At 39.4% G+C, this 288,358-nt stretch overlaps 1 protein-coding gene across 1 annotated transcript; it reads left to right on the top strand.

Annotated features, from left to right (window-relative positions):
* Positions 1-66,137: 66,137 nt before the first annotated feature.
* Positions 66,138-170,471, top strand: elfn1a (extracellular leucine-rich repeat and fibronectin type III domain containing 1a). Its single transcript, XM_036566754.1, has 3 exons — positions 66,138-66,268; positions 124,037-124,115; positions 165,726-170,471. The coding sequence occupies exon 3, from the start codon at positions 166,116-166,118 to the stop codon at positions 168,504-168,506; it is 2,391 nt and encodes a 796-aa protein (XP_036422647.1). The 5' UTR covers positions 66,138-66,268; positions 124,037-124,115; positions 165,726-166,115; the 3' UTR covers positions 168,507-170,471.
* The last annotated feature ends 117,887 nt before the right edge of the window (positions 170,472-288,358 follow it).

Raw genomic sequence — 288,358 nt, 5'->3', positions numbered from 1 at the left:
CAACCTATCTGGACTGCTAGCCACTGATCTTAGACTAAGAAATACAACCTATCTAGCATTAGTGGAATTCTTACCTTGGTCATTGAACAAGTCAGAAAGAAAAGCCAAATTGGGGTCAGGTTTTAGATATTAGCCTGGTAACTAAATTATTAATTTTTGTTTTTAGCTTGTCATCTTTCTCCTCTGATGAGTCATTTCTATCATGCAAGTAATCCATTCTCTCAACTGTAATGATGACTTGAAGACCTGCAGTAAGATTTAAGTTGAAAGTGTAACATTTGCAATCTGCTTTGTATTAGGGGCCTGTGCGGGACCGATTTTTTAGTCCAAATTTCATCAAGAAAATCTGTACGTTTGTTCTGCACATCACCTCCCCTAAATGATTTGTCCTGCTCCCACCTGCAGACATTTACAACTAGTTTCCATCTACTTTAGTCATGATTGAAAATGACTGCTGTAGGTCAGATTTGCCTTTACTCAGCTTTGAATTTAACTTTCTTAAGAGCACTTTTCACAGCTGTGGCTGCCTGATTGTCTGAGGGCGTTTTTGTATTCAACAAGAAAACAATATACATGATTCATGTGGTTGCTTCTATTTACAACTAGTGTAGAATGTCTATTTAGAATGAATGCATTGTTTTTTTGTAATCTTGCTTTCAGATATTATTTATATATGCCATTATTATCATTATGTGATATTTTTTGTTAATTTGTGAGATTTCTCTATACTTATGTGTAGAGAAATGTCAATCCAGCAAATGTATACTTACACATATAGATTGTCATGTTGTACATGTTCTTCCATATCTTTTATAATCTGGATGATTTCTATATCAATATTCTATCCCCTGTGTAGCTTGCATCTCATTTACTATCTACCTCAGACTCACTAACTGCACATACAGAAATGTGAACAACAGTACACAGCATAGTTTTATTTCATTATTTATTACTGTACAACTGTACATTGGAAATAGTACAATATTGTGTATATGTGTACATATTTAGAGTCGGTGTTCATATATTTATTTTTTGTTTTATATATATATATATATATACACACACACATATATATATATATATATATATATACACACACACATATATATATATATATTTATATATATGTGTGTATATATGTGTGTATATATATATATATATATATATATATATATATATATATATATATATTTGTATTTAAGTTCTACAAGGAGGCTACCCACATTGTGCTGGTTAACTGTCTGCTCCTGTGCGTGAAAATTAGCCCCATGCCGCAAGATATTGTGGTGGGTCCCGCAGGACCCGCGGGACTGCTACAGGACTGCAGACCTCTACCTTCTTTCTGTATTCACCAGCTACCGGAAAAAAACAAAAATTAAAGCAGCCCATCTGCAAAAATTCACCTTAATGCTGTTGTAGTTTTTCAAAAGTTATTTCCACCTTTAAGATACATCATCAGAAGGGGGTTTTCATAGTCTTTAAACCAGAAAATCTCACTCTGGAGGCTGCAAATAAGCATGTTCTCAACATATGAAGCAATGGATCAATTTTTCATTTTCATTGGAGTATTTTGTAATTTCCATCATACCATAAGATTTGTGGATGGGGACTATAGGTGTTATCTGCTATGACCAGTGAGTTACTACAGTCTGTTTGTGAGTAAGCAGCCTCACTTCACTTTCCCTTCCACTGAATAAGCAAAAAAAGCATAGCATGTTATCAGGATCCTTGTATATTTTAGGATTTATCTCCTTCAGCTTACATTGTGGAATGGGTCACTGTATTGCTCTAAAAGTGCTATGTTTATGTTGTGGAAAACTAAGTTGGCATGAAATAACTCTGGCCAATTCAGTGCTGTCCTAGAAGGCTTGGTCACTTATCTTTTATCAGAAAGCCTTTCCGTTTAACCTTATCATATATGCATGGAAAAAATACTTGGTACCTGCTGTCCAGTGTATGTTCTCATTAGTATATCACATGCAAGAAGATCAGGATGATTGGGAAATGTTTTCTTGTAGATTCATTGATTAAAGGTAACAACTTCAACTTCAGTGGTAACCTTTCTCTTTGGACAAGGTGTTCCACTATAATTGTTTTTTTCTGCCCTGTGGCTAGCCATTCATGTTAAACATTGTGTACATCTCCTTATCTTCTTCCGCCACATGCATGCTCTCATGTCTGTTCGTTTGTTGTCCCACCTTCATATGACCACTCTAGTTAAATGCCCTTGCTTGTTGCACTAATACCACTCAGCAGTTAGCAGTTTTTTGTGTTTACCTTCACACCTATAACATACCAAATTAACATGGGTGTGCGCTGTTTATCGGATTTTGCTGACTTCGTTGATAAAGCATTAACTGTACCTTGCTCTTTCTACCCCCTTGAAATGAATGTCTGTTGAATTTTTAGGAGTCATTTGCATGTCTGTTTATGATGTAGAGTGCCTTTTTAAAATCTAACGAGAATCCTGATAGCAAACACTGTTGGGTTTGTTTTTCATTCATCCCACAGACCATTCAGTCCCTCAACTGGTCAACAAAATTGCAACACTCCGAAAGTACTTTTTCTAAGAAGAGAGCAGGCACAAATTGATTCTTTAAGATCTTTAGCTAAGAATTTATTTGTGTATTTTCAGTGCTGCCTAGCTATCGTTTACATACTTATGCATGCTTTTCCTGTTTTGTATTGTTTGGAACATGATTTGGATTAATATTGGTTAGTGTTAAAATCTAAACTATCCGTAGCAAGCAATAAAACGCACCCACATGTCCAAACAGCGTTTCATGTACTAATTCAGGTCTGCGCAGAGGAGATGACATTTTTCTGTGTTTGGTCTGTTTAGATGTCTTTGGTCTGTTTTACATTCATATTTCAGACAAACCGTGCCAGAGTTTGTTTGGAAGCAGACTGAGACCTACCTCCTCAGGGAGTCTAGGTCTGCTTATATGGTGTGCACCAGGGTTTGGATGTCAGCGTTCTTACTTGTTCTAACGAACCACAATAAAAGAGCAACTGCAACAGGGTTTGTATTAATTGAACCAAACTTGTCAAAAGTGAACATGTCCTTAATATAGTTCCTTTACTTACTCTTAATGTAGTTCCTTACTACTGCTGTGTGTGTCTGCATTCTTTCCATTGTGTTGTGTCTGACTTGTGGTGCTGGAAAAGGGTTGAACCATTGGTACTGGTAGTGTTGGTAGTGTACTTTTTCATACATGACGATTAACTGCATGTTCAGCACTGCAGTGACACTGACATGGTGGTGGCGTGTTAGTGTGTGTTGCGCTGGTACAAGTGGATCAGACACAGCAGTGCTGCTGGAATTTTTTGTGTCGCTGCTGGACTGAGAATTGTCCACCAACCAGAAATATCCAGCCAACAGCATCCTGTGAGCAGCATCCTGTGACCACTGATGAAGGACTAGAGGATGACCAACACAAACTGTTCAGCAGCAGATGAGCTATTGTCTCTGACTTTACATCTACAAGGTGGACCAACAAGGTCGTAGTGCATAATGGAGTTGACAGTGAGTGAACACAGTGTTTGAAAACTCCAGCAGCACTGCTGTGTCTGATCCACTCATACCAGCACAACACACAATAACATGCCACCACCATGTTGGTGTCATTGCAGTGCTGAGACTGAAACAGATGGACTACAGTCTGCACAGTCTGTGTTTGTAGAACTACAAAGTGCACCTATATGTAAGTAGAGCTAATAAAATGGACAAAGAGTGTAGAAACAAAGGTGGTTTTAATGTTGGCTGATCAGTGTATTTTCTACAATGTTTCCAAACATGCTTGGTCCCACATGCAATTAATGCAAAGCATAAAAACTACAAATCCAAAGGTTTTAAAGAAGAAGACTTTATTAACAGGTTCCTCTCACACTCACCTGGCACTGTACTTAAACAGCCTCTTCTTCCTGAGGCAAACTCAGTGTTTGGTGAATCCCCTACTGTGTGTGGAAAGTAGGTTTAGCTTGTAATCCAAATAAGTTGAGATAATAATTATATGTTCAAATTGATTGCAATGCAAGCAGTTTTAGCTTTTAATCCTATTTTTCAATTTACAATGGATTTTACTAAGGAATTTAAAAATAACTCATGAAAATGACATTTTCGGTCAAAACTGATTTTTTACTAGTCGACATTAATTATTTATTAGTGGAACTAAAGTTTTCTTTGTTCAAATTGAATTCCTGATAGCAATAATTAAGTATTTATTAATTGAAGAAAATAGGAAATAAAACCTAAAATGTGATGAATAGGAAAAGGCTTGACTAACATAAAAATAATAAATTTGCATGTCAGTTTTTTCTGGTATCAACATTTTCTGATAAATAAACTTTATTTCTTGATTAAATACTAAAATCATAAAAGCACCAAAATCATCAAAACAAGTGGATATTTAAGTGCAAATGATGTATCTGCTTTAGTGCGTCAAATCAAGCACCCTCTTATCAATGCCTCATTTACATATCGTTTACATGAAGCATGCCCAATTCATGCAGGGAGCCAATAAAACAACAGCATTCAGCTCATGAGCCAATGGCTCTGCTGGTAGGCAGAGCTAGAAGTTGAACAGTGACTGCACTGCTCCCCCTACTGGCCAAACTTAATAGTGTCCAAATTCCTATGATTGGAAAAAATAAAATGTGAAATAAACAGAAAGATTTTTTTAAGACAGTGGATTAACGTGATAGTGTAGTGTGATTATTTAAACGTATTATTGCAGTATATGAGATGCTTTTATTTTGTATTGTTTATTTTTTGAGCGATGTCAGTAGTATAAAAAAGCAGAGTATAATATGTCTTTAAATGGAACACAGAATAGTTGCAGCTTTTGTTTATACAAATGTGCATGTAAAATTAGCATATCCACTTTTGTACTGGATTTCCATGTACACAAATAATTAGTATAATTGTTATTTTCTTTTTTTTTCTTTTTTTTTGTTATTGGTTTTATAGATGATATTGATCTCAGTTTTGGTTAGTTAACCACATCACAAATTGTTTTCAGGTTGTTAAATTATTATGCTCAAATTTACACACGATCCTACCAGATGGCCTCACTTTTTCCACTGTGCTGTGCTTTTTGCACACCTTCCCGCTTCATTTCTCAAGCCTTGGGTTTCCCGTGGCACTTTGAAATGACATCATACAACTAATGGCATTACAAATTTATTTTAATTTGTAAACAAAACAGAGTTTGGTTGTTTGTTTACATATTACTTGATACATTTTGTATTGGGTATATTTAAAAAAATAAGAGCGCATGCTTGGGTTATGTTGAAGAGTGACAGCATCAATTGAAACTTTGATGGAGTGAGTGCCTTAACTAGCCTGGGGGGCCATATGTAACGTAACCAAATAGACGATTTATCACCCGTGGCTTTTATTTATTGTTTACAAAGGTTGGGTCCTGATTGAAATAAAGTGCTGAGAATGTTTTTCCAAGACATGTAATTTCAGAGATGAATGACTCTTTCCTTATTTGCCCTTGTGGTTAGTGATCCATAGCCCACCTATAGCCATGTACCAAACTGTACATAACTTTTTATGAGCAGAAATTAGACACAGCATCTCCCTGTTCTGACACTATGAAGTAGGCCTGGCAATGTTGGGTTGATCAGGTGGATCTTTTTGGCATAATTGAAATTCATTTTATTGCCCAGGTTGCGACTCTTTGATGAACTGGTAATTAAAAGGCTAAATTTCACTTTAGCTCAGTGCCAGTTTCAAATTGATTCAATAACTATCATGACTTAGATTATTCCATTAATATTCCTGAAGTCTTTCGATTTAATCCATTTTGTATCATGCCCACAGATGTAACCCAAATATAATGTCATCTGGACGAAGATGATCGAGAATTTAGAATTGGTGGGAGAACAATAAGCAGTAATAATATGCTGAAGACATGACACTCATATGGAAAAATCAGGACGATCTGGAAGACCTTAAAAGGAAAGTTATTAAGTTATAAAGTTTTCAGCTCAATATGAAGAAGACAAAGGTTGCAACAACAGTGAAGACCCTTTACCATTAATGGTGAAAATGTGGAAGTGGTGGACAGCTTTCGCCTACTTAGATCAGTTACTAACAACATCCAGCAGTCAAGAAATATGACCAGTGGCATAACTACACTGGGGCCCATGGCAGAGGGGGGCCTGCCGCAACAGAATCCCCTAAAATCTTTATTGGGCCCCTCATATAGATACTAACTCAACTGTACACCAATGACTCCTAGAAAGATCCTAAGAAGCCTCATCTTTTGGATCTCAGTATCAAACTAAAGCTCTCTTGTTGGACATATTATGAGAATAGCCATAAGCGGAGATAAGCGGAGATGATGAGCAGCAACAAGATGGATGGAGACAGTTAGAGGAATTATGACCAAGCTATCAGAAAGCCAAAGACCCACAAACAGGAGACAGGATATTGTGGAGAAACACTATCCATATGGTGGCCAAGAGTCAGAATTGACTTGACGGCACGTACACATGCATCCACTCGCATTCCACTTATATCTATAGAGATGGTCTGAAGCTGGATTTGCTTGGCCCTCTTTATCTAATGGTGAATTATTTACACTCAAGCGCACTGAAATCCCTCATTCCAGATATAGCTGAGTAGCGTTTCCATACATGGGCCCCTTGAATGAGCACAATCTTCCCCACTGGGATGCTATGAATTGGCGTTACTCAGCGAATCAAGCTCTTTGCAAGCCTGATTCTAATTTTCCTGTACAGCTCTGGAAAAATTAGCAACAGCAGTCTGGAATGGGAGTCACAAAGGCATCAGGCCATCAGTGTGTGAGTGTGTATGTGTGTGTAATGTACTGTTGCTCTGGGAACTGTGTGGCAGTCCCTTGCCATGTTTGCTTTGGTCCTGGGTCTGTTTTGAAAAGATTCTCTGCTAAGCTGAACATGGCAAGCTGCGATTTTCTCAAGTGTACTTAGTGTCCAGGGCATGTCTGACAGAAGGAGGATAAATCTGTCAATTTAACGTGCCCACTGAACAGGAACATCATGTTTGATTTCACCTGTTTTTAGCTGCCCTAAAGTGCCATCATGATTTTCCGTGCTCTAATTTACACTCTCCTGAAATGGCACCAACATAATTAAATTACTCAAATGAAGCAACTCACAAAAGACCAGCTCTAATTATTGATATTAATAGATAATTGCAATTAATTTTTTTTTGCTTCATTTTTGGAAATGTAATGCCCAGAATGAATATGATGACACTGACAAGAACAGCAAGAATAGCTTCCATTTTTAAATTCAATTTTGAAAAATTGCTAAAGAAAAATCTATATGTACATGTTTACAGTGCAGTACAAAAATCAGAGACCACCCTTATTTGCACATTTATTTAATTTTGATTACATAAAAGTTTTTCATTTTTCAGGATATATTTCTGAGGAGATTAGAATATAATGTAAAATAATCCACTTGCATAAGGAAGTGGTCAGGAAAACAGAAAAAAAACAGAAGTTTCCAAAACTGGAGTTCAAAAAAGTTATTATAAGCTATTGAGAAAATGGGACTCCTAACAACTGTGCAAGACTTGCTAGACCATCAAAACTGTCACCTTCAGATAAAAAGTACTTAAAACCTTCATCTTTGAGAGATAGGAGAAAATCAAGCTCCACTCTTGCTTCAGATCTGAAACAATCCACAGGTGTTTCTGTCCATCCTTCCATTGTGAGACACTCAACACTATGAGTCTGAATAGATGTGCAGTAATCAAACCAAGAAGCTTTTGGTGTTCTCAGAACAATGGGCTGACCATCCCAAAGTCCACACATCAATATCACTGAATGTGCTTGGGATTACTTGGATTGTGAGAAGCAGAAAATTCAACAAACTTCTAAGACTGATCTGAAAATATCACTGCAGATTTCTTTAAAAACTGAAAGGAAGTTTCTTGAAAAGAATGGAAGCTATAATAAAGGTAAAGCGTGGACACACTAAATACTGAACAAAATGTTATTATATTTGATTGTTGAGGTTTATGTGTAGTTTTCTGTGAAAGATTTGTTTTCTGTTTTTTTCCTGATGATGAAAAAATGAACAACTTGTACTTAATGGCCTTTTTGACTTGAAATTAAATAAATAAAGTGTGGCCTCTGACTTTCGCTTCTGTAAAGCTGCCATTTTGTCTAAACTTGTTTTACTTTGAACAACGATGATATTTAAAAATACATCATTTTATATATGTTTTGTATATGTATTTCTCTTGTCACAAAATTCATAAACAATGACAAACAAATATGCTTGATCCTTTGGATTCTGAATATCTGAACTTACTGTGGTTAGCCAGTATACTGGAGGCTTGACAGGCGGATAAAACTGTGGTCTGAATTTATGAGGTTGCAACATAACAAACAAATGGCCTTGATTTTGATTTATCATTATGGACCTCTCAGTGGCTGCTCTGTGCAAGCAACATGCATCCCACCCTCAATTTTTGTAAGTATACCAATGATGTTCTCACATTCTATTTGCAGCGCATATACATTTAGGCGAAAAGTGTGGCTGAAAAGCACTTAGATGAACACAAGCTTGCATAGGCCTGATGCTCATATTTGCTGGTGATAAATTAGGAGATGGCATAGTGCAGACTTGCATCTCTCATGTGCTGTTCATCACAGCTCTTATGAGCCAGCAAGCTCAGGGGCTGTACCTAATTTGTCATAACTACTGCAATAGGATTTACTCAGCTCTGTTCCATCATGCCATGGAAAATCACAGCAGGATTCCGCCCATGCAAAACCGCATTTGACATACAGACGTAACTTTCAGTGTACAGTCTGAATGCGCCTAATTCAAGTTATTTAGACCTTGGCTGCATTATTAGCTACAATACATAAGTGTCATAAAGAACATGCTAAGCTAAATCTCAGCTGACAAATCTGTACCTCATATTGCCTCTTCAAATCACCCAGTAGCACTGTATGATTTAGGTTCTGCCATGACTGCATCTCTACACTGTAAAATGATTTACTGTTTAAACCTAATGAAGTTATTAACTTGGCTTTCTCAATGCTACACTATGTAAGTTTTGGGGATTTCCACCTCTCTGGTGGAAATGTGTAATTGCATGCAATGAGTGCAAGATCATTTTATAATGTCAATTGTTCTTTGGAACCCTTCCCCGAGTGGATGAGTCTGATGATTTCAAGTGCATTGAAAGAGTATTCAAAGAGGAACTTGAAGGATGTGTCCTCCAAGAATGTAACTGAATGAATAATAATGAGAATAATGTTGATTTTGCATTTCAGACATTGAGCAGGACCTTCATTTTGGGACTGTTTGTGTGACATTAACTCATAAAGATATGAGAGCTGTTCAGACATTAGTGCCTTCCCTCTTCTAACACATCAATTCATGAAGGCCCTGCTAATTGGCTAATGAGTTGAATCAGGTGTGTTTAATGAACACAAAGTGTCTGCATCGCTTTGGCCCACAAGGACTAGAGTCTGGCACATGTTCTAGCCAATGAGGACTAAGCTCTGTTGTCCTCAAGCTGTCTCTCAGCGCGCACAGCTGGGTGGAGAAGAAGACTGGAGCCGCCTTGCTCCTGAAGGATTATAATGGAGTATGTCATCATGACATGCCGGTGAAACACACAAACACACATCATCTAAACCGCTTATCCTGCCGGTGAAACAACAAAGCACAAAATTTTACCATTGCATTGTTTCGAGCTGGGTGCTTTGTATCGAGTCAGATGGCGATCGATGTGTGTAGCGCTGTGTTCAGTTGAACAAGCCTATTGTCTACTTATAGGACATAATCGATGAATAAATTTATAGCCTAAGCACAACATCATATATATGCCTTATAAATCTTGAAAACGGATACACTGAATGTGTATCGGTGAGACGTGTTGATCTATAAACAGCTTGAGTGGAGGTATTACATAAATAATCAGCAGGTGGGCTACATATTAGTGCTGCAGTACTCAAGTCTGGTCTCAGTCCTGAGGCCCTAAATTAACAGTCTAGGTTTTGTCTTGGTCTCAACATCTGGAAACTGAATTTTTTTTTATCATTATTGAACATCAACAAAACCTTCAAACAGTCCTGATACTTAAAATCAATAAATTGCCTATTGAAGATCTAATTAAGTATGTTTACATGCACTTAATAATCCGATAACTGAAGAAAATCAAATTTGGTCTGTAACGCTATCAACACATTTACATGCACTTGAGCAATCGGATAATGGGAAAACTCTAGGTCTACATGAATCAGGCAGTAAATGGATTTCTGCTTTGCAACTGGCCAATAAACTTACAAAAGAAAACGTGACATAAACGTAATGTAAAACTCAAATTTTATGCCGCAGCTGAACATACATCATTTAGAAGTTGAAGAAAATTTAAATCCTTAATTTCGTAAAGCATGTAGTTGGTTTTAGCATCACTCCAAAAGTGTTTTGCTGCCATCTCCTAGCAACGCTGCTTTGCTTAGTTCCGGTACCACAGTCTGTTTTCGCACATATGTAGACTAAAAAATCGAAAGAAACCTGAGTAAGAGTTTACATGCACTGAGAAATCTGATTACTGAGCTAAAATTCAGCTCTCTTTATTGGATTTCTTAATTAGATTTCCAGACCTTACTCCAGTCTAAGAAATCGGAGTATGCTGTTTACATGACCGTTTAAATAATCAGATAACCACAGAAATCTGATTATGATCAGAAAATCATGTTTTGTCAGTAATTCGATCAATGCATTTACATGCAGGCAGTAACTATATATAATACTTAAACTTCATGCTGCATTTTTTTTAAACATTGCACCACTTTACCTGAATAAATATGTACATATGTCATTCAGAAGATGAAGAATGTTTAAATTAAAATAATTGAAGAAATCTGATTACTGAGCTAAAATCCAGCTCTGTTTTCTTAATTATTTAATCAGATTTCTAGACCTTACTTTGATCTAAGAAATCGGAGTATGCTGTTTACATGACCATTTGAATAATCAGATAACTGCAGATATCCTATTATGATTGGATTTGTTTTTGTTTCAGGCACAATACCATTCACTTCATTGCTCCTCAAACCAGTTCAGCATCCTGTTATTAGTTCACTATATCTATATTTCAAGGCAGGCAGGTTAATTAGCATATTTGTATGCTAATTATCTGCATAAGAGCTGAGCCCAAAAAATGATTTGGTATTTTAACTATAAAAATTAATGTAACCTGGGTGCCTTGGGAACTAAGCGAATAAACGACAAAGCTTATTGTCCTATTAACTATTTGATGTCCAGCTGTAATTTTTAAGGCAGCCAGTTACCTCCTTTTTCAGATTAAAACACTAAATCGTTTCTACAGTGCACTTGCTTATATTTTTTCCCTTTACCATGCAATTAAGCATGCTGTTTGATATTGCTGCTGAGCGGGCCTTCATGTAAATTTCCAAAGGTACCCCTTAACTTTTAATGACAGGATCAACATGATCAAGCTATTGTCATTAATAATTCCCTCACAGCGAACTCATCTGCACGTAGAGAGGCAGTGTGAGTGCAGAACATCAGTAATGTTTTTTTATATTTAGCAGTCTCCCTGTATCACCTTACAGCTCCCCGCCCTCTAATAAAACCTGTCTATTGGTAATGAATGAGTGTCCCTCTGGAAGCCTCGGGAGACTAATGTGTTAGCATGAAGTGACTTGTCAGTACAAATCAAGCAGACAGGTTGGAACTTGTGCATTGAGTGGATTTTTTTCTCTTAATGACGCATCCCGCTTCTATCGTATACTAACCGAACCCTAGACGAACAGCCACGAACAGAGCTGCGCATGGATTGTCCAGAGAACAATGACAGCAGACTGCATAGCGATGTTCCTTTAGACAAAGAGCTGCTTAATAGACTTCTCAGGTTGGTGTGCTGATTCTGTAAATCAAAAGCAAATGAGATGCTTCCCTCTGCAAAGTGGGACTGCTGTGTTGAAAGCCATAATATGGCCATAATAAGGCTAATTAATTGCTTGTAATGAATTGCTTGTATTTAAGATTTCACTTACTAAACACTTTGCATTTAGTTATGGCCCAGTAATGCACATTGTCAGCACCGAATTATTTCCATTAGGCAAATGCTTCGTGCTAAATGCCTAAGCATGTAAATATGGTCAGCTGAAATGATATAAATGTGTCATAGCAGGGCTGCATAATATCCTGTTCGTATTAACTGGCAATAGGCTCATCATATGCAGCCTCCTCGAACAAATAAGGCATCTGCTTTTGAGACATGGTCCTAAGGACCACCGGTATGCCTCATTTTAGTGTCTGCTGCTTGTGAAAAACCTCTAATAGATACCTGTGGCTATGATTCAGCGATTGTCTTTGTCATCAGCGGTACATGTAGCTAAAATAGCTTCACCCAGACAGCTCCACTTCCACTGGTGACACAAAGCCTGTATGAAATATTCATCAAACCCCTCAATATTCAGTTCTTGTATTTGCATAAAGCTGAGGTTACCTTGATACCTTACTTATTCATTGACTCACTTGGTTGCCAGAAAGAACTATGACAATAAACTGTGACAGATGCATAATTAAACATGTTAAACAATTAAATATGTATTTAGTATTAAAAATGATTCTTTCTGTGTTTTCACTTCTGTGTGCTTTCTGATGTTGTGTAACATAATGATAAATGGGGACGACTTGGCTTGCATTAAATAGGGCTTTCAAATGGCACTCAGGCATTGATCCACATTGACTGCTTTAGGATCCTTCCACTTGTTCAAACAGTAAACAGGCCTAAAGGAATAGTGGAAGGTATTTAAATCTAAAATTAAGACCACCTCTGATATGATATACAGTGCTGTGGCAGTCAGAACAGCCATTAAGGGCAAGCGTCAGGAAAAAAGGTATATGAGTATTTAATGTGTCCACCTTTTGTTGCAAGACTTGTTTTCTGTTTTTCAAGGATTTTTGTCCACACCTCCAAAGTATAGTCTTAGAAGTTGGTTGCATTTCCTGCTTCTCATGATCCAAGTAATCCCAAACACATTTAATTATGTTAGGGTCTGGACTCTGGGGTGGCCAGTCTATTGTTCTGAGAACACCAGCAGCTTCTTGGTTTGGCTACTGCACATCCTTTTAGACTCATAGTGTTGAGTTGTCATCTCACGTTGGGTGGATGGGCAGAAAGACCTTCAGATACGAAGCAAGAGTGGAGCTTGATGTCTACCAGGTGTTGCATGGTTGTTAAAGTCTAATTTTCTGTATGTCTTTTAACACATATTTAACACTCCAGTTTTGGAAACTCCAGTTTTTTTCACTTATATTGCTTTACCTCTCCTCTTCCGTGTTTATACGGATTACCTTATATCTGATCTCTTCCTAATCTTTCCAGGAATAGCTTGTAATTAAAGGCCATTATGATTGGAAAATAAGTAAATGAAGGGTGGTCCCTGACTTTTGCACAGTACAGGAAATACAATGTAGTTATTTTATATACTTTGTACACTAAAATATGTTTCCTTTCTTTAAAAAGGGTTGAAAAAACATTCATCATCCCCTTGTTTCAACGGTAAATGTGTACTTTTCAAGATGCAAGTGCTTCAAGCAAAACAGCGAAGGCAGCAAGCACAAGGCTGCAGCATAACAACACCTCCTCTTGGGCGAAGTGTACGTCCCTCAACAACAGGCATATGGCGCAAGGTTTCATTAAAGCAGAGAATACATTTCCCTGGAAAGGAGCCATGTTTTTGTTGCTCAGACACCTGTTAAAGTGCTTTTTCATGATTTATTCCGTACTTGAGTGTGTAAATAACAGCCATGTATTTATTTGCAAACAATGCGGGTGCACTCTCAAATGAGTTGCAAACTGAGGTTTTAGACAAAGGGAAAGGCCGTGGGAGACGCTCTAAATTTATTTGGAGACAAGCTCACTTCTAGCCAGAGACACTGAACATTTTCGCTTCAGTAAATGTGTTGTTTCATTTCAAGGTAAGCCCAGTGATCCACACTGAAAGCTATCTGCCATGTTTCCTTATTGACTATTACAAACTGTACCATCAGCACGTGAACGTAAGTGAAAACAACCATAAATCAAGCCTCTATGAGTTCCTCAGTGTATCTAAATATAGTCACAGGCTATTAGGTTACTTTCCATTATCATTAGCCCCATAAGCCACTCTTGTTATTTCTGAAATGGACGTCTTCCACATAAATCAAGCAACACTCAAAATGATTAGCTGTTGCATAACTTTAGAGGTGCCGAACAGCTGAAGTAGACTGAACCTACTTCATGCATAAATGGGCTTCAGCGGGTTTTTCGGGCCGTAATCCAACAGAACAATTTAAGAGAATTATCGGAAGCATATTAAGTTGTCAACATCTCCGTTCCCTGGCTGAAAGGCTGGAGTAACATGTTATTAAAATGAGGAGAAGATCAGCGCTTTGAGAGAAGGGGTAGACGTGGTGAGATAAGGGCAACGTTTCAGCCTGCCTCTTTTCGCTCTAAATAGCTCCTCGACGTCTCATTGTGGTTCTCATCTGACATCTATTTGTCAACGGAGCCCAGCCAGTTCCTCTTTATTCTGCTATTCCGCTAGAACGATTTGTAAATGGTGTCAATGTATGAGTTAATGATATGGAGAGCACATGCCACAGGGTAATCAATGACACACGCTCATACCTGATGGAATCATCTAGAAACCACACAGGGGAACTCTTATATAACATGCCTCACTGACTCAAATGTTCCTGATCAAATTTGCTGTTGCTCTGAATCAAAGTTAAGTGTGATTTGAACATTCTTTTATGGCTTGTGAAATTTTATTGCCGTAAACAGAAACCAAAGGAAAAACAGACACAAAAGCCCTGCAGTTAGAGCTGTTCCACTACATTCTGTGTCTTCTGTTAATGACAACCAGTGATCTAAGAAATGATCCAATTAATATGCCATGGCTAATGAACAACACAAATCCCACTGAGACATGTTAGCGCAGTGCAAATGTCAATGCCAAAGGTTTAAAACCACGTTGCAGTCATGCTCTGAATGGATAATATAGCATTAAGAAGGCTCATGGAAAAATAACGTTTTGTCTTAGCCTAGAAGAGTGCTTTGCCCAGCAACTGTGTAGGGTACTGTGTACCACCTCTGCTTACCTCACTTCAGATGTCAGATGGTCAAGCATCTCAGCATGAGATCATGGTGGTGAGCCCACTAACTACACTCTTGGTTCTTGGTTTGGATGTATAGTCCTAGGAGAACCTATCACTGGAATAGAGCCATTACTTCATTTGGATGTTCTTTAAAATGCAAAAGTAAACTTCAAAAACTTGAACTGTTCCTTGAGCCCTTCGAGCTTGGCTTGACCTGCCATCCTGCAGGACAAGCATCAAGACTTTTCTCCGTCCTGGCACCCAAGTGGTGGAATGAAGTCCCACTGGCTGTCTAAACAGCAGACTCTCTCATGGTCTTCAAATGCAGACTGAAGACATCTCTTTTTACAGCAATTAGGTGAGCACTAATTTAAGTACTTATGGGAAATGTATTGCACTATGCCTAATTCTGTTTCTTTTTCTCCAGTTATCCACATCGGCTTTTGTTTCTAGCAATATCTGAGCTAAGAAGTAGCTTTTACTCTAATCTATTTGTAGCTAGCAAAGATACTTTCTCTGAGTGGGCAACAAAGCACTTTTGTAAGTCGCTCTGGATAAGAGCGTCTGCTCAATGCTGTAAATGTACATGTAAATGTAAATGTAAGTAACTTTACAAGAATGTTATTTTAAAGTCAACCAGGTAGTTCATGTCTCTGGTCATAATAAGCACAATTCATAATGTCATATCATTTAAAAGATAAAAAATCTTTGATCAAGGTGTAGCGACTTTTTCCAGCTTCTAAACATTTTCTGATCTAATGCTTTCTGACAGTAAACTGCACTGTTAGAAACAAAGGTTCTGTGCAGGTACATTTTTCATCCATTAAGGTACAAACAATGTAAATGTACCCTCAAGGGTACAACAGTGGTTTAAGATCCAATTGTGCACCTTAAATATTTTTTTTTGAAAAAGTATGTATTCGTACCTTTTCATAACCTAATGTTTTATAACAGAACAATAAAATAATGTCATAATGTTATTTTTAAGAGTGAACATAATTTGCCTATTGGTTACACAGTTGTTAGCCAGTAATTATGAAAAGTCCTAAGCTCTGTAATTGAATAGTAAGCCCACATTGTCCTAGAAATGATCAGGTAAACTCAAGGCCCCAATTCGAGTTTCCCATTAAACTTAAAGCATTAAAGCACGGCTTCTCTAAATAAAGCCATGGCTTAGCTGAAAACTGACCCAATACTTGTAAAAACTATATGCCAACTTTTTGCAAACTTTTCCCATTATTTACCCATTAATGAACATGTGAAAAGAAAAGACAATCTTCTCGAAGCAATGCCAGCTGCAATTTCCTTGGCAATTCATTGTGATTCTTTGTTTATTGCCTGGCACGGAAGTGCTACTCTGTATCCATTCAAAGCCTCTTCCATCAAAACTTTGGCTGAAAAGTTGAAGCCTCGTGTAGTTGAAAGGAACTGTGTGGTGGGAGTTTCCTTTAATAGATTTTTTTCTGATGCTCCCACGCACCTGCTATAAACGCCACATGTATGCAAATGTAGTCTGCATTCTCCCTGACAAATCAGCAATGGATGGAGGCATCTGTGCCTTTGAAGTATGTATGGAGGAGCCGAGCAGCTCCCCTAGAGATGCACTCGCTGGTGGAGAGGGACGCCACTAGAAAATTGTCCTTGCAGGACAAACTGATCTAAACGAAAAGTGTCACTGAGCGCGGCTCTTTAGTTTAGCTGGGAGAATTGGATAGCATGAGCCATCTACTGATGAGGGAGGACGCTAGGTACAATGGCTACTTAAAAAACATGAAAGTGTCCCCCCGATGGAGCCAGACACGTCACTGCTGCTTCAGTCAAGGACCCTGCATATAGCCTTGGTGTTGCCCCTTTCATATCCGGTTCTGGATGAATACTAGGGGTTTAGTTAAGAGGACCGTTAAGATGTAAGCTATGGTGGTGCTGCATCACTATATTCCAATACTCATTGCCTTTAGCATTCTGCTGTTTTGATGTTAGCTTAAAATAAAAACTGACAATTGCTCCTTTCCTGCTGGAACATCACACCATCCCAAATCCCTTTTCATCAACCAGTGAGGTTGCTGGAAAATTTATTTACCACTTTTTGACCCAAGTCTCAACAGCATTAAGAAGCAAAATAGAGCAGTCCATAGATGTTAGAAATGTAAAAGTGGTTCATTTTTACATTGTCCTGGTCAGATGCAAAGGTTTGAACAACCCAGTTGAATAACATGTTTTGTTGATTTTCTAAGTGAGAATATGTTAACACATCCTCAAATTTAAGTGCACAAAAAATATTGACAAAAAAAAACCAAACATAAAATATAAAATGTGCCATTACTTATACATAAGCTACATTTTATATTTTAGATTTTCCCAACATCCAATAAATCCAACAAATAAACAATAGTATGTACTTATTTTCACTTATAAAATAATGAAAAAAAACATATAATTAGACCAGAGGCACCAAAATTTCTGCATGCAACTATGTAGAGATAACAGACATTACACACACTACAAATACATTTTTTCAATGCTGATAAAATACTGACCACATTTTTGTATAGTGGTTTGTCAGACAATTACTAACCTTCACTACCTTTAGTTTTCATAAGCTATCTGATTGCATTATCTTCATCTTGACTCTGTAGCCTTTTTATATAGGCCCCGAAGTGGCCATTCTGCTGGCAGAATGGATATTGACTTGTATTTTTAATTCATATAATCAAATAACTTTTTTTCTCTGTAACTGCTGTTATCAGATTAGCTAGCATACAGTTAGCTGTGAAATGTTATGACCTGTGTTGAGCTGCTAGCAAGCAATGAGTGCTTAGAGGGGAGAGGTGAGAACCCCCTGCTGTGAAAACAATTCATACCTCTTTTTTTTTAAGGTACATATTTATTTCTTCTAAATGAGCAGCAGACGTTAATCACATAAGGGTCTTTGTTTTTAGCTGTACAGAGCTGCTGTTTAATACAGTGCTATGCCAAAGAGTTGAGAGAGTCTGATATGTTTTGTTTTCAGTGGTTCTATCTGTTTGTTTTCAGTTCATCTATCTCTTCCATGGTAACAAGAGACTCACAGTGCAATTTGATATATATCCAACAAGTGATCTATACCAGAAATTACAAATGCATTATGAGATTTTATAGTGCCCTGGAATTTTATTTACTAAGAGAAAAATGGCCAGTGTACTAAATAGTGCCCTAAATCACAAAAAAGATCAATTTCGGTCATGGCATCAGTTGATTTTTCATCATCAAATCATACACGTTCCATTGAAATACATTCCATCAAAGTTCAAAGGTTGAAATTCTATTATATGGCTACTGTAAAAAAGGTTTATTTGAATCAAGAAATGGTCTTGACTGTATAATCTTAACATTTATACCTTTCATTCATTCACTCCTCTATTTCCAGTACTTCAATTATCATAAATTTGCAAACAGTCAAACAGTCAAAGAAGCAAACACAATAATGGATCTGACCCCCTCTGCTTATGATGGTAGTTTCTGGGCTCATACATTACCACTAATTAGCCTCAAGAAAAAAATACATTAATTACACTTTCAAACAAACACTCCATTCATTACAAGTCAGTAAATATTGACAAGTGGGACGTCATGCTAAATCTTTTCTGTGGAACTCTCTCAGGAGCGGAGAAACAAGGCTAACGAAGCTCAGGACCAGCGGAGGAGCCCACTGTCATGGTTGAGGAGACGGTTGATGCATCAGTATGGCACCTGGGCGTTTTGATCACAGTCACTGAGCGAACGCTGGGCAGGGGATGGCTCACGCCATGCCGTGTTGCTCTGTCACTCTTTAATTGGGATTGATGCTACACCAAACCGAGGAGGATGTTATAGATCCATCCACAAACTAGAGATGACAAGATTTACTGAGGGGCAATCTTGCATTTCCTCACAAGATTTCTTCGCAACGGATGATCGGCTCGTTGAAATTGGCCACGGGAGAGAAGCAAATAGTGAGGGGGTGTTAATGCGTAGCATGTTTAACTGACCCTGACAAAGAGGTTGATGTTATTTTGTCTGTTTATCTCCTATTAGAGAGAAGGCAGTTGGTTTCGATTGCAGGATCTGCATGAGTTACACTCTAAAAATATGCCAAAAAAAGTTCTGTGGAGTGAAGCCATTGAAGAACCACTTAATGTGAAGAGCCTTTCGAAAAATGAAGGAACGTCCATAATGTATAGGTTCTATACCAATTGAAGGATTTTCCCAGAATCATAAATCAAAGAATCTGTAGGAATCTTAAGGTAGATTTACTAACATTGTGCTCCATTGCAACCTCCATTTTTCTGCTGAAAAGTGGTTGTTGTGATTTGCTAAATAGACGTTTGGACCACACCCCAAACTGAGCTTGAGACAGAGGAGAGGAACTTTGGGAAGCTTTGGCAGGAGTTCTGGGCAGATTTTGTTCTGTTCAAAGGAAGTTTTCCTCCCATCACTCAGTAATTGAGAGCAGTCCTGATATAGTGGGAGGAGTTTGGGTGGTAATAGGATGCAAGGTTTTATTATCAGAAACTAAGGGGAGAGGGGAGAATTTATAAGGTATAGAATGTGTAGGAGGCTGTGGTCCTTCTCCTGAACTTATTTCAACTCCATCTTGATTGACCATAAAAAGGTCAACGGGGCGATCGCTGCTCTCTTGTGCTTTCGCCTTATTTATAGGCGTTCACCTCTCAAAGCACAAAATACTGAAAAATCATTATAATCAAGCACATGCTCCCCAATCGGTGTAAAGTGTTAGTAGACTGTCTGTAATTAGTGCCTATCTTAGAAAATCTGCCACCTAATTACTAAAATACTATTTGGACAGAATTAGTTTTGCATGGAGAGGTGGGGTAATGTAGTTTTGCCAAATATAATGTAAGAAAATCTTCATGCTTTCTGCCATTTTCTTTAGTACTATGCTCGATTTATGAATTGTCATCATACAAAAAAAGTTCCATACATAATACTTTCGGCTGCTCACAAGTAGGTAACATGTCCAAACATTTCATTTATGGTTTCTATTACCATAACCATTTACCAGGCTGTCTTAAGCGAATACAGTGTATCATTAACATCGTTATTAGCTTGGGAATTTATTGCCAACATTCAACATCGCTCCACAAAATAAAACCTTTTCTGTCATTTTACATATTTTAATGTTCAGAGTTGCACACCTGAGATAGGGCAATACATACTGGCTTGATTTGGGCAACAGCGAATACAAGAACAAGTGCTTCCATACTAAAGAGGAAAACACAAAAACTCCTGTTCCATGGAATGTAATGGAATATGTACAGACACAGTACTTCATCTGGGACTAATATAGTCTGTAGGTTTATGCAGATGCGCGCAGACCATGAAAATCACTGAAGGCAGATCCTGACAGGACTGAAATAACTGAGAAACACTGGTAATAAATACATTATCTCACCTCTCCATGTAAAACTCATCCTGCCTAAATAGCGCTTTAAAGCATCTTTTCATATTTGTTGAAGGCCTTATCCAGCCTTGCCTTTTTTGATGTGCACTGCCAACAGTACCGTGTCCTTAGTGGTCTGTGGATGACATCGACCATGAATCACATCCACTAGCAAGAGCTCCCCCCCAAAATCCCTGCAACTGAAACCAAATCAAATTTAAAGGCTGGTTACTGTAGTCACTAAACCAGCTTAGCTCTTCACTTGATGGTCATTGAACATAATCAGAGGCAAAAGTACACAGCATTTTTTTTTTTTTATGATAGTTGCTTGCTCGAGAAGTGAAAAAAAGGTCCCCTAATCTCAAAGAAGCATGTGGTTCAAAGTGGGGATTTAATGCTTACAGGTGGAAATTAAATTAACTGAAGTGGAAGCCTGAATCAAAGCAGCCAAAATGTCTGTTCTTACATGTTTTCAGTTTTTTCGATTTGCGCTCTTCTGTCTCTGATGTTTTGTGTGTGTGTGGTGGTGGTGGTTGGGGTGGAGGGGGTTTGGCAGAGAGAGGCATAGAAAGAAAGGCTGCTGAGGTTGTCCATCTCAATTTGGCACCATGGAATATTGATAATGTCGTAACAAAACCTCATGTCCCTGAAATAGTGACATTAGAGGAAATGGAAAAAAAACATACTTAACTTGAATGTACTTTATTATAAACTGATTTTATGACAATAAATTTTGGACCATTTCTATTGGTCAATTTGTCATGAAATAGTCACACAATGTAAAGTGCAGTTGGCATAAAATGGTGTAACAAGGACTCTATCACTCATGTGAAGCACTACTCTGATTAAGCACCAAAACCTAGTGGAGTACTAATAGCACCCCCTTTTGTAGAGAATCAGCCTGTGAAACATGATTGAGTCAGTCTGTCAGTCAGTTAGTTAGTTAGTGAGATAGAAAGATATAAGTATTTATCAGTGTTTCAGAATAGCCGCATGTAGTCCTGTCCTAAGCCAGAAAATGTGTTCATTCATAAGAGCAGATCATCTGAATACCATTATGAATTCAGGCTGAGCATGTCACTAAAGTCACCTAGTCCTTAAATTAACCTATGCGTTTTATCAGACAATGTATCTAAACTTACCCAGGGAAACAGATGCATGAGATATGAATCCCATCATAAAGTCAGCCATACACTCCTGCCTGCGCCGTCGACTCCTGGAATCTTCATCAAGGGCAGATATGATTATTTGAGACCCCCGAGGACATTCTGAGATTTGATTCCGTCTGCATTTTCCATGCTTGTGTTCTGCCTGTTCTCATTGCTGCTATAGTGTAAGTGCAAATAGGGTACTTTGCTGAGTGTGAGCCTATCTGCCTCATCATCAGGTTACAACAGATTTCAAACCAAATAAACATGAGGATTATCTAAAGAGAAATGGCTGTCAACAAAATTTCTCTACCCAAGTGATCGTCTAGGGGCAGTACTGGAGGTTCAAAAGTTAGGTAGAAGTTTTGAATTGGCCTTTGATATAAAAAAACTGTTTTTTTTTTAGCACTTAACTTTTTGAACTTTGCATTAAGACAAGACAAGCCAATAAATGTCATATGTGTGCCTGAAATTTAAAGCATGGTCCACAAAAAGTGTGCGGCCACAGTAAGCCAGGGTAAACGCTATCCGGACAAGCTTATCATGTCCATAAATTTAAATGACCAAATCAGTATTTTTCCCATAAAATTATCATTCGAAATGGTTTCCTATTCACAGGCAAACTAACCTTTGTGACCTTCTCCACAGAGTATAAATGTCTGTGGAATTTTAAAGCAGCAGTAATTAGATCTTTTTTTGTGAAAAGGTTAGAGGGTCTTAATCTTCATTTGGCCACTAGAGCAGCTGACGGTGACTGCAGATTGCAATCATCAAAAGCAACATAACTTCATGGCATCACGTGATCTGTGATGCGCGATAGCAATCAGGCCAGTGTTTGCACATTGTGCCATGAATTGACGCTGTCAATGCGCTGTCATATAAATACACAATTATCCATCTTCGCATGACGTGATTTTTTTTCTTCTTTTCAGTAGTAATTGGGAAATGTCTTACGGTTGATAATACTGTTCCTATACAATGCTGATGAAATCAAGAGAGAAATGGCCTTCTGACACTGAATGACAACAATAAAACCAGAAGTTAATTTCAAATGAGTTTTCTATCTTTGTGCTTGCCACAAAGTGTTTTCTTTGTCTGAGAACAACAGACTGTGCCAACAAGCCCTGTTCCATTTTAATGCACTACAACTTGGCTTTTATCTGAACAGACTGCTTAGTGTTCTCTCTCAGAAAGAAGGCAAGAAAGAAAGAAAGAAAGAAAGAAAAACAAGAACAAATGTAATTTCTGTTTTATGCAATGTTGCCAAACATGGATTATCTTAGTCTTAGTCCAGAGAGAGATCAGACTTTATAAGCACATGTAAAACCGCTTAATTCTCGAACTGCGCTATTCCAAAATATGACTTAAAATGATCTTAAAATATACAGTGCCTTGCAAAAGCATTAAACCCCCTTAAAAGTCATCAGATTTGTCTGGATTACAAAAGACAGTTTGATGTTTTGTGCTGTGTCACATTTTATTTTAAAAACTGTTGCCCAAAATGAATTAATTTCATGTGATATTGGTTTTATGTAACCAATATTTTTTTCACAGAAAATATTCTGTAGCAAAGTGACTAAAATGCCGTTTGCATAAGTATTTAACCCCTGTGTTGTGGAAGCTGCAAGTTTGCTCAGATAAAAGGTATATCTGTAACATGGACACAACTGACTCACAATCGGCCTCTACCCATGAATCATTTAAAAAAATCCCCTTTTTTGGATAAAAGACCCTCTTAATTCAAGTACTACTGGTCAAACTGTGAATCTGAGGGTGGCTGTGAAAGTACAAGACCAAAGCGATTATAGAAATGACAGGTAAAGGTATAGATATGCAAAAGGTTGGAAAAGGCTACAAAATAATATTTAAGTGTTTGGATATCCCAGTGAGCACTTCCAGATCAGTTGTGAGGAGATGAAAGCTGCATCATACCAGCCAGGAACTGCCTAGACAAGTGTGTCTTAAAACCCAGCACCGGAGCAAGAAGGAGTCTTATGAGGGAAGACACAAAGATGCCAATATTCACTCTGAAGGAACTACGAAGTTCAGTGGTTGAGACTTAAAAGAAGGTGCACCTGTCTATGATCAAGAGCTCTGCCAGAAAGAAGGTGCACCTGTCTATGATCAAGAGCTCTGCCAGAAAGCCTCAGAGTGATCCAGCTAAAATGTGGTAAAAGCTTTTTGTGGTCTGATGAGAGACTATGTGTGGTTACAGGCCTAACACTGCCCATTCTTCAACAAACACCATCCTAACAGTGAAGTATGGGGGTAGCAGCATCATGTTGTGCGGATGCTTTTTTTTTAATATTGACAGATGGATGGATAGTGCAAAATGCAGGGAGATGGTGCAAGACAGCCCATTTCAGTCTGCTAAAACTAAAACTTGGGAGAAATGTCACCTTCCAAAGATCTGCTAGCTGGTTCTGGGCTTTCAGGTGAAGCATAGGGCCAAAATTAAGGGGTGAAAAGTATTGACTATGTTTCCTAGGTTAACCTCCATTGGACTTAAGATGTTAATTGGTAAGCTATAATCAAAAATTAATAAAACACTCGGATGAAAATGCAGATATTTTAAAGACTAATGCATTCAAATTTGAGTATCTTCTCTGCAAAACATGACATCAACACAATTATTACTAGAAGTAAGTAAACTGTAAACTATAAGACAAATTTGTGTTGATATATTTTATTCATGTGGAAACGATGTACACATTTGCGTCAAGTAAATTCAAAGCAGCATTTTGTTCTGGGTATATTCAACACATGTGACATCAACCCACAATTACAGAATGGCTCAGATGCATCCTTGGTTCAGACATATCCTCTCGTTCCATATTCAGGAAAAGCCCCGCTCCTTCCTCCTCATTAGCCCTGATGAGTAGACTGGGCAGAGAGGCGCAGTGTTCACACAGCTCTGCCTTAATGAGAGGCGACACAACCAGCATCCTGGAACATGCTCTTCCTCTCCCGCAGAACAGTTCCTCTACGACAGACGCCGTTCCTCTGAGGATACCTAAATAATCAGGCACATCCATTTGGAGCTTCTCCGTCCCCTGCAACGCCGCTAAAATGACAATTCTCTATGCATTAGCCCACCCTAAATAAATGAATCTATAGAACAGAATAGAAAAGAATCTGTGCGTGGATAATGTGCAAACAAATGTAGCCAAGTAACAGCCGGGACATGTTCATCCCCTCCTTCAGTGTGTAAACCTGGGGATAAAGCACTGCATGTCCTTGAAAAATCAGTTCATTATGATCGCACGATAGGTGTAAATGCAAAACAACAACATTCAACATTTAATCAGTAAATGCAAATGATCAGTGTACGTGACAAAACAGATCAAGTGTGGATGGGTAAGAAAAGAGAGGATAGAACTTCCTTCATGTTTTTATGACCATAATGAAATGCTGTGGGTCATGTGGTAATGAGACAAATGACTGCTGATCAAGATATTTTTTTTTAACTTGTAACTTAATTGTCAGTAATTTTTACAAAAATTACTTATTTTATTTGCAATACATGCCTTTTTGTCAGTGCTGTTTCTTTTGGGGCTTTTATGGGAAAAAAGGATGTTTATTTGTACTTTTATAATTTAATTTAATTTCTATATTGTGGCAAAAAAGAGGATTTTACCAAATTTGATTGCTGAAAAACAACATTTTAATAATCTTATTTTTTGTACAAAATTCATGGTTATTTCAAGATTTATTTGTGTTATTTGATAAAAACTTATTGTATGATCAAATTAACATATCGCTGCTGTTGGAAGAAAACCTCGTATCTCCATTTTTGTTGTTTTTTTAGTTTCGGACATCATTTGAAAATGCCCGTGGCTCTTTACGTTATGTGAAAATTTCATGACGACTGGACCAAAAGAAACAGCCTAAAATGACTTGGAAAAATGTCTGGTTCCATAGACTAACATTAAGTTTAGAAGTTTTTTCCTTCTCCTGTAAAGTTACCATTTTGGAGATCATTTCAAGGTTTTATTTGAACAACAGCAATATACATATTGATGAAAATGCATCCCACAGTTTTAAAATTTACGCTCAAATAGAGAATGACTCCTAAACTGAGACAAAATTTCATATTTCAGGCCTATAGAGTGGCACGCTCAATGAGAATCTTCACTTGACATTGATGTATAGCAAGGTTAACATATTTGAGAAGTACCCTTTTCATTGTCCATAAATAGCTTGACTCGAGATTGAGGATTAAGTCATTATTTTCAGTTTGTTAGAGTCAGACGTCACATCTACTCTACTCTTCAGCGCAAACGTGGTTCCACCTTTCCAGTTTTCTTTGTGGAGATCTTCTCATTGTGGTGACTCAGTGCTCCTGTGTGCTCGAGGAATGTGTCGTAGATTGAATACGCCATGGAGGCACAGTGAAGGGCAGCCTTAAGTGAGAGTAACCCCCCATCTCTTGATTAGGACATATGGCTGACTCCAGCGAGAAGGGGAGGAGATGAATGGAGCGCTGTGTGTGGTGAGCACATCTCTTGCTGAGTGGCAAAAAGACGATGCACCGTTAGAGCTTGTACAGCAGCCAGCAGCAAATCTCAATTACTAATAATGTAAATTCTCCGCCTAATTGGCGGTGTACCATCTGTTTCGGGCTAAAATAATGAGTACAATTGTACTGCCTGTTCAAAGGAGGATATTTCGAGGACGACGTGATATTTGCTTATTCCCTCCAGTGTGTGTTCACATCATATATGTATTAGTATTGTTGTCAATGGTGCTCCGTAACATTCCGGGGAGCTCAGAGAGATGTTTTCTTATTTTTTTTCTTTATTTTACAATTGTGTGTACACGTCATATATTTGATGCATGTTCATCTATGTATGTATACTTTTAGTTTTTCGATTCTTTACACAAACAAATAAGGGGGATATTACAGTGAGGCGATAGAAGATTTAATTTCCTAAAGAACCTTTCAATTGATACCATATCTGTAAATGAAATGTGAAGAACCTTTTAAAGGCCTAAAGAACTTCCACATAATGTAGAGATTCTATACTAACTTACAAAGGAATATATTAAACACTTTCTTAGTACTGTAAGACCAAGCCAAGAACCATTCAGAATGGTTTTTAAGGATTTTAAGAGGGAGTTATTTTAATCTTGATATTTTTACTAAATAACATGATTACATAAATCTTCAATGGCATATAGAGAGACAAAGGTAGAGACATACCTTCAAAAATCCACAAGCAAGTCTATACCTACAACTAGCTTGCCCATGTTATACACTATGGGCTGGTATCGCAAACATGGATTAAGCCTAGTTTCAGACTAAATTGCAGTGCTTATGGTGACTCATCATTGCAAAATTCTTTTCAGTCTGGGATTTGCTCTTATCTGGGTCTGTGAAACCAGCCGTACATTGCCAAAATTATTTAGACACCCCCTCTATTTAGGAAACTTATACTCTCAAAAAAGTGACTAGAAAGGGTTCTTTGTATTAAACCACAGAACAGGGGTGCTCAATCCAGGGTCTGGACATCTACCACCCTACAAAATTTAGCTCTCAGCATAATCTAACACATCTGATTCATGTAATGAAAGCCTTCTTGAAAATCTGAATATTACTGTGTCAGATGTGTTTAATCGGAGCTTTCTAGGGTGGCAAATTTCCAGGACTATTATTAAGACACCTTGCCATAGAAGAAACACCTTTGGGTCTGTAAAGAACATTTCAATGCATGGTTCTTTTTAAACTGCTTGTTTAAAAAAATCTGAAAAGTTACTTAGCATGTTTTAACCCCTTATCATTCTAGGCAACATTATATATTAAAGCTTTTTATGCATTAACTACAGGGATAAAACTCTGGGTCTGCCAGAAGGCCCATGGCTTAGTAAGGGGTTAATTTTGTCAGTTTATTTAATCTGCTTTGACCATATCTAAAAAAGTGTTACTTGTTTAAAAATGATAGATGTTATTAAACGTTAATAAAATTAAATATGTGCCAAACAAGTTACAATTCACAACCATACCATGCCCACTTAACCAGTTATCTGTAATGTCATAAAACAGGGTTATGTCTCTTGTATGTGCAGGTTAGCTATCAGCAATAGTAGTTTTCTACTAGTAGCAATAGTCTTTTTTTAAAAGCACTGCTGTCACCTGGTATGGTCAACAAAAATGCTCCAAACCCAACATATTTTGTCCTGCATATTTTCCCCCTGAATGTTACTAGAACCTCAAAATTATGAGGTGGTTTCACAGTCATAAATACAGATAATGCTACAATCAGGCTAACGCTCCTGTACAAATTGCGTGAAAGTAAGTCTGCCTTTAAACTTCAACATTATTATATACCAACACCAGCTACTCGAACTTCTACTTCTACTGCCTTCTACTGCCAAACCCTCTGGACACAGCTTGCTGGTTTGTGTTGGGTATTTTAGTGAGGTCAGTCTTATGATGTCAGTTCAGTGCACAGCAGTGTTAGCTTTCATGTAGCAGTAGTTAAATTCCTTGAAGACCTCTCAATTGACAGGATCCAGTGATATTCGTGGGAAAAATACCATTCATTTTTTCCATTTTTCAGAAAAACACAGCTTAGACTTGGAGTTCCTAATATGGACATGATGACTACAGAATGACAACATAACTCCAGAGATCTGTGGACAAGGCTCTAGTAAGACATGGTCCTGGTTCGTTAAATGAAAGCAATGGTGACGGGAAGAGCGAGAGGGGGTCGATGGTGGGGAGCAAAAATGGGCGCAGTGGCTCTAGCAAGAACAGCTGCTTTAAATCTCCAAAAGGTTCTTCACACTCACACACACACATTTTTGACCAAGGTTCTTTAGGAAACCAAAAGTGGTTCTTTAATAGCATTGTTCAAAGAACCATTTGTGGCACCTTTTTCTTTAGGATGCATCCATTGCTGACATATACACTCAACTGCACACACTGCTTGCATAATCTCTCTAGAAAAACTTGGCCAAAAGAATGGGATGCTTTGGATAAGCTGCACATGAGCCTAAGGTCACCGTGCTTAATGCCAAGAGGTGCCTAGAGGGGTATAAAGCTCCCCCAGTGTTGGACTTTTGAGCTCTATCGAATAGCTTTGGGATGAGCATTTGTGGTCCGGAACATTTGTGCCTGACCTCACTAATGCTCTTGTGTGGCTGAGTGCAATCAAATCCTCACAACAATGTTCAAATATCTAATGTAAAGCCTTGCCAGAAGAGTAAGGGAGCAAAGGGGGTTGGGATGGGTACAAACTCTGTGTTAATACACTTGATTAAACGTTGGAAAAGCAAGTGAATACAGACTTTTGGGCATATATTGAAAATTGAGCACAATGTGATATTTGCTTATTCCCGCTGGTGTGCGTTCGCTTCATATATATATTAGTATTGCCGCCAGTGGTGCTCAGTGACATTCCATGGAGCTGAGAGAGAGATGATTTGATAACGTTTCTGAAGTAGTCTCGCAGAAGTGGACAGCGGTGTGGTTCTTTCTGCTTTGCTGACTGACTGATTAATTTCTCGCCTCTTCATCAGTCCTGCGGCTCGTCCTCAACACCCCCCCCCTTTGTCTTAATGGCTGGCTGCACAGTTTGATTGTATGCAGATGAGGGACCTGATGAAGTCATTAAGTGCACACACATAACTGCAGGCTTTCTGTGCTGCCACTCGACTTCCACTTATTAATGATGTGCGGGGGAGAGGAGTTCTTACCTAGTGCGAGAGATATCAAGCCTAATAGACAGCCTTGAAAGGAAAAATGTTGGAAGATAGACCGGTACTGAGATACTTACTTACTTGGTTGTTTCAACTTTGCCAACTTTTTTTTTTTTGCTCAGGAATAAATTAATTGTAATTAAATATAATTATTTTATGCTGCTAATCAAAAGTGTGGAGATCCGGGCTTGCACGAAACCCATACTTACACTTAATATGCAATCATAATATTATGAGTGAAACTTAATGAAGAGATGGTTCACAGACTCTTCAATGTCTCTCCACTCATCCTTACAAATTCCATACATTTCCATAGTAATATCACCAGAAAATTAGGGAGCATTTGAATTTAGATTCAATCCTTAGTGCATATTAATCAATGCATCTGAAAATATCGCAGCAAAAGAGAAAAATAATGGCTCCCACAGCTTCTTAAATCCTAAGCTGGTCCTTAACATGTCAAATAAAGGAAGTGGGAGTTTACCTTTATGTTAAAGCAGCCATGTTTATTATACTACAGAGGAGCGTTCATTGTTTTAGCCGTGTGGGAATGATGACGAGTTTGAAGTTTTATGTGAATCTGGGGACACCTTCATCATTGCGAACACAACATCAGCTGTAGCACCAGAGGCGAACAACCCCAGCCATGAAACACCATGGCTGGCACATGCACAAGCTTTCCACGGTAATGAATTCCAGGTCCATGCTAATGAATGCTTATGCTTTATGGCATTATGCACCGTTTTTTAGGCATAATACATCTTTGAAACAGATAGTGCCTGTGCTTTTGCAGCCCTGCCATATGGCCTTTAATCACAGAGAATGGCTTTTGCAGTGACCGGAGTGTAAAACTAATGAAAACCAGAATCCCTATGCTTAACGGTGGCTTAATTTATTCAAACTTACTGTGTCGCATTGTTCTTGCTGCTGGTAACTTCAGATCATGGCAGACTAGCTTATTATGACCTATTCATACAGTAAGTCTATGGCTAATATATTGTATTCAAATATGCTTGTTCACACTTTATAACAGCTGGGGCATTTTTCAATGTTTGTACACTCGCACCAACATGAAGGGTATCTGGGCTGAATGTCGAGGTTAAAATAATTAAGGTTATTCCAGATTAATTGATTGGAGTAGGATGCATAGTTATTTGTTTAAAGGTCAATACCTCATAAATAGTTTACAAAGATTTCCACTAATGTATACTCACTCCAAACTACAGTGACAGATGCAGAACATTTAGACTAGTGTAGCCAAGATGGGATGTAAAGTTAGTATGTGGTGGACATGGCATGGCGAGACTAAACAAATGCAAGGTATTCATTAAGTCAGCAAATTAACAGTAATTGTGCTCTAAATTTGCAAAAAAATGCCATATTTAAATTCGCTCTCTGTAGAGAATGTGTTAACCTATTTTCACTTAGAAAATCAATAAAACATGTAATTTGACTGGTGGTGTACAAATTTATGCATATGACTATGTACACCAACCGGCTGCTTCATTAAGTTCACCTCCTTGTATCTACACTCTTTGTCCTTTTTATCAGCTCCACTTACCATATGGTAATTCTACATTACAGACTGTAGTCTGTCTGTTCTTCTGCATACTTTGTTAGCCCCCTTTTACCCTGTTCTTCAATGGTCAGGACATGACCACCACAGAGCAGGTATTATTGATGTGGTGGATCTTTCTCAGCACTGCAGTACCACTGATGTGGTGGTGGTGTGTTAGTGTGTGTTGTGCTGGTACGAGTGGATCAGACACAGCAGTGCTGCTGGAGTTTTTAAAAACTGTGTCCACTCACTGTCCACTCTAGTAGACATTTCCACTTCGTTGATACACCTTGTAGGTGTAAAGTTAGAGATGATAGCTCATCTGTTGCTGCATAGTTTATTAGTCATCTTCTAGTCTTTCATCAGTGGTCACAGGATGATGTCCACAGGACGCTGTTGGCTGGATATTTTTGGTTGGTGGACTATTCTCAGTCCAGCAGTGACACTGAAGTGTTTAAAAACTCCAGCAGCACTGCTGTGTCTGATCCACTCATACCAGCGTAACACACACTAACACACCACCACAAGCTCAGTGTCATTGCAGTGCTGAGAATGATCCACCACCCAAATAATACATGCTCTATGGGGGTCCTGACCAATGAAGAACAAGGTAAAAGAGGGCCAACAAATTATGCAGAGAAGTAGATGGACTACAGTCTCTAACTGTAGAACTACAAAGTGCACCTACATGGTAAGAGTGGCTGATAAAATGGACAAAGATTGGACATACAAGGAGGTGTACTCAATGAAGTTGCCAGTTGGTGTGTAGCGTGTAGTGTATAAGTTAAATGGCTATTGCTACTGAAGATACTTATTACTTATTATTCAGTAACTACATGGACTTCAATGCAAACTTTTGAGCTTTTTTTTAGGTTATATAAGTGTGTAATAAAACTTTGGGCCTGCTGGCGGAGCCTGACCATTTAAAGGGGTAAACACCCTCAAACTTGCATTAAATTAGCAAGCTCTTAAAAGAACAGCCTTATATTCCATTTCAAAAGTCAGGCCATCAGTTTTATCCTCCCCTGCCAAATTTGTTTGAAGAGAGGAAACAAAACATAGGAACAAACAGGTAACTGAAAACATGATTATGTCTGAAACTAAAATGTTCATTTCAAATCTCTTTTACTTAATAATGTTATTTTTCATTCCATGTAGCCCACAGCTAGGATTAAAACATGCTTATTATTTACGTACTTCCTCCAAACTCCCAAATGTATTTGGATCAACATCACACTCACATGCTTTTATTCAGTGAATTATTTTACACATGTTGTGCAGCATCTAGAGTTGATTGTCATTGACCGAAGGGGGTAGCAATGTTATAACACTTCCAGCCTTTTAAACAATGGTAACTACACAATTCATTGATAAAGCAAGATAAAATGATCCTACTATAAACATTTTCTGCAGATAAACCTCATTGTGTTAACCATGCCTGTTCATTGTTTGTTGGTTGTTATTATAACATACACTGTCAGAAGAAAAGGTTCTGTGCAGGTGCGTTTTTGTTCATCAATGTACAAACAATGCAAATGCATCTTCAAAGGTACAACAGTGGATTTAAGATCTAATTGTACCTTCAAAAAGTTTTTTTCAAGGGTATTTTACCTTTTCATAACCTAATGTTTTGAAACAGAACAATAAAATAGAAAGGCTGGAGATGAGACAGGATGTGTGGAGTCAATACAGCTTAAAAAATGAATTGCAATGGAATGTAGTACAATTATGTTCCCTAACTAAAGATGTACTGAAGATGTACCCTTCAGGGTACCACCACAAAAGCAAGAAAACTCATGTTCAATTAACAGAATTAAACATTTTTTATATTGTCTGACTGTTTTAAGAATGTTTTAGTGGAGTTGCAAGAATGGAAATGTTAAAATTAAACAAAAAAGTACAAACAAAAAATTATACCATTTCTGACACTCACTAATATTTTATTAAGTGTAGAACAAGCCACAGACTGCAAAAGTAACCTCACTATGTGAAAGAACAATGGCAGCTTGCCCTTGAATTCATGCAATATTCAGTGGGAGGGTGAACACATGTCTAGCTGGCAGCCCTTATTGGGGAGAGCGTGCAGGTCGAACCGTAACTAGGGGCCTTAGCCACTACACATGCTCATCTCTTAAGATCAGGGCAAAGGGTCAGTATTGTTTTGCTCTGACGTCCTTCTAACTGTGGGCAGAACTAAACAGACATCGATGGCCCTCTGGCTTTGGGCTTCCATCAGAGAAGACATCTTCTGTGTTCAAATCATATGTCTGTCATGTGGGAGGTGGTTCTGGTTGAACCCATGCAGCAATTCCTCTCAGTCTCCTGAACCATATCAATGCAATCACCAAGGCCAGATGCCAGACTTGAAAAAAACCCAAACAGTGCGGAGAAGACCTTTACATGTACCTCACAGTCAACGTGCCAATTACAGCAGCCCTAGTGGACAAGGGCAAAATTCCACCAGGAAAAAAAAAAATACAGGAAAACACAAAATCGATAAATACTTAATAGTATCTCACTCTTGCCTGATAGAGTCTGACAAACATTAACCTTTGCATGTGTGGTGATAACAAAAATACCATGATAAGGAATCAGAAATGGCCAATCTCTGCTGATAGGGACTGCCTCTATTCCCCACGCCTTCGATCTCATCTTGCATGAAACCTTCCTCTTATAGTGCCATGCAGCTTGAGGGATTAGCGCAGCCTGAAACGGACTGCCTCTGTACTGTCTTTTCAAGATCTTTCTTGGCTGACTGCTTCTCATCCTCTCCATTATCACTCACCGAGATAGGTACAGAGCGCTTCTCTGCAAACTGGATGTAGCAGGCCTCCCTCAGGTCGTTCTAGTCTCTTCAGATAGCAGCCCCAACACTGAGGAGATATCCAGTTCTGCTGATTGTAACTGAAGTGGTACGAGGTTAAAATTACTGCCCAAATCTATTGAAGATGAAAATTTGGCCAGTACATTTCTTCTACTATGTAGGTGACCAAGGACACAGAAAGGCATTTTAGGCTGGGGCTACTGACATTACACTAAATGTCTGTCAAATGACTCTTTTCCCATTTAAATGTTAACTCACACTCATCAAATAAAATGTGTCTTCAGAAGATTATGACTAGCAGATAGATGATACTGATAATGCAATGGCTGTAATGTGGTGAGAGACGACAGCTGTACATGAGTTGCCAGTACAGCAAGTGCCAACAGTGCGAACAGTGTCAACCACAAAACGACAAGGACAAATGTGACAGGCTAATGCATATGTTGAATATATATAAATAAAACCATGTTTTGCAGAATGTATTTTTGGCAAGTGGGGCCAGACATCAGCAATAACATTGATTTAATAACTAAATTTAAATGAGCCAAATTCCAATTAGTCAGAATTAAAGCAATCAATCATAAACAGGCAGAGATTAAGAGTTTATTTTATTGCATTGTAATACAGACAGAGCCAGTAGAGTAAAAGTTATGTTAAGCATCTCTATTTCAAGTAACAGAATGACTAAGATAATAGTGTCATACCAACAATACAGTGGCCCCAAAATGTATTTGGACATTTATGCCATACCTAAAATGTATTACATTGATTGTGTTAGGAAACAAAATGTCAAACTAAGTGGTGTTTACTTGGAACAGAGCATTCCAAGACTGAGTAGTTGAGCAGTTTCTTTGCAGATCTCTGCAAATGTGCATCCAAAATGTCTTTGTACACTTCTGAGTTTATGATCTCATCAAAGAACACCAGCTCACCAACACCATTTGAAACAGCCCCAGACTTTGATGTTTCTACCTCTGTGCTATAATAATGCAGTCTGGTTGGAATTCTTCTCCAGGCTTCCCTAGAGTCTACTATCAGTTTAATGTTTTGCCAAAAGTTTTTCCCTGAAACAAATGACAAATGTTGAACATTGTTGTTAACAATTCTTGAACATGTTTCGTAATAACTCCTTTACCAAAGCTTAAATGGTTAAAGTGTCCAATACTTTTTGGCACCACCATATATAACACTGTACAAAAGGCACCTAAGCAGACTGTTTATTTTGACAATAACTGTGTTTTTGCTTCCATATACAAACAAACAATGCAGTAAAAAGTAATTTCTTGAATTTCTTATATTCAAGAAAGTAGCTGGTATCCTGTGAGCTGGTTAGAAGAACACAGTTTTGGTTCCACATTTATCCTCAGTGCCTCGAGGAATCTCATGAATTTGTCCTTATCCATTATCAGCACACCTGATTTTATTCAACGATGCATCAATTAGCCAAACCAGGTATTGGATGATAACTATAAATAATACTAGGCTGCCAAGAGGACAGGTTTGGTTTAGAAATGGTGAAATGAAAACATTGAGTAAAATCAACACATTGTGTATCAACATTATTTGTATTCATTCTAATATTATTTTTCCAAGAAAAATGGTTACTGCCCAGATAAATAGCTTTTAAAACATTTCTTAGGTGCCTAAAACATTTGCACAGTACTGTATGTGCAGGATAAATGTAGATTTTTTAAATGATAAGCTAGTGAAAGTTCTCTCACACCCAGTATTAGCAGTTGCATAACAGTTCCACATATTGAAATTTGGGGGTGTTGCAGCACCCTCAGCACCCCCACTTCCTTCGGACACTGGTAATCAAAGAAGCTAACATTGTCAGCAACTATTTTTACATAAGAAACTATGTTTGGATGTCTTTTTTTCCATGAATTGTAGTCAAAATAACTTGGCTGCGTCATTTCTGTTATACTATTCTATTAATATCTACACGCACAGGGAGAATGACGCAAGCCAAAGTGCAATTGGCTCGAGTGGCCATCAAACAAAGATGAGAAGCGATCGGGTAACATGTTAGCAGGGCATAAAACACTGTTGTACTCGATGTGTCCTCTCTGCTCAGGCTGCCGGTCGCCTTTTCAGTTCACTGCCTCCATACGCTGCGTTCTTCACACATGAGAGCCGCAGGGCCGCAGACAGGACAGGAGCTGCTCTCTTGAGGACTTGTCCCACACTGCCTCTGTCTCTCCGGGCCTCTTTTGGCACATGTAGGGGGCCTCCATCCCCCTCTTCAGCTTTAAATGCCACACAGTTTGGGTCCTCAGTGTGTACTGTACGCAGGAATGTAGCGCGTGAAGCAGAAGTGTGAAGTTGTAGACGCTGTAGATGATGAAAGCTGTATTTTACAGTAGACGCTAGAGACCACAGCACAGCGTGAGTCAATAGGCACAGTCATGCATGAGAGAAAGCGTCAGTCGATCATGTAGTGAGACAATATGCCCGCTTATTGTTTCACTTGGTGTTCAGTTTAAGAAATAAATCCTGCTGAAATCAATTTGGAAAGAGGAGGGAGAGAAGGAAGGAGGAAATTGCAGTACACTGCGGAAAAATATAGCTGAGAAAAGGGATTCTTTGAAGTCTTTACCATAGCAGAACAAATTTTGGTTCTCTAAAGAACATTTTAGTGGATGGTTCTTTAAAGAACTATGTTGGAAATGAGATGTGCGAGTGTGAATAACTGTTTTAAAGTTCATAATTACAGCAAACTTTATCACAAACTATATTTACGTATAATCAAAATATTTCAGTTTTTGCTTTGTAACAACCAGTTTTACACCTTTGTACATCCTTTGTGATGGACATTCCTAAATATGCAGAGAAACTAGATTTTTAAAACTTTTAAATCTTTACCAAATAAGTAAGTTCCAAAATGTGCATCATTTACAATCTTTGTTTACCAATGCGTTTTCATAGTCAGGTTCAGTGGTTCACTGTACAGATATTCTAGTTTATATTCCATTGCTAACTTAGTGGTCCAAGTTCAAGATCCCAAGTGAAATAATTGTGGTAGGTGAACATAAATCTTGTACAGGATGGACAACTCACTGAGTTATTTCAGTGTGAGTCCCTTAGCAGCCTACTGCTTCTGTCTCCTCCGGCCTATGATAATAATGAGAAAGTTGCTCATATTTATGAGATGCAAAGTCATTGTTGTGAGATACTAAGTAATAATTGTGACATAGTAAGTTATTATTATGAAATACTAAGTCATAATTATAAGATACGTAATTGTAATTGAGATAGCAAGTCGTATGAGATACTAAGTCAAAATTATGAGAAACTTTCTCCATATTATGAGATATTATAAGCAAATCATGATTATGATACTAAGTCATAATTATGGGACACAATCAAATTATTATGAGTTAGCAAGTCATATCCATGAGATACTAAGTCATTATGAGATTGTAAGTAATAATTATGAAATACTAAGTCAAAATTATGAGAAACTGTCTTCATATTATGAGATCTCATTTTTATAAGCAAATCATAATTGTGAGATACTAAGTAATAATTATGAGACACAATCTCATTATTATGGGTTATCCTAACATAATCAGGAGATATAATCTCAATATTATGAGACAGCAAGTCATAACTATTACATTATCATCTTAACTATGACATAGTATCTCTTTATTTTGAGACAAAAAGTCATACTTGTGAGATTCCACGAAGTAAGTATAAGATACTACATCATAATTATGAGATACTAAGTTGTAATTATAAGGCAACTAAAAGCATGACTGAGGAAACACTCAGATTCCTCACCTTGAATGTCATTCAACAGTCAGGACTATAGCCAAAAAACTGAACATATACTTGTCTTTATCTTTCTGTTTTAATGTTGTTCACCATTTCAATATCCTTCCTAAACTTATCTTGCCTCAGCCTTTTGATGAAAAAGATTTGCGAAATCGTAAGTGGGGGGTGGAGGGGGGTGGGGCTTGGCTGTAGCTTTATATCTTAATATCATGTCTATCTCTAAGTAATTATCCTGAACATTCATCATTTATAGGAATTGTTAATATTATTGATGTATTACGTGTTTTTAACATTACATTTGCATTACCCATAGTCGTTGGAGAAGCTTACCCCCAACTTAGGCTGTTCTGATTTCTATTTCTTGAGTTTTGTGTTTGTGTTAAAGACATGGCATTCATCTGAATTCAACTTGTTATTGCCATTTTTTTATTTGCCATTTCATTTTCTGATAAAACATTTTGTTTGAAACAGTGATAAATAAACCTCTAACTCTGAAAACTGTCAGGAATCCACAAGGGTGTTCTAAAATGTTGTTGGGGTCTAAATTAAAGATGATGCAAAGCTTCTACACCAAATCAACAGGTTTCCTTAGAACCATGCATCCAAGCCAAGAACCAATTGGAAATCTTTGTTTTTAAGAAAGCTGAATGCCTGTCTTTATAATATATATTTTTGTATAGGTCTTTTCCCATCCTTTAGATATGTCTTTTGAGATTGTACACAAATAGTAAATGGTGGAAAGGGTAGGTTTGAACCTGTGCCCCTGACGATTTTTGGTAAGTACTGTTACATCCCCAACCCACTTTGTTTTGTGCTCTTTCTGCAAACCTGAGACACACGCTATTTTCTCTGTCAACAGGAATATTCATCCATGGTGAGATCATTTTAAACACTGAGGGGAAAAAAATGCAACTGTATTATGTGACTGGTTTGTAATAGAACCCATTACAAACCAGCCCCGCAGTAGCGGTCGGCCTGTAACCCTCTCTGCCTCTCGCGCTGTAAATGACACTATGTTCTCAATACATTTTCCTCACTAAAATACCTCCCCTCCCCTTCACGTTAATCAGCGGCATTGTCTGGTGATGCAAATGTTTGCTGAAGGCCATAGCATCTCTCCAGCAGCCCACCGAAGGTGATTCGTGTCAAATCGCGGGGCTGCATTACTGTGCAAATGAAATGCAGGGAAATCAAAGATACAATCATGTTCCTGGGCCAGAAGAAAGCACTGCCTCAACTTGGCGTGACATTAGACAGCCATGCCTGGCAGTGGAGTTTGTCCTGAACAATTAAAATGAATGCGTCTCTGAGCCAGGAGTATGTTTGCTAGTTGCTTTTGCAAAGGCCAGATCGGTTTGTGAAATGACATCAAGCCCAACTGATACACATCTAATTAGCACATGGCTGTGGTTCTGCTGGTTGAACGTCTGCCCCTGGGCATATCAACCCGCGCTGCTGGGAGAATCGCATGGACATCATGCTTAATCAAAGACCAGTACCAGAGCCTCGAGCGTAAAAATGTCCTCCATATATTCCTCTGTGTTTTTCTGTATATTGTTGTCTCATTATGTCATTATATGGCAGCATCTTCTTTCTGATTTAACTTAACTGTAATCCACTCCAGGCCAAGTTACCAGAGCATTTGCGTCATCTGTAGGCTGTGTGATGCAGCCTGTACTGTACTACTGAAGAGAAGTGAGTGAAGGCAGGAGGAGCTCTAATGATGAGAAGCCCCTTTGTCTTCACGTGAACAAGAACTAGAGTTTAGGTCTGATTGGCTAAAAAAAGAACCTGAAATGGCACTTTGCTAGGCTCTTTTCTCAGGCTGCACTAGAGGTGTGGATTCCTGCCATTTCTGCAATTTCTTTGCTCCATGTACCTCTGTACTTACAGGCCATTGCTGCTCATATCTCGTATCGGTTTTATTTTTACACCACTTGGAAATGCAAGCTGCCCTTTATACTGTGTGAATGGGCCAGGACAAATGGTCCAAATTTAGGAGTAAAATCTTGTTAAATTACAGAACATTACAGTTAAGAATGTTTCTCCCTTCATCTAGAAATTCACCTTTTTTGAGATATGAGGTTTTGTTTGTTGTATCCTCTCATATACTAGCATTTACTAGTTCAGCATACACTCTAGAACGTATACCAAGTTCTTTGCTCTGCACGTACTCAACTTTCCATCCAGGCATGATGTTTCTCTAACCTGTATCACTATTCCATATCTTTCTTTTTAGGGGCTGAACTGAGGAATAGGTGAGATTTTAGAACAGCATAGAGACCATTTCACTGAAACTATCTCCTCAGGCCATTGAGAACTTATTAACAGTCAATGGAAGTACATCCATCCTTGAATTTATCACATTGCAGAGACTCTCCTGTTATGGAATATAAATGGACAAATTCCCTTTAAGCTATAAAGCCTGCCTAGCAAAACACCACAGCAATATGTTGAGCACCAAGTTGCTTTTGGAAAACAGTGACAATGCAGACTATTCATGTACATGAGTCATACAGTAAATGACATATTTGATCTATTTAGTTAAAAAAAACTCTAATTTTGCAGATAAGTGCTCCCAAATTTCCATGTAAACACAAAACATGTTTTTATTATATACACTGAACTAGGTCTCCTAGGTACACCTACACTCTAGCTACATGCACTGGTAAGGTCATAAGGTCACTGAGGCCATCAAAATATCCAACCTGTAGATTTAATGCTGGTAGCATTTTCAAATAAGGTCATTTAGGCTGTCAAAATATCCCACCTGCAGTTTTATGTAGGGTGTCTTGTATAAACATGTGCTATGGTAGGACAATACGACAGAACACCAGTCTACATTTCTACATACCTATTTAAAGTGAGTATCAAGGGAACATGTTTAATTGGATAAAGCTTAAATGGTTTGAGTGGGAAGACAAAATCAAAAACTATACGTTGCTCAAAGGTTGCTAAGGTAGCTAGCTTGCTAGTGAGGTTGAGCAAGTTTCCTGACTGTGTAAATGACTGATGTATTCTGAAAAATTATAAATGCATAAATTATGCCTGTATTTTATTCTCATTCCAAGCTCCTGTGTTACATTCAAACAAATAAGAAACTGACCTGGATGTGTTAGATATGGTTCCTTCATTTCCATAACAAAAACGATTAAGATACATGGGGATCCAGCATGGCGGAATGTAGCGAAAAAAAGTGCACGTGGACCTGTGCCACCACCAGCTGTGGCTGTCTGATGTAAACAGGTCATTCCTCTCTTTCAAAGAAAAAAAGGTATCAAAATAAAGTTTTATTTTTGGCATCCATGTCATTTTACTTGCTGCAATTAAATAACTAGAAGCTGATTGTTTTGGACTTTTGTGGACCCAGGAAACATCAGTGCCACCAAAAGGTCGTAAGATGAATATGAGTTGGCTAAAATAGGGCTGATTTACATCTAGCCTAAGCTGTGGATTCATAAAGACAGTCTATGATTCCTCATTGTGCGCTGTGATGTATTACACAGAGCGAAAAACCCTCAACAGTTATTATCCATTTGGGCTAATTTCTTTAAGCCCACATTGCCGAGCTCCGCCTTCTGATAGCCTGAAGTCTATAGATAGTATTCGATTGATGTCATACTTATCGGCACCAACATTATGCCGACATACCACAGGTTAACATGTCGGTGACAGCTGCACTCACAGAGCCACCATGTTATATACAACTAGTTAAAAAAACAGACAGATCGAATATAGGTATGGTATGTTGTGTAGTTTATGGTTGTAGTGACAACGGCAACAAAAAACAAAACAATATAAGCTTTTATAGCATCCCTCCTGATTGACGTTGTGGCTGAAGAGCTGAGCCAGCGAAGGAGGAACTTTGGATAGCGAGAATAAAGAGGATAAACCTTCAGCCAACTTCTGTGCACCAAAGTTTGCTCTCATCGGTCTCTCACAGTTCATCTTCGAGTGTTGAGAATTGTTCACAGTTTAGCTAGACAATGAATGCAGTTAATACCAGAACATTAGCAAGGCTCACGTAACTTATAACGCTAACACTGATTAACCTCATCAAATATAAATGTGTAGCTATTACTCACTGTCCAATTGCAACAACATTTGAAAGTGTAGTTGATGGTATATAAGATAGAACATCACTGACCCTTCCACAGACCAAATAATTATTTGACCCAAGCAATCTGTATGCATTTAGCTCCTGCGATGTGCTGGCAGATGCAATATTTACAAGGTAATTATAGATGTCTGTATATGTTCTTGTGTGTAATAATGCATAACTTGTCCATAACCTATTGATTTGGTATGGATCAATGCAGCTGTTCAAACCAGCCTTTTCTTGATATCTTGGAAGCCATAACTGGCATCAACAGCTCATACACATTATGCTGACGGAATGTTAACAGTATGGCTGCAGGACCTCTTTTCCGGGGTTTGCGAATACTACCTATACTCTCTTGGGCAGGTAGGTCAGTTCTAAAAATTGATTGGCTTTGATGCTTTAAGTATTGTACAGTAATTTTTTTTTTTATTATTATTATTTTAATTTTTACCCGATTTTCTCCCCAATTTAGTCGTCTCCAATTCCATCCGCTAGTTAGGACTCCCCCAATCACACGATGCTATCAACGCTAGGAGGGTGAAGGCTAACACAGGCTTCCCCCGAGACCTGTGAAGCCAACCACCGCTTCTTTTCGAACTGCCGCTCACGCAACGTCACTGGACAGCTGAACGCGCTCGGAGGAAAGCGCCAACCGCCAGATCTGTTACGTCAGCTAACAGACGCCTGCGCCGACTAGCATCGCGCTGAGTGATGGGGGGAGAAGGAGGGGCCATCCTACCCACCCAGAGAGAGCGAGGCCAATTGTGCTCTCTTGGACTCCCGGCTACGGACGGCTGTAGCATCACCAGGGATCGAACTCGCGATCTCCTGATGATAGGGCCAACGCTTAGACGGTTGCGCCACTCGGGAGCATTGTACAGTAATTTTGTTTACAATGAGAGTCAGATACTGTCAAAATGTGAGCATGTCATTACATGGCAATGTTTAATGTGGAAATGTTTTGTATCATAAGTCAGATTTACACCACTGCAATAGTGCTATTTTCTACTAGCACCTCAATGGGATTCACAGTATTGTGTTAGTGCCACGCTAACAGTGATCCTATAACAAATGCACACATATATTTGGAGCTTATAACATGCATATTTAAATACTATGATTGTGTACATCGCTGTTTTGCAGAGCCCCTCAGTAATGATGTGAACTTGAAATCCTTTCAAAGATATTTCTGTTCTCCTATATTGTTATTTATGTGTTTTGTTCTTATGCTGTAGTTGACAAAAAGAGCAGTGCTGTTGTAAGATATAGTGTGGTTCTTCTTTTAGCTTGCCATAGCATCAGTTAATAATACACCACAACATTTAAACATTTAAATGTGTCCAGTAGCTAGCTAAACAGTGTATTTCATTGTTTCATTGCTGTAGCCGGGAAGGGGCTCCCCTATCTAATATTATGACCAGCTATCACTGGCCACTACCATATCAGTGCCATTGCTGTGCTGAGAATTATCCACCACTCAAGTAATATCTAGTCAGTGGTGGTCCTGTGGTGGTTCTTTTCTATTAATAGAATTGGAGGAAAGAAATGAAATGGGGATTTAGGGGAATGATCTGTTTTAGCAGTTTGTGAGTAATGATTAAAATGAAATGAATAGAATGTTTTTTTCTCATTACAATATATAACAGGTGCAAAAATGGTAATTTTTTTGAGCTGATAACTATTATAACAATAAACAATAAACTCTACAATTAGAAAATAAAATTCAGTGTAGCCAGACCACTGTAGCTGCACACTAAAAAAAGAAAAAAGTATTTGAAACTGAAAAAAAAGTTAAATGCATGTAAATAAACAAAAGGGGTACTGCATTTTAACACTGTTGTTAATTTACAGAAAAAGACTGTAAATTCACAAAAACAAATGATCACCTTTATCTCACAGACATTTACATTTATTAAATGGTTGTTGCTGTTATTATTATGGTAAAATATCATACGTCGGATTACTAATTGAATTTGTGAATCTGTTCAATTACAGTAAAAGGCAGAATTTCTAAGAAATGAAATGACTGTAATTTTACAGATTTTTACCATCATTGAGAAAACAGTCTTTTACTGTTAATTGACAGGTTTTGTATGGCACCCCAGCTGCCAAACGTTTTGTTGTCTTGTTAGCTGATGTGGTAAAGGAAATTTTAGGACAATTAACAATTCTAGTATGATCACAAATGGTTTAAATAGACTAACTTTCCAGTGTAGTTCAGGTCTGTCTGTCCATAGATGATTGAAAAACTTTAGAGCTTCGGCAACCAGGTCCAAATCTTTATAATTGGGTTTTAATGTAGAAAGTCAAGATTTATCAGCTGCAGAGGAGAACTCATGTTGTGTCAGACAGTGACTGACAAGGTGATTTCATTGAGTGACTCACTGTATTCCTGTGTGGTCAGGCTCTTCAAAGCAGAGAAACTTGAAAAGACTGAGTTGGGTAGGAAAAAAGAGGGAAAGAAAGAAAGAAAAAAACGGTGGCCGTGACGCAGACATGTAATCATTTCTGCCTTTGAGACTGTGAAGAAAACAATAGAGCTGAAACATGACGGCCATACACAGCCAGCATATCTCCAGGAAGCGGCCTCCATAGTTTGATAAGAGGCACAACAATGTTATACAGCAGAGGAGCTAAAGTCTCTATCAGACTCAGTAAACCATATAGCTGCGTAAACTGGGCACGAGAAAACTTGTCTTTGTAAATGTATGTTCCTCAAAGAATAATTGGACTAATAAGAGACCAATGATAAAACTATGCATTGAAAAAGTGTATATATACAGGGCCTTGTGAAAGTTTTCAACCCCCTTAAAAGTCTGCACATTCTTCTGGATTACAATTGACACGATATTTTGTGCTGTCATATTTTACTTTAAAAGACTGACCCTCAAAATGAATTGATTTAAAGTGATATTGGTTTTATGTAAGAAAATATTCTGTGACAAATGTTACTAAATGGAAAATGCTGTTTGCATAATTATTTTACCCCTGTGCTGTGGAAGTTTACATAGATGAAAAATATCGCCCTAACAAAGACAAAATTAGCTAATAATTGCCCTCTACCTGTGAATAATTGAAAAAGTTCACATTTTCTGAATAAAAGGCCCCCTAAATTCAAGTACCAATGATCAGAATGTGAATTTGAAGGAAATTTGTGAAAATGAAGACTAAAGGGCATAGACTAAGATGATCAGAAAGTTCATAGACATGCACAGATGGAAAAAGGCTACAAAATAATAGTGTTTGAATATCCCAGTGAGCACTGTTGGATCAATTGTAAGGAAATGGAAGTGGCACCACACACCTAGACAAGGCCGTCTCTTAAAACTCAGTGCCAGAGCAAACAGAGGACTTGTGAAGGAAGCCACAGAGAGGCCAACTGAGAGAAATTCAAAATGCTATGTGTGACTCAAACCTTAATGAACACCATCCCAACAGTGAAGTATGGGAGTGGCAGAATCATGCTGTGGGGATGCTTTTCCTCAGTGGGGACTGGCATCTTGTTAAAACTCAAGGACATGTGGATACAACAAAATACAGAGAGATACTGCAAAACAACCAGCTTTAGTCTGCTAGAAAACCAAAGCTTTTGTGAAACTTCGCCTTTGAGCAGGACATTGATCTCAAGCACAAGGCCAAAGCAACACAGGAGTAGTTGAACAACAAAAAAGTGAATGTTCTACAGTAGCCAAGTCAAATCCAATTGAGATGTTTTGGCATTATTTGAAAATTGCTGTCCACAAGCACAATCCAACCAACCTGGACAACATTGAGCAAATCTGCCAGGAATGATGGGTGAATATCTCTCTCAAACAGTGCACAAAGCTGGAAGAAACTTACCTCAACAGACTTTGAAGCTGTTCTGTCAAGTACTAGTCTGAAGAGGTTAAATACCTATTTTAAGTTTTCTTTTTTTAAAGATCTGCTGACAATTAACAAATTTGGATTTAAAAAAATGACTGTAAGAGTATGTTGGTTTGCAATAAAAAGTACTGGCTGGAACAAACTGTAAGTATCATTTGCAATCCAGACAAATATGATGACTTTTAAGGGGGCTGAATTCTTTTGCAATGCACAGTTTTGTCTCAGGAGGAGAAATATAAACCAGTAAAAAGGAAAAAAAATGAAACGAATGAGAAAATCCAAGAGACACAGGCGTCTGTCTGCCACAGTGGATGGTGGAAAAGCGCATTTCATTATGCCACAAAGAATTCACCGCAATTCAATCACTCAGCTCTTTGAAAGCCATGTTGTAAATATTGCATTTACATCCAAGTAATATTTTAAGTACGGTTGAGGAGCAAAGATTTTTTTTTCTCTGGGTCATGACGCAGTGAAATATTTCATGAGGCTGAGCAGTAGATGTGCTGTCCAAGAACTTACAGCAACAACTGATGTTTACGATTTATTACATGACCTTAAATGTGCCTGCATAGAGTTATTAATAAATAAATGCGTTTATACATCTTTGAAAGTGCATGGAGTAACAGTATAGAACAGTGCCCTGAGCTTGCCTACAGCTACTGTTTCCATGATCATGAGATTGTTAGAGATTTCATGCATTTAAAGACTGGCTTCTTCAAAGCTTTTGACTATTTTTAGCTCTTTAAAAGGACTGGCAAGTTTCTCCTCTCTGAGTCAGAAGGTTAACTCTATGTTGGATTAATTTTGCCCATTTGTCAGCTGCAAATGTTGATGTCATGTTCAGCTGTAAATGTATACATGCAAAAGCATATGATACAGTATTTCTGTATTTCTCCGGCATTAGGATAGCAGATCTGTTGAACTGGGTGAGGAACTTATACAAAAAAGAATTCTTAAAAGAAACCCATCATCCAAAGATCAGTGCATAGTAAGCAACATAAACAGCTGCTAGGGCCCTGCGGCCACCACTGGTATTACTGTACCATTGTGTTGCCTAAGATGCTCGAGTGAGGGGAAAAGTGACTGATTATTCGTGTCTTAAAAAAAGAAGACACTGAGAAAAAGATAAAAAATAAAAGTATGTTTTGTTCTTATTTTACAGTGTTAACGTTGCCATTGTTTTGGATTTTAGTTGGAAAAGAACCAATCAGTGTGGATGAAGAGTGCTGAGATGGTTATTTGTAATTAAATTGTAACTTCTTAGAACCAAACAGGCATTCATTAATATCCAATCATCAGCAATCCACAAATTATACATTTTTTACATAATTTGTCAGCTTGTTATTATTGAATAACAATAACTACCAAAACACAAAGAGCTTTATTCCATAGGTGGAGCCTCATTTTAGTCAAACCCTGCAATTTAGAGCAGAAAGTGAGACTGCATCCCCATCCCTCATGGCTACATGGTGAGCAGTTAGATCCCACTGTACCCAAGTAAATATGTCCCAAAGTCTGAAAGGCGGTGTGCAACTTTAAGAATTAATGAATTTTTTTGTGTGTTTTTTTAAAAAATATTATGATTTTATGTGTGTACAAGAATTCAAAGCGGTGTTTGTTAGTCATGTGCTGAGTTTTGAGTTATGCTCAAAATTAGCTAAAATTGTCACTACCAAAACAGTCACTACAGAAACATTTGGTAAAGTTTCGGTAGTGTTTTGATTGTTTTGTTTGTGATGAAATGTAATATTCAATCATTTTTTAAAAAAAAATAAACATTATTAAGGCATGAGGTCATTTAAAGCCGAAGGATTTTAGTCTACACTCGTCGATCACGTTATTAGGAACACCTGTACACCTACTCATTCATGTAATTATCAGATCAACCAATCATGTGGCAGCAGTGCAGGAGAACGGGAGATTCACAGTGTGAAAGTGCACCTGAAAAATCTGCAGGAATTGCATGAAGCAATCATGTAAACATAGACCAGAATCTCAAAGGAGTGTTTCCAACATTGTGTGGAATTGAGGCTGTTTTGATAGCAAAGAGTGGCTAGTATAGTGTTCCTAATGAGGTGCTTGGTAAATGTAAAGTTCATGCCAGTTAAACTTCTGAAATACACAACGAGCACAAAATAAATATACAAGTATATATACACTTGTGATTCAATGCACCAGCTACTCTTAACTGATTAATTACCTTTAGTTAATTTCACCAATATCACAAAAATGATGTTTAATTGTTTGAAGAAGCCAAAAATTGTGAATACAGTTAATTGTTCAGTCCTAGTAGTCCCAGTAGTCTGGGGAATGTCTATGACCTATAGGTCCCCCACCCAAAAATCCTTTTTAGGGCCCTAAAATTCTACAGCCTGCCCTGCCAAAGATGCTAACTTGGCTAAAAAAGAATGGAAAATAATAGATACTAGTTATCATAATTCATTCGCACAGCATTATTACTAATCTTTTTTTCTTTCGTGTTATTAGTTACGTTAACATTTCTAAGAGGGGTACTGGGTGAAGTAAGGTCATCCAGTTTCCAAGAAACCATAAGAAAATTATGTGGAAAAAAAAAAGTGCACCATATGATTGTGTGACGAAGCCGAGAGTTCAGTGTTTGCAGCACATTGTGCAGTGGCACATGATCCCCTTAGGCATGGCACGAACAGCTGTTATGCTAAATATATCATTTGATTTCACAGCAGGTACATCCTCAACAACATCTTCCTTTGTGTCACACCAGTGACTCTTTTCTCCAGATATTCTGTGGTGGGCTGAATACTCGAAAGGGTATGTAAGTCAGAGTATTGTTATTCTCACAAAAAAAAAGAAGAAAAAAATATATATTTTTGCAAACAAATCAGTGTCCCTCGTCAAAAACATTCTAGTTGTGCATGTACAGAAATAGCAATCCTGAGTTGTTACTACAAAATGTTACTACATAATGTTCTAGGACAAACGCAGTTTGTTGAATGTCACAGATTATTACTGTAAGAGACATATTCATGTATAAACAACAGTAAAAGAAAAGTAGCCCACTACTAGACAAATACCTTGGACTGTAATATTAGTGAGTATGCGCTCCTAACGAAAATCATTTTAAAAAGTTCTTTAAAGAACAGTACTGTGCAAAAGTCAGAGACCACCTTTCTTTATTTCATTTCCAGACAAAACCAAAGCCATATACGGTATATATGTTCATTTGCAAAAAACAGATATCCATTTTAATGAATTTTCATAAATCATGTTTATTTTATTGTGCATTCCTGGTAAAATCAATCAAACTGCAGCTTGGGTTGTTTTGATTAAGTACAAATAACTCAACAAAATACAGGTAACTTACACAAATAAACTGATTAAAAAATGAAAAGTTTATTTTTATTTAAATTTTGTTTTTTGGAAATAGCTGATAACTCCAATGGTCATTTCATATATCAGAGTTAAACAAAGCCATGTAATGGATACAAGTTTCTTTTAGGTGCAATGTTTAACATTCTGTCACACGAAACAAGTATGTAAAGTGCTGAAAAGGTAACAAAAAACAGCCCATTTATCATCAGTATTAAACATCTATAAGATCATAACTCGGAAAATCCTAAGGCTGAATCTCAATTCACTACAAGAGTTATGAAATTTTGGCTTTTATACCCAAATGTTGCACTTAAAGTCCAGTATGAATTGTGCACACATGGCTGAATTTAAAGTGGATCTTTTGTTACACACATTGTGCACTGTTTAGATTCAGTAGCCATTATTTTAAGACCTACGTGCTGCACTTTGACAGGAGAAGGGAGCCATTTGAGATTCTACCTAAAACAGTTCACGACAGTGTTGCATCACCTGATCTGAATACTGCGCTCTGATTAGCTGAGAGCAGTGGCAGTGCTGGCGTTTGACTGTTTCTGCTGGAAAATGTGAACTTGCATTGCCTTGAGAGTGGCTTTATTTGAGAGTGGATTTATGGTTTAGAATATATATATATACCGATCAGGCATAACATTATTGCCACCTCCTTGTTTCTACGCTCATTGTCCATTTTATCAGCTCCACTTACTATATAGGTGCACTTTGTAGTTCTACAATTACAGACTGTGGTCCATCTGTTTCTCTGCATACTTTGTTAGCCCCCTTTTACCCTGTTCTTCAGTGGATCATTCTCAGCACTGAAGTACCACTGATGTGGTGATGGTGTGTTAGTGTGTGTTGCGCTGGTCTGAGTGGATCAGACACAGCAGTGCTGCTGGAGTTTTTAAACACCTCTGTGTCACTGCTGGACTGAGAACAGTCCATTAACCAAAAATATCCAGCCAACAGCGTCCTGTGGGCAGCGTCCTGTGACCACCAATGAAGGACTAGAGGATGATTAGCTCAAACTGTGCAGCAGCAAATGAGCTATCATCTCTGGCTTTACATCTACAGGGTGGACCAACAACGCAGGTGCATCTAATAGAGCGGACAATGAGTGGACACAGTGTTTAAAAACTCCAGCAGTCTGATCCACTCAGACCAGCACAACATACACTAACACACCACCACCACGTCAGTGTTACTGCAGTGCTGAGAATGATCCACTGAAGAACAGGGTAAAAGGGGGCTAACAAAGTATGCAGAGAAACAGATGGACCACAGTCTGTAATTGTAGAACTACAAAGTGCACCTATATAGTAAGTGGAGCTGATAAAATGGACAATAAGCATAGAAACAAGGAGATGGTCATAATGTTATGCCTGATCAGTGTATATATATATATATATATATATATATATATATATATATATATATGATAACATATGAAATGAAGCAGAAGCCTCAACAACCTAATATATTCTTCTTAGGAGATTTGCTTTAAGTTTTTTTATTTTTACACACCTACAAAGTTCAGTTTTAGAAGTTGGTTACATTTTCTGCTTCTCACTATCACAGTAGAAGATAGAAACATAGACAGCTTTTTTTGAGATGTGAAGCAATAGTGGAGCTTGATTTTCTCCTCTCTCTCAAAGATGAAATCTTTAAGTGCTGTTTATCTGATGGTGACAATTTTGGTGGTCTACCAGATCTTGCATGGTTATTAGAAGTCCCCTTTTCTCTAAATGAAAAAAAAAAAAATAGTAACGCCAGTTTTGGAAAAGCTTTGGATTATCTTATATTTAATAATAACAACAATAATTGCTGAATATTACAAGTGTAGGGAAATTAGAACTGCACATTCTATAAAAAAAAAATGTATATGGTTCTTTCCATTGTTGTCATTCTATACATAACCATTACTTTTACCAAAGAACTAAAGAGTCCTATGTTGTTAAGAATGTAGAATCAAACCTGTGCTTGTCTTAAAAAGCCTACCCCCATCCCATCTCTTCCCACGGTGTCCACAAATAATTTTCCTACCACAGATGGCTCAAATTCCAGGTGGGTAAACACGGAAATGTCAACCCATGCAGACAACACTTTGAGGAAATGCGAGGCCAGCTCATTCGTATACAGCGAAGCTCTCTTTGCCCCTGACCGAGTCTACTGTGAGAGGGATGTCAGAGTGTATCTTGGGGTTAAAACAATCCTTACGCCTGGCACGCTTCCTAGTCATAAGAGCTGGCCATAAGGAACATGAAGAGCCTGACAAGCCTGCCATGGACGGGAATACGAAAGCCTCCCAGTAAACACTCCCCATTGAAACCAAACATATGGGATGTGTAGGGTCAGGAAACGTCGTAAGATGTGAAAGCCTCGGTGGGGGAATAGCTCATGCATCTCTGAGTGGACTTGGCTGTGACTACTGAAGCGCTTGTGTCACTTCACATCTCTCTTAGACATCCGTCCTGGACCTGCGCCCAGGCATTACGACTCAGGAATTCCAATTTCGAAGGCAGCAAGGATTTGCTTAGGTCCTCTTCAGCTCATCGTGGTGAGCGGATGAAATTCCGGCACCTCATCCTGAGGTGAGGTTGCTCAGCAGAGAGGCCACTTACTGACTCTGAGAGAGAGAGAGAGAGAGAGAGAGAGAGAGAGAGAGAGAGAGAGGGAGAGGGAGGGAAAGCAAGCGAGGGCAGGTGAAGATGACCATGAGCTGCTCAGCAATCTGACAGGCCAGATGTGATGAGAGAGGGCCTGTCATGAAACGCCCTCCATCCCCTCCAGCCAGCGCCAGTCATCTCTCACCGCAGCCCTTCATCGCTTGGGCGGCTATCAAAAATCACCGCCTTTGTGAGACTCTTCCTCCTTTTGCAAAGACTGCTAATAAGACCCACTTTCAACAGCCATTCCTGGGGCGACTGGAGAAAATGGTCTCTTTGCACTTACAGTATAGCTATGCATGTACTTCACCCCTATAACATCCCTGACATCCTTGCTTAAGAGAAGCCAGTAGATAATTCTGCAGTTTATGCATGCATATTATTTGTGAAACAATGTGATTTTGCACCCTTATTATGTAAAAGAGAGACTGTTCCATTAATTCTAATTCATTCAGTGATTGCCAGCCTTTTGGCACCAAACAAATCTACAGAGAGGGAATTCACAAAAGAGAGTTTTCATTTCAGCACATACATAATGGCTCCGGCTTATTAGCATTCTCACGATTTCCAAATGAGCGCAAACAATTATTATTTTTTTTTTAAACCCAGTGCCCAACAGAGCCCCCACGAATCAATTTGTTCTTTAATGAAGCATGGTTAGCATGTCAGGCTAATCTGCTTAGGAGGAATTCGCAGATCAAGGTTAATGGACACGTCCCATCTTGATTAAACTCTCGGCTCAGTTCAGAGGCAGGCACCCTGTGATAATCGCATGCCCCCCAAACAAAAGCACCGCTCTTTTCTGGGTTCCAAAAACGACGTGTGCATCCGCTGTTGTGTATAGGCACTCGCTTGTGCGTGGGTGTGTGTGCAGCCTGCCTAATGGCTGTGCTTGAAAGGGCCTGGGTGAGGGAAATGGAGGTGTTGCAGGTAGCTGGGCAGGGGAGCTGTAATTATGCAGCTAGTGGTCAGGCACTCACCTTCGTAGGTGTTGTGGAGAGTTAGCGACGGTCTGGCCAATTGAGAGTGCAAGCCAGCCACTCAGTGTGAACCTGGGCCCTGAACTTAAAACCTGCCATTTCAGTCTCAGCAGAAGTGCCAAAGTTGCTTGGAGGTGAGCTGTTCACACTGGCTGCACAATCCTGTTATTTAAAAACGGGGGAAGCGTTCAAGGTCCGTGGAACGCAATTAGGTATCATCAAGCCAGCACGAATCATCCCGAGCAAGCCTTCCACCCAAAACAATTATTGCGCAGCAAAACCCAGGAATTATTTTTAGGACGTTACTCGGGGAGGGGGGGTTAAACATCACTCATAAAACTCGCCTTCTGCAGCAGCATATGAGAAAAATGCTTAGACTGAAGCTGGCCAAACTCCAAAAGTAGTATGCTCAATGTCCTTCTCTGGCTCTATCTCTCGCTGTGAGGCATGTCTAATTGGAAGAGGAAGAAAAGCAGCAGAGGAGAGAATGAGTCAGGTTATTTGTCTTTTTTTTTTCCTCTTCTTTGCTCCCTCCCAAGCCCCCCTCACAACACACACACACACACACACACACATGCAGTTTTCAATCTGTTTTTTGCCTCTGCGTCGTGAGCCGGGAATCACTTTGACGCTGGAGCTGTGGGCGTTTTTGTGGCTGTGCCTGCGCCGTGTCATGGAAGGTTCCGGAGCCTGCCACGTCGCTGGGGAACGAAGAAAAGAAACTGGGGTTAGTGATGGTGGTGGAAAGTATGGAGGGGTTTGGTGGATTGTAGGGGGGTGGGGGGTGGTCCTGGCAGGCTGTATGCAGACAGCTGCAGAGTAGTATGTGTCCTGATGGGAAGGGGCCTAAAACCATGCCAGCGCACGGCAGATACCACAGGCAGGCTGGAGATGGAGTGGAACAGATTTGGAAACCTTTCCCTTTCTCTCTCTCTCTCTTCCCTGCCCCCCCCCCTCTTTCTTTCTCCCCACATGTCTTCTAATAGTCTTCTGCTCTTGAGAGCATTAAAGAATAACATGCAACACAAAAGTGCACATTAATGTTTCATGTTGATGCTGGTTTGAATGGAGATGCACATCACTGTTGTGCTCTGCAGCCCCTGTGCACCCCCATCCATGTAAACACACGCATATTTTCACGCTTACACATGCGCACACGCACATACAATAGCTCCAGCTTGGTGCACCTCCCCCCTCTGCCTTTGGCTTATTTGAGTACAGCAAGTATCTAACGAACAATGAAATCAAGCCATTATAGCTCTTCCTACACTTGACGAGTATGAATGCGGTACAAGTAATGTGTTGCTTTAATGTAATTACATTTTCCTTTAACAAAGCTACACATTACAGTTTACGGTCGTTCTGCAGGCCCCTTAGTGACCATTCCACTGGTGGAAGGGATATTGTCTCAGATATATTTAATTAATTTAATCAAATGAAATATTTTTCCCTGTGACTTTGTAATCAGATTAACTAGGACACTATTGACTCTGTGTGTGTGAAATGTTGAGCTGCAAGCAAGCAATGAGGGGTGTGTGTGTGTGTGGGGGGGGGTGTGTGTGTGTGAGAAACTGCGCTGCTATGAAAATAATTCACAGCTTTCCACAAAGATGGCAATGCCGAGACAAAATGGACGGCACAACTGCAAGACGTTGTGTACAACTGACACAATAAAATATACTATTTAAATATAGTGAAACACAAATGTTGACTTGCTGGCTCACATATAAAGAAAAAAAATCCAGCACTGGTTATGTAAATCAAACACATTTCTATAGAAATATATTCCATCAATGTATTATTGTATATTGTCAATGTTGTATAATGTATATTCCATCAATGGAGGAACCTCCTCCAAAACAGATGGAAATTGCAAAATGGTTACTGTGAAAAGGCATTGAATCCTTGTAATCACGAAACAGCTACTGACTTAATAAGAACAATAAAACAATATTATGCAATGCATTTAACATACATTTCATCTATGTAGATTATCCACCCGTCTTTATATGTAATTTTTGTGCAAGAAGCGCACTGGCCGTGCTGCCGTCAGAGTATAGGAGGCGAGGCCATGCAAAGCGGCATGTGAAGAGCCTCTCAGCATGTGCAGGATTGTTGGTTGTGCTATTCTGTGTCAGGCTGTGGGGTAGAAGTGACCTGCCCGCTATCCCGGCCATGTCAGCTAGAGCTAAGAGGTGGTTCATCCTTGCTGCTTGTTCAATAAAAAAGCATTTACATTTAGCACAATGTTTTCTGCATCTTCATTTTTGCTGACGCCACAATATGACACTAATGGATAAAGAGCTCTGTGCTGAAGAGCAGAGCCTGTGTTTCATTCACAAACAGCTCTCTGAGGTTTACATTGTATTCATAAAGAGGCTGCTATTTCTGAATTGTTTCTAATGGCTACTTTCTCAGTTTTCAAACAACGTCAGCCATTCATAATTTTAATTAATCCCTAAAATCCCAGGCTTATTACATACTAACACTTATTATTCGGTAACTACAGGGACTTCAATGCAAACTGGCTAAACTTTTCTTAAGTTATAGAAGTGTGTAATAAATTGGGCCTGCTGATGGGCCCTGGCCATTTAAGGGGTTACTCAGCATAACTGGCTTTATCTTTTTCAAAGGCAGGGAGAGTGACAGGCCTGTACTGTAATTTTTTTTTTTAAATGAAGTATGGAAAGGACTACTGTTTTTCCTATGTACTTTCCATTTGTTACAGATTTGTGTGGGTTTTAGAGAGTAACTTAGACGTCAAGTAATGGGTAATGAAATTACTTTTTCCAGGAAGTAATAAATAGATTAATTTATTTTACAGTCATTTCAATTTTCATTTATACAGCATTTTTAAAACAAGCTTGCAAAGTGCTTTACATTGTGAAAATGAAGAATACACAATAGCAATAAGCATTAAAAGCAAAACAATAAAAATATAACAACTATAAAAAAATGAGGATTAAAAATGAAATTAAAATAAATCTCACATAAATCTCAAATTATTTTAAAATGTGTGTGCCGTCTTATTTTGTGAAAAGTCCTCTACATTTTTGTCACGTCATTTGTTGACATACAAACAAGTTCAGGCTCGCACCTGTAAGTACAGATTGTAAATCAAATGTAAATATAACTCCTTACGTAACTAACTGTGTAATGAGTTGCATAATTCATAACTCAACTTCAAAGTGTTAAATATTTACTTTAGTGCTACTGACTCAGTGACGCAGCTGTAATGAATGAGCTCTTCAGCTGTGGCGTGCTCATGGACTCTCCTCTGTCTCCTGCAGGTAAGTAGTGTGCCAGCAGACAGGTGAGCGGATTGTTGACTGTATAAATGAGGACTCTGGCAGGATGTCAGGAGCTCCCATGGTTTAGCAGGCCTTCTGCCAGCCTGGCAAATGAAGGCCTTATACCCCCCACCCCTCCCCCCAGCATGCAAATGCATTCTACCCTCGCACACACACCTGATCACAATCCAAGCTTTCCACCCTCGCCCACTTCTCTTGTCCTTCTTCAGACCATCTGATTTGCCATTGTGAAGGGCACAATGGCACCAAACCCTGACCAAATAGCGGGAGTGATCCCAAGCACGCCATAATAAGCCGCTTGAGTGAAAAGGAGCCAGCCTGCAGATCATTGATGAGGCTGACAATGGGCTCCAAAGTATTGGTGGAGTGGTCATTATGGTGCAAAAATGAATCGCATGTTCTTTTCTGTGGTCAGGCTCGTCCTCCATCAAGTCTTGAACAGATTATATATTCAGTGATGTGAGCAAAAAAAAGACAACCATGCTGCAAATGTGCAAACTACACTATTTAAATATGGTTTGTCAGGGGTTCTTTATTAAAAGCAAAGGTTATATATAAAGCTGTAAACCCTCAAACAACCATTTGAATACATAAGTTTGCATTATTCTTTGCATGATTATAGTTATGATGGTTTTATATGGTTCTTTATAGCATCAAAAAGGGTCATAGAACCTTTTTTTGGGACGTTGTATTTGGTAAGAGTATAAATTCAAGCCAAGGACCATTTAGAAAAAATTTGATTGGAATAAAATCTTTATGTTTCACTGAAGTTCTTTAAACTACAAAAAGGTTATTCACACTCATTTATCTCATGCTTATACATTTGCAAAAATAATTCTTAGAAGAACCATGATTTGAAAGGTTCTTTAGGAAAACAAAAGTGGTTCTACGGCACTATTCCAAAGAACCTTTTTGCCACTTTTATTTTTAAGATTGCAGCTCAGCTATTTTTTTTTCACCTTCTTGCTCACAGATGGAGGCGGGGCGAGCAGTCGGTACAAAACCCAAGTGGGTCTGGCACTCAGGCACTTAGCCAATTTTAATTATGTATGCCCAGCATCTGCTGTCAAAATAACCTCCCCAGCGCTTGCCCCTCATTAGGGTATCAATCTGAGGTTAGCACTATTCTGCCCTGCCTGGGACAGCCCATCCCATGTCTGGCTTGTGGAGAACCAGAGTGGGAAGCTGCAGCTGAAAGAAAGACATGTCAGCCCTTTCTCAGTCAGCCTTGGTATGGGTGAGCACAAAGGGCCCTCCTGAAGTAGCCTTGGGGAAGCTGGGCCATGTCGCTCTTTTGTAAAGCTTTAGTAGAGGTGCTGTGTTTATCCCGAAGGCCAGGCATGTCGCACCTGCGCCCTCGACTGAGGCTGTCATCTTCCTTCCCCGCTGAGCTGCGGCTCTCCCAGCTCATTCTCCAAAGTAAAGGAGTGAAAATCATTTACTCTCAATAATGAAGAGAACGTCACCCCCACCCCCCACACTCCCTCAGGGTGACAATTACAGGGGTTTCCAGATGTGTTAAAACTACAGATTTTTGCAGTTTGGTGGTACAGGAGCACTGGGAGAGATGTGCAATGTAAATTGAACAGTAACATGATATTCCCTATTCTCTACAGCACTGTTCAAAAGTCAGAACCACCCTTCTTTTATTTACCCCCCTAACAATCCAGGCTTATTACATACAAAGATTTATTATTCAGTAGCTACAGGGACTTTGATGCAAATTAAAGGAGCTATTCTTAGGTTATAGAAGTGTGTAATAATACTTTGGGCCCCCCAGTGGGACCCATGGCTTGTTAAGGGGTTAATTTCCAGTCAAAAAATAAATCTTAAGCAAAGGTCATTCATTTTTCAGTGTCAGTTAAAACATATTTAACAGGAAATTACAGAGAAGCCTCAATTTCTAAATATAATACCAACATTTTCTGTATTTAATGTGTCCCCTCTTTGCTTTTATTACAACTTCCATGCTTTTCGGAAACTTGCTTTCAGTGTTTTCAAAGAAATTTACAGGGATGTTTTTCAGTCTTCCAAAGTTCAGTCTTAGAAGTTGGTTGCATTTTCAGTTTATTAGAATCCAGGTAATCCCAAACACATTCACTGATGTTGTGGTCTGGACTCTGGGCTTTTTTGTTTGATTTGCAAATGTTGTCGTTTCTTTTTCTCAGTAACAACTTCTTGACAGGTACCTGTCCTTTCAGACTTATAGCGCTGAGTTGTCTTCACACAGTGGAAGGATGGACAGGAACATCGGTGGATTTTTTAGATCTGAAGCAAGAGTAGAGCTTGATTATCTTATATCTCAAATATGAAAACATTAAGTAATGTTTATCTGATGGTGACAGCTTTGGTGGTATTCCAGGTCTTGCATGGTTGTTAGGAGTCTCATTTTCTCTATACCTTTTAATCATGTTTTGACGAGTTTTGGAAACCTTTTTTTGGTCTTATTTTCCTTGATGTTTCCCTACCTAATGCAAGTGGACTAACTTATATTTTATCTCCTCAAAAATATCACTTGAAAAATGCAGAGTTTGTTTTGTAATGGCTGTTTTGACTGAAAATGAATGATGGGTGGTCTCTGGATTTTGTGCCATATTGTATATACAAACCATTTTTTATGACTATTTTTTCTATTTTTAGAGACAGCTTAAAACATTACCCCCATTAATGTTCAACGATTAACTTATCCATGCTTAGCCAACAAATGCATTGTTGTAGCAACTGTCTAAAGCTTGTTTAACCCAGCAACAGTTGTTACAAAAGAACACCCTTCATGCATTGCTGGAAAGAGATCAGGAGACAATTTTAGGTATAAAAAAGATAAGCGCTGCAATCAGTCATTATTAAAATGACAAAATATCAGAGAATATTACATGTACTGAAATAACTACGCCATTCATGGTAGTGCTTCACCGGTCCATTAAAAGATCTACATGATTCAGCCTGTGAGCAGAAATACTGTCTCAGCCAACTGCAGACAGCGGCTCAGCATATTCGGGTATATGCAAATGAGCCTCCTACGTAATGAACTGCTGCCTCTCAGATGGTGAACCTGGTCCAGCATTGCTCACAACCAAACATGTGTTTATGTAAATGATTGCATCTCTCATGCCTCAAAAGACCACTTTGGAAAGTTTGCTTTGCTTGTGCTCGCTGTGAAAAAAAGAAAAAGAAAGAAAAAATGTGCTTGTGTAGAGTGCAAACTCTTTGTCTGTTCTGTCATTTGCTGGAGGCAGATTTCTAACTCCAGCGTTTTGCATTGCATCTGCACTTGTGGTTGCCCAGCACAGTGAAGATCTGTTAGTAAAAGCCTTAACCCTTTCAGTTCCACCCACCTCTACAGGCTGGCGAATTCTGCTCTTGTCAAGGTCTGTAGAGAATTAGTTGAGTCAGTGGGGAAAGCTCAAGGCCTACTAGGCCTTCTGAGATGGTCTATTGATTTCTGGGAACTACAGAATGTAGGTCTATATTTTTAGTAATTTTAGTCCATTTTTTATTCAATAGAATTATGCTTGTATTTAAACACTGCAAATACCACAGTAGGTTGCTCTTTTGATTTATTGTTAAGCTGTGGATGTAAACAAAAGGTTTAAATTCTATATACGCTGTGCAGAAAATTGGCTAATCAGGAATCATTTTCTATGTTCAGGTAGATACAGCTATGCAAGCTTTCCCATTGGTTAGGCCTTCAACATATCAGACTAACCATTAGCGTAATGAAGTGACAGTGGAATTAACCAGTCACATTTTGATTCCCAATAGGCAGGACCAACATTGTAGGAAAAAACATTACTTAAGGCTTTCAGTCATTACTTAAGGCTTTCAGTCCTTGATACATCACTGACGGAATACAAGCAGCAGTGGAATCAATGGGTTGTTAGAAATGGAAAATAAAGAAATAAACCATAAAATAAAAATAAGAAATATGCTAATATGTCCTGTCACAAACTTAAAGTAAAACACTGAATGTCTTTTAGAAGCTTCAGATGTCCTGGTTTAACCTAGTGTGGCTAAAAAATGTTCATGTGAATCGCTGTTAGCTTAGTGCCAATATACTACTAGAATCCCACAGGGATGCTAGCAGAAATTAGCATTATCGTAGAGGTTTTTTTTTACTCATGTTTTGACTAGGTTTTGACATTTATGGCTCAAACAAAAGGCCAAGCTCTAAGTCACGGTTTGCCATTGAGTTGCATTCACCCATAGCAATTACGCAAGCTGTCCTGAGGTGACCTATTTTCATAAATCCAAAGAGGGGGAGTGTTATTAAACATTTATCCATGACAATTCAGATATTCTGACATGCTTATTCATAAGAAAATGACTGCTTTCTGTGATTTTTTAGTAATGTACGGGAAGCACCCAGACACACACACACACACACACACATACACATTGCAGGATTTGGGGGCAATATTCTGTTTTTTAGACCATGAAACCAATCCAATGAACTTTCCAATCCTGGAATGTAATTTTGGGTCCCAGGGCTTAGTACCGCAATCCTCTAAACATGGATTTGCAGAATCCAGTTTTGACCATAATACCATGAAAATTGTAATAAATAATAATAATAATCATAATAATAATAATAACAGCTATAGTCATGCTTTCACTTTAAAGGCCACATGTAATTGTTTTTTCTCTCAAAGAGGCGACTTTGAGTCATAGCGGTCGTCGCCCTGTGGAGAACACAGCAGGATGGGCAGCCCCCGTCCATGTCACAAAAAGCACTGTAAATACAGCGGAACGTTATCAAAGACAAGGCCACCTGTTGTGCAGGATAAATGCTGAGTTACCCAGCAGCAGTGCGCCTGATGGAATCTTCTCCTCTTGACAGGGGCCTGTCAGCAGGAAGCGGGCTGTAGGCGTCTAACCCACAGCCCAGATGTTAAGATGGATCTGCTGCTCTCAGAGGTGGCAGATGCTCCATTATATCAATTGTCACTTAATGCATCCTTTTTAGAATTATAACCAGCCCCCACCATCACCATCACCACCAACACCACCTAATAGGCTTAGACAAATAATAAACAGAGGATTTAAATAAAATAAAAATCAGCATTTCACCTCATGGCCTGCTTTCGCCATTCTCTCCGAACCCCCTTTAGGAACATTAGAGCTCATTTCTTCCAGCTATCACCGACTGCTTAAAATATTTAACCCGGCTTAGACAGCTTAGTGCAAATATTGTCAAATCCCATATTCCCTCATGGCTCCGAGACACTGAATGGAGGCAAATGGACAATTTACAGAGTGCTTGGGCTAATATTCACTTGAAAGTGAAATAGGCTTCACTTATAGGTTTTCTCATTTATGCTGTGATGGTAAATAACACCCCTTAAAGTAACCCCCCCCAAAGCAACACTGAAAGAAAATTACACACCTCATGTACCTTAGAGATGCAGCGTTCTTCTTAATTTATGTGTAGTGTCTCACTACTAAATAAGCCCATTTGCTAGTATCTCAGAGTTCTGCAACGGAGCCAATGAAAAATAGAAAATCAATGAGGAAGCTATTTTAATTTGCCAAATGCTGCTGTTTTTGAAGCGGACCTATATTTCAGGTGAGGCCAAAAACTAGAATAACAACATACAGCTTAATCGAACAGTAACCGGAACATCCTCCAAAGCAAAATGACAGATGTATGAAGAATCAATCCCTCTTAGTGTAACCCTCACCTACTCCTCCCTTAAAACAACATGGGAATGACTGCCATTTGTTATATACAGGAGATGAGTTTTTAAGCTTGCTACATTCTGAAAAATAAAGATGCTCATTTGGAGAGCTGTCATAGAAGAACCTAGGTTCCTTAAACAACTTTCAATGTTTTGGCCATCCAAATATTTAGGTTTTATAGAGTATTTTGCTGAGTTTCCCTATTTGAGTGCAAACCGGGGACCACTTGACCGTCACATCAAGTAAGTGCAAGCATTCAAGTCAAGTCAAGTCAAGTCAAGAGGATTTCATTGTCATTCCATCTATGTACGAGTACATATGTACTGATCCTGACTAATCGAGATCTCTCAGTCAGGAAATCCAGGACCCGGTTACGGAGGGAGGTGCTCAGGCCCAGCAGGCTCAGTTTTTCAATCAGGTGCAGAGGGATGATGGTGTTGAATGCTGAAATGAAGTCTAAGAACAGCATTCTGATGCAGGTCAAATGGTTTTTTGAGTTGTCACAATTCTATATAGAGAATAGATGCTCACAAGTCAATTCATAGGAATCCGAGTCAAGTCTTGAGTCTGTGGGTTTGAGTCGAGTCTTGAGTCTTTTAGTTCAGTCTTAGTTACTACTTGCAGGCAATGTACTGTTCCAAAGGACACCCCTACTTAAAACTGCCAGCTTTAAATAACAAACCTTTCATTATGGAAAAGCCTTCAGTTTGAAGGACAAAGCTGAAGCGTTGTGGTGTTTAAAGAAATGAGGCAACTTAAAACCATTGGTTAGTTTGTAGTTTATGTAGCATGTAAGCTATCTTGGTAGCACAAGAGCTAATCCAGCTGAAGTTTTGGTAAGTTTTAAAGAATTGTGATCTGTAACTTACTAAAACTTCAGCTATACTAGCTTCCAACTTCAACTAAATAAGCTAGCATGCTAGCTATCATTCTTACTATGCAAACTACATTCTAGCCAACTCGTTTGGCTGTTAAAGCTGTTTCTTTTTTCCTTCTGTCCATCAGACTGAAGGCTTTTCTGTAATGAAAGGCACAAAGCTGTATCAAACCTGATGCTCCTGCGAGCTGCAGGAGAACAGTGTTACAGTAAGGACTGCGCATGACTATAACAAAGCCAATATCACACATGTAAGGTTTGAAATGAAAGATTTCATATTATGAAATCTGTTTTGCTGTTTGTCACGAGTCATTTAAGGTTGGGTGCAGGTCAAGTTGCAAGTCAACATGCTACTCAAGTCTGTATTTCTGACTTGAGTCCTCATTTCTGATATATATTGATCAACCATAACATTAAAACAACTTCCTTGTCTCTTTGTCTATTTCATCGGTTCTACAATTACAGACTGTAGTCCGTCTGTTTCTCCGCATACTTTGTTAGGCCACTTTCACCCTGTTCTTCAATGGTCAGAACCCCTACAGGACCACCACAGAGCAGGTATTATGTGGGTGGGGGATCATTCTCAGCAATGCATCGTCTCTGACGTTACATCTGCAATGTGTGCCGACAAAGGCAGGTGTACCTAATAGAGTGGACAGTGAGTGGACATGGTGTTTAAAACTCCAGCAGCACTGCTGTGTTTGATCCACTCATACCAGCGCAGCACACATTATCACCACGTGTGCATCTGCAGTGATCCGCCACCCAAATAATACCTGCTCTGTGGTGGTCCTGTAGGGGTCCTGACCACTGAAGAGCAGGGTAAAAGAGTATTGTGAAGAGTAATGTAATTGTAGAACTAGAAAGTGCACCTATATGGTAAGTGTAGCTGATAAAATGGACAATGAGTGTTGCTACAAGGAGGTGGCTTTAACATTATGACTGATCTGTGTGTAACCATTGCCTTTACTAAAGAACAAGTTTACTTGAAGACCCACTTTTCAAAGGAGTAAGGCTGCCCATTGGTTTTTATTCTAAGTGTGTTTTGAGTCAACAGGTTTTCTTTTGTCAGGACAGAAAAAAGCTTTGAATTATAGCCCATGCTAGTACTCCTTTAAAGGACCAGCTACTGAAAAGTTCTTTAGGGAACCAAAGATGGACCACATATCCCTTATTTTTAAGAGTGTACATCACCACCCTGCTGCCTAAACCTGAGTAGTAGCCTGTCCACTCAAGCTCTGAGGACCAGTGAAGTGTCCAGCACGCCCCCTTCTATCCTCCAGAGGGAAGCACAGCCTGTGGCTAATGTAGCGGAGTCCCTGTGTCAGGCTCCGGACCACTGCCCATTTCACCTGCCTCCCCACAGTGAGCCAGGGCAGCACAGCCTCCACAGCATGACTCCTCACTGTCAGACACAACTGCTGCTATTGCTGCTGCTGCCGCTGCTGCTGGCTCTGGCCCCCTGGTTGGCACTGTAGGGGAGAGGGAGCGGTCATAAATCAGCCCTGGAGGAGGACGGAGGAGTTTTGGGTATGAGGCGAGCAAAGGGATAGCTGCCAACCACCTCCCCAACAGCGCCTACACAGAGTACCAACCTGCAACTGTGATGGAGGGGCTTCTGGAGCTCAGAAAATAAAGGTGGACACACAGTTCTAGGAAAAGCCTTTAGTTTATAGAAACCCTTCAGATTTTGTGGAGATTCTTTAAGCTTTAAAAAGATTCCCTACACTATCTCATTTCCAAAAATGGTTCTGTAAAGAACCACCCACTGAAAGGTTCTACAGGGAACCAAAAGTGTTTTTTCATGGCATAGAGCCCTTTCTGGCAAGGAAAGGCAAAAACGTTCATTCCATTTAATGTAAATGAATGTAAAGAGATTTTATTTCAAGTAATTTGGAGCATTTCTGTAGGTCCATTCATCATAAAGGTTTAATTCAATGTAATGGGCAACTGCTGTGCTCAAATGGTGTAGAAAAAAAAGAAAGAAAAAAAAGAGGATACAGTTCACCCATACAAAACAGATGTCTTGTTTTGTCGCTGGGCTCGAATTGGCTCATAGTTGATTGTGTGACCAAATTTGTTTTTGAAAGCTCTGAAAATTGGCAAATCTTTCATATGCAACAGAAACGACATCTTTTGCTGATACGTAGCCAGTGGCAAATTTGGATGCCAGGCTATGGAGCCTTCATGCAACAGCGACTTGGCAGTTGTGTCACCTTTTATTTTCTAATTTTCAGGGTTTGTAGAAAGATCCATTGTGATAAGAGTTCGTTCTTAGCAAAAAGGGTTCTAAACCCTCAAAAAAAGGTTCACTTATAACAAATGTGGTGCTATACACTCTCAGAAAAAGGGTGCTAAACTGTCACTATGGTGGTGCCCCTCTCATCTCTGGAGTGGTACCCTCAAGGGTCAGTACCTTTGCTTCCTTATTTGGTCCAAGGCCTGCCGTCAGGCCCCAAGTTTTATTACACACTTCTATAACCTAAGAATAGCTCAACCAGACTGCACTGAAGTCTCTGTAGTTACTGAAAAATAAGCCTTAGTATGTGATAAGCCTGGAATTTAAAGGGGTACCTTAATCCAAGTTGTATTGACTCCACACACCCTGTCTCATCTCCAAGCTTTTTATTTTATTGTTCTTCTTGTTTTAAAACATCAGGTTATGAAAAGGTACAAATACATACTTTTTACCTGGAAAAAAAAATTATTTAAGGTGCACAACCACTGCTGTACCTTTAAGGATACATTTATATTGTTTGTTATGTATATTTCTGTTTACATTAGGTTATGAAAAAATACAACACACTGAGAAAAGGTGTTTGACCTCAAGACCACTGATGTACCTTTTTTGAGGGTACATCCATGTACGTTGAACAAAAATGCACCTGCTTAGTAGCTTTTTGGACAGTTGTAAAACTGATTCTTTAAAGAACAGCTTGTTTTCACCATAGAGAAGATCCATTTAACCATGCAGAGAACCTCTTAAGTGTTTAAATGGTTCTTTCAGTGTTCACAGTTCTATATATAACCAGTGCCTTCACCAAAGAACCCTCGAAGACCCATTTTGTTTAAGGGTGTAGACTTTCCAAGTACTTTCCTATAAATTCCATAGTCTCTATGGTCTTGTCTCCCACTCCAGTGTGTACAGGGGAATGTGCTCAAATTTTTAAAAGGTAAAGAGCGCACACGTGCTACGCAGTAACAGAGGGATTTGCAATTAACCTCTAGCCCTGTGTGTTGAACCCACACCATTTATAGCCTCGCGGTGACAAACAATCTTATTATGAGATTTAACTTCGCCCCAAGTGGACTTCTGGATCAGTGTGCTTTCGCAGAGTAGTCTTCCAGCCAGCGCCGTACACTAGCTAAAGTAATAAAAAAAGCCGAAAAAACAGAGAGAGGGAGAGAGGGAGAGAGAGAGAGAGAGAGAGAGAGAGAGAGAGAGAGAGAGAGAGAGAGAGAGAGAGAGAGAGAGATAAAATGGTTAAACGGCGGGTCGGTGCCGTTATGACGGACAAAACTGCACCGTAGAGGCGTAATGGAAAATCCTGACTCGTGCTCAGCGCGGAATACATAAAGGCGAGGAGTGAAAGCGCTTTCAATAAGGGCTCTCTGCCTTGAATTAATCACTCACTGTTTAATGGATCTTTGAGGTTCGCGCTTGACGCAGTGAGGAACTGCAGCTCTTTGTATTCTGAGGCCGAGAGAAAGAGCGAGAGAGAGAGAGAGAGAGAGAGAGAGAGAGAGAGAGAGAGACCCAGGATTTTGAGCCCAACTGTCTTCTTCTGCCTCTTTGAAATCGTCTTGGGGTTCATGGTGACATAGGGACCCCAGTTTCGGCGCCGGTGAGACTCGCTGCTCCGCTTCGTGGGGAAGGTAAGTGGAAAATGTTGAGGAATGCAGCGGGGAATGTTTCTCTCCAGTGTCTTGCAGTTGCTGCACACGTCGGTGCGATTAGTTAAACACGCTCTAGTAATGCTACGTGAGGAATGTGCGCCTGGAAGAGAATTCCACGTTGTGTAAGTTCTCTTAGAGGAGGCTGTGCTCACGTAAACAACAAACGCTTCACGACTTTACTGTGTAGACTGATATTTCCCTACGTTGACTGCTATTCAAATGCAGCCAAACTTATAGCTGGCGACAATACCGGCTGCGCTGCTGTACACAGCGAGCTAAACTACATGCAAAGCAGGGCGTTGTGGAGCAGCGTCGTGCACTTTTCCTCAAATTGTGCGTTTAGCGAGTCGCCACTTGTAGGTAAAGGATGTGCTGTGGGTAGGGGTCGTCACAGACTAATTCCGCCCCCACCCCCTCAGTGAGGCGTGTGTGTGAGTGCATGTTTTAGAGGCTTTATCCACTTCGTGCTCGTTTTTCAGCGCAACGCGAGCGAAGCGAACATGTAGAGAACGCGGGCAAAGGTTTCAGCACCCTGGACAGCAGCCTGGTCCGCTAACCGCTAGAGTTCGCCTTCAGGCATCCGAAACTGTGACAGCGCGTACATTCGGGCTGCTCCTTCTCCATCTCTGGGATTTCGGAGAGCTGCGTGAGTACTCCACGTCTCATTGTATGCATGACAAACCATTTAGCGCTATAGACTGGAAGGCGATTGAGTGGCTTCTTAAGTTTCCCATCCGTGGTTCTGTCCGTGTCACACAGTTCTGGCGTGCTCGCTGTTATGTGTGCTTTTCTGTATATTATTGCTGGAAGTCTGATTGCCTGGTGTATTTAGGTAGGTAAGAGCAACAAAAGCATTTAGCTGTACGCTGAAATGAGCTTATTTTTTTTCTGGCTTCTTATTGTGCGTAATTTTTGTTTGACTCACAAACGGGCACAGCTGCAAACTATGAGATACCACAGTATTCTCTGCCAACTGCCCACTCCAGCAATGTGCAGTGGCTGCGCTTGATTCACTTTAACTCCTGAGAGATCGTCCAACTGCACATTTTTATTGCGCACTTAAAGCAGAGGCTGCTCTTACGTAAACTTTAGTATCAAGGAAATGAAATCAGGGAGATGCGATGGACTTAGACTACTACAGTCTGAGCCATATTGATGGGATTAGGAAAAGTGAACGTGGTTGATGTGTGGGTGGAAAAAGGAATAAAAGAAAAGAAGAGAAAAGAAAAGGCCAAACTTTCTTATCCTGCCTTTTCCAGACTTTGTTCAAGGTTCACAGAGAGGACTTGCAGTCTGAAGGCTTTGAATAGCTGGCAAAGAGATTTTCTCTTGTGGTTTGATGTATCAGTGAGCTTTGCACCCTGGCGACTTGTCAGAAGGACCCCTTGTGCCAAAAAGGCTCCACCCTCAGTTGATTGGGCCACTAGATACGCCACATAGAGAGTTCACAATGCTGATGATGGGCATCTTTGAATTTTAATGTCAAAGGAGCAGCAAGCAGCAAGAAGCGGTTTGTCAATAAATCCCGTCATGATACATTTCCATATTCCCCTAATGCTTGTACGTTTTTAAATATATGTATATAATTTTTTTAAATATATGTATATAATTACATATCAACAATTACATCAACCAACACACACACACACACACACACACACACACACACACACACATACATATATATATATATATATATATATATGGTTACATATACATGCTTAAAAACCTGCCTTTGACAAGCATTAGGGGAATATGGAAATATATATATATATATATATATATATATATAGAGAGAGAGAGAGAGAGAGAGAGAGAGAGAGAGAGGGATAGATAGATCAATAGATAGACAAATATGGGTTGACTGGTTAAATGTACCAATGCTGCTGTTTCTTCTCTCTGGTTTTTCCAGAGTTTCATGCCCTTATGTAATAAGCAGCAAGCAAAAGGCACCTTTTGACTCCTGTTTTGCAAATTGTTTCTTTCATAAACTCTCAAGATAAACCAGCTATTCCTCCTTGGGCAATGAGTCTAAATGATGTTGGAGCTCAGGCGTCTCTTTGCCCTCTCGCATTGGGATTCAGACAGTGGCAACTGGCTATCTAAGCTCTGCCTCGCAGTCTATAAGGAGAGTTATGTTGTTTTTTGAAACGCACCCATCATTTGTTAGCTGCTTGCGCGAAGCCAGTCGCCTTTTAGTGCGCGCCTCTTTCTGTCTCTTATCTTGATTATGCAGCTTGAAGATTGAGTCAGCTGTTTTGTATGCAAGTTGCCTGAGCCAGGCTCTTTGTGGAGGGAAGTGCAATCGTGCCGCGTATACTGAGAGAGAGAGAGAGTGAGAGAGAGAGAGAGAGAGAGGGAGAGGGAGAAAGAGGGAGGTCTCACAAGATGGGCGAGAGGAGAAGATGTGAAGTTATTCTGATTTCCAGCACCTAGTTGGACCTGATAGATCGCAAAAGAGCAGTGCAACGCTCACATTAACATTTACGTCCTTAAAAGAAAAAGAGAGAAAAAAATCTGCCTGCCTCAATGCTTTTCAATGTCTGCTTAATACATAATTCCTCTATACATAAATACAATCCGTCGACAGTCTAAGGTTGAAGACTTCAGCAGACTGCCTGAGATTTAGACGCCCACACTGTCGAGAGCAAGACTTCCAGATCCACACAGCACTGTGAGAGAACACCGCAAAGTGTAAGAAGGAAGAAGCAGGTGCCTAATGATGCTTAAACTGATAAGAAGGCAACTACATAGACCAATACACTCTCAAAAGTAAAAGTTCTTCAAATGGTTCTGGGCTTGGCCTTCAATTTCTATAGAACCTTTACTTGATGCAGAGGGTCTTTAAAGGTTCAGGCACACTCAGCCATCTTATAGCAAAAATGGTTCCACTGAAAGCTTCCACAGGCTGTTTGGAGCATCACTCAATGAACTCTTTATGGTGCCTTTATGTATAAGAGTGTGGTACTTTAAATACAGTGCATTATCAGACAGTTTACAAGGAGGCCTAAATTGAACACAGAGACTGCGACGTGTTCATTTTTTTCCAGATTCTGTTGACTAGTACTTCATGGCTTTTCAAGGTTTAGTAGTGCTCATAGAATACTATATTCGGAATATACAGTATGTGTAACCCCTTAATTTTACACCCTTCATTTATTTCATTTCCAGTCAAATTGACATTTAAAGACAAGTTATTCATTTTTCAGTGTCAGGGAAAAAAGCTGAAAACACATATTTAACAGAAAAGTACAGAGAAGCCTTAATAACCAATAATAAGTTGGTGTGCCCATCCTTTGCCTTTATTACAGCTTCTAATCTTTTCAGTTTTTCAAAGAAATCTGCAGAGATATTGTTTCACACCTCCAAAGTTCAGTCTTAGAAGTTGGTTGCGTTCTCTGTTTCCTATAATCCAAATGATCCCAATTACAAAGTTGAACATATCAGTTTATAAAACCTTACTTCACATCTCAGATGTCTAGTTTTGGTATTTTAGTGCAGATTTTCTTCTTTTTTGTCTTTTTTTCTCAGTAGCGGCTTCTTGTCAGCTACACATCCTTTCATACCCATAGTGTTGAGTTGTCTGCTCACAGTGGAAGGAAGGACAGAAACATGTGGATTTTTTCAGATCTGAAGCAAGAGTGGAGCTTGATTTTCTACTCAAGGATTAGGGTTTAAGTACAGTTTATGTGAAGGAGACAGTTTTGGTGGTCTAACAGGTCTTGCTTGGTTGTTAGGAGTTACATATTCTTTGAATATCTTTTAAAATCTTTTCATAATTTTTTGAGCTCCTGTTTTGGAAAATACTTTTTTCACTTATTTACCTTTGATTTTCCTTATGCAAGTAGATTATCTTATATCTAATGTCTATTTTGAAATAAAAAATATATGTATATAAATATGGACATTTGAAGAAAATAGAAAATTAGAAGAAAGTAGAAAGTTGATCATTGGAAATTTCAGCGCAAACAGAAAAAAACATCACTGTAATGTTTACCCATAAAACATAATTTTAACTGTTTAGTACACATTGTAAGTCAATGTCATGTAGCAGACCTATAAAATAGTGACCAAACATTGAAGTCAGTAATCAACTATACCATATCCGCTAGTGTACATTTAAGACAGCTATATGTAATATGAGTAGACCACTCCACTTGTGCATGAACCGAATCACCTGATTATAAAAAGTGTTTCCAACTGAGAAGACCAGGCTTAGATTTATGGATTACATACACAATTATAGCATGGTTAGAGGCAGGTGATGATACAGCAGCAGTTTTCAGTGCAGACAAAGAATGCTGAATAGAATTAAGAAGAGTATGTGTGTATGAGGAGGTAGTGGGTGGGTGGGGGGGCTGTCCATAGTGCTGAAAAGCCTTGAAGCAGCTATTGTGTTGAAGTGGCATATGGGCTTTGATTTCTCTGGCTCCTTGGGGATCGGAAGCATGTGCTTTTGATAGATGTTTCTTGTTTACACACTCAGAGAGCTGTCCTTTAAACCAGAATTAACGGAAAATGTAGAAAGTGGCTGATTTGCATTGTCTTAATGTCTCAACTATTGCAATATACGGCCTTAATCACTGAGTTAGTCCCATATCAACTTACAAGGGTCTTTACTAAAACTGCGCTCAAAAAGCTTTGAACGTGGACTCTCAAGACTAGCCTTTGATGTTTCCAAAGCGCAGTTCTTTTCAGGGGAAGTGCGCTGTCCTGAGAATATATACGTCTACCTCCGCAGACGGAGGGCACATCATCATTCATCCTACAGTGAGCGCCGTGCCTCAGGTCTGTGTGCAAATGGGCAGACGAGCCATTGACAGCCACCAGAATGCGCGTGGAGAGAAAGGAGAAAATAAGGCTCTGGCGTGCATTCTGAGGGCCCTCGCTCTGCATTTAAAAAGGCGCTGGCACTTGTAGATAAGGCTGAAATTACAAAGCTGACGTGCTTAAAGCTGTTGCCCCTCAATGCTGTTTTATTTCAATTTAGCAAAGCAAAGATGCCGCAATCTCTGAGATGGTATCTCTTCAAAAGCATACAGATGACATTAGCAGCATCCTCCTTGAACCAACAGCTCATGCGTGTCATATAAGTATGTGGATTGAGATTACCTGCTCCAGCCTGGCGAACGGCCTGGTGGAGTTTTGAAATTTTTGTGCAAAACCCATTGATGACTCTGTCAATCCAAGGGGCATTTCAAGCAACCAGTAAAGCCCTCTAATCTCGGAAATAAAGGTTAAGACAATGATCCTTGGCATAGACTTACAGTTCTGAGACACATTTTTATAGAATTTGGCATAGAATGTTTACATTTTGTATGTTTGAAAAGGCTCTTCACATTCGCATTTCACATTTATGAAAAAAAATATACATCCATTGAGATGTTCTTTAGGGAACCAAAAAATAGTTATTCTATGGTACTACACCATAGAACCCTTTTATGCATGAGTGTTGATCTCCACAAACCCCAGGGAAAAAGAAAAGAAAAGCCTACATCAGATTCATGACGTGTTCTTAAACTGCAGAACTGTTTGCACCTCTGTGCTCTTGAGTGTGCGTAGATCCTGTTAGGACATGCAGTTGTAAGATGAATCTTTATTTGGTATAGAATCTTTACACTTCGCATCTTTACATTGATATATCTTTCACAATGACGTGTGTCAACAAAGGGTTTTCCTCACCGTATGTCCAAGCCTAGAGCCATTAGGAAGTGTTGTTTTTGAGAGTGTAGTGTAACAGCAGAACTGGCTGATTTCAGAACCGCTTGTCCGAGATCACTCTTTTGGGTGGGAAATTACTTCATGTAGGCCAATCAGCTGCTGGCAGTTCTTTGATGGATAAAACCCCTCCATAAACAGGCAGCACACATGTGACAGAGCGTAAGTTAAACCCCTTCCTCCCCCTAGCCATCCCCTGCGTAAAGTAATTAGAGGCTTGGTGACTGGGTTACAGAATAGCATGGCTTTGTACCTGCAGGCCTGAGGCCTGGCTTGATGAATACGCCGTGCATGAGAACCCATTAAAGCTGGTGACACATAACGGGTTTGTCAATGCTCACTTCAGAGCCTCTTTCATTGATTGGGTTTTTGAGCGAGTGCATGAGCAGAAGGGCCAACTCCCCCAAAGCAAAATGGCACGCGCTTTCTCTCTCTCTCCCCCTCTCTCTCTTTCCCTCGCTCTCTGACGGTCAGCATCATCATGCAGTATAATAAACTACATCTACACATGCGTCTATACATATAAGGATGTTTCTAGAATTACAAGCACTTTTATGTGGCTATCTGTTCATATTTTTTAGTTTAGAAATTTGTTAGTGCTCTAACACATTTCCACATTGGGTCAAAATACCAGTTTTATTAATGTCCCACACCTGTGATTTCAATCTTCAAATGCCTAAAAAAAGTTATTCAATTGCAAAATTACATCTTTTCAATTAAAACTTCATTGTATAAATGTTACATTTACACATCAGCTGTTCAGTCATTTGTCAATTTTTGTACAAATATGGCTTTTAATGTGACACTGACCAAGTGATCTAAAATGGATTATTTTTTCAAAGCCAAACAAATCTATTTTAATGCAAATACCAGTTAGCCAAAGAACACATGGATAAAAGTGTGGGGAATGTAATTTAGGATCCCCTAGATTCACAGAAACACAAAGTAAATATCATCTTTGTATATTCAATACTTTTGGCATGTCCTTACTGTAATGCCTATCACTGAAGTATTTTGAATTAGACTTTAAAAACAATTTCATATTCACGTTAATCAAAATATATTAGAAATTGTCTGCCAAAGCTAATCTAATAGGCAATGCTATTTGTCATTTACACTCAAAAACAGTGAAAATGTCATTACTGACATGTCCTCACTGCAAAAAAGACAAATTAATTTAAGATTAAATATTTTCATGATCTGCAACTTTGTTACTTTTGTATTGTACTTTTTATTATTGTAATTCATTTTTCTGGAGGTCCATTTTCTAAAACTTTGGACAGCCAAAAGGTTCTGCAGTTGCAGAAACACTAAGAAACACCCAGAAACACTTAGAATGTACTGTCAGTCTTTTAAAGCCATATACTCAGAATGAGCTCTTTGGAGCCCATAAAAAAGAACCACCTTTGGCTCGCTAAAGAACTATTTGGAGGATGGTTCTTCTAAGAACCACTTAAAATATCTTGTATTGATGTGACGAACATTGTTAAGTTCCACATCATGTAGGATTCTATATTAACTGTAGGTGTTTCTTAGAATCACATGTCCAAGCCAAAAAACATGCATGAACCTTTTTTATAAAAGTGTATCTCAGCAGTGTCATAATCCATAGTTTTAAACATTGTTAATCCACTTAAAAATTGACTGTATTTTATAGATTATTCACTATATCATAATACTCAATGGCAGATGTTCAAATGGATAAAAAACAGGCCTGAGGATACTTCAATAAAGCAGTCAGGTGCTTGGATAAGAGTTACCGTGATAAAAGAGCGGTAGCCTACTTTTTCAAACCTACTGAAAAGAGCAGTACTTTTTTCACATCAAAATGACTAGCAGGTGCTTGTTTGAGTGCCCATAATAATGGGAGCCGGGACATGCCGGACTTTCTGGCACAGTGGCTTTCCATAAAGGCAGTAACGTTTGGAAGGTAATTAGATTTGTGCTCACTCCTCACACTAAAATTTGTTTTTAGCTGTTATGCTCATGGTTAACATTTTGAAGCTAAAGTACTCAGTTAAAGCTGCATCAAATATTGGCTTGCCATAAAATAACATAGGGGAGTTGATTGGCTGAAGCCAGTGAGATCATTTTACATCTTTATCCACTGTGTTTTAAAAATGTACTTGGTTTCTGGTTCGTTCTGTACACGTATTTGTTTATATTAGTATCTGTATACATTCACACATTGAGTTCAGCTTTAGTAAGATTGACTGGGGCACATTTAACCCTTTAAAAATCCCAGGCTTATTACATACTATGGCTTATTATTCAGTAACTGCAGGGACATCAGTGCAAAACAGTTGAGCTGCTCTTAGGTTATAGAAGTGTGTAATAAAACTTTGGGGCCTGCCAATGGGCCCTGGGCTTTTAAGAGGATGAAGTAATTATCAAAAGACACCTGAAAAAGTACAGCAAATGAAGCCAGAGACCACCTTTCATTTATTTAGTTTAAAGTCCAAATGGCCAGTAAGTAGAAGTCATTAATTTTTCATAGATTCGTAGATAATTCATAGATATTTCTGAGAAAAATAGATATAAAATAATCCACTTGCATAAGGAAGAAAAAGTCAAGAGAATGGAAAAGTTGAAATGATTAAAATAACCCCTTATGACCATGCAAGACCTGGTAGACCACCAAAACTGTCTCTACCTGATAAACCGTACTTAAAGCTTTGGGAGAAAATCAAGCTCTAGTCTTGCTTCAGGTCTGGAAAAATCCACAGGTGTAGCTGTCAAGAAAAGGAAATAGGCAAAAGGAAGAAAACTTACAAATACAAACAAAGAAGCTGCTGGTATTCTCAGAACAATGAACTGACCACCCCAGAGTCCAGACCTCAACATCACAGAATGTGTTTGGGATTATTCGGATTGTGAGAAACAGAAAATGCAACCAACTTCTAAGACTGAACTTGACAGGTGTAATTTTCTGTTACATGTGTGTTTTCTGCTTCTTTGTAAGTCTTAATGGCTGTTTTGACTGGACATTAAATAACTGAAAGGTGGTCTCTGACTTTTGCACATACATGATGGAAATATGTATTTTAACATATTTTCATATTAAAGCATTAGCCACTCCTATCTTAACTTTTAAAATACTTTTCCAGTACTGATTAAGCCAGGTCTTTGATTCTGTTAGGCTGTTAATAATGATTCCTCATTTGTATTAATTTCCCAGCACCAGAATAGTCTTTGGCTATGCTACTTCTCTGGCTTTGTACCTGCAGGCCTCAATAAATTAATTGCTAAATTGATGTAAATCAATTAATATACACATTTATTATTAAAGCTGATAGAAGATACTGCAGTAAAAGAGTTGCTGGAGTTTTACTGAATATTTCAAGTCATGGTGTCATCATATTTGACGTCATTATGTCAGAAGGCATCAATATCCCTCACCAACACACATACCACTCTCTTTCTCTCTCTCTCTCTCTCTCTCTCTCTCTCACACACACACACACACACACACACACACACACACACACACACACATCATAAATGCATACTGCTCAATGAAACATGCATGTACCAATCACTATAATTAGTCCCAGTGGGAAATTCAAAACCTTAGGAGTGCGGATGCAACTCCAAAAGAGTTCTACTCCTGCTGCAGTCCAGATGAATTTCATGAATTTTTTTCATATTAATACCGCCAGAACTGGCAATATATTTTAAACATTATAATATCCCTCATATATTCAAATGTTGTTTTGTTATGAAGTTTGTTGTTAAAACTTGTACAATAAGCTCTGCATGCATCTTGTAATAGGATTAAACTCAAATAATGAAAATATTTGATCCTCTAATGGGAGCCTGGCGATTTCACCCCCAAAAGCTCCCAGCTTAATATTAATATTATGCAACTAGCACTCATTAGTCGGTTTAGCATTCATGGCACTCATTTTGAACAGGCATTTTTTTTCAGTCCTTGTGTATCATCACTAGCCAAACTGCACATTTAATTCAGATCACTGATGGTCTTTAGCATTGCCCTTTGAGGACTTTCAGCCAGTCCACATGTTTGTCCTATTGCAGCTCCTGACCTGAGCCAGGTAATCAAGCGCTGGAATAGAACAAAAATGTGAACTGGCTGAGGGTGCTTGATTCCCATGCTGGAAGCTTCCACAGAGAGATGCCACAGTTGATCATGGGATTTATAATGCATTAGGATTGTGGATGAAGAGAGAGGCTTTTCTCCCCAAGTTGGGCTCAAACTGGGTGAGTAAGTATTCAGATGCTAATCCTCCTTAACCATGATCAATACTTTATCTCGCTCTGCATGTCAAGTGACCGACCGCAGTCCCTCTACCCTCCTGCCAAATGGTAATGCTATGCTCCCGGGGCATGCTCTGTAATAATATGGAAAAGCCTATAAAAGAACTTGGTGCCATTCATCACTTCATTGATATACTAGTGAATCTAATACATTTAAATACAGCCGACTAAGAAGAAAGAAAGGAGAAAAATCGAGCACAATTTATAATATATGAAAAATAAACGTGCCAAAGCATTTTTGCAAATGAAATGTGTGAGTGTGAAGAACCCTTTCAAAATTGAAAGAGATATGCCACCATTTTTAAAAATTTCTACATCATTAAATGGATAGGATATAAACAAAGTCATTCAGAGTGGTTTGATGTGAAATGCTTCGTTCTTGAGAAACTCACTGAGTTGGAATTGTTTACAGTATTGGTGATGGGAACTAGATGTGAGAAGCGTTCAATGCCTCTAAAATTTACCTCACAAATGTAAACGGCTATGAATATGCTGCCTGATTTACCACTAGTTTAATATCAATTAACATCACATACAAAAAACTCAGAAGACGTGTGGGTTCACTGGTCATTTTAGATAATAAAATTGCTATATTTGTTTTCAAGACATGTTGACCCCTGGTTCCTATTACCACCACTGTAAAGAAATCAGAGTTGGTAAATTTCTCTACAATCAACCATTTCACATCAAACCATTGTGAATGACTTCACTTACATCTTAACATAGATGTTTTGAAAAACTGGTGGAATTCCCATTTAAAGAAACTCCACATAACTTAAAGGTCAATTTACATTTTTTCCTTAATCCAAATTAACAAGCCAAGAACATGAGTGACCTTAATTTCTAGGTGCAGTACACTCATAGCAAAAATATTATAAAAAAAAACAAAGGTTCTTTGACTTGTAACACTTCTTATTTGGAGATACAGTTATTTGGTGATACAGAACCACTTCTTTAAAGATCAACATGTTTTCCATCATAGTGAAGAACCATTTAACCATGCAAAGAACCAGTTAAACATTCAAAGAGTTCTCTGGGCAGTACACTCTTTAAAAAGATGGTTCTTCAAGAGTTCTTCAGTAAATCAGCCAACGGTTTCCTAAAGAACCATAAACTGCACTGTATATGGTTCTATAAAGACCCCTTTTGAAAAGGGTTCTATATAGCACCAAAAAAGGTTCTTCTATTGTTACAAGCTTGACACTGACATTTGACAAATCTTTTTAAAGAGTGTAGGTGTTTATTCACTCCAAAAAAACATCATTATTAGAATAAATTTAAATAATATTAACACAATAGTAGTGTTTTTTAGTGTCAATGTGTTTGTTTAACCCTTTCCGAACCATCCAATGCCTGGTTTGCTAATACATCCTTCATCCTTACTAAATCAAGCATGCTTGTGATGGAATTTAACAGATCCATGGAATGGCTGGCGGCATCAAGGAGAAATCTGGAACCAAATCAGTTCTTCAGACTAGCTTACATAATATCAGTTTTTTTTTTTTCTTTTTGAATGTAAGAAATTCTTGTTATTTTTTAATGTATTTGTTATTTGCATCTATTCTACTGACATATGATGGTTTTACACACAAAAACAGGCCTGTTGCAAAATTAATGCTTTCAAACAATGTGCTCAGGTGCACATTAGTATTTGCACAGCACTATGTAACTGTTGGCTTTACTAAAGAACCTTTGAAGAGCACTTTAGTGAATTTAACACATGTAAAATTTAGCCAGTCAAGACAAAATGGAGAAATATCAAGGAATAATGTGTAAAGGACAAAAAAAGCTGGGAAGAACATTTAACTGCCTAATGAGAGACAGAGAAGAAAACAAAACAAAGGAAAACATAATTCCATTGATATCTCTTCAGCACAGCATACACTCACAACCGTGCATATTCAAAAATACGCGGCTCGCTTCCTTGCCATTTCCTTCATGCTGTCTGCTAGAAGGAAAGAGCGTCTGGTTTTTAAACCACAACTCGCAGGGAGAATTTGGACCGTGCCGGCCGCTGGAGCCGAAGCGCTGAGAGGCTGTGTGAGGAGAAACGTGCTGAACTGAAGTGTGAGGAACAGGTGCGGCTTGATGGAGGCAGCCAAACAGCCATCTGCTGTAGAATGCTTCTAGCCCCTGGAAAGAAGCTGTCTCATACTTGCAGATCTGATTAATGTCTTTGTCTGCTCACCAAAAGACGAATCTGACAGATGCGAGTTAGGGAGATTCTACAGCGCTGACGCAAATCATACAATTTCACTGGTAGAAATGAAGTCAATATTAAAGGAGAAGAATCATTTGCTGGGCTTTATTGTGCAGATGGCTACAGAGAGGCAAAACTAAGCTGGGAAAATGTACATATCGTCCATCTTCGCTTTACACTCTAGCAATAGAAATAACCTTTAATTGGTGTGGTACCTTTACATTAAGCGGAGGTTCTTTGAACTCATATAAAAAACAACATTTCTTTTTCAGAGTTTTTAGAGAATCAACAGTGGCCCTTTTTGTCATAAAGGTGTTGTTATAGAACTGTTTTCCTACCATTTTGGGGAAAAAAAGCATCATATACAATATTTACAATATTCCTCAGTCAGTTTATTGCAGTGTGTGATGCATGACAAATCGCAGTCTAGTTTTTCAATTTGCCTCTGTGCTTTCCCAACAGAGTCTGCAGACATCTCAGCCAGGTAATCTTGTGATACAGCAAAGGAACAGAATGCTCCCGTTTTTTGATTCCTTGACAGATTTATCTTGTCCACGACAGCAGGTATAAAAGGAAATGTTTTGCTCAGACAGGACCACAGTGTAAAGATTAGGTCAGCTCGCTGGCCCTCTCATTCAACTACACTGCCAAGAGACAAGCATGTCTCTAGAAACAGGGACGTTTAATAGTAGATATCAAATCTTCCCTGGTCCTTTCAGACAGCTCATACTTAATCACTGCTTTTTTTTTGGAAAAGTCACACAGATCACAATAAAAACTGAATGTCCCCATATTCTACATGTTTATTGTATTTTATGTTTTCTGCCTCAGGTCCACTTTTGACATGTGGGCTGTTTAATGCACCAAAAAGAGTCATCATTCATTTTTGCATAACCATGTTCGAAACTCTCTTTACTTCTTATATACATAATGGGTGGAGCTAACCTGCTGTATGTTGAATGTACAGATATACAGTACTGTGCAAAAGTTAAAGCTATTTGTGCAGTGAACTTGTTTATTTGCTTAGAAAAGCATTAGTATTAGAATAACTGAAATGAACCTTTTTAGCCAACTGTGTCTGAACACATCAGAATTAGACCTCCACATTTAACCCATCCGTGCAGTGAAACACCACATACACACTAGTGAACACACACAGGGCGGCAATGAGCACACTTGCCCGGAGCGGTGGGCAGCCCTATCCACGGCACCCGGGGGGCAGTTAGGGGTTGGGTGCCTTGCTCAAGGGCACTTCAGTCATGTACTGTCAGCTGAGGGGATCGAACCAGCGACCTTCCGGTCACAAGGCTGGTTCCCTAACCTCCAGCCCACGACTGCCCCCTAAAACTAACGTTAATACAAAAAGTACAGATTTAATGTATGTCAGTGTATTCGTTTAAACATTTCTAAACATTTCCAAACCCATTATTTTCTTAGTTACCATCCAATACCTGGTTTGGCTAATCAGTACTTCACTTAATTAAATCAAGTACGGGTCACACTGTATTTGGATGGTCCCCTGTAGATGATCTATAGATACTTAAGTCATTACCAAACTTTCTGATGATACTTAGTTGATTATCAACAACACTGTGGTTAGGGTTAAGTTTAGGAGTAGGTGTAGGTTTTGCCTTGAGGTTAAGGATAGGGTTAAGATTAGGGTTAGAGACAGATTCATCAGAATCTTCCACGTTCAACTTCAGGTTCAGCTGCATTTAATAGATATTTAGTTAAATGTTACTAAAAGATTTACTAAGCCTTTACAAGACATCTACACTGGAGCATGCAAATAAAGTGTTACCCAAGTCAGTTAGTGTTGGAAGTGAAAGAATGTAGCCTCATGCCATGGCTAGAAGCATCTTGGAGAAATCTGAAATGAAATCTGTGTTCTTCTAACTACCACAAAACATATCAGTTACTTTGTTGAAAAACTCAAATGTTTTGTTTGCATTTATTGTTATTTGGTCTTTTAACAAGCAAAAACACACTTATTATCCAGACAAATTAAATAATTTACTTAGGTAGGTGCCTAAGAGTTTTGCACAGTACAGGCCTTTGTGACCTCACAAAAACAATTCATTCAAAATAGGCCATTTTTGGACTTCAGTTACCATATATGGACTGCATGGACTGGGGAGTGAATGGTACAGTTTGAAAATTCAAAAGTGTTTACATATTACATTATACATTTTCATTAGTGACTGCTCACTGCAATGCGCTGCACTACTATAATCCTATGGTATATATATCTTCTTCTTGTTCTTCTTATTTTTCTGCAGCATTTTTGTCCACTAACTTGTCTGGTAGTTTTTGAGATATCCACATGTTCCAATTCCAGAATGTTCTGTCTGATCAGGAATGGTGTGCTTGTATAGAGCCTTTTGATCAGACGTCCAATTTTTGTACAATTTTTGTTAAATGACCATTTTTTCCCCAGAAGAATGAATGGAGTACAAAAGTTTGTGCACCCAGCTTGTGTCGTGATGAGTCAAGTCCATTAGCAACCCTATTAACCATGTGGGGTTCCTTAGAAATGACATTAGCACCCCCCTAGCAACCATCAAGGATACCATAGCAACCGCCTAGCAACACCCTCACAACCACTTGGGATACCTTAGCAACCACCTAGCAACCAACTAGGAAAACTAGGCTATAAACACATTAGCAAACACCAAGAATATTATAGTAACCATTTGGCGACACCATAGCAACCTGACAACTATTTCAGCTGTGCAATCAGACTACATTTTCTTCAGGAGCACTTGTCTAGTTTTACATTGAAAGCATGAAGAAAATTTAGTTTTCCATGATATGAGCCCCTTAAAATACAACTCTTTGGTCCGGCTGTAGAAAGGTAATTGATAACAGTGAATGCGTGCAATATTATTAGTAGTTGGGAGTCAAACATTAATGGTGGAAGAAAAGAGTGGATAATGGAGCGTTCTGCTCTACAGGTGTAAGTACTTGCACAAGCTAGGTTATTCACTGTAACGGAGAAGTACTAAATCTGTTACTGTGCCTCAGTGGGGCTGTTAAAATGACAGACAGCCGTTGTGCCTCATAGGTTACGCCACAGATACCTGCTTCATGAGGAGAACCTTTAGGGTTAACTGCAACATCTGCCAAGACCACAGGGGTCCAGCATTTGTCAGCTGTTTGATCTTCTCTGATGCCATACATCTAGAAGAACGAGCCGTCTGGTCCTAGCTGAAGTTAGAAGAAGCAATGATATACTGAAAGTGAAACAGGTATATAATCATTTTTTGCAACAGCTCAATTTATTATAGCACTACAACTTTGCTAACTTTGAGTATGGGAACATTGATCAACACACCACCCACTCTGAACATTCTGTGAACACTTCATGATGAATGAAAAATAAATTGTCCAAAATTGCTTACAACCTAATTTCATTACATCAATGTACAGTTCTGTTCAAAAATTAGAGGCCACACTTTATTTATTTTATTTTCAGTCTAAATGGCCATTAAGAACAAGTTATTCATGTTTCAGCATCTGGAAAAAGATAGAAAACATATATTTAAAAGAAAATTAAATAGAGATTAATTGACATTTGTACTGGAAAAGAAATAAATAAAGAGTGGTCTTTGAATATTGCACAGTACTGTGTGTTATTTAAGGCTGTTTTGATGAATGTACAGTCAGAGACTATGTTAGAGACTGTTTTTTCATTCTCCTATAAAGTTATCATTTTGCAGATGCAAGGTTTTGTTTTTGTTGTTTGATAACAAAATTAAACTCTTTTTTTCCCCAAAGCATTGGGCCTATAGATTGGCAATATCAAGAGAGCTGGGCTTCTATGGGCAATGTTTCTGTCTCTCTGGGCTGCTAATGTGCAACATTGATCCCTATTTCCAGGGTACCATTAAGGACCCAAAGCGTTCTTAAAGTTCAGCAGATAATTAAGCAAAATGTCTTTTAAATTCTATTGACTGCAGATTGCACCGGCTGCCAAGATGGGTTTAATGCATCTTAAGATTTTAAAGGCCTCTAAGCATTTCTGTCATGATGGGGCATAAATTTTCATTTTGGCAGGCAGAGGCGTTGTACTTACCTAAGTGAACGCATCAAGCCATAATTAAAGGCTGGGGATTGTTTTAAATAATTCATCTAGTGTCTGTTTAAGAGGTCCTATGATTAAAAAGCATTACATGTATTAGCCATCCTGGGGAAGTCAACTGATACTCAGTGGCAGAGTGCAGAGACAGCATTGTTACCATAGAAACTGCTTCCAAACTTGGAGAAAATATACTAGCATCTATTTATCAAAAATGTGCCAATATTCACACAGTTTGTTGGCCACTGTGGATGCTAGCAGTCTGATTAGAAGATTTCCAAGCATGCTGATTGGGTTCTTTCTTGCATTACAGTATGAAGCAGCACACCAGCATTGTTTTTAGTGCTGGAAATAATATACTGTACTGTGCCCTACACGTTATTTAGATGTGGCTTAAACACATTAATCTTCTTTGTGAGACAGAAGCACGCTTATATATAAATCTTTTTACTTCCCATTTGCAAGAAAATGAACAAAGCTGCATGATACAGTAGGTTGTAACTATATATATGCCCCCTTACCCATAACATATACTGTATGCATAATTACTAATGCACACAAAGCCCATGAGGAAATTGAACATGAGAAAAGGACGAAAACCAAAAGTGAACAGAGAAATCTCTTAAGCTAATGGGGAAAAAACATTTAAGGATAAAATCACTGGTACTGATTTATAGTAAGAATTATATATATAAGACTGCATTCATATAGAGCTTACAAGCATTATAAGTATTTAAAAAGTACCAGGGATAAAACACAATAAAACCCATAGGCTTATTTCCATTGCGGTCCTCATAAAAATATCAAGATGACAGATTGTAATAGTCAGGCAGGAACAATGAATGAAAATTGCTGTAAAGTAATAAAGATTCACAGTATCTCATGTTTACCAGCCATTTCCTCAAAGCATATAAAGCTCCCTCTCGACCTGTAACTCTTTAAGAGAAGCAGAAACTTTATTCTACATAACTGCAGCTGTGTATGAAAATGTATTTTTACCAATTAAACTGTCAAATCTAAAAGGTATAAGGTTTTTTGCACTCCCTGTAGTTGCAAACTTGTGATGTTCATTTTACTTCACTTTGCCACTGCTTAAAATGCCATGCATTCTGCAAGCTTTAATCCAGCACATTTGCTGTTTGAATAGCTTATCATGGTTGACTGAGTGAAAAAGAGCACAGAGTTAGTATATTACAGCTACCCAAACCCATTTTCTGAGAATCACGTAAGACTCAATATGAGATACCCTAGGTGAATGTAAAGAGAGCAGAATGAATATATGTGTTACATTTTCCTCTGTACTGATGGATATAGCATTGTTTTCTGGTCTCTTTTGTTGCACTACCTAAAACCAGTCATGCCAATTGCAGGATTGGGTCTTTAAAGTTTAAGTAATTGGATAAATAGCTCAGAAATTGGTGCACTGATCCAAAGATATTACAGAAGCAGTGGTCTGTACCTTCTACTGTATCGACTTCCTTTCCTTGTAAAATTGAAAGAAGGCAAAAATGTACACAGCAGGACTCATTTTGTTTCTTTTGCTGCCCTTTATATAAATATATATTAAAAAAAGTGTTTGGATATGGTCACAGTCATGTAGAGCAGTGCCTAGTCATTTCCAGCAAAGGGGCCGCTCCGATCATGATCGATTGCAGCGTAATGAAGGTGGACGTGGCGTTGGGGCTTGCAGGGGCAACAACTTCACAGAGCAGCACTGACTGAATTAAATCAATTTAACTCACTATATTTGTGTGCCCTTAGCAATAAAGCCCATCTCGCTCCGCGCCAAGTTTGGAGATAGCTTTTCACGGAGCGCATCACAATACAGATTACATTCCAGCGCTCCTTCACTCGCTTTCCCCTCTGCTCTTTTTTTCTCAAAAAGCAGAGGCATTTTGGATCTTTATCTGTCGCAAGTGTAATTGCACTAAAGTCTGAAAAGAAAAAAAAACTTCTTCTTTTTTGGTTTCTGGAGAATTGAAGTGTGGGAATGTCTGCTAGCAGCATTGCTAATGTGGGATGGGAAGTCCCAAATGGACCATGCTAGTGATGGAAAATACGAAGGGAATTCTGGTTCTTTGTAGAGAGTCAGATTTACTTTACAGTGGTGGTGATAGGAACCAGGAAGAGGGATGTCTAGAACACAAATATAGCCATTTTATATAGCATCCAAAATGACCAGTGAACATACACATCCTCAGTGCTTTTATGTGTAATGTTGGTAATGGCAGAAAAAAATACATTTTCTTCGGGGACTGTTTTGCCTTATAACACCCTGCATGTATCTCTACACCATGAACGGATTATAAAAAGTGAGGGAGGTTTTAGAGACATTAAACTCTTCAGATGTCCAATTTCTATCGCCACCACTGTGAACAACTCGGACTCCATGGAATTCCCCTTCAACTTGGTTTTTAATAGAGTGATATATGGCTGGGCATGATGGCCTATACAACCTCCCAGAGAGTCCATCCCTCAAGCAAGACCCCATAGCAAGTGATATTAGCTTTAGCGTAGACTTATACTTCACTAGCTTGCTATCAGTTTCTTGGAAATAAAATGGATATTAAAGAGAATTGGAAACCGTTTAGCAATGGATCATGTTTGAAATCTTATTTTTTTTGAACACGCCCTTTGTGGCTGTGATTTGCTTGGAAAAAAAAACAGAAAACAGACAGATCCCTCAAGAAGGAGGACAAATTTCACAGCATTGGCTGTATGAATCCAGACAACATTGTTTTGCATGGAATTCAAAGCTAGATGGAAAGTGATTTGCAGGCTGAGGTATTTTAATGATTATTAGGCAGGCCTGACAGCTGGCAGGAACAGAGGTGCTTCCCCAGCTGAGGCGCATCAGCCTCATCTCTCCACCTGTTGTCTCCTCGTTCGCGCGCCCTTTGCTGCTCGTTACACAGGGCTGCCTTTCAGGGCCAATCAGAGCAGCCTGCTGATCACCCACCGCGAGACCACATAGCATGAGAGAAGAGAAGGATTGGAAGTGTAGCAAGACAGAGAGAGAGATAAAGAGGCAGAGAGTAAGACACAGAAAAGCATGTGCTCGCTGTGGTGTGGCAGATTGCTAACGCTCTAAGGTGTTATCCTGCAGACAAATATGGATATCCATGTAAACCCTGTGTGTCAATTACAGCATCTCACCTTAATGCTGGACCACTGAGCCTGAGAGCGCTTGTCTCTTAAAGAGCATTTCCACTCCTCTCCTGTCTGCAGGGAGAAGCCTGCTGTTTGATCAGACTCCACTCCGGCTGTTCACCTCTACGGCTTTACTGTTCTCCGCCGAAGCTTCTGTAGGGTTTAACCCGTCATCCGGTGGACTTAAACATGAGGGGAGAGGGCCACTCTAATGATGTGGGGCTTTATGAGGTTGTAGACCGAAGTGAAACTGACAGCCTAGTCCCGGCAGACCTCACGCTATTAATTTGCCCGAGAGCTCACTGATTTTTCCAGAGAAGTGTTTTATGTTTGTCTGTCATTTAAAATAAATCAAAAGGCTTCAGGAAGCTGTCACGCTCTGGCCCTCACCACAGCTCACCTAGCAAGTTTTTATATCTGAGAGATGCTCAAATATCAGGGCATTATCAGTAGCACTTCTTATTGATGGTCCACTGTATAGTACTTTTATTTAATTGGCTTTTCTCAATAAGGGCTTCTTGACAGCTACACATCCTTTCAGACCTGTAGTGTCTTCTCACAGTGGAAGGATGGACAGAAACACCTGTTGGTTTTTTCAGCCTTCAGATTTTTTCTTATCTCTCAAAGATAAAAGCTTTAAGCACTGTTAATTTGATGGTGACAGTTTTGGTCGTCTAACAGGTCTTGCATGGTTGTTAGGGGTCCCAATTTCTCTAAACCTAACACTAGCTATAACCTTAAAGCTGAGTTTTACCACATAGTTAGTTACCATATTTAACATTTGAATATAAGCTATAGGTGACCATGAAAACAGTGCTAACCCGTGCTTTAGGTTCCAATTAGGTAACAGCTTGGTAGTTGATTGTTCTGGACGACCATAGTAAGCACTGTAGCACTGTATGGTCAATAGGGCTGCTGGTGTAAAATTAAATCAGCCTCAAGAGGGTGATCGGTAGTGGTTTCGCAAAGCTACTGCAGCTGCCGCATGAACTTCATCACGCCTTCTTATAGCCCCGTGGGCGTTTGAGGAATTACTGAAAGAAGTAGCCCTAAAGACACAAAGGTTTTTATTGATTTCCAAGGCATTCAATATATCTGAGGAGGTGAAGAGGCCAGGGAAACATGAATGACACAAAATGGCCAGCTTCCTGCTCTTTCTTTGAGTGTGCTCCGTGGTTCAGATGGCAGGGCCAGAGTGCAAAATGACACAAATTACTGTTCTGCAAATGGAGCTTTTAATCAAATGCTTTTTAAAAACATGTTTCTATTTAATTTGATTTGAAGACTTATGGAGAAAGCTTGATCTTTCTAAAGGCCACTGTGATGAGAGTAAAAAGTTGTGAGAGTAAGGTTATATGCTGACTGGCCATTTCATTAAGTACTCCTTGTTTCTACACTCATTGTCCATTTTATCAGCTCCGCTTACGATATAGGTGCACTTTGTAGTTCTAAAAAATACAGAGTTTAGTCCATCTGCCTCTCTGCCTAATTTGTTATCTCCTTTTCACCCTGTTCTTCAATGGTCAGGACCCCCACAGGACCCCCACAGTGCAGGTTTTATTTGGGTGGTTGATTATTCTGAAAACTGCACTGCTGTAGTGGTGGCATGTTATATGAGTGTTGCGCTGGTATGAGTGGATCAGACACAGCAGCGCAGCTGGAGTTTTTAAACATCTTAGTGTCACTGCTGGACTGCAAATAGTCCACCAACTAGAAATACCCAGCATCCTGTGGGCAGCGTCCTGTGACCACTGATGAAGGGTTAGAGGAGGACTAATATACACTGTGCAGCAACAGATGAGCTACTGTCTCTGACTTTACATTTACAAGGTGGAACAACAAGGTGGGAGTGTCTAATAGAGTGGACAGTGAGTGGACACAGTGTTTAAAAACTGCAGCAGCACTGCTGTGTCTGATCCATTCAGACCAGCACAACACACAGTAACACACACAGTGTGCTGAGAATGATCCACCACCCAAATAATACCTGCTCTGTGGTGGTCCATGGGGGGTCCTGACCATTTAAGAACAAGGTAAAAGGGGGCTACAGTCTGTAATTGTAGAACTACAAAATGCACCTACATGGTAAGTGGAGCTGATGAAATGGACAAAGAGTGTAGATACAAGGTAGGTGTACCTAATGAAATGGCCAGTCAGTGTACATCTCGGGTTTAATGGCCTGCCTAGTTGCCCCAGGGGCATGGGTCAAGAGGAGGGCTTTAGGCTTTTGTCCTACATTTTGTAGTCATAAGTCAACATCCTTAAAATCCTGGACCTAGGCTTGCATGAGAAACTATCCCAGTCATTTTGTTCTCCAGCTGAATGAATCTCCATTCATTTGACCAGACTTCATTTTGCTTGTCCTCATACATTTTTCCTCCTTTCAAAGTATTTTCAAAACACATTAAGCTATTCAATCACGGTTTGAGTTAAAAGCATGAAAATATTCCTAATGAGCATGCTCTCTCCTAATCTGATTTGATAAACACAACACAGTTCACCAGATTAGTTGTGAATTCTGACCTTTGCGTTCATCAACCCACTCATTTGTCTTATTTGTTCTGAGAATGGCTTTTATAGCTTGGCTTTTGCTGCAAGAGTAGAGCACACTGCAGGAAAAATACAGTGGAGAACATGCTTCTCTAAAACAGCTGCTTGAAAAGATGAGGCTGGACACATTAATCACACCATAAAAAGGCAGAAAATCCAATTAATTCTCTTTGATATTGCAATAAGATCTGGGACTGATTAAAAACTCTAATCCCTTCTGACCACCATATAAATCTACATTACCCAGATTCTAAACAGCAGGACCTGACACAGCCAGATAAGAGAGAGGGATGGTGAGTGAGAGAGAGAGAGAGATTTATTTGTGTGCACCTCCTTATTTTACAGAGTTTAGCCAAATAAGTGTATCCTTTGCTGTCTGGTTGGATTTTCATGCTTTAGTGCTTATTTCTGGTGGTTCATGTGCTTTTAATTAGAGCAGTTTGGTCTTTCCACTCTCATTACTCACTGCTTCAGGAACCTTCAGCATCTTGAGATGGGGGTTGAGCAAATGCTGAGTAACTATTCAAAATACATTATTTTTGACTTAGATCGCTTATCGTTGCTGTCATATCACGTGAGGCATTATTTTATGACCCCAGCTGCCCTTTATGCTGTATGAAGGTTAGATTATGAGTGGACAAAAAGAAATGGATCAAAAATTCTTTGACCTTTCCTTTATATGCAACCAACCAGACTATTTTAAGTTTATAGTTCTTTCTTCACCTGTAATGCTACCATTTTGGAGATACAATGTTTCGTTATGACCAAGGACAAAGGCCTACCCAGATTGGTCACAGGCCTATCCAGTCAAGACCTCCAACCACTGCTTAGCAACCAATGCTATCTGCCCTTACCTCAAGTCTTCAGATCTTTATCATCATGCTAGTGTTTGAATTTGAAGATCCGGTTACAGTTAAAAGATGTAGCTGGGGATGTTTAAAAGTGAGATTCTGTCCTGTAGAATATGTAATTTTTTTTACCCATTTCAAGGGCAAAAACAAATTTTAAAAATGTCTACGTTTAATTGCAATTTGATACTTGCAATGTTCTTTTACTACAAAGGCTGAAATGGGCTTTGTGAAACAGTGAAAGCAAACTTATTAATTCAGTGCATCCAGTCATCACAGGGAAGACATAAATGGACCATAAACATTGTTTTGCCTAAGATTAGGTTGATTGGGTTTAGTTTTTAAGTTTACTGTGTTTTTTCTTCATCTTTGTACATCACAGCTGTCTCATTTTAATTTAACTGTTTTCATTGGCCAGTGCCTGTGGTGAGTGGAAGTATGCCTTATAGTAAAGGGTGTTGTAGTGTTGGTTTTCTTTATGTGAATCCTGGGTTCTGGTTGATTGCTATTGTTATGTATTATAATAGAGCAGAAGTATTGAAATGGGTAGGGTGACTACACGGCTGTCGCATTTGGAAATTGTATCTACCAAGTTGGCTCACCCACTTTTTCCCAGGCCTATCCAAAAATGTATTTCTGCCTATGCCACTGGTTACAACATTAGCAATGTTATGGCTCAGTATAATACAGAGGTATACATGTTCATATAGAGAGCCAGAAAGGCACTATGCAATCTATATTGGGGAGAACGAAGGCATGGACCATTACGATGGTAGAGCACACTCTTGGTTAAATATGTAAGAGGCTTTGCTTCAAGAAATTCCCCAGAGTCTACAGACCTCTTGATTCCTCATGCAGCCCCCTCTTTTCTTTTATTCTCTCTCTCTCTTTCTTTCTTTCTCTCTCTCTCTCTCTCTCTCTCTCTCTCTCTCTCTCTCTCTCTCTCTCTTTCTCAATACCACCCCTACACCCCTACCCGACATACAGTCAACACAGAACACTCCCAGCTTAGTGCTGGCTCTCTCTCATCGTTGGTCATGCCACCTGTGTTTACAGGAAACTGATGGACACAAATTAGAAGCAATGTAATGTGGCACATGAAAGTTTTATCACATCTCTTGCTGTGTGAAGCACTCAGGCACCCCCCCCACACTTCTCTTTCTCCCTCTCTCTCTCTCTCTCCCATCAGACTGTCATCATTTCAGCGGATAATAATAAATTCATCTAAAGAAGATTATTCTTTCTGTTATTATTCTGACACTTGCTTCCCTTTCAATCAGTAATATTCCTAAGGAAAAGTTGCAAAAAAAACTGTTTCTCTTGCTTTGGATATGGATTCGGTGATTTAGCAAGAAAGCTTTTTAAAACTACGCCTTGTCAATCACTGTGGAACTTTTACAAAGCACATCAAAGCTGTACACTTTCGCAGTACATCAATATCTCAACCATGTAGGAAATGACAATCAATACTGTCATTTAGGACCTGACAACTGAGCCAGTTGTGACACAACGCAACCGTTTTAGTGTGGCTTGGAATTAAAGTGTCATCTCATGCATTAAATGAGGGCTGGTCTACGTACAATGAGCTGTGGCAATGCTTCTCAGTCCCAGCTCAATACCCACTGAATATTCTGTGTGTGTGTGTGTGTGTGTGTGTGTGTGTGTTTTCCTGCTCTGACATTTTTTGATTCAACTCGAGTAATTATCAAGTTGAATTAGTTGTATTAGAGCAAGGAAAACATGAAAAGGTGAAGTGCATGGAGTCCCCAGGACTGAAAACCTTTGAAACTTTGGGACCTTCACTTCAGCATTTAATTAGACAGTTCCACATTTCAATATTTCTGGTTCATTCTCTATTATGTTTTCAACATCTGAACTCCTTTATAAGTACAAAGGTTTGCAAATGGCTCTTGATTTGGACATATGGTTCCAGGACAAAACTTGCATGCTGAAATGACCATTTTCCAACCTTTCTTTATTCCTTAGAATTTTTGTTAACTGGGAACAAAATCATTCAAAGTGATTTGATGTGAAATGCACCATTCCAGAGAGACTTGTTCACAGTGGTGGTGACAGAAACCAGACGTTTGAAAAGTTTAATGCCTCTAAAAGCTACTGCATAGGAAGTTATTACATGAAATGGTTACATATATATTTGCCTAAGACATTTCTTTATGATAGTTTTGATATCAGATTTTGACCTTAAATATATTTAAAAAAAATTTATTCATGACAGAAAAGTGCACACAGGGTGCTACGAGGCAAAATAGTTCCTAAAGAAAACTTGCTTTTTCAAATTTACCACTTTTCACCATTATCAACAGTATAAAATTTTATATGAGCTTTATAAAAGCTCAGAGGACACATCTAGGTTCACTGGTGGTTTTGGATAATACATAAAATTGCTATACTTGAGATGGAGACATTGCAACCCATGGTTTCTATCACCACCACTGTAAAAAGTTTGTAAATTTCTCTAGAATGAAGCATTTGACATCAACACACTCTGAATGACTTTGTTTACATCTTAATTATTGAATTATTCAGAAATTTTGAAAAATTGGTGGAATTCCTCCCTAAGACTGATCGATGTAAATTGACTCTGTTGTGACTGGCTTTCCTGTATTGCGCATCATTCAAAAAGCAGTCCGGTCTGCAACATTCTTTATAACTTCAGCTTGAATGAGCAGAGCCAGACTGCTATAGGCTGAATATACAGATATATGTAAGCGCTTTCATGACATCACAAAAAAAAAAAAATTCAATATGGGCTGTTTTTAGCTTAGTTTCCATACTTAAATTGAACGGTACATTTTGAACTAACACTTTTCAAAAACAGTGAGGAACCGTTAAAACCTTCACACTCACACAAAAATGGCTCTTTAAACATCCACTGAAAAGTTCTTTACAGAATCAGAAGTGGTTCGTCTGTGGCACTTCTCCAAAGAAACATTTTCAGCAGCTTTGTTTTCAAGAGTGCATGCTAAAGGTCCTCTTCACGACTGAATCACTTGTTTCAGCATATACCATGTCTTAACTAGTCTCTGAGCACTATGACGCTTTTGAAAATCTCACATCAAGTGTTGATTCAAATTAAAAGCCATGGCATTGATGAGATAACGAACAGCCTTGATTTTATGCAGTAGAAAAAGAAACAGCTTCAGTTGAGTTATGCCAGAGTCCTCACACTGTTACTGTGCTGTTTGCTGTTGAAGAAATTATTGTGGTGGTGCTACATGGCCTGTGTGTGTATGTATATGTGTGGAGAGTATGTCTTGGCAGTGGTTCTGCCTGTGGTGTGGAGCTCTGGCTGTGGTCCCTCACGCTACAGCGCTCTTGTTTGAGCTGGGCTGCATCTGCCTCTCTGTTCATTTTCTCCAGTCCCTGCTCCCCTCAGGTTAAGAGCGGGCTCAGCACGCTGCTTTCACATCCTCTTTTCAATAGGTCACAGGTAACCCTAACCTCAGTCCGCCGTACATCCATACACTGTGTGCTTTGCTACATAGCACAGGCTAGCTCTTTTTTATTTAGTCCATGAGGACCATGAAAGGAAACCATCCATGAGATCTGTATGAAAGCAATCTGTTTGGACACAGTGGCTGGGGGCCAGGCTGTCTTCTCACAGAAGTGAAATATGAAAGAACTGAAATATGAAAAAGAAGTTGAGGCAGATGAAGAGGACTAGGTTTCATAGCTACAAATGCTGCCATGCCATATTATCTGTCAGGAAAAAAAAGACCTGGATGAAGACCATTATGCCAGCGGAATACAATGGCATTGTGACCCTTGATTAGAAGTCACTCTGAGAATTAGTTTGGCCAAAGGGGCTGTGGACCAGGGGGGCTGTGCTATTCCTGCAGGCCATGCCTGCAGACATCAATATGGTACCATCCCTTGAATCATGTAGCTTTATTGAGCTTGGAAAGAATCGCAAGCTGAGGCATGAAACTCAGTTTGAGATCCTGAAATTTTTGTGGAATATTTATTTGTTTATCTATTTTTTGCCCATGAGGTTTAAACTTAGCAGAAAGTGCCTTTTTGAAAGCTGTTTAAGAATTTATAATATTGAATCGTCTGTTATGTTCTATGAGAGGTGAGTGGGTGTTCCTGAGCTGTGCTCGCTATGTGGTAACGTGTGTTGTGGCATATTCGCTTCAGCTAAGAGAGCTTGAACACCCTTGCATAAGGGAAGAGTTTGTGAGGATGTGTTTTTTTTTTTTTTTACCGGGGAACATTCTGGTATGCACATCGCAACGACTGACCAAGAGAGTGAGAGGGCAAGAGTGAAATTACATAAGAGGGTGTCTCAGAGGAGACTGGAGGCGAGCCAGCAGCAGGCGTGAAAGCCTGGGCCAGACGGGGGCCTAGTGTATCGCGGAACGCCCGGAATGCTCCTTCGCTACCCTCAGCCAGCCGCTCGCCTCACTGCTGATGGCCCTAATTGTACACGGGTGACTCAGCCAATAATATTACAGGCTGCTGGCTCCCAATACCCAGAGCCAAAAACAGACAGCCTTATTTTGTGGAAGGAACCCAGTTATGATCCATCTCTGAGCCTTCTGTATTCTCATGAGTCACTTTTAGACCTCTCGCTGACACACTGAGGTAATACGCTGGGCGTTGCTTGGGGATTCTTCAGCAGCAGTTGCTGGCAGGGGCAGATTGATTTGAGAGTAAATACGGGGCATTTAAATGGGGTTCGGCTCATCACTGCATATTATTAGTAATCTCAGCATTGGCTCTTGTGGGTCATTATCCGTTACATAATACCTGTTGTTATTGCCTGCTCCGAGTGCCTTTGATTAAATTGCTGCAGGCATTGTTGAAGAGAATGTGTGTGTGTGTGTATTTATGTGTGTGCGTGTGTCATGGTTGCCATGATGGAGTTCAGGGCTGTAGGCGGTAAGCTCTCCCCAGCTCTCGTCTGAATTACCTGTCCACATCGATTAGCAGGAGTCTGTGTGGATGGGATCTCAGATTTTCTTGCCTTCAGAATTAAGATAAGCTCCCATCCGGCTGTGTGCTCTACCCCCCGTTGACCTTCCTAATATGTGCGTAACAATGGAGGCGGGGGCTTGCCGTGGGGGCATTCGCTGACCGCTGCATCCCCTGAACCAGCAGCTGTGCCATCTTCATCCCTCGCCCCATTTTGCTGGCCCTCTCCTCTCACCCTCAGCCCTCTCCTCAAAACATCCGGCTGAAAAATGCTTCCGCCAGTTCTACTCTGAACTGCTTTGAGAAAGACGTATACGCCCTAATTGACTAAGGAAATTGGTCACTGGGAAAAAAAAAGGTCAGACGAAATTGAAAATGGTCAATTAGCATTTAAGTGCATAATCTAATTTGCCACTAAGTAAAAAAAGAAAAAAAAAAACTAATCCAGTTTTACAGTTTCTTTCGATTCTAGGCCTGGGAGCCAGCATTAAATGCATCGTTAATGCGGGCTGACACTTCCCCTGCCCATTGTGCAGGTTTCTCCATAGCTTCCTTAATCAGGGTAATCCGTATTCAAACGGGCCACTATTGGAGTGTCACATTTGCATTGTGATACAAAGCCAGCTAGCATAAGATGAGACGGAGAGCCTGTATGTATGAGCACGGCCACTCAGCGCAGGCCGCAGGAAGCGTTGTGCCATTTGAATTCACAGCCAGGCAGGAGACGAGCAGACAGAAGTGCTATTGTCCTTCCCCTTCCTCTCTCCCCCTGCTAATCAGCGGCCCGCAGTGGTCACTCACGCCACCATTATTCTCTGCCTGCCAGCAACTTGTTCCCAGGGGCTCGCTCAGACCGCCTTTATCGGGCTGCTTTCGGAAGCGCCGTACTGTAGAAATTAAAGTGGCCTCATCGAGCGATTCTGTTACCTCTCTTATCGTTTCCTAATCCCAGAGTAATCCCATGGTTGGTGCCATGGCCAGTCCCTCAGGCTCAGGCATTCTCGGATGGAGTGCACCAGCAAGGACTGCTCCATCTGACACTGAGCCACCCCATTCCACTCCACTGCCCCAGGGTGTGCATCTTACTTTTGAGCACATGCAGGTCCAATAGGTTCAGAAAGGGCTGGTCGACAAGTCTCAGCTCTTCGCTCCTGAGTGAGAAAGCAACCCAGTGGAATACACATAAGGTCGGAGGAAAACAGCGCCCTAATTGGATTCATTTGGCGACGACCACAGACTTCATTAGCATCATTTGTGCACCGTGATGTAGACTCATTCTTTTATTTGCCTTTCATTGCCTCCTCACTTTCCTTCACAGATGCACAATTGTCTTTCAGAAATGAATTCCAGAGGAGATATTTGTTCAATAGAGGCAAAGGAGGACCATCCTCAAAATAAAAAAGAAATACAAAATAGAATTGATATATAAAATGAATTAATCAAAAGCTTCCATAACCAGAAAGAAAACAAATATACATTTTTAAACACAAAACATGATTGCTGACCTTGCAACAGCTAACAGCATACCACGGAGGGTATTGATTAATTCGCCAACCAAATGGCTAAGGACTTAATTTTTCTCTTAATTTTTTTCAGATTATTACAATAATCATGATGTTTTCTTTATCATGGTAAACTTTATTACTTGCGCTACCTGGATATGTAGTAGTCCATGCTAGGACTTAGCACAGCTCAGCTAGGTTACCACAACCTGCGGGGACAGTAGAGCACAGTAATGCAGTATTTACACTGAAAAAATACAAGAACTCTTCTATGGCTTACCAGAGAACTGCTGTAAAACAGTGATGATACATGACCAGTGATGCTGTGCAGCCATGTAAATGTTCCCATGGTGATAGCAGCCGCTGAAAAGTGGTGATGGTCAAAGGATCATTTTTGCAGCCTTTTATTATGGGGAAGAAAGTCACGAGGATGCAAGAACTCAGTGCCTTTGGGTTCATCCTGTATCATGTAAGAGCCCAAGAAGAATTACTTTTTGTACCAGTTGTATTTCATCAGGGAACTATTTTCGAGCAGTTAGAAATACAGAGGCCCAGGATTCAAAATGGAGGTTTCTAGGCCCACCCACCACCACCACGACTCCATAACTATGGCACTTATGTTGACATATGCTATTCCTTGATACTGAAGAATTTATGCATTTGAATTTGACTATGTGTCTAATGCACTTTAGCATTTCAGTACAGTCAACAAAGACTATGATTTTGCAATGCAGCTGTTATTTACTACATTGTACCTCCTGTCCCCCTCACATTTCTGAGTAACCAGCTGCCCCTGAATTCAAGCACATGCCTGATCCCAGGTGCATGCATGAACATGGTGGCAGGTGCAGCGCGCTCTCCCTCTCTCTCATTGTCGCGCACCCCTGTGCGTGCGCGCGCCCCTTTATCTCCCCTTTGCATGTGCATACATCTAGGTCAGGAGGAGGTTCGAAACATATGGCTCTTTTCATGTTTGCCTGCCTCTAATCCCCATAATCCATTATTTGTCATGCTCAGAGTGCAGTGTAAGTATTTGAAGTTTAGACGGAAAAGAGGATCAGGGCAGGACTGAGAACAGGACTAGGGCCCTCTGCAGCTGACATTATTGGATCGCAGGAGTTGAGACTATTGCCCCAGGCTTCTATTGATCTGCTGTCCTGTCCATGCCTGGCATGTGTTCAGCCAGACCTGACGCTCCATCAGATATGGCTGTCCACGTCAGGCTTTGGTCAGTATGATATTATGACATGGCCAGGCGCATTAGCCCCATTTTAATGGTAAATGTCACTACCTAGCTGTCTCTCATGGAGGAGGGGGATCGGATCGTAAAGTATCTCTCAGAGGTGAACGGCCAGGAAATTAGTCAAGTTCCCGCATCAGTTCTTTTAAATTAGATATTGATTTGAGCATTTAAAATACATCACCAAAAAGGTTCCTTGTATGCTATAAATGATTATCTGAGGGCATGCCCTGACCCTGCTTGAGGTTTGATAGATTTACACAGCGAGAGGTGAAACAACTCAGTGCAAGAGACCAGGTTTGCATGGTTCTAAAAGTCCAAAGGCTGTGTGTTGCCTGGTGCACATCAACTCCTGTCGCCTCTGGCACTTTCAGCAGCAGTTGGTCTAAGTGTCTGAGGTGCAGTTGTCACAATAGAAATTTCAGCCTAGACTGCATGTTCCGGGACAGGGATTTTGAGCCAAACTGAACAAATAACACCATAACTCAGGGGCCTCCCAGCCTGCACACTTCCCATTCAGCTGCAGGAAGACAGACTTCCCTCACTTCAGGACTTGACACAGGCTTTCTCTTAGCGCAAGAGCGCCAGTCAATCATAATTCGGCGCACACTGTGACTCTGGGCCGCTCTATCTCTTTCTCTTTGAGCCCGTTGCTCTGACGGACGTGTGTCAGGCAGCGTCGATCAGCGCCGTGACGTACGGGGCTAATTTGCTGCCTTACATCTTGGCTGCTTAATGGATTCAAAAGACAGGAGGTGCCCCAAGTCTCCTGTGGTCTACCTGCCAAACACAGTCATCCTTAAGCCTCTCTCTCCCCAGCAACTCAGGAAACACAGGGATGCATTATCTTCCCCTCTTCCATATTCAACATACAGCATGCAGTTAGCGAATCGGTCGCATGCTGAGTGTCTGTTTACAAAAATGTCTGTCAATACTCGTAGGGTCGATGAGGAAGTGTGTTAAAAGGAAGTGGGAGCCGTTGACTTTGCGGAGTTTCCGTGACTTTGTTTTGGGGCGAAAAGGAAAAGGCTGAGGCGGCAAATCTCTACTTCATTCAAAGTGTGATGTTGCCTCAGGACTTATCAGTTGAAAAGAGAGATGTCCTTTGTTGTTCCTGAAAGACTCCCCTGTGTTACAGCATCACTCACAAACAGGAGAGGAAGCTGTACTAAAGGCAAGTTGTTTCTCCTCGTTGGAGGCCAACCCGAGAAAGAAAAGCACATGCATTAACCTGCCCAGCAGGAAATGGGCAGTGGTTTGTTCTTTTTCCTGTAAGAAAATGGGGACAGTTTGTTATTTGTTTGTGATAAGAGCATTCAAGAATCCAAGGACAAGTACTATTTGAGAGGAAGGCTTATATGGTGTCTGAAGAGGCTATGTAACACCACATGATATGACCATGTGCTAAAAATACTAAAATATCGTGAATGCCCTATGCAAAAGAGGAGCGTAGCGTTCTGTGTTCTGATGCAACTGATTCAACTGATCAAAGGCTTGCCAGTTACCTGAAGCCTAATGAGTTAAACAGAGTGTGTCAGAGCAAGGAAAACAGAAACTTTGAAGGGTACAGCCATTCAAGGCTCGATCTGCTCGTTCTTGCCAAATTTACTAAATGCTAATATCGGTTTGACCTGCTGTGAGATGTGGAAAAGGACTAAGTGGAGGGAAACATCAGTTCTTGCATGCTGAAAGGTCAGAAGTCATTAGAGGAACATCTGATTCCAGACAACCAAATAGAGAAATATCTTCAAAGGGATAATTCGAGGTTCATTAGTTGGGTGGATAAATTTTCAGGCTTACTTACTGATTGCAGGCATGGGAAAAATAATTAAATAAAAGATACCAAACGGGCATTCATTAGGCAAGCCAGCCATTTGTGTGTGTGTGTGTGTGTGTGTGTGTGTGTGTGTGTGTGTGTGAGAGAGAGAGAGAGAGAGAGAGAGAGAGAGAGAGAAAGAGAGAAAAAGCATCCTGCTAGCTCCTACAGGAATAGCACGCTTGTGGATTCATTGTTCTAATGAAGTTGGCACAGGCCATTCGGTGTCAGTGTAGTGACAAATCACTGTCAAGCTTCGACTAAGTGAAGCATTTTCAAGGCAAACAGTAAAAAGCAAGGCGCATTCATTACTGAGCAGATCTACTAGACATGAGTGCTCCTTCCAGCTTCCCCTAAAAGAGAAGGGCGAGAGTCCAGCACTGTGAAACTCCATTCCAGGTTCTATCTACCAAAGAGAAAAGTCACGACTGTATGTAACCCTCAGATACATAATCATTTCCATGAACTCTGCTCCGGTGCTTACGGACTGTGCCCAATTATTCGTATCACAATATAACCTGGTGGCATTTGAAGGGGATAAAAAGGTGGCTTTTATTACAATTTGATTGAATGAAAATGTACTTCAGTCTAACTTTGACAGCAGAAGTTCATACAGTATTGTATTATATAAGACAATATTCCTTAGACACTCAACAGCTGGTAGATGAGTAGACGTTATAATATTATACATAACCATCGGCCTGTCATACCTGTTCACTGTCGAAAGCTTCTCAGCTTCTCAAAAGCACATCACTACCTCTAACACAGATTGCATGTTACGTCTTGGTCCTAAAGACCAGCCGTAATGGTTGACTTGAGCAGACAAGGCCTTCTTTGTTGCACCTTTGTCTACATTATTAATATGCTTTTCTCTTAAAGTTTAGCTGCTGTATTATGCATGTAGGTTCTGCAGGATGTTTTTTTTTTCCAGCTGACTATAATTTCACGAAGATTGGTTCCCCTCACTCCTCCACATTCAGAAGCATTCAAACGAACAACTCTGACTTCATTTAGTGAGGCCATTTGGAAGGCTCTCTTTTCAAATGGAGAAATCAATAGGAGGATTAAATCTTGGACCATAGTGGGGAATGGAGAAGAATGAGAGACACTTTCTGCCTGTGTCTTGAGAAACCTGGCAGGTCTCTCAGGCCTTATCTAAATCCATGGTGCAGCAGATGCATCCCCTCAACACGTTTCTCGCTGCTGCTCCTACTGGCAATGCTTGGCTACAGGTCTAAAATGAATCCAACGGCATGGAAATGTCATGGAGTGGCGGTGCAATGGGAAATCTCTCAGCCGAGGTGGAAGTGTGATGTTAGCGCTACGGCCTTAGTGCTCTGGGAGCAGGGTGAATGCAGAAGCTCCGAATCGCACGCAGGTGAACACAATCTCTGCCACGACTTTCAAAGGTTCCATGAATAATGCAATTGTTGCAAAGGCAAACATTTGGGCTACCCAAGAGCAAAGACAAATACCTTTTAAGTTCCATTTCATATTACTTACTTTGTTCAATTATTCATTGTCTGAAGAGCAGCTTTCGTGACAATAGTGGCAACTGTTTGACTGCACTTTCATGGTCGGTATTACCTCGAGGACGTTGCACTCTGAAAAAAAGGGCTCTGTTTTTAATAGATTGTGAAAAATGTACTCCGGCTAACTAGACCTGGATCCTCCAGCTAATAGAACACAATATCACAAGTTAACCAAGCCCGCGTTCCATAATGCTGTCGGCAAAGGAACAGCAAGCTTGTATGTCACATGACTACATGCCATCCAGTATCACGCCAAGGGGGTGCGATACAGGAAGGCACAAAATGGGATGATGCGTGTACATATACAAGAGAGTGAGTGAGAAGAAGAGAGGGAGAGTGAGAAAGGGAGAGTGTGAGAGAGATGTGTAGAAACACCTCAGCTCTTGATGCCGGTGTAACTGCCAATGGATGACAAATGGCAGTGATGAGATAAGAATGGTTAATGAGATGTAAATGGGCAAATGCCTTTTTGATAAGGGGAGGGGGGGTCTCTGGAAGAGTATTACACATATGTCTTTGTATAACACTTTGTCTCTCCAGCTTTGGAGCGGAGTACACTTGCTGAGAAATGTGCTTCTAATGTTAACATACTGCAAAGGAGCAATGCCATAGAACAGGGTGCCTAACTCTGCTCCTGGTGATCTGGTGTTTAGTTCCAGCTCTAACTGAACACACATGATCACAATAATGTCAAGAACATGTGAACATCAGATGTCAGAAGGTAACAGCAGGAGCAGGGTGTGCCCTGCCATAGAGGAGTGACTTTTGGCTCCCTAAAAAAAAACTTTCATTGTATTTTAAAGTTTAAAGAACTTCCAATGTGAAAGTTCATTACCAAATAAAGGTTCATCATTAGTGGTTCTTGACTTTGGTATATGGTTCTAAAAAAAAAAAGAAAAGATATAGAAACTTTACATCATGTGTAGATCTTTTAAATCATAACTTTAACATTCTTTACATCTGCACATTTTATAAAAATGGTTGAAAGATTCCATTGAAAGCTTCTTTACCAAAGGTGCTTCAAGGGTTCTCAACCGGTTCCTGCATAATTCTGGGCGTATTCAAACTTGGCAGGTTTGGTTCGATTAAAATGGACCCCAGGGCAACTGCTCTGTTTGTGAGGGGTGTTAGAAAAAGTGAGAAGGCTGCCATGTGAACCCTGGTGCACACCGCAAAAACAAACTGAGACCCCCTGAGGAGGTGAGTCTCAGTCCACTTCCAAATGGTGGAGTTGTTTTGAAGTATGAATCATGGATCACAGATGTCTAAATTGACTGAACACAGAAAGAACTGTTTCTGATGTTGTTTTGACACGTGGACATACTTTACTGGTAATTGTAGAATGGATAGCTTGGGTTTTAAAACAAGACTTTCAAAGTCATTGTAAAATGCTCAGTATACACAAACAACCACATACATCAGTGACGGTACGTATGCATGTGTCAGTTTTCAGTGTTTTATAAAAGCAGTCAGCCATTTCACTCTACCAAACATTGTGAGAAAACCACAGTAACACACAGCCTCTTGTGGCTTATTGCTTTATAGTTTCACAAGACAGATAAGACAAGACAAATATAAGATCCATGAGCTCAGTTAGGTCAGAGTACAAAACACTAAAAGTACAACTTACAATCTGTCCAAACAGTCATGACTTTTTGCCCATTGACTCGGTTTGATATCAAATATATCAGTGTCAACTCTACCCATTGACTCGGTTTGATATCAAATATATCAGTGTCAACTCTACCCATTGACTCGGTTTGATATCAAATATATCAGTGTCAACTCTAAGCTAAATAGATATCATTTTCTGTATTCATCATTTTCTGCTTTGGTCTAGACTAAGGGAACCAAACTACAAATATAAACACACCCTTTGAGTTTCCACTAGTCCCAACACACCTGATGCAACCAATGAACTAATTCACAAGGCCTTACTGGGTCTTGGTACTCCAGGACACTGTTCTAATGCATCTCTCCAAAGAACCTTTATTGCACTGTTTTTTAAGGATGTAAAACTGTACATCCAAGGCAAAAATGCCTTGGCAGTAAGAGGAACATCTCTTTTGTGTATTGTATTGTGAATGTCACTTCCCACGACAAACATGCAGATTTACAGAGATATTGCCTCTTCAATATCATAGCTCTCAAGTGATTTTAAGTCATTTTTGGTTCACGGCCATTCGTTCAGACAGGGCCTTTCTTGTGCATTAGATGAGTGAAATGATTCACTAGGGCTAAAATGACTGGGGAATACATATATTAGTGAATGGATCTGGGTTCCAGAGGCACATTCATCTGGCAACTTGTTCAACTTGCAACCACCCCAGGTCTTAAAGACTGCTGCTAGCAGGGACACCAGCTCATCAATCTCTGGCAGGCCATTGATTGGCGTTTCATTGGGCTAAGGCAGTGGAGCACCGGTTCTGATTGACACGGCGGGAGTTCCTGTCTGGGCGCCGCCTCCGCTGGCACAGTGGCCGTTCGGCTAATGAGGAGGGCCCGGTGCACGCACACGCAAACAATCCGACGGGAGGAGAGAGACAGAGCAGGGGGGTCGGAGAACTGTGCTGTCAACAAGCAAACAAAGAATTGTGTGATTTGTAGGGTGACATGCCATGCTGCTTTGTGGCATCCTTGAAACAAGTGTGGTAGATTCACATCAATACCAGGGCTGCTGTCTCTAGCATCATCTTGTGACTCATTCCCGAGAGATAACTTTCTCTCTTTTTGTTTAAAAAAAAAGAAGGTACTGGGAGCTTACCATTCCTATCACCTAACTGTGCCTTTTGTGTGAGCACTGATGCAGGCTAGCATGGTAGCACGGTAGGCCCTTTCATTGCAAAACACACAAAATATGTTCCAATTTTCCTCTTAGGGAAATTGAATTGATCTAGCTTAACAATGTCAGGTTACTGCTGAAATGTATTACCTCAAAGGGTGCACTTTCATATCATTCCAGTACGCCTTGATATGTATTCAGCAAGGCACGGGCTTAATTGACGGCTGCTAATTGCTTATCCTCCCTTTGAATAGCTGAAAAATCATATTCATTGTGGGATAATCCATTTCAAGTGATTTGAGCGATTTGAAAAAGAGGAAGTAACATAATGGACTGACTGCTGCTGGCAATCATGGTTTATTAAGTCAACTGATGGAAAATGCACTGATAAGTATGACTGTGCCAGGAATACATAAGGTATCTGAGAACCATGCTCATTAAGCATCATGTGTCTACATATACAGCGTTAAACTTTCCACTTCCAATGAATATTAAATCAGTAGCTCTTTAAAATAAGACCTTAAACTGAACGATGTTAACAAACCAAATGTAGTAGTATTTGATGTAAGCCCACTTGAGTCAGAGTGACTGTTTAAACGAAACACAGGTTTGAACAGATCTGCTTTCAGGCCTGATAGAAAATGCATCAGCTCTTTGTCGGCTCGCATTACCAGCTGTCTGTGTCTCTGATGGCAGGTCTCCGTGATGTCAGGTGAGGTACACTAGCCTCTCTGGAGCTGGATGTTTGGCCTCATGTCAACATTGTGGCTCTATCTGATCCACAAGTGCATTACTAGTTCCTCTAAGTCTTCTTAATGAATCAACTGTGGCATGACCCATCAATACAAAGACGTTGACTAATGCGACGAGTGCAAACAAGCGGCTAGTGAATCTTTCCATTATTGAGTGTTCCCCCAAGTAAACAAGCGAAACCGAAGGCATGAGAGCCGCATGCAATTACTCCCTTATTGATTCAGGAATTCCATCACACTTGGGCATTTTTCAGCTTTTTAAGAGAAATGCCATAGTTTAGCGTGGGGGGAGACATGATTTTACATTACGGCTTGCTTGCTCGTGGGAGATAAGGCACAGAGCGAAAACAATCTTTGGCTTTGCCTGAGGGGGTACGACTGTTTCTCTGCAACATGGTAAACATGCAGCGTAATTGCCAGAATTGCCCGCGTTGTTTCCAATCAGGCTCGGTTCTGTCAACCACACCTCATCCTGTCGCAGACAGGGTTCTTGGCATGTGAAATTCTAAAGCCCTTCGTTCCGAAACATTTTTTCCAATGACCCTGACACAAGTGTGCGATTATCATTTCAAAAGCACCTTTCAGACTGGCCTCTGACTCCTAAGAGTGTGCCTCATGAATGCGAATGCTTGTGGTAGCACGTCTTGCTGAATAACATGCCCTGGAGGAATACAAAGACAGAGAGAGCGAGAGAGAAGTGCTAAAGGAAGCAGAACTGAACGACTTCTCCTCGTGAGCCGCGGGTGTGTGGCCGTGTGCGATTACCGGAGCTCCAGTCAGCCGTTTAGCTGCCCGGGCCCGACGCGCTCTGGCTGCTATACACTTGCAGAAGGGAGGGGGGGGGTGCTTAATGAGCGCACAGTGGATGAGAATCAGCACCGGCAAATTGATTTTCCACCTTTATTAACGAGGGAATATTTAAACGGCCAAGAGTCAAAGCACAATCCGTGCGCTCCACACGCCGCACTTTCATGGAGGCATGCAAAGGCAGTCGTGCAGGTGCATTTAGCTGGCATGGCAGACACTGTGTGCTGTGCATTACTAGTGCAGGGGTGAGGGGGCGGCTTGTTAAAAAACACCCAGCAACGCCCTGGAACACCTTGCTCTGCACTTTTTTGGCCTATCATGCCTCCTGCAGTGCACAGCGAAGCTACGAGGTGCTGAAAAAAGGTTCTTTAGAGTGAATGCATAAAAGAATTTGTAAGACTTTACAATTGAACCCAGCTACATGACATTGACATAACCACACCATGAACATTTTATAGCAGATGTCATATTTTCACTTCAAAATAAACTCTCAAAAAACCATATAGCTACATTTTTTTTGGGGGGGGTGATTTATTCTTTTATATGAGCACAGCAGCCGCCCTTTATATTTTATGATAATTGCAAAAAGACCAATAGAAATGCTTCAAACATAATTTGGAATAAAATCCCTTTACATTAACTTGCATTAAAAGCAAAAAACGTTTGGTGACACTTTATTTTGAGTGGTCCTTTTTAGATAAAACAAACACTCAATAGGCTCTCAATAACATATGAGAGTTAGAATTAGGTTTTGGGTTGAGGTTGAGGGTAGGGTTAGGATTAGGGCTGGGGTTAAGTTTAGGTTTGGGGTAAGGTTGGGTACGGTTAGGTTCACTGATATGTTGTTGATGTGTTACTGATAATCTGTTAAGAGTGTTATGTTACCAGTGATTGTTACCTTTACCAGTGATTGTCATGATAGATGCATGCAAAAGGTTGGGCATCTCTAGTCAAATTGTTTTGTTGATTTTTTAGGTGAAAAAAAAAACAAAAAACACAGAGAACGAGCTTTGGCATATTTTACTACACAATTACTGCTTATTTGTTGAATTTAACAATTTAACTAACCAAAAACATGGCACAAGTTATGGCACATATTAGATATTTAAGTAGAAATCGTGCACTACAATTTGTACAAAATTTTTACACTTCTTATTGTGTATTGTTTAAATTTGTTCCTGGTAGAGAATGTGTTAATTTAGGTTCACCTGGAAAAATAATAACACGAGATTTGACCAGACATCCACACCTTTATGGCAACTTTTTGCTGACTGTACTGTAGCTAGCAATCGTGACATGACAATGACATCCAGTCCTCCTGAACATAATTCGTCATGACAACTCATGACAGCATGTGACGTCAATGTCATGCAGCAGGGTTCAAGTAAAGTGTTACCGAAAAATCCCTTCTAAAGAACCCTTCAATAGATGATGCTTTAATAACAACATTTTAGTAAAAGAGATGTGGGCCTCTACACAATATAAGGTTTTATACCAATTAAATGTTTTTCCAATAGTCGAAGCCAAGCTGTTATTATTTTTAATTTAAAGGCTTCATGTCATTTAAAAACTCAGGCTCTATCAAGCCATTCTTACAAACTGTTTCTATCACCAGTCTGGAGTCTACAAGACCCGTGAAAACGACCTTGGGCTTTTTCCAAAATGTTCTTTTTAAGGGACTCTGTGACTGTGACAGGTTATTCGCAGCTGCAAAAGCTCGCCGTCATGCTGCAGGCTACCCGATTAATGCACTTAATTTGCGCTCCGCATTTGTTTTGTTTACAGATTTGGAGAGCATCCCGCCAGCTCTCTGCATGTCTAACAGCCATGGAAAACATTCAGAGGGCATCAGCATGCAAACCAGGGCCCCGAGACTTTGCCCCTCTCAGGACCGTGGCCTCTCCACTCGATGAGCAGCTGGCCCTAATGGATGCCTCGCATCATCATTTTAGCAGCCGGACAGCTTGTTAGAAGCCCGCCACACACATTTTAGTGCTTGGTTTCAGGAAAATTCCTGATAACACATGGACTTTGTTTCTCTGTTTGGTCTGTGACAGCATGCTAAACACCAGTGTGGCTCTTAAAATGCATACATTTTTGTTGTAAATTTGACCTCAGTTTGCTGCCATGGTCATTCTGCTCCATATCATTTTATCATAAGAAAGAATATAATACGCATCATTTCTTTCTGGACTTTCTGTAGAAAGGTGCTTCATTGTTCTCCGTAGTTGAGCTGCGTATGTAAAATGTTGAGATCTTATCGAATGAAGTGCAGGGCTCAGCAGTGCAGTGTTATTCAACAGCGCTCCGGTGGTCAAGGCTGATTGTCTGTGGAATTACCTCAGCTGAATTAGAGTCCAGCTCCACTAATGGCCATGATGACAACACTTATCCCCATCTATTCCTGGCCCGGCTTGCTGGCTCATAGCGTACACTGCGGGCCTTCATGTCATTCCCAGCTTGAGATTATCAGCGCAATTGATCCAGAGCCGAGCAAAATGAACCGATAGATTTAGGACACTCACCCACTGTCTTCAGTCAAACTGAGACGTCGATAAAAAAGTTAGTGTGATCTTTTTTCTCAAAAAACACGTTTTTCTTAGGTTTCAGAGGTTGATAAAGTGATTTTGGTGATTTATTGCTCTGTTTTTAATATGTTTGAGCAATTTTGAAAATCCGTTCTAATTATTGAATTCAGCAAGTTTAAGGTGCACACATTACTGACACAGGTGTTCAACTGGGCTTGTATAAACCTCATAGAAAAGTACTGACCTATTAAATGGGACGCTCTGGAACAGTCAAATGTCACCCAATACTAGAGGTGTATAAAGCTCCCCAGCCTTGAAGTGGAGCAGCAAGACTGTATTCTCTGGAGTAATATAGCTCCATCCAGTACATTTGGGGTGAGTTGGAGTGCCGTTTGTGATCCAGAACATCAGTAGCTGACCTCGCCTAATGCTGTTGTGGTTGAAAGCAATTAATTCCCCACAGCAATGTTCCAATATCTAGTGTAAAGCCTTTCCAGAACAATAGAGGCTATTACTGCAGTAAAAGAGGGCCAAACTCTCTATTAATACCCTTGATTTTGAAAGAAATGTGGTATGATCAGGTGTCTGTTAATGCAGCAATACAATATTTTCCACCCATTATACTGTTATGTTGTTACGTTGTCTTGTTCTTCCATGTCCTTTGGTACCCACAAAGAACAGAACCCATGATTTTGTAATCTGCGGGACGTGCTGCTCTGCCTTTGTTGAAAGTTGTTAGTAGTTGACTGTAACACTATAGTACTAAAAGGCAATGCTAAAAGGCACATGACAATTTGACTAAATGCTAAAAACATTTGCGAATGTTCAAACAGTCATTAATAATACCGTCACTCTGTAATAATATATTACAACCATTTATAATACATTCACGCTGTAATAATATTTTACAATGACTCATAACACAGTCACTTGTTTTTATGCTTGCAGCTATACGAGCCAATTTAAACTTGAAATTGGATGCAGTGCCCTACGGTAACTGTTTTGTTACTTTTGTCTCAAGAAGCAAATGTTTCACAAAAAAGTAAAGTAGTAAATGTTTGAAAACTGGAAAACTTTTCCTTTAACCTTGATTCTAACCAAGAGATGCAAAAGCTCTGCTGCCTTTGTCCAGCCCTTCGCAAAGCAGCTTGGAAGGGATACAAAACAGCAATGCTATCTGAACAAGCTACATACATTCAGATGAAACGTGTACCACCTCACATCAGCAGCAGCAAGACTGAACTGCGAAGAGGCCCATCAGTAATTGATATTAATAGCGGAAGCATCATTAGCCCGTATTCACACACGTGTGTCTAGTTAAGGGGCTGCTTCTGTTGCATGCATGGTTGCGGGCTACTTGAGCTGGAAGGAATATAAACTCTGTGAGCAGGCCGGGCCCCCGTGAGGAGTGGGGATAATTAGCTTCACTTTTGTTTTCTGTTTCCTGATTAGACTCCAAAGTGCTGCTCTTCTCACTTTCGGAACTGTAGGGGAGACTTGGGAGGAAATTAGTCTTCCACATTGCACGGTAAATACAGAAATATCATCTGAACCCATGTTTAATTAATAGCAAACTGAACATCAAGGGTAGTTATGGACTAAAAATAGATATTACATTGTGTGCTCGCCTCGCAATTAAACATTTATTAGTAATTGTTGATCTTTTGATCACAGTTTTTTTGTGCTCTTTATGGGATAGGCTACTGAAACGGTATATTTACAATTTTTTTTTTTTAAATAGCCATTTTATTACAACCTGAGAGGTTTGTAGCCCACGGGGGGTCAGGAAATGTTGGCCTTTGATGTCTTTGAGCTCAAAGGTTAATCGATTTACTAGTGAACACTATTTGTGTGCTGTTGCCCATGGCCATGCTATCATGTTTCCTAAAAGCATAACACCGTCGTGGCCTCCGTATGAAGTGTACAAGTCATGCCTGTTACGTTGCCACTCCTTGGACGTCCTCCATATCTGGCAGCGTGCTCAGCCACGATTTGCTGAAAGTGCACATGGGCGTGCTGACCTAATCCTCTCCGCTCCTCAAAGAAGCCCTCTGTCCATTAGCTGCAGTGAGGCTGCCTCTCTTTTCAGTGCTCCAGAAAAACAATCATTACCTATTTCTCAGTGAATCCAGTGCATCGTTCTGCAACTCCACGTGCCCTGGAGAGTACCTAGGAGCAGCCAAGTCGAAGACGGCGCCCTATCCTATATGGGCCCGTTTCTCTTTCCACCCTACATGTTGGGTACAATAACTAATTACTGTGCGTGTCACTCAAGAAATCCTACGTTGATTAAGGACAAAAGTCATTACAAGCCTTCAGAAAGCTCCATAAGAGCCCTGTTGTGACAACGATCCTTGAGAGTGGGATGGGATAGAACGGTAGTGCATTAATCTCATTGTCATGTAGAGGAATTGGAGGGGCATTCTTCGGAATACATTACCATTCAAACACGGAACTGGCCCACAAAGCGGCGCAGAGCAACTGATAAATGAATGATTCCCCCAAGCAAAGTGCGCCACAAAACCCAGAGAGTCGCATAATAGCTTTTTCCTGCGTTCCACAACACCGTGCTCACTCTTTCCTAAGCCGCCCGCCCATGGACTCTGCCCGCCTCGTGCTCCATTAGAGTGCCTGTAACAAAAGATTGCTGTTCCTTCAGTGTAAAGACAGCTGGCTGCAAAACTGCAGCGTAGGCTTTTATGGGTTAAAAGTTAAGTGTGCTGCTTTCAGACGCTGTAACGTTCATGGTGACATTTGTAACAGTGATGTAAAGGTAGGAATTAACTCTGAAAAACATGGTGTGCTGTATTTAAACTGCTTAGAGCCTTGCAAAAGATAAAATATAAGTAAAATGCATGTTACCAGGCTCTGCATGCATGTCAATGCCATTTCAATGGCATGTAACAATGGCAACGTAGGCGACTGCATGCACATTTAAATCTGGGTGGAAAAGGAATCTAGCTGGCTAGATTTCTGCTGTTCACCAGCCATAGAGAGTTTCTAATTTACCCTTTGATGCCCACACAAAAATCAGCTTTTGTCTTTGCTTTAATCCTCTCCCCTTTAAAGCCAAAGTGGAAAATTCAACCATTGCATGTCTATAAACATACCTACCTGTATCCTGTAGCGGTGGCGCAGTAGCCTCTCCTGTGTTAAAGCCTTGGAAACACAACTCTATATGACATATCTTGAAGGTGCTAGGACTCAGCTGCTTTGGTGTGGATTTGTTTTTTGTTTTTTTGCTAGGTGGTGATTCAATACCGAAGGAAGCCAGATATCTAACATTACTTCTAGGAAGCCAAATATCTTATTGCAACTATATAACTGTGGTAACTATCTTCAAATCATCATTGCAGGGGAGAAAATGGATTACTCAAACGACAACAATTGCTTGTCAGATGAGAAGGACAATAAGCTAAATGCTGAGGTTAGCAAGGTAGCTATCTGGATATCTAGATACCTTGACTCATTTTGGCTTATTTTCTCTGACTTTAAAAGATCTGCATTGTTTAATATTCTAGCTATTTGGATTTAAGTGCTGAACGTTCCTAAATATACATTTCTTTGGCGTATTAACATCCCGTCTAGCAGCCACTAAGCACGGCTCAGTAGCTGTGTTAGCAGTCAGGATTGGCTGAACATTGCCAGGACTCTCAATGGTTGTATGATGTGTCTTTTCAGACCACCCAGTGATTGACAGTGGCAGGACCATGACGAAGCAAATAACCACATGACAGCAGGAGGTCTGCTTTTTCAAGCTTTTGTTTTCTAGCCCAATTCAGGCTTTGAATCTGTGTGAGATTCAGATTATGGTAAAGTTATGGTGAAGTGCTCTGATTAAGCACTGATGATGTCTTTTTAAGAAACAATGCATAATGTGATTAATATGAAGAACCAAATGATGTTGGCAGGGATAGGAGATAATAACTTGCTAAACCTAGTTTTTTGTTATTGTTAAAAACAAGGATTTATGCAAGACTCTGTGGAGCTCTAAAACAATTCACAGCTTCACAGCAATTAGATAACAGTGGGAAATGTTTCAGCTTCGTATGCTGGTGCTTGGAGTTCAAATACCTACTTGGGCAGTAACACTAGTATTTTTGGCTGCTTTGGGAAAACCTCCCAACACTACATTTGGTTTCCTCTGAAACATGATTGCACTGTTGTTCTCAATAATGAAATAGATTAATTCACTTTCAAGTTGTCCTTTTTTCACTGAGCTTGTGCCTCTGAAAACTAGGAGCTCATCTTGTCTTCTTTTCTGCTTTTCCACTCTTTTCTAGCAGTTTTTCTTATGGGGGTGAAGGTAGTTCAGTGTAGTTGGTATGAATAAGTTTGAGCTCTCTAGGTTAACTAGTCTCCCACGCTTCTTTTATGATGTTTTGGGTTCATGTACGTATACAGATGGTTAAATCGGTTTTGTATGATGCCTTTGTAGAGGAGGCAATCATACCCGAGTGAAGGGATGCGCTTTGGCCTGACTTGCACACGCTGTCCGGCAGCATCAGATAGCAGTGACAGCAGAGGAAGAGAAGGAACAGCTCTATCATCAAGCTGCTTTCCAAAACCCAGTTTCACTTGTGTTTTGCTACAAGCAGCTGTGCGTTACAGTTATTTCTCATCCAGGTTAAGGGGTGCTATTAGGCACGACACCCAAAATGCTAGCTTTCTAGTTCACTGTCGGTCAGACATAATTAAGGAGACTTGCAGCAGGCTGGTCTAGACAAAAGTCCAGGGCTGAATTTAGTTCCCAGTCCAGCCCTGGATGGGGCTGGGGTGAAAATTCTGTCCTAATTGTAATTGGTATAAGGAAACACTTCTTCCAACATAATCCCACCCAACTCATATCCAACAGAGGAAACACAAAAGTACAGAAATCTCTTAAGCAACATGACCAACATTGATGTTTATTTGACGGTTGATAGTCAAGTCATTAAGTCATGCAGCAGCCTATCTAAAAGCATGAATAAATAAAAAAAATGCTTCACCCTTGAGAAGACAAAAGAAATGCATGACTAAATCAAAGTCATTAGGGAATGTGGTCAGGATAACACTGGAGCTTACATGCTGTTTCTGTGTCATGATGAGCCATGTGGTCAACCATCTGACTAGCAACAAGTCAATGTTACACTTAGTGTAGCTGCGGTTGCATATGGACCTTGATATTCCTCTTTGTTTTCAGATTGATATGAAATTATATGAAGGCTAGAGGGTTTTTTATTGCTAATATTGAGTTTGACATGTGGGAGAAGCATGCAATCATTTCAGATGCCGGTGCTGTTGCTCTTTTTCATTTAGCCTCATGTGAACTCAGGGCTGTTTTATCTCTTATAACAACAATAAGCCTCAGTAAAAAAATCCTTCCTCTCTCCCTTTTCTCTCTCTCTCTCTCTGTCTTTCTCTAATTGTAATCCAATGAAAGCAATTAAGAAACCGTTGAAAGACATTACAGTTTTATAAATATTTTCTTCTGGCCAGCCATGCATTTATGTATCACAGAATAGCAAATGCCCTTGTAAAATGCTAGCATTAGACCAAAAGTACTAAATTGGTACTGGCCGAAGTTCCATGCATATCCATGGAATATTGAACACCTGATGAGTAAATATAGGAACAGTTTCTATTAGAGAGTTTTTTCAGTAATCAAATGGATGCACATCTAATGAGACAGAACAAGCCGTGCAATGTTTTGAAGGTAGCGAACTGCAAAAGCCAAGTGAAGCAATCAATTTCAACATATGGCAATATATCCTCTATAATGCATCACCATTACACCGATGCGACATCAGCCCCCCAAAGACCAATTAGGCCACACAGAGCCTGATGCCAAACGTCATTGATATTTGTGAAGCCGATTACCCTCCCATGAAACGTTGCTCATCTTAGTTATTGGAGCTGCTATTAGTAGGTACAACAATCATGCAGAAGCGATGTCAGCTATCATTTTCAATAATAATCGCTCACCTCTCACAGATGGATGCAAATGTCTGCAAGCCAGAGAAATGAATGTCACATAATGAAGTGAACTGTGTCCATAATACAGCATTTCATATCGATCAAATTCACAGCATATTCACTAATAATGGATATCTATCCTTTGCCTGTATAATTATTGCAGGGAACTCAAACCTTATGTTTCAAATTAAATCATGATTGATTGAATGTATAGTGTATATCATAATAGCTGTTTTATTTAGGCCATAATACTCCTAATCAGACCACTGAAGCTGTGTAGTCATTCTGTAGTTGGCGTCATGACCATATTAGCTCCTCTGGGTTTAAGCTGGATTTCTCTATGGCAACAATGAATGGGGTTTTCAATAACTGCTGCTACAATGCCTTGTGGTTGATAAAATTGTTTCAAACTCAATGCATTTTATCCTATGTACATTTTTCCACTAAATCTCACTGGATCCTTTGAAATATAAGGTCGTTAAGGAGCTGAACTATGAATTTTGCTACTTGCAAGCTCACTCTGCTGTGCACTGAATTGACATCATAAGACATTAGGAGCAGCTGGTGTTGAAATATAACAGTGTTGAGGTTTGGTAGAAGACTTTAGTGTGGTATCAATTCACTGTACAGGAGTGGTAGCTTGCTATTAGCATGCATGTAGCCATGTCCATATTTAGACTCCTTAACGACCTTGTAATTCAGAGGATCCAGTGACATCGGGTGGAAAAATGTATGTAAGACAAATCGTATCTTGTTTGTCACCTTTTTGTGTACTATGGAGTGTGATAGCAGCAATTTTCAAAAATCCAATTCGTTTACTTTTATTCAATCCATTCAGCTAAACCCCATAGTTGCTAATATGGGCATGATGCCAACTACAGAATGACATATGACTTAAGAGGTCTGTAAGGACCCTTACTTCAACACCCCCCCCCCCACACACACACACACACCTTTCTGTAATCAGCTGCACATACACTATATGGCCAAATGTATGTGGATGCCTCTCCTAATTACTGAATTCAGGAGTTTCAGCCACACCCATTGCTAACGTGTTCTTAAAGGTGTGAGGGTCAGGAAACTACATATTTTTGACCATATAGTGGATAATGCACACATTGCAGTGTACATAATATAATCACTTTGTAATCATTGTACATCCCAGGCCAAAATAGAACTAAATAACGATCCTTCCTAACTGCCTTACCTTCTGCTATAGGAGTTATGGCACGTGCATGTCAATGTTGGCCACAGTGAAATGAATCAGCCTGTAGAATCTGAGCTTTCTGTTTGCTACCTTGTTTTCTATCACTGTATGAAAGATGCACAGGCTTCCTTTCTTGATGGATGCACTGTGATTTTTCCATGCAAGCACATTCAGACTGAAATTCAGTTCAGTAAGTGCTTAATATTGACTGGGTTAAATGATTAAATGATGAATTATCAAATGTGGCAGATGTGCAACTAATTCCTATTCATGTTTTCATGGTCAAAAAGATAAAAATCTATCAGTTCACTGCTGTTAGATCATGTTCTTTACATATCAAACAAATGCCACAACAGCAGTGGGAAATCATGTTATGAATGGAGTAGATTGTGAAAACTGAAATTTTCACAATTTTGGCCATACAGGGTTAACACTTTGCAAATGTACTTAATAAGTACATACACTGCTTACAAATTTATATATCAGTAGTTAATTTAAAAGTCTTGAGTATAGTTATGAAGTACATGTAGTCACTGTCAGAATAAAAAAGAATAAAAAAGAGACTTTACTCTGAGCAATTTTGGAACATTTCTATTGGTCTATTTATCATGAAATGTTCACACAATGTAAAGGACAGCTGCCTTTTTCAAACTATGTAAAAAGATAAAAAACTGATCGAGTGGAGATGCAATATGTTGTTTATGTGACCGCAATTGTATGTACTTTATAATTGTACTTAAGATTTATAGTATAACTACACATAACACCTATGGTACAACTTTTATTTGACATGTAGATTGTTTTGTGTGTATAAACATATATATATATATATATATATATATATATATATATATATATATATATATATATATATATATATATATATATATATATTATATTGATGCCTGCACCAAGACAAATTCCTTGTACTTGTCTAATAAAAAGATTCAGATTGTGATTTTACCATTTATACCAGTAAAAACAACGGCGGTGTCTGCGAAACAAATACGCATCATGCTTTAATTGAATCAGTTCAGTTTTTTGTATGGAACGAATCCTAGCCGCTCCATCAGTCTTCACTGGCAAAATCAGTGATGGTGTGCAGAGCTGCTCATGGTTGATGGTAGATTTCATGCTTTGCTATTTTTAGACTAAGCATTGTTTGGGGGTTGTTGTGTTTTTCTCAGGTTTGTCTGTTTTGCAGGACCGGCAGTGTGAAGCTTTCTCTCTCTCTCTCTCTCTCTCTTTTTGTCTCTCTCTCTGTGCCTGTTCCTCTCTCTCTCTCTGGGGGGAAACTAGCAGTGTGGCTCCTCGCTTCTGTACCTTCAGGTCAAACAGAGAGACTGACTCACTCAGTTGTGAAATCAAGTTTACGGAGATCTCCTCTGTTTTAGCCCTCCGCCTCCTATCTCTGCCAGTCCGCGACGTTCAAAAAAATAAATAAAGAAAAAGTGACGGCGCTGAAGTCGACCCTACCTTCCGCCGTAATCTCCCGACCGTCTTCCGCTAGGATGATCCCCACAGCGCTGAGGCTACATTATCTTACCCACTGACAACACTATGTCACTGTCACTTTTCCTGTACCTCTCTCCTTTTGTTAAAGTCAGGTTAATTATGTCATCTAAATATTTTCTGAGGTGCTTCATGCACTGAGCCATGTACAAAGTGTCTCCTTTAGCCCCTGTCATTGTGAGCAGTGTGGGTGGGCTGCGCAGAACCCTCCCTGCGGTGCCGTCTGAAAGGGGTCATATACTGAGGTGAGTTCACACGTCTGAGTGCGCCTACCTACAGCATTATGGGGTTCTTCATAAATGCGCAGCCAGAGGCAGCCACTAGAGATGAGACTGTCACTTCTCTCCAAAGCCTGGTTTTATTCTTCACAGCCCACAATGGCCCACACACTCATGGCATTCACTGTTTTGACCCCTTTTGTTAATATTCTTTCTATATTTGACTCCCGTGGCAATGAATTCAAGGTATTTCCTTGCTGTTCGACGTACAAACCTTATGTTCCGGGTGTTCTCTGACATTACAGACCCTTATTTTCCTTCAAAAGCAGTCCATTTTTGTCAAAATCGCCCACTTTTGGTAAAAACTTGAGCTTAGCTAGTTTATTAAATCTGTGCTGGAAAAATGAGGGCAACTACACGCAGTGGGTCAGATGTTTTTTCTCTGATTACCCATAATGGCCGCATATTTTGAAATCCCAGATCCCCATGTAATCAAATGAATAATTTGTCTCCCGATGTCTCGTGTTTAATTTTGAACACCCATTTGCAGTTTTATAAAAGTCTCTAGTGTTGCATGGCAGAGGGAAGGATTGTCTTGTTTGCAATTGCTCAGCTGCACTGTAAAATAATTAGTATCCTCCCTTTGTTATCTACAGCTTTGATGTTTCACGTATAAAGAAAGCCAATATTGTATATTGTATAATAGCTACATGCTGGATTTCCGTGTCAGCAGATGAGTAGCTTGCTAGAGAAGTCAATAAAGCTTCATTGACATTGTTTTGGCTCTCCATTGTTGGGTCTTGTCAAGTTTTTCTGGTGTACAAATAGACTGGCGGAGTGTGACAGCGGAAACTGCTTGTTGTTAAACTCTGAACAAACTGTCTCTTTCAAGTCTTCTGCATCTGGAACAGGGCTTTATTTATTCAGAGCAAATGAGCAGAATTGTTGAAATGCCTGACCAGAACAATTAGATCCCCGAGATACAGTGTGCGGATGCTGAAATTAATGGAGAAGGTAAACCGGTTTAGATGGAGGAAGAGGTTGATCACATTGTGGATTTCAGTAAATCTTCGGAATTACAACTGACATTTTCATGTTATGGCGGATTGCCTGGACCCCTCGTTCCATGAAACCCAGCAGCTTTCATCACCAGCAGTAATCAATGTTGAGTAACATACTGCTGGTGTCAAGAGAAGACCTCCCATATTTCAATTTTGACTATTTTTTATGTTTATTTTAATTGAAAATTGACATCTAGGCTTTTCTTAGATCTTTGAGCCAACAGTAAACATATTAAAATTTTATGACACAATATATGTGACAGCATACATTATTGTGGCATAAAGCCTGAACTAAATTGGTGGCAAAGCTCAGATGCAGAGCTCTGATGGTGTTCCACATAATCTATAATTCTAACTGGAGAACCGAGCCATACAGTACATATAACTGAGCACACATGGGTGTTGACCTGCTTCGTTTTACAAAATAGTTGAAGCAGCATTCTTAACTTTGCTGTAATTAATCATTTAGGTCTATATCATTCTTAGGGGAGGTCTATAGTTAACAGACTGTTGTTTGTATGTAGGACAAGCCACACCGCCAATTAACATTTTCCTTATCAATATTGATGAACAGGGATCAATGCGAGCTGTGTCTACCACACACATTCCAATATATTCCCCTAATGAAGGAGCAAGGCTCGGATTGGAGATGAGAGAACACTGGATACGCTTTGAGTTTCAAAAGAGACGTGTCTCCGAAGACGTGCGCTGGCAAGCAAGGTCTTTTTTTTTCCTTTTTGGATTTTTAGTAGTCGTGTCAAAAGCAAAGTGGACCACAGCGGGGCTATTTTTGTCCCTGGTTGCCACGTGCGCCCCTGTGCACTTGTCAGCAGCTGAGCGGACGCAGTCAATCAGATCGGAGTCGAGGCAGAGGGAGGCAGGAGAGACAGTGTTCGTGGTCAGCGCGCTGGTTGAGTGAGGCGCTCCTCAGGACCATATGGGGCCTGCAGCTCCTCATGGGCCTGCTCAACCTCCTCCTGACATGCTTACATCACATGTAGGTCAGAGGCTTGAGATGAGTGTCTGGGTGAGAGTAAGAGAGAGATCAGCCTTCTATTCTTTATTTGTTATGTCCATTCTTTACTCTGATTATATGACACTTTATAGTTTTTTAATTATACTTCCATTTTACTATACCTCCCATTTTTACATACATTACCTAGGTCTATATAATGCTGTAAGGCTTGCTTTCAACTTTTATTATGAGATTTTGAGAGATTATATACAGTACTGTGCAAAGACATGTTTAACAGGAATTTACACCAAAAACTCAACAAAAAAAATCTAATATAAAGTTTTTCAGTATTTAGTGTGTCGACTCTTTGACTTTATTATAGCTTCCATTCTTTTCAAGAGACTTGCTTTCAGTTTTTCAAAGAAATCTGTGGAGATATTTTTCCACACCTCCAAAGTTGAGCCTTAAGCTGCAAAATCTGCCTGGACTCACTTGAATGGGGGAGATGAGAGAACATGAAAGATCACTTTAGCTTCTGGTAGTGTTACATTTTGCTTTGTGCTGAGTTCATCTAGATGAACTTTAACCCTGCAAATTTGAGAACTGTGGGAGCATCAGCCCAATAGAAAACAAGAAGCTGAGCTGTAGCATCTTCTTTCTGAAAATTACTAAACTTGCTGCTCAGTCAATATAATGTTGCTTGTTACTCAAAAAACAAACTAATGGCCGTACTAATATTAACTGAACTATACATTCCCTCCAAAAGCACTTCATACCGGTAGCGCCTTTAGAAGTTAGTTGCATTTTCTCCTTCTTGCAATCAAAGTAATCCCAAACACATTGAGTGATGTTGAGGTCTGGACTCTGGAGTGGAATGGGATGGAATGGGAGTTGTTTTCAGACACCTGCTACAAACACACAGAGCACTGCCCTTGTCCAAAATACATACATACATACATATATCATCTAAACCGTTATCCTTCTGGGTCGCGGTGGGGTGCTGGAGCCTATCCCAGCTGTCATTGGACGGAAGGCAGGATACACCCTGGACAGGTCGCCAGTCCATCACAGGGCAGACAGACAGACATACACAATCACACACACATTCACACCTAGGGGCAATTCAGCATTTCCAATCAGCCTGACTGCATGTCTTTGGACTGTGGGAGGAAACCGGAGTACCCGGCGAAAACCCACACAGACACGGGGAGTTGTCCAAAATAACATTTTTATAAAATCTGCACATTTTCATCTTCATTTCTCACTCTTATTTACTATTTATGTGCTACACTGAGATAACTAAGGTGGTTAGCCATTGATAAAATGAAAACTTGCAAAAGCTTTTATCTTAAACGTGACATAATCATGACAGTCAATATGCTACAAACTAATGCTAGCTAAATTGTGAAGTTCAGTATTACTCACTGCCTACCTGCTTGGATATGTCCTCATCCTCGCTAAGTAGCTTTTTCACTTTATCTTCTTGGTGCAATCTTGGTTTTTCGCAGTTCTTGCCACTGCTGTCCATCTTATGTGTCCATCATATGATTCTCGTATGAAAACTGCTAATGCGACAAAAAGTAATGCACTCTGTGGAGCACCGCCTGCTGTGTTGGCTAGGTGTCTGAATGTAAATGCTATGTCATTTAAAGTGGAACAGGAAATGATAAAAGAAGCTAACTTCAGCTTCATCTAATCTCTATTCTGCTCTTCTGTAGTACGTTCTCAAAAATTTGAAATATTGGACAAAAGTAATTATCTGTCTGAAGCTGATATTTTCTTTTTTAAGCAAAAGTCAGCCAATAGTGGTCTGAATCCAATATCATGCCTACTTGTAATTCCGTTTTTACACCATTTGAAATGGTGTAAAAGCTGCCTGCCTGCTAAATATTTCATGACTAAGAATATAAAAATAGTCAAAAATTATAAATTTTTCAATCATTCATCCTTTATATGACTTTATATGGCCATATACATTCTATGTCTATGCAGTGACATATAGTCTTCCATTGCTTTCATTACCCATGTCTTTACAGCAGCTCACTGGGGCTTAATTGTTTTTATTTGCAACCCGCAGGGGCTGTTCCTTAATTAATTAAACTCTGATCTGCAACATGCTTTACTCCCTACGAAGGAAAGCGATATGAAAGCTAGCCATGTGCTTCGGATACCCATTTAGCGTCAGGTCCGTGTTTACAGGACACAGTCGGAGGCCTCCTCGCTCCCCTCAAGGCCTGGTGGTGCAGGAGAGGGGGGCCAGAGGTAGCGTAGGCCAGGGCAGCTGCGAGATCGACCCTGCCAAGGACGCTGCGCTTCCCAGGCCTGCTCGGTGCCATTAAATGGGTCATTGAACAGCTAAATGGAGTCATTATAACGAGTAATTAAAAGAATAGCGCCCAAGAACTCCGAAAGCGCTCCTCTGGCCGCCTCTGGGTTCCGCCGCCTTGTGGGCCTCGTAGGCTCTCTCTCGCTGCATGACAGCTGCCGTAGGCACTTTCACTATAACTTCTTTCACTGGCATGCAAATCGCATCTTTACCAGCTAATTAACCCACATTATTGAGGTTTTTCGTGTTAGCTGAAATTCTGACTGAGCTTCAGATTTGCCTTGGGGAAGCAAATTTGTTTTGCAAGTTGGAATTCTGAAGGCACTTGTTGGTTTTTCCTATCAAATGTGGATCTCATAAGAACTGGAAGTGGAAGAAACTGCATAACAGCTTCCAGAAAAGTGAGACTCAGACTGGATGAGATGCACGATCAACAATGGCATCAATTTTGGCGAGTAATCTCCAGTCTCATGTTGCCCTTGGTTGCCATGCAGGCACTGCTAGTTTGAAGTAGATCATTTTAATAGTTTGGCAAAGTGAACTGAGCATATCTGTTTACAAAACATATGAAATGTTTTCCTTATAAAGTCACATCTCCAGTGGAGCGACACAAGCATTTTTGACACACGTTGGTGATCTAATAGTCTTTTAGGACCAGTTCCTCTTATACAAATCCCTGCCTTATCTCCTAAAACTGATCTAGGTACAGCTTATAAGAGCAACTTCCACATAGAATCAACAAGATAGCCATCATTGTGAAACGTATTAAGATGATATATGATAAGACCGTGACAGCACTGAGATCTTCTGATCTGCATAGTGACGGCTTCATATATCCACAAGGGCATATTTATGTGTCTTCTTGTACTCTGTTTTGAAATGGATGCTCCATACCCTGGGATGCCTTTATGGATCACTTCACATTCACTCCAAACGTGATTTAACATACTTGCTGCATGCAAAACAAGGTGACATTTACCATAATAACAAATACGTCTTTATAACCTGAGTGAGAATGTAGGAGTGTGCTCACTTTAGGGCCGTTTTAGTGGCTCTATAGCTATTTAATGTTTTCATAGCAGATCGTTTAAATGTATGGCAGATGTTTTGAGAAGGGTGACTCCATCTTTCATTTGTTTTCATCCAACATGCCATACATTGTTTAGCCATCAGTCAATCAGGAGTTACATCTCCAATATTTTCAGCATATGCATATTTTATTGAGATAAAACTAAAGTGTCACTGGTCAGTTCACATTACATTCAGTCTGTAGAACCTTTCAGAATCACATTTATCACCATCTACATTAGCTTGTACTTGGAATTGGTCTTGGGGTTTGGTCACAACATGCTACACTACCTTCAACACAATTTACATAACGTCATATTCAAAAGTGTGAACATCTCCAGTCAAATGACATGTGGAAAGAAGTCAGGTTTTTCTGTACATTTTAGTGGACAGTATCTCTTTATTTACTACATCACATTGAAAAAACTAAAACATAAAATTCAATAAATTGTCACAATCTTTGCAAGACCACATTTTATGTTTTTTTTTATTCCCCAATATGTTAAGCTCAGCACATAAACAGTAAATGTGCAGTAAAATTTGCAGAAGTGTGTTCTCTGTAGAGGATGTGTAACTTATTTTCATTTAGAAAATAGACAAAACATACAGTTTGACCAGGAGCCCAAATGTTTGCATGCGTGCATGTATATAAATAAGAATAAGAATAAAAGTAACAACCATGCAGTACTTATTGTACAAGGTCAGTATTCAGTTAATATATAGGATATATCTTGGCTGGGATGTACAGTTCAAAGAGAAAACTTTAGTTAGTATAGAACCTTTACATTATGAAGAGGTTCTTTAAAAAGGTTCTTCACACTTGTACATCTCCAAAGAGCCCTACATGACACATTTATTTGCAAAGGGCCTATATCATGGAAACTCAAATTTATAGTATGCAAACATTGCTTCAAAACATACGTTCAGTCCATGCTATCCATATATGGAAGCTGAGCTGCAAAAACTGCCCATTTTGAACTGTTTTTGTGGTGTTATATAAACCAAAGTGATTGACATATCCACTCATTCAGCTTTCAATAATTTGGACATGCCCATTCACACTGAAGTTATGAGGAGTGTTTCAGCCTGGACTGCTTTTTAAATGATGCACAATACAGGGCAATCAGAACAGAGTTCATTTACATATATCAGTCCTAAGGGCACAGTACCAAAAACAGTTTCATTCCAAGGGATGAAGAGAGGATTGTGGTGCATAAAAACACACAGAACCTGTAAGTGGACCTGCAAGAAAAATGTAGGATAGGTGCCCTTTAAGAGTGTTGTGCAAACATGGCATTACAGTGCAAGACATTCTACTGGCAAGTCAACATTTGTAGTTTGCCTGATTACTGTCTAGCTTATTTGGTTAATATCTTCTCGCTTTAGTACCTTCTACGCATAAGTGATTTTGTCAGCAGTATAAATACTTGTGCACACAACAGCTACAGGATGGCACGATGAGAAGAAAGCCAAATGTCTCCTACAGTCATGTAGAAATATTATTCTGACGTCAAAGCATCAGACTTTATTGCCTTGCCACTCCGGCGCAATCAGAAGAGAAAATATTTTAGGCGAGGATAGATAATATGCACAGTATGAGATTCTAGCAGTCATTTAAATTGGGCGGCGCAGAAAGTTATGTAGGGCTTAATTAGTTGGCCTGGCTTGCTGATCACAGGCAGAGCCTACTCCTGCTAATTGAAGTACGGGCTGAATTTGCATTGGATCAATGGCCGGGGGAAAAGAAAGGCTCATGCGTCAGAGTGGCCGGGCCGTGACAGCAGAAGCTTGCAGGGCCACCCGTCTCCGAACGGGCCGCATCGATCCGCTGTCACGCACCGAGCTAAAGATACAGGATCAGCATGCAGACAGGCATAATTACCCTAAGGTGTGTGGGATGAAAGGAAGAAAGAGAGAGGTTTGCTTGGAGTGTTTTCAACCTTTTATGCGTGTACAGTAGAGCCCACTTAGAAGCCTTGGCTCTTCATTAGGGCCTGTGTGCTGGAGCCGTATGTGTGTGGTGGGCTGAAGACAGAGAGGAAAGAGTTGCCTCTTGTAAAACTGCTACAGGTTTGAAGTGTTTGGCTCAAGGACACAATGGCAGTGGACAGATGATTAGAGAGACACGGCACTCATTCTCTCAATAATTAATGTTTTTTTTGGTGATTATACTTGCGTATTTTTGGAAAAAAGCAGTTTCTTTCATTATCAGTGCTGGAGAATTAGTACAGAGTTTGTGCAAAACACTTCCAAACAATGAACGGAGTGTTAATAATTAGCTTGTTAGTGTTGACTTATTTCCACAACCTATTATTACATCTTTTGAGCAATGAATATTCATTTTTAATGACATTAAAAACTGCGAGATATAAATAGAGTAGCTATTCGTGGATGATTCATCAATAATAGTCTGTGTATTCAAAGCAGATCTGCTACACAGTATCGACAGTTATGTATGCCTACCATGCTAACACAGGAAATACACCATAAAGTCATGAAGAATTCAACAGCTTCACTATAAAAGCAGTTTTTCCTCATCAGTTAATTAATGCTTTCCTTTTGTTGTCTTTTGCACTACTCTTAGAATTAAAACAAACCAAAAAAACACCATCTGGGTCAAAGCACACTGCACTGATGAATAGCCATAATGAATGGCCATTTGTCTTCTCTATTCAAAGCAGCAAAGGAGATGAACAAATCTAACCTACTGGGTCTTTGTGTTTCTCCAGAGAGGAAGAGGGGCCAGCTGCTGATGAAGGAGCTCAGAGATGCGTGTTCACACTGGAGAGTTTAACCTGAGCAGCCGGGGTAAGTCCTGCTTGGCGCCGCTCCATGACCCTAGCTGTGGCACACTGAGACACTGCCCCAAAAACTCTCTCGGTCACAACCCTACAGTGGCGTGCTCATGGAACCGGCCTACACTCCTAAAAATAAAAGTTTCTTAAATGGTTCTTGGCTTCTAGGAAAAAATGGTTCTAGGAAAAACTCAAATTATGTGGAGGATCTTTAAACTCTAAAAAGGTTTGTCACACACAGGCATCTCATTTACAAAAAATGATGGCAACCAAAAGTGAATCTTATATGGCATTGCTCCAAAGAAGCCTTTTTAGCACCTTTATATTATGTGTAGACAACTCAGCACACGAAATTGGCCTTGACTCTTAAAACAAAGACTAGGTAAGCCTAGTTTTGCTGTGCAGCCATTGGCTGCATTGTATTTGTTATGCAAGTATCTTACAGAATATACAAATGTGATAGCCACATTTTACTAGCAACTTTTTGTGAATAAATACAGAAATTTTCTTTTATAGCTGGCCCACTACTACTACTACCAATACTATTACTATTACTAGTACAACTACTACTAACAACAATAATAAAAATTATTATTAGTTACTTTACTTTTAAACAGTAAACTATAGGGGACTTTTATTGTGATAGCAGTGGCATTCCTGCCTGAAAGAGGACGTTATCAACTATGCTGTCAATATATCTGCCTTTTTGGTGGATTCATTAGATAATTCAGTTCGTTTCATGATTTTGACCATGAATTCATGAAGACTGTTTTAGGTCGCCCTGTATCGAGTTCTAAATTTACACAATACCAGATTTTAGGACTTGTATTAGCATATTGACAGACTCTACCAGACTCCAAGATTTCTGTTTGCACACACACTTACATATATGTCTGCATTTACTCAGAATCAAGTGAAATGTCAAGGAATTATTACATTTCCAGTTAACATTCAGGTGCAAGACCAGCATTGAACACCCTTGACTTAGTGGTTGTACTAGTGCTTGATGATTTTATCCTCAGCTGAAAGAGTGATAAATACTAAATAGCACTGCTTATACTGCACGGTGAGAACTTCTAACTGACAGACACACCCAACCCATTATGAGTTTCTGTTAACATGTTATCCCCTTTCATTATTTATGTTAGCTATACATTGGAGGATAATAACTTTGCCTCATGTAATTAGGTGTATAATGCTACCTGTTTGTCTCAGGCAAAGCTTCCGCATGCATCTTTCAACAATAGATGACAGAGACACGTTTGATGAGTTAGTCAGTCACTCAGTGACATAATAAGAGACAAAGTTGGTTCTTGTTGTTTAGGGAATCTAAAGTGGTTCATCTATAGCATCAGGAAGGAACCCATTTTGGCACCTTTATTTTTAAGAGTGTAGCATGAAGAAAGATCCACACAGAGCAATGTTCTCGCTAAACTCATACAAACGAGTTTCAGTTAAGAAGCACTGTCGTCCCTGATCAGTTTCTGAGAAATATATAGCCTAAGAGGAGCACGTAGGCGTGTAGGCAGCCAGTCAGGTCTGATTTCCTTTTTCACATATCCAGTACCTATCTGATCTGTTCTTTTGTGTCTTAGCACATGAAATTTCACCAACCCTGATTTGCAGCACATCTTGTGCTTTTCAGGACAGGGAGAATCATGTAATCACAAGCGAGTATCTTGTGTAAGCACACAAATTTTGATCAGATTTGAAAAAAACAGACATCAAAAAACCTTGAAGCTGAGCATCACAGCAGTACTGCATAGATCTGTCCTTTTTGCCGTTGATCTGTAAAGGGAAAACGTAGCCCTCATCTTGCCGCTTACCTATTTATTTATGTATTTATTTATTTATTTTTGTATGTATATATGCCACGAGTGGACATTTCACGTGACACGCCTTAGATATGTAGGGATTTAACTACATCAATCTGTTTTATACTGGCCAAAAGCAGGCCCTTCAGAGCACTTGGATGTTCCAGTAATTGACTTGGAGTCTGGATGAGCTATTGGAGATGCTTATGACCCACATAGAGGACAGGATGGACGCTCTTAGATCTACTTTCTTTCATGTTATAATCACCTCCATACGTCACACTTTAATTAGTGCTTCAAACTTTCGCCAAAACCTGACATTTTTGGTCCCTTGATGTCCAGAAATGGACAATGTCTATGTTCCATGGAGGCCATTATGACTGCTTAATTTCTGTAAGAGCCCAACTGGTGCTTTGATGTGTGCTGATAAATCATGTGTAAGTGGCATATAGGAGAGCGCTTTAATATTTGATGATGCTGAATAGCCTGGGCGGTTCGATTTGCTTAGTTATTATAGATATCCTGCCAGGCACTGTGCGCTGGCAGTCTTTTGACTTTGAGCCCTCTTGTGTGTCGACTGCTGCTTGCCCACATCTGTCTTTAAGTCTCAGTGCCTTCATTCTATCTCCAACTGGCTGATGCAACTTTGCCTGTCTGTGGGGCAACTGCGCAGAGATTAGATGCAGCTTCAGTTTACTGCTTCTCACAAAGAGGAACTTAAAGGGGGTCAACTCTCAAAAGATGTAATTACTTTCAGCGATGAAGGCGCACTAATGAACCATGATAAAGGTCAAGATTTATTTAGTAACCGACCCAATGCTGTAAGTAGCAGCACTGTTTATTTCTTTTTTAGTTTAGCATTTTTGTGCTTCTGAAAAGAAAAATCTGAAAATTTGTTCAGTGCTTTATTTACTCTATTACTAAGTCAAAAAAGGTACAGCAAAAGATTTGTAAACTTGGCCCCACACTGGTTCAACTAAAGAACCTTGTTGCTTTGCAAATTTGAGTTAAAACAAATGAACAGCAACCACAATCTAGATTGTGATGGGATCGAAACAACATGGTAAAGTTATCTTGACAAAAGAGAAAAGGTTTTGATAACAAAAAGTACTTTATTTACAGTGTACCCAAACTGTATTACTGTGATACTGTGATATAACTGTGATAGCTATTTTCATCAAATACAATAAACCAACCATAAATGTGAGGGCTGGTAAATAATGTGCAATCGTTAAACACCTAATTAATTGCTTTTATCATAAACATACCTTAACCTCTTCATAACATGAAGGTTATGGTCCAGCATGCTCTTATATCAGTATATATTCTTAAAAAGATGGTGGTTCATGGGTTCTTTAGTAAAGAAAATGGCTCTATATAGAATCACGAACGCTCAAAGAACCTTTTGTATGATTAAAGGGTTAGTTGCACTGTGAAAGGGTTCTTCAGATTGATGGAGTATATACAGATTGATGGTGTATATATAGAACATCTATATAGAACCTTTCTGAAAAGGGTTCAAAAAAGGTTTTTCTATTGTAACAATGCTAAGCTTGTAACAATAGAAGAACCCTTTTCAAAAAGGTTCTATATAGAACCATCTACAGCACATTCTCCATCAGTCTAAAGAACCATTTCACCATGCAAAGAACCTTTTAATCATGCAAAAGGTCCTTTGAGTGTTCGTGGTTCTATATAGAACCATTTTCTTTACTAAGGAACCTTTGAAGAACCATCAAATTTTAAGAGTGTAATATACAAAAAAAAATCCAAAATTTTCATATTAGATAAATGTAAAATTGACAAAGAAGCTGATGATGCTACGTTTTCAACACTACACTCTTAAAATATATGCCACAAAGGGTTTGCCATAAGAGAACCACTTTTTTTAATTTTACTAAAGAACACACGCTTGAAAAAGAGATCTGAGTGTGAAGAACCTTTTAAAGGTTTAAAGAACTGTTACATAATATAACGTTTCCATACCAATTAAAAGGAATGGTTTAGTGAAATGTCTAATTTACACAATTTTTCACTTAACACAGATGTAGTTAATAAGGACGTTTACATGCTTAGTGTCCAAATTTTGCGTCTTTAGCTTAGAGCTACAAGGAGCTACACGGCTACCATTGTTGACAAACACTAGAAATCAACACATGCATGCTGAAAACGTCTCTCAACCCGCTCAAACTGCATCTAGGTTTCTTTAAGGTCATACAGACTTGGTTTAAGCCACAGTGAACTGTAAAAACCAACAAAACTGCACCATGTAGCTGAGCGCATGGCATGTACACACATCATGTACACACATGGACGCTAGATAATGAACTATTAATCACAATTTGATGATCGTTCCTATTTACAAACATGTTCAGTTTAAAAATTCAGTATTAAAAATCATTTGTAAACAGGTAGAACAGAAATCTCGAACATAATCTAGCATCCAAATACCTCTGTGATGGGCGTAATGTGCATGCAGGCAAATAGGAGTCTGAATTTGGCTTAACACCTGTTGTCTAAAGTGGCTGCGTGCTGTTCAGCTACACGGAAGTCATACTGTGCCTTAAACCACATAGACTACATGTCTGCATGATCTTAATGAACATGATGCAGTTTGAGCAAAGTTGAGAGAAGTTTTGGGGATGTATTTATGGAAAAGATTCGGGTGATTATTGACTGCTAGTGTTTGTTAGCTAGATTAGCTGTGTAGCTCCAGCACTAAAATAAAGAAGCAAAATTTTTAGACATTAAACATACAGCTGGGGCACATGGAAAATTGCTTAAATTAGATTATTTTTCCCCAGACCTTTCCTATAAGGATTCTTCCTAGAACCTTTATATGATGTGGTTCTTCACACTGACATATCTCATTTACCTATTTCTCTAAAAAAACATCCACTGGAAGGTTCTTTAGGGAGCCAAAATTGGTTCTTCTATGGCATTGCACAAATATCCATTTTCTCAGGCACTCAATTTAAAGTGCTTCTGTATAACGAAGAAAAAGAATACATTCTTTATAAAATCAGAACCATGTTTAAAATGTAAGACTGGAGTATGACTTTTGACATCCATTTGTAAAATGCGAGATAAGAAAGTGGTTGAGCTAACAGTCCAATCTATCTAAAATTCATCGGATAGATACTGATTGCAATAGTAATGAAGAAAATAATGGACTGTTTCTGCCAGTATGTCTATAAACAGCTCATGAACATATGGCTATATTGGCAAATGTAACAAAGCCCTAAAGCATAGACTGTCCATGGGGAGAGAAAGGCTTTAGACATAAAGCAATTAATAAACACAAATTTGATGAACAATTGCCCTTATGCAAAGCTTTTGATGTCCATGCCTGGTCTGTTCAGTGGAGAACAAAATACCTAATAAACCATCTGGAATCCTGTTTCGGCGACACGTTTGACCTTGTCTTGTGCCTGCAAGTGAGAAGTAATGGTTCCAGATATAGTAGAGTCACTATGTATCTCCGTCTAGTGCTCTACAGGTGAGAAGAACTTCCTTACAATAGAACAACGGCATTACAACAGTGGCCAGATTAGACCTGTGTCGAGCATGCTTAGAGCTTGGCAACAGGCAACTAGGTTACTAGGCTAATATATACAAGACAAGGATCAGAAGACGATCAGAAACACTGACTCATAACTCCTAATCCACACTGGTTTCAAGCTGTTGAGGTGAGCAGACTGTCTGTTTGCAACAGAACATCTTTAAAACAATACCTGGATCTGAGCAGAGTTACTGTTTATCCAAATGAATCCATGACCAGTAAGTAACGGATCAAAACACAGGCATCCTTAAACCCACGGCAGATTGACATCCTAGCAGGGAAGCTTTTATGAACCTGTCATCAAAGTCTAAAACAGCTTGTCTATGCTGTGTAGAAGCTCAGGACCAGGCTGTGAGACACACCTTTAAGCGAGACGTACCCTAGTCTCTTTTAACAGGCTTTCTCTCTTACTCAAAGCCTGTTTGGCACCACTGCATTCGCCACAGCAGGGGCTGCCTTCATTGCAAAGCACCCAGAGTGAATCATTGGACCTTGTGGTGACAGACAAGAAGTTGAGGTTGTGATTCAAACAGGAACCACAAGTAGACATGCTGTGATTTTCCCCACGATTACTCTCTATGAACATGGGATTCAATTAATTTTGCTGTAGACGGAAATGCTGAGAGGTTTTTCGGTCCAAGTATCCTTGAAAATGGCCCTGAACATGTACCTTAAGTAAGCCAAGAGAAATCATATCTGTCTATCAAACAAATTACCCTTCCATCAACAGTCTAGTGTCATTTCCAGACACTAGGAGAATCCAGACCGCCTTGCCTTAAAAAGCTGCATAGTGTTCAAACCTGAACCCTGAACGTTTTCTCCTCCTGTGCTTGAGTTATTCTTTCCTAGTGAGCCACATGCTTTTTTTTGTAGAACAGATCACTCAAAAGACCCTTGACACCCAAGTCTTTCTTTAGGAGCATTTCTCTTTTTCAGTTATTGGCATAAGCAACTATTATAACATGCTATTGAAGTCCCATCTGATCTCTCATCCCTCGTTTTTCCTCCCGACTGATTGAGAAAACCTGATTCAGAACACCCTGGTCTCTCTGAAATGCATGTACCAGCTGCAACCCTCATATGCTGTGAGGGGGGGAGGAATCCAGTATTATTTGCTGCACATTATTGCTTCTTTTACGTGCTCAACAGTTTTTTGGTATGAAGCTCCACAGAGCATAAGAGATCATCAGGGCCCACGCAGTGGGCGATTTTTTTCCAAGGTTCCTGAAACTGAGCGTTTCCTCCTGAATAGGTAAATATATTTCCGCCGCGGAGCTAATGTTTTTCTCTCCCTCTGCAAATCAGCCCGCCACATTAGCTAAATGCCATCATTTCTATTTCCAGCTGAGGAGCGGCATCCCTCCCGCCGCCATGGCCATTAGCTCTCCTGTACAATCATCTTATCTATATGGGGCATGAAAAAGAGGTACAACATGCTGTATCAGCTTAAAGCGATTGTTCATCTCTAATGACTTACATTTAGAAAGTGAGTCGTGCACGCTGAAAGCGGAGGGGATTAATAAAAGCCAATTGCATCTCTAAAATTGGTGGAAGTTGCGATAGCTTATCAGCCCACATGTAATTTCAACTTTCTGTAGAGCAGGGGAGGGGGACGTATCAGACACAGGTCCGCTGATTAAGCACTACGATACGGGCCTGGACCGTTCACAACACCGATAAGATTAATAGTTCGTTGATCAAATTGCTATTTTTTCCCCTTTGCGCGTTCCTTGGCCATTTCGAAGAAGGCGCACAACGTTTTCTCGGAGGCAGCAGTACTGTCCTATTAGTGGGAGGAAGTGTATATTTACAGAGGTCATTCAGGCACATCGATGACCTTGTGATTTATTTGAAGTGCCTTTATCACTTGCAGTAAAGCAAACAGTGGTACCCTTTACTTAGTGGAGTCCTTTTCACCTGCTGTTGGCTGGAGAGGGAGGGATACAGAGGGAGGGCGGGGGAGGGAGAGAGAAAGAGAGATCCAGGTTAATCAACAAACAGCACCGTGGAGATTCAATCAATTCAGTTCATTTAAAAAAAAAACAAGGCTTTTTATATACCACCCGGATTCCAAGAAAAGCACCTTTTTTAATATTCATACGAAAAACATCCATGAATGCCACTGGCCAAGGTCTGGTGTTTAATTATAAGGATTGATTCTGCTCCTTTATAAACTGTAGGCTATTAGAAACTGACACTTAAATCTCCCCAAAAAACTTCTATCTTGAGCTTAATTAACGCAGCAGTGCTGAGCCCGCTGTAGACGGGGCACAACTTCTGCACTCCTGCAGTGCTTTAAAGGAATCGGCATTCTTTCCATCTGGACTCCTAATTAATTAAATCTAAGAGTTATTTGAATGGATTTGCTTCAGCATGCAACTCAGGATTAGCCCGTAACCCAGAGCTTGGTAAACTGCACTATACATTTGTCGAACCACAGGTACCATTACATCTCAAACTATCATTTAGCCTTTTTCCATCCACACTCAAGATTCAATAACACCCTTTAAGCGGAGGTGGGAGTAGTTCACTGTACACCCCCCCTCCAGCCTTCATATGCTTCCCCCAGCCCGTTCCCCAGCAACAGCTATTTCCAAATAATGTGGACAACACACTGCGGTGAGTGCTAGAGGCATGACTGAACACATGCTCCTGCGCTCTGCGACCAGCACTAATGATAATGTTGGCGAACTACCACTGTGCTAATGGTCGGAACGTACTGCAACATCATTTACCCAGAGCTGCTTATTGTTGTTCTCTTTCTTCTGCTTGACAAGATGGATGAAGGCCTCTTTTGTAGCTGCATATGAGGAACCAACACTTGTTAAAAAAAAAAAAAGGCCACATGCCTGGATTCCACTACGTGATTAATAATGGGGAGAGATTAGAGTTGTGGTGGCAAGCTTGCTTGTTAATAGAGTTGCAGACAGGCTCTGAAGCATAGCACTAGACAAAAGAGAGACAGGGGCACGCCTATAAATAATTTGAAATTAAAAATTGATAAAATTGTATATACACTACTGTGTAAAAATCTTAGGCAGCCAACGGAATAGTCTCACATGGACAGACATGATCTCGTAATGAGAATACATGTCTGGAGACAACTTGTTAAACTTTTGGTGCTGGATTGCGGCGCTAACAAGGGAATGCTCCCTCTACACCAATCACCAAATTCCAATTCCTGTAGTCTGTGCTCGTCTAACATCTGGAGTAGAATCAATAACACAAGCAAAACTAGCTTGCTAGCAAAACACTTTTGGTTAACAGAACTGATTTTCCTTTTAAGAGGTGATGTTTATTTTTCCCATGTGTAATGTGTTCTCTGCACACATCTACATTTCAACTGGACTTTTTTGGTGGACTTTTCAGTCATACTAACTTACATTACATCCATGAGCTAACGACGGGCTTATTGTGTATCAGACAGTGTTTGCAAGCTCATCATTGCTTCCTACTTTGCGCTCCACCTTCACAAGGTATTAGTTAGAAATTTCACATTTTTCAGTTTGTGATGTAACATTTGAATAAATACTAATAAAGAGTAAACCGTGAAATATTTTTTTCTTTCAAGAAAAAAAAAAAAAAGTTATTGATATTTTGGTTGGAGCAATACAGTCAGAAGAACACAAATTTGGTTTCTGGCTTCTCACTGCACTTCAGTCATTACATGGATTTGTTCAGTTCCATCAGCAGCACATCTTGTTCAGCTCTTTTATTTTGTAAAGCACATTGAGTGGCATTTAATGGGTTGTTTTATGTGAAAGCAAATTGTTTTATCTCAGCAGTACGTTTGCTTCATTGTGAGTGAAAACAATGCATAACATTAATATAAATATAAATAAACAGGAGTGCAGTAAAAAGCAACAAGAATTTCTTTGTTTTCAAAAAGTAGATATTTTATGAACTAATTAGGAGAACAATACTTCCAGATTTCTCCTCAGCCTTTGCATTGATTTGTTTAATTCCACCACCCAGCTCACCTGATTTTAATGAAGCATTGATTAGCCAAAGTAGGTATTGATTGATAACAGCAAATAATACCGACCTTACTAGAGGAGAGGTTTGGAAGAGGCGAAACGAACCCAATAGCATACAAAAAAATTACTACTTATTGTATCAATGGTATTTTTATTTATTCTAGTATTTGTGTTGTTCTAATATTAACACTTACTGCCCAGATGAATCGCTTTTAAATGTAATTTTCTCAGGTGCCTGTTTCATAAACTTTTGCCCAGTACTGTACGAAAAGGCTATATAAATGAAGTTTATCATTATTATGCAAGTCAAGGCAGGAGCATGTGGCTCTGAGAGACAGCTGTCACATATTTGTCACGGCGAGCGCAGCTTTGCCCGTTTGACCCCTGTCATTGGCTGACATGAACAGAAGGACCCTCCCATGGACCGTGAACCTTCCAGTTGAGTCCTCTATCCCATTCTTTCTTTTCTGGGTCAAGCTCTCTCACTCCAGCTCCAGCTATACTAGCTTGTGCAATGAAGTGAAAATCAGTTGTTTTTTGAAGGATTACTTCACTCGAAAATGCTAATGTGGTGAATAGTGAATGAAGGCTAGCAGAGACTACTTAGTACGACCGCATTTGCATAATGCTAACTGAACCAGCTTTCCGTGCATTTAAGCAACGGTAGCATTTTTGGGTACAGTGAGGCTTCAGCAAGAATCCAATATGCAAACACATAGTAAATATGTTCTTGAAGATACTGGGTCAAAGGCTGCCAGTGAACACCTTGTCTTTAGGTTTATAAGCTGACAAGGACTAGAGCACAACAAAGGCTTAGACCTGAGGGCATTCACCTCTAAAGAGGGATGTCTCACCATCTGCCATTGCACTGCCTTAGATTTCAAATAGACACAGTTGTTTCAGACGTTCATGTTTACTCTGTTGGCAAGATGAGACAGAGCAAAGCGTGCTATATTTTAGTAATTAAATTGCACACCCCCTGTCAGAACAACCAGCCTAGAATGTGTCTGCGCGCTGGGACTTGAGTACAAACAGTACGAGGCAAATTAGACAGACTTAAACCGTTCACACCATAATCTCTTGTAATCCCTAAAGTGGCAGGTAACTCCTCTGGCACACGTATATAACAGGTTACCCCGTGGTCTAAAACTGACGCAAGCTAATGTGAAAAGGAAATAGGAAGTATCACTAGGGTATGTAGGCTAAACAACCAGAAGTTGTGCCATATTGGACATACAAAGAGCATTCTAGAGGCCACAAACTGGAGGCTGTTTGAAGTACGGACTTAACAAGCAAGTTTTATTTCTGCACTCAGACCCGTGTTATATAATGATGCGACGGTCTCCACCAAACTATTATTTATTCATGTACCATGCTTTTTTATGTTCTTTTGAAAGAGTGTTGAGTTCAGACACAGATTGGAGCTGACTAGTTCTGTAATAGCCTCCGTGCGCTATTTTCTGTTCGGTTGCATGGGTATTGATCAGAGTGCAGAATGTATTACAGCGATTCTGTCTCGAGAGCACTCTCTTCCAGACAGAAGCCGTGGTGGTAATAGCGGTATGATGCGTCCAGTGATCTCACAGATAAAATGAAGGGGAGAGGTGTGAGAGAGGTGTTGTGTGAAGTGGGGAAAGTGCCATCTAGTGGCATTGTGGGACTGCTCTTCCAGCAAGTTTGGGTTCTCTTGCTTTGAGAGAACTTAAGAGGCAGCGCTCTCTCACGCTTTCATTTAAAGTGCTTTCCGGAGGACTTGCAGCATCTGAGGATACTGCAGGCAGGATTGTTAGTGTTCATCTTCCATTCATTCAGAAAATCTGCTATGAATGATGTCTTGTGGTAGAATGGTGACGGAGGACTTCAGGTATCTACTAGAGCGGCACGATATATTGTTTGGTAATCCGTATTGCAATGTTGTCATTAACAATACTGATATTGCAGGGTTTTGGTGACACTATCCAATCTTTAAACATTGACTTCCTTCTGTGAAGATCTTATCCAACCACAGATCTTCTTTGGTTCAAGGTATTCACAAGAACCAACATTGGCAAACTGTTTTGGTTCAAATAATGTGAGCCATATCACTTCATGAGTTCACCAATGAGCTTTTAGTGTCATTGGAATGCATGTTGCAATGTCTATAAGTAGTGGTAATAGAGGGTTATGATGTAATATGATAGAGTGGTCAGTCTCAATTCAATCGATTCAATAAGGAGTAGCTGAAAATGTGCCTTACAGTAAATATGTGAATGTTTCCAATTGTATTTATTAGAGCAGTCAACAAATGAAAGTACACTATTTGAAACTGAAGCTGTGTCCCAATCTAATGCTCTAGTCACAATCTAATGCGTTAGCCCCATGATAACACACTAGATAGCTAATGTTTGTTAGTTTACACTAGTCACGACCCAGCGAGACAGTATAATGGGCCTCATTCTCCAACTGTTCTTAAGAAGAATTTTCTTCTTAAAACCCACTTATGCATTTCTTACGAAGATTCTGACATTCACCAGTGTTTTCTTATTTGTGATTTGTTCTTCGGTAAGAACAGACTCTACACACACTCAAGAGCCCAAAGGTGTGAACAATTCTGCGGTTTGAGAACATGTCAAAAATCTGACTTAGGTTTTTTCTTAGGATCTTTCTCAAGAACAAACTTAAGAAAAAAACTTAGGAAGATATTGTTGAATGAGACCCACTGTTTACTTGTTTTAAGTAATGCTATAAAGTGAAATTATATCACTGTATTGACAAATCATTTTCCTTTTTTAGAATATATTTAAAAGAAATTAAAGATAATTTCACTTCCCACAATACAATGATGTTTTGTCCATACATTGAACACCAGTATCTACATGTACACATTTCCAGGTTATCAAAAAGTCACCTGATTACCAGAGCTAGTTATTTGGCAGTTCAATGTTTCTAGCATTCCTGCAAAAAGAGCAGCACTCATATTTGCCTGAAACCACCAGTCAGTACCGAAAGTCTCTTTGGTGGCACGGCAGTTATTCTTGTGCGTAACAACAACGCACCAGTTTTTCTCCAGAGCGAAGGGTGTAAGACTGAATTTACTCTACCTTCAGTGATCCAAATGAGAGCAAAGTCCATTTATAGGGTCTAATTGAGGACTTAATTGATTTGGGAGCATGCCACATCTGCTTGGACGGTTTAGAGGAAGACAAAGCCGATAGCCTGTGGTAGGGCTAATGTACTGTATTGCTTTAGAGAGGCAAGCAGTGCCAAGTGTGATTAGTTGATGCCATCTGATATATGAGAGTTCCTTACTATCCCCCAAGAGGCTCTGACTTTGTTTCATAGAGCAGTGATTTACAGAGTTCCTCTCTTCACTGGGACTCAAAAGATTCACTGAGACAAAACGAATCACTGAGAGACACTTTACACATCATCACACAAGCCTCACAGAGCAGTCTCAATATAGTGTCAATATAAACTGCACCTGCGGGATTTAAAACTCAGCTGTTCGTGAAAAGCACCTATATATAAAAGCCACAATTCCCCCCACCAAAGGTTAAGATTCTGACATTTAAAAAGTTTAAAAAGTTATTCGTCAAACAGGCAGAATCAGACCTTTTCTATGGATATCAAACAAAGCCCCGTGGATAACAAATCGAGCCAGACTTTCTGTCCATCATCTCCTCTGACCAATTCTTGCATTAATATTTCATTTTTGAGCTATCCAGTAACCAAATAAGGAGGGCTTCATCTGAGCTGAAATAAGTTAATATATATATACACACCGATCAGGCATAACATTATGACCACCTCCTTGTTTCTATGCTCATTGTCCATTTTATCAGCTCTACTTACTATATAGGTGCACTTTGTAGTTCTACAATTACAGACTGTAGTCCATCTGTTTCTCTGCATACTTTGTTAGCCTCCTTTTACCCTGTTCTTCAGTGGTCAGGGCCCCCATGGACCACCACAGAGAAGGTATTATTTGGGTGGTGGATCATTCTCAGCACTGCAGTAACACTGATGTAGTGGTGGTGTGTTAGTGTGTGTTGCGCTGGTCTGAGTGGATCAGACACAGCAGTGCTGCTGGAGTTTTTAAACACCTCATTGTCACTGTTGGACTGAGAATAGTCCACCAACCAAAAATATCCAGCCAACAGCATCCTGTGGGCAGCGTCCTGTGACCACCAATGAAGGACTAGAGGATGACCAACACAAACTGTGCAGCAGCAGATGAGCTATCGTCTTTGACTTTACATCTACAATGTGGACTGACAAGGTAGGAGTGTCTAATAGAGTGGACAGTGAGTGGACACAGTGACTAACACACCACCGCCACGTCAGTGTTACTGCATTGCTGAGAATGATCCACCACCCAAATAGTACCTGCTCTGTGAGGGTCCATGGCTAACAAAGTATGCAGAGAAACAGATGGACTACAGTCTGTAATTGTAGAACTACAAAGTGCACCTATATAGTAAGTGGAGCTGATAAAAAAAGGACAATGAGCATAGAAACAAGGAGGTGGTCATAATGTTATGCCTAATCAGTGTATAATGTAAAATAAATGACTGCAACAATCTGTAATGTGAAGTCTAAATCTGAAATCTGAAATGTTTCATAAAACCTAGTGTGAAATCATAATAATATTTTCTACAAACAACTCGCTATACACCCATATCAAAATGTAATTGTTTTGTAATTGTTTTTAATATAGAGAATAAACAGGCAAGGAGGCAGTCAAGAATATCACATATAAAGCAAAACTGCCATCCACTCTCCCCCTAACAAATCCCACCCAGCACTACATGTTGTGCAGCTTTTTGAAAAAGCAACAAAACATAAAAAGAAAGCTAGGTTATGCTGACAGTTATGTTAAAAGTACATTCTTCACATCTTCCACTCAAACACATCCTCAGTGTAGTTTAGCTCCATTAAGTCTAGCAGATAATTTGAGTACATGAGGTGAAAACCATTGTTGAACAAGAATTTTTTCACAGCTGTCATGTCAAGCCAAAATTTACAAAATGTTTCAATTGTGAAACAACTAGCTTAGCTCCTGAGTGGTGCAACCAGGGACGCGGGAAGATTAAAAGAGTTTTAAGTTTGGGGTTCTGAAATTTTAAGCAGTGCATGTGTGACATGAACAGTGACCTTTTTTATAAGAATTAATTGTAAATTATTTATATCGAACAGAGCATGTCATGATGTGCCATAATGTGGCAAGAGACAACAAGCAAAAATGACCCATCAAACCACTGATGCACAACCTGATTACTCTGCTTTCTCTCAACAAACTTTATGCAAATGAGTTAAGTGACGTCCAATTGGTTTGTTGATGCGTGACGCAGTAACCAAGTGTGTCACGCCTACAGTCATACATTTGAACTCACGCAAAGCAGGAGATATAACAGTTGATAAAGAACAATTTATTCAAGATGCAGGAGATCATTATGGTCATTATTATGGTATTAGGCAGCTTTGGAGCTCAGAAATGTACACCCATGTTCACCTCAACCTGTGTGACGCATCCCCCAAAGCGGCCAGCAGTACGCGAGGGAAGCACAGTACTGAAAATACATTGTTAGCATAAACAGTGCACGGCTACTGAGGATTTTTAATGTTTATGAATAAAGCGTAAGAATACAAACTTCACTCTAAAAGAAGCAGATATGGGTGTTTACTACATTCAAATTAGTTTCAAGCTCAGATAAATGAAGTTTTTAGCAGTTGCAGTCAACCAACCCTAAAATCCGGGGGAGCTGGCGTACCCTCAGCATCCCCGCTTCCCACGTCCCTGGGTGCAACTGTGTTGGCCCTATTGTTGTGTTTGATTCCCCAAGATACCACAGCCATCTGTGGCGGGGCAGTCAAGGAAACCTAATCGACCTCACTTTGTCTGGATAGGTCAAATGGCACCCTTTCACCTCCTATCACTCCATGTGATTCTAGCCAATGCATGCGTCTGTTAGTTCATATAACAGAATTGACAGTTAGCATTCTCCTCCAAGCACTCTGAGCTGTCCAGTGACATTTATGTTGCATTTACATTGCAGCAGCATGCAGGATGAAGCACGTGCTTGCTTTTGCCCTCCCAGTTTGGTAACATCATGCGTGCAGGGACCTAACTTGCAGGAGGAACTGGCCACAACCATATTGCTGTAAAAAAAAAAAAAAAACAAAAACAATTGAAGCAGCTAGCTTTTTAATAAAACACTTATGCATCATCACGTCATGCACGTACAGTCTATTACATGTAAACTCATTAAAGTTCTAATAAAAGCAACACCAATGCTATGTTTAGCACTCCTGATTATGTTGATTACTGATGTTATTGTTCAGTTCCATCATCTTTCTAAAGAGCTTAGTAACCCTGAGCAAAACAACTGGCTCGTGACATTGATTTATCAATTTACTCATGCTTTGCAATGAGTAAATGTTTGTTGAGTTCCTCTTAGGGGGCCATCTAATGAGTGTTCGGAGAATTCATGAATTACAGAGCATTCATTGAATGTTCATGAATGCTAATATATAACATTATTGGGAAACATACTGAGCTGCATGTCTTTTTTTTGAGTTTTCAATGGAAGTGGTTACAAATCATTGGAATAAAATGTTGTTGCATCATATACTTCAGAAATTAGCCCTTGTTTTCTTCTATAGAGTTACTATTTCAGAGATTTGGTCAAGGTTTTGCTATGACAGTGAAGATTTCTAAAGGTCTAAATATATTTAGCATAGTCTAGCAGTGCTTTTCACTCTTAGCTTACCTCTCTCATGAGGTATGGTAAACAGCAAAGGCTTAGTGCGGTAGCGGTTTGTTACTTTGTGTGAGCATACGTAGCGCCTGTGGACGTAATAGTGTGAGCTTGGCTGGGCAGGAATGTGGGCTGAGGTCTCCTGGGGAAGCATGGAGGCAGTGGAACAGCTGCAGTCTTTGGAGGGGGTGTGTTGGCTGACTCATGTCTCTGCTGGAGGATGGAACCTGGGGATGGCTGCAGGGGGGTGAAGTGGGTCCAGGGCACAGATGAAGTGGGTCCTGTTGGTAGAAACTAACAAGAGTGATGTTGGCAGGTATTCCGACGCAACATAATGGCTGCGGTAATGTCACAGGAAAGCTTTGTGCTGAGTGAAAAGATGGGCCGCTACATGTTTTAGATTGAGCACTTTGTTGATTTTCAAGATCCTGTCAGAGATGCTTTGTGTGTCATCTGATCTTTGAAAGCGGTTTCTTCTAAGACGCTGTCTTTCTTTGAGAGCAAGCTCACAACGTAACAAAACGGCAATAAAAATGCAAATTCTCAAGTTTTCAGCACAATTGAAATATGTTTTGACTGCCTGCCTTTGCCACTGTCTTGTTAGCATCTTAGAGGAAATGAACAGCCTCTGAATTTTTAGCAGGGCCAGAGCAGAAAATCAGCTGGCTGATAAAATCAGCCAATGTTAAGACTGTTAGAGTAATACAGGCTGTAAACTAGAACACTTAACACCATCATGGTTTAAATAACAAAACACATAAATTGTATCCAAACTTAAAGAGGATTTCCACTGAATTTTCTGCATAGTTAAATTGATAAGATATATACAAATTCATTCATAGTGATTTGATGCAAAATGCTCCATTAAAAAAAACAAAAAAACTTACTGAGTCAGAATTTTTCACAGTGATGGTGATAGGAACCAGACATCAGAAGTGTGCAAGGTGTTCCTAAGATGTTTCCTAAGAAAGATTCATTTCAGATTTGCCATCATAAAACTCACTTCAAGTTCACTGTTTGTTTAGATAGTAAATAAAATGTCTATATCTATGCTGTACATATAGAGACATCTGGTTGCTATCACCACCATTGTGTTAAAATCACTAAGTTTCTCTACAATGAACCATCTACTCAGACGTGAATTAAATATAACTGAATTGTGCAAAAACTGTGGTTTCACCTTGAGAATAAATGAGAATAAAATTACACAAAAACCTTAATGTGAAGAGAAAATATTACAAAATACAAAAACAATACAAGCTAATTAACAGAAAACAATAAAAATGCTAAAAATTCTAAGAAGCTCCACCCACACTGCAATATGTGGTAACACTTTATTCTCAGTGGTCCTTTTTAGATGAAACAAACACTCAACGGACTCTCAGTAACACGTCAAAAATATGAGGGTTAGGATTAGGTTTTGGGTTAAGGTTAAGGTTAGGGTTAGGATTAGAGCCAGGGTGAGGGTAAGGATTAGGTTTTGGGTTGAGGTTAAGGGTAAGGCTAGGATGAGGGCCAGGGTTAGGGTTGGGTTTTGGGTAAGGTTGGCTAAGGTTATGTTTTGTGTAATAGAAGTAACATATTAACAATACATCTACTTAATGTGAGTAATGTATCAACAGTACATCTACAAGGTATTTACCTCAATGTATTCAGATGCTTCACTACTTCAACTTCACTGATATGTTGTTGATGTGTTACTGATAATTTGTTAAGAGTTTATTAGTCATCTACAAAGGACCACTCCAAATAAAGTGTTACTCAATATGTATACTATCTTAAACTTTGTGAGGTTCTACAGTTTGAGTTTAAGAAATGTGACAACTAAGAACTAACAATCATATGTGACCATTTACAATTCCCAGCTGATGAATCATATCAGTGAGTAAAGCTGTAACCACTGGAGTCTGTTTAATTTTGACTATATTACATTACACGAGCTGATTGGAATCTTACAATCAGTATCGATGACAATCTTTTTGTACCACTCAGGCCCCAATCTTTACTTGTGTAATATACAGACAGGCATGTCTAACCTGTCTTTAGGCCTCTTTGCCTCTGTTGTACATTACAGTAAACAATGGCTGTTCTCTTTTTCATCCAAACCTGCTGTATATAACTCATAACCTTCAGTCCCTGCGCATTTGCTCCTCCGTTCTGTGCCCTCAGGAATATGCCATGTCAAATGATTTCATCTCGAAAAAGGCAGGAAAAAACAGCCATCTTATTTCCCAAGCTGGCCGTCTAGCAGGACAGCTCTCAGCGCTTTCCATTCACCCCCCGTCCTATTCGCCGCCCGCGTCCGCTCTCCGCAGCCACCGTCGCCGTGGATAGATCACGCGGGGGGAGGGCGGAAGATTCTGACAGGCACAATGTCCTCGCTGCCACGGCTTTCTCTACGTGATTGATTCCATTTCTCCCTCCAACATCCACTCCCCGAGCCTCCGCCTCCTTTCTCTTCCTCACAGCCATCATTTGCTATTCATACAGTATTCCCCATGCTTGGAGGGGAAAATGGTCCCCCCACTCATCCACACGCAAATATTTAAGTGAAATAGATCACACGGTACACCAAAAGTGTTGGCACTCTGGTGTTTCTGTTGGAGCCATCTTTCATCTGCACAGGAAATGAAAATATTGTTAAAAAAAAAAGAGAAAAGAACAATGAACAGGAGAGCTTTTTTGTTGCATCTTTTGGCTGCACCTCAAAGCTGCCAGTGTACAGCGAATTATTTTTTTTGCCTTGATGGAAGAAGCGCGCCTGCCAAGAACAAGCTCAGAAAGCGCAAGCTCAAAGAATCGTTTAAGAGCGGTTTGAATGTAAACACTGGAAGAAGGGGAAGAAGAGGGAAAAAAAAGAGATGAACACTGCAGAATTCCAAACGAAAGCCAAGATTCAGTTTACCTTGTGGGCTCTTACGTTAATGCAAGCTCAACTTTTCAACGTCTGAGCTCTCTGATCATCATCTCTCTTTATCCTTGACATGGCTGCTGGGGGGGGGAAGGAGAGCGAGGAAAAGGCGCTCTGACGCCATGTTCAAAACAAGGCAGCACGCAAGCACTCATCACACTGCATTACCCCAAGGGAGATTAAAGGGGATTGCTTGAAAGTGATAGAAATCTAAGAAAAGCCAAGAACTCAGGGTAAAATTCTCTCTATCGCTTGCTTCGCATCTGTTTCACTTTTATTCAGGCCTAATAACCAAATACTGGGAATTTATTCTAGGCCTAATATGAGTGACCCACTGGATCATTTTTGTTGAAGAACATTTCTCACCCCATTATTCGATTTTGTAATGAAAGTCACGGGCACGTAATTGTGAATGGAGGGGCCAGGCTCGTACGTCTCTCCAAAAAGGAGCGATCAAACAGTTTGTATAATGAAGTGCCTGTTCTTCGTAACAAGGTTATGAGACTACAGAACAGGACGGGACTTTCTTAATACTGCCAGTTTCAGTGACAGAAATCTGAACCCCATTACTGAATGTCAGCTCGTCCTCTCTGCCGCCTTTTTCAGTCCCAAAAAGTTGTAATTTCGCATTTTTTACATAGAACACCCTCTGAGGTTGATCTGTCTTGAATTATTCATTTTTGCAGAAAATTGTTTATTCGCATTCAGTGAAACAAAATTAACCAAGCCCAGAGGGGAACTTGATTATACTTTTTCTTTTTAATGTGACATTTTCTTTTACCCCTGCCTTTACACTCCAAATAGCCTCTGCCATGGAGCGTATCATTAAACACTTAAAATTTGCTCGGGAAAAAAATAATACATCCAAAAACATTAGAGCCGCAGTGGCCCGTCATGCCATTTTCAAATCCTTCTAGGCTTGCTGATGCTCATGTAAAGTCATAATTTATGGAACTGAACTGATTTTGATTTCTAACTAATCCCCCTTGTGCCTAAGAGCCTGGTAACACTATGCTTGGCTCTTTACATGCAGGCTTTGTGCCCAGAGCCTATTGAAGGATCACTCATGAATACACTGATGCCTTGTAAGAGGTTTCCATGGTGGCCATATAATGCCCCTGCACTATTCTCTGCTGATGTTTACATGTTTACGTCAGTCACCGCCCTCTGCTTTACATGTAGAGTCAAGCTGAAATCAAAAAGAATCTTTTTTACCTTGTTAGTTCATGTATTTGGTCATATTAAACTCAATCAATTATGTCATATCATTCAAAAGACAAAAAATCTTGTTTCTCCATAATCTTTGACTGAGGTTTAGTGACTTTTGCCCACCTCCAAACGCCTTCTGACGTTCAACTACTTCAGCGTGTACCAAGGACAGTTATCAGTACGTTCAGTTTCTTTATGCTGGCAATCTTTGTTCATGTTAGCAAAGCAGTATTCGCGCTCTTTTTAAAAGTTTCCTGCCATGCTGTGAGGCTGTCAGGCAGGTCAGCCGGTGATGAAGGCAACATCTCCTCCACACGCACATTTAGGTAGTTAGACTTGTTCATGCATTTTAACCATAACCTGACTGTTTTTTCTTTCTTGCTTTTTGCTGTGGAACTGTAAAAAAAGTGAAAGCAATGTGGAAGCTAAAAGACTAGCCAGCTAACTGGCACTTTTTCATGTCTTTGTCTTAAAAAAATAAAAAAAGAGGAATATAATAAAATCAAGCTTTCGACTTATAACGAATCATGTTGCAGAAACCACAGAAAATACACAATCAAAATCTCATACGACTTTTTTTTTTCTTGTGTGTGGTGGGGGGCTCCTAAGTCTCTCCTCAATTCAGTTCCACCCACTAGTTAGGACTCCTCCAATCACACAATACCACCAGCTCTAGGAGGGCGAAGGCAAACACAAGAGTCATGTGAAGCCAGCCACCGCATCTTTTTCACTTGCACAGCTGATCGCACTTGGAGGAGACCGCTAACTGCTAGTTCTGTTACGTCAGCTAACAGATGCCTGTGCTGGCTAGCATCACGCTGAGTGATGGGAAAGAGGAAGGGCCATCCTACTGACCCAGAGACAGCAAGGCCAATTGTGCTTCCTTGGACTCCTGGCCATGGATGGCTTTAGCAATTTTTTTTCCTTTGGCTTTTCAGCAAATCACACAGATTCTGCTGACTGTCAGAGCTCCAAGTTTGTTCCTGTTTCACTCTGTTCTTAAAATGGTTCCTGATTTCTGACTGATTTTAAGGGCAGGGTGTTTAGGTTATTCTATGCTATGAGCACATAGCAGGTTAAGACATTGGTAGCCTTTTTTTAGTTCAGTCCACCTGATTCACTGAATGTATATTTGCTTTGAATGTGTGTAAGGGTTGATGATAGTCTTATATGTGAACTCACAACATGTCTGTGTTCTTTAGAACTGCAGTACAGATGTGACAAAGACTTAGATAATGTCCAAAAGTTTAAAGATCAATTTAAATGAACTAGAATTTATTTTAACTAAATCTAATTGAAATATTAATACATATTATAATACATGCAGTGATCAGTTGGTGAAAAATCTAATTTACACAAATGTGCTGTTATACATGGACAAAAGTATATCGCTTGAATTTAGTCCATAGGTCTGTCCACTTTTATAGATAACAGTATGTCAAAACTGTCAGAAAGTACATAAACAAGTCTATTTCAGGCAAGTGTGTGATGATTTAGGTATGCAGATTTTAATGATTCTCAATAGTGGGCCAAGCTTACACTTCTTGCTGAGTTATATTAGCCTTGTAGCTCTTGTGCAAAACTAACAAAGACTTTAGACACAAAATATGATTTGCCTTGGGTGAAGATAAAACTAAGTCATTTAGATATTTGGCTGAACTATTGCTTAGAGTGGCAGACTGGCACCACAATTGCAGGGCAAATCCAGTCAGACCCCAAATATAGGCATCTTATATACCAAATGTTGGTATATAAGATTGTTGCGACTGAAGCTAGCATCAGTGCCACAGTGGTGAGTGAGCAGCCAGCTAATGCTGGAGTAGCCAGCCAACATAGAACCCCCCCCTACCCCCCCTCAAATAACAAGCAGTATTTCGCACACTCTGGACAAGCATGATACAGCATGGACGCCAGGCCCTTGCAAGCAGTGGGACCTTCTGATGATATCTGTGAAATAAAAAATGCATTTGTAATTTTAGTTCATTTTTGTTAAACCAAATCATCATCTATACTGTTTATGTATTGTAGTAGCACTCATTTCAACAAGGTTTGGACCTCAGGTTCTGAGCTCCACTGAAGTCCTTATGTGTCATATTAGCCACTAACATAATCAGGAACTGACAGTGATTTCTAATAAGTAGGAAAAATGTTGTTCAAGCATTCTGGAAGTTCTAGATATGTCAAAGAGTGACTGAGTGAGTGATAGCCTGAACCAATGCGTTTCAAAAAGAGGGACAACAGCTGCAGCTCTATACCAGGGCTACGAAAGAGTTGTAACACTACTACAAGGAAAAATGTATGTTAATCTCTATGTTAATCTCTAGTGGTAACATACTATTCCTGATGACCTTTGACACTGATGACCTGAACTGAAGGCCTAGCTCTGATAGTCACAGTTCACCACTGTTAGAGAGTAGTAGCACTTGACCACTGTAAAGAAAACAAAATTTAGATACTGTGAAAAAATTACCCAAACATCACAGTTTTCAACCATGTGCTCTAAACATCCATGTCTAAAGCTGTAAAACTCTGGTTAAGTAGGCTTTACGTGTAATGGTATGCTGTCATTTGTTATAGTAACTAACGTTAGCCATTTAAATGTGAGGTAAGTAATCATGTTGTGTTTAATATTGAAAAATGCTCCCTCCCAGATTGTGGTGTTGGGTTGGTCATTTTCTAACAGTCAGCTAGAAAGAAGTTGGCTAGTTGCTGGTCTTCAGGTGTTAATGCTTGCTATGTAATTCTGGCCGTGCCACTGAGCCATACCCCACTTGTAAACATCCAGGAGCAGCAGGCTGGTGAAAGGTTGGCACAGGTCCATCCTAAGGAGCACGTGGGTCTTTTAAATCAGGGTGGAGCTGGTGGAGCTGAGCGGTGTGTGTGTGTGTGTGCTGCCATGTCCTGAGTCAGCAGAGTAAGAGGCACTCATTCTGTTCCTCCTCCCCACCCCCCTGGCAGCTGCTAACAGAGGGCCACAGCGCAGAATGCTGGGTAGATGAGCTGGAAAATTGCATTAAAACCTGCAGGTCTCTTTCTTGCCTCTGTTCTTGCTTACATGTGCCGAATTGAATTAATGCAGAGTTACATACTGACACTGGTTTGGTGATAAAACAGGTGCACTATAGACTTCTAGTCTCAGTGTAATTACTTATATAGTTAAGGATGATGTCAGGCACTTTGGAGGCCTCTTTGAAGGCTGCATGAATATATGCATGCATACCTATGTATAGAAACTCATGAAATGGTTGTCTTCTGCTAAAAGCCTGTGATTCCTGTATATTGTTGAGTATACATTAGGTTGTCAGTCACTCAGTACAGCCATTAGGTTAAAAAAAAAGCTTTTCAGTATTCCTTGTGTCTACCCTTTGCATTTATTCCAGCCTCAGCTATTTTTGTGAGACTTTTTTCTGTTTTTCAAAGAAATCTGCAGAAATATTTTTTTAAACCTCCAAAGTTCAGTTATAGAAGTTGGTTGCATTTTTCTGCTTCTCATAATCCAAATAATCCCAAACACATTTAGTGATTTGAAGCTCTGGGCTCTGGGATGATCCTCAGAAATATCTCTTGAAAATAAATAACTTACACGTAAAGAGTATTTTGGCTGGAAATGCAACAAATTGAGGGTGGACTATGACTTGCACAGTGCTATAAAAGATACACTTACCTTGTACCTGAACTCTTCCTTGAGCTACACCTACCACATAGCCCATCTGTTCCTGCACTAATTATCAACTCCCCTTTAACCCACCCATCATTCACAACAGTGTTGCTGAGATTTTAAATGTATCAGTGTTGCTATGGGGTACGTCAACCAAAGATGTCCAGCCAGCAGCATCCTGTGGCCAGAAACTGACCACTGATGTCTTTGACTTTATATCTACAAGGTGGATCAAAAAGATGGGTGTATCTAATGGAGTGGACAGTAAGTAGACCCATAAACTCCAGCAACACTGCTGTGTCTTATCCACTTATACCAGCGCAACACACACTAATGCACCACCACCATGTCAGTGTCACTGCAGTGCTGAGAATGATCCACCACCCAATAATACCTGCTCTGTGGTGGTCTTGTGATGGTCCCTTTCTACTGATGGACTGGGTCGAGGGGGGGCTGATTGCTCAGCAACAGATGATTTACAATCTGTGATTTCAAACCAAAGACAAAGTGCATCTGTATGGTAGGTTTGCTTGAAAAAAATGGCCAAATAGTTTGTATACAAGGCAGGTGAACTCGATAAACTGGCACCTTAATGTAAGCGCATATCAACACATAATACATATTTATATTTCTGATCTAGTTCATATGGATCATTCTACTGAATTGGTGCAAAACACCTTGTGGACTTTTAACTGACTTGGACTTTAGCCTAAAATCCTTTTGCTTTGAGTGACTGATAGCTTAATTATGTTTACTTTATTATAATAAATGATTTTGTTAATACCAAAATAAAACCACTTAGCTAATTTTGAGCATAACTGAAAAACTTTACATACATAACTACATAGCAAACACAGTTTAGCTTAAAACAGTAGTAAACTCATATAATCATAATAATTTTCATTAAACCACAAAAAAAGATTATTTAATTGCAGAAAATATGTGTTTTGGTATTGATAGGTAATATAGATTTTTGACTTTGACACAGACTTTCCTTCAAAACAATTGGGATCTAACTGTTCATCATGTGCCCATGAGGGACAGGGATGCAGTCTCACTTCCTGCTCTAAAATGCAGGGATGTGGCTAAAATAAGGCTATCTCTATTAATGCCAAGGGTTTAAATAATAACATAATCCTTGTAAATATCTGAGGTCTGAATACTTAATTGTTTTTTAATAGCCTTTTTTTGCTGTTCATTCAGTCGAATGATCCACATCAGTCCTTTTATCAGTACTGTTACCACATGTACACAAATGTTAAGTAGACTGTAGTGGAAAAGTTTTCAATGCAGTTCAGTTCTTTATGGTCCATAGATGATTGAAAAACTTAAATGTTGATGAAATATGCTGCCAGGTGTGCCTAACTAAACTGACTGCATAGTGTATATGTAAATAACATTAAATTAAATCTGTCATCCTTTATTCTCATAGTCATTATCTAAATTCAATTTCAGTCCCGTAGCATAGAGTTAAAACAATACAAATGATGTCAGTGTACCAGTTTCTTATGGGCTGCACTGCATCATTCACAGTCGTGCTTATGTTTAACTTACACATCACTTTAGCTTGTCACTTTCACTTTTCCTATAGAAGAATAAATAAATGATGTACAGCCATCTTTAACAGGCAATTACAAGTCTCAGGCATAATGCTATATGTAAATACTATTCATTCAGTCATCCTATAACCAAAATAATAATCTTTAATGACATATTTTTGGAACAATTTGGAATTAGTGATATGCACAGGAATTAGCCTTGCATCATCTAGAGCTAACTGCCTGGATTTGTTTTAGGACAGGGCATGTGTGCCATGTTTTATGTGGTCTTTTAATGAGCATAATCCTCCCTAAAACTCTCTTCATGCCCTTAATCTGCTGAATAATAAATTGTCTGACATTTACCTTTTGCCATGTTAAAACGTTCTGCCCCGGAACATGACTTTTGTAACCCATTTGGAAGCAATTTTAACACTGTGGCAAGACAAGCTCATCAGCTACAGAGAACAACAAGGTCTAATGAGATAGCAACAAAGACATGGTACATAGCAAATTGCTCATCTTCCGTTTTCTCTGTATTATTTATAGAAGCTAGATGACTTACCAAAATAAGACGTTTCTCAGGAACTGTGGAACATTAAAATTAGCGTTTGTTTTAGGTTTAGAGAATCTGAAACCCAGAAGGCAAAGACTAAAGTAAAACGTGTTTATAAAGAGATACTCAAGATAAGCATGAAGATTTACTGAAAGTAAATATTCATGAGTTTTATTAATAGCATTTCTGGCAGATTTTTAGTCTTTTAAAAGTCTTCTTTTTTTTGTTTTAAGTCTTTTAAGCTCATCAGTCCGAGCCTACCAGCCTACGTCCGTCCTTGACTGGAGCTTCAACACCTAAATATATCCTCACATTTCTACCATAAACTATTTTCAAATGATCAGATAGACACGCTAGTCAGCTCCTCTCTCCGTTTCATTCCTGAAGCATTCCTCTCGTGGGCTAAAGCATGACGCCATTGTTGACCAGTCCACTGAATTGATAGGGCTTCCACAAGGTCACTTTGAAATGTGCCAAAGGGAAAGAGGTGTCTGTTCCAGCTTCCATTTATATGTGCAGGCAGTGGCGGTTCATGGGGATATAAAAGGTTTTGTCTGATAAACAAATGAATTCTAAGCACACCGAGGCAATCACAATACCTTTCACTTATCGGCGAGCTAAAGTTAGATAAAGATAATTAGTGCGTCGTGCCCTGTGGCTGTCTGTGCTCTTGACTGAAGTGTCAAAATAAAACCTGGCCATGGCTGGAAAAAGGGATTCTGATGACATAAGCAGCAGGGCAAAAGTGCTGCCACTCACTTTCGGTCAGCGCCTCTCGCATAATTAACATACTGTAAAGTGCTAATACCATCCGCGACAAATGAAACTCACTTCCTACTGCTTTCGAAATCTCTCTCCCCGCAGATGAATTCCGGGAGGGTTCGACGTCACCAACATGTTTCCTTCTCCCAGGAGAGACAGTTTCATAACAACTCAATTGTTCTGGCACCTGTGGGCCTCATCTCTGCAGAAAATATTTTGCCGTACCACATACTGCACACATACTTGTCCAAATGACTTATTATAAACAGAGGTGACTTCATGGTGGCACGGACTTAGACATCAACTTCAAGCTGGAGGAGGGGGGAGAGGGTAAAGAGTGAACAAAAAGGTGGAATAAAACTTGAGTGAAGAAAGTTTTAACCGTTAGGAGACTAGAGTTTGTGGTGCTTTGCTATCCATTCTTAAATATAAAGGCATCATACAGGGTTAATTTTGGAGTGAGGCCATAAAATAACCTCTTTTGGTCCTCTGAGAAACTTGCAATGAGTGGTATGTTAAAGAAATGTTTTTGAAAATTAGATGTAAGTTGGTTCTTTTTGGGTTCTTTAGTAAAGGCAATGGTTCTACATATAGTTCTTTATATAAAGTTCTTTAGTAAAGGCAATGGTTCTACATATAGAACCACTGGCTTCACTAAAGAACCACAGAAGAACCTCATTGGGTCCTCCAAGAACCTTTCAGTGAGCGATGGCTTCACAAAACATTTTTGTAAGTGAGATGTAAATGGGTTCTTCTGGGGTTCTTCAGTAAAGGCAATGGCTCTACATATAGAACCATGGACACTCAAAGAACCAATTTAATGCATTGTCAAATGAATGATACCAGTTGCTTATGGTTCTATAAAGAACTCTTATGACATGGTTCTATCATCCAAAACTCTTCCACTATTGTTATGAGTCAAAAACTTTGTCAGTACTATATAGAACCATTTTTGCTAAGAATAATTATTTTAAAAATTAATATAAAGGTTCTAAACCAGGTGAAGTTTTTTTAGAACTGTAAGCCAGCAACCATTTACAATCATTTGTTTTTAAGAGTGTACATTGCATTAATATTACGCAGTTGTTCAAATGTAATTACATAATTAATCACATGGTTATACTAGTTGGAACAGGACAGAAGTGTTTTTGAGGTTCGAATTGCTGTAAAATATTGTTGTTCATTTGAAAAATAATTTTGAATTGCATTGTTTTATTCAAAGTATTTATTAAAACAGTCTTTCTATCAAAGACCATGCACAGCCATAACTTTTCATCATGTTCACATTGAAAAAGGAGTGGGAGTAATTGGGTAAAATGTAAGATGAAGGTTTTTGCATGCACCCAAGGTTAAGGTAATTGGTGGGGAGGAGAGAGATGGAAGAGGCAAAGATGAGGCCTGCTGCTCCCTGCTGGATGGGAGTGTGTTTGCGGGGGGGGGGCATGGGGGAGGGGTAGTTACAGTAGTGAGTTGATCTGTTTCATCTAGCAGGCTGCTTAAAGGAGTTCGGGTCTCCTCTCTGCTCGAAGCACTCACTCTCATCAGAGAGGAGAGAGCCCCTGAGGCTACAGTGCACAGAGGAGCTCAGTAGCCTGCCTGTTCTGCTTCTTACTGCAGCCTGAGCCAGAGCAGCTACCTCTGAAAGAGCTTCCTCCCGGTCAGCCTCACTGCATGCGGGCATGGCCCAGCAGGGTTATCCCTCTGAAACAGCTGCATGGCAGTCTTTGCTCGCTGCTCACTGTTTGGCTCGGTTCTTATGCTGCCAAATCCAGCCTGAACTTAAAGCAAGAGTTTGGTTAAAAGAACATAAAAAACAAAGTTTGCTTCTTTAGTTTTAATACGCCTAAATCATGACACATTTGCCCTAAAAGATGCTAAATTGTTAGGTAATCTCAAATACTCTTAAATATCTTAGAGCTAAAACAGTAGGAGCACCATCTTGAAGCTTGAACTGTTGCCAGTACTTTTGTCTGTTTTTGTAGATAACAGCATCGTATGTGAAACATTACACAGAAACCACATAAACTAGTCTATTTAAAAATGACTAGCATGAAATATATAAAGTAGTGTACAACATTAAAATAGTACCATTTTTAATTTCCAGTCCAAAAATACATTAAGTACAAATTATTCATTTTACAGCATAGAGAAAAAAAAACAGAACACATATATTTCACAGAACATTGCACAGAAGCCTCGGCAGCCATAATATATTTTATTCAGTATTTAGTGTGTAGTACTTTGCCTTTATAACGGCTTCCATTCTTTTGGAGACTTACTTTCAGTTTTTCAAAGAAATCTGAAGGGATTTTTTTTTTCACAATTCCAATGTTCAGTCTTAGAAGTTGGTAACATTTTCTGCTTCTCACAATCCAAGTAATTCCAATTCATTTAAAATCATCTGTCTGTAAATCCCTACTCCCTACTCTTAGATGTCTGGTTTTGGTGTTCTAGTGCAAATTTTCTTCTGTTTTCTCAGTAACAGCTTCTTGACAGCTGTGCATCCTTTCAGATGTCTTCTCATAGTGTTGTCTTCTCACAGTGGAAGGATGGACAGAAATATCTGTGGATTTTTTCACATCTAATGCAAGAGTGGAGCTTGACTTTCTCCTCTCAAGGTGAAAGCTTGAAGTACTGTTTATCTGATGGTGACAGTTTTGGTGGTCTAACAGGTCTTGCATGGTTGTTAAGAGTCCCCTTTTTCTCTAAATGTTGTTTTTTTGTTTTTTTTTAATTTCTGTTTCTCCTTCCTAATGCAATGAATTATCTTATATCTAATCTCCTTAGAAATATCTCCTGAAAAATAAGTAGCATATGCTTAATAAATTTACTGGACATCAAATAAATGAAGTGTGGTCTCTAACTTTTGCACAGTACTGTACATACATGAATTGCTGTGATGGTTGTTTTGTAAACTGTGTCCACTGTAGCATAGGTGTGACAAAGGCAATGAAACAAACATAAAACTAGCATTACTGACACCTGATAACTAATACATACCTTAAAGTGATCGTTTGGTGAACAAACTATACATTTATATTCACATACATATTGCATATATCGCATAGCTATAAAAGCAGTGGCCAACTTGAAGCCTGTACTTCAAAGATTGTTCGTTTTTTACATAGAACAGTATGTTATTTAGTTTAGAAACTACATAAACCAGTCTATGTCTGCATTAATTACCAAACTGATATGATTAAAGGCAAATGTGTGATCATTTAGACATACAGTTTGCATAATGTTAATAAATGTTGCTGTGAATTTACTTATTTCAAATGTTTACGTTGGTTTCACATGAATAAAGTATATTATTTCAACATAATTCCAACATTACAAGTAAGTAAAATCATTGACAATTTTTGGTCTGGTGCTATATATTTCATTCATGTGGAGCCAGTGTGCACATTTTAATCAAGTAAATTAAAAGCAACATTTTTTTCAGTGTATTGCTTGTTAGATAGGTTATCTTTGTAGCCCCATTAAGCCTTCCTTCAAGTATTCCTTTAAACCTACATTCCTACTTGCTTTTCTCTAAACTATGCTCATTGTGTGTCCTGTCCTGAACCCGTTAACACCCTCACAGCACGTAGGCACAGTCCACCGCAGACACGGTGACGTCGCACATACTTGGAGTGGAGAGGTCGAGCTGCTGTGTAGAGAATGTGTTGTTATGACAACGAGTCCTTCTACCACTGGTATTTCCATCGCCAAGCACATTCTCAGACTCGTTTGAGAATGTGATGGTATTAAGCACTCATATTTAGCATAAATGTGAATGAGAGATGCTAGCAAGGACTTTCATATCATCAAAGAAAACCAGCTGCGACGTACCATCTACCTGCAAGCTGCAAGAACTATAAATGAATGAATGTTCTCTGATAACAGCATGTTTGTGCCACAAAATGGATCATGAAGTCATGTTGTCAGGCAACATTAGACAGGCACTGTGTAAAGTTATACAGCTTCGAGCTCTGAGCATTTCTCCACAGTTTTATGTGTGCCGATGTATTTGAGTTTATCTTTAAGGGCAGATTCTCATTAGCTTGTCCACAGAGGTGGAGAGAAAAAGCCATCACTGCTCCACATGCAGCCTAGCCAAAATGTCACCCAGGCTGGGCAGCAGCTGTACACTGGCCATGGAAGTTGAGCCTGGCTACGGAGACGCTGGCTGCTCCTGCCCATAGTCCACGCGGCCTCCACTGGACCGTGGAGATGGAGGCTATTAGTGAAGGACAGCCTGGAGACTTAAAAAGACCTTAAACAGTCAGGAAGTGCAAAGAGTCCCTGCAAAAAAGCATTCCCACTGGTCCCCAAAATTCATTTGCGTGCAAAAGTAAGACTTTTTCGTGCACGGAATATGCTTGTTATGTGTTTGTGTTGATGGTATCATTGATATTAATACTCGCAGTAGATGCAGTATATTCAGAAAGAGCTTGGGGCGAAGCCAGGCAGCATTATAAAGGACAAAGCTTGAATATAAATGATGGCTTATGCAGATGATTTTTTCTTCCCCCCGTCCACTGCAAACATGCAAACGGCATTTCCCTAACAAGGCAACTAGCGCTAGCGGTAATTTATACCCGTCTTTTGTAGAAAAATCAGGGCCTAGCTCACCAGAGTGAGTCAGGGTGGCTGAACAACAGGCCAATGTAATATTAATGAGCATGCTCTCAGGTTTAACTCTAACTTCATCCAGTTAACACCTAAAAGGCTAATGGCCTTTGTGCTGTGCCGAGAGAGGTTTAGGTCAAGTTATGGCCCACTCTTAACCTCTGCCATTCCGTTTATTTTAAAGGTCACAGACTGGCGGATGCAAAATAGAGTCTGTGTTTGTATTTTTATTTTTTTTTACCCTCTTAAAGTGATCCAGTGCTTCACTGCACATTTTCCACCAGTGAATATCTCATATTCATTTCACGGATGTTTGAGTCGGGTACCAGAAGGTTTTGTAAAGGATGGAGGAGAGGGTCGCCAGAATTCACATTTTTGTTTTTTATTTTCACGCTCAGTTGGAAGCTAAGCCACCTGAGAAACCTTTTCGCTTTAAGCACCCCCACTGCAAAGTGAGCCCATTGCAAGTCTTCCCTTTGTTTTCAGACTTTTGAGATCCTGTGGTTTTTATTGTTGTCTTCAATAAATGATAATCACAGTGAAGGAAATTATGTCATCTCTGGTGACAGTTTGTTGGTAATTAGTCCCGTTGGTATCATTGCTCTGAGGTTTGGTTAAGTAAATGTCATCCTCTCTAAGGCTATCACATGGACATCAGATGGCTTCGATAATAGTGCCTTTGGCATTTGACTCTCATGGCTGGCTTACTATGATGGAATTTAAAGCTGTATTTTAATGTCATGCTGATGTTGGTAACTTTTGCTTCACAAAACGATCAGTTAGGAATGCTCTAGTTGTGTGTGTAGGGCTTTCACTATTGATTATATTAGTATTCAAGTAATGTCCCAATTATTTTGATGGTTAAGTGTTTCAGAAAGGTCAAATTTGTTATGAAATCATGCTGGCAGCGATGATACAATGCCACAATGACCATATTCGTTACCCAGAACTTTTGCATAGTTTACTTGAATGTATGTACAGTTTCTCTCAAGACAGTAAACCAAACTCCTCAGTCGCTGCAGCTTCAGAGAGCTTGCCTGCGTAGCAGTGCTTGAGATAGACAGACATCAAAGCCATGGGCCTGTCCCAGAGCACTGGGATTACTGATGTGAGAGCCTCACAGGCCTGTGGGCCCGAGCCATCCACCCTGCACCCTGTGCCAAGCAGCTCCCAGCATATGGCTGCCTATGCTCCTCCTCAGGCACCGTGGAAACAAAGTTCATTTCTGTGAACCTGTCCAGTGGCTTCCATAGAAACAGCCCATTCTGAGAGAAATTAATATGGACTGGCTAAAACTGCGGATGACACTTAAGCGAGGGCAGTAATATGAGGTGCAGAGTCTCAGAGTTTAGTATAGCAATGTCGAGGGTTTCTCATTTATATATAATGCAAGAACAACTTGACAATGCCCGGATAGCAGTTCTGGTTATCTCTCCCTCAGGCCTTGTTCAGCTTCCAGCAAAAGCAAGCTGTGCTACAGAGTGCTTCTCTATAAACTCCATTCTGCTGCTCAGAGCTCCCGGAGAACAGACAAGATAACACTGAAATACAGCAATGTGCTGTTTGCAGACAGTTCATTTTCATCATGAACACGCAACAAAATGTTATTCGTCCCCCCGTGAAACACAGGTCGGGAGCATTTTAGTTCTCCGCTCCGAATTTTGACTGATGATGTGCTGTAGTTATTAATGTTAATGTGTCATTGAGGGTTTGAGCCACCAACCCTCATTTAAACTACATTCCATGACCGCCTAATGATTCTTAGTGTAATTAATATTTCATGTCAAATCTTAAAAGCCCTGGACATTCATTGTCAAAGCCGTATCCTTAGCTGTAACCTTACCAACTCCCCATGCCTTTGAATAATATTTCTGGTACTGCTTGCTCTGTATAAAAGGAACAGTTAGTGAGCATGTGCTGTATGAAAAAGATAGTAGTCAAAGACCAAGTGATACACTTTTTTCTTTGAAAAATGAGACTTCAGATTGGTAGACAGGGGGTATCTCAGTCTTTGCCTAAGGCTAATCCCATTAATATCTGCCTTTTATCTCATTACTGCTTCCATGTTCTCTCATGTTCACCTTTTCACCTCCATCTGCTCTGTGTTAAAAGGCAGAAGAAAAATAGGGTGCATGCTCACAGTATGTACAATAGGCCACGTAAGAAAAGCCAAGGTCACCAAATAAGATGACGACCCCTGATCTATTTGGTACAATATTACTGCCACTTCAATTGTAGTTGTAATTGCCCTGACCAGGTACAAACCCTGCAGCCTTTTTCACCATGGTGCAGGTGTGGGCCTGTCCCCTGCTCGTCCTCCAGAGACCTTCCTCTGTCCTCCTCCCATGGGACGCCCAGCATTCTTGCCATCTGGTATAGTAGGACATCCATCTTAGCAGCACATGGCTCTGGATTAAATCATTCAAAACACCATCCAGCCTGATTAACCTGCCCATTAGTCTTCAGCCTGCCCACCCTGTGCCTTCCCCACCAATCACAAGAAAATATTAGCCAGGGACAGGATGTCGCATGCTTCTTGCACCACCACTAGAATACTAGAACATTTTGAGGCTAAAGCTCACAACATCAGCTTTCCAAAGCTGGCTTTACATGGTGAAACTTTTATGCAACTAGTTGCATGTAGTGAGTTGCATGCAATTTAAGCAATTAAAACAATTAAAAACTAATGGAGTAATCAAATGTGCTGTGTCACATTAATTAGCCAAATTAGCATCTCATATTTTTTTAATACATCATATTGCTTTGCTGTATCAAGTCATCTGCAATGTGTTATTTACATTAACATATTAATAGCATTTGTATAATTTTTACAGCTGTCATTGCCAATTTTCTTCTATATATTTATAATTTGTCTAAATATCTATCTATGGTTCTTTGCTATATATTTGTTTTTAATCTGTTCAGTGTATTTTAAGCCCTTGAAAATGAATATTTACATAGCCATTAGAGTTGTACTTGATGCTTTGCTTAACCTGTCCTAGAAGCACTCTCAATTTATTCAGGACCGTATCTCAACCACTCATTCTGTAATAATTTTCATCCTTTGGATTAGTGGGCATCAAGAAAGATTAAAATGACTACATGCATCATCGTAACAGCAGGCTAACAAAGAGAAATACACACTTGCACAAGCAGCAGTTTAAACAGCTGTTACAGTTAGCTGGCTAGATAAACCAGCCTTTTACATAAACACTGGATTTGAGAAACTCATTTGCTTGTGGTCATGACTCAGGTCACTGACAAACAGAAAAATTACCAACCGTGCAAAAATAAGTTAATCAGGCGAATCTCATTTTTAATCGTCCATATTCATTGTTTCCTTTTTTTGTTTTTGTCCACTGATCCAGTTAGACTGTTTGAAATTATGTTGTTTAATATGATCACATGATAAGTTATCACCATTTTTGATGATTTTGGTTGTGAGTTACATTATGTAATGGAAGTGAAACTCAATTTGAAGTTGCATGAAAGTCACGCCATGTAAAAGACAGCCTAATGTTTGTAATGTTCAAGATTAGAACCTTCTCCTAACAGCAAGTGCAGCAAGTAAGTGACAAAACCAGAATGCTTCCATTATAATCAACAAAGCTGTCTACATGAGACACTTGTGTCAGAGAGCGATAGGATGCAATTTAATTGTGTCTTAGTTGGCTTGGAGTAAAAACAATACATTACAACGTTGCAAGCAATATTTAACAAACTTAGCTACACAACATTTACAAAGAAAATCACCATTTAAATATTTGGATTAGCTGTTTTTGATAATACAAAACCAATTTGTTAAAGATACATGGTTAAAATGATTCCATTATGATGGTACTACTCTACAGCTTCATCTTCAACTACTTTGTGGGAAGCTGAGAAAAATGAATCCAGAATAATGAACAGAGATGTAGATGATTCTATAATGACTGAGAAAGCTGCTAACTTTGAGAATGAGGTTGTATCCCTGCCTTGTATCTGAAATAGTTATCAAATCGTGAGGAACAAAACTTCTTACAAAATGACTATAAACAGATAAATACAGTATGAAATTTTTTCATTCAATAACCACTTGTCTTGGTCCTCCTTAAAACTATTACATTATTATAAAGGTATTAAACCATTGTATAAATCATCTTAAAATACCTTATGGCGTCTAGCTTCTACAGACTGTACATATTCATTTTATATAACAAGCTTTTTTTTGTGAAATCAAGGGTATTAATACAGAGTTTGTCCCTCTTTGCTGCAGTAACAGCCTCTGATTTTTTAGAAGGCTTTACACTAGATGTTGGAACATTGCTGTCAGAATTTGATTGCATTCAGCCATAAGAGCAATAGTGAGGTTGATTACTGATGTTCTGAATCACAAACTCCACTCCAAACCAAAGGTATTGGATGGAGCTCCATCACTCTGGTTCCACTGCACCACAGTCCAGTATTGCCTAATACTGATGCTTCACATCCGGCATAGTGAACTTAGGCTCATGTGCAGCTGCTCCAGAGCATCCCATTCTATTGGCACTGTTCTTCTGTGGGCTATGTTTTGTATCAGTACCTAAAATTAGCCGAATTAAAAGGGCATTTGGACACTTTAAGACATAAAGTGAATATCATTAATGTAACTCACTAAGTTAAGGGGGTTAATCAAATAGCCATTTGCAAATGTTGTCTGCAACTCAGAAAATACTGGCATACAAGGAAGAAGTAACATAGCTAGGATTCTCACCCATTTTCCAGCTAAAGTATTGAACTATTAGCCAGCAGGCCTTAGTTTGTTTACTTTTTGACTTCAAGTGAGTGGCATTTCCAGTGTAGGCAGCTTGAAAGCAACACAATACGACATGACATCTGAATGCTTGCTTGCTGTTAGAACAAGGTGTTAAAACTGACAAGCCACACGAACTGGTGTGAGTTCTAGACTCTCCCAACAATCACACACACCAACCCAACATTTGAGTCTGCTGGTGCTTGTTGGGTCACTGTGCTCTGGCCTTTAGGCTATTTTTCACTTTATTCAGTAGGAGTAGAGATTATTAAAAATAAGCACAGCACACAGTGTAGTTGGTTCTCCTTGCTTTGGACACGAGGCCTGTTCAAATGCAAGTGTGGGAGGGTAGTAGTTCAGAAATGATGGCACATTCATGGTTGGTACTCATAGATAGGTTTTGTGACTGAATAGCTGAATTCAGCTCAGGTCAAGGCAAATCCACCAGCAACATTAGAGCAGAGCCGTTCTTTTGCTCCACAGACATAAAAGAAAAAACAAAGACATCATACAAAAGAGCAACTTTTCAGCTGCCCTGACCAAATGCAGTCTTTTTACATTCTTGGACATAGCTTTACATGTACATACATAATACATTCTCTCTTTAGCCCGCACTCAAACTATGTCTATGTCTCTCCTCTGGCATACTGTAAAATAGTGAATTTTATCTAAGGGAAAATGAATAACAATAGGTGTCCAATCTGATTGTAAAACACAGTCATTGGGTTTGGAAATGCAGGACAAATACAACAGGTGATGGTAATGTCTCTGTTGATGTATAACAGTGGCAAACCATGACGATTAGAGCTAGGCCTTCAATTTGAACCCTAAATGTCAAAAATCAGTCAAAGACCAGAAAAAAAACAAGCACCTTTACAGCAACACTAATTGCTGCTAGCACCCCTACAGGATTATTCTATGGGAGTGTACTAGAATCCCTATGGGATAATAGTAGCTATACTAACTGCCATTTACATGAAGACTTTTTGGCCTAGATTAAACACAGAAACCTGAACCTGTAACAGACATATTAACATATATTTTAACATGTAGCAGCTTTACAGTGACTCCTTCAACATAGAGCTGCTGCTGTTTTTCAACATCTGACTGAAACGCATATGTCAAGCAGCCACTTCTATTCCCAGTCACTGATGTATCTAGGACTACGTTTTCCAGAAGGTCTAGATTAACATTTTTTCTTGAAAAACTAGTCACACTCATTGAAAATCACCATGTGACTAGTTAATTCCACTATTAGTTAATATTATTGTGGTTAGCCCCAGTAACAGCATGGACTACAATGCAAACTAGTTGAGTTATCCTTAGGTTACAGAAGTGTGTAGTAAACCTTTGGGCCCGCTGGTGAGCCCTGGCCATTTAAGGGGTTAATCTGACATTGTAGGTTTTCATTTGGGCCCATTTATCTACCCAGATGGATCATTTTCTGTTGATGTAACAAAACAAATATGTAACCCTTTTGTTTCCAACTCCGACTTAATGATTCTATAAAAAATGCGGTATTGCATCAAGAAAGATAATTACAGTATAACAATTTTTCATTCAATAACTTTTTGTCTTGGTCCTCCTTAAAACTATTAAATTATTATAAATTATTATTATAAAATTACATTATTATAAAGGTATTAAAATATTGTATAAAACATCTTAAAGTACCTTATGTCCTCTGTCTTTCTTCCTCTGCTATTACCACAACAACATGCAGGCACTAGGGCTGCACAATATATTGCTTGTTCATATCATTATCATGATATTGGTCTTGGCAATACTGATATCACAGTTGTAACGTGCAAAAGACCCATCCAGTGTTTTCTGTGGACGTTTTGATGAATTAAGGCCTTCACATAATCTACAAAAACAAAATTATTTTGGACAGATTAATACCATGCTAATAAGTTAGTGGCATATTACAGATTCACCAAAGCATTTTTAATATATTACAAGGCATATGGCTATATACAGCATTATAATCACAGTATTAGTACTGTCATCATGTGCCCATGGTAATGTGAATTACATGAACACCCCAACATTCTTTGCCTCGGTTCACGCCTTTCTTTTCCATGAGTCTCGCATTTCACTTATCCCAGCCATAGCAAACAGATCTATAAAAAGCCAGACTTGCTGTGTAATTGATATTTTCTGAATCCTCAGCAGAAGCAGGGTGATATGGCGTGCCACAGTGATAGAGCACAATAAAAAGCCATGTGATTCTTCGGATCCAAACATGTCATTTGTTGTTTAAAGCAGAGAGGGAGCACTTTAATCCCTCCATTTCCCAGCCCTCAGCCCGGTGAGAGAGCATCTAATCCTTACAGCAGAGTAAATATAATGCTTGTCTAACATATAGATCTTCCAGTGCTTGGGAAGTGAAAACCCAGCCTTGATCCACTGCCTGCCTCATAGAGATTTAAGAACTGCAGGTATCTGCGCACTTATGAAATGCTTTTCGGGCCCCCCCCCCTCTGAAAGCTTGCTGTATAATTCACTTCTGGATGGCTTGTGTGAAATGTAAATCACCCTCACGCTGATGGCAGAGAATGCTCTTTCTCCATTTCTCTCTCTCTCTTTCTTTCTTCCTCTGTCTCTCTGATTTCTACAGGGCTAGGAGCTGCAGCTAAGTTATGTCAGACCATGGCTTATGGAGGGCCATTCAAAAAAGTGCAATTAGATCGAGCACTGAACCCCATGGAAATCACTGTCAACAAATCAATGTTTGGGGGGAAAATCTTTGCTCATAAATCCAAGTTGAGGCATTTCAAGGGCTTTCGACCAACTTGGAGAAGGCATTATGTAGTAATGAATGCATTTCTTGCAACACCTTGGCTTGATCTCCTAACTGAGATCTCTTTGATGTAACATCACAGCTTTATTTCGTTTTCATCAAGAGGTTCATCTGAGACTGTAGCGAGGCCTGTTAAAAAAAGATCACAATAGGCCATGCTGATATAATTCTACTTATACTTTAAAGACCCAATCACATACCCCTACAGTTTTGAGTACTGCGACAATTGGCACTTTCACATTACACCGCTATGTATTTGCTGTTGCGCATGAATAAGCTTTAAAATTGTTTCTGAATGGAAGTGATGTCTTAGCTTACTGCAGTTGATTAAAAAACTTTCAGGTTTGGAACAATTACACACAAACTGAGTGAAAGCAATGATTCAAATACTAATTGCAAAGCTGAATCCTTTAAAATATTAAATGCCACTCACTGTCTCTCATCATTATGGTATACATGATGTACAGATAAACTGCACAGAGAGGTTTAAAACATCTTCAGGCTACTTTAAAAGAATCTGATTTAGTCTAACACTCATATCACTGTAGGTAGGATATCACATACTCCCATGCGAGGAAAAGCATAATGTAATTCTCAAAGATAATCAAAATGAGGCCGGGCAATCACTACACTGCATACAAATTTTACACTTTTATAAAGCTCTTGTATTTATAAATTAGACAGCTTGGCTGTTGTTGTGCCAACTCACTATAGGGCTCTGCTGAAGCAACTGCACTGCCTATCCTGCATGCTTTTATGAAATTTGAATGGGAGACTTGACAAAAGCACAACATTAATTACTGTCAAGTTTAGCTGGTGCTCAATCTGTAAAAGTTGAATGGTGACAAATGATGGTATTATTTTCCGTGTTTTCCAGAAATTAAACTTCTAGGTCACTAACAACATGTAGACAGCAGGGATGGATTAATGACAGGACCAGTGGGGTCTTACAGTTGTACCCAGGGGCCTCACAAGATCATGATCCATGCCTGATAAACACTTACCTTTCATTGTGCACTTTTTGTGTGCATTTATCCCTGACAATAACAAAAAAACTGTTTGTAATTTTATATGAATTGTTTCTGAACTTTCAGTGTGTCAATCAGTAATGTGTCTTTTTTGTGAAAAGAAAAGCCTTATTTATATTTATGCCATTGTTTGACATCAGTACAGGTGGTAAAATGGTCAGATGGTGGCTCAAATCTGTGTTACAAAATGTGAATGAAATGTAAACTATAAATATTTTTACTGTTATCTGATTCATATTCTTCTTCTTATTATTATGTATTATTTTTCTGTCAGACATTTGTGTGCAAACTTGGGCTAGCAATACCCTAGGAACTACCTGAGATACCATAGCAACAACCTAGCAACCATTCTGGATACCATAGCGACCATCTACGAATATCCTAGCAACCATCTGGGAATTGCTTAAGCTGCCTAATCACTCTGCATTTCGTTCAGCAAATGCACTTCTCTTGTTAAGTATGTAATTATGTAATTATGTAATTACATTGAAATAAGCATGTAACATAAATACTTAGCAAAGTGACAGTAACAACTTCTAAGAGTTAAGGATAAATATGGCACTTGATATCCAGACAAACAGCAAATCCTTCTCTCACACAGATGCTATGTTAACACAAACACATGGTTAAGAAATCCTATGTGCTGTGAGATGAACAGAAGCCTTTGGTTTTGGCCTCTTCACTGAACTTCTAAAATGATTCGCGCTACAGCCAGTGGAGCTCACAGCTGCCTCAATGTGGCATCAAAGCCTGCCAGGGATGTGTGTGTGCTGAACCATGCTTTCCCTCTTGTGTCTGCTGCTCTAGGCCTACCTGCATTTTGTGGGGAGCATGAGGTGTTTTTCTTCATGGTGAAATGGTTTTACCCCTTGTTTTCTTTCCTGCTCATTTATTGCGCAGTCAAGTCTGTGGTTCAAAAGAGTCAGACATGCAGCGAGGCTAGATTTAACAAATGCCTGTAAAATGGTGTGATGCACTATAAATTCATACGACTGTTTGAGCTTTTCTTGCAGGTTTAGGGTTACACATGTTGGTCTCCTTGGATATCATAGTAAACCGCTTCTTGTAAGATTTAACAGCCTTTTCCAGATTGGTTGGTCATATCTGGTGTTTCCTGTGTAAACTAGAAATTGATTAACCAGTTTTCAGAAGCCACTGGCTGTTTCCAGGGAGCCATTTTACAAGGCGCAGTGTAATTGATCTGATGCAGCACCTAAACATTGGTTCGTCTCAGTCTGACAGTCTTACAGTTAATGGGGTGAAAACAGGGACGCTCTGTTTTCCCTAACCTGTCAAGTGGTAATTGGCCAATGGTTTCCTATAATAGCAATATGCCATTGGGACTGCACCTCTTAAATTGTGTACAAAATAATTGGATGGCCATGAGACAAAAAGCTATTTGTGCATTTAATAGGAGACTATAAAGAGTAAATATTAGGAAATTAAAATTGCACTTATGTTGTTCAAAACAGCAAGAGAAGTACATGAAAACTAAATTGTAATGAGCTAAGAATGTACTGACTGTGGCACATCATAAACATACCACTGGAGATGTATCAGTCACAATGCCGTATCATACTGGTAGCACTTATAAGTCTGGGTAGATTGTGCTTCACAATATACAGTGAGCCTATATAATAAATATATATGGATGCTAACCATCATGTTCTTCTTTCTTTACAGGGTGTGCCTCTGGATCCATAAATGAGACTAAAGCGATGGGAGAAAGGAAAATACAAGGGGCTGAGGGCCATCTACAACGTTGTCTCCAGAGAAAATAAGCACAAGCCAGTCTGAAGTGGTGAAACGCTACGACTCCAACGCTTCTCTACAGGAAACTCCTCCATAAGTGCATATGCTGCAGCTGGAATGGAATGATCACTGGTTGGAGTGAAATCTCCAGCTAATGTGAAAAAAAGATCAGCAACTTTTTTGGATTCGACTCGGGACATCTATTGCACCTTGTCTACACAACAGAAACAGCTGACTATCCTGCCAGAATACTGTGAGGCTCAGTCCAGCCTAGTAGAAACTAAAAGTGACATCCCAAGCTGATAGCTACTGGCTTTGTTCATGGCTTCCAGGAAGGCATCCATGGCTTGTAGTGGTGGCATGGTGATGAGTGCCTTCTTCTGGTCTGTGGCCATAATCTATCTGACTCACATAGGTGGAGTGAGGGGGGACTGCTGGCTCATTGAAGGGGAAAAGGGCTTTGTGTGGCTGGCCATTTGCAGCCAAAACCAGCCGCCTTATGAGGCCATCCCCCAGCATATCAACAGCACCATTGTGGACCTTCGCTTGAATGAAAATAAGATAAAAAGTATCCATTATTCTGCCCTCAGCCGCTTTGCCAACCTAACATACCTGAATCTAACTAAGAATGAGATTAGCTATATAGAGGACGGGGCCTTTTCAGCCCAGTTCAACTTGCAGGTACTCCAGATGGGTTTCAATAAACTGCGCAACTTAACTGAAGGGATTCTCAGGGGGTTGGGCAAGCTGCAGTACCTCTACCTCCAGGCCAACCTGATTGAGACTGTGACACCCAATGCCTTTTGGGAGTGCCCAAACCTAGAAAACATAGACCTCTCCATGAATCGCATCCAGGTGCTAGATGGGTCCACCTTCACCAGCCTGACTAAGCTGACCACGTGTGAGCTCTACACCAACCCCTTCAACTGCTCCTGTGAGCTGCTGGGGTTCGTCAAGTGGCTCTCGGTCTTCCCTAACAGGACAAATGAACGAATGGTGTGCGATTCCCCTGCAGGCGTTTCTGGTTACAGTCTCCTGAGCCAGAATCCAAACAATCCTACTCAGCGCAATGCACTGCATATGCTGTCCACTGTGTGTACGGAGGACTACGTGACTCCGTATATCCCTGTGCCTCCTGAGACCACAACTTACCCTCCAGATGCTACTCCTTGTGGACTGGAGGACTGTCCGTCTGGTACTGAGCCAGAGGAGATAAGCATTAGCCCAACCTACCCAGATGTGGATATGAAACCAGTCATGAAGCTCAAGCAAGTATCCCACACAAATGCAGTCATCACCATTCAGATCCCTCACCCATACAAGAAAATGTACATTCTTGTTTTGTATAACAACAGCTTCTTCACAGACATTCAGAATCTGAAACGGCAGAAGGAGGACATTGAACTGAAAAACCTGAAACCCCACACTGATTATACATACTGCGTGGTTTCCATACGCAATTCTTTGCGTTTCAACCATACCTGTCTGACATTATCCACAAGTTCCAGAAATGGGAGAGCAAAAGAGACTAGTAATGCCACCGCCACCCACTACATAATGACCATACTGGGATGCCTTTTCAGCATGGTAATTGTCTTAGGAGTGGTTTACTATTGCTTACGAAAGAAGAGGCAGCAAGATGAAAAGCACAAAAAGGCAGGCAGCATGAAAAAGAACATAATAGAGCTCAAATATGGCGGCGAACTGGAGGGAGAGACTATATCGAGGATGTCTCAGAAGCAAATGATGGCTGGAGAGAGTATGTCTCGCATGCCATATTTGCCCTCTGGGAGTGAGATGGACCAGTACAAACTTCAGGACATCAGTGATACACCAAAAATGGCAAAGGGCAATTACATGGAGGTGAGAACAGGGGAACACCCAGACCGCAGAGAGTGTGAGATGGCCATGCCAAGCAATAGCCAAGGCTCTGTTGCGGAGATCTCCACAATTGCGAAAGAGGTGGACAAAGTCAACCAGATCATTAACAACTGCATAGATGCCCTGAAGTCAGAGTCAACCTCGTTCCAAGGAGTGAAATCTGGAGCTGTTTCAACAGCAGAGCCTCAGCTAGTTCTGATCTCAGAGCAGCCCCAGAGCAAGTCTGGCTTCTTGTCCCCAGTCTACAAGGACAGCTACCACCACTCTTTACAAAGACACCACTCCTCAGACACCTCCCCAAAGCGACCCAGCACAGCCACTGGTGGTCCTATGCGGAGTCCGAGGCCTTATCGCTCTGAGGGAGCATACAAGTCAGAGTCGAAGTACATCGAGAAGACTTCACCAACAGGTGAGACCATCATGACTATCACTCCAGCAGCTGCAATACTTAGAGCAGAAGCAGAGAAGATCCGGCAGTACAGTGAGCATCGGCACTCCTATCCCGACGCCCAAATCGAGGAGCTGGAGGGGCCAGAGAGCCGCAAAACGTCCATCCTGGAGCCCCTGACGCGGCCTCGGCCCAGAGACTTGGCTTACTCTCAGCTCTCACCCCAGTACCATAACCTCAGCTATTCCTCCAGCCCCGAGTACTACTGTAAACCATCGCATAGCATCTGGGAGCGCTTCAAACTCCACCGCAAACGCCACAAAGACGAGGAATACATGGCAGCAGGCCATGCCCTGCGTAAAAAAGTGCAGTTTGCGAAAGATGAGGACCTGCATGACATTCTAGATTACTGGAAAGGTGTATCCGCCCAACATAAATCTTAATCTACCCAAGTGTTTGTTCAAGTCTTTCTTTTTGTTGTTTGACCACAAGAACTGAGAGCGCGAGTGATGCAGTCTAATGACATTTTATTGGAGAACTACAACAACACAGCCAACTCTGACTGGGGGGGGGGTAATTGGGAAACCAAGTTAGTTTTGTGAGTTTACCAAATTTAAAGGACATTAAGCAACAAGAAGAGAACACACCGCAAATTGAAAAATATCTATGTTCAAGTGGATTATAAGTATTTGGTTCCGCATGGCCAAGTCCTGTGACAATGGATTTGCTACTGTGTACGGTGAGGAAAAAAAATTAAAAAAAGAAAAAAAAAAAGAGAAAAAATACTACAATGACATCTGAAAACTTTGTATTTCTTCTCACTGTACACTAATTAATGAACAGTTCTCTCTATATATTTGAGTTATAAATACAAAGGGACTAATGTACAGATAGTGTTTCTATATTTGCAAGGTTTGCTGGTGAAAAGAGGAGAAATATATATGACATGTATGATTCAGGTTTAGATCACGGAATTTGGAGTCAGCTCCTGTGAAATTATTTGTTCTTAATGAATGTTTGAGTGTCATGATGGATAAACTTTGCACTGGTTTCTGGAATGGTATACTCCCCTTCAAACTGCTGTTTACTCTAGCCTGCTTTGTCATTCTCTTTGTTTTGTCACTAAACAAAATGCACAATATTCCAAAATTATCAAAGGCTGGTAAAATTGTATAAATTGTAACTACACAATGGATCAGTGGGATCTGAAACATCTGCATGGTTGAGTTACAGTTTCAAAGTGGGAAAAATCTACAGAATGAGTTGGGGAAAGAGAGGTTCATATGTAACCAAATGATGACAGCAATGGAAAACCTTCTCAGTGAAATTCATTTCTGTACTCTTTGCATTTGTAATTTGCCTATTAGTAACTTTGCCCCCAGATACTTCCTTTTGCTTCAACCTTGAAATGCCTACTGTTGTAAAGACTTACAGTATCTTACAGTATCTGATGGTCAACCAAAGTGCTTGGGTGGCAGCTCATCACATTTTTTCCTGCAGATGTTTCTTCTAGTCTCCAGCCCTGAGGATGAATGTATTACCTACAGTACATGAAGGTATAATGCAGCCCTTTTCACAGCTGCATGTTTTGTTATTCATACTTCTTTTCAATTACTTGCCAGTTCTCTTTCGACAGTACTAAACCAACCAGAAAATAATAATAATAATAATAATAATAATAGATATTTATAAAATTATGGGTATCATTTTAGTTGTTTTCTACTGTTGGCAGACACAAATGCTTTTGTAAATGTTGAAAGTGGCTAAATGGAAAAGGGGACATAGCTACGGCACTGATCAGGAGCATCAGCTGTGCAAGAAGAGAAAGAGAGAGAGAGAGACAGAGAGGGAGAGAGACAGAGAGAGAGAGAGAGAGAGAGAGAGAGAGAGAGAGAAATGGGGGGTGGAAAGAGAGAGAGACAGAGAGAGAGACAGAGAGAGAGAGAGACTGATTTCCTCCTGCCCTGACCTGTCACCACTGGATTTGTATATCACCTGAACAGTGTTACAGGAAGTGACTGGGACATCCAATTTCTTATTTCAACCGCCTTAAACTTCTGGAATATATGTATAACTGTATTTTTTCTTTTTCTTTAAGTGTTGATGTTTTTGAAAAAGTCTTCATTTGTTGTCATTTTTTTAAAGAAAAAAAAAAACAAGCATTTCAATAGATTCTGAGAGCTGTCCGATTTATAGGCAATCTAGCGAGTAACCTACATGTTTTTATATTGCATATTGTAGCACTCCTGTATCTCATAAAAGTTAGAAACGTTTGGACAATGTGAAACGGAAGCAGACATACATCAAGAGACAACCAAGAGCACAATAAAGTGTTATTTTTATTTCTTATTACTATGTTACCTGCTTTCAGACAACTACTGTGAAATAAAGGAAAGGGAACACCCATACATTCATGACCATCATGATAACATTATTGTGTGGTGTCCAGTGACAGAGCTTTCTATACAGTGTCAACTGTGATGATGAGCTAAATGAACTAATCAAGACAAAGTAAATGAGCTCTGTGTTGGCTGCTCCTTTTCAATTCATTTTAATTTAACTCAGTAATGAAGATCCTAAAACAAGTAAAGTAAAATATATTATCACTGTCAAAAAAAACAAAAACAAAAAACAGCTATTATTTTATTATCAACAATCATAGCAAATTGCAAGTTGCTGTTTATTAGGGCTTGTTATTATAAAGTGTTACCATTTGCTTATTTAATTTAAATGCTTATTTAATTTTAACACTGGAGCAACAAGGCTAATGTACCTTAAGCAAGTAATAGAAGTATATCCCATAGATTTCTATTAGGGTGCCAGTAGTGCAGGGAAATTATGTGTTTGCCATAAGTAAAGTAAAATAATATCTACACTTAACATGCTGTGATTTATATATCACTGTTGTCATGACAAAACCTTGTATCTCTAAAATAATAACTTTACAGGAGAAGGAAAAACCCCACTTTACTTTTAATGTACGTCAATGGAACCAAGTCATTCTGGGCTGTTTCTTTTGGTCCATTCATCATGAAATTTACAAACAATGTAAAAGACAACAGGCACTTTTAAATTATGTCAAAAACTGAAAAATGGAGAAAAAAATGGAGATACAAGGTTTTGTTAACAGTGATATATATATACACTCACACACACACACACACACACACACATATATATATATATATATATATATATATATATATAAATTACACAACAACAAATTAGCATAGTTGTAGGCAGTTTTATTTTGCACTGATATGAGTATTTTCCATCTCTGCTATTATAGTAGCTTCATAGCTCTAGTGCAAAACTGAAGAACTACCTTCAGATACCAAACATGTTGTGGTAGGTTGTCTACATTTAGGGTGAGGAGAATTTTTTGGTGAAACATTCTTTTAATGCAGCTATATAGAGATATAATTTGAACTGTCAATAGACTAGAGGAGAACAATGACACTGAAGAAACCCCCAAATACATTTTAGATTATACTTTGCAATATAAGGAGATAAAGCAGAAAGCATACATGTACATGAAATATAGACATACTGTAAAGAATCAAGCATCATATTTTGACAGAACTGAAGGGTATGACTAAAATATCTACATTCTGGGCATTTGTCCAGCTGGAGATGACTTTATGCTGGGCATGTGAATCCAATAAAGCAGAATCTTCAGTCTATGCTGAGTGCCCACAAAAAAGATTTGGAGACCTGGCTTCTTGTGTAAAGGAATCTCTTTCATAGAAAAATAAGTGTCAACCATGTTATGTCATGACATAAAGCATCATGACACTGACAGCATGTCTTCTTTTCCTCCTAACCGCTCCAGGCATTCTGAATTCAGTGTGAGGGTGTCATACTACAAACTTCACATTTGCAGTGATAAGCCATATTTTCTCTTGACAGGTCAGTCCCAGATATCTTTAAAAATCCACTGAGCACACTAAGAATCCTATTAAGACCAAAGATAATGTTGATGTTATTCAGCACTAAAAGTAAATAAGAAATGAAAGCTGTTTTACCTCATATCAAACGATGCCTTTGACTTTGTAGAAATATGTACAACAAATGAATGAATGAATGAATGAATGAATGAATGAATGAATAAACACACCACCAGACCATCTGGAATAACTTCCATTTCGAAGCTATCAAAGAGTCAGTAGACTGGAAGGTTTATAAGACCATGTTCCATACCTGAGGAAAGATGTTAGATGCCTTCTAAAAGTAATATAATTTGAACACAGAAAAAAGGTTATTTCATTTAGGTCTGTCACAGTGTGAGAACATGATCAGATCAGCAAATAAATCAGGAATTCCTAAAACCTTGACTTTAAAGAAATTACCACACAGCAAATAGGATTTTAGGCCCAGACAAGTTTTAATAATTAAAAGCTATAGAGAGAATAGGAATCCTTACAACCGTGCAAGACCTGGTAGACCAACAAAACTGACACCAACAGATAAACAGTGCTTAAAGAACTTCATCTTTGAGAGGGAGGAGAAAATCAATCTCCTCTCTTGCTTTAGATCTGAAGTCCACAGCTGTTTCTGTGCATCCTTCCACTGTGAGAAGACAAGTCAACGCAATGGGTCTGAAAGAATATGTAGATGTCTAGAAGCTGTTACTGAGAAAAGGAAACAGACAAATTAAACAATGAAGCTGCTGGTGTTCTCAGAACAACGCAGTGACCATCTCGGAGTCTAGAGCTCAACAACACTAAATGTGTTTGATACGACTTGGATTGTGAGAAGTAACAAATGCAACCAACTTCTAAGACTGAACTTTAGAAAAATATTCCTGCAGATTTCTTTGAAAACTGAAAGCAAGTCTCCTGAATGGAAGCTGTAAGGCAAATGGTAGACACACTAAATTGTAAAAAAAAATAATAATAAATGTTGAAGCATTTATCAAATTTTCTGATAAAATATAGGTTTTCTGCTTTTTTCCTGACACAGAAAAATGAATAACTTGTATTTAACAGCCACTTTATTGGAAATTAAATAAATGTAGTGTAGTCTTTGACATTTGCAAAGTACTGTATATAATGGTGAATTAATCTCCCCTTTTATCCTTAATTTGTACTCCAATGGGAAACATAAATCTACTTCTACCCCTGAACAATGGTAGTGAATGTCATTATGGTTGACAAACTATGAGAAAAAATCTTATATAATCTCAAAATTCATCAATATGCTCCCTACTGATGGGTGGGCATTGTTATATATAACCTCTGTGTAATTCAATATTTACGTCTAATTTCTTTGGCTAAAAGCTATAAAATGAGGAAGGTATTTAATCTGGAGATGATTACTGAACATTTCAATGGTACTAGCCTGACTAACTGGGAATACAGATGAAAGGCAGTTGACTGGAAAATTGTATGCTTCTGCAGGTCGATATCATGTGCAGTTTATGCTTTAGGTCTATGTTTCACTCTCATCTGCTTAATCTGGGCAAGCTTGCACAGGGGAGGTGCAGCCAGCTTAAGATAGCAGCAGAGAGCAGAGGGGATAGATGCAAATGAAGCTATGAGTGTTAAGATTCATGGTTTTCCCCACTTCCACCCAGAGAGATAAGCAAACATCCATCCATCTTGTCACAAGCCTCAGGAATATTTGGCTTAGGATGAGCTGTTTTCCCTCTGCTTTACCGACCAAATCAAATGGCTTCTAATGTCTTCGGGGTGTGTGCTTTGACAGAGATGAAAAGTAGCTTTATCAACACAAATATCATGACTTGATAATATATAATTAAATGTATAATCGATTGAAGTGATTGAGTGGGGATAAAAACATTTAATAAAGCAAAGCATGACAGGTAAGTTTAAAAATAAGAAAAATATGCATCTGCATCTGTTGTGTTGATGAAGAAGGACCTGGCTGAGATTGAGTGGAATATATTAGAATATTAATATATGTGTGATGTGCAATTGTCAGCCATACCTGAATATTCACTAGAATAAATGTAATGTTAGTACTAAGGGCACCTCGTGATACTATATAAGGTCATGTCATGCATTCTGGTGTTGCTTTAACAAATACATTAAAGCAATCGAAACATCAAAAATTATATAATCATGTAATCTTTACTTATAAACATACATCTTGCCTTATTTTTATAATGCCGACTTGCTTGACCACCTACATAATAGAAATTTATCACAGCTGTTTTGCTACACAGGGAATGACTGTCTTGCACACCTCATAAGTGCAGACATGAGCAAAACAATAAAAATTATAAACAACCTCCCACCAGACAATCTGTTAAAACCTCCTCAAATGGGGGGTCCAAATATGTATTTCACATTTCTGTGACTGAAAAATAACTCAGTTAGTTTGTAGTTACTACTGTATAATAAGTCCAGTTAATGAAAAACAAGCCTTAGGATGTAATAAGCCTGAGGTGTTTTTTAAAATGTCATGACTACTAAATACTCTAAACTTTCACAGAGTGAGAAAGGATATTCTATTATTGTGTGTCCTTTGGTCTACTACCAAACTACCTTTAGGAAATTAAGACGTATTTTACTTAAAATATTCAACTTACGGACATACTGAAACAGGTTTTTCATATTCACCTCTACTTCATCCAATGTCAGCTCTAGCTTTTGGGGGCCATAAGCAGAACTTTTTTCAGGGCTCCTCATCTTATTAGCTGATGTACTGTAAAATTAGAGTCATAGCTAATAGTAATGACTAACACAAATGTAACTTATATACATTTATAACTGGCTAATTTGTATATTGCTGATGATTGGATGCTCCGTTGGGGTTCTAATAAGTTACAATTTATATTACAGATAATCATCTCAGCATTCTCGATCCAGGGGTCGGTCTCACCATTTTTGCTTCCCCAGCTAACTTTACACTTAGTTCAATCTAACCCTGCTGGCAGTGGTGACAATGTTGCTTTTTTACTGTTATAAATGCTTTGCTTTCTACATATTTATGTAGTATGATTTTATTTTCTTTCTTTGGCGAATGCTGATGTTTCATGCGACTGGCTGTTCGTCATAAACATTACACATTTATGTGCATGTGTGCAAAAAACACAGCCTGAGTATCTAAACCTGGACTAACACAGAAAGTTGTCAACAGCTGTTGTAAAAAGAGTTGACTATACCTGTGTCTGGTAGGTTTTGTGAAGCTCATCTCTGCCAGAAAGATTGTCTAAGGCTGGACGTAGAGTACACAACTTTTAAAATCTTTGCGTGAGGACACTGACACTCACCGACAAGGCAAAGAGAGAGTATAACACACACACAAGTTTGCACTATGAATAAGAACTCAAAATCCCAGATTTCCTCAGATATCACATGACATAAACAAAGCTGAACTTATTTGACCAGACCTGTTTGTGCTTTCACACATTGCGAAAGCTCAAACTGGGGATTAATACAGGGTTAAGATGATATCACAGTGAGATCCGGGGGAAATATTTCACTACAAACTGACAGCTGGGCTGAAATTTTAAAGAGAGTGGCTTGACATCTGGATCCATACATTATAAACATGATAACAGCTCTTATCTGCCTCTGTTTCACACAAAGCCCCTCTGTCTCTGTGCTCTGCTGTTCAGGTGGTGTGCGTGTTCATCTCTTCACCTTTTTCTCCACTCTTTTAGCTCTCTGATTGGCTGTTGTTTGAATCACTCACTGAGTAGATCTCTGTCCTTCACACTCTACAGGACTCGTGAATGTTCTGAGTCGTCAATATCAATCACGTTTGGTAATATAGGAGGACCTCCGATCACTTAAGAGTTTGATCAGAGGGCTAAAGATCCACTCCTTTCTCCTCTAACACTACCAGATCATCCGCGCCATCAGTCACTTTTGGTCAAGCTCCCGACCTGGAAAATTGCTTCAGATTGCGAAAATTTGTCGCAAGGGGCAAATTGGGGTTAAAATTGGGCAAAAAATCGTGTAGTGTAGGTCCAGTTTAAATTGAACCTGCTTGGTTAGACAGACCCCAAATCCAGTACATCGTGTTGTCCAACTACAAGCAAAAACAAATGTCATTTTCTCCTCATCTCCTCTTTTTTCTGTTTTTCAGTTTCAGATGGGTGTGTTCTTTTTGGAGATATGTTAACCAGTTACTTTTTCCCCTCACTCCAGCAACATAATGCTACAGTAATAACCCAGAAGTTGTTGTGGGACTTCTGGCTGCTGTGGGGCCCTAAGAAGCTGCTTAGGTGGCTTATTTGGTAGAGCTGGCACTGCTTTTATCCATACAACAATCTCCAGCATTAAGAGATAACTGGAGATTTTGATATCTTTAATGCAGCTGACTATTTCCAGAATAATGACTGACAAATCTGTCAGCACTACTTTTACTGTCAAGCATACAACTCCTCACAACAAACTTGCAGATAATATATTTGGTCTGCTGATCCTGGAGTTCTGCCTTCCTGTGAAGTCTAGTTTCAACCACAATCTGATTCATCTGCTCCAGCTAATTAACAGTCCTTGATTGGCTGGATCAGATGCAGTAGTGTTAGGTAAGAAGGGTGGGCAGCATGTTAGATGCAGGTTGGAACTAAACTCTGCAGGAAAGTAGATTTCCAGGAGGAGGGTTGATGACCACTGCTTTTAAGCATGTCAAAGTTTATGTGTTTCTGTATTTGCTAACAACACTTTAATATGACATCTAAACAAAAATAACAATACAGACCAATGTAAAATAAGTAGCTATCACAACTGCTTTTCTTATGTGTTGACTGTCAGCTAATTTAGTCAGGTTAAACAGGACTGCCCAGTGCTTGCATTTGTGATTAAGTTATTCTATGCAAAAATAAATGCTAATTCATACGCAGTCATGCTATCACAGTAGTATTTCAGTACAAAAGACAGTGTACAAGATGCGGAGTCCTTCACAGCATCTTAACCTGCACAGACTAACTCTGGCATTAGCTTTAGCAGCTCATCTAAACAGGTAGCCTCCATTGCTCAAAGCTCCTTCTTATTACTACTTATTTTACATAAAACCCTGCTGCTTTAATGCCCAGTCACTAAAATATTTTTGACGCATATATGGTTTTCAAAATTTCTTTTTTGTTTTCAGTTGGACTGCAGTCACATTTTGTCAATTCTCAAAAATGTGTATGTGCACTGAACATTTTGTAAGGTTATTATAAGATGACTTAAAATGTACTCCTCTGTGTGCTTCCAGGTGGCCTGAGCTGAGGAAGTTTGACGATATAGCAACAGTGACTAAAGGGGGCAGGACTTTTGTAAACAGTCAACTGAGTCATTGTCAAAATAAGGTCTCTCTATGACAAAATAAAGTCTTTCTTCTATCGCTGCAGCACCAACTTTAGAAAGTAAAGGCCAGCACATGTCTACTCTGTTGACCACTGATGTGACCTGGAAAGTGCTGTGAATACAGTGCTGCCTGAAATGCTGTGACTTCTGTGAATTTCTGCATAAATCTGACCAAAGACTTCTTAGTATTAGAAAAGCATCATAGCATAAAAAAATAAACAAATAACACACAATTTTGCACTTTCATTTATTAGACATTTTGATCCAGTATATGTGTTGGAAAAAGGATGTGAACCTCTAAGATCAGCTTGGCATAAGGGGTATATAGGGGATATTTAGAGTTAGGGGGTTAAAACAATTGGATGACAATCAAGTGTTGGTTTGCCTTGCCCTATGTAAAAACATCAACTCAAGTCTTCACTATCAAAGCCTGGTTTGTGTGTGTATGCTATGCCTCGGTCAAAGAAGATTTCTAAGGATCTCAGAAATACAGTTGTCGATCAGACTGGAAGAAGTAACAAAACAAGTTTGGGCTTCACCAATCCACTGTCAGGCAGATTCCATTCACATTCAATTCAACACTAAATTATACATTCCAGGAATGGTCATCTGACAACCGTCACTCCCAGAGCAAGGTGTTCCTGGAGACCACAAACAACTCCAGGGCAACAACTAATGATCTTCAGATCTCTTCTGAGCAAGAACAGTACGTGGGAGGATAGCAAAGACGAGGCTACTGCTCTCTAGGAAGAGCATTGTTGTCCCTTTTAAGTTAGGTAAAGACAACCTGGATGAGCCAGAAGACTACTGGAATAACATTCTGCAAGCTGATGAGTCATAACTAGAACTTTTTGAATTCAATGAGAAATGTTATGTGTGGTGAAACTGAACACTGCATTCCAGTATATGAAAATCATGCCAAGTGTGATACACGGTGATGACATGATGGCATGATGATGTTTAGGGCTGCTTTGCCACAATGGGAACAAAATGGCTTGCCATCATTGACATTTGTATCGGTCTGGATTGTATCAGTAAATTGTACAGGACATCTATCTTAGACGGTAGGTCTTACAGAAAGACAACAATAACAACCCTAAACACACCAGCCAAGCGGTTGAAGCAGAAGAACATTTGTGTTTTGGAATGGCCAAGTCATAGTCCAGACCTTAATCCAGTAGAAATGGTGGCAGGACCTGAAGTGTAGAGTTCACTCAAGAAAACCCACCAACATCACTGAGTTGATACAGTTCTGTAAGGAGGAATGGGCCAAAATCACTCCAAGTCAATGTGTTGATCAACAATTACTAGAGAACTGTAAACGGTTGTGTTTAAAAACAATGTGCATCCAAATGTAATTTCTTACAGATTATGTTATGTGATTTAAGAAATTAGAATACATTTTTCAAGCACAGCTAAATTTCTGTTTTTTTGGTCCTCTGTTCATTGAGACCTGTGGTAAGGCTAGCACTATTTAGGAATAAGGAATACAAGCAATTACTCTGAAAGATCAAAGGCAGCCACTATATTACATATCATCAAGATACAGCATGTTGCAGAGAGAAATGGAAGTGCACTTTGAATTGTATTCATATGAGACTAGTTCTAATAAGAGAGTCCTGTCTGTTTGAAGTGTACACAGAGTCATGGTGCTGAATCAGACTAAAAGCCCTTGGACTAACCAAAGGGTCTAATATCTACTGTCCATGGGAATCTCTTATTATTACAAATTTTGGAACCGGAGCTCATCCTGGCGTTTCCTACTTCCCCAGCTTCTTTAATTGAATGTGCTTCATGCATGCTGAAGCACTGACTTCCATGTTAATGAATCTGCAGAGCAACTGATTTCAGAGGGTACAGCACAACTGAATAGTAATCATTTCATCAGGCAATGCAGGTGTAGAGACTACAGAGTAACACTGCTTTTACATATGGGGAACATGCTTTTCATTTAATATCAAGAAGTCAAGGAGAAAAATAACAACAACAACAGCAAAAATATCTTCCTTCACAAACTATAACAGCCTTGATGTTATTTAAGGCTCCAAAGCTACACAGAACTGAACAAAATTCTTAGGCAGCCAGTGTATTTTCTGCCAGTAGAAACACTATATGATTTTAGAATAAATATAAATAAACATAAATACAGTAAAACACAAAAAGATTCAAAAGAATGTTTACAGGTACATTTTTAATATCTTGGTTAGAAGAATGCAGTTAGAAGAACAGTAGTTTAGTTCCTGACTTCTGGTGCACACCAGCCATCGCTTAGATTTGTGAAATTCCATCACCAGCGCATATGATTTAATTTAATGAAGTATTGATCAGGGAAACTAGGTATTGGATGGCACAATATATGTCCGAATGTTTGCAGACACCTGTTCATCCGATGTTTCTGCTAAAATCATGGGTATTAATAGGGAGTGCCCCTTTTTTCTGGCAATAACAGCCTCTGTTCTTCTGGGAAGGCTTTACACTGGATCACTGGTCCCAAAACTTTTTGCAGTCCCGTACCTCCTCAGACAAAAAAACCTAAACCTAAAACTATTAAACCTAAAACTGTTAAAGTTAAAACTATTAAAACTATTCTACCATTATCAACATTACATATAAAAACTCAGAAGACATGTGTTGGTCCACTGGTCACATCAAACCACTCTGCTTTATTTACATCTCAAAGACTGAATTATGCAGAAATTTTAAGAAATCTGTGGAATTCCACTTTAATGGTAGGGATGCTTCTGTATTACTGCATTAGAGGTGTGGTTCACCCTGGAGTGCTGGTCAGAGCACAGAGGAGTGAGCAAGAAGCAGTACTACAAACACATAACCAAAATGCTAAAAGCTAAGCACTAATCACCACAGCTACAAATTATTAATTCACTACAACTGCAAACTAAACCATGTCTGTGAAAACTAACTAGGGGACACCCACTTTAATGACTTTAATGACACAGCAGCACATGTTAAGCCCCTCTATCCAATGCCTGGCATTGGGCATGGTGAGTTTAGACTCATGTGCTACTCCAGAGCATCCAATTCCATTGACATTTCTACGGAAATACAAACTGTATGTGCACAATTGAGCACAAGAAATGGGTAAATAGCTGAACGTACTAATTAGAAGGGGTGTCTTGATACTTTTGGACATGTAGTGTAACTATAAGTACTGGGAACATGTAAATGGTCAACATACAGACAGACATAAAATCATAATGTATTGTCTATTTGCATTTATTCTAATGTAAGTGTTTTTTTGAACCAATAAATGCTTACTGCTTAGACAAGCAGCTTGATGGCCTCAGTACTTTTGCATAGTACTTTTGTACCATTTATGAAATCAATTGTAAATATCATTGGGTGTTAATAACAATGAGGATCAAATGAGAGGACTCTCGAAATCGCAATGCTCTTTTTCACTACTCCGACCCGCACTTAGTAGTTGCAATTGGCTCATTAATTAGAAGCAAATTGTATTAGAAATGTGAAGACAACAGAATGATGGGCTATGATCGCTCAATCAAGGGCTAATTAGGTTGAGCTGATAAACAGACTGTAGCCAGAAGCGCAAGAGATGAAGTGTAGATGAAAATAGCTCCAACATGGTCAAAGAGGGAAAGTCTCCAGTGTGTGGCCTGATAATAGATGTCTTTCAGCGTCCGTCTGACAGTCGCTGTGCATCCCCAGCCGCCACGTCTCTAAGAACAGGCCAACTTCAATACATCCGCTGACATACTGTATATTCTTTTTGAGGCCAAAGAAATAAAAGGGTGTGTAGTGCCACTGCAGATTATTCAGGAAAGAATTGATAAGGGTGTGAAAGTCTGCTCTAGGGCTTTATGGAAAATAAGATAAACCAGAGCCCCCTTTGAAAGCATCCAAGCATCAGTTTCACGCTGTCTTTAATCTAGGCCGGCTCTGGGTTGTCTGAAGGAATATGAGAAGAGAAAGAGGGAGAGAGAGTGGGGAGTGAGCCCAGGGCGGGCCTTGAGTTTCTGCAAAAAAGGGGGGGGGGGATTCAGCCTACACTCCAGCAGCCTTTTACAGGCAGCACAGACACCAAACCCATGTGAACATAGCTGAAGGAAGGGTAATGGGAAGTGCATGATTACGTTTCAGAAGTGCTACGATACAGTCATAGGTCTGCTGTTGGTTAGCGACCGTGTGCAAGAGCTCTGCTGATGGGTGATTGCTCTCCCCGCTCGTTCGTTTTTGAGCTATAATAATCATCTCTCCTCCAGTTCGCTTAGGGGAAGTCAAAGCTGGAGGAGAGCACGGACATGAAGACACAATTTTCTTGTTATTCGAATCGCTGATGCACTTAAAAATCCGAGATGCACTGAAATCTCAGATGCGCTCAAATCCCAGATGCCTGTGTGAATTACATTTACATGCAGAGCCCAGAAAAAGCATAGTCACTGTCGCATTGACATCAGCCGATATGAATGAGAACACATTTTGTGAATGAGTGCTCACAATATTTAGTTACAAGTGCCTCCAAATCAGTGCTGACAGAGAATACAGGCTACCATAAATAGTATGGCTACTTTATGTGTGTCACCCAACTAAGGCCTATTATTAATACAGCAAGGAGGATATGATGTTTTCCAGATGAATCAAATTTGTCAGTCTTTTCTCTTTCAAATGCAGAATTGAGCTAAACACTCTTCCTGATGTCTGCCAGCAGGCCTGTCCTGAATCAGTGAAAAGCTGTGCTAGGCCTTTAGAAAACCTCAGGCAGCTGCTCTGCTGACTACTCGAGCCAGACGTCTACACATCTCCCAATCAGCCGTGCTGCAGTCTGCCTTATTTTCTGTGGGTTTCTGTGCCTTCTAGTGCATTGATCAATTCATTATGAACTGCTGTCCTTATGAATCGTAACTGAAGCAAAAAATGTACTTTTCTCAATATCAACCTCTTAAACCCATACATCTATACAGACCATTCATATTTATAAGGATTTTATTATTATCTCTTTAAATACAAGGCATTCATTGAGATATAAGTATATACAAATGCATATGTACAAAATTATCATTTATAGGGTAAATTATATTGGGAGGCATCTGTCCCAAACCCTAAACCTTCAATTTAAACTTGTAATTTTTTTTTTTTTTAATTCAATGTTGTTTTTTAAAAGACCCTTTTGATTTCTTGAAATAGGTATATTTATCATAAATTTTAATAGAAAAACTTTATTCAAATTTGCTGTCCAACATTTTCATGTCACTACCAAAACATAAAAAGTTTCAGTATGTAGGCGGAGCCTTATTTTAGCCACACCCCTGCATTTTACAGCAGGAAGAGAGACTGCATCCATGTCCTTCATGGCCACACAGTGAGCAGTTAGATCCCATTGCTTTAAAGTAAATTTGTCCCAAACTCTTAAAAAACAGGGTGTAACATTAACAACTGTCACTACTAAAAGATATATTTTCTACAATTAAGTGAACTTTTTTGTGTTTTAATAATAAATACTGTGATTTTATGTGTGTAGAACTGTTCAAAGCTGTGTTTGCTAGTCAAGTACTGGCTAAGGTTTGTGAGTTTTGCTCCAAATTAGCTAAACCAAAACAGTCACTACCAAAAACAATATGTAGATTTTCAGAGGTGTTATTATTGTATAAGTAGTGACACAACGGCATAATATTTTAATAAAATAAACATAATTAAGATGTGAGGTCTTTCAAAGCAAAATGCTTTTAGTCTAAAGTCCCAGTCAGTTCAAAGTCTGAAATGTGCATTCAACTCTGACTCTGAACCAATTTGGTAGAATGATCAATATATGGAACATCTATGAACATAATGTCAGCATATTCTCCAAAGAATTCAGATACTACAAAATTGTTGAGGCATTTTCAGGCAATAGTACTAGTAATTTATGGACTGCAGCAAGATATTTCATGTGTAAGTATCCAAGTAAAAGTTTTATTTTATGGCTAATATAACCTAATCTAGATTTTCTGATCCTTTTTCATAAGGATGTAGTGTAGCATTTCAAATACATGGATATCCAGACTCATCTTAGTGCTCATGTAGCTTACCCTGGGGATCTGAAAAAGGCATGTGCAGTTTAAAGTTAAAAAAAAAAAATCTTCAGCACATTCTCTGTCAATCTGAAGAACCCATTCACAATGCAAAGAACCCTTTAATCTTGCAAAGAGTTCTTTGAGTGTTCATGGATCTTTATAGTACCATTTCTTTACTAAAGAACTCTCGAAGGACCATCTTTTTTAAGTATCTCTCAGCTGATCTCAGTGGATAGCTCAGATGGGTAACAGGCTCCTTTGTTAATATTCAGAGTAAAGCTTAAATAAATATGTGAAGTAAATCTGAAGGATTCACTGAAAAACTGCAAAACAAAGTAAATAAAATGTTACACGTATGGCTTACCAGCTGTAAATGTTCCTGTTCATATAGAGCTAGAGGAAGGCACAGAAAACATTGCTCATACAGGCAAATGCTCTTTTATTGAACAGGCACTTTAACATGCAGCAAGAAATGCCCAGCCCAGCACTACTGAATAACAGTGAGAATAGCAGTGAAGGTCGCCAATAGCCATACAACTTCAGACACTAAACTCACACTAACTAACCCACAGCCCAACACAGTCAACTCACAGACATATTTTAACCTAACAAACAACAGCGTAAACAAAAACACCACCAGCAACACATCTTTTAATGGAGGGGGGAGGCGCACACAGGTTTGCATACCACACCCTTAAAGACTCTTCTGAACTGTGAAGCATGTGGCAGACCCCACAGTATTAAATACAGTATGGAGAAGTGAAAGTACACCTCAGTTAGCTTGGTGCTAATTTAGTGATGTAGTGATTCCCATAGAGACACTAGCAAGATTTAACATTATTGTAATGATAGAAATCAAATGAAACAAAAATACATTTGATTCTGATGCATATCGTAAAGAAAAGAAAAAACAGTACAAGTCTATGGGGAACATTTACTTCCGGGGAGTATGCGATGTTAAAAGCGATGCCTTCGGTAGAGCAGCCTCTGTCTTCAGTCTAGATATATACTCACCAAGCACCTTTATAGAAACACCTGTGTACCTACTTATTCATGCAATTATCCACTCAGCCAATCATGTGGCAGCAGTGCAGTGCATAAAATCAAGCAGATATGGGCCACAAGCTTCAGGTGATCTTCACATCAACCATCAGAATGGAGAAAAAATGTGATCTCAGTGGTTTTGACTGTGGTATGATTGCTGGTGCCAGATGGGCTGGTCTGAGTATTTCTGTAACTGCTGATCTCCTGGGATTTTAATGCACAACACTCTCTGGAGTTTACTCAGAATGGTGTAATAAAGAAAAAAACATCCAGTGAGTGGCAATTCTGAAATGGCTTGTTGATGAGAGAGGTCAACAGAGAATGGCCAGACTGTTTCGAGCTGACCGAAAGGCTACAGTAACTCAGTTAAACACTCTGTACAACTGTGGTGAGCAAAAGCATCTCAGAATACAAAACATATTGAATCCTGAAGAGGATGGACTACAATAGCAGAAGACCATGGTGGGTTCCACATCTGTCAGCCAAGAACAGAAAGCTAAGGCTGCAGTGAGCACAGGCTCACTAAAATTGGACAGCTGAAGACTGGAAAAACGTAGCTTGGTCTGATGAATCTCGATTTCTGCTGAGGCACACAGATGCTAGGGCAGGGTCAGAATATCTATGCTTAAATCGTTGCTCAAATAACTATTTATAAAGCAGTTAGTTCCACAGAGTCTGATTGTTTAAAAAGCATTTTAAACACTTGTAATTAACCCAATCAGGGATTGAACTACAGAAATATTTTATTGTTAATCCTAATTTAAAATCTGACCAGGTCAAGATATGATTTTTTGCAAATTCACATTACAGATACAAATTTGACTTCATTTAGGAATTATATCTTATCTTACAGCATCATATCCTATCTCAAGGAAATCTTAAACTACTCAATTGAGGTCAATAATCAATTATATTTGTTACCAAGCAACCAGTGATATGTGCACAGTTGAAATGTATACAACTGTAAACAAAAATGCAAATTAGCAGCTACCGATGTCAAAACAAATGGAAAAAAATGTAAAAAGCAAAACAGAACTAAAGTGCAAACTAAACTAAAAGTTTGAAAAGACTAAATATTTTGTTCAGATGTTATTTCCTCTATCAAACAGTCACACATTCAGTTCTGCTTCCTCATTATTCTCCACCATCATGGCAATATTTAATTTGACAAGTTTTCATCAACATTAACACAGAAAAATAATGAGGGAACTGGGTGAGCATGTTGGAAGACTTTTTTGAACCACATATTTAGAAGAAAAAATCTGATGTGAAACACCATTTTGCAGTATGAATAAAATTAATGCATTATTGCTAATTAATGCTAATTACCTTGTTATATTGTCTGCCACAGCAACCTAAAAAGTTTGTTTTCAATAGAACAGCTAACTGTACAAACAGAAGCTTAAAGCAGTTAAGTCTCTTTGGCTTATCATAAACTTAATAAAAAAAAAATTAGGAAATTTGGTTAAGTTAGGATGCTTCTGTAATATTGTTTTCTCATCTGGAGTTAGGATAACATTATGAATTTAGGTTATTCTGTCACAGGTGTATATTGTCCTAAATCTGATGCTAACTGTAGTTGTCATGGTGACTAAACAGATGTCTTTATTCATTTGATGATTTTAGGTTGCCAAGAGATCACACTGTTTTGAATGTAGCCTTCAAATGCAGACTGAAGAAAATTGTATCCACTCTTTTCTGATAATTTGGATGTATCAATTCAAAGTGGTTAGAATTTCACATGACAACTCATCAACTATGGAGTTTTCAGTGCCATATTTGCCATGGCGGGCTCAAAAGCTCATCAGACATAGCAACAGTAATCAAAGGGGTGATGGGTCATAGCAAAGGGTCATTTATATGATTTGTCTGAGCTGTTGCACTCTGCTTGTTTTTTTAATCTACAGGAACATTTGCATATTTTTTATGTCTGGATCCACACAGATCTTCATAGACGTCTGCACAATTAAAAATATATTCAATGTTTTAACAGGCATTGTCTATTTATATTAAATTATTGCAATCAAAATAGAAATGTACTTTTAGTAGTCATATGTACAGACTTAAGTTTTCTTAATATGCACAAGTGTAAATATAAGCAATAGCAGTAACAAATCAAGCGGGTTCAGTAACCTCGAGAGAGAGAGAGATAGCGAGAGAAAAAAATTTTGGAGTTCTGTTCCTACTATTAGAACAAACTTTTTAAGCCAATTGCAACTTTCATTTTTAAGGTTCAAATATCAAACATTTTTACATTGCATTAAAATAATATAACATGATAATTATAATAGCTAAAACATATAACAGTTCTTTTACTTTTAATGTATACATTTAAATGCATATACTTTTGTACTTTAACACAAGTAGAAATATAAATAGAGAACTTCTGCTTTCACTTTTTTTCTCTATTTACACTCGAGTACAGGACTTGTGTACTTTGTCCCCCACTGTAGATTTGCAAGAACCTGCAGATTCATACTGGATTAAAATCACAGATGTCACAGATAATCACGTACAATACAGTACCTCTAGGCTAAAATAGGACTGCAGTAGTTACCGAATAATTAATGGCAGTTACTGAATAATAAGTCTTGAGCTTAATAACTCACTAATGAGCCTAAGGTTCAAGTGGTTAAGCCCAGATGAGCTACTTATGTTACTTGAGCAAAGTAAACAAGTATTAAAAATAGATCTAATGTTTAATTCCTGTTTAATAATAAAGCTGGATAATAAACCTGCCATCCCACTCAGCCAAAGAAAGCTTAGTAAACTGTGCTTTCACAGACTGTAAACAGCGTATGGTACTGCTGTGACTCAAACTCAGGTCACGACAATAGAGCCCACCTGTGCACTGCAGAAGAGGAAGCTGGCTGGCATATGGAGGAAACAGCCCAACCGTTACATTCCCTGTACTACATGCCAGTGCATACTTAAACATACTGTATCATTACATAAGCATGTGTTCACTTTCCTTTGCTCAATGTACGACAATTAATGAGTTGTTTCTGGCAAAACTTTCAAAGGTCATTAAAATCATATAGGAGTAGGTCCATGAGGAATTATGAGTCACATCAATTAACTAACACTAACTACCGCAGCCAATTAGAGTGGAAGAGTAACATGCAAGCTTTGTGTGCACAAATGGAAGTGTGCATATGTGTGTGTGTGTGTGTGTGTGTGTGTGTGTTGCAAATGAGGCAGCAAGTCAAGACAGCTGACATTTAAAAGTGAATTATAACAAGTTATGGACGCCGTGCTGTAAAAATACCATTCTGATGAATGAATCACGTCATTCAGATGTCTGGTTGAATTAGTGGTTTTTATCAACGCTTAGGCAGTAAGCAGAGGGCCAGTGCCCACGTACACCTAATGTAGGGTTATGAAACCGTGCTGTATTTATAGCAAGTTCGTCAGACTTCATTTCAGAGTAATGACAAAGACAGTGTTTGTTTCTATGTCCTAAAATAGATTTTATTCATAATTAAAGACCTTGACTAATCCACATTATTGAAATCATTATCTACATCCACAGGCGTCACTAGAGGTTCATGGATAGGGGGGCTAAGCCTGGACTGGGGGGTCTGGGGGCATGGTCCCCCAAAGGAATTTTTTAATGGTCCCAAAATGTTTACAATGCACTTTTAGAGCAGCAACAACCAGAAAATATCACATACATCAGACGTGTTAAGTATATCAAAAATGGTTATTTGGTCAAATTGGCACGCAGTAGATCTGTCAATTCATAGTTTGTATTAAGCACAGGGCTAGTGTAAAACACTATATCCATGCACTTACAATAGGCATAGACCAAGCAAAGGTACTGAAGTCAAGCAATGCTATCCCCTCTCTCTTAGATAAGCTGCAAGGTCCTAAATGTACTATTTAAACATACAGATTATAGATCAGTTCAGTCTCTATGCAATCAGGAAGAGCATGATTTTGCTCTGTAGGCATGTTTAATAAGCCAGAGGACAGAATTTCATGGTCATGGTAACAAATATTATATTTTCTCAGTTAAGTTAAATTAAATTCATTAATTTTAACTGAAAGCTTATACAACTCTCCTTTGCTTTCTGCTTGATCACTAACCTTCACCAGATCTGCTTCCTCAGTCCTATCAGTCTCCTTCAGCTTCTTTCTCTCCCTCTTCCTGTGTTTGGTAACACATTCATTTTATTAAACTCGGAAGACCTCAAGGAAATAATGATCAGTCAGTTTTAACTGGTAAAAATATGCTCATCTAACTCACCTTTGAGGAGCTGTTACCTCTTAATTCCCATCTACAGGTTGAGGAATTGAGGGATATAAAACTGTGATGAATCAGATGAATCAGCTTCTTGTTAGAATTTTCGCGTTCCACCTTAAATCCTGCAGCAGTTATATTACGGCACCTCGTAATGGAAAGATCTGAACAAGAATGTGCCAAATAGGAAGCCAAATTCATTCTTTTTGACTAACATTAACTTACTATAAACAGTAATATATAGCAAATACTGGTGTCATTGTTTCCAAATACTGAATAGAAATTTTAAAAACAAGAATGTAAAGAGCTCTCAAGCACGTTATTTCTATCCCTCTTGTTCGTTCACATTGTCACACTCACTATGAAGTGAGGTTAAACTAGTTGTCTTGTCAGCTGGTTAGCTGTAAGTGTTAGCTGAACCTCTATCCTTTACCTCACTCAAACCCAAAGTTAACTAAAGTTAGGTAGCTAGAGTTAAGCAATCAAGTAAAAAAACAGAAATCCAGCTATACTGACCATAAATCCATGTTGTAGCTGGACATATTCACTCTGTTTTATACTGTTTCACTCTGTATATTATAGCTTTTGAGTAAGGTCTAATGTTTATTTTAGTGAGCTTTTAGCCAAAACCCTGTCTTCTGGTTACTTTGCAGTGCATAAACAGAGCCCCTCCCCCAGGTCTGGTATGATTGGCTTACAATGTACGAGTTCTAATATGATTGGCTGAACGTTATGTTAGTCAATCTCAGGCATTACAGCAGAGGCAGCACTGCATTAAAGCACCAGCACCTCCCCCAGGTCACACCCTGCTACTACAATATATTGTGAATGAGAATAAGCTATAGATGATTTGGACTAGTAATGTACATTTTCTTAGAAAAGGGGGGCTAAATAACAATTAGAGTAGGCTAAAGCCCCTCTAAAATTGGCCTAGAAATGCCTATGTCAACATCTACCACACTGTAATCTAGTGTATATCAATGTCTTACAATTTTGGATATAATAAGTTTTTAAAAAGAATAACAGCTGGCATATAAAGGAAAACACATTTTTATTTCTGTAATAAAGGTGCTAATAATCGTAATACAGCATTGATATTTCTTTTATGAGTGAAGACCACTCCCTACAGCGTATATCACAATAAAACAACAAATTCTTGAATATAGGTTTGGGTAATGATACACGTTTTCTAGGGTCCCAGACTCCACTTCATTTTAACCAAGACAGTGCCAGAGCCAGCGATTAAGGAATACAGCAGAGATTTAACAATTCTAAATGTTGTTTATCCAATTTTTAAAAAATACAGATAGTCATATAACAAAAATTCATAGATTACACCTAGTATACCTATACAAATGTTTTTGGGACAAGAATTTGTGCTTACAGTGGCTTTTGAGAATGGTGGCATATCATAAAGCCTGGTAATTAAACCATCTCATGCCACTCGCTCAAGCCAATTATTATGAAAAGCACAGTGTCGACAAAATCGAAGAGACGACTCCAAGCATTTCGACTCTCAGAGTCATTGGCAAAGAGTCGACCCTGACTCCCAGAAATATTAGAGTCAAAGAACGTACTCTTTTGGAATCGATTCGGTAACACTTTCTATGAATGTCACCTTTGCAAGCATCTATAAACACATTCATAACATGTTATAATGCATTCATAAGGCATTATAAACATGGCTATAAATATTTATAAAAATGCATTACACATTATAGTCATGCTTATTATGCATCATAAATTGTTAACATTATACATTATAAGTACTGATAATAACAAATTATAAGAGCTCATAAATTGTATTTGTCCGCTCTAAGTAAAGTGATGCATACTGTATTAAAGCCTCCTCCGGTGTTAAGAGTGAGGCTTCAAGTTGAAATATTTACTGAAGGATTTACTGAAACACTAAAACTTACATAATAAAGCACATTACAGGGCTTCAAATGTCAGATTTTAAACTAGTGCTGCCATCAGTGCTTTACCCAATGTGGGAAAGTCAATGTACACCACCGTTAGCTTGGTATTTGTCTTTACTTTGCACTCTCCAAGCTGGAACTGACTTCTTTGGCACTGAAAGTATAACATGTTATCAACATTACTTATAATGCATTATATTAACAATTCATAATGTATAATGAACATGGCTATAAAGTGTAATCCAGTGTAATTCATTTTTATAAATGTTTATAATCATGTTTATAATGCTGTATGAAGGCATTATAACATGTTATAAATGTGTTTATAGATGCTTACAAACGTGACATTCATAGAAAGTGTTACCATCGATTCCTCCATTAATAGGGTTGAGGAGTATTCACTTGTTTCATATCTTCAAACCATCTTCAAATATTACCATGATTAGTGATGTAAAAGCATTTAAAAAATCTAGTTTGTCTATAGGGTCCCTAAATAGGTGAATGCAGTGCGCAATTTTCCAGCCACTGCATAAATGTCAAACCATCTATTTATCAGTTCCTAAGAGATACATAGTGCTGCTAACTGGGTAGAAGGAGCTGGTTAGTGTTAGCTTTTCTTGATAACAGCTCTGCTCACCACAGAACATTTCTATTCTGGCAAACTGAAGCACCAACACAAGTTTAGATGAGAATTGTTCAAACCTGAGGACGTGACAGAAAGGTGAAACTGAACCTGTTGCATGGTGTTTAGATTTAAACTTAGCGATAGCTTCATGAGCAGGCTACAGACCCAAAGTAGGGTTGCCAACTGTCCTGTAAAATATGCATTCAATTCTTAATTGGCAAGTAAAAGTTGTGTACCATATTGAACCGATACGGGACACGCATTGTTCTGTATTTTTAAGAATCAGTACAGTGCAAATCTGTGGGAGAGAAATATTACGTTAGACTGTTAAGATAGGACGATTTGAATGAGACAGAAGGAAACCCTGCTGCTCTCCCTCAGCCTGTCTGTCGTGTTATGTTCAGGAGCCAAACAGAGACTGTGATTCACGGCCAATGAGAAGTGCTGTCAGCGTTGCTATGATATGCCTGACAGCAGCGCGAGATTTAAAAAATGGCAACCTCTGATGAATGTTACATCCAAATGTGTGCATGTAGTAATTTAGAGGCTAAACCAGCAGCACATATTTTCTGTAAAAAGTGAAAGTCATTTCTGTTTTTGTTTTTAGCAGTTGCAGTAAAAATCGTCAAATTCAGGAATGCTGCAGCCCCCCCAGCCCCCACTACTTCCCATGTCCTTGCCCACTTGTAACAAGCAAAGGTTTGAAAAGAACACCTGACTTATAAAGCACTTTGTCCCTCCCAGCAACATGCATCATGAAGAAAAAGAACATTCATATAAATGGCTTTGGAATAAAACCTACATATATAAATGGATTGTATTTTGATGACATCATGGAAAATAGGTCATTTATGCAGCTTAGTTTCCATAAATGCACTGTGTAAAAAAATTATAAAATTAGTGAAGTAAGTTGTCCATGATTTGTACCCTTCAAAATGATCTTAACTCTGAAAACATTCAATTGATTCTTTCTTAAAACTTTTTTTCAGACCAACTTTTTAACTGATGATTCCTCTGGGAAAGCAGGCTTAGATCTTTCATGCTGAAGCTTACCAAAATTCACTGATTAGCAATTTCACCTCAGTGATGTCTCACCATACCAGAAATTCCCCATGAAATTATTGACTTCTTTTTCTCTCAGCTTGTGTGTGTATGTCTTTGAAGTCATCCAAGCTGCTCTCAATCTCTCTCTCTCTCTCTCTCTCTCTCTCTCTCTCTCTCTCTCTCTCCCTCTCTCTCGCTCTGTTGTGTGGGAGGAAAATACACATGTATTACAAAAGCTTTTCCTTTGCACTGTGAATGAACGCACAAGTATGTGCTGGGTATTTGACGAAATGTATAAATCAATAAATTCCAATTTCAGATGGAAATAAGGGGCATTGCATGAATGAACATCACTTGCAATAGAGAACACTGTAGATTTGAGCTGTTTTGATTGGATATACCATGATTTGAGGAAAAATGCTTCAGCCTGGCTTCATCTAACCCTGCCTCCCCTCAGCCTCTCTCTCTCTCTGGTCTTAAGCCTCTCTGGTCTCCACGCAGTACTGTTTGGAGGTGGAGTCCAATGAGCTTTGGTCTGCACATGGTGTGGAGAGCATTAATCAGCTGTCTACAGAGCGTGACTACAGCTCAGAGAAGCCGGCTGACAAAGTGCCAGAGAGAGAGAGAGAAAAAGAGAGAGAGACGGTGGGTGAAAAGTTTGCTGGACTTTTCTGAGACATATCGTTTAATTGGATATGGGTGATTGGTCTGGCTGGTAGCTATGTCTGTAGCACAACGCAAGACCAAGCTGACTTTGTCAAAAATGAAACGGGACTGATGTCACTTTTCTTACAGTCTGTAGGAATAATGAGATTCTCCTTACAAATAAATAAGAAAATCAATTGTTGTATATATGAACTTCATTTGCCATGGCACATCTTTCTATTCAGTCAAATAGCATTGGGTTAGCATATATATGGACTTTGTTACCTCAACATTAAATGTAATGGGCTTTATTGCAGTTAACATCTTTTCAGTCTGTAAGTAAAACAACCCCAGTTGACAGTCTGGCTGTGCATTCAGTCTTTGTACTAGGCAAAAGTAGTAATAGATACATGTGTCAATGTTAAATATATACATACATATATATATATATATATATAATATATATATATATATATATATATACTCATGGGTCACGGTTACAATTACAGGGATTTTATGGGTGTTGAGGCAATTTTAGGTTAATTATGTCATGTAGTATAACGATGTTTTGTAACACAATGGCCAATCACAAAGAGAACTAGAACCAGAGGTCAAAGCATCTGTCTACAATGAAAAAAGCACAAAAAAGGCCAATGGAGAAATCTCTAAAAGGAAGTGCTACTGCTTTCTCCAGGAAGAATGCCTTTAAAGTGAATTCAAGGCATGGATTTCTAAAGATCTAAACAATTCAACATATGCAAAATGCAGAACATATGACATACCAGTGTTTCTTCCATGAGAGAACTTCAGATTGACATAAACAGAACTGGCATTCTCAACTGATCAGTCAATGTGTTGAAATTCATACTAAAGAAAAACACATCCAAAGAAGATCACATCCCAGCTGCTGAACTAACATTAGTGTGTCATGGAATTAAGCATCACATCACCTGCTCAGGTATGGTTAATAAACAATATGCTGTTTGTCAGATTTTCAATTCACAAAAATGTAAATGAGCTTGATTTAAAGAACAAACTAACACTGACAGCAGGGTCAAATACAAAGTACAGCTGGAAGGGACATAAGGGGTGAGTTTAATGGAATTTTGACTCTAAATGCGTTTCTTGGGGCAGTGGGGTGTCTGGTTTTAGCATACTGAAAAATTGGCAACCCTTAACAAGCCCTTTGTTTGAGTCTACCTTTGCTTTATCCTTCTTGCTTAGGAGCAAGTGTGAATTTTTGAATAGTGTCTGATGGCAATTAAGAGGGGTCCAAGCATTGAAAACCTAGTATAGGAACCATTCAAAGAAAATGAGATTTAAAAAAATCCACTCTTGACAGTCCTTGATGCTTAATACTAATGTTTACACAATGTTCTCAAGTAAAATATAACAGCAGAGAATGTTTGAAAAAAAAGGTCACTTGTTTTCATATTTTTAAGTACAAGTTTTCTAATTTACCTGCAGAGAAATAAGAAGATGCAGTTAGGACATTATTTGAGAAAAGCATCAAAGAGTTAGTAGTCACTAGATGAGTAATGTAATGTGTCATCACAATAAATCAACATTGAAATGCACAAATATTGCTTGTCAGTGCCTATTGCATCTGTATGATCAGAGAGTAGTACTCTTATACTGCATGACAGTTCATATTTGCTATGAGACAAGACTTAATGAATATAACCTCTGTGATGGTTTTGTTTTATCACAAGTTGACAGTTTTCTGGCCTTGGCTAACCCGCTATTTTTGAGGATTCAGACGTGTGCAGTAAATTATTTACAGCAATATGTGGGATTTCTGATAAAACTGATGTGAAAGGCATGTGATAGACCTTTTCAATGCAGTCTATGTAAAAATAGACACCCCAGTATAGCGTCACTGGTTATACAAAACCACTCGATAATTGAAGTGTCATGATGATAAATCAGTGATGTATTAAGAGGATGTAGTTCAGCAAAGACAAGCGCAAATACTAGCTGAGGTGGAGGTAAATGAGTAAACAGCTTGTATCAATTGTAAGTGATGAAGTGCTTGCACCACACAAAAGAAGATATCTATGAATAATTCCATTATTACTATGGGAGGCGTTGGGGTCCGTGATGTATGAGAGGCTGGCTCTCATTCACTTGAAACCCTCCACCCTAGTTAGGAAGGATAAGTATGGATGGACGTGTCTGAAGTGCCGGAGGAGCTTAGGCCTGCTCGTTAAGCCCGGAAACCAGGACGTGAGGGAGGTCCCACCGAGGAACAGCCAGAACAAACGCCGCCTTTCCTCCAGCGAACGCAGTGAAAAAGACGGGTCACGGGGACCGTGGGTGACACAAAGAGGCAAGATGGAGGCGAGAGGAACTGCTGAGCCCGTCACGGTGCTGGAGCCAGATAAAACCACATCGCTCATTATGATATGAAAGGAGCGCGCATATCAAAGAGCCTTCACGCAGCTGATGGAGGGAAAAAAAGGATCCTTGCCCACACAGGTCATGTGACTTTTTGTTCCCGGAACTTTTCGCTGGCGGCGATAATGAGTGCGGCTGTCGCCGTTCCTCATCGTGGTCCCCCTTTTTATTTTTCTCCCCGCCAAACAAAGACTCTTCTGATCATAGTGAAGTACAAACGAGAAAGATAGGAAGGGGAGGAAAAAAATCAATGGCGCCATTCTTCCGAAAGATAAAAAGCTTTTATGCTTTAATTATGTCCTCCTTGTAGCTTTATGAGTTTGCTTACCACTGAATACAGAGGTGAGAGCTTCCTAATGGCTGCTTGGGATAGATAAAATGCTTTCCCTCTTAACATTTCGGAAATAAAGTGCTAATTTGCAAAGACATGAAATGATAGAGCATGTGTCTGAGCATGTGGGCCCTTGCCATTGAAGTGCACTCGTATGGGGTAATAATTTCTTGTCACTCACACTCGCATGTCCTTCTGTTAAAAGACATAGACATATCACTTTTTGTGCACTGCTGTTGGAGAACAGGTGCTTCAGCAACACTATCACCATCTTTCCTTTCATTACCTCTTGAAAACAAGGGGAAGATATGAAGGAGTTGATGTGTAATAAGCCTTGGAAAGATCCAGAAAGTTCCCATGGCAATATGCTGTGCTAGCTCCGCCCTGCCCATGCTGGTAAGCATTGTTTAATTGAGCCAAAATGGCTGTGGCTGAGATGATTATCAAGATGCCGCAAGAATCAAAGAACAGATGCGAATGTCCTTGTGTTATTGATTCAATTACCTTATCAGACCAAACCAATGAGCTCAGAGAACACAATCCTCAAAGTCTAATGAGCAAACACAGACATCCCATTGCTCTGGTGTGTTTGTGATAATATATCAAACCTTGTGATCGCTTGATTTTGCCAAAGGGGAGCCGTATGGTGATTGCTGTGGTGTTTAATTTTGCCCCAGTTGGGCGACTCTCTGATGTGTGGCCCAGAGACTCTTCTTATGATCTGCTTCACAATCACGCTGTCACAGAGACCCAGGCTGCCTGTGATTGCCATTGCCTGTGATTAAGGGAACTTTCAGGCTTTCAGCCTTTCTAGGTAGGAGATGCCTACCATTACTGAACAGAGACCTTCTGTGAAAGATGTGATGTATTTTCAAATTCAGTGCAGTCACGAAGGAGCCAGGTGGGCCAGACGTTATCTCGAAATGAGAATGCACATCTAGGGACAACTTGCTGGATTGTCACAAAAACAAGGGTACGCCCCCTCACACAAGCAACACACACCTACATAGTTGGAGAGGAATTCCACCAGTTCTTCTAAATTTCTGCATAATTCAGTCATTGTGATGTTAACAAACTCGTTAAGATTGGTTTGATGTGAAATGTTTCATTGTAATTCAAAACAAGTATGGAGGCCCAATCTCATCAATTAAATTTGCAATCTCAACTGTTTAAATCATTATCTTTTTAGTTCTTTTTATGGCAGGCCTGTTTCAGCTCACGCTGTCCTCTATGGCATTCAAAATTAGTGCATACAAGTGTAAACTAAAATTCTCAGTGTCACATGACTTTCTCATGATCATCAAAACTACCATCTACCAAGGCAAGCAGTTTATACAACACATGCAGTCTAAACTCTCCAACAAAGGATTATTAAAGAAAGGGAGACAATAATTCCTAATTATCTAATTAAAAAATATGTAAGGTTAAATTTATCATTCATCCCTGCTGGTACCATGATATCTAAAGCATGAATCAAAAAGGCTTCCCGTTTTAAAATCTTGTCCCCACCTCTCCTTCTAAATATGAATATTTCCACACCATCTATACCATCTATACATCTGAGGGCTTGAACATTATGATATGACTCATGAAATTAAGGTCCATTCTCTTAATACAGCTCTTGTGTTCTGATAATCTAGTTTTTAGGTCTTGATGCCTGTTCAATATATACCATTTAGTGAGGACATGAAAAATAAATAGCATTCTTAGAATTGCATGTAATATGAGTTTTAATTGAATATCGTTCACCAGTTCTTGGATGTGTAAGAGAACTGGTTCTCACCAGATTATTACATGCAGCATGCTGAAGGCAAGAAAAACACTGGGAAAAAAATGGACTGACTGGAAATATTGATTTTTTCTTACGCTGATAGTTGGCATGTACCATTACTTGCTCTCTTAAATGAAAAGGAGGAAGACTGATACAATTGATGAAAGTTTAGGATAAATTTTTAAAATATACCAATGTTGCTGAATAATTAATTCAATGTGGATACTTTCAAGACCATACGTCGGGATAGCACAACACAACTGACTAAAAGGCAAACCTTTTTTGAGAATTTCTATAATGTAATGTTTTATTGTTGAAAAAACGTTCCGCCTTGCATTTTCTTTACAGCGGTAGTGATAGGAACCAGGGTTCTTAATATTTACAACATAAGTATAGGCATTTAATTTGCTATTCAAAATCACCACTGAACCTACATGTGTCTTTTAATTTTTATACATACTGCTGATAAAGGTAAAACAGTAATAAATCTGGGGGGAAAGATCTTTGGGTGCTATTTTGCCTCACAACACCCTGTACGTACCTGCCTGCACTGCATGTGCTTTAAAAATAGGGTTTAGGCTTAAACCTTATCTCAAAACTATCGCAAAATGATGTCTCAGACATTAGGCAGCTTATTTGCAACCATTCATGTAATAGCTTTCTGTGAGGGAGCGTTTAGAGGCATTAAACTCTTCAGATTTCTGGTTCCTATCACCACCACTGTAAACAATTCAAACTTCATAAGTTTCTCCAAAATTTCACATCGAACCACTTTGTTTACAACTTAATCCCTTAAAAGGCCAAGGCCCACTGGCAGACCCAAAGTTTTATTCAACACTTCTATAAACTAAGAAAAGCTCAACCAGTTTGCACTGACATCCCTATAGTTACTGAATAATAAGACTTAGTATGTAATAAGCCTAGAATTTTAAGGGGGTTTACCATGTTATCATGCTGAAATTTGACTTTTGAGTCATGCTAGCATATCGCTGTTGTCGGACGAAAACCTCATATCTCCAAAATGGTAACTTTACAGGAGAAGGAAAAAACATACTTTGCTTTTAATGTAAGTCAATGGAACCAGACTTTTTTCCAAGTCATTTTGGGTCAATTCTTTTGGTCCATTCATCATGAAATTTACACATAGTGTGAAAGACAACAGGCATTTTCAAATTATGCCAAAAACTAAAAAAGGTCACAAATGGAGATATGAGGTTTTCTTCTGACAACAGTGATATGTTACCTCCGTGAGCTAACAACAGATTTGTTGTCCATTGGACAATGCTGGCAAGCACATCATCGGCATCTACTTTGAGCATTGCCTCCACAAGGTGTTGGATTGGTTTAGACATTTCACACTCAGTTTGTTCCCAACTTAACAAGTCAACATTCCCACCTACATTTAGCCCAAAATTATTTGTCCCTTCCATCTTGGTCTCGAGACTACAAAGAAGCCTGCTCAGTCACTTAGTAGTCATTTTAGACACCATAATGTTTTTACTAGATCTCATATTTCCTTCAAAGAAAAAACACTACTTTGATACCTATTAATTCTGTACTATAACTTTTTATATGTGGACCATTTCTGTGCATCTTTTCAACTATTGAGAACTGAATTTGAAAGTTCCTTGTTTCTTATGCCTGAAATTTGTGTCTAAAAGTAAACAAGGCACAATTCGACTAATGCACTCTGAGCTTTGTACTACATTTCACATTTCACAGCACATTCTTCCTATGTGGCTCCAGTACTAAAAGCTTATAAAGGTGTAATTACCATATCTTGCCCATGTCATCGGTAAGCCTGCTTTATCATGTAAATGATGCAGCGCTTTAGCAAATCTACCCAAGCAAACTACTGCACAGCTGCAAGAACTGACATGCAAATTAAGCATTTCAGACAAAACGTCGGAGAATGGAAGATGCACTTTGCAGATCTTCAGCATCTACCCGTATTGAGACCCCCGCGTCTGCCAAGCCTAGTCCTCGAAGAATGTGCACACAGGTTGTGAATAAAAAGTAATAACCACGATTCATCGTGAATAGGTCTCAATTTCCAGAGCCGTGTATGGTATGTAATAAAAGCAAGAATGAATCTGCATCTAAAGCCAAGTCAAAGTGAATAGACGGAGGAGCTATTTACATAGTAAATACCCTCCTTCCTCCCTGCCAGGCATATTCGCGCAATGTGGCTGGAGTTTAGGGCTTCTGGCTGATTGCAATCGACTCCTCTGAAGTGGCAAGAACAATAAACCTTAATGACAGGGCCATCTCCAAAATATTGCACACAGTGGAGGAATACAGATGAGCCCTGTGTACGTCCGCAAGGCCTCGGTGGGCGCCAGCTGCTTTTCTCCATTTTTACACACTTCTGTTCACTCCTGAAGTCTGTCCACATCAGCGGAGAATAAAAACGGCGGAATTAAGTCATTGTCAGGCGAACAAGCTGTTCATCACCGCTCCTATTTTCCCCCCCGGCAACACGGTAGGTCCTCACTGCTGGGGGTTTCTACTGTATGTTTAATAGCACTCGTCTAACGGCCCTGTTGTCTCCTCACCGGCGATGCATATCTTCCCCTGCACAAAGCTAGTTACAGGACCGAGCCTGAGCCTGGCAGGGGGAAAGCAAGTTTTTTTCACAGTTCTTCATCTCTCCTTCCTCTGTCGCTAATACTGGAACGCACATTACCCCCCCCCCTGCACCCCCCCCTGCAGCACTGGTGAAGAAATTGACAAATTGCTCTTGACTGATATAAATAGAGGGAAATGCATGAACTGAGTGCTGCCTTAGCCGGGGTCAATGAAATTGATGCTGACATCTGATAAAAAGTCAATTCCTGAGGGGCCTGTCATAATTGCACATTCTCATTTCGCCAGCAAGGTAAATACACGATTCCGATGATCGCTTGCTCCATGCTGTGTTGCGTGTGTTGAAACTGGCGAGGCATTAATCAGGCTCGTGTGCTGTCTCGGTCAACACTGATTCTAATTGAAACCAACAAACTCGGACTGGCCACTTCGATTCCACAATCGAGAAAATCTCCGAAATGTCACTAAAATGTCCTCATGGCGCCTGTGTGGGCGCTCGCATGCTGTTATCAGCGTTAGCAGTAATAAGGTGATAGCGAAGCATGCCTCCAAATTGCTCCCCTAAGTAACTGTTAAAAAGATCCAAAAGTGAACTAATAAAAGTGTCATCAGATAGCTAAAAGTTTCAGCTCAAACGCAGTGTTCCTTGAGCATCAGGGCTGCCATTAATAGGGGAGTTGTGGAGGAGAGAGGAGGAGACTAAATCCCCTCACAGCACTGGGTGCAGAGCATGCTCTGCATTCAAAAAAGGCCCTGCTCTGCTTTCTGCTTTCTGCTTTCATCCAACAGCTCCCTGCATCCTCAAGACCTTTCTTAAAGATCCAGTTCCTGTAGACTTCCACAGACCTCGGTCACTTTTTAATGGTTAACTTTTGACCCAGTGAGTGGCACTCAACATTCAAGACGTTTAACAGCAGTTGCTTCTGTTCTGAAAGTAAAGGACACAGCAAATGTGTTTCAGTTGAGTTATTTTGGTTGAGTATTGCCAAACAATCCATCTCAAGGAAGCTGGGAAATAATGAGCAGGAATTAATTCATATCTATTGTTAGCTTACTTTGTTTTATATGTAGCTTCAATAATTTATAGTTCATACCATTCATCTTATTTCCTTATAGCAAGAGCCTGGCTCAGTATAGTCTTGTGTGTAGTCATAATGAGAAAACAAGTCTAGGGAAAAATTCTTAAACCAATCTGTGAATCTCCCTCTACTCTAAAGAGCTGAGCCAAATTCCTTTTGTCTGCGCTCTTCTAATGTCTGTTGTACAATCAGTACACAAGTAGAACAAGCTTGCTAATAAAACACTATCATTAGCTAACAGAACTGGTTTTCCCTTGCAAGAGGTATAGTTTACCACACATAATACATCCTCCAAACACATATACATGCTTATAGTACCCTCCACAAATATTGGCACCCCTGGTCAACATGAGCAAAACAGGATTTAAAGAAACACCAGACAGATTCTTTGGCAACTTGACCCATTCTCCTCACTGTGCAGTGCGTGGGGTCAATGTAGACATACCTCTTCCTGGTAGATTCTTAAACTTCTTTGCTTTAAACTTCTTAATAATTGCTCTGATAGTAGAAATGGGTGTTTATAACTGTTTAGCCATAGTTTAGCTAATTTTTGTAGCCATTATCCTGGTTTGTGCAGCTCAACAACCTTTTATCATACATCATTGCTGTTTTCTCTGGTCTTTGTCATAGTAATAGATGACCAAGGGAATTTGGCCTGTGTATCCCCTCATATCTATACCCCAGTGAAGCAGGGAGTCAGAGCTGACCATTTAAGCATTCCTAATTGCTCAGGTGAAACGTAAATATTGGAATGGAAATATATTTCTTCAAATAAAATTAGATCTTTGTTAATATTTGAAAGATAAAAACCATAAGCCATAAAGAATGTTTTTGCATCCTGCCTTGCTCATTTTTACCAGGTGTGCCAATATTTGTGTAGGGCGCTGAACATGTGAATGTTGTTCTGATTGGATGTCCTGATTGAGTGCCTCATTCAAAAAGCAGTCCAGGATAATGCTTCTAACAATTTCAAGACGAATGGGTGGCTAAATAGGTGGATATATCTGTATTTAAATCCACATCACAAAAACTACTCAAAACAGTCTGTTGCAGCTTAGATTACATAAGGGCTACATGGACTGGAGTGAACATCAAGTCCTTTTAATAAAAATAGGGGAAATTTCAGTTCAAAACTCAATTTTCAGATCCAAATCTGATTCTGCTTTATTTTTATTATTAAATTACTTGAAGTTAACACAACACTCTGTGTGACTGATTAACCTCTGCCTCATCATATCTGATGCCTAGTTGAAAAGAAGATGCAAAATCAGCATCGTCCAGTGCTTGAGGACTGTGAACTGAGCAGCCCTTATGTAAGCTGTGCTTATGATAGTGAATATATAACACGTGTGGAAATAGTAAAGTGCAATCGATTTGCACATTTCTTCATTTGCAGGCAGTTGATTATAGTCTCAAGGGTTTTCAAATCCATAAGAGCTGAGAGTGATAAAGAGACAAATAACACAGACGCATGACTAGCTCTCTGTAATCACCTTGTGACACTGAGTTCACGGTTTATTTTACGCTTGCTTTGCCATCTGGGGTGACGAGCACCTTATCTGCCCTCTATCATCCACCTGTGATCTAGAAACTCAGGGCACATCGGCTGTGTTTACGAACTTCAAAAGCATCAGATCTGCGAGATTTGTGCATTGCTGCATCGCTATGAATAACAATTAACTTCAATTCGGGCCTATGTGTATCGCACCCAGGCCAGATGTCGCTCTGGCTGGTCTATTTCCATCTTTTTCCAGCCTCTTCATGTCCTGATTTCCTCTGGGTTCGTTCTCTGATTGGTTTGAAGCAGAGAAAGTCCCACCCCATTAGTGTTGCATAATGATTCCTAATTAAAGCAACAGTCCAGCGATTTTCTTCAAAGAAAAAAACACACCTTTTTTCATTTTTTTGGGGTTTTTGAAAAGATTTAGAAAAATGTTGATTTTTTTTATTGCATGCTTCTGAAGTAAGATGAAAAGATTAACCCCATAGGCATCCACAGGGCAAAGACCTATACAGCAAAATTGCTTTATATAAAAGCTATTACTGCAAGGCGATGTACTCCAACAGCTGTGCTATTATTTCCATCTTATGGGTGAGACCTGATGAAGAGATGAAGAGTCTTATAACTCGCCTGGGACAATACTACTGTAAACTCATTTAAATGTTGGAGGTAGTAATGCTTTTCTATACATCATCACTCTCTACTTTCCTCCCTCTCAGAACACAGCTAACTGAAGCTAATATGGCCAGGAAGCCTCCATACCAAGCTAATAGATACATAACACGTTCCTGCTAAAGGTTTTCAATGGATTTGTAAAAATGCTCACACATAATTCACATAATAATAAGGATTTGAAAATTGCTTGACTCTTTTTAATACCATTCTTGGCTTTACTCTGAGAGGTTAATTTTACTTTGCTGCTTATTTTAGAACCACATTTTTGTTGCACTGGAACAAAGTATGTTTCTGAGAACAATTTCATGAACATTTTAATCTTTTCACAGTAGCTATAGAATGCTATTTCTGTTGAACTAGGAATTTTTATTTACTAACATTAATGGAATATAATTTGATTGAAATGTGTATTTCTGGTTTACAAACGTGCAGTAATGTGATTCCAAAACTGGAAGCGAGCAGGATTTTCATTTTTGTAGGTGAGCGAACAAGTCAGTTTTTCTAAAAGTGTTGTTATTGTGTTTACATTTTTTACTGTGGCAGTTCTGCAGGATTGTTTGATATAAAGAAAGCTATCTCAGCACAGCCATCTTTGTGGAGAGGTGTGAATTGTTTTCAGAGGGTTCTCTTCCCTCCCTTTTCACTCATCATTGCTTACTAGCAGCTCAACACAGTCTCACATGGTGCTGTGGTTACATGCATTTTTTGCCAATCCGATTGAATACATTCTGTTAAGACTGACGTGTTTATATGCACTCTACTCAACTATCTGATGGAAAATATCCGTTTACTTTTTTAAAGTTCAAAGCATAAACTTCGTCCCTTCTGCAGACCAGTTTCTGCTCCCGCCAACTTGAATGCCATTAACTTTCACTATGACATGAATGCACATGTGCAGAACTTACTTAAACTTTCCATTTGGGAATGTAATTGGATACAGGCGTTTACATGGCTATTATTCTTGTATTTAATGGACTATTTACAGGATTACCCACCTAGTTCAATCGGATAGAAATTGTATTCCGAATGGCCTCAATCAGACATATTCTAATCCATTTGAGGTGTATACATGGATGTTTTCTATTCCAACTGAGCTATAAGTCAGATGATTAACGGATTATCAGGCTGCATGTAAACATGGCTACAGAGAGCTAACAGCATGCTAGTTAATCTGATAACAGAGTTGTAGGGAATAATATTTTATTTGAATATATTAATCAAAAATATCCAAGTTGATTTCCATTTGTCCATCGGAATGGCAACTAGGGGGCCTGCAGAAAGAGTTTAATATGTGTATTTCCAGAGTGGACGGTAATTTAGCAAGCAATGATCATAGTGTCCACGTTAAGAAATTGTCTCTCCAGACTGAATTTAACTTCATAAATTCATGCCTTGCCATTCAGACATAACAGAATCCAGGTCTTGAAAACAAATGAGCAACAAATTAGCAATATTTGCAGAAGATCATATGATCAGTAAGACCATCCCTGAGGCTGCATACTGCATGGCTCATCTTCAAGGTCTTGTTTAGCTGCTCATCTCTTCTTCCGGGTATATTCACAATCAGAGAGAAGAGTAAACAGAATCTATAATAAAGGCCTACAGACCTGAGGGCATTTCAGCCTGCTTTGTGACTAAAATAAAGCTTTCTAATTTCACCAAACCCTCTGTCAACTGTCAGGGAAATTAATGTGCTACTGAGCAGAAATGCTCCTGGCTTCTCTGACTGGACATGGAAACTGATTTAAGCCCTTAAACTCTAATCGACCCCTGTGTATGCCATGCTTCTTGGTTTTCCCCCTCCCAATGTAGGTCTACATACTACCGATGTTCCTTACTCTCATAACTACATGTTAGTTTCATCATAGATTTTTAACTTTAAAAGTAGGGCCCAATCCCATTTCTCATTTTTACCCCTACATCTTTTTTTCGAGTGTCACCTTGCCCCTTGGAGCTGAGTTACAAGAGATAGTGGTTGACACCTTCCCCTGCAAAATGGGACAACCCTCAAATAAAGAAGAACATTACATCATTACTGTCTACTAGCAGTGCTCTGTAGGCGACCCTGCCAGTCTGCAGTGATAACAGAGGAGGATAAAGTTCAGCAACCTTGCTGCTGGGCCTTAGTTGAATTTATGACCCATCCCTAATTCTTCAGTGATATTAAACTGAAGTCACCTATTCACCAGTTTCTCATTCTAATTTTGCTGTACCACCTTAAATGGAGCAGCAGTTACATTCTGCTGCTTCAGGTGTCAGTACAGCTAGACTATTTGGAATGGGAAATTTAGCTAGCTAGCTGCCAAGACATTAGCATACTAGTAGTGATTTTTAATGTTTGTTATGAAGAAAACCATAAGAAGACCATCCATCCATCCATCCATCATCTAAACCACTTATCCTTCTGGGTCGCGGTGGGGTGCTGGAGCCTATCCCAGCTGTCATTGGGCGGAAGGCAGGATACACCCAGTCCATCGCAGGGCAGACAGACATACACATTCACACCTAGGGCAATTTAGCACATCCAATTGGCCTGACTGCATGTTTTTGGGCTGTGGGAGGAAACTGGAGCACCCGGAGGAAACCCACGCAGACACGGGGAGAACATGCAAACTCCACACAGAAATGACCCTGGTCACCCAGCTGGGAATTGAACCCAGGCCCTTCTTGCTGTGAGGCGACAGCGCTACCCACTGCGCCACCGTGCCACCATAAGAAGACCATAATACATTGAAACAACATTAACTAAGATAATACAATGGTTATCATAATTTTTTACCAGAGAAAATATTCACATTTGTGGGTTTTTTTGGTTGCTTGGTCAGCCATCTTGCCGTTTTTTTCTTTTTCTCATTTTCTTTCTCATTTTCTCACTTTTACTCCGTTTGGATTGTATCTCAGAAAAGCCTACGTTTGGAGGGTCATGTAGCCCTAACACTTCACCCTACCCCTCTATCTTAACAAAAATCGGGACACCTTACCACTAGGCATGAACATGCAAAAGGAGGGCTAAGGGCTAAGTGGTAGGGGCGAGGGGTGAAATGGGATTGGGCCTAGGAGTAGGACATCCCCATTTTCAGGGGACAGTCCCCCACAGAAATGTCCCTGTTTTTAGCTGTGAATTAAGAATACACCAGAAAGTTCTAAGAAAGACCTGGCAGCAGAGCAGATGGGTAAATATCTCACTTTGTGCTGTTTTGGTCAACAGAGGGGCCGGCTGCTGCTATCTACTAACCACTTCTACCACTTGCTTGCATAGTTTTAAAGAATCCTGCTGTATAAAACTCGACCCGAAGCTAGCAAGTGTCAAGCGAGTCCACAACATCACCACAAATGTCTTTTCAAGACATGAGGCAAACCGGGGATTAAAAGTAAGGGTGGAGTTACGGGACTTGAATCGTACTACAAGGTGATCTGATTTGTACAGGCTACTTGAGTATAGGCGTCCATAAGGTCTACAAACAGTGCATCGTTGTTTTTAACAGCATCATTTCTTCAGCCATCCATATATGACATATTTTATATTAATTTTATCAGTCAGCCTTCACCATAGTTAACTACAGTACAACAGTTACCACCGTCAAAATTTATGAAACTGGAACTGTCCGCCCTTTTTATTTCACAGATAAAAACATTTAATGATATATTGGCCACAGCACTGGAAATGTCCTCAGTTTTCAACTCAGAAATCTGTGCACCTTAAGTAGCAGTGCTGATCTAGAATCAGTCTTTGTGACAACGACTGCCATAAATTCAGAGCAATTTCATCCAAGATCAGACGTGCAATTTGCTAGTGTCGTCTGAAATGGCTGCATATAATGATGAAGTTTTGTTATTTTTTATAGTCCACAGTAAGTCATACTGTGTCCCAAACCACATCAACAAGTCTATGCAATCTTAAGTTAGACCTGGATGTGGTTTCAGTGGGTTGAGGGACGTTTTGGGTATGTATTCACAGAAATGATTGTTAGCAACTCCATTGCAAAGCACAATTTCAAGATCAACTACATTTAATAAAAGTGGAAAATTGTGTACATTTGATCTCTTGCCAAACACATTACTAAGAATAATAACTGAGTCTTAAGATTAATAACTGAATAATAAGCCTGGGGTTCAAAGTTTCATTATAAAAAGATTCCAAATTCAAGTCCATCAAAGGTGAAATCCAGCTGAAAAGTTAAATAAATGTTAAGCAATTTGGGTCTAAATCTCTTTAAAATGATGCCTGAAGATGGTTTAATGTGTAGATTATTAGATGCTGACCTCCAGCAAGGATGCACATTTGTATTCGGTTGGCATTTGTTTCTCCTCCATCACTCCACTCTCAGGAATTTGAAGAATAACAACCCAAAGCTCTCTGTTCTAAGCCAGACACAATGGTAACAAATCATTACCTCTGCAGTTATCAAACTTTTATGTATCCCCATGACCCCCCAAACTCCCACCCCACCCGCCCCCTTCAATGTTGGGAGCTGTCCATTCTCCGTCTCCTCACCACCCACCTCTGTGCTCTGGGGCTCTTATGAGAACAGATCCAACCCATGTAGATATTAATGCAGTGTCAGGCCCCTTCACAGTGGCTGCGTCCAGGACAGAGGATCATCAGTCTTACACCATGCTTTGCAAATTCCTCAATGACCTCCTTCAGCTTGAGGCACTTGGTGACTTTTCCCCTGTGGCTAATCTAACTTGTTCAGTCAACCCTGCTCACTTCACTTGACTCATTCATTTATTTATTTTCCGAGGCAATACGTGCTCCGAACAAGCTTAATTCTGATGCCTACTGTCTCCTGACAAGGAAAAAAGAAAAGGACAGCATGAGAGTATCTAGGAAATGATATTTTTATAGCTCCATACAGCTTTAAGGTTTACACTACCAATGTGTGATTAACTTTGATCTAAATTAAGTTAAACAATCCAGCACCCACTAGGGATGTAATGCAACCAAGGTTGTTACAATTAATTCATTAAACTTGATTATTCAATTATAAATCAATTAAAACTGACTTCAATGAATCAACTATAATTGGCAGTTTACATTCTGATAGTGGATATTTAGAATGAGTGGTCTCTCCTACTGGACACAATGCCCTATTGGTATGTAAGCTGGGGGTGGATGCTTTTTTTTCATTCAAAATGAATAATGCCCTTTTTGATGAGCTTTAAATGCTTATGCTGTCAGCAGCTCTGTCTTGACTTCAAAACATTAAGACTAGCTTAATTTTCACAATGCAGAAAACTAAAAGATTTGTCTCTCGTATTTGTAATGTATGACAATAAAGGTATGTCAGAAAGAAATGTCTACATTATAAAAGCAATTTAGTTTTAAATAAACATTAAAAAACAATGTGCTTTGATAGTCTGGGTTTATCCAAAACAAAGCTTCATGCCATTTTGAATTAGTGTGATACCCCAACTTTGGCCAAAGTCTCTTGAGTAGCTTTCACGGTGCTATACTTTAGCAAATGCTACCAGTGTTTGGATGATTCTCCAAATTTCTACTTGCATTAGTCACAAACACACTCACCACCGTGGTTACATGAGGCTGAAGTTTTCTAATTGCCATCCTCTAGTTTGAGTTCTCCATTCCACCTTAAATGTGGCATCAGCTACATTCTGGTATCTCGTCAGGCACCAGAATGTAACTGCTGCACCATATAAGGTGGAATAGAACAAACAAGAAGCTAGTGATAGACATTAATTAAATCTTAGTTACAGTCACTCTCAGTTGAACGAATTACAAATGTAATATTTGAATAATATTGATTAATCACTGTAATGATTTAACAGGGCAGTTATTAGGATTAGGTCTGTTCTTGGTTCTTGCAACAAGAAACATAGACTTTGGATACATTATCTTCATGACTGTATAATTAAAAACAGATCTGCACACAGATCACCACAATATTAGAATAACTTTGTCTACAAAGTTTTTCTTTGCAAATACTGAAAAAATCCTGACATACACAAAAATGTCCATTTGAAAGACCTCAGCCCTTGCCCTCACCAAAGTCTGTGCACACTATGCCAATGCTATGTAAAAAAAATGGCTACTTTGCAGACTAAAAGTTGACACTCAAACCTATCTATCAAACCAAATCTATCTGACCCATTCAAAAAATTTTGTAGAACATAGATGTAGAAAATGTCCATTCAAATGTTTAATGCTAACACTGATGCAGCTCCTAGTATGCTCAGTCCAGTTAGTAACATTGCCACTGATGACCACCAAACAGAGGCAAAACATACCATTGCTGACCATAAATAAACATGACTCATAAACAAGTGCTCCCAATGTAGATGCTTTGTTGCACAGTAAGCTAACAGCAATGGAATATGTATAAGGTAGTAAAGTAAGCTGCCAGTCTAGCTGTTTGGCTAAATGCTGCTACACAACTACTGCAGCCATCCATGCCAGTTACAGCGAGTAAACTTTATTTGGATAGTCCACTTTAAATGCATTGTAGATTCTTAATTTACTTTCAAGTTATATTCAACTAAATATCTACTAAATTGACCATTACTTTTTTTTACCCTAAACCTGAAAAAATCTGATTTTTTCAGTAATCCGATCGACATGCTTATATGCACTTAGGTAATCAGATAATGTGGAAACTCCGGGTCTACATGAGTCAGGCGCTAATCGGATTTCTGCTTTGCAACTGGCCAATAAACTCACAGAAGAAGACGTGACGTAAACATAACATAAAACCCAAACTTCATGTCTTGGCTTTTTTAAAAAAAAAAACATCACGCCACTTTACCTCAAAATATGATCATTCATCATCTAGAAGATGAAGAAAGTTTAAATAATTTATTTCGTCAAGCATGTAGTTTTCTTTAGTGGCACCAAAAGTGTTTTGCTGCTTGATTATTTCTGGCACTGTGGTCTGTTTTCACACATGCGCAGACTAAGAAATCCAAAAGAAATCGAAGTAAGAGTTTACATGTGCTAAGAAATCTGATTACTGAGCTAAAATGCAGCTCTCTTTATTGGATTTTCTAATCGGATTTCTAGACCTTACTCTGATCTAAGAAATTAGAGTATGCTGTTTACATGTCCTTTTGAATAATCAGATAACTGCAGAAATCCAATTATGATTGGATTACTGAGTGCATGTAAACACTCTCATCATTTGTATTCAGAGAGAAAAGAAAAAAATAAATACATTTATTTATTTTTGATAACAAAACTCCTGCCATGCCACACTATTCTTAAGGCGATGAAGGAAAAACCCTAATTGGCTACCCCTACTGGTACAAAGTTTTGGTAAACTGTTACTAATTAGTGCCTCTTTTAGTAAATCTGTCCTATATGCTTTTGGTGACACTTATAGATTATGCTGAGTGTCTCCTTGTGAATTAAGAAGATAAAACACTGATTGCTGCGGTTATGTATCATACTTATTTTCTTCGAGAAAAAAGGTCTTATTTAACCCTTTAAGGCTGATACAAAAAGTGAAATTGAAATTGATAAAATGACTGTTACCAACAGGGATGTGCACACAGCGTAACTCTTCCAATGGGCAATTTAAACGCTATCACTATCTTTCTAAAGTCGCTATCTTTTTTTATTTTGGCTTTGACTGGGCTTGTTCGTTCATGTGGTTAATAGTAATGTATTTAAAATTGAAATATATTTGAATATTTGACAAATAAACAAAGGGAAATTTAAATTTGCTTTCACATTCAGTCTCCTATTCTTTTTAATCTTCACCGGCTCACAGTTAGATAACTTCTAAAATACTTTTCCTTACTTAAATGGGTCTGCATCCCTCTTATCTCTCTGATTTGCTTCATGCATACAGACATGCCTGTGCACTCCGTTCTTTAGATTCTGCTCTCCTCACTATTCCACGCACTAAGCTGCGTTCAATTGGCGACAGGGCTTTTAACAGCAGTGCTGCCTAAGGCTGTGGAATGCCCTTCCTCAAACTAGCAGAAGTTTAGAATCTGAAGTTGAAACTTTTTCTTTACTCAGGCCTATGGTTAATCAGTAATGTACAGATTCTTAAAGAGAACATATCATGTCACCGAGTTTATTAAAGCAAAGAAATTGATGCAGTTTGTAAACATTGTTTAAAATGTATCGTTCACTTCTCAATTCATATAGTCCAACTATACCCCAAAAACAGCCTGAATTCACTGTTTTTGTGATGTCATGTAAACCATCACATTTACATATGTCCTCATATTCACGTTGCACATCGTATTGCAGTTTGGCTCCGCCTGTATATATATATATATATATATATATATATATTTATATATATGTGTTTTGGTTTTGGTTTTTGACCTAACTTGAAAATGCCTGTTACATTGTGTGCAAATTTCACAGTGACCTGACCAAAAGAAATGGCCCAAAATTACTCCGAAAACATTTTGGTTTCATTGATTTACATCGAAAATATAGTAGGTTTTTTCTTTCTCTAGTAAAGTTATCATTTTGGCGATAGAAGGATTTGTTCTGACAGCAGTTGATGGCCAGAGTATGTCACTTATACTTGGACGCACACTGAAAGTCAAAAACTTCACCGGATTTCCAGCATAAAAGGGAAGAATGTAGAGGACTGTGGTGGCACAGTCTGAATGTCATTTCCAGAACAGAGCTGAACTAGGAGGGAATTTTAAACATTTTTATCAGATTCATCTTTCGATTGCCCTTAAGAGTGAGGGCATGGAGCATGCAACAGATTGCGTCTAGATCTTCAGTGTTTGCTTTGCAAGTGCTCAGACGGAGGCTACATTCACAGACTTCTAGCAAGTTGTCTTTTTTTTTTTTATTCTATGTATTTTTGATTGCTCTTTGGTATTCCCTCTAACCTCTGGGCTCACAACGAGTTTACACTATTAATATTTATTGGTACATATGAAAAATGTCCCTCGCTAGACTTCTTGCTCAGAGCCCCAATGGAACAGCTGACATATGCTCAACAGCAAGGCAAATGAAGAGCAGTAGTGAAATTGTCAAGAGGCATTAGACTCAAAGCCGGTCTGTTTTCTCCCGACAGACATGGATGACAGATGTAACAACATTGTGAGAGATAAAGATACTCATGTTGCCACTAGTCTTCTCTTTATTGTGTACTGGTGGTGATTTGTGTACAGTGATTCCATCAAGAGTCTTTCCTTTTTTTCCTTTGGATACCACAAAACTGTTCATTTGAGCTTCAGTGAGGTTCTCCTGTCACCAGCGGCCGCTGACTGATATTCGCAATGCGGCTTCGCTCGCTGCAGCATCACTCCCTCGCTCTCTGCTGGAGTATTCTCCTAAGTGAGTGCGAAAGATGTAGGAGTCACTTACACCACATTGGAAGACAACTCTTGTGGGAGCCGGAGAGCCTTGAGAAATGTTTTACACAGACCCCTGTTTTTGGATGGATGAAGTGCTTTCCAGACATCCCTGACGAAGCAACTCTTAAAGCCACCTTGCCTTTCTAAGAAAAAAAAAAAAATAGGAGGCTTTGTTAGTTTTACTGTCAAACACATGTCGAGAATAAGAGAGACTGAAGGAAAAAAAAAGGTGCGAACATTTTCCTCATTTCTTGACTGGTGCAACAGTGTGGTTCTGAGCGCAGGGGTTTGATGAGAGCCAGGTTTAGCTTCTCTCGCCGCTGGTGAGCAGCTACCTGGGGAGCAGGTAGACTAAGCTTCTGTTTGGCAGTAATTGCTCAGCAACAACTCCCCCACCAACTGCAGAAAGTTCCCAGGCGCCGTGTGCAGCCGCAGCCCCTGCTGGGTGAAAACAAGCTCCCCAGTCTATGTGGAAAAGCTGCTCTCACTCCATCTTTCAAGCAACAAGCCTTCAACTCTGGTGGGCGTGGAGCTCTCCTTATGAAGTGATGTTGTGTGTAGCATCACTGTCATTAGGAAATTATATACGACTACCTGACAGAAAGCACTACTTTGAGGATTAAAGTGCACTGTTTGAGCACAGTATAGCAGACACAGCGGAAAACAGGAACTGCATGGTATGGTACGTTTAGCTGATGTTGGTGCCTCTTATGTTCTCTTAAAAATCTTATTTTAGCCCACCACAGGCAGGGATGGATCATGGTCTTGGGCACAAGAGTCTTTGGAGGCCCCCCACACTCCAATAGTAAAAAAACACTGAAAAAGTGAAATAAAACAATATTTCATGTTTATATGCACTTAAAGCAATGCTATTAAAGCATTGTTGCTGAAAATAAACAAGATTTGATGAATTAAAAAATACTTTACATGCTAACAAGCAATTTAACTGCTTTTATTCAACTTAAATACATACTTTAAATGAAATATTTGTTCATTTGTTCATTAATTTGTTATTTCGCTTGTTAACACATGGAATATTTTTTTGAGGGTATTTTAGAGCCTGAGAACAGATAACACTTCTTTAGTTATTTCATTTATTTAGTTATTTGCACACATTCAAGGACTATTTATTTATCTAATGCTTTCATCTGAAGTGAATGGACCTGAGTATTTGAGCCAACTCAAGCCTTGTAGTTTGAGAACTCAGGAGAAAAGAACTGTTCTTAGTTTGTGAAGTGTTGTTTTACAAAAGCTCTATTTATAAAACTGCAAGGACAAAACCACCTCAAGCCACCTCAAGCCTTGTGGTCTAAGACCCTGCACAGGCCACATTTTATGCTTTATTTTTTTTCTCCAATATGTTAATTTCAGCATAGGAAAAGTAATTGTGCATTATAATGTCCAGTGTGTCCTCTACAGAGGATGTGTACTTATTGTCACTTAGAAAATCAACAACGTGATCTGACCAGGGGTGCCCAATCTTTTGCTCATGACTGTAAATGATTCTGTAACTAATATGAAACCAATATATAGCTTTAATTTATAGAGAAAATGTCATTGCTAAGGCACAGATTAATCTGAAGCTTAAGCTGAAGTTTAATCAGGTTAAACTGGCATTTTGTTACTTTAACAATAGAAGATATGTCATTAATGAGTCTTCTTGCTGTTATAGGGTTAAGTTAGGTAAAAGAGAGGGTTATTAATAGGAACAATGTGTCCGAGTGTTGTATCATAAAGAATAAAGAATAGGTACCATAGATGCTGTACTTTAGAAACTATAACAAGTACAGACAGTGATATTGCTGTGAGGCTGAAGTATGTTTATGATTGAGTGAACATTTCCCATATCAGTAAACAGCTGATGTCATGTCTGAGTGCTAATAGTTCTTTAACCACTATGACATTTGCCTTGCCATGTTTGTGAAATATTCTTCTAGTAATAAAGTTGCTGTCCTAAAATTTGTCATAAACTATGTGCTAACAAGAGGGTGATTAGCAAAAATTGGTGAGTGTCACAAGCTGACATGATATCAAACGTTACAGCATCTGTCATAACAGTCATCAGTAAAGTAAGGGGTACCTTAACACTATATAGTTACTTTACTGGACATAATCTGTCATGACAGCATATGGCATCCTACATGACATGCTTTGTGTCAGAGTTATGTTGCAGGGTTATGCAGGGTTATGTAGAAGTATTACCCTTTTTTCAACTAGTCAACTAGTCAACTAGACAACTGAGTTTAAATTTCAGTTCGCCTCTCTCAGTGTAAAATGACAACAAATATCGCATATTTCAGAATGCATAAACACCCTGCTCATTACACCGCTGCATTCAAAGCAAGCTGCCGCTTTACCTCTCTGCAGCAAAATGCATAAGATGGACATTACCATGCAGTCGCATTCAGTTAGAGTGGGGAAGTGAACAGACTGGCAATCTTGCAAAGAGCCCCGAAGAAATCAGCTGTGAAATGGAAATAGTCCAGTCTATGACAATCCCTGGAGCTTGAAGCTTCCCTATTGTGTCTGGGTTCATTTGTCCAGCAAACATTCAAGATCTGTCCACATAACCTTGGGAAATGGAGATGAAGACCACTGAAATAAATGATTCATTGTGCAGGTCTCATCAAAATTTGCCAGGGTTTGAAGCTGTGCCAAAATAACCAGGTGAGAGACATGAATCGATTCAGAGGATATAAGGGGATATAAGCCTTGAGAATTAAAAAATAAGAGAGTCTGCATGCGAGTTCTTTGGAGGGGAAAAGGGATGAGGGCACAGAGTGAGAAATCAGGTTGCAATTCCCTTTTTTTTTAAAACAGCATAAACAGGAGAGAGAGAGAGAGAGAGAGAGAGAGAGAGAAGGAAGGTCTCTAACCTCTTCACATAAGTGACGCCACCATCACTTAGAGCCTACTTCGCAACACGCTAATTATAGGACCAATGTGCAAATTATATACTTTCACTTTGATAATTGGATTTCGTAGGATGTATATAAAGAATATGGTAATATGGGTTGGGGGGTTGAAGTCATTTATAGTAGCTTATCTGTGAACTAGCACTAATCCTGTCTGAAAACGCAATTACTAAAATGGAGTCATCCATTAACCTATACAATCGCTCACTATGTAACTATTCAGTGTAGTTTGTAGAGGCACTAACTGCAAACATGCCAGTGAGTACATCCTTTTCTGCTGGTTGACAAGGATGTAGAAAAATGCTTCATATCCAAAACAGTGAGCTTATGAAGAGGTTGTACATCTTAATCTTCATGTCTTTCATTCAGTTCCTCTTAACAGACCCATAAGAATGAGGGGTCAGTGTCTTTTCAGGTAGTGACAATATCATGTAACTGCAGTTGTTATTACTACACCCATAACAAAAGTAACTCATTTTTCTGCCCTAAACGTAATGCCTTCCAGATTAACTGCTCTCAGCACTATGTAATTGCTTAACAATCTCAGTTACTACTCAGTGGAGTGGAGTAATCTTTTGATCTCACTTTATGAAAAGTGTCTCTAATAACTGTGTAATTACACATTAATGTGTTCCAGGCTTATTACTAAGGCTTATTATTCAATAACTTTATGGACTTCAATGCAAACTGGAGTTATTCTTAGGTTATATAAGTGTGTAGTGAAACTGGACTTTCCTGGCCATTTAAGAGGGTAACAATACTTCCAACAGCAATGTAACTACTGGTGATGTATTCACTGTTCCAGATGGATTATAGTAGTACAGCTTATGTAAATATATGTGAATCAATCATGTAATTACAAAAGTGTATCTTGATACTTGTAACAGCATATTTTTCTCTAATTACACCTGTATAAAAGGGAAAACTGTCCAGCAAGCTTTGCAACGTGTATGTAATTACGTACATTATGAAAGTACTTACAGTGCAACTGAACAGGAAATGTTAACAACTCTAATATTTAGCTGGCTGTAGTAATAAACTTGTGTTGTGACATGTTAAAGAGGAATTCCATTGATTTTCTGCATAATTCAGCGGTTGAGATGTAAACAAAGTCATTCAGAGTGGACTGATGTGAAAAGGTTCATTCTAGACAAACCTACTGACTCAGATTTCTTTACAGTGGTGGTGATAGGAATCAAATGTCCCAATGTTTACAATGCAAATATAGTCAGTTTCTTTACTACGCAAAACCACCAGTGAACCAAGGCATGAGTTTATGTATGTAATGTTCATGAAGGTAAAATAGTGGAAAATCTGAAAAAATAAGTTTGTTTGGGGACCTTAGAACAGAATATTTTGCCATAGAACAATTCTCTTGTAAATGGATGAATGGATTAAAATAAACTGATTAAAATACATCTTAGACTACAACCCTTGCAACAAAACTATTGTAAAACAATGTCCCAGACATCGCTTTATGTATTCATAATCACTTTGTGTAATAACTTTCTGTGAGGGAGCTTTTAGAGGCACTAAACTCCTATCACTACCACTGTGAAGAATTCTGACTCAGTAAGTTTCACTAAAAACAGAGCATTTTACACCAAACTACTCTGAATGATATCGTTGACCATTTAATTGTGCAGAAATTTGGAAACATCCCCTTCAACCCCTTAAAAATCCCAGGCTTATTACATACTTAGGTTTGTTATTCAGTAACAACAGAGATTTCATTGCAAACTGGTTGAGCTATTTCTAATTTATAGAAGTGTGTAATAAAACTTTGGGCCTGCCTGTGGGCCTTCGCCAATTAAGGGGTTAATATACCCAAAATTCTGGCTTTAAAGCCTTCTGTAACAGCCCTGGTGCCAGAACAACTTTGTTGGACGGGCTTTCCTCTCTATCCTGGGGAGGGGGAAGGGGGCACACTGTTGGTTGCCCTGAAGCGTTGATAATGATGAAATTGCTGCGATTTGAGTTTTCAATGACGTTGTTCAAATAACAGCTCTAAGTCAAGCTGCACCGTTCTTTTCAAAAATAACAAATCACAGACACAAGGCAATCCAGCCGTACAGCCATTATATTTGACCGTTGTACGTTACAAATGCAGCACCAAGTCATACAGCAGCTTTATTTAGACTGAATTCTGCAAGTATTTTACAAAGGAAACCATACTGATCTATGGCTGATCTAAGTCAAAAACAACACAATACCAACACAAAACTTCACCTGGCCTGAAACAGCCACCAAGAACAGGCTGGTTGCAAATCAGTTATTGGCTAATGCAGTCATACAATAGCGCTTGTCTTTCTTATTGTGCTGCTTAGCCTTCATTACAACATTTCAGATCAACTTTGGCTAAAAAATGAGACTGCTTTGAAGTTCTACATGAACAGCTGCAGGAAACCTGTCAGAAGAGTTGAAGTCTGTGGTGCTGATTGGAGTAAAATCTCCTCAGGATTCAAAGTCCCGTACACAGCTTCAGTGGTGGCTGTGATGGCGTTTGTCAACTCCCTGGAATTGTTTGTTTTTTTCACCACATTAGAAGTAATGTGTTTTATGATATCCATTTTGTACAGGCTATTAACAGCACATGACAGCTAGCGGCTTAGATTACTTGCAAACAAATGCAAACTGAAAACACGAGTCTCCGCCTTCCTCCACGCTTTAGGTGTCAGATTTCCATCTGTTTTGTTTTGATAGCTAGTTGAATTTAAAATTAAGCTAAAATCTGCATGTGTGTTAATAAATTCTTTTAAATTCTAAAACGTTTTGTTTGCATTTTAATTGATTGCGATCATTTGATTTCTCATCCCCTTCCAGAGAAGCCTGCATGAGGACTTGGGGTCATCTTGAGGATAGGCTTAGACCACCTATGCCCCCTTTTATTTGAAGCAATTTTAGAGCATTTCTATTGGTCCAATCATCATGAAATGTTCACATTACGTAAAGGACAGCTGCTGAGCTTAAATTGTACAGAAAACTAAAAATTCCCAAAAATTGAGATGCTTGCTTTTGGGTTTTTTTGGACAGCTATGATAAGCTATACTACTATAATTCATCTCCAAAAGTGAATACCTCTACAATCACCATTAGTTATTTCTCTCATATGACTCCAGCAGACAAAGAGTTGAGAGGGGTTCATGTAAACTAGAACACAGCAGGCTGACAGACAAGGCCGACAAGGCCTCATTTAAAGTGACCCTGAATTAGAGATGGCAACACCAAGGCCTTGAGAAAGATTAGTCAGAGCTATGAAATACTGCCGTCGATAGCCAAACACGATTGTCTCTGTGGGGGTCACGCACTCCCAACAGGGAAAAAGCACAGGCCTAGGAGCATTGACTTTCAATAACAGAGTAAAACAAAAAAAGTCAGTACTGACAGAGATGATCACAGCAAAGCAGCAGCGATGTAGCAGCAACGCAGGACACTAGAGAGTAAAGTCAGACTTTGTCTGATCTAAAGGACATCAACATGAAGCATAAGAGAGTGACACACTTGGCCCTGCAGAAGAAGAATGTCATTAACTGAACTTCAGTACACTCAAAGCTATTTATGCAGCAAACATCCACACAATGGTCCTTATTTGTCACAGTTGTGTATAAATGAGTGTAAACTGGAGCAGGAATGACGTATGATCCACCCCACACTTCATTCATGAAACTTTCGTACAACATGAAAATGCTGGTTTTAGGGAAACCGATGAATTAGCATACGAGCATCCACACTCTAGTCCCTTATTTACACAACACTTGCAAAAGACATGCCCAGTTAACCTTTATATACAGTTGCATCCAAAAGTTTGGGCGCCTCTGATCAAATTACACATTTTGTTGATTTTGTGAAAAAAGTTGCCACCATCTCTGCATGGACTTACATACGGCATATTTAGGCTACTTTTAATGCACAATCATTATTAACTTGCTGAATTTAACATATTGGAAAAAATACAACAAAGAACATAAAAAGAGCCATGTGCATAAATTTGGGCACCCTTTCAGTCACTATTTAGTAAGACCCCCTTTGGCTAAAATCACAGCCTCCAAACGTTTCTTGTGGCCAGCTTACATCCTCTGTCCTCTTAACCCTTGTGTGGTGTTCATGTTTTTGTTACTGAGTGTGTCTGGTGGACCCACTGCATTATTGTTTTTTTAAGTAATAACCATGACAATTTGTGTAAAAATATCAGATGTTTAAAATATCACAAATGTCCAGCATAGGGTTCTCCTTTAGCAGCTGTAGCCAGTCAGCAGCCTGTCCATGTTGTCCAGCCTCACACACACGCACACATATAGAAACACATACACACACACAGACACACACATACATTAACAGCAGGCCATGTTGGAGGAGAACAGAGTGAAGGGACACAGCGCTTCCACACTTTCATTCCTTGCGGATTCACCCCAACACCACATGTGTAATATAAATGTGTAGGGGGTGAACAGTGTGAAGTCACTGAAAATGTGTTATTTTATATGTTCTTCACAGAAAATGAGCAAAGGCCAAGGAATCTGATGCTGAAAAAATAATAAATCGCTTCATTTTTTTCTTTTGGTAAACATTGAAGATGGGTCCCACAGACCCGAACACCATTTTCCACCCTACCCTGCACAATATTTTGTCTTGCATGCACATCATGTACAAGATCTGCCCACAAACTTGTATAATATTCCAGTCTGGTAATGGTGAAGGCTGTTCACAACCTTAATCTTTCATTTCTTGAAGTAGCAGATTTTCATGTATTTTTGGAATAATGTCTTGTAATATCCAGCCTCTTTTGTTCTTCAGTTGTTTTCACTGACTGAGGAACATCAGCTTCCAGACTTTGTTGCTGTTCAGTACAATTTTCGGCACCCCTGGCTGCCACACAATCTCAGGCATAATAGAGCATTACCCAATTATTATTATTATTTTTTAATTCAGCAAATAAATGGTAATCGAACATTAAAATTTGTAGAAATGTGTCATATTTAAGTTTGTTCCATTCAGATGTTATGTTCTTTTCAGGCATGCCCTTTCGCATACAGCAATGCATAAGGTAATTATTTGTAGTTATCATCCAGTAACCGGTTTGGATAATAAGTCCTTCATTAAACTAATCAGGTGTGCTGGACATAGATTGTAACAAATGCATGAGATGGCTGGGTGTTCAGGAGAAATCAGGAAGTCAACTTTGCTCCTCTAGCTAGCTCAAATATTGACTCCTTTTTAGAACAAGAAACTGTTGATGCATTTTACTACATACATTTGATTGAATTTGTTATTTGTGAGTGTTTTTACAAGCAAATTCACAGTTTATGCCTAGATGGCTAAAATGTTTTTTTTTTTTAACAATTTGGTAAAGCATTTGTCTGTGTATATCACAGTTCAGCTACAGGTGTAATGAGTTAATGAAGATCCAAGTCTGCATATTCTGATCCACATTTACAAATTACATGTTCACAATATTCAAACTGAATAAGCATTTTTCTTAAACTATCACAGTCCAGTTTTCACCAGACAACTAAACATCGAAAAAAAGTTGAAACTTATGAATGACAAAACTATTAGTGAAATATTTGCTACGTAAGCTGATTTTATGATCACATTCACACAACTTATATGAATAAGGGTCAATTCATCTTCTGAGACATTTGTGGATGGAACTGGTCCTGCATAAACATATATACACATATGAGCTATTGATTTGTGTTCCCAGTTCTCTGATCTCAGGCCCCAAAGCCCAGTTTGAAGAGCAGGGTACTGGGGTACACAGTGCAAATAAAGCCCAGCATTGCTAGGTTGTATGCGTCCCAGAACTGTCTGTTTGAGGAGTGAGTAATCCTGCCCATTTAGACTGAACTCCCTCACCCTAGACACTTGTGTGAAATGAAACCTGTAAATCTCTGACTCAAGGTGGCCAGTTTTAATAAGACGAGCACATATTACAATGTAGCTCATCTCCCCCAGAGTCTCTTTAATAAATAATTGATGCCCTTTGCTTGAGCTTCAGGCACATGAGCCATAGGGTGGATGAAGAGCAGCAAAGGATACAGCTTTGTTTCCCAAAGGCCACAATAACCTGACTTTAAATTTTTGTTTAATCTTAGGTTGGGTGGCAACCCAAAGAAGCCCTTCTATTCTTCAAGTGTACTATTTCTTTCACAATTTTTAATGAACAAAGTGAAGAAAAAGCTGCAAATTTCCTTCCTCTCTGTTCTCCTGACCTGTGGCTCTTTTCACAACCCTTTGTGAGCTCTGAACTGTCGGCTGGCGGGGGCTGGATGACAGGTGCCACTGGAACTGTCCACCTCTTTGAAGTCTTGCCCCTATTTGTTCTCCACTGTCTGATCTCAGACTATCTGGCACCAGGAACATCTGTTTGTCCAAATGTGTCATGGCTCATCAGCCTGTCGCCGTGTAGGGCCTGAGAGCAGGACGTGATGCGAACCACTATATATGAAAAGTTCACTCACATGAAACAGCATCGGAAGATTGCCAGGGTTCAGGCAATTGGATCTGCTTATTGGAATGTTATTCTGTGGCTTGAAGGCTATTTTATACAGAATGCTGGCTGATCTTTCATCAACAATGGCAGAAAAGACTTGAAAATGCTGTCTTTGCTGTAGGAATATTCTTAGCACTAGGTAAGAGCTTGGGCGTGTTGTATGTGTAGAACCTCACTTATGTGGATCAACTTGTCATTTAACATACACTGACACTAATTTACATAATTACTTTTTAATTTATGCCATTCATTAATTTAATGTGCATGAATAATTATTGCACATTATTAGTGCAACGTTATAAATACGGCTAATAGATATTGAGGTCTTGTTAAAGTTTTTTCTTAAAACAAAATAAAAACTGAAAAAAAAGGAGCCAATGCTCCTGACAGTGCCAGACTACAATTTCCTCCAAAACAAACACAAATGAGAGTATAGATAGCTCTGCACCTCTGAATGTAACATACATTGCTGACATTTTCCCATTTACATCAGGCAGCATACCTGTGCTATATCAAGAGGAAGGTGCAGGCACTGCCAAAGATTTGAAGCGAGCTACAGCTCTAACCTTGTAAACAATTTGCGCGAGCTTGGGGAATAATGGATTTCAATTTTGCTTCGTCTATAACTGTCAACTCTCCCTTGACGGGCAATTAAAAAAGATAAAACAAAAAGATCAAAAGTCAGCAAGGCACCACCGCATTAATTCAGCCAGCTAATAAGTACCCGGCACAATCAATATCACACTGTTCGGTCCTGTCTGCCTCGCTGCATACAGGGGAAGTGATCATTTCCCCTAATTACACATGCAAAATTACACATCAAAACATCATCTCCTTTTTACATCACAATTATGTATTTTCAGAAATTTTGGAGGATGGAAGAAGCCTCATGAATATCCCCTTGGAGCTTCATTTCGATTATGAAATAATCGTAGTCTCCTACAGTGTGGTTCTCCTGAAGACCAGACACGTGCATAGCATGTTCAACTCCGCAACGGTATCGACATGGACTGTTCTGCTCAAGTGGTATGCTTGATATGCATGAATCCTTCTCTTTTGTGCATTGCACAAAAGAGATTTGAAGGAAGCCTAACCTTGCTAAACTTTACATGATACAAGCTGATTTTGTATTCCGTTTGCTTTATTTTTTCCTCTTGAGTACAAGAATCGGCCAGGGCTTGTCATGAATGAGAAGTGCCATGCTCGTCCCGAGGGAGCTCTTCTCTTTGCTGGGGTGGCTGCGGTGTTGTCATACAAAGCACGGCTGTGTGCGAGCAAACTGTTTAATGCATGTCTCTCCTGTGCCCCGCCTCATCCACTCTCTTCCCTAAACAGAGTGCAGCGGGTTCGCGTCGAATCCACGGTCATCCACACAATCAACCACACCTGCAGGTCACTTTCGCATCCATCAGCTGTATGATGGACTGCTTATGGCCACCTAGCTCCTAGCTCCACATCCCAGAACCAGGAACATGCAGAGCGAGACTACAGCTTTAATCAGGCCCGAAATTTGGATCCAAACCTGAATATAGCCCGGGAACATTGTGCCCAATGTTGCTGATAATTTCTTGATCACAAATATTACAGCTGATTGCAACAGTGTTAACAACAAATATTTTCCACAGTTGTTATTTTTCACAACCAATTGTTGAAGCCCCAACAAACAGAGTGTGAACCAGATACATTTTCAGAACATATTAATGAACAAAAGCAGAAAATGCATCTACCAGACCAGGGCCAGCTCTGCCTAATAAGCAACATAGGCAGCAGCTTAAGGCCCCTGAGCCATCAGGGCCACCCCTACCCCCACCCCCAAACAATAGTGTTATTACTGTACCATCATGTTATTAAATGTGCTTGAATGGGGGGAAATAACTTGTTAATCATTTCTCTAAAAAAGAACATACACATCTGGAAAAAAGAGAAGATGAGGAGAAAAAGCTTAAAGGTAAAGATGTTTTGCTTTTTTTCTGTGTTAACTTTATGGCATTTGTTTTTGCTTGTAGTTAATAGTGCTTCTGGGGTCTGTTTAATGAAGCAGGCTAAACTTAGACTTCTGACCAAGTTTCAGCTTCATTAAACCTAACAAACACAGCTGTGGTTAACTCGTTTTACAACAGCCATGAACACTTTCTCTATTAATCCAGGTTTAGAGACTCAGGCTGTGATTTATCCAAATATAGATTGTCAGGCCTGAGAATGTGCATGCACATGAATGTGTGATGTTTATCTGTAATTTGAATTGTGCCTTATTAGAACACCAAATGAGCGTTCAATCATCAGCAATACACAGATTAGCCAGTTATAGATTTATTTAATTTAGACAGCTTGTGGTAGTCATTGTTATTAATTAGGCTCTAATTTTATAGCACATTACCTGGCAAGATAGCCCCCCCCAAATCTTGTTTTTCTTTGGTATGTAACAAAGCACATTGGGTGTATTTTTAACATTCACCATTAGGTTTAGTGTTTTTCACACGCACTAAAAGTGAAAAGGCATGTTTTACATTATATCATCTACAGTCCAGAGTTTGCCATTTGTAAATACGACTTTGTCGGCTCTTTGAGTGCAATTTACAAGAGGGAAAATCAATATTTCAGTTTCTTAAACCACTCCGGTGCAGAATAAGCACCTGTTAAGCTACACCTGGCAACAATGTCAAGTAACTTAGCGACAAGAATGACAGCCAACATCAGATCACTGATGAACAAAGCATGGAATAAAAATGAATGAACTATTATCAGCTGTCCAAATTTGAGTCCATTTTGATGAATTTATTCATCAGTCAATGCCTTCAAACAGCATCCCAAAAGTGTTTAGTCTGGATTAATTTTAGATAGTCTAATGCATTATTTTCAAGCTGACTCCAGCATGGCACACTAAAAACTGGAGGGAGGAAGAGCTAAATCAGGAGAAAAAGGGGAATTCCACCAATGTTTCTACATTTCTACATAAATCAATCATTGAGAAATAAACCAAGTCATTCAGAGTGGTTCGAGGTGTTGATGGTTCATTGCAGAGAATGTGGTGATAGGAACCAGGGGTCGCAACAGCTTCAACACAAATACTATACTATGTAAAGCCACCAGTAAACTCATGTGCCTGCTGAGTTTTTCTATGTAATGTTGATGGTGTTACAGTTACAGTTGCAAATCAGTTTTATAGTTACAGTTACAGTACACAGAACTTTCAAAGCTTTCTTCGGGGACTATTTTGCATTACAACCCCCTGCATATACCCCTCCACCATGAATGGAGTTTAAAAGCACATTTTAGGCTCAAAAAAAAAATCTCAAAACTTTCATAAAAAACAATGTCTCTGGCATCAGGCAGTGTTTTCATAACCATTTCATGAAATAACTTTCTGTGTGGGAGCTTTTAGATACTTGAAACTCTTCAGATGTCTGATTCCTTGATCACTGTGAAGAATTCTGACTCAGTAAGTTTCACTAGAACAGAGCATTTAAAATCAAACCACTCTAAAAGACTGTGTTTAAATCTTGATCATTCAATTATGCAGAAATATAAAAAATGGTGGAACTTCCCTTTAATTGCCCAACAAATATTTGTGAAATGATATCCGAACCCTATGGGACACGACTATTCATGTTGGACAAATTTTTCAATTTCTAAGACAGACAGCAGCCCAATCAGCTGCCTTTCCTCTATACCACGTGCAGTTTAAGGCAATGCACTAATCAAATTAGCTGAGAACACTAATGATAATATGAGAGTAATCGATGCAATCTCTCGCTGTAGGCATTCTCATGCTGCTTTTTTCTGATCTGCTGCTTCTAAAGAGCGTTTAAAAGAGGATGTGTGGTAAACACATGCTTGTCAGACAGGCGCAGATCTCATCGGAATTAACTGCAAAAGCTTCTGCCAGGAACTTCTGCCGTGTCAAATGCCAAGAGATGTTATCCCTGGTTAAAGGGAGAGCAACATGCTCTGGCTGTCTACACACGCAGCATAATAGGGCCTCATGTTGCTCAGGACTTTTAGGGTGAAGCGGGCTCCCTTGTAACAAAGTTCAAGCTCAAGAAACAATACAGGGAAGAATTGTGTGCGCCGCTCTGGGTCTACACTGACAAGCTTGCTGTCTGTATTTGACAGCTCTCTAGCTGCAAAATGTAATAAAAGCATTAAAACTTGTTCGGCTCAAAGCCTTAAACATAACTGCATTATTTAGTGGATGTGTCAGGTCATGGCTTAATCGCACCATTCACATTTAAAACTAGAGCAAAAATGTTCATCAATTAAATAACACAGGGTTAAAAAGGGTATTTTACTCAGAATGTTCACCAGTTAAGTAGTGTAGTGTTCATTCAGTTCACCTGAACTGCTAATGGTGCTTACAGGGCTACACAGCATATTATTTGTTAATTGTCATTGTCATTGTCATTAGTCCTTAATATATTGGTATTGCAGAAGGATGCAATATGCAAATGAGACTTTAACAAATCAGTACAGTTTTGAGCTTCCTAATCAAACCTCATTTGATCCAGATGAGCTACTGTGGGTGTTCTGATAAATCAAGGCATTCACATGATCCCAGAAACAAATGTTTTGGTCAAAATAATGAGGGCTGATATGTTAAGTAGCAGTGTAGGGCAATATGACGGGACCGTATCATGATAAGTTACATTAGTGGTTCCCAACCCTGGTCCTAGAGGACCCCCTGCCTTGCACATTTTAGTGTTTACCCTGCTCCCAACACACCTAATCCAACAAATTTGCTAATTAACAAGCCCTTCCTGAGTTGAAATGGGTGTGTTTAGGTAGGAAAACAAAAAAAATATGCAGGGCTGGGGGTCATCCATGACCAGGGTTGGGAACCACCGACTTATCATGCTCTTTTCTCAATACACTGTGGATATTGTCAGTAGTTCTAGAATACTGAACAATCACATGTAGCAAAACAATGGCAGATTTAGATTAAGGTAATATTTTTACCTCTTATTCGATGTTTTCCCCTTTTAAGCTTTAAATCCTTATTTTTTTTTTAGTTAAAACTGAATTTGAAGGAGAATTCCACCAAATTTAAAAAATTCCTGCCTAATTCAGTTGTTGAAATGTAAACAAAGTCATTCAGAGTGGTTTGATGTGAGATGGTTCACTGCAGAGAAATATACAGACTCAGATTACTTTACAGTGGTGCTGATAGGTACAGAGGTTGCGATATCTACACTGCAAACCATTTTATTTTCTATTTACCGCCAGTGAACTTACCACTACATCTTCTGAGTAAGTAGTGGTAAATCTGAGAAAAAAAATGTATTTTGGAGGGAAGTATTTTGCCTTACAACATCTTACATGCACCTCTCCACCATGAATGAATTTTAAAGAACATATTTTAGACCAAAACCTTCTCAAACTATCATAAACAATGTTTCGGACATCAGGCAGCATATTTATAGTCATTTCATGTAAAAACTTTTTGTGAGGGAGCTTTTAGTGAAACTTTTCAGATGTCTGATTCCTATCAGCATCACAGTCTAGACAAAAGCATTTCACATCAAACCACTCAATGTCCTTGTTTACATCTTACACGTTTAATTATCCAGAAATTCCCCTTTAAAAAACACAATGTACTTATAGTGTTCTGTAACCTTTGCTATTCTAAGATGCTGCTATTCTACTGATGTATTTTGTATTTTATCTGTTCCAACTTGTTTGCAAAACCTCAGACAAATTAAATATTGCGGTACATATTCTGCATCGTGAAAATTCTTTGGGTAGCATGCTGTATCTCCAAACCCTCAATGTGAAGTGTTCACCAATGTGTTCTAATTGATATATTGCAATACCTTTCTTTCTGAACAAATGAATAAATGGCCATATCATTATCAAGGATTGAGCTCCCTAAACAAATAAGGCACTGGCTCTTTTTTCTCTGTCATTTATTTTACTGCTCCACTGCTACTGAGCAGCCAATCTTGTATGTATTCTATGGCAGCTACATGACATGCTGCCCAGCTGCCCCCAAGTGCAGTGTTCCCTGCAGTAAATTACCCCTTCAGGCTGTCCACCCATTGTGAACCCAGTTTCTGTGCTGTGACCTTCTGAACAGTCATAAAAGCCATGCCACACTATAAACTGCCCAGGCCCAACACCATCAATTTCCACCTGATCTCAACTGTGAGCCCACAATGTACATTAAACCCACCTCCACTGCTCAGCATCCACCATGAGGACTCATTCACAGACTTTATCACATTCAGCCTATACATCAAGTAAATCCGGGTAGCAGAGGCCTGGTGTTAAACCTATTCTTAATGCTATAATATTAAATCTTTAGAATGCAGTGGGATCATAGGTGGTCCCATTGCTTCAGCCCTGCCATTACCCTGTTTTGTACAGCTGCCAGTCATACCTCGAATATTGTACTGAATACAGCTCTTACCCAGCCTTGGAGGTCCGCCTGTACGTGCCTGTCGCCTCCTGGTAATAACACTCAGAAGACGTGAACTTTGGGGCGAGCGCCCCACTAATTATTTGCACATGACACAGGATGTATTGAGTGGAAGAAGCAGGCTGCGAGGGAGCTAGACAACAATCATTACCACTCTCAGGAAGATTAATGGGTCACCGGCTGAGATGTACCTTGCCCGACGGCAAGGAAACAAAACACAGGAGCTCTCGTACCAAGGCTATACCACACCTTCACAAACCAATGCACCACATATCCATTTTACCTTTACCAGAAATAATGCTATGCATGGGCTACTGTGAAATAGAGCTCATTCACTCCTTTGGGAAATACTACTGTGCACACTTTGAACTCTGTTGGAAACGGATAAAGCTCAACAGTTTCGAGAGAAGGTAAAAAAGTTATGAGACTCATCAAAGCCAGACTACAAAGCTGGCTAATAAGGAAATCTGAAATATCCATCCTTTTCATAATGAGCAACTCAAATAAGTCTCTTAATTGCAGTGAGCCGAGCCAGTGGCGCTTCACATTCAGCGAAAAACCACAGCACATGTGAAATATGTAATATGCAGCACCCGCAATGTCACTGTTACGATCCCCACCGGTGCACAAACAAATGGCCATCCATCACCTCCCCCTCAGCCATAGCCATTTGAGAGTTAAACACACCCTTCATCAATGCTGGCAGGCCTATTACTATGCTGACTAAAGCAGGGTATCTCGCTATAGCAGCTCCGGAAAGAGAGCAGGAGCTTTTTGAAACACAGAGTGGAGTAGGGCTGAAAGGGCCCAGGTTGAGAAGATAGAATGGACAGCATATGTGGGCAGAGCTGGCAAAGTTCACCAACAGCTGGACCAGAAGCACTGCCAGAGCCCACATCCATCTGTCACATAGCCCCAACCTTTACACTACATAGATTTTATTTCATAGATAATTTATGCGTAAAGTATGGCATTTAGCTGCAAAAACAGCCCATCTTTGGTTGTATTGGTTTGTGTTGTCACAGAAACCAATGCATTTACATATATTGTATACAAAAGTTTGAACATCCTGGTCAAATTACATATTTTGTTGATTTTCTAAGTGAAAATGAGTTAACACATCCTCTACAGAGAACAAACTTAAACATGGCATTTTTCTATCAATTTTAGCGCACAATTTCTATTTATTTGCTGAGTGTACCATAATGAAAGTCAAGTCAAGTCAAAGTTTATTTATATAGTGCTTTTTACAACAGGTGTTGTCACAAAGCAGCTTTACAGAAAAATCCGGGTCCAAGTCCCCATGAGCATCGCCAACGGCAACAGTGGCAAGGAAAAACTCCCTAAGAGCAAGAGGAAGAAACCTTGAGAGGAACCAAGACTCAAAAGGGGAACCCATCCTCCTCTGGTCAACACCAGATAGCAAACAGCGTTAGTATAAAATATAAGAATAGAAAACAGGAAACCAGGTGGAGCAATAGTTAATTAACTAGTTTGAGTTTATGCAGCTGCAGCATCAGCAGGAAGGTTATAATGAAACATAACATAATAAAACTTAAAATATCAAAACATGATATAATTCTGGGCAGGGCCAGATTTACTAAGAGAGGCAATAATTACTGAGAGTCTATCGATTGTCTAGTGTTGTGCCTGTAAGGGGAAGCTAATTTAACAGCTTATCTACTAAGAATGTCCATGCAAATGAACATGTGTGTGTAACCTTGTGTTGGACTCACATGCTTTTTGTATGCAAGCCCGTTACCTCTAGGTAGAAAGAAAGGGCTGCGTCTCAAATCGCATACTACAGCACTACATAGAGAGTAAAAAATACTGCACCACCATTGGAAGTGCATTTACTAGTGTAGTATGTAAGGCATAGAAGTGTGTGGTTTGGGACAGCCACAATTCTTTTTATGCTCTGATTCTGGTTAAAAATGTAACTCATTAGGTTGAAATAATGATTTATTATGTCAAGAATTGGTAGGTCAAAGCAAAATCTAATTATTAAAAATAATTATTATTCTTTTAGAAAGTGTGTGATTATTTCAGCATAATTCATCATTATTTTGAGAAAGTAAGATATTATTCTGAGATAAGTAGGTGTACGAAGAGAAGGAATTCAGCCAACTGTGCTGGACACCGGCCCTCCAGGACAGCCCTTTGACCCCCCGATTTAGACTTTCTGTTTGTTGGTGTTTTGAGCTGAACTTTAGCTCTGTGTAAAGTGCATTTAGAATTCGAGTGATATCGTAAAATCCCTGTTTTATTTCACTGAGAGATTATTGCTTGATTGGGAACTGTGTGTCTGAACTTGTAATTGTTATTAGTGCATCCTTTTAGCTCAGTGCATTAAACCATGACTGTGACATTTCTGTAACTGTAGCTTTGGTAATGCAAGAACTGCAGAGCTAAAAGAGTTTCACAATAGCTTTGGAAAAAAATGTTCAAATCAGTATTTAGACGAAACCTGCTCTTAAGATACTGATGAGTATAAAATACACTTATAGTATTAGGAAATACCAATTTAAAACACTGCTTTACTAAAACAGTTGTTTTTATTTACTTCTTTAAATGAAGAATAAAATGATATAGTGGGCGTTCACATTTTTTAAAATTAAAAATAAATAAACGTGTGTGATAAACTCTCTCTTCTCTCTCTCAGCAACAGAAAAGGCAGCCACACTGGCGCCAAGGATAAGATGAGCTTTTCACAGGCTTTAAATAACACAGAATCTTTACCAAAACTTAAAATAACTTTACTAAAACCTTACTAAAACTTTACTTTTGATTAACTAAAACTGATTTACTATCAGTTGGCACTATATGTCTGTGTGTCTGCCCTACTATGGACTTGCAACCTGTCCAGGCTGTTTCCTGCCTTCTGGCCCAATGACCGCTGGGATAGGCTCCAGCTCCCCATGCGACCCAGAAGGATAAGTGGCATAGAAAATGTGTGTGTGTGATTTACTCAGATTAAGTGCTTTGTTATAATATTAAAGTAATATAATTCGAATTATAACATATTTTGCAAATGCAATGAGTCAAAAGCACAAAAGAACAGCGACTGCCCCTTTCATCTGATTACAGGTGCTAAAGATCCCCTACTTAGTAAGTCACACCAGCCACTTTTTAACCCCAGAACAAGGTTTGCAATGGTGCAAAAGGTTAATAAATCTGCCCCTTTATGTGCTATTTTATTTTCCAACTTGTTAAATTAAGCAATAAAAAGTAACTGTACATTAAATTTACAGGAGTGTGTTCTTTGTAGAGGATGTATTTTCTCTTAGAAAACCAACAAAACTGGCACCTGAACTTTTGTATATAACTGCATATCCACCTATAGACCACTGAAGTCGTGTCGTCATCTGTAGTCAGAGCCACGTATCTCGAATATCACTGGATCATCTGAATTATGAGGTTGTTAAAGAGTGGAAATATGAATATTGCTATATGTAAGCTAATGCTACTGTGCAATAAATTGACATCATTAGACTGGCAGCTTCCTTAAAAAGCACGCAAACCAGCACGCTTTGCCAGTGTGAAAGTGTATTACCATGTACAGACTGAGGGCAGATGAAAAGAAGTCAGAACAAAAGAAACAGAAGGTGGAATGGGAAATTTGAATGAGAACCTGGCAAAAAGAAGCTAAATTCAGCCTCGTAGTTTTAACACTGGTGGTTTGACAATGAGTTTTCTAGAGGTTTACAGACATACAGGAATATCTATAAATATGTGTTAGGGTAGGATCATCTCGCCAGAACACCGCCATAGCCCTCCTTACTTTCGTGTAGCTTAGTGACATCAAATTGATGTGCAGTAGCTTAAGCTTGCATCTAGCAATATCAGTATGACGACTCTTTAACGACCTTGTAATTCAGAGGATCCAGTGACATGCAGTAGAAAAGTGCAGACAGCACATTTTTATATGCCACAGCGTTTTTTCGAAAACCCCATTTATTTTGGCAATAGAGAAATTAAGCTTGACCCGGAGTTCCTGACATGGGCATAACACGGACTACAGAATTCAAGGGGTTATGAGGACTACTTTCTGAATGAGGCCCAGTACTTGTACAGTACAAGAAACAGCCTGTTTAATTCTAAGGGGTTAACCAAGGGTTGAAAAATGATCATGTAAAATTATTGATTGTTTTCTGTACACAAACCCACACAAACCTCAAAAGTGGACCACTGAGAAAAAAAAGGTAAGATAAAATGTAGGACAGGGGCCCTTTAAGAAGTTTCTTCACCTTCATACATTTAGGAAAAAGCATTCTTTAAAGTCCATCTATTGAAAGGTTTGTAGGTATCCAAAAGTGGGTCCACATTTTTGCTCCAGCCTCGCTCACAACACATAGGGATGAAGCAAAAATATAGACCATCTGGGGGGCCCTGAGGACCAGGGTGGGAAATACTTGTATAGCATCATTACCAAAACCCTAAATGTTATGTTAAACAGCACAGAGATGCTGTAATGTCTGACAACATCTTCAGCAGAGCTATTTTCATTTAACAAGAGCAGCTGTTTTCATTGAAAGTCCCATAAAGAAGCAGACAAGGAAATAATCTATACTCCTTCCTTCAGTTGAGCATAGTATTATATATTCTATTTATTATACATGTCTCTGGTCCCAGGATGAACAGCTTAGTAATGTACTACAATGATCAAGTTACTGGAAGAACAGAGTCATATAAATCGTGGAAATCCCAGCGCCTTCTTGTTCCCAGTATACCTGCTCATTATTCCCATTTATGGAAGGTTTGACATTTTGTTGGATCATTGTAATAGCTACAATAATGTTTTCATTAGGCGTCCAAAGGATCTAGTAGGAACACTGCACAGTGGTTAGACAGAGCAGATAAATTCACACTCAGGGAGGAAGGTCCTGATAAAAAAGCAGTCCACACAGTCCCACAACATTGCGCAGGGCACTTTATCACTGTTCATATCCAATTAATAACTAAACTCAACACAGTTTTGCAGACAGTGCTCACTGACCGGCTGAAGTTTTAAATCCCATGCCAGTGCTAAAAACCCACCAGAACTGTCTCTGCCTCCTGACTGTTAAGCAACAATCCAGTGAGCTCCACTAATTTAGGGTGGTAGCTATCGATATCGATTAGCTCTTTTTGAAATTCCCTCGAGTGGACTGTCGGTGAATGTCTCTACTGTAAGCCATTGCTCACCCGCTTGTCAATTAGCCTGTGAGAGGGCCGCAGTGCTGTCTCAATGAGGAGTGATGGGTAGAACATTTTAACAACTCACCACGACTCTACATATTCCAGCCTTCTCTGGTAAAAGAGGCTGTAAGCACCAGAGAATATATAGTTTATGGCCAAAAGTATGTGGACACTCCTCCTAATTTTTGAGTTTAGGTGTTTCAGCCACACCCATGGTGTATAAAATCTCATAGCCATGCAATCTCCATAGACTAAACACTGCCAATAGAATGAGTCACACTAAAGAGCTCAGAGATTTTAAACATGGCACTGTTATGGGATGCCACCTTTTTAAAGCTTTAATAAAACCATTTGTTTATACATCCGTGTTACTCTAGAGAAAAGCCAGCTTAATTAAAATGTCAGGGAAAAATTCCTAAGAACTTTCTGGAATATTAATGGAGTAAGATGACTGAGAATAATGCAGAATAAATTACAGGCAAACATTTGTTTTACAAATTCAAATCTCTTTTAACTGTGTTCAGTTAATTGTGTTCAGTTAATTGAGGTTAATCTCAGAGAGACTGAAACTATGAAAAAAAAACTGCAAATTAAAAAAGAGCAATGGAAACTTTGTAAATCAATGATCATTTGTCTCAGCACTTAGACAGAGCACCCACGGTTCAAACTTTAATTTGGACAGCCGACAGAACTGTCTGTCTTCAAAGCAGAGCGTATTTCCTCGTAATTGATTCATAATTGATCTGGGAATAAAATACACTTTGCGCCCGTATCTATCATCGTTTCCTATAACATTCATTGCCTTGGTGCCGAGTACGTCGGAGCCTCCACTGTAAATATCAGTCACACTGAAATGCAATTACAGGCTACAGGACCTCGTGCAGGTCACATCCATTCTGTAGATGAACCTGACATCTCCAGACTGAATGGGGTCTACCACTGAAAGAGCCAGCATCTCAATCTATGGCCCTAGTGAGGTCTTACATAATCAGCACAATCAAATAAGCTGCATGCAAATGCATCAAATCTAAATGCATTTTAAAAGTCTTTTAAAGTGTTCTGCCCTAACATGAGTAAGATCATATAACCATAAATGCAGTGGCGGAGCTAGGAAAAAGCTTAATGGGCCCCTATACAAAAATTGCTTTCAATTAATAAAAAATCACAATGTACTTTGCTTATTTATGCACTGTTGATGTGTCTTAAATTCAAACCAGAGTTTGAATTACTACCATCAGGTCCATGATAGTATCTGCTTGAAGAACCTTAACAAAGCTTAACAATGCTTGTTTTTATTATTTTTATTTTTTTTTATTTTTTCTCTGTAGCCAAAAGCTTATTGAATCAGATCAATTACTTACTCTCAAGTTGACCCTTTACATGCTTCGGGTTGACTTTTTTGGGGTGGAGTGGAGTTTATGTTATGTTATGTTATGTTATGTTATGTTATGTTTCCTAATTTCTCTATGAGGGACACTTAAAGTAAAAGTGAACAAGCTGATGCTTTCAAAGCATGTCACTTAACCCCGTAGCATCTAATGTAAACTTAAACATTTACCTACCTATTTGTATTGCAACAATTGTCATATTTAGCTTTCTGACATGTCAAATGCCAAATAAAAAGGTTACACAGATTCTCAAGAATTCTTGCTGCGAGACCTATGTATTTGATAAAATACATATTTGTATATATTATTTGAATGTAATCATTTTGATCTTTTAAGATTTTACAATTATAAATGATGTGTATATCATGTTGCAGGCTGTGAAGGATCTGTTTAAAAACAGTTATCATGGTTGAGGGAGATAAATAGACTTCAGGGCTGTCTATGTAGTGTTGATGGACACTAACTGGTAAGGTATTTTGTTAAGAGTGGCAACATAATGAGATTTATCATTACCCTGATGAATTACATCGTTATATAATAATATGATTTTCTGAGCATATCATGGACATCATCAGTATAGAAAAAAATGATTGTTTATTTTTTTCAATGTGGCTCTATTGGTTCTTTCTTTGTATCAAACCTCAGAAAAACAAAATATTGTGATGGACATTGTGTACTGAGAAAACATGGCCCACTGTCAGTTTTTACAGTACCGTACAAATGCAGTGATTAAAAGGGAGAATTCATTCATAGTTGGTTTATGTATACAGGCTAAGCATTTTCATCTAGAAATATGATTAAAGCTTTACTCCATGGTCGTGTTTCCATATGACACCTACATAAACCTTTTATAGACAACTGGCGTACACCCTGTTGAAATAAGCTTTTATAAATTAGTAATGCACAATGATATTGAATCATATTTTTATTGGCCAATAATAGCTTTTTTTTTTACAATCATTAGCATTGGGCCGATGCTTAGATTTGGCCGATATTTGATGACGCATTTATTGCATGTTTACTGTATGTTACATTGGCTGTGCTACAGCAGCGCAGCTAAAATGTCTCCCACAGCACCGAGCACACAAGCAAAACCTGCAGCTACACAGCCAGTTGATCAGCTCTGGATGATCAGCCATTCTCTGTTGTGGAGGATGCTGGGTTTTGACGGCTGCTCAAACATCTTGAGCCACATTACACTAAACCCAGTCATTGTGATTTTTCCCATGGAGCCCTACTGGAGCAACGCAACATGGTAGCGACTCAGTCACAAGCTTATTGACGATAATGTGACATCCATTAGCCTTAACACAGACATTGTACATCTGATGAGTCCTGTGAGTATTCTCAGTTTCCTGAGCTAGTGACAAGTTGTGCTACCTTGTCAAAATGTCCTACCATAGCACATTTTTGTCTACCATAGTCTGATAACTTAAATCACCTTATCAAGAAAAGACTACCGGCATTAAAACTACAATGACAGCTTCTTATTTGCCAGCTGGCACATCAGGCCTCAGAATGTAACTGCTGCACCATTTAAGGTAGAATGGAAAAATACGAACAAGAAGCTGGCGAATAAGAAGCCAACTTCAGCCTCGTATTAAAACTACAGCTAGGATAGTTTGATAGTCTAAATAACCTTGTCAGAAAATGTTACCAGCATTAAAAGAATAACTAAGATATTTTGGTAGCCTAAATCAGCTTATCAAGGCATAAGCAGTAATATTAAGCTGTGTGACGTGGTGCAGCGCATCCGGTGTGCAGTGGCCCTTACAGAAGGCAGCTTTGCATGCCCAAGATGTAAAGATATGTACATGCAAAATATCGGATATCAACATCGGCCCAGAATTCCCATATCGGTGTATACCTATCACTTGACATGAAAGACTTGTAGCCTGTCATGTAGCCTTATGAACACTGCCATTAGCTAAATTGTTACAGAAATATGCTAGCAGTTATCAATCCATTTGCTTTTCGCTTACACTGCATGGTTCTGTTGCAACCTGATGAGCAGCCAGCACCTGTGCAGGCCTTTCAGACCATCAGATTGAGTGGCCAGGGCGCGGCTGTAAAAGGCTGCGGTTCCATTTCCTGTCCAGCTGAGTGAGTCGCTGGCCTCTCCAGAGTGACACAGGTGCGCCTGGTGCACTGAGCGCAGGACAGGCGGCCAGGCTTTAATGAATTGGCTGTGCGTCACCAGCCTGTGGCAGCGCTCCAAGAGCTGTCTCGGAGAGCTGCTCTCAGCGCTCATCAATGCGACTCAGGCTCGCACACTCTAAAAGAGAAAAAAATGCCAAAAGCTCGCGGGATTAGACGCGTGCCAGGGCTGCCCAGTGCAGGGCCACCGTCATTCCAGCAGTGCGATGGGACGGGCACAGTGGCACCGCAAGGGCGCCGTCTCTCTCTGTCTGCCTGAGTCACTGAGCTGACTGTGAAGACAAGCAGATGAGGGGCTGACCTGAGGCCATGGTCGGTGTTTAAGATTCATCAGCGCAGCCCATTACGATCTGCGCTGAAGGGACGAATCAGTGGCAAACACAGAACAAGTCCATTATTATAAAGACAGAAGAAAGGATTGGGGTGAGATATGAATAAGGATGCATTGTTTATGTATGTTACCCTTCCATCTGATGTAATCTATAGCACATGCATTCTCGAAAGGTATTAAAGATGCATTAGCTCTGTGAATTCCCATAACACACTCTCACAACTACATAACTACATATTATTTCCAATACTCCACAGTAGGGGTGGGCAAACTAGTTTGACATTATCATGATAAATTGTGTGTCAGTACACATTTCTGTGCATAGGTTGGACATTGTCAGTACTATAAGAACAACAACTGCATGTTTCTTCACAAAGAGGGCATAATTAGTACTATTTACGTGGATTAATGCAGTGCAGTTTGTGAAACATTGAATGAAATTATTGTAGTTTTGTAGGCTGTACAAAAAAACCTTGTAGATTTACTATTGTATTTTTAGTAGTATTATTCATAGAATGTCGCACTAGAGGTTGTATTTTGTCTGTTTCAACTTAAAAAATCTTAGAACTAAATACTGTAGTGTATATCATATATCATGAAAATGTCTTAAAATATTATATTTTTTGCAATATTGCCCACCCCTACTCCATAGTAGTTACGCAACAGTTACTCAGATATTTCAATTTTTTACATAATTCAATTAGTATAACACTAAGCCAGCAAGAGTGGTTTGAAAGAGTGCATTGTAGAGAAATCTAACCTACTCAAGATTTTTTAACAGCAGCGATGGTTGTATTGTGTTGTAAATACCACAACCACTGGTTAAAATATAACCATTACCCAAAATATCCAGTGAACCTACAAACTACATATATAATGTTTTGTTACCATTTTGCTTCATAAGGTCCTGCATGTACCTGTCTGCCTTGAATGTGTTTAAAAATATGTCTTAGGCCAAAAGCTTTGTGAAAGAATGGGTCTTTCTAAAGAGCTCACAGAATTTGAGTGTGGTACTGTAATAGGATGCCACCGTTGCAACAAGTCAATTTGCTAAATTTTTTCTCTCCTAGATTTTCCATAATCAACTGTGAGTGGTATTATTGAAAAGTGGAAGTGTGTAGGAGCAGCACGGTGGCGCAGTGGGTAGCGCTGTCGCATCACAGCAAGAATGGCCTGGGTTTGATTCCCGGCCGGGTGACCAGGGTCATTTCTGTGTGGAGTTTGCCTGTTCTCCCCGTGTCTGCGTGGGTTTCCTCTGGGTACTCCGGTTTCCTCCCACAGTCCAAAAACATGCAGTCAGGCCAATTGGACATGCTAAATTGCCCCTAGGTGTGAGTGTGTGACTGTGTATGTCTGTCTGTCTGCCCTGTGATGGACTGGCGACCTGTCCAGGGTGTATCCTGCCTTCCGCCCAGTGACAGCTGGGATAGGCTCCAGCACCCCACCGCGACCCAGAAGGATAAGCGGTTTAGATGATGGATGGATGGATGGAAGTGTGTAGGAACCACAGCATCTCAGCCACGAAGTGGTAGACCATCTAAAGTTGCAGAGCGGGTTGGTGAGTGCTGAGGCGCATAGTGTATAAAAGTCGCCAACACTCTGCTGAATCAGTAACTGCAGAGTTCCAAATCTCCTCTGGCATCAACATCAGCATAAAACCTGTGCACTGGGAGCTTTATGGCATGGGTTTCCACGGCCGAGCAGCTGCACGCAAGCCTTACATCACCAAGCACAATGCCAAGCGTCGGATGGAGTGGTTTAAAGCACGGCGCCACTGGACTCTGGAGCAGTGGAAACATATTCTGTGGAGTGATGAATCACACTTCTATATCTTGCAGTCTGTTGGATGAGTCTGGGGTGGCGAACACCAGGAGAAAGTTATCTGCCACACAGCATTGTGCAAACTGTAAAGTTTGGTGGAGGAGGGATAATGCTATGGGGTTGTTCTTCAGGGGTTGGCCTGGGGCGTTTAGTTCCAGTGAAGGTAAACCTTAGTGCTTCAGCATACTAAGGCCCTATTCTATTCCAGCATGACTGTGCCCCAGGGCACAAAGCGAGGTCCATAAAGCCATGGTTGGGTGAGTTTGGTGTGGAAGAACTTGACTGGCCTGCACAGAGCCCTGACATTAACCCCATTGAACACCTTTGGGATGAACTAGAACGGAGATTGCAAGCCAGGGCCTCTTGTCCAACATCAGTGTCTGACCTCAATAATGCTGGATGAATGGACAAAAAATCCCATAGACACACAATAAAGTCTTGTAGAAAGCCTTCCTAGAAGAGTGGATGATGTTATAGCTGCAAAGGGGGGACCGACTCCATATTAATGCCTATGGATTTAGAGTGGGATGTTATAAAAGCTTCTGTAGGTGTAATGTGTAGCTTTCCAAATAGTTTTGTCCATATAGTTGTACATATACATGTATATATTACAACCACCGTGAACATTTTAGCAAATCATCAAAGTTTTACTACAGAAAATACCACCTTTAGAGATTGTAAACCTGGTTCTTATCATTGATTGTGGCCATTGATTGCTTTCTAGGAATTCTAGGTGGCAAGCATGCCCTGAGCCCCTTCATTCAGTCTTTTAGAGATCTGTGCTGAAACTGCCACTTTGTTTACAGCTTTGGAAGCAGTAAGTACGGAATGGTGCCTTGAGAAGCCTTGCGGCTGTCCATATGCTTTAAAATTTCAGGAGTGTTTAGGGCGACACTTGTGATTTGTAGAGGGCAGGTAATATTTGCCTTTAGGGTGAAAGCAGGCTTATCACCTGGAACCTATAATCTAAACTATATTTTGGTGCTGGATGTAGAGGCTTTTGGACAATACACTGCATTTTAATCACACTGAAATGGAATACTGGATTTTTCACCTCCAAAAATACTAAAATATTCCTTTTGATTTTCAACTGAAAGGGTTTAACTGTAAGCTGGACCATGAACTTGTGCAACTCACTGCAAATGTGCTTTAGCATTGCTGTCCAAATAAAAAATGTATCTTTGAAACAGTAAAGGAGAAGGCAAAAATGCTTCTAACTGTAAATGCAAGTTTACATAAACATAAAGAAGTTTTATTTCAAGTGATTTTGGAGCTTTTCTATTTGTTCAATCATTGTGAAATCTTACACAATGTAAAGAGCAGCTGTTGTGTTCAAATGATGCTGAAAAATAAAAATCCACAAAAATGGAGATGCATGTTTTTCTATGGCATGTAAATCTGAGTCTCTGCAGATAAAACTGTATACATCACAATGAATAACAGTTGTAATGCTAATTAAAGACACTGTTTGCCGTGTCATGCAGCGTATTCATCATCTTAAAAGTATGAGGAGTTATGTACAAGAATGTTATTTTTGGCACATCTTGCCAAGTTCTCCTTTTATTATTCTGCCATGGCTTAGTGTGATTACATTTTCTTTTGCATGCTCTCTTGAATCAAATATCATGAACAGCTTGGGTTTGTGATATCATTCATCCTGAGGCAATACCACATAAGCCTATTTATGTTGTTTTAGGTTAACAGATGTTTCAGGATGAATAAGCAGGAACTCTAGAGACACTATAAATTCAAAATCCAATATGTTTTGGCCCTTATGAGCAATCACAGTCCTTCATGTCTCCATATTGCATTGATTAGTGGAACAATTTGGCCTGATTACTGATTGCATGTTGACAGATATCATTGTTGCGGATGTTAGGAGGCACACTTCCCCGCCACCTGCAGCTATGATCCAAGGTAATTGCGGAGGAACGCTGCTGAACATTATATCAAATGTCAAGGCTTTTTGATAGCGAGAGTTCTGCCCCACTATTTTAAGGCCAGTCAGCAAGGCAAGCGGCTTGTCTTCTGGCCCATGTTTATACTGTATACCCAAAACCATTACTGCAGGGTACTGTGAAAATTGCAGCACTGAATTCCTCAAAGACAAAGACTTTTTATTAGGCAAAAGGAGGCGTTCAGCCAAAGAAAAAAATGGCCCAGGGCCATGCATCTCTGTAACTATACAATCTGGAAAGCAAACACTTGCACCACATTCATGCCTTGTCATGCTCATGACCCAGGCAGAGCTAAATTAGTTCTCCAGAGTACACCAAAGGGGAGGACTGGTTCACTCCAGTTAATGGTCAAGAATGAGTCAATTCAAATGTTTTTCTGATGTATGATGAAAATGTAGCTCTCAGTTTAAGTGGATCAGACATTATTTAAGCAATTTTTTGCTATCTATTGTTTGTCAAAGGTTTATCCGTTCTTTGGTCAGCACTACCATTCAGCAAATAGTTAAGAAAAGGTGCTGATGGACATAATCCTGTGTAGGGCATCATACTGAGCAGGGCTGCACGATTAATCAAATTTTGTTGTTGATGTGATTTGAGTTTCCATGATAAACATATCATTAACATTGACATGGCATTCTGTGATTACAGAACAGCTCAAATTCCATTCGGTAATATCTTTAGAAGCCCAACAATTGACTCTCTGTCCTGGGTTTTAACCCTACTGTCCCACATGTATAGCACGTAACTTAACTAACACATGCCAAGCTCAAAACTACTCTTTCCTGAACTACTAACTGATGACTTTTCTTTAGACTGTCCCAAATGGCACCCTAAGCCTTGCGGTCCTTCTCAAAGTCCACACTTTAGTGACATCAACAATGTACAGACCTCTAGGGCATTAGACCTTGAGGGTGCCTGGTTCAAACATATGCATTTAGGACAGACTCTGCATGTGCCACATGTGGCATATTTAATTCATGTGGCTAATTTGCTTATCTACAGTATCTGAATTCAGATTACAAGCATAATATTGTTTACAAGTAAAATCTTTTAACGGACTTTGCCTGTATCTCATGGAATTTAGAGGAAATACGTGGTTGCTGAGTCCGCACCTGAAACCTGCATCACCATAAGCAGCTTTTTCTTCATTTCTGCAGCCTTTATAAGCAAAGCTTTTCAGGAAAATCCTGACTTTTAGCCTTGTGGTGCACAGCAAATTGTGCTTGCAGTTGTGATGTAGGTAGCCATAACTATTTCATAATTTGCTTTTCACTGTAGTGGATGATGAATTTTGTAATTTTGTACTATTTGCTATTTGCTAAGTGTAAAACTAATAAATAAGAAAATAAATAAATAAATTAGGGTCTGTACTTGGTGCATGGCCAATCAAAGACATACTATTTTAATCATGACTTAGCACTTCTCATACTGTCATCATATCCAAAAGAACAACACATTTTATGTTCATGCAGAGCAGCCCTAATATTGAGTATCTCTGCCTCAAAGTCAAAGCTTCAAAGACAAGACAAAGACAAGGAGAAGGTAAAAGTATTTCTTCAATTCAGCAAGCACGATGGCTTTGAATACATTTACAGTTTAGATTGCTCCTATCACAGTAAGCTGGTGAAGGAAGATTACAGACATTTTTAAGTGGCTACCATCATATTTTTCTCAAAATTTTTGCTGCTGCTATTGCAATATTACTCACTTATACAGTTAAATAAAAGAAAAAAAGTGTTGCTCTTGTCATGTCATGGCTCCGTCAGCGTGTTTCTTTTGCAGACTCCTCAAACCGATCGTCATCAGCACTGTTATCCTCTGCCTGTCATTTGCGCTGTCATGAGGAGAGAACATGAAAACTTCTAAGACTTCAAAGGTGTTGGAAACGCACCGCTGGTCTAATGGAGGTAATGGTGGCGGGAGATAATGAAGGTGGCATCTTTGGAACGTCACCCAGCAGAAGCAGCAGCAGATGTAAAGGGTCTTCAAGCTGGAGAAGGGATGACTAATGAAGCCTATCTGGGTGAGTCGCAACCTCCAGACTAAAAGCATGGATGATGACTAATGCATGAAGACATGGGATCTTCTCACAATCTGTAATTACAGTAAGGCTGAACTGCAGCTAAGAAATAGTTCTGGAGTGAGAAAGACAAAGCAGGACAGAGAGCTTGGAAGACATGAGCAAGAGGGTCCGGCAGGTCACTCTGAACAGAAGGCGGGATAAAATGTGACTTCCTGCTACTTAAAAGGCTTAAAAGTGCTGGCGTCTCTCCTATGATGTACAAAGGGGGAGGACATGAGGCTGATCTGTCCTTCTGAAGCATTCTTCATTTGGCGCTGACTGTGGGAGACCTGGGCTCAACATGCCTGAAGATTCTATTCAGGTTATAACTGCTGAATGACTTGGAGGAACCAGTTTAATACCTCTCCTGCAACATGCAGTAACCTACCGAGATGATAAACTGAATCCACTTGGGCTGCTTTTTATTTTAATGTGCTTTCTCCCAAGCAATTCAAGCCACAAGGTCAACACCCAAGCTTTATTTTATCTTTTGTTATAATTTCATTAAAGCCATAATCAGCAATTCCCAAGCAAACCAGCAGACCTAGAGCCCTGATTTTCTACAGCACTAAAAGGCTGGGGCTTGTTTTCCCTCCCAAACAGACCAAATCCTGAATGCAGAACAGGGACTGATTTGTTTATGCTTTATACTTCAAATATTTTGGCTCAAACTAGAGCAAAATATAAAGATGCTTCCTAAGAGAATATACCACCAATTTCCTGTAAACAAAAGCAGTTCCACACAAATTCCTGTTTGAAATCAATTTACTTTAACCTGCACAGTTTGCCTCAATTAAGCCTTTAAGATCAATTTGATAACAAAATCCCTTCTGACTGGCCCAAAATCTCCTGTCACTAGTCACTCAGATTCAGACTACAATACTGATTATAAAACCTGTGATCTTGCTGTCCGTAACCTTGGAGATACTTTTGACCCATCACTTACCTTTGAGACTCCACTCAGTTCTCTCATCATGTGTTCATGTATTAACTTTCACAGCATTACATGCCAACATGACGGATGCGGAAACTCAGCATATGTTGATGTCTCGTCTACTGTAATGCACTTTTTATTGATCGATCTACCAGAATCTTAGCCAGCTAGAGGTCTCACACACCAAATGATCAGTTCACATCACTCTTACCCTCTATCAACTCCACTGGTTACCTGTCTCACCCTGGATTCTATACAAATTACTTTTCATAACCTTCAGTGTCTTTTATGGTCTTGTGAGCTTTTCCATCCATGTACGCTGTGGTCTCTGCTGCTGATTTACAGGTGGTCACTAAGTTTAGACTCTCCTAATTGGTTGGTTAATGTTATTGACCTCTGAAAATGTATCATTTTGTAGCTCGTCATTAGCATCTAGACCAGTCCTTGGTCCAAGCTGTGTTTGTCTATGGGAAAAATGAATGGTGTTTTTGAAATGCCTATATTCCTTTCAGTCCTGAATTTTTGGTCCAAACCGAAATGTAGAACTTACTGTTCTGAACTGAACTACATTATCAAGTTTTGAGTCCTGACCCAACCCCGACACAATTGTGTCTGAACCCAACCCGAAACATCACATTTTGAGTCCAAAACAGACCTAGTCCAAGAAAATTCTGTCCAAAACTGAACTGAACTGATTTCTCACCCAAAGTGCCACATAAAACTTCACGTTTTCAATTATAGTGAATGGTGTAGTAAAACAATCAGCTGTCCACAATGAGGTTTAATTTAACTTTAACAAAGTTATTCACCAAACAATGCTGTCGATATAACAGGATGTTAGCCTTTACCTGTTCATCTCTTTTGGTTTTTAAACTCTTTCTTTACATAGAACATGTTATAGCATAGAAGAGAAGTTTTTGGCCAAACAAATTAAATATAACCATCCTTTTGACTGTACTAAACTGTCCTCTCCTAAATCGATTTGCTGTTTATTTCCCGCTTACCCATTTTCTCATGAATGTAGGCCTTGTGGATCTCAGTGCCAAATTCCATCAACAACATAACACAAGTGGGTGAATCCAGCATGCCAGATTAAAAACTGCTTTAAGGCTATGAAAGCAGAGAGGAAGAATCAAGGAAAGACAAAAATTTAAGCAGCAGACATACAGGATAAATCTATCAAAAGTGGGAGATGGGAACCCGACCCCAACCCAAGCCAGACACATATTGGAAAAAAAAATTCAGACAAATATTTCAAGCTCTAAGCCCTATACTTATACATTTTGTACTGCATACATTTATTTCCTCAAATATAAAAATTTGAAATTCAAGGCTGTTAAGCAGTTGAAATAGCATAGCATATCTGCTACATGCATGCTAACACTGCTTAACATCATAAGACTGGCAATCTCAATAAAATACCCCTGCACAAGCAAGCTTTGTCAATTGTGGTATTTAAGCAGCTTTGGCAACAGTAGGCTACAATTTACTGTTATATAATGTCATTTAAGTACTGTCTGAGATATTATAAAGGAGGAGGAGACAGTTTACTGGTTGAAAAATGAATGGGAACGCTTGTAACGCTCAACATGGTGTCTGTTTATAGGGAAAGACCTGCCCTTCAATAAACAAAGGCTAGTTGGTTTAGTGGTAAATCTTTGGAAAAAATTAAACGTGAAATAGAAAATGTGCCAGAACTTTTGCACAGGCCACATTTTTTTTCTTACTGTGTAAATTTAGTAGTCACTGAGCTTTAACCCTTAGAAACCTAATACTTTGTTTTGGTCTTTTTGGGTCAATTACAATTACATTATTTCACATTAATGTAAAATTAATATTTACATGTGAGACACACATGCCGTATGTTGTTATTTTTGACCCTGGGCTACTGAGATATGCCATTGTTTGACATGTAAATGCTAACAGAAATTGTCATTTCTGATCAAAAATGTACCTACCGCCTGCTAAATTTTGTATTTTTTAAATTATAGAGATCTCTAAAACAATTGCACCTCAGAAACCTTTTCAGAAATTGATAGTCTGAAGTGTTTGTGAGCTGAAAGTGCAATAATTTTGATGGCAATTCATTCTATTGGTTATTATGGGTAAAAATAAACAATTAGCATAAGGTGGACATGTTTTTTTATTGATTTTCTGTCCTCTTGGATTCATGCTCAGTGCTAAAACTCTGATACACAGCAAGACAGACTCAATTTTTAGTTACAAATTGAGTTGCATATTTGATATCAGATGTTTTTAATACTCAAATGTTAACCGAAAGCCCTTTGTTTAAAATATGACAGCTAAAAGCAGAGATGTCATATGACAGTAGCGAGTGGGTTTTGGGTAATTTTGGAGCTGGACTGCTGGCTGATGGATGGTCACAGGTGGATGAAATCACTCTGGATTGTGAGGGCAGAGTCTGCTGAGTGATCTGATGTGTGAATCATGTCACTGTTTTAATCGTTGGAATATGAAGGCCAAACAGCAGAGCAATAATATCAGAATTTTAGGTGATTTTCTGAGCCGAATTACTGATGCTGACGTCACAGCTCGATGACGTCATGCTTGCTAGTTAGTGGCGGGTCTGCTTAATGTCTTGATATGTGGATCATGTTTGTATCTTAAACCGTTCTATGAAGGCTAGAAGTGACCTACCATTTTGTCTGGGTCCTAAAATATGTAGAGGTGGGTTTTCTGTGGAGGATGTGTATTTATTTTTACTTAGAACATTAACAAAATGTAACTGGAGCACCCAAATTTTTGGATAGAACTGTAGCATAAATGTCATGTCAGCTTTGGAGCATTTTTGTTTAATACCACATGCACTGATGCTTGAAAATATCATTTATTTGTCCTGTAGAGTTTTTCTCAGCCTGGACTGAGAGCTCCTGTCACTGACTACAAAATGATACACAACCTCATGGTCTATGAATCTCAAACTCTGCAACTCCACAGAGGCTCTGGGACATTTTTTTGTCCATTTCATTCTTCAAATCACAATTAAAAACCTATTCTTTCCACAGTGATACCTCTCGCCCTCTTGTCCTTGCTTAATAGTTATGTTGATGCAGTTGGTGTCCCCTGCTTTTGTACAGTGTGAAAATGTACTGCTGCTGTTCTGCTGTTTTTCCCCCAGATGCTCATTATCATGTTTGTTTTTGTGTACTTTTGTTCTATCAGGTTATTTGTTCTATTTTTGGATCTTATCATTGGTTCTACTGATTGAATGATACTGTAAAGTCACCTTGAGTTTCAACAAGGCAGTAAATACTGTAATTCAAACTTGTTATTCATATTATTCAGTCACTGATGAGCACTGAGCTGGAACAAACAGTGGTAAAGCATTGGAGGTAACCTTTCTTTACATTTCAAGTGTAATCGAGCCCACAGACATCATCAGAGCGCTCCGAGCAGAGTTAAACAGTGACTGCAATATCCTGTGTGAAACAGACAGTGTGGGCTGATCAGAGCGGCGCATGTGTGGGGGCTGATTGTGGAAGAGGAGAGCGACTGCTAGGACATCGATCGCCCACAAAACATCACTCTTTCTCCATCTACAGCCCCAATCAAACTCGAGCTGATTGATGGGCGGATAATTGAGCTGTCCTTAGGGCGTCCACGTTTCTAGCTTGCCTATTTCTCTTTTTTACTTTGTCGCTTTTCGTAACAGGAGGACCTCCTGACGTCTCTCCGCACGGGCTGCAGATAGGGCCGTGGAGATTACACCTGCTCAGGCGATGTGATAGACCACCACCATGTCCAGACTAATTAATCTCCAGGGAGAGGCCACCTGCCGGCCCAAAGGGCAAGCGCCCATGTGTTCTTACTCTTTTATCTGGGGAAAACATTTCCTGCTTGTTCTCTACCGCCGATCGTGCCAACATGAACAGAGCAGAAATACAACAAAATATCTTCCACTTAATGCTTGTACTTCCTTTTGAGTGAGGATATGGATTTTTTCTTGGGAAGCACTGCAATATTTTTGCCCCCCTGCAGTTCATGTGCAGTTCATGTGAAAAAGTGAGCTTTAAGAAATTTTTGGCATGCAAATGCTTTGCTCTGCATACTGTCACATGCTGGACATGAATCCTAAAAACATAGAAGACCAATCTGACCATGCTGAACAGCACGGTAAATCTCTGACCTCACAAATTTGTGATCTGATTGTGAAAATGATTCACTGTATCACAAAACATTTCACCGTCGTTTGACTTTTTTATTTATGGTGCAATTCAGAAATATTAAAAAAGATACACTACTACAATATAAGTTTTAAAAAAAAAACTTTAAATTTAAGCAATAAGCCATGAAAGATTGTGTCTTACTGTGATGTTTTTCATGGGTAAAAACCTTTACACACCTAACGCAACGTGAAAAACACAACGTGAAATACAAAATATTCAGACACAATTTTACCACATAAAAACTATACATGCCACATGTGATGCGATTTTTGGGGGGAAATTCGGCAAATTGTTTGCTCCACAAAAAAATATGAGGGGCAAAATGTCTATAAGAAGGTCCTTTGCCTCTCACCAATTGGACAAACTGTGACATTGTGCAGGATGCTTTCAACCATGGATGTTGCCATGCCAACACCAGAGACAACTATGATTAGTCAAAGTGTCCATCCTGGCAGCAAAGGTTCGCAAAAATCTAACAGAGAGCGAATAAAATAATTTTGCATTTTCTCTTTCTGAAAAATCAAGGTGCAAAATACTATCAATTATACGTCTGCTTGAATTAACTTACTGTCATCTGAATAAATCACACAAATAAATCGCACTTGGTGTGTAAAGACATCAAGGAGTGTTTTTAGGCATCTCAAAGCAATTTCCTGTATTGTAGAAGCATCAAGATAAAAGTACTACATATTCAATTTACAGCACTGGGTTTAAAATGACTGATTTGTTATTTTTTATATTGAATCCTTCTTTACTAAATACTTCAATTCAAAGTATAACTGAATATTAATGGAGGGGCAGTTTGGCCTGTTTACCCTAGCTTTTAGCCTGGTTGCTAAGAAGTTTTCAGCACCCACTTAAACAAAACAAGTTCTTGCTTCATCTGTCTTACTTCATCTTTTTAGCGACTTAGCACATTAAGTTGTTGTGAATAAGGTGTATCGAGCACTTTACAACAGCTTCAAACATGGTTCAGCCAATTACATTTTAGAATCTATCTTAAGATATAATTTCGATGTCACTGTTTGCTATTCTTTTAAAATGTGGAAAATGACAATGAAAAAGAAAAAGCCAACATTTTGACTGGTAGTGCACAGCAAATACTTAAATGTGACTGGAGAAATTCTTTCCACATTTGTGGAATATAGGCAATGAAACAACATACTAAGCATTTTCAGCCTTTGGGTCATTAACCCTCCACTTAAACTGGGATGGCAACACCACCCCAGCTCTGTAACAAAGCTTGAGAAAAGCCATGGTCGTGACACTGCATAGAACAGTCTGAAAATAACTCTAGTGAAAATCTATAGTGAAATTGCATTTAACAGTTGGAAAACAGTATTGATTTTAAGCATGCAACCACACTACAGTGACCATAGAAACTGCATTGTTTTCTGCATGTGCATATTTGACTGGCTCATTCTTTCTTCCATACTGCCATGGCCTGGCACATTGGTTTTCTGGCAGGCATAAGCACCAAAATAACATGAGACTACACTGACTTAATTTTGTTTAAAATTAGAATTTTATTTTCTCTTGAAAATCACAATATCATTTGAATGTACTCAGAGCATATTTGTCAAGGACATAGGTCTAATTGAATTGATTTTGCCATTTCCACGATATGTTCTGCTCATAATGTACCAAGAGATGACAATAGTACAAAAGAATTCACATTTGTTTTCTTGATTTATCTTATTTTTTCTGGTAGTTTCTAAGCACTTCAGTGAACAACAGATACAACCCTAGAAAAGAAGGGTACAGTACATGTACATTTCTGTTCAAGACAGGATGTATTGAGTCAAAGTAATCTCCTTTGTATGCACAACTTACATACCCTTACACACATACACACTTACCAGCAACCTGCCATGCCTCTTTATGTTGGATTGTTTCATCCCACGGCTTTCCCCTACACGTAATTTAAATCATGCTGCACACTACAACACAAATCATCGGCAGCAGTAGCAGAAGCAAAGCATCTGGATCTGCTCGGCAGCCTCTGCTTGTGCCACTGGCGAAGATGAATATGAACGAGGGACGCGGCACAGGGCAGCCAGAGAGCGGATATTCGGCTGTGCCATTGTAAGGTGTGCTTGAACTGTGCAGAGAATTAATTACAAAGAGGCGGCGGTGTCGCTCGCTTTCCACTTCATCATCGGTTCCTAAATCTGACGTGCCACCAGTCTCAACATGCACAGCACAGGAGCACGTTAAAAACTAATCAAGCCCCAGTCTTGCAGCGGCAGACTTCTAACTGCGCTGTTATGAATCAAATAATAGGCTATTCCTCACCTATGAGCCGTAAATTCGATAACATTCCAGGGGCCACTAACGCTTACAAAACACTGGAAAGAGTATTTGGTGACAGTCATATCTTTGTCATACCTGCTGTGTCTTGTTTATAAAGTCCAGTGTGGCCCGTCTTTGAACCCGCGACATAAGAGCAGTGTATGCCCTCACGGAGAGTAGTTATTATTCTCAAGCTGCATTTCAGCACAGCTGACAGCCGATCAGTGCTAATAATTCAGCTGGCCACAGTACGGCAATTACTGTCCATGGCCTTCCCTCTCTCGCCACCTGTATCTCCACTCTGAAAAGGCACTGTACAGAGAACCAACTGGATGCAATTAATCAGTTTGTCAAGAGTTCCCCAACAAATGGCCCAGCCTGCCACAACAATGCTGAGTGATGGTTATCTTCACTGTGCAACTGTGAAGTAATTCCCACACTGTGAAGTAATTCCCACACTTCCTCTCGTACCACCTGAGGTCAGCTACATCAGATGAGGCCACGGTCAGGGCCATGTTAGTGAAATAAGCCCAGGACCAGCTGGTACTGATTGCTAAAAACTGTAATATTTTCCAAATTCAAAGAGTGTCTAACAGATAAAGGCATGAGTATATGGGACCTACCTACGAGACAAATGATTTGAGAAATTCAATGAACTTCAAACTTATTCAAAATTTCTGTTCCACCTTAAGTGGTGCAGCAGTTACATTCAGATGCCTGTACAAGTGCCAGAAGGTAGCTGCTTCTCCATTTAAGGTGCGGAACGGAACATTTAAACAAAAAGCTGCCCAATACAAAGCTAACTTCAGCATTGTAGAAATTCAGATGTAAACCAACATCTAGCACTGTAGGGCTAGTTTTACATAGCAATGTTGATACAGGTTTATCTCCATTTTCTACTTTTTTGCCCAATAAAATATGTCATACTGAAATATTTCATATTTTCAACAGAAAGTGCACACTGTTTCTTTCAGGAAAAGCATGCATTGCAGTGAGAAAGATAACAAACAAAAGAAGCAAATTACTAGATACAGTAAAGAAGATATTTTTATCATATGGTTTTGTTTAGTTCCATTTTGGCTCTCATCCCAACCTCAACGCTATCACATATACTTCCCTGCCCAACCAATCAGTGTTTGCTTTACATACACCTCCGCAGGTTTGCACCATGTGTAATTAAGATTTAGGAGCCCTCTGCAAGCTGCCATTACCCGTAAACCCCTTCTCTGCATCTCTACGCAAATACTTATATAAGCATCTTAAAAGAAGCCTTCATAGACGAATCAATTCACAGACATCAGAGAGACTTTCTCTCCTTCTCTTTGAGTTTACATTTGAAACGAAACTGTTTAAAATCATGAAAATGCAGCCTTATATAAGAAGATATATCACCTGCTCAGGGTGAGATGGTACTGAAGACATCATTAGAGGCCTGTGGGCCTCCATTGTAGAGGCTGGTCCATCTGCAAGTGGCCCAGCAGCAGGTTAATGCAGCCCAGGCAAAACCGGTTGTGCCCATATCAATCATTAAAGAAGCTCAGCGCCTCGCATCCACCGTTGTTGCAGATGATAACCATAAGCGGGTTGATTACCCTTTTCAGCCAGAACACTACAGGATTGTCATCTGTGACCTGCTGATACGGCTCTCATCATGAGATGGCTACCCTTCCAGCAGCCTGCAACATGGCTTCTCCAGCGGTGAGCAGGGCCAAACAATGAGACGGCTGATGATAATATGGCCTCATACCGAGGACGGCGGAGGTTGTGCCAAGACTCAAGTGAGTTTTGGTGATGGAGCTATTCACCCGCCTCAATGTCATCTCTCGGCATTCGTACTTTAGGGCCCTTCCGTCGAATCGGGGCCAAGCCAAAACTCGAAAGGATTACAGAAAATAAACTGAGAGGGGATCAAATTTTCCCCCTCATGATCTAGAGTGGAGCAGCGGAGCTGTTGGCACAAGCATTCATATGCCATGTAGCTACTGCTGTTCTGATCAACCATTGAATGAAATAAGGCACATTCACTGCATGCTCGAAATAATCATGCCAAATAGCATTGTGTAGCCAAGCAAAAAAGATTCCGATTTGGAATTATAACATAGCTCTCCTGCTTTCATGGCCTCTGCCTCATGATATTGTGGCACTGAAGTCAACAAAGCCCAGGTTATGGAAGAGGAAATTATGCAGCACGAGCCAACAAGAAGGAGGATAAGAGAAGCAGATATGGAAGCCCTTCACTTGAATCTCGAGCCTCATCCGTTTACGGTCAGGAGAGCCATGTGAGACAATGGGATAGGCCCACAAATCTTTGCCTAAGACCCCCATGAGGCCAGAGGTCAGGTACACAGGGTCTGAATGCTAAAGATCATATCTCTTGGGCAGCTAGGCTGAAGCCCATGAGTGGCCTGCTGCCTCACTAACAGCATCCAGACACTCAAGTCCAGCGGGCACAAAGCCCTGGCTAGAGATCCGGGGTTAAGACTAATTCTGACATTTGTTTTTGAGGTCACCCCATCGCTGCACGGATCAATGTGCGCACTCCCTTCAGTTTCACATGAACCAGACAAAAAAGCAAGCATGGCTGGAGGGCTTCTTTCTTTCTTCTACCTAGACCGCTTGGTAACAGATCCCTGGAAATTGCAGATGAGTGCTCAGGGAGAGGACATGGCCAGACCACTCTTGCTTTTGTTATTTTTTATTATTTTGCTTATTATTTTTTGTGTCCAAATGCTATTGACCTTTTTACTATCCATCGCTACTGAAGTTGATTCAAGCAGCAATTAGCCTTGTGTGTACATGGCCATCATAACAGATTGCCCTCATAAAACCAACTTTTATCCAGGCCTCAGTGATGTCTTCTACTAAAATGACTTTGAGGACCCTAAAGGAATGGTGTAATCTCTATAGCTTGTCTTTTAAAACTGTATGTAACGTAAGGTCCAAATGTTTGGTGCCCCTAAAATTCTGGAGTAAACCCTGTTATATATTTATGGCTCTTTAATTATGTCATTACTCTCACTGACACTGGGTTTATTAGGAGCGTATATCTGTGCTATGGCATGTTGTTTCATCGCATTGAGACAGCGGAAATTGCACTGGGCACTGAGGAAAATGTCTGGCAATGTACAGAAAGAGTGAAAGAGAAAAGGGGGGGGGATCTAATTACAAATAATGATCACTCTCTTAGGAACGATGTTTCATATGGACTAGTAATTTTCCGCAGACCCTCTGGCCTCTGGGGAAAATGGTGTTGAAATTGAGTAAGATGAAAAATAAATCTACTCACTGACTAAAGAGATGGAGCACATTCAGCTGTTCAACTTAAGTTATAATCAAAATCAAAAAAGGGCAGGAAATCTAACATTTCCTCTGAATCGTATCAATAGAAATAATAAGTGTATAATAGTGAAAACGTTACAAAGACAGAAGAAGAAAAAATAAAAAAATTAAAAAGCTTGTCTTTCATAAGCTACACTTAACACGAAATAGTTAAGGTAACCAGTTTATAAAATCAGAAGTTTGTAAAAGTTACAGGTTTAGGATTAGTTACACACATATTTTAGTTGCATAATACTTAAAATTATTGAGGAAGGCAACACAAACATTTTCAGTGGAGGGAATTTCAAATGTATAACAAATGTGAGGTGAGACAGGATCCACATGCAAAATAGCTTTATTAGGAGCAAGCCAACACTTTGTGATTGTAGAGGTCAACACACAGGCAGGCAGTCATACACAAAGCAAATCCATGATCAGAAAACCAGGAAAAATAATACCAAAAGGACTAGAAACAACCAGAAAATCCGAGGACAAGGAGACATGTAGACCAGCTTGGAAATGCACAGAAATACAGAAATACTAAGAGCAAAGCAAATAAAGTAGTTTACACAGGAGATTAGGGCTGTGTTTGAAATAGCATACTGTGTACTGTATAAAGAGTATTGGATCAGTATATACTGAACACTGCATACGGCTCTTCATCACTTGTACACTGTACAGTATTTAATATGTGACACAAGCCATGTGCCGTACTCCAGGAAAGGGGTACGACTAGCCTGCCAACTTCAGGGATTGAGCCAATCAGACCCATCCTAAGACCAGCAACTGTTGCTGGTGGCTTTTCTGAATATACATTTACATTTTAGTCAAGAGATGTGACTTTTAAAATACACCCCATACCATGACAGAGGGCAGGAAGTTGTTTTCTTCCCATCTTGAAAACTACAAATGAACTTTAAAAAATGTCATCTTTGAGTTCATCTGTGTGGTAAACACACTTGTTTTCCTCTGTTTGCAGTTCAGTTTCATTACACTCGTAGTTGGTAATCTGAGCTAGTCGGACTGAATAATAAATAGTGTGACTCCACACAGGACCCTGAGAAGCCGATGCTGAGTGGATTGTTTGGCTGAGTTACTGTTTTATCCACATTATGCAAAAAGTTAACTTTTAAATAGACAAAGTCATCAAACCCACTTCAGCAGAGAAAGCTGGCGTGGCTTCAGTGTGGCACTGAAGGCAGCAGCATTTGGTCCTTTTTCCTTCATTTTACACTTTTTAATGTATAGAAGAAAGACTGAATGCAGAGGTGTTAAACATATCCAGGTGGTTACAGCAGTGGTCCTAATTTGGGGTGTGGTATATTATGGAGATAGTTCTGGCAGCATACTGTAAACTTCTGCTGGAGCAGTATGTCATCCAGGTAGATTTGGCATACTGGAGAATACTTGTTGGTCACTGCATACTACTCACTACATTAGAGCAGAATCAGTATGCAAGGAGTATGTAGTAAGCTATTTCAAACACAGCCAATGAGTCCAGAACAAGCTACAGGTGAGTGTGATAATGAGTGGAGAGAGCCAGGGTGGAGCTTGAGCAAGAGTGAGCCAATACCAATTGGGAGAATTCATGTGCTGACTCTCCAAAGAGAGGAGCCAGGGTGGAGTTGGAGCTGGAGTGAGCCAGTGCAAAACAGCCCCTCCCCACTCCCTCATCACCCCCCTCCCGCGCATTACTCAAAACCTCAAAGCAACATGAGTGACATACTTAAACATTTTGTGGCAACTGAATAAAGGGCTACTCCACAACTAACAAATGACTAGCTTTAACGTATTACTTGTACTTGTGTACATTCAGTCAGAATCTGATTAAAGACTAATTATTTACCTTAATGTTAGCGATACAGGCTGACCAGTATTTCACAACGCAAAATATTTTGGTTAGTCGGACAACTTAGGCCAAAAAACCAACCTAAAGAGAAGATATATTCCTACTTGACAATCCTCAACTTTTGGCTTAAGTTATCTGGTTATACTGCTTTGTGAAATACCACCTTGTATATTTGAACACAAAAGGTTATCATGGTAACTGTAAAAAATACCTGCAAATGCATCTGATCAACACTTTAGCATAACATGACCTTTACTCGGTTCAATTAATGAATGGTATTGTAGTTCTATGCCACAGTATGCTCTTTCAGAAGTACAGTACTGTGAGAAGTTCCTCCATTTTGCATATTTTTCACACTAAATTGTTAATATAAGAAAAAGACAACCTGAGTACACCATTGGTTTTTGGTGGAAAAAGGTGTAAAACACCAACTTGCCCTACGAGAAAAAGTAATTGCCCACTTAGTTGCTTGATCAACTAAATTTAGTTCATAATTGTTATCTGTTAAACTGGATTCACCCAAGATTAATTACTGCCAGCCATGTTGAATCTAAACTTTGCTCAAATAGAACCTTTCCGGCAGTGTGAACGGGTTAAAAGGTCTCAAGAAGCAGCATGCTATGCTGCGCTCAAACGAGATTCCAGAAGAGATGAGAAAGAAAGTTACTGAACTATATCACTCTATGATCTAAAGCTCATGCAGCAAGACAACAATTCAAAGCACAAGAGCAAGTCTACCTCAGAATGGCCCAAAAGAAACAAAATTAAGGTTTTGAAATGGCCTTGAACCCCACTGAGATGCTCTGGCAGGACCCCTTTGATAAAAAGAGTGCCACAATTGTTGTGCAAAACCTTTTTCCTTCAATAAATGAAATCATCATGTGTGTCCTGTTCTCAGTGTAAAACGTTTTGTATTTCTCCTTGTCTTATTCCATTTTGTATTGGGATCGGAAACCATTTCAGTGGGACAAGCAAAAATAGAGGAAAGCAGGAGGGGGCAAATACTTTTTCGAGGCACTGTAAGTGTGCTAGGCTGTTATATTCATACTTAAGTACACGGGGCTCGTGAAATCACAGGTTTTATCATCGGAACAGGGAAGTTTGTTTTGAGCGAGGCTCGGCTACTTTAACTACTGAAGAGCAGGCCTGAATAATCACAATACACCTTTCCCCTTTGTTCGCCACAACAAAAGCCTGCTCATCTGATGCAGGGATCCGGCATCCCGCTGTGCCCCATTTGCATCTATGCAATCAATGGACTACACTGTGATCACAATACATCATTAGACGGAGGGGAGAGAGGGCAATCACCTCGGATATGAATGTGATGCTTTATGTCGCTTTCTGTGCGAGATTCATGGGGAAAGTTCCTCACAAACATAGCAGGAGCGCCACAATGAGGCATAAAAATACACTTTTCACTGTGTCACGGAGAGAAAACCACTTCTCACAGATATTCCACATGCAGAGAATAGAATTCATCCCACAGCTTCGGCAGCCCAGAAAAGGGCACAGCAAACTATTGGGAAAGCATTTCACACCATGTTTTCCTGAGTAACAAAGGAACAGGACGGCGTACGGTTGGGCGACACGTATTGAAAAAATATGAAACAGTGGTGTCGGTTGCCGAGGGCGTTATTTTGGGGCAAATGCATCTGCCGGCCGTTATGCATAGTCCCAGCCAAGCGTGCCGAACTGCCAATCACAAGAGAATGAAGTGAAACTGAGAGGGCAGGACGGGCCACATTCGCCCCACGGCTGGCGTCACTCCAATTTCAGCTAGGAGGAATTTCTGCGGGATTAAGAAGGAGGCCTGTAAGGTAATAGTCACCCACATGCCCAGCAGTTCATCATGGTTAGGGGCACCAATTTGCCTGCTCATCTATGGATGGTCAGGTCCAGAGACAGATTCGCGTTCAGGCTTGGCTAGCCATACATTAAACAACTTAAATCCAACTACTCATGCCGCTGTTCCAGCCGAGCGAGTAGAGAAAGAGAAAAGCCTGAAGTTTTTTTAAAAAGATTAAAGACTCTATAAGTTTGAAGAGACTGTGGGGCTCTAGGAGGAACAGTAAGATATACCTGAAGTAATAAGATTTCTGGATGACAGATTGCACTTAATGCGAAACGTTCACATTCGGTATGTGTGGCCTTAAAGTTCTGGATGATATGAGGCCATTAAAACACAATGAGCACACTCATTTAGGGCCCTGGGAAAACTCATTTAGGTGGCTCACGTTACTCTCCAAGTGTGAATTCAAGGACTGTTTGCTCTAATCGATTGGCTTCACTTTTCTGATTGAAGTCATTGAAGTTATCACCGAGAAGGCAGGGTGGCTAGCCCATGCAAGGTGATGACACAGCTAAATCAATTGCCTGGGTAAAGTGCTTCACAAGAAAAGAATCTCCACTTTTGCAATTCAAAGGAAATGGCCCCAAAATGATCTCAGCCCAAATCCCTGTAGAAAGAACGGCTGGGGATTTTAAAGCACAAATTTGGCAATGAAAGCGACCCTGCTGCACAAATAGTTTGTTAAACAGGTTGAATAATTACGTAGACCTCTGACTGAACATGCACCAATATACTTTGTTCTAAATCAAATCGTTCAGCTTCTCAGTTTCCTTAAACAATGCACTGATCTGGGCCACACACACCTGCCTGTCACCCACAACGTTTTGTAATCTCTCATTTTATGATCGAAATGACTTTCGGAGGCTTCAGGATGCAGCGCGGAGCTGCGGGCGTTTAGTGCTGCCGCTCAGTCCATTTAGAGGCGAAAATAAGCAACCTCAGAGATGACTCTGACCAAGCATTGACACGCCCTCATAAACAGCCCAACCCTCTCAGGATGGTGCCTGTCACATCAGTAGCCTTCAGCTGAACAGATTTACAACTACTTTATATAGACACCCAACTTGTTGGATGGATGTGCCCCCTGGAATAGGCTATCGTGTGCTTGGCTTCAGAGGCAGGGTTTCCACTACTGTGCTGCTCCTCTGGCTATTTTATGTCAGTGTATATTAGTGGTGAGAGCAAGGGGGAGGGCTGCCTGAAGGGAGGGAGGAAATGTCATAGCCTGGTAGGAATCAGCCCCGCTGCTGGGAGGAGAGAGTGTGCCGCATTAAGCTCCCTGTGATTAACCGATTCTCTGCGCTGGTCTTAATAGGTTTCCACAGGCTTGAGAATATTGAGCAAAAGCATTAAAAAATGGCCCCTTCTGTAAACCTTTTCTCCTGTCTGGGTGTTTTTTGCCTACTGTCACTGTTTGAAGGGCTGTATGGGCTATAGAGTCATCAACGCAGAACTCAGGAGGTTAAACAGGTTTGGACATAAAATGAGGAGGGGGCACGTTTCACTGTTTCACTTTTTTCCATTTTAGGCCTTTAGTTTGACTTCCTTTAGTTTGTGTTCACAATGGGAATTACAAAAAACATTATTTATAAAAATATTATTTTGATATTTAGGATTTAGCCCCTTAAAATCTCAGGCTTATTACATACTAAGGCTTATTATTCAGTAACTACAGTGACTTCAGTGCAAACTGGCTGTGCTATTCTTAGGTTATAGAAGCATGTAATAAAACCTTGGGCCTGCTGATGGCCCCTGGCCATTTAAGGGGTTAAACAGTATCATTAAACAATACCATATCATATTAGAACTTAAAAACATCATTCTGTCCTTTTTCTTTGTCACTTGACGTTTGGTTAAAAATATTGTCATACTTCTCGATTCCAGGGCTGAAAATCTCTATAATGCCAAAAGTTTGTGGATACCCCTTCTACATATTGAGTTCAGGTGTTTCAACCACACCCATTGCTAACAGGTGTATAAATTCAAGCATATAGCCATGCAATCTCCATAGACACTGGCAATAGAATGGATCACACTGAAGAGCTCAGTGACTTTAAATGTGGCACTGTTATAGGATGCCACCTTTGTTACCAAGGCAGTATGTTACATTTCTACCCAGCTAGATCTACCCTGATCAACTGTAAGTGCTATTATTGTGAAATGGAAGCATCTAGAAGGAACAACAGCACAGCCATGAAGTGGTAGATCACAGAGCGAAGCTGCTGAGTGCTAAAGCTTGTAGTAAGTAAAAATCTTCTATCATCTGTTACATCACTCACTACATACAGACTTCCAGACTGACTTTAGATGCAACACAAGCACAAGAACTGTGCATTGGGAGCTTCATGAAATTGGTTTCCATGGCTGTGCAGCTGCATACAAATCTAAGATCACTATGCACAATGTCAAGCATCAGCTGGAGTAATGTAAAGCACCACCACTAGAGTCTGAAGCAGTGGATACATGTTCTCTGGAGTAATGAATTATGCTTCACTATCTGGCGATCTGATGGACAAATTAGAGTTTGCTGGATGCCGGTAGATCACTACCTACCAGAATGCATATTGCCAACAGTAAATTTAGGTGGAGGAGGGATAATGGTCTGGGGCTTGGCCCCTTAGTTCCAGTGAGGGGTAATGTTAATACTACAACATACAAAGACATTTAAGACAAAGAAAAGCCCTTTCTTGTCCCAGTATGACTGTGTCTCTGTGCACAAAGTGAGGTCCCTAAAGACATGGTTTCATGAGGTGTGGAGAAACTCAAGTGGCCTGCACAGAGCCCTGACTTCAACCCCACTGAACACCTTTGACTGTGAGCCAGGCCTCCTTGTCCAGCATCAGTGCCTGACCTCACAAATCCCCTTTTGACTGAATAGGCCCAAATCTTGTCACACTCCAAAATCTTGTGGAAACCCTTCCCAGAAGAGTGGAGGCAGCCATAGCTGCAAACATTAGCTAATTTTGTAAAAATGTGTATTCTTTGTATGCTGTAGCATTAGCATTACCCTTCACTGGAACTAAGGGGCCTAGCCTAAATGTTGAAAAATACCACTATGCTAATTTATCACATTTCATTGAGTAAGATTCATCCTTGAGTAAGATTTATCTCTATACTGTTTCAACCCCTAGTTATTTCACTCTATATTTATCCGGTTTAACACAAAAGCTGCACCACTGTAGGTGTTAAACTCACCAATTTAGAAGCCATTCTCACTATAGAAGGTTAAAACAATTCTGGTAGACAGCTCTAGTGGCCCATTGCTGACACTCCGCACATTTCTTCCCTAGGATTAGCCGACGGTAATGGAATATCAATAGAGGCCTCATTTGCTGTAGATAAAGGGTCCAAGTTCATAAGAGCTGTCTGCATACTCACCATGCTCCTAATGTATGCAGAGCAACCACACTGTGTCAAAATATTCCCCCGGCATCCGAGGGCAGACACAAGCGTTTCTGTTTAAGTTTTCCTCCCATTCAGAGGCAACAGAGTGGAACATTGTGTATTAAAACTGCACACGGGGTGCGTTCACTGGAGCAGGCAGTTAAATATGAAAATAAAATGTGAGGCGGCATGGGTGAGTCCCCTATAGATAAAAGTCTCCCACGGTGGCCGAGAACATGCGATGGAAATGGCCCAGGGTTAATGAATATTGACACAGAATAATCTTTCCAGCCAGGTCGCAGGTGCAGTCTCCAGGCCACACTTAACTCACTGAATCTGACAAGAACAGATCAAAGGCGGGATGAGGTCGGTATATCAACACCCCATGCCACATTGCCTTTCAAGAATGCAATCCACACTGGATCATCTTAAAACATAAGACCACCCACCAGGAAGAAAATTGAATCCAAAAACCTTTTTTTTCTGCCAATCCAATTTATCCGTCTCACAAACAAAGAAATTCTGCCAAAATGAAGCAGATCTTCCAAAGATCACTCCTAGCATAGCAATTAGCAAACCCAGAATGTCAATAAGAAAATCTGACAGCACACACAGGGGAACTGAGCAAATTAAGCAAGTGCCCAGTGACAAAACCAGGGAAAAATGCTTTGTAAAACACGGCCCCTCTAGGCCAATTACCATATTCACAAAAGTCAGGGTAAAAGTACAGTACACAAGACAAGGCATGAAATCAATTCAGCTGAGCAGATGCTCAAACAAGTTCATAATATTGGATGGGGTGGCGAAAACCTCATTAGATTAAGGCAACTTTTTAAAAACAAACACTGTATGTGCTCTTTGTTGTCCTTTATGCTCCAAGAGACTATGCAAATTGATGTCACCCTGGTGCAAAATACACAACTGCAAAAACAAGGGGATAAGAGTGCCAAAATAATTGTGGTTTCACTGGGGTTGAAAATTGAGCGACTCAAGTGGAAGGCCATTCTAATGCTGCACTTGCACGTGGCCCATTTGAAATGCAGGCTCAGGCAGCTTCGGAGAATGAGTACGTGTGGGAGTTTGTTAAAGACAGCCTGCCTATCCGCTCCCCGCGCCCCTCCAACCACCGAAAGCCCAGCTCGTGTGCTCCTCTGGCCACTTACCCAGCACTGTCTAATGTTTTGACAAATGAAAGGTGAAAGAGAATAGGTAACAATACCGCCGGGGCATGTTCCCAAGTTCAAAACTTACAAATGCAGTCGGGTCAAATTAACACAACCCCCTAGACAATGGATAGCACACAACGGCAGAGGCCATCAATTGGGCCCATAAGCAAATGTATGCAAGCTCATGAAAACAGCTCACAGGGGTTAGTTAATACACAGTATGTATGAGCTGACACCATTTGCATAACTATTCTATCGGTTTCACTATTGTTTTTATAAGTGTGCCACTGTAGACCCAAGGAGTTAGGCAGTGGCTGTAATTTATACCCCTGGTTGCTTTGCTCCAGAGGAGTACACCACAGCTGCTTTATTAAGAGAGCCAATCTGCTGGTGATTAATTAATTTCTTTCAAGAGAGACAGTGAATCTCTGGTGTAAATTAAGACTGAAGGCAGACCAGGCAATGGGCAAGCACCCCTCTTCCAACTGCAGTGTACCAGGTGGCCACTGTGCCTTTAGTTCTGTTCTCCTGCCAATATTCAGTATGAATAGACAGGTCTGACTACATCTTGCTGTGGAAAAGTACAGATATGAAGTGTGATGGGAACACTTTATAATACTGTGTGATAGTTGGGAGGTAACTTCATAGACATTAAGCATGAGCAAATGAATAGGGCTACTTTAAAGCTACACTATATATATTTTGGGGATTTGGAGACCTCTCTGGTGTAAATGTGTAATTGCATGCAATGTGTGGAACAAGATTTTGTAACGTCTGTGCTTTGGACCCCTTCCTAAATGGATGAATCTGTTGATTGTGAGTACATTGAAAGAGTATTTAAAGAGAACTTACTTAAAACTTGGTAGAGGACATCTTCTGAAGATATAAGTGAATCATCTATAATTGTCATCATATCTTCATCAGTATAAAGTTGATTTTGCATTTCGAGACATGGAGCTAGTCCTTCCATTTGAACCACTTTGTGTTCTGCTGGCTTTGAACATCTGTAGCCAATGGTTGTGTACTTTGTATAGTTGAGTACTTTGACCTTCTGTGCAATTAAAAGTCTGAGCGTACTAATCAATACAAATCCAAAGAGATTACAGGGTGAGGTTCAGAGCCTTGTTTGTTCATTTCTTCTATTAATGTGCCCTATGCTCTCAGGCAAAGGGCATTTTGATAAATATGGATTCCCCCATCTACATAAATTAGCTCTGAAAACATGACTGCTGGAGGTGCATTACTTGGCCACTTAGAAACACACATCATGATTAGGGGGCTGGAGGGTAGAGTCCAAAACACACATGCTCTGAAAAGCTCACGGTTTGCTGTAACATTTGACCTCACATGGACTATCTGTATTATGTGAGCAGCAACTCTCTCCTCAATAATTCATAGCTAAGGTTTTTCACCACCATATGTCCAAAAACTTGGGGGCCTGTCATGATCATGAAGTTTTAGCTGATGATTAATTGCCATACAAATAACTGTCTTTTATTTTGTTGTTAAAGTAAAAGCCTAAAGTGGCCAGACTGGCTGATTAGCTGTCTTGCTTCCTAGCTGTTGATCCTTATTAGCTCCCAGATGATGATGGACAAGCTCAAATAATCAAACATAACTAACCACTGTCCTACAAAGATGTTACAGAACCAGTCAGACTTTCATTTTTTTGTTGTTTTCATAGGATCCATGATGTGTCTCAATAAACACACTCTCTGCTTTCTTTTATTTTTATGTTTTATTTATATTTGTCTCAACCCAATTGACGAAAACACACCCAATCCACCTTCTGTTTGTTGCAATGAGCTCAAATAATTGTGGTCAGGAAATTATGTAATTATGACAGGCCTTACAACAGCACAGTGCTGAAATATGTGATTATGATACGCAACCATAAGGAATAGTCAGCAAAGATTATGCTTATAAAGCTGAAAGTGCTGAATAAGGATTGTTTTGCCTCCTGTATCCTAATGAATGTGATTTTATAGTCGGCATCTGACTTTTTGCATGTAACTTCTGCTCAAATACATTTGGTAAATATGGACCTGTGTTTCAATTATGAAATATTGCCATTGTAAAAACTTACATATTAACATTGTCTATGTAGGTGTGGAATAACCATTATTAACCCCTCAGATTTTATTACACACTTCAGTAACCTAAGAATAGCTCAACTAGTTTGCATTGAGATCCCTGTAGTTTCTGAAGGATAAACCTTAGTATATTTTATGCCTGAGATTTTAATGGGTTAATCAACATTAAGGAACCTGGTGGATGTGTGGAAACCAAAAGGCTACTAGTGCTGTAGCTCCTGAAAGCCCCCTGCCTGCTCCCTCCCTTTCTATAGCACTATAGAACCCCCAGTGCTTTGATGTCTAGTGACATTACTGCTCTATGCTCTGACTTCTTTACCTGTCAGAGAAAAAAATGACAAACATCCACCTTTTCTTGCAGTGCTGTAACAAAGGGAAAGTGGATACCGCTAAACAAATTGGACGAAAACCATGAGACCATTGCGGATTCATTAATGGAATGGGTCAACATTTTTATGCAGAGTAAAGTTTTACCTGCATATCTCTGCTGTTTTCATCACTGAATTTAAAATATTAAGCCAGTGGGCATAGCAGAGCTCTGAAGCATCAAACTAAAGAGTTTCTATTTTTTCCTGCATTAATATTACTGTTAAAAAACAGACGTACTGTCAGTAAAAGCTTTGTCATTGATGTAATGTCACTGATTAATTCTTGCAGACATCAAACTTATCTCATTTGCTTCAAAATAGTCACTTAATGACAAATCTCTAGGGTTCCGAGCCTTGAGCTATTCAAAAGAGGAAGGCATTAAAGCTGAAGCGACACAAGCGCAATTAAACGCTCAAGGCTGGAAAGCCTGTGGCTTTGGTTCCATCCAGACGTCTGCTATTGCAAACAAGCTCCCTGGAGTGAGCTGAAAGCATTGTTTTTGCTGGACCTCCCTGACACTTTCAGCCCAATAATGCCAGACATGGAACTGACCCTGAGGGGCAGCAGGTTGTGTAGAACCCTCGTCTGATTACAGAGGACCAGCTCAGACTGACCAATGGCTAATTGGACACAGGAAAGTGGCCTAGCACCAGAGGGCAAGCGCAGAAACAGGATCAGAGACTTCTTCCCTGCCACCCTTCTGAGGCGGTTCACTGGCACGACAATGTCCCGATGCTCAGCATCAAATATGGGACGGTTGCTTGCCTCGGTCATGCTTTCTGGTACAGTAACGGCAAGACTTTCTGTGGGAAAATGGTTTGTATGGCAAAAGGGAATAAGTTTGCTTTGCTTGAAATCAGTGTGTAAACTCATTGCATTAACTGCCTGACCTCCCACAGCACGGTCACAGCAGGTTTACCACATATCTGTGAAGGAAGAGGATGATGTGTAAGAAGAGACCATTTAGAGGAACAGGCTTATGTCACAGAATGAAGTTATAAATAAAACTAATGCAAATAAGTGGCAAGAGAGAGACGGCAGACACGAGAAACTTGGAAAGAGGCACCATTCTTTATCATCATAGAGGCCGCTTTATCCCTCTAGCAGACCACACTGGGCTCCACAACAGTTGACACCCCCCAGGACTAATGCAAGATTGAGCCATATGGTGCACAATAAAGAGAATATACAGAGACACAGGGGTATCCTCCAGCTCATCCCTACTAATGCAGTTTCTCTCCAGAGAGTTGGCTATTCATCATTGATCCAGGATTCTATATGTTGCATTTGAAAAGTTCAATAACATAATCCACAACTTGGCAGAGTCTCTGGAAAGCGCTAGGAAAATGCATTTTCACAAAATTGAGATGCAAAGTTGAAGCCGCAACAAAGATTTACAAAGCTTCAAGAATCTAATTTTCTTCTAAAGTCCATTAGGAGTAATGATATTCAATTCTTGGTACCAGGTTCATGATCCGATGTTCTCACAATATGTAGAACAAAATTTGAATGAAAAAAATTATGACTCTATCTATCTTGTTGCACAGCTTACAAATGAACATGCTGGTGTGGATTGCTGACTTGGAGCTAGTTGTTTAGAATTCTGACGCTGACATCATTTTTTTGCATCGACATATCACAGTTTCACGAAACATTCTTACTAGGTATGTACATGGGTAGCTAAGTACTTAAGGTGCCAGCATCTGAATACTGAAGTTACCACACTGTAAACTTAAATTAGCTGACTTTACTTAAAAAAAATGTAAATGTCCTCAAAAAAATTAAGTTACTTAACAGGTTCAAGCTTAAATGACTACTATAAATACTTTAATTTTCATTGATCCACACTTCTGCAGCAACTAAGACAAACTCCAACAGCCCAACAGTTTGAAATGGTTACAAGTGAGCTGGCAGTACACTATGTTTTCACTTTTGAATTAGGTTAACTTGAATCAACTCTTCCTTATGTAATGTATTGGCATCATTTGAAACAACTCTATTGTATTAAATGGATTGTTTCTCACAATAATGAATAAATGGCTTAGAGAAAACTAGAATCACTGATTTCTGAGGACAGCTTACTGCACATTTGCCTTTCTGTTACTGTTCATGGTTCATGGTGATCGGCTGAGAACATGTAAAACAAAAACATGTAAAATGCATTCAGACTTCACATTTCACCTGATAATAGCCTATGACCACGATAATATCATTTTGCAAAGAGAATTTCATTTATACATTAGACAAATAAGAGCAAACTAACAGAAAAATGCTAAGAATGCTGGGATGCAATCTTAGTCTGTAGGACCTATCCAGTTTAACTGATCTAACTAGATTGTTTCTAAGTTACTAAGGATTAGACCAGAAATAGAAAGTAGCACTAGATTTGAATTGTAACAAATAAGTAAACGCAAAAAAATTAAGTTATTCAGTTTAACAGTGTATTCAGGTACATATCACGGGAAGACAGTAAAAACATCCAGACTAACAATTCAATAAACCATCAATTTTAGGGTTTAAACTGGACTATAAAATGTGGTGCATTTACTTGTATTTGTGAGTAAATGTGTATAATGTTATTATACTACACTCTGCTACTACAAAACACAAGTGCCTTAATGTGAGCATGTTGCCGAGGACTCGTCCTAAACGATGTGATTGAGAAGGACGAGATAGCTCTAGCACAGCTTCAGTGCTAACTAGGCTAACTACACTAGTTGTTGTTTTCTAGCTCCAGAAACAGTGATAAAATATTTCTCTGACAAATAATTTATTGGCACGTTGTCCAATGAGGAGAATAGACCACTTGTAAAAAGATGACCTCAGTAACCTTATCAGCATCCAGTGTTGTACCAGTTAGCTCTGTTATTAGCTTATCTGAAGAGGCAGCCTCCATTACTCAGCCACTATGAAAACTCCAGATTTCCCTCAGCTATTTTTTTCATAAAAAAAACTTGTTTTCAAATGTATACCTCTGTGTGCCGGTAATTTTTTTGTGCAACACTAGTATTTTCCCCTAGGACAGTAAGCCTACAGCACTACATTACTGTCATTAATACTCTTTTTTTGCAGTGTTTTCTCTTTCCCCTCTGTTCAGTATGGATACTGGAATATCAAAAGAAGTCAGAATGCACAGCCCTAAATACAAACCTAGTAAAAAGGGTTCTGCATAGTACCAGAAAATGGTTCTTTGGCTTGGAACTATAGTGGAACCCTTTTTGGTGCTACATAAAAAAAACTTTTCAAAAAGGTTCTATATAGAACCATGTACAGCAAATCCCACATCAATTTAGGATACAAAGAACCCTTAAATCGTGCAAAGCATTCTTTCAATGTTCATGATTCTATATAGAAACATTTTCTTAACTAAAGAACCCTTGAAGAGCCATCTTTTTAAGAGAGTACAAAAGCTTTAACTTTGAAGCAAGTAAATAACAATTAAAGCAGCTACTGTGCAGGTGAGTTATATTAGTTTTAATGCCAATTAACAACATGAGTCAGCTATTAATAAGGTCAGACACTCAGTACTTTGATGTGAGAGTTTTCAAAGCTACATGAGGCTGACAGCTCTGTCTGGTGAACTGATTGATGTCTGAATTGTAGAAAAAAGCAAAACTATGTTTTAAGGAGAAGTCAAAATCATAAATACACACAGTACTGCACAAGTGTTAGGCAGCCAAGAAAACTGTTTAAAACTATTTATCTTTGCAGTAAGTGTGTTTTTGCCAGTAAAACACTGTAGAATATGAGAAATAATGCAAAGTTTCTTTGTTTTTTAAAAAACATTATTAATATCATGGTTAGAAGAACACAGTTACAAGGATGTAGGTTTGGTTCGTGACTACTTTGTGTGCTACAATCATGGATTTGTTCAGTTACATCAGCAGCACACTTGATTTCATTTAATGAAGGATTGATTAGATAAACTGTGGATAGTAACTGTAAATATTGGACTTGAGGAGAGGTTTAGGAACTCATACACATCAAATCACAATGTATTGTTTATTTGTTTATTTGCATTTTTTCTAATGTTAGGTTTTTTTCTGAACAAATAAACTTTTACTGCCCAGATTAATAGCTTTACATATAATTTTGTCTGATGCCTAAGTCAAATGCAACAGCAAAGAGAAAAATGGCCACAAGTCCTCATTGACAAAATCGATGAAGACCTAACATGAAAGCTGCTAAATACACTGAACTCAAAAATGACCACAGGGTTGAATCAGCATCTCAGTGAGAAATTATATTGTACACAATACCTTGTATTAAAGAAGAATTGTATTATTTGGTAGCGCTGTCGCCTCACAGCAAGAAGGGCCTGGGTTCGATTCCCGGCTGGGTGACCAGGGTCGTTTCTGTGTGGAGTTTGCATGTTCTCCCCGTGTCTGCGTGGGTTTCCTCCGGGTACTCCGGTTTCCTCCCACAGTCCAAAAACATGCAGTCAGGTCAATTGGACGTGCTAAATTGCCCCTAGGTGTGAGTGTGTGTGTGGATGTATATGTCTGTCTGTCTGCCCTGTGATGGACTGGCGACCTGTCCAGGGTGTATCCTGCCTTCCGCCCGATGACAGCTGGGATAGGCTCCAGCACCCCACCGCGACCCAGAAGGATAAGCGGTTTAGATGATGGATGGATGGATGTATTATTTGGAAATCTGTTGTATTATGCTGAAAAAACAGAATCTGGATCCCTAAGCAATTCCAAGTAATATGATTCGCTGTCTTTCTTCCTTTTTTGGTGAAAGCCAAAAGATTCCTCCAACCCACAGTATCTTTTGGCTTCTTTTGGCTTTCACCAAAAGATGCCTCCAACCCACAGTATCTGTTGCCAGCTGGTCCCGCAGCTCATTTAGGGGGGATGGCCTGATCTAGGTATTGTTTGCGTTGTATAATGTTTCTTCCATGTCTTGATTACCACAGTAAATGCAACCCTGTCAGAAAATTATTATTATTATTATTTTAACTTTTCTCCTGATCAGTGATTTTCAGTTACTTTAACTTTTGCTTGCTTTGTTATATGTTCTTCATGGTTGACTCTGAACCTCTCAGTCACAATCACTGAAACCTGCTGGTGTTTATACTGGACCACAGTCAGGGCACACAAGCAGGGGCCACTCAGCTAATTGGGTAGCTCATTAAAGTAAGATTTAACACCTGAATTAATTATGCTTTGCCTGAGTAAAATAGTCTGAAATTGTTTTTGACTTTCGCTGTCAATAGTTTTGCTCTCAAATTATGTTTGTTTTCCAAACAACTGAAAAAAGTAACTCCATAGTTGGACTTCATTTAATTACTTGCAAAAAAAGCTATGTAAAGCAACATTTCTAAAGATTCTCAGTGTTCACACAACTTCAGTCATGTGAGAACTGAGAACCCAAGTTAGCAAAACTTCAAGATTCTGAGTGACTCAAGATCTCTGGCATTAGAACTGCATAGCAAAGAAAAAACAACAACAAAGAATGGACACTTTTTTGGGCTTTAAATAAACATAAGATAATTGAAACAAACAGAAAAAGTGTGCCAGTTCTTTATTTGTATTTCAGTCAATACCATATTTGTGTTCATGAACTGAAGAAGAAATATAAAGTGTCTCTAAAAACAGTGGTGCTCAGGACTACTTTTTGACCCCTACCAATGAACCAGCCCTGTCTCCCCATCCCCGTACCCCTACCAATGAACCAGCCCTGTCTCCCCATCCCCGTACCCCTACCAATGAACCAGCCCTGTCTCCCCATCCCCATACCCCTACCGATGAACCAGCTCTGTCTCCCCATCCCCATACCCCTACAGATGAACCAGCACTATCTCCCCATTCCGGTACCCCTACCACAGGACCAGCCCTGTTCCCCATCCCCATGCCCTATCCAATGAACCAGCCCATCTCCTCATCCCCATACCCCTACCAATGAACTATCACCATCTCCTCATCCCCATACCCCTACCAGTGAACCAGCCCTGTCTCCTGTCCCCATACCCCTACCAATGAACTAGCCCTGTCTCCTGTCCCCTTACCCCTACCAATGAACCAGCCCTGTCTCCCGTCCCCATACCCCTACCAGTGAACCAGGCCTGTCTCCCCATCCCAATACCAATACCAATGAACCATCCCTGTCTCCCCATTCCCATACCCCTACCTATGAACCAGCCCCATCTCCCCATCCCCATACCAAAACCAATGAAACAGCACTGTCTCCTCATCCACATACCCCTATCAATGAACTAGGACCATCTCCTGATCTGCATACCCCTACCAGTGAACCCCATCCCCAACCCTGTCTCCCCATCCCTGTACCCCTACCAATGAACCAGCCCATCTCCTCATCCCCATACCCCTACCAGTGAACCAGCCCTGTCTCCTGTCCCATACCCCTACCAATGAACTAGCCCTGTCTCCTGTCCCCTTACCCCTACCAATGAACCAGCCCTGTCTCCCGTCCCCATACCCCTACCAGTGAACCATCCCTGTTTCCCCATCTCCATACACCTTCCAGTGAACCATCCCTGTCTCCCCATCCCAATACCAATACCAATGAACCAGCCCTGTCTCCCCATTCCCATACCAAAACCAATGAACCAGCACTGTCTCCTCATCCACATACCCCTATCAATGAACTAGGACCATCTCCTGATCTGCATACCCCTACCAGTGAACCCCATCCCCAACCCTGTCTCCCCATCCCTGTACCCCTACCAATGAACCAGCCCTGTCTCCCCATCCACATACCCCTACCAATGAACCAGCCCTGTCTCCCGTCCCCATACCCCTACCGATGAACCAGCCCTGTCTCCCGTCCCCATACCCCTACCGATGAACCAGCCCTGTCTCCCGTCCCCATACCCCTACCGATGAACCAGCCCTGTCTCCCGTCCCCATACCCCTACCGATGAACCAGCCCTGTCTCCCGTCCCCATACCCCTACCAATGAACCAGCCCTGTCTCCCCATCCTCATATCCCTACCAATGAATAAGCCCTGTCTCTAGTTCTGCTTCCAGCTGACGAAGGGAGTGAGGAGCATTGTGGTGAATGACATGTTGGTATAATTGCAGAGGGAATTTCTTGTTTTATTAATCTGAAAAAAGAAAAAATGATTAAATCATTTTCAGTTATAAGAATTCAAACACTGTAATTATTTTTCCACAATTCATTTTCAAATAGCTAAGTGTTTTGCAAACTGTTGTGTTGTTGTGTTTGTTTTTTTTTCTTTTTTTGGAATAAAAATACACATATGGCATCATATTTGCATTTTTAGGTTAGCAAGTGTCCATTTTACAGCATTCGGTATAATGAGGGTTTAGCATGCCAACATTAGCTATGTTTGAAGCCTTGCTATTGTTTGTGGTAGTGGGGTGGTGGAGCCCAATGTGATATCTTTTCATGGGGCCCATAATCCCGCACAGTCTCACCTGACAATGTGACTTAGTGAGAAAGCAAATGCTTCACCTTCTCACTAGATAATTATTGACTTGTTCTAAAATGTCTAAAGTGTACCTATGAGGAGTGTGCCATTATGCCTACATAATGTCTGCACTGGTCTTCACAGACGTTGCTGCTGCAAAGTGCGAGTTTCATTTCATGTATGCACATATGAACACGTTTAAACACGTGCATTTATCTTTTCCAAGCTGCAGTTTGTAAACACTATTGCCCATTGGAGTTCATCACACAGAATAAAAGTATTTTAACTCTCACTATCGTTAGGCACAAAGTCAAAGAACACAGCCCTGGAAGTGGCTGGCAAGCAAGCAAGACACAGACAGACCAAGAAATTCACTGCCCAGTTAGGTTAGTAAGACAGACAGGCTAGAGAGAGATGCAGCTAGCCCAGCCAGCACATCAACTTTAATTTGTTGCAACACTTGATTGCTATTTGATGTATTTTCAGTTTAAGGTGAAATTTTCACCATAAGCAGAGTACACCAGAAGAAGTGAAGTTTCAAAACATATTGAGACAGAGGGGACTAGTTGAAGATCACTTCCCCTCAGCAACTAATATCTCAATCTCAAAGCACAATTAAAGCAAGTCATTACATGTAATGAAATAGTAGGACACTGTCCTGCTCATGTTAAGGTTTCCCACATTAGCTAGACACCCTCTAGGTCAGGTACGTGCCTCCTCACACACATCCCTCCACAGCACCTCCTCAGAGACCAGCCACCCGTGTACAGCAGCTTAATGACTGCAAAGACCAGCAATACACAAAACACACGGAGAGTCACGACCTACAGAAATTCAACATAACATCTCTGAAGCTGAAGTATTGCATTGTAGTGTAATCATATGCCTACCCAAAAGTAATTTCAAATAGTTTTTCCAAACACTCGATGTGTTTATGTAAAATGTTTAACACCCAGAGGAGTCATTTTTCCATAAATAAACATCCAAACAAGAAGCTGGAACTGAGGTTTACTTCTGTAAGCATCCGGTCAGCTAATTATCGGGGAGGGGGTTAAGATTGTTTAAAGCCAATATTACTTTGCCCCGGGCGTCCATTACTGCCAGACCCCATAGAAGTGCTAGTGCAAGGACGGCTTCCTCAATCAGCCCAGGCCTGTTATCATGTCAGTCCAGAAATCATGAATCGCAAGAATGTCAGATGCCCTGAACCTCTTAACCCTTTTCCATTATTGCATTTTAATTTGGTTTAAAAGTGCAAGCAGGTCACGGACAAATTATGTCAAGTTAATTATGGGAGTATAGTAACGGAAGCTACAAAATGTGCATCAAAAATACTGCGTTTCTGCAGTACACATGGCCAAAAACTGCAATCGTAAAACTTCGCAGGTGCATGGAACTAATTCTGACAGCCATGAGATGGCAAATTGAACAGTGAAAGAACTGTTTGTTTCTTTCCACAACCACGCTAGGGTAAATTCATAGAGATGAAAGAGGAAACACGTCTACTTAGGAGATTTAAGAGAGACAAAAATTCTTATCTAAAGGAGAATGCTGAAAAAAGATTAGACATTCAAGAGAGAGTAAATAGCTAAAAGATAGAGAGGAGAGGTGAAGTGTTTACTTCTGCCCATAAATACACAACACAAGCAGATATTGAACAGGAACCGTCTTGTAATACAGCTGGTATTCAGCATAAGAAGTCTGCAGGAAACAATACCAGCATTTTAAAAAGCAAGGTGACATTTTTGGCATTTTTACCTTTTTTTTCTTTTGAATGATGTGATGAAGAACAGATTTTGTATAACAAATAATAATAAGAATATCCATAGTAAAGACAATGGTTCTTTCACAGCACCTTTTCAAGAAAGGTTTTGTGTAGGATCTATCCTTATGTTCTTTATGGATCCCTCACTGGTAAATTTGTAAACTGTAAGGTTCTGCAAAATCAGATTATTCTTTATTAGCTTTGTTATGAACCCAATCAATGATCAAGTTGGGTGACCAGCTAAACCAGCACCAGACCTGTATAAACTAGCATAGACCATGGAATTCATTCTGGTCTAAGCTGTTTTTTTCAGATGGGCATGCTAGCTACCAAATGCACGACATTAGCTAGCTTGGTAGATAACTATCCAGCCAACTAATATTTAGCATTAGTTCATAAATTAGTTACTTGGTTCATTCACTTATACTAAATTTTACTTTTCTAAACCAAATGTCTGTACAGGGCTAGTTTATATCATGGTCATGATATAGTTAACAGAAGTTTATGAAAGCTAATTATACATAATTATCTTTTATGTATTGTTATATAAATAAGTAGATGATGCATTAAACTCATGTGGAACCAAGGACAGTTTCTGTTTTCTCTATCACTGTCTTGAAATATTTCAGTTAAGTTATATTCACAGCCACGGTTTTATCATTTAAGTTTTAAATGACCACTCAAAGTCTTATTACACAATTCTATAACCTGAGAATAGCTCAACCAGTATTGCATTGAAGTCACTGTAGTTACTGAATAATAAGCCTTAGTATGTAATAAGCCTGGGATTTTAAGGGGTTAAAGCAATAAGTCACATTTGGGACTGAATCATTCAGTAAATACTTCAATTCAAAGCCTAATGCTGAATAGGGCTTGGGCATGTGATATGACACAGTGTCTTATGGGTGATCTGCCACTGTGGCAGGGTTAGTTGGTCAGCTAGTTCTGAAAACTTCCATTCTTGCCATCTCTGAATTGGAAATACCACTGCCAATCAACTGAACATTTTACCAGCTAAAAAGTACGAAGTGAAGTAAATTTATGCCGTGACTAGTTTAGTAATGCTAGCTTTCTTTTGATTCAGTCATGGAAGATTATCAACAATATAAGAAAATTAGAAAAATCTCTTAAGATTTTATTTTAATGTATGTAGATTATTTATATAATTATTTTTAGCCTGCTATAAGAGATGGATATAATTGCAGTAAGGCTATTGCCTAGCAGTTACACATTATTTGAGTCTAGCACACTTTATACATGATCAAAAGAGCTATAGATTTATTCCAACATGATGTAGAGATGTGCGAGTATGAAGTACCTGTTTAAAGTTTCAAGAACCTCTTCTCCACAAGAAAAAGAATCTCCTACATAATGTAAAGGTTTTTCTCAGAATGGTACACTCAAGCTACAAGCTATTTAAGAACTTTGGCTCTTTAAAAACTGAATAAACATGAGAACATATTGTCGTGTATGAAGTTGTGTAAGTTCGGCTCACACAGTAAAGACATGAGTCAGGGCTAGAATGGCGTCCTCCCCCCTTTGTTTTGACAGGCGCTTTAATGAGGTCCACTCTTGTATGTTCTGTCCAGCTCAGACAGAACTTTGAGCTGAAAAAAATGGACAAGCTTTCAATCTTTTCAAAGTTTCTGTGAAGTTTCACACTGCTGCTTTAAGACTGAGAAGGCTCAGCATCTGTGGTAGAAATGATGAAAGGATCGATCTCTCAACGTCTGTGAGAATCGTTGGGTACACAGACCTATATGAATCTTATATCTATGTTTTTCTATACGGTCCAGGTTTTACACTGGGACCATTGTTAAGAGAGGGCATCAGCAAATGTTAAGTGGCTCTTCAAGTCTGCAGAGGCGTCTATGGAAGCCTTACACTGACAAAGGATTCAAAGCTGACACTGTCTTCCATATTCGACAGTTCACAAGAGCACCAGTGGAACACATGACGCACGGTTCTCGTGTCAGAATACTGTGCTATATGCTCATGTAGAATGCCAGGAGGAGATAAAGGAGCCTTCTCTTTCCTTTTTTTTTCACTCACTGAAATATTGAAATTCCCAAGGAAGGGCTGTGGGATTATGACGGGGGCAGCGGCAGTCTCCTCTCTGAGCTGACAGTGATAGCAGAAACATGACAGTAGGTTGTCTAATTAGACCAGTCAAGCATCCAGTGAATTCAAAGTTTTTGTTTTTTTTTCCTTCTTTTTTGGTATTACCGTTTTCCAATTAGTTTTAATCTTCTCTCCAGTTTTATATGTGGTTTAAACACAATAATGTCTCTATTAAAGCAGGAGATTATGAAACAATGTTCTGGCCATATAAATCCCAGTGCTCTAATAAAACTGAATAAATTCCAGCACCGTAATAAAACTGATTCGTCTGCATGAAAAGTAAGCTGTAAATAATAAGAACAGTTACACAAACGGTCAGTAGTTAATGCAGAACGAACTGAGTATTAACTGGCAGAGGAGCATCCTCCTCATAACATGAATGCTGCGTTTTCATATGAGCGAGAGAAACGGCTTATCTACTGAAAGAGGGCTTTTCAATCTATTGTCAGTTCCTCTATGAAGGCAAAACATACCGAAGGGCAAATTCTAACAAAGCCATGCAGCACTTGGTATTCATACGCACCAGCTGAGGACGGTGATAGCATACTTAAACATGGACTGTGTTGTTGCATACGAGATCAGGTTGATTTTGTGTGACTGTGTGTGGAGAGGGGCAGGGTGGGGTGGTGGTGGAGGGGGTGGTGGAGGGTTTTGCTGTGTTGAAATAACAGTATCAACTGTGTCCAGTTCAGAAGAATCTCCCTTTCTATGAACAGAACTGTCTAAGTGTTTAATTTCTATGTAAAGGAAAATAGATAATTAGATATTACATATATTTGTGGTGTAATTGAATATAAATTATTTGAAAAATACATTCATTTTGTTGTGGAGCAGAGATACAGGCTGGCATTTGTTGTATAATTTATAAGGCTGGGGCGGGAGGGGGCCAGAGTTTGTACCTGCCTGAAACAGTGCCAACAGCAATGTTACCCCTCCAAAGTCCCCTGTGTACACGTTCATTGGTTTAGCCCAGGTGCACTCTTGAACAAGAGTAAGAATTTTATTCTTATTTTTAATGAGGGTGACACCAAAAACACAAATCTAACTTTCACAAACACCAGAAAAAACAAAAAAGGACTGCAAAGTTGGGTTATCAAGGTGAGCTCTGAATATGTAGATGCTTATCCTATTGTAACTGCAGTCAGCAAATGGAAGAGATGTGATGGAGCCTTATAGTTTTTACAGAACAGTCACTTGGACCACAAGATTACAGTGACATAACTGTATTCTGCTTTAAACTTACAGTAACAAGCTGTAATTTTTAATATAAATATGTTTTAAGTATATTACAAATGTGTTAATCAAGCAGCATCAATGAACACATTCATTTACCATGTTTTGAAGTGTATCTGGACAGAAATTGTCAAATATGTATTTTTAAAATACGTTTTTAACTTATAATTTGCACAAAATTGCTTATAATTTGCACAAACCCCTCCAAAAACTCACAGTGGCAATACCAGTGAACAGAAATTGGGTTAGTACTCTGGTGTTCTAGCATTTAAACCATCTTAAATATCCAGAATAAAACTTTGTAAATCTTTAAAACTCTAAAACCTGAATAATCAGATTAAACACACTTAAAATATTTTTCTTAAAATATTAACACCTTTTCAACTGTCATATTCCATGATGCGGTGCGGTACAGCTTAAGGTCAACCTCACAGTGTTTTGCTGTGTTATTACAGAAAATATCTTGAGATGAGTTGATTTCACAATAAAATGATGAATACAGTATTTAACTTGAATTACAGTCAAATACTGTGAAATCCTGTCAGTAACAGTGTACTGCAAGATTTTCCCTCATAAGTCAGTAGTGCAACATACTCTCTGTTTTTGTGTTAAGATATCATGTTATTTCAAGCACTGAAATGCATGAGCTTACCTTTAAAGTGAAGGTGAAGTAGAAAGTGATTTGATGGTCACTATATATGCTGAGGATACACTCTAGCCTCCGTTTCTATCTTTCAGCCTGAGAAAGTATACATATGAATATCTCCATTATTCAGCAATCTACTGGAAAAAACAAGTGTAGCTGTAGAGATTTCAGTGGGCTTTGAATATTGTATCTGTCCTATACTTGCCATAAACAGTTCCTTATAGATTTTGCTTCGACAGCCAAGATGCATTGCTTTTGTGAAGTAATAAACATTACAGTTTCAGCCAGGTGTATACAGTACATTGAAGTGCAGTCATTTGGCTTATGTTCATACTCTGCATGATAAGTAAGAGTTGGAACTTTGGACTTATAACACAATAAAGAGTAGGACCATGACAATTCTAGCATGTTTTAAAGTTGTGACAGGGGAGCATGCATGCTCTGCTAAGTCAAATGAGGTGCATGCATGAAATTTTCAGGGCGCCCAAAATTCCTACCTGTGCCCCTGTATAATCTACACAGTACCTCTGATCATGTCAAGCACAAAAAAGCTGAACTGAGTTTATATCTCCTTCGCTTCCTTAAACTGGTATTGCTGTGAGCTGCAGAGCTTTCAAACTGCTGCTGATATTTGGTGCATTTTGTGATTCGCCATTACATCTGCATTACCCACAACAAAGCTTTTCAGTAATGCTTGTGTTTTTGTTTTTTTTTAATCCCGCCCCATGTTTGCATTATTGATCAGGAGAGCTGTCACCCACTCAAAAACTCATTTAATGATTAAAATTTAAACAACCCCCAAAAATGAAGGTTGGACGTTGTGGTGATTTTGTTGTTTAAGCCTCCCTGAACGGCTGTCGAGTTTGCAACCATGGGTCCTTCTGAAACAAGAGGCTTGCTGTGCACGTGGGTCTGTCTAACTAGCTATTGAAGGGAAATGTTGCATACTTCCCTCTTGCGTTGTCAAGCCATTACTTCTCTTATGAATTTAATTTTCCAGCCCTTGCCCATATGGCACTCTCATGCATTAATTATTCTGTACAAAGGACTTGGAGAATGGCATTCAGAGCTGGATGATGAGTCATTCTTCTCAATCATGCAGTGTGCACACACTGCCCTGCTGGCTCATCAAATACTTTTGTCAGTTGATGTGACATTGATGGCATGGGTGGTGGACATTCTGGAAGCAAGCTGCTCAATCTACACGCACATATCCAGTCCCGTAGTGTGCATACTGCGTATGTAGACTGAAAAGACTGAATTTCCAAGCAAAAAGAACACAATAAAGAACTACTAAGACTATAGTGCTAATATTGACCGACAACTCTGTTTGGATTTTCATTGTTTATGTTGTGAATGCAGTGCAGTGCACCACCTGGTCTCATAATACACATAATACAATGTAATAATATAATAAATATTAAATGGGTTCTGAAAGCAGCTCAAGGCAAAATGAAATGTTTAGCCTTCATTTCCTCACAAACCACTGCCTTTATAATCACTGGTTAATCAGCTTTGTTAAGCACATATTTTTCAAGAAACGTCAAGGGTAAATATTGCTGCAGCAGTAATGTGCAAATGGCTAAACGCATATTGGCCTGCCAGAAGGCTGCCTCATGTACCTAATCCTTTTGAACTCTATCAATATTAAATATTCAATATTTAACAGCACCTTTCTACCTAGCTAACATTTAGATTCCTTACACTTTTGAGAGTATTTTACAACCAAAAATATTACGTATACTTTTTCTATGAAGCACTGGGCTCTGTTCTCTATAAAAATGAAATATATTGTTATACACTATATGGCCAAAATTATGCGAACACCTGACCATCACACGTCTACAAGTTTGTGGACATCCCATCCCAAAAACATAGGCATTAATATGGTATTGACAAAACTGTGGCCACAAAGTTGGAGGCACATAATTGTCTAAAATGTCTTTGTATGCTATAGCATTAACTTTACCTTTCACTGGAACAAAGGGTCCTAGCCCAGACCTTAAAAAACAGCCCTAGATCATTTTCCGTTCTACACTTTTTCTGTCTGTACTATGCATTCCAGTAGGTAGCATTCTCTTGGCATCCGCCAAATCCAGATTCATCCATCAGGCTACCAGAGAGGGAAGCATTATTCACTCCAGAGAACACATTTACACTGTGATGACGTGCTTTACACCACTCCAGCCGACGCTTGGCATTGTGCATATCGATCTTAGGTTTGCGTGCAGCTCCTCAGCCATGAAAACTCATTTCATTAAGCTCCCTACACACAGGTCTTGTGCTGATATTGCTTCCAGAGTAGGTTTTGAACTCTGTAGTGAGTTATGCAACTCACTACAGTGAGCTTATGTGGTCTACTGCTTAGTGGCTGAGCTGTTGTTGCTCCCAGATGCATTTCACAACAATAGCACTTACAGTTGTCCAGGGCAGACCTAGCTGTGCATAAATTTCACGAAATAACTTGTGACAAAGGTGGCATCTCATAACAGTACCACATTTAAAATCACTGTACTTTTCAGTATGACTTATTCTACAGCCAGTATTTGTCTATGGAGGTTGCATGGGTATATGATTGATTTTCCACACCTATTAGCAATGGGTGAGGCTGAAACACCTGAACTCAGTAATTAGGGTGTCCACATACTTTTGGCCATATAGTGTGTGTGTGTCAGTATTCCAAAATATAAACAGAATATGCTGTGATATATTTTCAATACATGCATTTTTTATTTTACGGCTGTTTCTACTAGTGTAGAGAAACGAAGGCCGTACAGACCCGCATGTGTCTCTACATACAGTAAAATGCTCTTGAGCTAAAGTGCTCTGCCTTTCGATATGCATCAGCAACATCTGCTTGGCTGATTTTGAAGCACCCCACGGACATCCTCCAACATTGTAATCAGTCATCATGTCAAAACAACTGCAATTTCCTAGATTGTTCCGAGCAAGCGTAATTAGCTGCAGGAGTCGTGTCACGTGCAGGCTGCCAGCTCAAACCTGCGAGTGTGAAGCGAGGCTCCTGGCCGCCAGCTCATTGTCCCTCGTCTCCTCCTCAGCCAGGCTCGTCCATCACACCCAGTGACAGACGCAAAACAGAGTTGGGCCACTTTGAAGCCAAATTACACAACAATCATATGAGACCCCTCCAATCACTACCTTTTTAAGCCCATTTTAAACAATCCATGTAAGAAGTGGAGGACACAAAAACACCCTCACATTTACTGGAAAGAGGAAATTACCTGGAAAAGACTATACAATTATTGTGGTCTTTTTTTCAGATCTCTGTGAGGAAGAAAAAACTGCCATTCTAAAGCTAATCTGTTTATTCTACCAAAATAAAGCCTCAGATTGATCAGCATACCATCTGGAATTTCCCCCTGCAAAGAATGAGAATGACGTGCCCTTCAGAATGATTTGAAGATGAGAGCAGATCAACTTCGTCTCGGTAAAGATCAATCACTCTCAATATGAGATAGGCCTGGTCAACAAGAGGTGAAGCCCATAAACCCATCAAATACCACCCAGATCAATGCCGAGTGGTGCAGAGAGATGACCCAAACCTCCTTACTACACAGCCATAGCAAAGGAGCTGTTAGCTTTGGATAATGGTAAGTGAAAGAGAGTGATTCGGCATGGTTACAATTTTGGCCTTCAAAAAGGAATACACTGGAGCTAAAGGTGTAGAATATAGCATTTTAACAGTGTCCATAGAATAACTATGTGATGTTATATACAGTGGTGCTTAAAAGTTTGTGAACCCTTTATCATTTTGTGAATTTCTACATAAGTGTGACCTAAAATATGATCAGATATTCATCTATCTCATAAGAATAGATAGAAGAGAATAGAAGAGAACCCAATTAAACAAAAAATACAAAACAAGCACAAAGTTTTTCATTCATGTATTGAACTAAGTGATCCAACATTAAATGTCTTTGTTGGTAAAAGTATGTGAACCTCTGCCTTCAGTACCTTGTGTGACTCCCTTGAGCAGCAAAGACTTCAACCAAATGGTTCCTATAACTGTTGATCACCCTGCACATTCACTTGGAGAAATCTTGGTCCATTCCTCCTTACACAGCTGTACACTCTGTTATGTTGGTGGGCTTTCTTGCAGGAACACTGCAGCTTAGGCTCTACCGCAGTGTTTCCATTGGATTAAGTTCTGGACTTTGACTAAGTCATTCCAAATGCAACATTTCTTCTGCTTTAACTATTCTAACTGGTGTTTTTAGGGTGTTTGTCTTTCTGCTGGATCCACCTTCTGTTAAGGTTCAGTTTACAGATGAATACCCTAACATTCTCCTGTAGAATATCTTGATACAATCCAAAATTCAATAGCTCCATCAAATGATGACAGCCCCAAACATGATACTGCCACCATCAGGTTTCAAATATGGAGTTCTTATGCTGGAATGCCACGTTCGGTTTTGCCAAACCTAACATTTCTCATTTAAGCCATGAAAATCTCTTTTTCTCTTTTCCATCCACATAACATGGAATGGACAATGATCAAATTCGAACAAATCCACGAAATTTTTGGGGATAATTAAAGAGAAATCTGCATCCAAATCCTTGTTTTTCTAACTAGCTTTTAAAATCTCAATAACTTAAAAAAAGAAATTATTGTTATTGTTATTGTGTTAATGTTTCTTTGTATTTATTCTAATGTTGTGAATTGTTTTTACCAGCAAAAACACACTCACTTCTGAGATAAATGCTTAAATAATTTGATTAAGTGCCTAAGACTATATATATATATATATATATATATATATATCAACACTGTCCAGTCACTGTATCCAGTAATGACTCAATTTGCTGGACAGATGGTTAAAATTCATTTATGTTAACATCACACAAAACCTACACTATGTTATTATCTGTCAGTCAAGCGTGTCTAAAGTTTTGCGGCATCTTGTGATGCGCTCAACTTATACCCTAAAAACTCCTCTAGCACATCCAAAAGTAGTTTAGAACTGAAGTGCCACAGCTCAAATTGCAAATGTACAACGATTGGTCAGCCCACATTTCTGTGTGTTATCACAATGGATAAGGTCTTTATTGACCGTAAGATCAGGATAAACAAGCTTAAACAAGCTTGTAAATGATCATATAATGTTTATGTAGACAACATAGTCTAAAGGGTGGCTACATTTAAACACTCACATTTAATCAACAACATTCAGTATATAGTTTTACATAGAAAAATATATTCAATACATTTTGAAGTTATGGGAATATAGTGCTGATAAAAGGGAAACGGAGCTGAAAACAAACCAAACATGAGCTTTATTTGTGTTAAATGCCACAGTGTGCAAGGCAGCAGAGTGTAGGCTCCTTGAACCTGAGTGAAGCTCTGTCCTCTTTTAAGCAGCTGTAGTCCAGGGGGCAGAGGAGGGCAACACTACAAGATTATATTTGTTTTAAAGTTTATAGGTATTTTGGATGATTGTGATTACTAAATTCACCTATTTTAAGGTGCACCCCTTACTGATACAGGTGTTTAATCACATGCACATGGCTTGTATAATCTCCATAGAAAAGCACTTCCAATAGAATGGGTGCTCTGGAGCAGTCATACATGAGCTTAAGGCAAAATGCCCAATGATAAGCGTCAGCTAGAGGGGTATAAAGCCCCCCAGCATTGGGCGGTAGAGCAGTGAAACTGGGTTATCTGAAGTGATGAAGCTTCATCCAATACCTTTGGGATGAGCTGGAGTGGAGTTTGTGATCCAGAACTAACCATGCAACATCACCTGACCTCACTAATGCTGTTCTGACAAAATGAAATCAAATCCTCACAGCAATGTTCCAGAATCTGATGTAAAGTCTTTACTGAAGAGTAGAGGCCTTTCCTGCAGCAAAGGGGGGACAAACTCCCTATTAATACCCTTGATTACAGAAGAAACATTGGATGAGTTAGTGTCTACAAACTTATTATTAAAGGGGGACTCCACCAATTTTTCAAAACGTATGCATAATTAAGTGGTTAAAATGTCAAGAAAATTATTCAGAGTGGTTTATTGTGAAATGCTTCATTCTAGAGAAACTTACAGAGTCAGAATTGTTTACAGTGGTTTGTGATAAAACATTTTTTAATTCATGTATTTTAATCCGTTCATGGTGGAGGGATACATCAAGGGTGTTTCATAGCAAAATAGTCCCCAAAGAAAACTACTATCATAACTATCTGTACTATCATAAACGTTACATAAAAAAGGCACGTTTAGGTTCACTGGTGGTTTTGGATAGAAAATAAAATGGCAGTGTATACATTGTTAACATCCTGGTTCCTATCACCACCACTGTAAAGAAATCTAAGTTGGTAAGCTTCTTTGCAAATGAATCATTTCACATCAAACCACACTGAATGACTTTGTTTATATCTCAAACTGGATTATATAGAAATGTAGAAAAATATGTGGAATTCCCCTTTAACATTACCTTGTTGTAGAATAATGATCCCAGTTTAAAGTGAGCATCAATACTGGAACAGATACCACTGAGATGTCCCACTGCACTGATGCGCTCATAACAGAGCTTTCACAGTGTTATGTAGCACTGGATTTGGCCTTTTATCTTCCCTTTGGTATCTGCCTTAGCTCTAAACAACATGAAAACTAAAGAGCTGTCTATGAAAGAAAAAGCTGAAAGGAACAAATAAAAAGAACTGACTCAAAGTCATAGCATAGAAACTCTGTAGAGCAAAAAGTGAACAATTTGGAGAAAGTCTTGTAAAAGAAAGAAACCACTGGTGTATTGAACAGCCAATAATCAGGCCAAAAAAACTGCAACTGATGGTAGAATTGAACTTGTGAAGAAGCACTCAAAAAACAACTGTCACAACCTTCTTGATGCAGTAGTGAAAGTAACACTGCTCACATCAGAATTGTAAAGGTCACACCACAAGACGCAAACCCCTCATTATCACCACGAATAGAAACAGCAGTTACGAATTTGCTACAGTGTAAAAAGATGATTGAGTACTGGAGCAGTGTGTAATGTAATGGACAGATGAGACACAGATGAACTAAAACTGAAGATAAAGTTTAGAGGGGAGAAGTAAAAACTAGCTGTATGCAGCAAAACAATTCCCCAAAAACCACACTGCCACTGCCAGTGCAAACAAAGAGTTCATCAGCAGGAACAAGTGGGAAATCTTAGACTTGCCAAGTCGATCACCGGATATCAAACCAGCCAGACGTGCATTTCACTTGCTGAAAAGGTGACAGAATTCAGAAATCCCCCAAAAGAAACAGCTGAAATTGGCTGCTGCAAAGTCTTGGCAAAGCATCCCTGAAGAGCAAACTGAGAGTTTGGCGAGGCCAATGGGTCACTGTTTGATACTATTTTCCACTGGAACGTTTCATCTGTGGAGTGAATTTTGTATTTTGGACATTTTGGACATACTTAACATTTTGCTTTTGGGTTTTATTCCTTTATTTGAAACTTTTGGCACAAATTTAACTCCATATAAATGCTTCTTAAAATTAAGAGAGTTTTTTTCTAGCCCAAAATGGGGTTATAAAAGAACTTGAAAATTCATTTGAATGAATGAAAAGGTTGAGTGAGTAATCTTTGAGTCATTTCTGAAGTAAATATGTAAGGACATGAAAGAAAAATTATTTCACATTCACTGTGATCCAGCAGTAGCACCTCTGAATGTGTCTCTAGTTGACAAAAGTGACAGAACAGAGCAATCTGGCTAATAGACAGAGCTTATGACAGATAAGCCTAGAAGATCTGGAACTCTTCAGAATTCGGCTCCAGTCATGAATTGATCAGCTCAGCTAAATTAATAAGCTTTACACTGTATTATACAGCCTACAGTATCGAAAGAATTCTTAGCGAGACAAAATTTAGTGTATTTTTTTTTTTCTTTTAAAAAAAAGTCACATGTGTTAGCGTAGTACTCAAGTCCAGTCTTGGTCTCAGGACTGTACATTAAAGGTCTCATCTCTCGGTCTCGGGGTGGACTTGTCGCAGCTGAGTGTGATGTCTCCGTCTAAGGTAATTACAAACTGAAGTTTTTTCGATCATTACTGAATATCAACAATAACTATAAACAGAATAAAGCAGTCTCTTCTCTGAATCATCAAACAAATCCACTATCAATATAGAACTAACTTCTCTCCATTCCCAGCACTTCACTCACAGCAGAAATGCCAATGATATTATAAATGGAATCTCATGTAATTCTACTGTTAAATGTAAGTTTATTTAATTCAAGTGAATGCTAAAATGTTTATTAAACACTCTATTTATTCATATTACTGCAATAATCATCATCATTATCATCGTTGTCAGTAGTAGTAGTGGTTTGTGGTTTCAGAAGACTTGCTAAGCATTGACTAAGATGTATGTAGTTAAAATTCATAGCATGAAAAATGACACTTTTCCATGCATTTTTACACTGCCCCCCCTTGGAGAACACCACCTAGCAAGTGGCCCCCACTTTATTTGAATTTGAGACCCCTGCTCTACATAGTTAAACAAAACATGTTCGCTGCCTGTTGAGAATCTAATTTATACCAGGATGGCTTAACTTCCAAATAAGCTTTAAAAAGAAGAGACTATCCTCACCATCATTATACATATATATATATATAAATATATATATATATATATATATATATATATATATATATATATATGTAATATGATGTAATGGTATATGTATATGAATGATAGTGAATTAACACATTTACAATGAACTACACTCACTGCTGTCACTCCTGCTCTCCATCTTGACTCAGAATTGGCTACTACAAAGTCTTTGTCTCGACTCAGATATGGCTCTAGTGGTCTTGACTATAACACTGACATGTGCCAGTAAGCTTAACAACAGGGTCAGATAAACACAAATATAGCAGTAACTGAATCTAGCACTATTTTTATAATGAACATAGTTCTTGTGTTGTGAACGCGACAATGCGACAGGTACCTGAGTTGCATGCCCGTATGCCTTTCTGCTTTTGATATATAACTATGGCTCTACAGCCGCTCAGTCATAGGACAGATGTTACCATGCTGAAAATTTAACATCACAGAAAGAGCTCCAGCATAAATGGGCTCAGCTATGATTAATGTGTGAGTCAAAGTTGGGGCAGAGGAGGTGAAACTGACTCACCATAGTGTGAGTAAATCACAAGCCCGACGACGTGATTCTGGGTCATCTTTAGCACATCTGCACATTCCAAACATCTCCTCGTCACCATCCTTCATGTCCCTTGGAATTACATCACATGCCATTTCAGAGAAGAAAAGTGTTAACACTAAATGGGGAAAAAAAAGGTGACCGGGAGGTGATTTGAAGGTATGGAAGGTGACTGAAGTGAAACACCATGTAGTTTTTTTAGATTCTAAAGCTATGGACATACTAAGAGGAACAGTATGCTAATTGGTTAATAACATGCAAGACAAGGCATACTAACTTTCCCTTGGATTCATCTTCATACTGTGAATGTTGTCAACATACCCAAAAGCAATGTTTTATTACAATCCCACCCCAACTTAAAGTTGTTTACCTATAGTACATGCTTCATATTAAAAGATACTCTTAACGTGAACATACATCCTTAACACCAATAACTCTTGTAAATAAGCGTGTTCAGATACCACCAGAAATCCTCCATGAACTGGCCTGGAAAGTTCAGGCTGACAGCATGTCTCATTAAAAGCACATCACCTGCGATATTAATAAGCCACTTTGCTTTCAAAAGCTGCACATGCAGCGGTCACTCCGTACAGCCTCCTAAAGCAAAAGATTGTGAATTATTAAATCATTAAAACAATGAGTACAAGTAGCTCACTTGCTGCATTATTCATAGCAAATGTCTAGAAAACAGCCCTCGTACTGCCACAAACACTGAGGTTATTTTTAAGCTGGCAAAAATCAATAGCTTTTGATGAGGTCGACTGCATGCATTAGTACAGTGAATTTGAAAAATGACTCGCATACATGAGCTCAACACTCTGTATGCACACATAGAATCAAATATACCAAAACATGCTTTACAACCTCCACAAAAGCACACAGAAGAAAATGTACCAAAATGTGCTGCACAAACATCCACAAATAAACACGGATAAACTGTGCAATCCTTCACAAATAGTCAAAGTAGAAAATGGAGCAAAAGTGCAAAATTATACAAAAATACAGATAGACAGACATGCATGAAATCATGCTGCACAAACCTCCACAAATACACAGATGAAAGAATCCTAGTGTACCAAAATGTACCAAAACATCCTTCACCAGAACCAGAACATGCTACATCACTGTATTCGCAGTTAAACTACAGATTCAGTTATGTGATTTTTTTTTCATCTGGCCTAAGGCCCAGTGGAAGCTCATGTCTATAAGGGGCAGAACTCCAGCTCTGGTGTCACGAGGTCAAAGACTTTCATCTAGAACTCTCACCCCAAACAAGATTACGGTCATTAAGGCTGTGACTTCAGTTTCTGCTTTCTCACCAGACACTCGGCAGCGATCAGTGTGAATTACCATCAGATGCTCC

Source organism: Colossoma macropomum, unplaced genomic scaffold (assembly GCF_904425465.1).
Source record: "Colossoma macropomum unplaced genomic scaffold, Colossoma_macropomum, whole genome shotgun sequence".
NCBI lineage: Eukaryota > Metazoa > Chordata > Actinopteri > Characiformes > Serrasalmidae > Colossoma > Colossoma macropomum.
The sequence above is the reverse complement of the archived record's forward strand: the minus strand, read 5'-3'. Positions and strand labels throughout refer to the sequence as shown.

Excerpts from the sequence above, each read along its gene's own strand:
- elfn1a (XM_036566754.1), top strand. The coding sequence starts at position 166,116 with ATGGCTTCCAGGAAGGCATCCATGGCTTGTAGTGGTGGCATGGTGATG.